At 34.5% G+C, this 288,358-nt stretch overlaps 4 protein-coding genes and 1 long non-coding RNA gene across 11 annotated transcripts; 3 read left to right on the plus strand and 2 right to left on the minus strand.

The window, feature by feature from the left end:
- Positions 1 to 8,666: 8,666 nt before the first annotated feature.
- On the plus strand, positions 8,667 to 38,314 carry LOC147073611 (high affinity cationic amino acid transporter 1-like). 5 transcript variants are annotated; one of them, XM_085944879.1, is made up of 14 exons: positions 8,667 to 8,879; positions 9,028 to 9,138; positions 11,799 to 12,055; positions 13,102 to 13,230; positions 13,919 to 14,074; positions 15,663 to 15,767; positions 19,348 to 19,634; positions 22,420 to 22,517; positions 22,618 to 22,757; positions 24,678 to 24,780; positions 25,362 to 25,543; positions 26,344 to 26,516; positions 27,801 to 27,909; positions 37,975 to 38,309. In XM_085944879.1, exons 3-14 carry the CDS (start codon positions 11,821 to 11,823, stop codon positions 38,061 to 38,063), a joined length of 1,806 nt encoding a protein of 601 aa, XP_085801005.1. In that variant the 5' UTR covers positions 8,667 to 8,879; positions 9,028 to 9,138; positions 11,799 to 11,820; the 3' UTR covers positions 38,064 to 38,309. The 5 variants fall into 5 exon arrangements, with proteins under 5 accessions (XP_085801005.1, XP_085801006.1, XP_085801004.1 ...); XM_085944880.1 differs by having other exon boundaries at positions 8,667 to 8,837; XM_085944878.1 differs by having other exon boundaries at positions 8,667 to 8,808.
- A 5,623-nt stretch (positions 38,315 to 43,937) lies between these two features.
- On the minus strand, positions 43,938 to 186,760 carry LOC147073612 (uncharacterized). 3 transcript variants are annotated; one of them, XM_085944887.1, is made up of 16 exons: positions 186,663 to 186,760; positions 185,030 to 185,162; positions 183,162 to 183,241; positions 180,947 to 181,176; positions 179,006 to 179,126; positions 178,748 to 178,861; positions 177,316 to 177,450; positions 175,760 to 175,897; positions 174,333 to 174,462; positions 173,029 to 173,137; positions 170,489 to 170,663; positions 169,628 to 169,783; positions 81,263 to 81,405; positions 56,459 to 56,779; positions 51,234 to 51,321; positions 43,939 to 44,182 (listed from the first exon to the last, which is right to left on the minus strand). In XM_085944887.1, the coding sequence occupies exons 2-15, from the start codon at positions 185,085 to 185,087 to the stop codon at positions 51,234 to 51,236; spliced, it is 1,998 nt and encodes a 665-aa protein (XP_085801013.1). In that variant the 5' UTR covers positions 185,088 to 185,162; positions 186,663 to 186,760; the 3' UTR covers positions 43,939 to 44,182. The 3 variants fall into 3 exon arrangements, with proteins under 3 accessions (XP_085801012.1, XP_085801013.1, XP_085801010.1); XM_085944886.1 differs by lacking the exon at positions 51,234 to 51,321 and having other exon boundaries at positions 43,938 to 44,182; XM_085944884.1 differs by lacking the exon at positions 51,234 to 51,321 and having other exon boundaries at positions 43,940 to 44,182; positions 186,546 to 186,760.
- LOC147073613 (transforming growth factor beta-1-induced transcript 1 protein) lies at positions 81,358 to 167,199 on the plus strand. The gene is made up of 5 exons (XM_085944897.1): positions 81,358 to 81,420; positions 151,408 to 151,464; positions 155,445 to 155,615; positions 165,966 to 166,193; positions 166,542 to 167,199. The coding sequence occupies exons 2-5, from the start codon at positions 151,417 to 151,419 to the stop codon at positions 166,617 to 166,619; spliced, it is 525 nt and encodes a 174-aa protein (XP_085801023.1). The 5' UTR covers positions 81,358 to 81,420; positions 151,408 to 151,416; the 3' UTR covers positions 166,620 to 167,199.
- An 11,697-nt stretch (positions 186,761 to 198,457) lies between the features above and the next one.
- LOC147073614 (uncharacterized) lies at positions 198,458 to 201,420 on the minus strand. The gene is made up of 3 exons (XR_015070381.1): positions 201,324 to 201,420; positions 201,105 to 201,194; positions 198,458 to 198,560 (listed from the first exon to the last, which is right to left on the minus strand). It is a non-coding gene; the product is annotated as an uncharacterized LOC147073614 (long non-coding RNA).
- A 47,216-nt stretch (positions 201,421 to 248,636) lies between these two features.
- Positions 248,637 to 265,663, plus strand: LOC147073615 (uncharacterized). The gene is made up of 10 exons (XM_085944901.1): positions 248,637 to 248,678; positions 251,454 to 251,540; positions 252,641 to 252,727; positions 255,407 to 255,484; positions 257,277 to 257,363; positions 259,393 to 259,482; positions 260,632 to 260,682; positions 260,872 to 260,910; positions 262,993 to 263,079; positions 265,316 to 265,663. The coding sequence occupies exons 1-10, from the start codon at positions 248,658 to 248,660 to the stop codon at positions 265,496 to 265,498; spliced, it is 810 nt and encodes a 269-aa protein (XP_085801027.1). The 5' UTR covers positions 248,637 to 248,657; the 3' UTR covers positions 265,499 to 265,663.
- The last annotated feature ends 22,695 nt before the right edge of the window (positions 265,664 to 288,358 follow it).

Below are 288,358 nucleotides of genomic sequence, written 5' to 3' on the forward strand. Positions count from 1 at the left end.
AATTAACTAAGTCTCTGTGATTCATAGCAGTGATACATTGTGCTGGGTGTCTACCAGTTCAGTTAACTTCTAGTGTCTTTTTCTGTTATTCGGCTCTGATTTCTGAGTAATGGCTCTTGGTCCATCTGGTTGCTCGCTTCATTATTCACAGAGGCGTACCTTCACACAGGGAACAGAGAATTAAAATCCTTTCAACTCAAAGACTTTCGATTACATTAGGAGTAAAATATAATACTTACACTATTCTCTTATGTATGGCATTTGAAAGCATTTATATATTATATAATAATGCCGCGCATCATGGCCCCCACACCCTTAAGCGGGCCCCCAGGTCAGGATCATTGTCGGCCCCCCTACCTATCGCTAGGGTTAAAAGCAGTGTGACGCTCTACAGAAACGTTTTTCAAATGGTGTTCCAGTTAAAATTAAGGGTATTCAGTGTATTTTTTTAGCGATTTTATGTATTTTTCAATAAATCTACTTGGGTTATGAAGTTTTCGAACATCGACACACAATAACCGAAATTTGCATCACACAATCACATATTTTAAAATGTTATCAAATACTCTTAAAGTAAAATAGCGCCGCAGGCGACTTTTTTACCATTCGAGCAAAGTTGTGATGATTGTGTTTATCTCACTTATAAGATAGACACGCCATGCGGCACCCCCAGAGCCCGGGCCCCCAGGCTAGAGCCATGTCAGCCATCCCCTTTGTGGGCCGCGCATAGATAATAATGCCGGAGTATTTGTCTATTCATCAAAACGGATTGTCTTTTGATACAACCTGTGAATTGGGAAATAAATAGAATACCTAGTACAAGTGTGAAAAAATTATCTTCAAATAAATCTGCAATTCGAAATCATGACGCGTAGATACTAAAATAAGTAAACCGGAATTCCTTATTTTGCTTCACTTTCATATAGGATTTAGGTTCCATCTATAGGTAAAGTGGGTTCAAGTCTGTTTAATGAAAGCCAGGCGGGAACAGCGAAGATTTTTATGGGCGATTTCGCCAAAATTCATGAATTCAAGAACGATAACCTAACGTAACTTAATTTAACCCAACCTAGCATAACATAGCCTTACATAACCTAACAAATAATCCAATATATCGAGGGCATACTGACAGAAAGCATTAACTCATTAAAACAAGATCTGAGATAATCGCAAAAAGGACTATAATTTTTTTTCAAAGCGTTCTCCCACGTAGATTTTTTTATGATTTAAAAACATTTTTTCTACATTATAAAGACTAACCTTTATGGCAAACACAATATACGACATGTTATAAGTCCTGTATTTTGTATACGCAGAACGCATTAGGTCATTATCATGCTTTCTATCAGAATAAAAAAATAACAATGTTTCTATTTTTTCACCATTATATCCTATGCCTTTGTACGTTTTACCAGGACGTAGAGCGTAAAATTGTCTACATTTTGGCATTTAAAATAGAAAAATAGCAAAAACATAAATAATGCGATCTGTCAGCATACCCTCGATAATATCGTCTATTTATAAAACCCGCTGGCTTCCACTAAACAAAAAAGAACCAAACGGTTTTTTAACTTGGGTTAAAACGTTAATTTGTTGTAAAAGTTTTGAAAATAGCATTTTGTTTAATCTCACCCATATCTCACCCCATTTTTCGGTAGGTACTTATCAAAGAGATTGGACTCCACCCCTAACCTCTTTGGTACTTATTCATTTCGTTATATTGTAGGTATTAAAATAGTTCATGTTACTGATCACACTCAGGGTTGGATCATTTTGACAGATTGACTCAAAACAACGGTCGACTTCGTAATAATATAAATATTAACATACGTATTACGTACCTAGTTATTTATGTAAATATTTTTTTCTTCTTTTGACCATGTCCGATCCTAATATGATCATATGGGCCTCCACAGGGTAGAGGATTGTATTAACAGATTTTATTTTTACGATAAATGGATGTCAGCCACTTGCTCAACCTATTAGGTCCATATTCTGACTCATACATAAATTGAAAAACATTATGTGAACTTTCCAGACCCAGGATTCGAACCTGGGACCCTCGACGCTATAGTCGGACGCTTAAGCCGCGCAGCCTTCGTGGGCGTTATTGAATATAATCAGGGGTGATTTTCTTTAACGCAAATGACGCAATTGATTCGTCAGGAGATTTAGAAGGGGGGAAACCGGCGCTTCAGCCACGCGGCCATCGTGTTTTTATAAAAATAAATATGTTAGATTTTTTATAAGGCCTATTTAGCTCAAATGGTCAAATTATTTTTTCCACGAAACGGAATGAAAATTTTGGCGATGTCATGAATCGGAACGGAGCTCTGGTTCATTTCGAGCCCTGGGACAACAACCATATTAGAAATAGTTACAATGTATAAAAAGTGGGTGTGTAAATTCTGTTTTGTTTTTGTACGCCAATGCTAAATGAACGGATGCCTTCGTTATATGATTAGATGTTTTTTTCGTCATTTTATTAGACTATTCGCGGAACAGGAATCTCGTTCTGGATCAGCTCATCCGCCCACGGTTTCCGGAAATCAACAGCAATCTATCTAGATACTATATGCCAGGATTACATGTTAATAATTGTATGTAGGTACCTATCTATTACAATTCGCCGTATGACAATTCACCGTGAGCTATCGTATCGGAAAGAGATGGCTGTATAGCATTACATGAAAAGATGACGTAAGCATTGCAGATAATGTTTCAATTTTATAAGATTCAATAAGAGAATTAATGTGACATTGATTGGTGTCAAATATCTGATAATAATAACACTGTCATTAATATCAGATAGGGATGACTGATACTTATGACTGAGCACCAGTGCCGTTCCTAGACAAAATGCCGCCCCTAGACAGCGCCAATATGCCGCCCCATTTTTTATACAGTGTTTTTTAATCATCCTTTCATGACTCCAATATCTATGAAGTGTGTTAAATATATACCACTAAAACATATAAAATTTAATTTAGATATAAAAAGCGAATAAATAATAATAATAAATCTCTGAGTTTGAGGTTCCATTTGGTTGACACTTTGGGTTGTACTATTTAGCAATACACAGATTAATCATTTTTACAGTATTGTACTATGGTATTATTGTAATACTTACACGTAAACAAAATAATTTTAGCTATCTCTACCTATATACCAAATCTCCTCGATTTGCCGCCCTTCGAGTAAATGCCGCCCCAATCGACGCTCAATCTGCCTACCCCCACGGGAAGTCACTGCTGAGCACCTACTTTCTAACCTACTAATGAATCATTTAGATTTTTTTATAAATAAATGTATACCTATACTTATACTTATTTAAGTACTTTTATTTTTTTATTTATTGAAGTCAACCAACAGGATCAATCACAGAGAATAATTATTATAATATATAATAAAATAATATGTGATGGTCTCAATAACAGGCGGACACAAAAAGCATAATAAATCAAATTAAATTAGATTAAATAATATATTAGGTACAGATGTAATGAATAATTAGTAGTAGGTAATCATTACAAAACAAGAGAAAAAAAAACATAAAAAAGTATATACTTAATATAATATATAGATAAGACTGGCAATATAAGAAATGAAAAAATCAATAAAAAAAGCAGTCGTCTAGATACAATTTTATTAGTCGTAAATTTTTGAGTAAGTAATTTAATTTGAAAGAGGCAAGAGAACAAAGCAGATCCACTCGACCACTGTAAAGATTCAAGGTTCAGCAGAGAGTTGATATTAATATTATAATATGAGATGATTGAATAATTACCAATTTACTTACCTGCGTATTTTATTCTCTCTTACCATTATGTTATGGTGGTTTTTATTACGTATTTTTACCACATTTTTCTTAGCTCGTATTCTTGTTTGTCCGGTGGTTGTTTATCCAGTACAAATCTTGCGATCGATTTTTAACTAACTTCCCGACTGTCTAGACATTTGAAACTTTTAGAATATATCAAGACACGATGCCAATGCATTCTTTTAATACTTTTAGCCATCTTTAAGTAGAATTGAATTCATTTTCAGTTAATTCTGTTTTGTATGAAAATTTATTTCGGAAGAAATCCGTAATCCAATCCATTATTTTTGGTTGCTAAGAGGGTGGTCCTAGCAACTAAATAATTAATATATACGTGCGTTACTATGGAAATCAAAATGACATTTCAGTATTCTATATTGTGTTTGTTGCAAACTAGCAAAAAAATGATTTATTGACAATTGCCATATTTGTCCTAAATTATTAATAGATAGAATTGTCAAGTTTATATGATTCAACAGAAAATTTTTAAAAGTGGTATATAAAAAGTTATTTTTATCTTGTAATATTATTAAGTGTTTTATTTATATATGAGTTTGATCTTAATCTATACGCATATACGGTCATCGGTTTCCGATACAACATCTCACGGTGGACAATGCTACGGATGGATGTCAGATGAACATCCATATTTATTTATCTTGTAGGTATCTTGAATAAAATCTCATAAAATAAACTTACCGAATAGGTATTCTGTTATGCCTACATGGCGATTAAACAGATAAACAATATACAGTTTTCATGAAAACAACACACGTAGAATACGTCATAGAATATCAATAATTTATAATTACGCATATTATTTTGGTGTGCGTCTGGGCCAATGTAATTATAAATACTTATTTTCTCGCCTTTCATACGCCGGTAACCAATGACGTCCCTAGACAGAAGCTAGGCAGTGCCAAAATACCGCCTCATTTTTTATACTTAAGTACAGTATTTTTTTTATCATCCTTCCATGACTACAATATCTAAGAAATGTGTTATTATTCGAATTATTAAAATCTGCTGGTGTCATTTCTGGTCACCAAGGATGCCGAAAAGCAACCGAAGTAAACTAGACATCGCGAACCCAACAAAAAAAATACAGTCCTGTTAAACCTTTTGTGTCAATTAATACATTATGTTTTCAACCAGTAAGCTGGATTTTTAATGGAAAGATATTTTCGTTATTACTAAGTTTATGTAGGTAGGTACCTAGCTATTTCTCCTCGATTTGCCACCCTTCGCGTAACTGCCGCCCCCAAGCGACGCTCAATCTGCCTACCCCCACGGGACGTCACTGCCGGTAACCAAGATGTAAATCGAACATAATGTGACATGTAATGATGATTCATGCCTTTCAGATCCAGTGACTGCAGTCATATAAGATAGGATAAGTATATACTCAGAATATCAGTCCTATGCGACATTTCTTTTACGACGGGAGAAACTCGGCTACAAATCGCAGTCCTGAGTTACCAATGAATACGACAAAATATTCATCAGAATCATCACCGCCTTGCGCTACAAAGAATTTCCCAGGGTTTTGCAAGGCGGTTTCATAGGCCCTGGCCGAATTCAAATTAGCAATACCCGATGCGAGTAGAAGAATAGTTTTCAACAAGGCATATTCTTTCAGCCGGCACAATTTTCATTTGACTAGCATCAAGTAGAGTAGTTTGCGTGCCAAAGTCCATAAAGAAACTTGATAGTAAATGCGAGGTATCCATAAAGGCATAATGCGAGGTATCCAAAACATACCCGGCGTGAATTATATTTGAATTAGAATTTGTGCTTACTGTAAGTAGGGTAGGTATCGAGCACCGGCAAATTCACTTAACGGCCCACGTGCTCGTCGTAGGTCAAAATTGAGTTTTTATTGTATTTTCAAACCATGATCCTGGACACCCCTAAACGTTGTAGATAATCTATTTATATAATTTTGAAGCCTTATTATCTTTTATAGTTATTTTAAACATTTTATGACAGCATAAAGTATTTTTGTTACATAAAATAGTATTCTTTTAAACCTCTCGCTCTAATGTTTTAAAATATGGTCATATTTCGGTACATAACTGTGCAGTGGTGTTAAGATTTTTTACATTTATTAATTTTTAAACGCATTTATAAAACCATTAGTATAATTTATTACGAGATAATTTTTGTAAAATATTCACGATAAAAAATTATATTGATAATCTCTGTGATCCCAAATTTGACAAGAATTAGGCATTTTATTATTCAAAAAATCGGCAAGATTAACACGTTTGAAGATGATTCTAAAGATACTTATTATAAGCTATGTCTTTGATTATTTAAGTGTGATAAACATCTTATGAATAATGATTGCTTTATAATAATTATAATAGGGAGTAAAATGATATTGACGCGCGTGTTTGAACATGTACCGTTTAAAAATAAATAAAAAATAAATCGATTAGGTACATGTTCAAACACGCGCGTTAACATAATTTTACTCCCTACTTTAATTATAGTTTGTCAATTTATGGCTACGGCGCTATGTTGTAGTTTAACCACTAGGGAATGACAAAAGAAATGGCGTATTTCAAAAAAACACTACCTTATTCTTAGGTCAATAATTATTATAAAGCGATCATTATTCATAAGATGTTTATCACACTTAAATAATCAAAGACATAGCTTATAATAAGTATCTTTAGAATCATCTTCAAACGTGTTAATCTTGCCGATTTTTTGAATAATAAAATGCCTAATTCTTGTCAAATTTGGGATCACAGAGATTATCAATATAATTTTTTATCGTGAATATTCTACAAAAATTATCTCGTAATAAATTATACTAATGGTTTTATAAATGCGTTTAAAAATTAATAAATGTAAAAAATCTTAACACCACTGCACAGTTATGTACCGAAATATGACCATATTTTAAAACATTAGAGCGAGAGGTTTAAAAGAATACTATTTTATGTAACAAAAATACTTTATGCTGTCATAAAATGTTTAAAATAACTATAAAAGATAATAAGGCTTCAAAATTATATAAATAGATTATCTACAACGTTTAAGGAGTGTCCAGGATCATGGTTTGAAAATACAATAAAAACTCAATTTTGACCTTCGACGAGCATGTCCCCCCTTAAGATTTATTTTATTTTGTTTGTTTAGGTTTTGGCTACGCAGTAGGTGGCTCAATCTCGAAGGGTTTGGGGATCTGAAATGTCTAGCCCGGGATATGAAGGTGTTCTGCATGTTGGTCACAAACCTTCGATAGAAGACGGCACCAATACGTCTTAGCGTAAGTACTTGGCCAGAGTGAACGCGCGGGCAGCGGGGCATGAAACTCAAACGTATAACCGTGTGTGAAATGCCCAAAAAAGACACTGTCTACGAAAATTTCACGCACGGTTATACATTTGAGTTTAGCATGCCGCTGTCGCCCCGCCGCCCGCTATAACACTCTGTTCTTAGTGCTCAGCCGTAGTGGTTTGGCGGGCGCGGCACGGCGGCGTCTTGCGAAACTCGAACGTATAACCGCCGCGCCCGCTAAACCACTACGGCCGAGCACTTAGGCTCCGTCCAACGTAAGCGCGTTCGGCGGAGTAATGAGCGGAGCGCGCAACTCAAACGTATAACTGTGTGTGAAAGTGTTCGTAGACAGTTATTTTTGGTTATACGTCTATACGGTTATACGTTTGAGCGGCATGCGCAACTCACACGTATAACCGTGTGTGAAAATGTTCGTAGATAATGTCTTTTTTGGTTATACGTTTGAGTTGCGCACGCCGCTCAATGCTCCGCCGAACGCGTCCACCCTGGACGGGGCGGGGTCTTAAGGCCTACGTGGACAGCTTTTGGCGGGGCGGCAGCGGCAGCGGCGAGCGCAACTCACACGTATAACTGTGTGTGAAATGCCCAAAAAAAAGACATTGTCTACGAACATATTATATTATTGGCAGTCAAGAAAATAATAAAACAATAGGTACCTAGCACATCTAAAAATCATCGGTAGGAGCGGAATTTTGTAACGGACGTCGCGTCGCTGACCTTCCCTAATGACTCGATGATATCGAGCTACTTTACAAGCTGCTTATCGAAGTTTAAAAGCGGGCGAGTCAGCTAGTGCAATTGTGATGATGAACTTTCCACTCGCTCAGAAGCCAACAAGCTGGCGAGTTGAAACCGTCATTTTTGGTACTATTTTGACAGGACGTATTGCGTAGTTCGTTTTTTACCGGCTGGTTCGCCACTATCGCTCTACTGCGCAGACGCAGATCGGCCCACATGCCAGCGTGTAGCGTGTAAAGTAGTCCGCTGTCAACTTTTCTCGGTAGATTGTTTACAATCTGCTTGTTAGCTTGTTCGATGATGACACTGGGCGAGTTTACAAGCAAATTGTAAATTCGCCAACTAGCAGCTTGTAAAGCAGCTCAATGTCATCGAGGCTTTACGAGGAGTCATTGTAATCACGCAAAACGTCGAGAAAATTGAAAAGAAAATGCACACGGAAATTAACCAATTACCAGATAATCAGCTGTGATATTATTTATATTGTTATTTCTTCTAAGAAACAAACTATGTAACGTCAAACGATATAGCTAATCTCACATGTTTCAATGTAGGTAATAAAATTGGCTGTAGCGCTACTTACCTACCAATAATAATTAATAGGTAAATATTATAAGAGTAATTTTATTATCTCTTTCCTCAAATGAATACACAATGAAATCGATATCACCAGGATGCGCTTGTAAATAATTATTTTACTCAAAACAACAAAATAAAAATAACTAGTTATGATAATAATATTATTTGGCATTGACATTTTATGTACCTACCTACTACAAATATTTAAATAACTGGCAGCATTGATTTCAACTGTCAATATTGACTGTCAAAATATTGCAATTAAACCCCTTTACAGTTACAGTTTTCAGTTATGTTTGAGAGAATTATTCTGATTCACTTTTATATCAGAATTTCTGTTCAAATCTGAATTTAAGAATGTATAATGATTAGATTTATCTTATCTATTGTTTGTAATTTAATTATTGTTCTTATTACGCGCTCCGTATAGGTTCATATAAATTTCTTATCTTTATCACATTGTGTTTTGTGATTCACTTTATTCTCGTTATGCGTGTTTTTTTTATTTCAACATTACTTTAGTTAGATTCTTAAGGCATACATTTTGATTATTACTAATAATGGGCAACGTTTTCTAGTTTTAACTTCTATAATGGCCACAGTTTTCATTTTAAATCCGGCTGTGATAATTAATAAAAATAGTGCTGTGAGGAAACGATTTGTTTTGAAGGAATAACTTATTTGAACAGGTGAGTGATTAGGTTATTCGTGTGAACTATGAAAAACCAATGACTGATTGAAAATAAGAAGTAAAATATAGTACTCTTTCACTACTCTGCCACCCCAAAAACCAGACAAGTGTCCAATTAGTGAAATTTTGCAAATTATAATAGTGCATACATACAAAATAATATGGTAAAAATTAAAACAGGTATTTCGGAAAAATAGTTTCTTTGAGAAATTTATTGTAGCAAATTACGGTTTTATTTATAATCAAAATCAAGAATTTACTACATTATACATATTATGTATAAACTAAGTTTATTAACTAAATTTAATATTAAACAGTAAATCACTTGACACAACCAGTTGTTCAGTGAGGCAGATATTCTTGAATGGCTTAGGATTCCTGGCTTTCCCTATGACCAACAGCTTCATTTTGTGTCTCCCGGTTGCATTGGAGCACGGCATAATTGTGATGCAGTCCTTGGGCACTTTCCTCCCTGATACATTTCTTTCTTCACGATGAACGTACGTTTTACGAACGAGAAGTTTCCAAAATAAACCCGTCTCATCTGTACTTACTTGTACGCGGCGGACTACTGAATTTGACAATCGAATACCGGCGAATTATGGAGCTTGATTTTATGCTTTCAACTAGTAAAAATAACGGCGGATTATAGTAGTTGTCGGATAATCGAGCGGCGGATTACTGAGAGTGTACTGTAATATTTTTCATGTCATTTGATATGAATGATATGTCACTTCTTGTATTTGCATGCCACAATCGGGTCAGTCCATGGTGGTCATAGTGCCGAGAGTCAGTGTTTGTAATATTAAGCAAGTCTGGTCTGTTTATTCCAAGTAAGTTGAAGAAAACCTTCGGTACAAGTCGGTTATGGGGAAGCCAGCGGCAAACACATTTTGAAAATAACCGATATACTGGATTATTTGTTAGGTTGGGTTAGTTTAGGTTAGGCTATGTTAGTTTAGGTTTTCATTATTGAATTTTGCCAAAATCGGCTATGACAATTAGCGCGGCTCCCGCCTGGCTTCCCCATATCCGACTTGTACCAAACCTTCTTCTATAGAGTTGAAGCACAACGCACACTATTTCAACGTTTGTTGCTTAGAAAAATGACACTTTTCTCCATGGCCTCCACATCCTGCGGGCCGGGCCTCCAAGTAAGGATGTTTGGCAGGCTCCCCTATCTATCACTAAGGTTAACGGTAGTGTGATGTTTTACAGTGTGTTCCCTAAATGTTATTCCGCAGAACTCCAGAATTCTGCAAAGTAAAATTAAGAGCATTCCGTGTATTTTAGCGATTTTTTGTTTTTGTAAATAAATTCATTTGAATTATTGAGTTTTCGGCACTCTTCGGATTACGACCCCTTTTTGTGGAAGCCAGTAATATACTCACATTTGATTTTTTGGTACAAGTCGGTTATCCTGGATACAGGGGCAAACACATTTTGAAAATAGCCGATATATTGGATTATTTGTTAGGATAACCTAACCTAACCTAACCTATTTTTTTCAGAACATGAATTGTTATGGTCGCTACAATACATACTGCTACCAGTACCAGTACTAGATTATTAGTACATTATGTTACTACCCAACCCAACCTACTAAGAATTTCTCATTTGACGATTAATTGCAAATTTAATTATTTCAAGTAGGTACTTATGATTTTTGCGCTTACTTGGACGATAGTGTGGTATCAAAATAAAATGAAAAATGCCATTGTTCTGTCATGGATGGGACAGATCATGTTTACAGATATTTCCTAGAGGTGACCCAAGGCCCACATTGGCTTGCCTTGCCCATGATGATAATATATTTAAATTTACTTACGTTTTATAAATATTTGTTATATACATACATACATTCATTTACGCAATTTGTACCACCAATGTAGTCTATAAGATGTACCAGTTTCATCAATTTTCGTGCAGTTGTTTTTGTGTTGTAACAGAATAAACAGACACAAAAAATAATACTAATTAAAGTATCATGAAAATAATTATGATGCTATGATCAAAATTTTATTATTAACACATTCGCGGGCACATGTTAGCTAATTCATGTTGTGATATGACACATATTCAAATTGTTATTTTTTAAATTTTCGATTTATATATGTAGAAATGAGTTAAGTCTTAAGATACGACACTATCTAATGGAAATATGTTCACACCGTGACACAAGAAGCAGGGAACATATTGTTTTAATCCGAAATACGATTTCTATAAACGTTGTGTCGTATTCCGTTCCACAGTACAGGACGTCAATGGACGTTCTGTCACATCACATCTCACAAAATACGACATTTATAGAAGTCATGTCCGCGAATGATTTAGTACTACATAATATCAGTATATGGCGTGAATATGTTGATAAGTCTAAAATCATAAATTCTCAGGTTTGTACGTTTGGCTTTCTGTGGTAAATCAGATATGTTTTTGGATTTAAATTTTTGTAAAATGTAATGTAAATTCTCAACAAACTAAAATTTAAAAATCTTCCTGATTTACCACAGAAAGCCAAACATACAAATAGCTGCCCTGACAATTGATGTTTTTAAACATATCAACATATTCACGCTGTAGACGGATATATTCATATTCTCTTTGACTTAAGGACTATTCACACGTAAAAGTAACCGAGTACTTGTTTTGTTACAGAAGAAGACTCAAATAACCAGTGATGGGTTTCCGTGGCATGTGGCACGTGATAACAAGACGGAAAGTAATCGTGGAGACGGAAAATGAAGGTGGTCCACTGCGTCGATGTCTCGGTACACTAGACCTGACTGCCCTGGGAGTTGGCAGCACTTTGGGAGTCGGCGTCTACGTTTTAGCCGGACACGTGGCCAGAGACAACTCTGGACCATCCGTCATCGTTTCTTTCCTCCTCGCTGCCATCGTATCTATATTTGCAGGTGTGTATAGTTTTACCCAAAGTTCTTGAACTACTATAATAGGGGGGAGTAATATGATATCCCTTATTCTCATCAACGAGCTCGTTATTCGAACAATACTAGTTGGAGCAACATTCAACACAATGCGGAATGAATGAGGGTACTCGGCTAAAACCAAACGCCACCTATTTGATGCTTGTATTCTGACTGCATACTCAGCTTCGAGAACAGATGCTTGCGGCGGATATATGCAGAGTGTGTGGTGATATGACTTTAAGAGTAATTAGGAGATAAGAGAGAGTGACGAAGCGATATTCGAACTGGTTCAGTCATGTGCTATGGATGACTCAAGACAATCTCAACATGGCCCACTTTTTTTTTAAACCAACCGGATTCCAACGTCCTGGAAAGCCGTTAAATATGGCTATGAAATGAGGTTTGATAATTTCACTGCGCTCATAGATACGTTCTTACAAACGAAAATCGTACATTGCCCACCTTCAGTTTGGGCTCACCTTCATTATAGTTATATAAAATCACATTCGATGAAAACTGCTCCATGGCAATCAGTCACCTCATTGTCTACATTCCGTTTAATAACTATACGCCAACCAATGATCGGTCCCGATTGCTTTATGAACAGTCAGAAATTGTGTATGCATCAAATCTGTGTGAATTTGGCTAAAAGCCAATCCTATGTGGTAAATCAAAGGATCTTACAGGATGTTAAAATGACCTGGGAAGACACACGAATACTGGTGAGTGACAAGAATTCTTGTAGGTGCTTCTGGGTATCCATTTTTTTCTGCTAAGGAGTGGACATAAACTAAAAATAAATAAGAATGGACAAGGTTGCGCTATCTTTCGTTGTCTCTTGCCATCTGCGACGTGAATTGTGTACATCAATTGTAGTATCACTGCAACGTAAGAGTGAATCGATCACGGTGTTGGAATGTTGCACTCTCTGGAAAAATCTGTCATGTATCATTGAGAATAGACACAGCAGCTCACAAACTAGAGTATGCTATTCTACTTGCCGTATTAATTTCAATAAAATAATATTTCAGGTCTCTGCTATGCGGAGTTGGGAAGTAAAGTGCCGCGAGCTGGGTCTGCCTATGTATATACCTACGTTTGTATCGGAGAATTCGTCGCATTTATTATAGGATGGAATCTTATATTAGAATATATAATCGGTAAGTAAGTATATTCTTATTACAGACGGTTAATACTATAACCATCAATGGTGAAGACTCCATACAAGGCTATTATTTACCTCGAAAAATAATATTAAATTGCTATGCTTAATAATTAGTTATTAATTTTATATTTAAAAAAAATAATATAAATTGCCAACGACAACTGCCTGTAGGTATGCATTATAAATTGATTGTCGGTTTGGGCAACTATGGTACTACATAATACAGTCAAAGAAAGGCTGCAGGAATTTGGAACATTTCACGCATACCAGTTGCATACAATATTACACATAATATATTGTAAAAAACACACATGCAATGTCAAAACCGGTTTCATACTATCGCATGCCCTGAGGCTGTAGGTATTTTATCCTAACATGTTTACAGCAATGTAATTTTTGTAAATATATACTTTTACGGTAAGACACTCAACTATCGAACGGTAGAATTTTCTAGTCCGGGTTCAAATTGAGGTGCGCATTACTTTTTTTAAAATCTATTTTAGTGCCTGTTGTCTTTTTTTTAGTAAAATATCTATAACTGGGAGTTAAATGTACCAAAACGTACTAAAATGAAGCGGAACTATAGAAATTACACACTAATAGCCGGGCACATAAAATCGAGGTGCCCTGTGTATTAACTTTTACCAGCTCGTATTGATTATAATTGAATATTATTTTTTTAGGATCTGCTAGCGTGTCACGTGCCATCAGCTTGTATCTGGACACTCTTCTCAATGGCACGTTGAAGCAAACATTCCGGGAAATCGCACCGATCGATGTTCCTTATTTGTCCGACTACTTCGACTTCTTGGCGTTTGGACTGTCTCTAGTATTAGGAGGTATGGTCAAAACTAAATCCACTAGAAAAACCATATATCGATGGTCTAATTTTAATACCCCGTATCTGACCTATATGACTTTTTGACACACCTAATAAAAACAACAAAAATACTGCCCATCGACTGCGAAATTCCCGTATCTGTAGTTATTTTAACAAAAATGATACAGCCATTTGAGTAATTTCTCGTATCTGAACATTGCAGAAATAAACCTGTCATAGCCCGTATCTTGCCTCTAAGCTGTCAAAAGTGTTGCATGACGTGTGTTGAATTCAGCGTCAAAATGTCACTTTCGAATTATTCAAAAGGTAAAACAGTAAGTAATATGACAAATTTGGATGTTTATCTTTATATATTGTTATATATCACATTTTATTGGATATTATCATTATATTAGGCGTTATGTGCTTTGCTTTACCATTTTTTACGTTATGGGTTATTGGCATGTTATATAGTTACAACATGTGTGTGCTATTAACAGTCAGATACGGAATTTTAAATGTTTAGTTTATTTAGCTTCCTGCACATTTTGTAAAAAGTCACTTACGGGATATTAACATTAGGCCATCGATATGTATTATTATAACACTGAGTGAATATCGATGTTATGTTAAATCAAAATAATGACAGAACACATGCATATATTAAAGTGGAATGACAGGTGCGTAATAATTCTGCGTACATTACTGAAAATAATTTTGCTTTGTTGAAAATTAGTAAATGAAATTAAAAACAGTAAGTCCTCGACTTACGTACGTGATTTAAAAAAAAATTGTATTTTGTGTTATTCTATGATTAGAACAATAATTATACTCAATATAGTTCGAATCATGGATCGTGTAAAAAATCAGTACCATTGCAATCTATGATATTTATCCAAAAAAGAGGAATATTAATAAAAGAAATGGAAAAATTATTGGCTATATGAATAAAAGAAATGCATCAACAACAAATTCTAATGAGCTTTAGCTGGTTCGCACATCTAAACTCGTCTCGTCTGCAACATGTTGAATACGTCGATGTGACATAGTTGTTATTCACAAAACACACGTTACCAAATGGAGCTTCGCACATTAGTGGAATGTGATATTTTATTTTGAAAACAACATCTGGTGTCGCTAGCAACAAATTTCATGCGACTCGCCCTTCAGGTAGTTCGTCATCAGTGTTGCAGTTACGCCTGTGCAAACTGATACGAGTCGGCCATTTTAATTCAAACGTCACCGGTCGCCGTATCTCCTACAAAATGACATACGCACTATTTTAAGCATGCCTAAACTATTATGGTTTGGTTTAGGCAGGGTTTAAAAAACTTACCAGCACCATCTGCAAATGGTATTCTTAGTTCAATGAAAACATATAAGTATGACTATACTTATTTATATCTTATTATACTACAAGTTTAGTGTGCACTATTTATGTCGAATCTTAACAGCCTACCTCCACCCCTCGCCACTGTCACATAGGTATTGTGTACTTTGTTGATTTGTCTCGTGTTCACCTACAATTCCACCAACTAGAATTTATTATGAAATTAATATATAAATGTGTTTTATTATAATTAACAATTTATTTATTACTATTTCAGTTGTCTTAGCATTTGGTCTGAAGAAGTCTTCTACCGTCAACAGTATTTTTACCCTGCTGAATATTTGCGTGATTATATTCATTATAATAGCTGGGGCATTGAAAGGTTAGTATATATGACATCAAGTATTTATATATCTACTCTTTACTTGAATTTTTTTCCACCACCCGCCATGTCTCCATACCCATTATGCGAGCGTTGTCCAAGCGTTAATTTCCCAAGAACTTAGTTGGCGTACTTTCTATTTTGATTTAATCTATTGCAGTCGAGCCTTGATGAGAAGAGACCTTATTGTTTGCCGTAAAATGCTACAACCTTTTTAAAGCCGACTCGTAGATACCATGTCACAATGGCTAATCAGTCCATCAGAGAACACTCCCAGAGGTTGTGATCGGTATTCTGCCGTTCATCACATAAGCAAGTAGGACTTTCTGTTAGTAGTTGACAGAGCTTGGGGGTAAAACCACTGGAAAAAAATAAATGTGTTTGTCTGCCATTGAAAGAGGAGGTCCATTGCCTCTGCCAGGGTATCATAAGGTAAAGCGCTTAGAACAACCCTTCAAGTGCATCGGTAATTTATTTACAAAGTGTGGAATAGCTCGGAAGAGCTTTAGAGAAGGAGAAGCTTTAGGAAGAGTTTCCCAACCACTAGTCTGTGGACCGGTGCCAGTCTGCAGATGATTTCTGCCGGTCCGCAAATAGTGTTGTCGCCCGTTTTAAAATGCATATGCCAAAGATTCCAAGCAAATCGTCATTCAAAAAATTGAGTACTTATAAAAATATTATTCTTCTAATGCCCCTCTGGTGTTCGGACATAAAATACAAGTATTGCCTTAGTTTTTAATATCACTTAAATCACCAAATTTTTGTCCAGACCTTCGATTCAATACATATTTATTTGAGAAGATTTTTTTCACTGTTGGTAATAAAAACAAAATATATAACCGAATGGTTGTCGATGCAGCGCTTCATCTCTTCGAAACAACACTGAAGCCACGGCCTATCAACTATTCCAGCACAAATGCAACAGCAGATTTCTCACTATTATTATAGATATAGGAGAAGGTTGCTTATGTTGTACCCCCTAAGACAGGGGTCGGCAAACTTTTGGACCAAAGGAGCCAAATATGAGTGGCACAACGGTTAAAAATTTTTTCGAGAGCCATACGTATATTTTTATAAATATGGTTTATTTAAATGAATTAATTACATTTTATAATTGTTTATTTATTAAGCGAAGAAGATTTCCCGAATAAAATTAATAAATATATGTTTTTATTCTTGAAATTATAAATATAATTTTTACAGAATATGAATTACACGCATTCCTTAAAACTAATGTGAACAATGACCTTCCTTGCATTTCTTTGGAGAGTTTCTGTATGTTTGGTATGTAACTTGTAGTTTTTTATTTCAGGCGCAACTCCAAATTCTCATCGGATATTTGGCTTCTCTAAATGCTATTTATATTGTTCATGTTTGAAAATGATTGTTCACATATATATTATGTAGACTCGAATATGAGTTAGGAAAGCTATTCGATGTATTAAAAATCGTAGTATCTACCTTATGTAGTCTTTTAGAGTGCTCCACTTGTGTTGTGAAATTAAATTGCATTTTTCCCTCTCCAAATCTTTAATTTTGGTGGCAAAACCTAGAAATTTGGAACCTAGAATCTCCATAACTCTTTGCTTGTTAAATCCACCAATAAAATTGTATTTCAAAAGTGCTCGTGTCAATATCAAATGGAGAAAAATTAAATTTATCGACTATTGCATTGGGCGGATTTAAAACAACAATCATACCTTTTTGCATCAGCCATCACGGAGGAAAAATTAGTCTCGCGATAATGTCATTATAAATAATATAACAAATGTACAAATCAATGATAAAAAATAAAAATTGTGAATGTTTGAAAAAGTTTCTGTAAAAATTGTGAATTGGGAATTTGGCAAAGAGCCGCACGCCAATACTCAAAGAGCCGCATGTGGCTCGCGAGCCGCGGTTTGCCGACCTCTGCCCTCACTAAGGGAAACTCACTATAATTTTTATCGCTTGGGAATCAAAACACAGTTCTTCACATTATTTCGTACTTGTGTTTTTTATTCATTTCAATTATAATATAAACATAAAAAAATGTTTACACACGTTTTTAGTTGATTTTTAAAAAAAGTTCGTTCCGAACGACTTAGGAACCAGCAGCCTAAGTTGCACTTAGAAAAAATAATCATGAAGAATAAATGTCAGTTACAATAAATAGTAATTTCTATCCTCCTACTTGGTAAGTAGAAACATATAATCATAATAATTACAAGATAAAAAGAAATTTTTATGTACGTTTTTAAATTTTCTGTGGAATTATTATGCTCGATATGGTCAAACTTGTACTTGATATGAAGTAAATAAAAACAAACAAACAAACAAATATAGAATACTGAAATGTCATTTTGACATTTCATTTTGATTTCCATAGTAACGCACGTATATATTAATAATTTAGTTGCTAGGACCACCCACTTAGCAACCAATAATAGTCTTTTACTTTTTACGATTTTTCTGAAATAACTTTCCATACAAAACAGAATTAACTGAAAATGAATTCAATTCTGTGTAAAGATCATGCAGGCATCGTGTTCTGATATATTCTAAAAGTTTCAAATATCGTAAATAGGAAGTTAGTTAAAAATCGATTGCAAGATTTGTACTGGACAAACAACCACCGGACAAACAAGAATACGAGCTAATAAAAACGTTGTAAAATAAAACTCTTATCAATCTTCCCGATTAACCATTAATGGTGCAACCGTCATACTCACACAGTTTTGTCTCATTTTCAAATCAATCTTGAAAAGCTTAATAGCGCCTGTACACGTGCATGGATTAACTGGCAGCAATAGTGCATATTTTAAACTATCGTGGCAATAACTGTTTACACGTAAAAGTGCTGACTGTCTCTCCAGTCTCATTCTTAAAGAGTAAGCGAGACGCGATGTTGTCATTTTATTGTACTATTTGATAGGTAGTGAAAATCGGTTAACCCCAAAATAGTTAGTTGGTTTTTTGCCGGCAGGTTCGCCACTATCGTTCTACTGTGCAGGCGTAGATCGAAAAAATCCCTACTGTCGCATGAAAATTCAGAAGCTTCCAAACTCTTTTGATTCATGCATGCAAGCTTGCAACTCCAGGATAATAAATGTTTACCCATTCATTTTCTTGTTATCGCCGCGATAATACTTACTGTCAACAGTAAATCCATGCACGTGTAAACAGGATATAACTTCGAAGGTTTTTAATTGTTAAACCGTAGAAACACGATTCCAAAGCAATTACATGCTCCAGGAGATCTTTCTCCATACCGTCAGTCAATTCCTTTAGCCTCCCAAACTTCGCCTGTTTGTTTATGCCTAATTGGTGATGCTGCAAAGTTGGTTTTGGGATTTTAAAATCTCTACCTGCTTCATTAAAGTACTCCATATATTTACTAAAATTAGTCCTTCTCGTGATGTATACTATTTTAGCCACCCTAATCGGAAAAAATAAATTATAAACACTAAACATTTCATAATTTTTTCGATTCACCGATCCGTAGGTGTAAAAAGGTTGGGAAATACATCTCTCAACTTTAGAGATGCCACGGCTGGTGGAGGGAAAGCATCAATCTAATGATGATATTATTATTTTGCAGCCGATGTAAACAATTGGGACATATCCTTGGACTCTATTCCCGAGGAGAACAAAGCGGAGGCTGGATCTGGTGGCTTTTTTCCTTTCGGATGGTCAGGGATGATCAGCGGTGCCGCCGTCTGCTTCTTTGGCTTTGTCGGCTTCGACTGCATCGCGACCACCGGCGAAGAAGTGAAAAATCCCAAACGGGCTGTGCCTCTAGCGATCATCATTTCGCTTGCTATTATTTTCTTGTCGTACTTTGGAGTTTCCTCCGTTGTCACACTGATGTGGCCATATTACTTGCAGGTTAGGAAATGATAATTTATTTGTATTTTTAGTCTGCTCCATAATATGTAACATGGCGTGTATTTTCAAAGTGAACTTACTTTTGTTACTAACACCGATTTTGAAGTTGATTTTTCCACTGGATTGAATGTTATTAGGTTCTTCCACACAAAAAATACTTTGTCAAATATTTTATCCTTTAAATTATGGCATTCATAACTCATTTTCGTCAAGTATGTAGTGGAATAAGTTCACTTTGGAAATACACCCCTCATATATTATGTACGAGGGTGGGTCAATAAGTCCTTAGAAAAGCCGACAGGTGGCGCGACTAGTACTGCAAGCGGTTTGTTTTCATGCAGCGGCACTACCGATTCAGTATGCTGCGAAGTTTCAATCAGATTGGTCGGGTTGTTGTGTGTTTCTCGTACATTTAAAAAAAAAAATTGCTTGTGGAAAATGGAAAAATGGAAAATGGAGAAAATTGAGTTTAGAGTTGTTATTAAACATTTTAATATAAAAGGGTTAACAGCAAAGGAAATAAAAAATGAGTTGGATTTAGTTCACGGCATATCTGCTCCTTCACTTGCAACTATTTATAACTGGTTAAATGAATTTAAACATGGTCGTACATCAACAAAGGATGAACCACGCTCAGGACGTCCTGTAGAGGTGACTACACCAGAAATGATCAATAAAATCCACGATATGGTGTTAAGTGACCGAAGATTAAAATTGAGTGAGGTAATTGAGGTTACAGGGATCTCAAAAGGTAGCGTCATTTCTATTTTACATGACAAATTGGGCATGAAAAATATTTCTGCAAGATGGGTGCCGCGTTTGCTCACAGTCGACAATAAACGCAGTAGGGTGGTGGCCTCTAAAGCCCTGTTGTCGCTCATGCAACGCAATCCGGATGAATTTTTTCGTCGCTTTGTGACTGTAGATGAAACATGGATACACCACTATACTCCCGAGATGAAAGAACAGTCAAAGCAGTGGATTGCGAAGGCAAACCATGTCCAAAGAAGGCGAAAACCGTAAAATCAGCTGGTAAGGTTATGGCTACTGTATTTTGGGATGCACGTGAAATTATTTTCGTTGACTATTTGAAAAAAGGAAAAACAATAACAGGGAATTATTATGCATCTTTATTGGACCAGCTAAAAAACAAAATTGAAGAAAAACGGCCTCATTTAAACAGGAAAAAAATCCTCTTTCATCAGGACAATGCCCGTGTTCACACATGTTTACGATCAATGGCTAAAATTGAAGAATTGAAGTTCGAATTGGTCGACCACCCACCGTATTCGCCAGATTTAGCCCCCAGTGACTTTTTCCTTTTCCCAAACTTAAAAAAATGGCTAAGTGGACAACGTTTTTTTTCAAATGAAGAAGTCATCGATCGGACAAATGCTTATTTTGAGGACCTTCCGAAAACTTATTTTTCTGACGGTTTAAAAAAAATTGAGAAACGTCTAACCAAGTGTATTGAGCTCCAAGGAAATTATGTTGAGAAATAAAAAAAAAATACAAAAATAAAACCTGTTTTAATGCTTTTTTCTAAGGAATTATTGACCCACCCTCGTACATTATGTGTATTTAATCCATGTATAGGTCAGCACCTCTTCATGATCACATCCATCACCAAGGACTGTGTGTTACTAGAGTATTTGTGATGCAGCAGTGGCGAGGGGTGGAAGTAGACTGTGAAGACCCGATAGAAATAGTTCACAATAAACTTTGTCAGTCATACTTATATTTGTTTTCATTGAACTAAGAATATAAATTACAGATGGTGCTGGTTAGTTTTTAAAAATCTACTAAACCCTGCCTAATCAAACCATAATAGTTTAGGTATGATATGGGCGATTCAACAAAAATAGTCCACACTTTATCAGTTATACTTATTTATTTTCATATAATTACGAATACATATTATTACAGATGGCGTTGGTTAGTTTTTTTAATTCATTAAGCCCTGCCTAAACCAAACCATGTATGATTTAATGGCATAATTTTAGATATTTTATAGATACATGAATGTTTTTTGACTATCATCTATTATGGCTTAGTTTACACAGGGTTTAATTGGATTTTAAAAACTAACCAACACTATCTGCAATTTTTAGTCTTAGTTCAATGAAAACAAATACGTATGGCTGATAAAGTTTGGTTTTCACTATTTATGTCGGATCATAACAGCCTGCCTCCACCCTTCGCCACTGTGATTTAGTCATACCAGTGTACCCTCCAGATTTGACAGAGACATCCATTCTCAAAACTCGACATTTTATAACCATGTCGAGGCCGTGGCACTGAATTGTGAATAGTGATAGTAGTGCTGGTTATAGCATCGTGGGTCCTATGTTCGAATCCTGGGTCTGACAAGTACACATCTTGTTTTTCAATTTATGTATGAGTCGAAGTATGGACCTAATAGGTTGAGCAAGTGCCCGACATCCATTTGTCATAAAAACAAAATCTGTTCATACAAATCTCTACTCTGTTAAGGCCCATATGATCCCATTAGGATCGGACATGGTCGAAGAAGAAGAAGTGCTGGTTATTAATTATTTTCGAATGCATATTTCGTTTCATTATTCATTATTAGCGTTTATTTCAGAATGCAACAATCATCATTTTCTACAAACAGTTTCGCAGTAATAGCTAGCACTACCATTGAAGTTTACAAATTTGTGTCACAGCCTGACTATACAGTGAACCTTGTAACCATGTACAACTGTCAATATACAATAGTTTAAGAAAATCAGATTAATATAAATTAAAACTGTTTATTTTGTAGGACCGAGATGCTCCGATTCCTTACGCCTTTGGCGAAGTTGGATGGGTATGGGCAAAATGGATTGTGACCATCGGTGGAATGTTTGGTCTCTTCACAAGGTAATTTTTTTTTATTCGAGTAGGTATATATGAGGTGTTTTCACATTATTTATATAATATATTATTTCTCTCTCGACTGAGGTGTATTATTTATTTTCAGTTTGTTCGGTTCCATGTTTCCTCTGCCTCGTATCCTGTTTGCGATGGCATCTGACGGGCTGATCTTCAAGTTTCTTGGAAGTATAAATCCTACTTTCCGAACTCCCGTTGTAGGAACACTTTTAGCTGCCACGCTCACAGGTAAAACTCAACAGCTTATGTATTTCATTGAAAAATATCTTATCTATATAGATGAAGTCTATCGTTTATCATCACCATCTCAGTTTCGGCCGTCTGGCTCTTCTTTTGCCCTCGGGGTATGCTTACATAGCCCGCCTTGCTGGTAAATATTTGTTACCACGTGATGTTTTCGCTTCCTTTAGGAGTGTACAGCTCTTCATTATACCTCGACCTCCAAATGCCTCACGGATTCTTCTCAGGACTGTCCTTTCAAAAATATCCATCCTTTACTCATCCTGTTTGTGCCCAGTGCCCAGCATTCAGATCCAAACATTAATACTATTCTATATAAATACAAACTACACCGCGCAGAGCATTTTGATATTTACCAATTTTCACAACCTGTCAAATAGCACCACACAATGACAATGTGTCTCGCTTAGACCTTGTCCAGATGGCGCATGTCACACCGCACTTTACACTCGAGTACCAAAAATGTGCTGCGCTCATATAACATATTTCATTTGGCAGTGACGTAATTCATTTTTGAATGGGCGTAAGAAACAAGCCCGAGTGTGAGATTAAATACTAACAACTCAATCGTGATACACGGTTCCTTTTTGTCGCGATAACTGGCAAGATATAGTTTCGGCATTGTACAGCCTAGGTGAAGTAATTTATTTTGGAATGGCCATAAAACTGTTGTTTCGAGCTCGAAGCAGTTGAATTCATTTTGGAATGGTTATAAAAATGTCACGTTGTCGAGAATCTAGCGAGTGCTTGCGCTTGTCGCGCGACAGATGATATGCCGCGAGTGCATGTGGACGGCTCAATGAAGTTACATGTACCTGGAATGCGTGCAAGTCAAATCTCGCCATCTGGACAAGGCCTTACCCTTAAAGATTGAGTTTGGCGAAACAGTCAGAACTTTTGCGTGTAAAAAGTTATTGTCGCGATAGTATTTACACGCTATTGCTGACCGTAAATCCATACACGTGTAAAAGTGCTATTTTTTCGTATCTTCTATTATTTTTGTTTTTAACATGAGATAAACAAATGACTGCATAGTTTCAAAAGCATTACCGCCAATGATAAAGTTTCTATTATCATTTGTTGATGCCCTGTGTAGAACTGGCATGTCTTATACCCCGTTTATAAGTGCATGGATTTACTGCTGACAGTCAGTATTATTGCGGCCATAACAAGAAAATGCACTTGTAAACATGTATTATCGTGCAAATTGCAAGATTGCATGCGTGAATCAAAAAAGTTCAGAAGCTTCTGAATTTTCACGCGACATTTGGACCGTGCAATATCTGCGCCTGCGCAGTAGAATGATGTAGCGAACCTTCTGGGAAAAAAAACGAACTACACCGCGCAGACACTCATTTTGAGGTTAACCGATTTTCATAACCTGTCAAATAGTACCATAAAATGATAATATCGTGTCGAGCTTACTCTTAATGCTTTCCACGCGGACGGTACACCTGTTGTACACTAATTAATTGGCCATTCGATATAATTTGCATGTTATTTAAATGCGGTAATTAAATAGTAATTAAAAGCTCCGCAGTCAACAAGGTTGATTAAGATTGATTAAGTTAGATTGGCCAGACAGTTAGCACTTTTACGTGTAAACAGTTATTATCGCGATAGTTTAAAATACACACTTTTAGGCCAGGAAGTCCATGCAACCTGTACAGGCGCTATAATGTTTCCAACAGCTGACTTTTCTGAAATGAATGCCTCTTTGAGGGCTTCTGGGGACCGAGCAATGATATCAATATCATTCATAATATTATATCACGTCATAATTATAGAAATCTTGTAACTTGTCTAATTTTAATAAAAGTGTACGCATTGGAGCTATTACAAACACTCGATAATGACGAGCCCTCCGCTACCAGTTATTTAATAAATCAAATAATATTTTAATTCTAGGAACGATGGGTGGATTGTTTGAAATGAAGCATTTGATCAACATGATGTCTATCGGAACATTAATGGCGTACACTATTGTTGCCACGTGCGTCATAGTACACAGGTATCTATTACAAATTGCAAATGTTTTTTAACCGTATCTGTTGTCTCACTAGCTTTTCGCAGGCGAGCATTCTACCACTGAACCACCGAAACGGAAAGGAAAGAGCTTCTCAATTCGGTTCAACCAGCTGTTGGGCCCATCGGACTGTCCGATCTGATCGCCACAAAGGCCAATTTTATTGTATTTAAAAAATTTGCATACTGCCAATGTGAAGATCTCTTCACTTAGAATGTTCGGCAGTTTTGTATTAGCTTTAGTTTGTTACTTAATACAATTTTTAATATTGCCTCCACATGCTCATCTCTCCCATGGGTACCTTAACTTAAAGTCATGTAAATTTAATCAAAGCACATTTGAGTGCATGGCGACCTTAGTCTTAGGTAACTGCTCTTGAGACATTCCTAGTCATAAAAAATGATGCTTCACATCCAAACGTAGGGTCTCGTGATACGCCCGATTAAGACCGGGTGTGGTGTGGGGCGGATGTGGTTTGGTGGGACCATCAACTTCAATAGTCGGCTTTTGGAAGATGACCTGTCTGTCCAATGCTATCTAATTTATGGTAAAATTACTTTTTCCAGATACGAAGACGGTAAAAGCCCACTTCTTCAAAACGCTGAGTATACAGAGTCGAGCTATTTGATGTTTCGCAGAAAATGTTACTCGTTTGGCGCGATCGTTAAACAGATTGTGAAATGTCCACTCGGAACGGAGCCCTCTCATATTTCGTCACTTATTGTCGGATTTTCCATGGCTTGTTACTGTAAGTTAGGTTATATCATAATATTTCACTTCTAATTGTTCTTTGTGAAGTATGGACCCTCAATGTAAGAGAAATCCAAATACTACGAGTAGCACAATGCGATATGGACTTGGAAGTTGGGCATAATGCGGAAAGACCACAAAAAAAATCATTGAATTAGAATATGTTCATTATTTTATTTCTTCTGGTGGATATAATTTTCACCACTCTGTTAAGATCCGACGTAAATAGTGCATTATATTATGTACTTAACTTTGTCAGTCATTCTTATTTGTTTTCATTGAACTAAAAATACAAATTGCAGATGGTGCTGGTTAGTTTTTAAAAATCAATTAAACCCTGCCTAAACCAAACCATAATAGTTTAGGTATGCTATGGGCGATCTGACAAAAATAGTGCGCACTTTTTCATTGATACTTATTTGTTTCGTTGAATTAAGAATACACACGTTAAGCCCTGTCTTAACCAAAAATTATTCCATCTATAAAATGTTCAAAACTATGTATGATTTAATGGCATAATTTTAGATATTTTATAGATAGACAAGTATTTTTTGACTATTATCTATTATGGCTCGGTTTCGCAGGGTATAATTGAATTATAAAAACTAACCAACACCATCTGTAAATTGTAGTCACAGTTCAATAAAAACAAATACATATGACTGACAAAGTTTAGTGTGCACCATTTATGGCGGATCTTGACAACCTACTTCAACCCTTCGCCACTGGGTGCTATGAAGGTGGACAGAGATGCCGCAATACTTACCAGGTTTATTATTATAAACGATTTGATTACAGGTGTCTTCTGCTTTGCATTTAGTCTGTGTTTAATGTATTTATTGAACGATATGGTGAATGGAGTATGGTGGGCGATTTTCTTGACTTCCTTCTTTGGCTGCCTGATGCTGATCTGTTTACTGGTCATCTCCTCTCAGCCGCAATCCAAGATTAAGCTGTCAACATCGTTTGAGGTGAATATAATTCATTATATTTAAGTGATAGCGACTGGTTATTTAGCTGTCGTGAAGTTGATAATGATATGGCTTCACTAAATAATCTGCCACCTTACCTAAAGCGCTGGCTAGACGCTCATGCTTTACCACAAAGCTTACCTGCGCAAAGTGATTTGTATCGGGAAGCCCGTGTGTATGGACGGGAAAACTGTACGCGCAAACCGAAAAGCGCTGTAAAAGTGTTCCGTATTTTTATATCTCGCAAGCAAGTCACTGCCGTCTAGCCGGCGCATAAAATAAGGTAATAAAAGGTATATCAAGCTGTCACTAAGATGGCATATGTATTTTTTCAATGTGTGAAGCTTACTTAATAGACTTTACGAGGATTGTTTCATAGCCTTTTAAATACCGGGAGGTATTAGAATGGTGGTACCCGCCACGAATTTCTATGAAAAAAAAAGCTTAGAAACATCATTATTTAGAAATATATTAAAGGTATACCATAAAGACTTGTATATCGGTTAAAAGTGTCACCATGATTGCAAAGAGATGGCAGTATATTGTGTACAATGTATTAATTTATTTAAAACAACCGACCAGGGCTAGTGTAGTGAGTGTAAAGTACAGCGTGTATACACTCACATTTTCTATGGCCGGCCATGCATGCACGGATTTGTAGAGCGAGTAAACGTGCTTGTGGCATACATCCGGTTAATCATTTCCTCAACACATTGACTCTAACCCCTGGGGCTGTTCTAACTAAACTTACAAATTAAAGAATAATATTTGTGTCAATTTGACTAATTTTTTATTCACAAGATTTAAGAATGTAACATTCTTTTATTGAACGTAAATAATTTGAAAAAATTTCTGAAAAATATATAAATTTCTTTTTGACCATGTCCGATCCAAATAAGATCGTATTATGGGCCTCCACAGGGTGGAGGTTTTTACGAAAAATGGATGTTAGCTGAACCTATTAGCTCCATACTTTGACTCCAAACACAATTTGAAAAAGAATCTGTATATTTGCCAGACCCACGATTCGAACCTGGGATGCCCGCGCCGTATAGACTTTTAAAGCGCTTTTCGTTTTCTGTTTTCCCGTCCATACACACGGGCTTCCCAATACCAACCGGTTTGCGCAGGTAAGCTCGTCGTAAAGTATGAGCGTCAACAGAAAACAAAATAGTGTGCTGCAATGTTATAATAGGTGTATAGGCTTTTGCTTTGTTCAAAATGACATCAGACTTAATTTTGGATTCATGTCACATGTGCTTATTTATTGAAATTATTCCATAGGTTCCGTTGGTGCCGCTGATTCCCTGTTTGAGCATATTCACGAATATCTATCTTATGTTGATGCTTGACGTCCATACTTGGATAAGGTTCGGGGTTTGGATGGCCATCGGTGAGTTATCCAGCTGCTATGTTCAATTAGCAGAGTTTTGTGTCAATCTGATCGAGTCATATATTACTGAAACGTGGCATTTCCTCAAGATATATGACTACATATACTTTGTAGTTTTAATTAAAGCATTTGTTTTATGATTTTGGCTAAATTCATTGATAAAAATTCTCATCACTTTTTAGGAGTTTTATCATATTTACATGTTGTTATATTTTAGCAAATAATCCTGCTATGAATACAAAACAAAATGTACCTAACTCAAAAAGACACAAAAATAAATGATGTGTGTTTTCACTTATCATCCTTTCAAATACCATGTTTATTTTATTTAAAAAAGGATGAACATTGAAAATTTGTGACTCAAGAGTTGAATAATTAAGGGGCTAAGGATTAAACAAGTACCTGCATTGCGTAAACCAGATTTCAACCCTATAACTGTTCTGTATGAAAATGCACATTGTGTATAAAATGTTGTGTATGTATTATTTTCATAGAAACCGTATACAGTAAAGATGGGAAAACTGGTCGATTTTGAAGACTGAGTATACTTACTACCAGTATAAAAAAATACTTAGTATATAAACTTGTTCCAAAATACTTACTAGTATTTGGAATACTATATAGATCGTTTGGCGTGCGTATGCGACAAAAGTTTCACACTCAACTGAAACTAAAACCAACTCCATATTATTAATATTTCAAAATACGTATCGGTTCAGGGAACTCAGACTGTGTATCTTCGCTTGTCGAAAAGTCCCATTTATTATAATATTTTGAATTTATGAGTTGTTTTTCTGTTTGGTTACAATATTATTGTTAACAAAAATGAATAACAGTGATTTTTTTAAAATTTAAACATGTTTTGAGCGGTATATTACAAGCCTAAGCCTGTGCGTCATCTCACCACTGTGCTGCAACACAAAATTTATGACCTATTATTATTCATACATTCGAACGCAATAGACTAATAAATTAAAATATACTTATATTCAAGTGCTATTTCGTTGGTGCGCATTTAATGTCAATAGTGTTGAAAGTCTACCAACTGGCGAGTGCACAGAACAGCGACTCGCGATGATATCATCACAAGTTTTTTGGAATAAGTTTATTGGGCCACAGATACATAGTATGGGTAGTTTCATCCGAAACTTGAGTACACAAACTGGTGACAGTATTTCCAACTCACCTCTAGTATACACTGAAAACACTAAAATAAATATAGAGTAATATCAATATTTTTTATGGAATAGAAATAAAGCATTATTCACAATCGCTTATTTTACTTTGAAAGGTGTAACAGGTATACTTGTATTAGTTTAATCCTCAGCACCTAAATTATCAATTTAATTGTATATCAGTAACTAGTAATAACACGTAGTGAATGCATGAATTTGTCCCTAATAATTCCTTAATACATATTAATATATCGGATTATTTTTGGTAAATATTACAAATATCTCAATGAATATAAATGGTAGATGATAATTCGGACAAGTGCACTTGTCTGTGTTCTATTTCTAGTCTGCAGTAGTGAAGGGTGGAGGCAGGCCGTGGAGATTCGAGATAGAGCTAAATTTATTTATTTTCATTGAACTAAGAATACAAATTGCAGATAGTATCAGTAGTGAAGTAGAGGTAGGTCGTAGAGATCCGACAACAATAATGTAAGTCCACTTTTTTTAGTCACTTACTTGTTTTCATTGAATTAATAATACGTATTTTGGATGGTGTTGGTAAGATTTTTAAAATTCATTAAGACCTGCCTATACCAAACCATAACTGATAAAAATATTTTTCTATCTATAACATATCTAAAATTATGGCCGCATGGTTTAAGCGTTGGCCTATAGCGTCGTGGGTTCCAGATTCGAACCCTGGGTCTGGCAAGTACACATTTTTCAATTTTTGTATAAGTCAGAGTATGGATCTAATTGGTTGAGCAAGTGACTGACATCCGTTTCTCTTCACTCTGCGGAGGGCCATATGATTTTATTATGATCGGACATGTTCGGAAAAAGAATACAAATTGCAGGTGGTTTTTAAAATTCAATTAAACCCTGCCTACATGAAATCATAATAGATAACATTAATATTCTTATATCTATAAATCATCTAAAGTTATGTATGGTTTAATGGCATAATTTTAGATATTTTGTAGATAGAAGAATATTTTCTATCTAATATCTATACGGTTTGCTTTAGGCAGGGTTGAATTACATTTAAAAAATTAATTAACACCGTCTGCAATTTGTATTCTTAGTTTAATGAAAACGTATGACTTACTAAGTTTAGTGTATACTATTTATGTTGGATCTCCATAGCATACTCCCATCCTTCGCCACTGCAAGTCTTTCATATATTAATTCCTTTACGGACAATCTCCACTTCTCTCCAATCTTTTTTATATACTTATTATATTTTCTTTTGTTTTAATATTTTAAAAAACTAACCTAACCTAACATTTTGCTTAATTTAATATAAACGCACTAATATTGTTTTAAGTAGATTGTTTTTTACTAATGTTATTTTTTTCAGCTGAAAATTAGTGTCTGTGTTTTTTAATGTAGTTTATTGGCGGCACCTACTTCGAAAAGTCATCACACGGAAATGTCACATTTTTTGTCTGCATCTATTTTACAAACGATATAAGTAATTTTTTTTTGGTTCAGTCACGCGGGGAGTTAAACCATGTTCACAGAAAGCTTGCGCTTCTTATTTCCGTACATTCATATGAGATGTATATACACCTAATAGTGGTAGGCAGAAACGATTGCTTACAGGCAGCGGTGATGTTATTAACTATCGCATTTCGCGTACTCTTATTCTTTTTAGTCCATGTCCGCTCATTAGTTGGAGTATATGGACACCACACGGCGTTTCCAAGAGTTATGCCAACATCCCGTTTAGTGACCTTCCAGGCTTTGATGAACAAGCAGGCTAGGTTAAAACTCTCTTGATGCATGTGTAGCATCTTGCCTATCCTGGTTCAACGTTTCTTCTTTAGTTTCATTTTGATAAGAGGCTGTATGGCCCGCTTCTTTATCTCCTTGAAGTCATATACACACCTAACTCACCCGCTTGAAAGAAGCGCCGTAGTGATAGGTAGATGTGACTGCTTACAGGCAGCAGCGAAGTTATTATATATCCCATTTCATACAGTCTTATTATTCTTAGTCAATGTCTGCTTCTTAGTTGAAGCACTTCCAAGAAACCCTGTATCTCGCCTATCTTCTTGTGTCTTCCCTGGTCATGCTAGCATTCCATAGCTCCGCCGTATACATTCTCTGAATGGTATTCAGCGGCCTTTTAGGTCGGTTGACTTGGAAAGCACGCAGGCCAGATTAAAACTTTCTTGAGGCATCCGTAGCATGCTCTAAGCCAGGTCCGACATTGCTCCTTCACTTTCAACTTTATAAAAGGCTGTATTGTCCGTCTTTTTATCTTGTTACTCTACCATCACACACCCAGTATCCACCGCAACCATCTGTCCTCGAAGTACAATATATACGGTTGCTTTGAGCCTTCATAAGATGTCATGACTTGCTGCTGTAATGCAGCACTGTACCAATAGGTATCATGAATCACTCGCATATTCACTGACAATTTGCATTGGTGCAGTGTGTAAGGCGCTGGCCTTCCATCCCGGAGTTCTGGGTTCGATTCCCGGTGAGGTCAAAATATATTTACATAATCTAATATGTAAATTCCTCAAGCCTGGGAGTTTTATCACTATTATTGGGCTTCACGGCCTGTTGTGGTGTTTAATAAAGAAACAAATACAAAAATATAAAAATAAAATAACCCACGTTCCCTCTAATTTTTCCATCGTATGTGTAGCAAACTGAGCAGTAAGTTTTGTACAAAAAAATGATGTACTTACATAAATATTCACCATTTTTTTTTGCATTGATAAATGAACTCGTCAAATAATTATCTTGCGAAAGAAAGTACCTACCTAATAAGGAAATAATTATTGTAAAGCCTAAAATGGAATAATGTGACGACATTCATCCTGTAAGGAATGAGTCTGTGAACAAACCAAAAATCTGGTACCCCACATTAGATACTTTCTACATAATTTCTGTGTGCGTAGATTGGAATAATTTGTGTAGATTGTTTTGCAAGTGTACGTGTGCACACCATTGAGGGTTCATGACGACTGTTTTTTGAATATTTCTGCTGACTTTTTAATGCATAACAGTGATCCAATCACCATAACACTGTGTATTCAGGTTCTTGTTATTTGTGACGTCACTACACTCCTCCTTAAAGTGTGATAGTGATGAATGAATGGTTAACTAACTGTTGCTTATTTTGAGAATTATATAAGCCTAACTATTATAATGGTTTTGAAACAAATGGAATTATACTGCGTAAACGTCAGATCATTTAATTAACTGTTTTGTATATTAGTAGTTATAGTGAAATTGATTTTACTTTCGATAATAATATTATGTAATTCTTAATAGGTTTGCCTGTATATCTCATATGTCTTTGTATATACGACCGCGGCAGTAATTATCTGACATACGCCCAAAAGACATCCGTGAACGGAAATTCTGTCGGAAAACTAAATTACGCATCCGATTTATCCTTGACGGAATGCCGAGAGAGAACTGTCTCTTTTGAACCTGGCGTAAAGCTTATCAAAGAGATGGCGAATCATAAAGAACGTGAACTGTCTTTAACAGAACCGTCTGATGATATAAAAACTATGACTGGTGATCTTCAAAGTAAACCGAGTCAAGGCGAAGTATCTGTCAATTTACCGATTGAAAATTATCAGATTGAGACGCTTGAAGGATATGAAAATATTCATGTGTGTGAACCAATGTCAGCGGATTCTTGTGGAGAAATTAAGATTATTGAATTACTTGATCAAATACTGCTGGAAGAAGAACAGGCGTCCGCTAGATATAGCATCGAATCGCCTGAAGAGATATTCCATGATCCCATTACTCCCCCGCTTGGTACAATTGTCCCCGTTGTAAGTGATGTCAATTCTGTGTTGTATAATGACGTGCCAATTGTCCCTCCGTCCGATAATAATGTTGTCGTTTTAGTTCACAGGGAAGATACTGCGCAGTCTCACTGCGAGACTACTGACGACGAAGAGTCGGAGGTGTTTAATAGGTTCGATTCTATACACTTTTCCCACGAAGATATACCGGAATGTTTAAACGTCGAATTGAAAGATATAGATTCGTATAGTAGCGATGAAGATATTGGAAAACATATAAAGCCTGATGAACAAATTAAAATTAAAGACGTGGAAGACGTTATATTTATTCCCGTACCGCCTCCGATAGACGAGTCGTATTTTACGAAGCCAAAAGTTATAAAATTGAAGAATTCGAAGAAGTATGAAAGAAATAATAGCCAAACGACAGTTAAGCCGAACAGACGCACAAGTATCGATGATAATTCTCATTTGAAGTTTGGAACAGATCGTCAAGGGTCGTTTATAAGGAAACTAAACGCTCTACTTAAGAATAAAGCAACAGGATCCAAGTACACGAGGAGTACTATATTAAAACCTGCTTCATCAGATACCGATACTGATGACGATCATGTAGTTTCCAGAGAACGGCATAAAAGTGAACCGAACATAGCGACGCCGCGAATTAGCGGTGAAAAAAATGAAGAGTCTAACATTACCGATATAAATAATACCGATAACGAAGTAAATCTTTCGATTATTATAAACGAACCTGAAATAGTAAACCCAGCGGAAGGTGATAAAGAAATTCCCGTCGAAAATGACAAACCGTTAACCAAAGACGATTTTAAGTTGAAGCTGGAATCTATTCTTAGGTTAAGTCCCATGTTGAGCCGTGCTAAATCGAATAAAAACGCTAGTAAAATTGAGAAAGATGACGAAGTGAAGGTCACGTTAGAACATGACGCAAATAAAATAGAGGATGAAAATCCTGAAATTCGAAAACCTAAACCGAGGGAGAACTTCTCGGAGACTATGAAGTTGAAACGCGCTCAATTTAACGACGTATTAAAGTCTATGCTTGAGCTAACTCAAAAAAGAGATTCTGTTAATTCTCCAGATAGAGATATAGTCTGATTAATTTTATTGATCATTTTGCCATTTCAATATTACAAGGTTTTAGAAGACGAATATAGCTTAATTTTTACACTTCCGATTATATTAAGACTGACATAATAGTCACATCTGTACATAATGTTATGTAATTGACATCTTGCAGTTTGTATAGTTTGGATTTGTATTGTAAGATGGCAGTATAAAAATTTATCAACCGATAAAACAGGAATCGACTGACAAATAATAACTTCATTTGTGTACTGGAGTCATCCTACAGTACAGTCCTACAAACTTATCTAAAGAACGGTCAAAAATGGAACTGTGAACTACCATATGAACGCCATATCTGAAACGTCAGATTCTGTCCAGTTGCGAGTCTTGATAGGGTAGTTTTTGACTGTGGCTCCCCCATCCATTCTTTAGATACGTTTGTAGGTCTGTAACACCATAGGTATGACAAAAGCGATTTATACTTGTATTGGTAGATATTATTTACCCATGGTGCCAGAATGATTCTTATATATCATAATTCATGTACAGTTAAAATATCAACGCCATGTTTAGAAGTCAAATCTATTCCATACATTTCTGTGTAAATGTCAATTATATATTACTTTTGTTCAGATTTCGCTATGGAATATATACAAAATTTAAGTATGTAGCATTCTTCATTGAACATGCATGACATGGCATATACACATACCTATTAGAAAATTTCTAGAAAAATCGTGAATTGAGTGGGATTCGAATACTCATACATCTTTTGAGCGAGCGCTATAACTGTAACGCTAGTATAAACCAGCAGGTGTTTTTAAATAACTATGTTTATTTATGGAATTTGAATCACTTCGGATAGTATAGTTTTTATGAAATATCCGCTCAGGCGTCTCACAGCAAGCGAAAGATGCGCATTCAAATCACATTTGGTCCATGATTATTTTCTATTTAAAAACATTTAAAAAACTAAAACGCTGCTTACAACCCTGTAATGTTGGAACAGCAATTTGTTTCATGCTGTGACATTTAACTTCCTGTTTTTTTTTTATTGTATTACAATCTTTTTGTAATTAATTGTAAATATTTTCCTTTTTTTTTTTTAAAAACAGCCGTTTTAGTATTATAATGATTACCATATATTTGGTAAACATATATTAGGTATATATAATATATTTGTTTTTGGCATTAGTGTGATATACAATAGTTTCAAATTAGTGTTATAATTACTTCTCGTGTTTTTTATGTGCGACTAACAATGTCCGGTCGGATATTTGGCAGCATTTTAAAAATCGGTGCGTGGAAAAAAGATGTCAATCGCCAAAACTCATTTTTTATACAAGAGACCAAATAATATCAGTTTTTCTGTGCTCTACAAAAAATTACTGAGTTTAAAATTAATTATATACAATATATTATTAATACTCAGATTTAAAAAAAAAAATTAATACCTTCTCTGATCTGATAATAAAATATATTTTTTTAAGTAAATGGTAGGGACAACATTTTTTCACGCAGAGCTATAATGATTGTATGGAGTATTATTGTGAGGGTTTTAGCATCAAACCAAATCACTCATGATAGAACAGCGTCTTGGGTGGTTGGGTTTTATTTTGTTTTTTAATTCTTGAGACGTGGCCTGTCCAAGGTTGTAAGGGGTCGTCTATAAATGACATCACGACGTTATCGGTATTTTTTTACCCCCCACTGTGACAATTTTTTTACCTCCTTGTCCTAAATTACATCACATTTTTGAACTCATTCTATTATCATCATATTGTCTCAATAAATGAGTTCATATTATGTTGTTGATTTGTGTTGTCACATTTTCTACGGGCATTATATTATCAGACTCTCCCTCCTTATGGCGTGAAGTCATATATGGTTGACCCCTTATCGTAGTTTCACGTTATGCGAGACGATAAGGGGAATGGACTTTACTGCACTTTATTCATCATGTACCTACTCGATTATTCAAATATAATAATATTAAATAATGGAAGGATGCAGTAAAATTCATTTCCTCCAGTAATAAAAATACTCTATATGACAGACTGCTTTATTCTTTCAGTTCATTTGCATTTTTTCACTGTGTTTTTGATGTTCTTCCGGTGATTGATTGTTGCTTTAAAAATGTTTGTTATAACTTCCTGCACACCCTTTAAACCACATCCCTGACAAATTACCTATAAATACCCTAAAAAAAAGGTAAGACTACATATTCATACATAGATTTATTATATTTTTATTTATATATTATATTCTATTTATAGTATACTATTATACTCTGTAAATTAAAATTTTTAGATAATGAAATAACTAAGGCCTGTATGCATAGTCATACTAATTAGTAAATATGTGGGGTATTGCATTATGCGTTACTTGCAATGGCAATAATTGATTATTATGCGGTGCTACTTTGACCCATTCCCATTCAAGTACACATTTATTTACATAAGTATAACTACTATGCATAGGGCCCCTAAGGAATTTTTGATAAATATTTTTTCTATATATTATATTATATTTATAGCAGTGGTTGAATAATCGATACTAAATCCATTTAACATTTTTTCTCTGACTCATAAAAAAGAAATTTATAACACCTTACCTACAAGGCAATTGCCGCAAAATAGTGTGAATTTAATTTATAATTCCATTCCTAAGTAATGAAATTACAATTTGATAAACTAGCAACACCATTTTAAATACTATGAAATTATTGTGTCTGTAATCGTAACTAATATTTGTATGAATATAGGTAGGGCAAATTTTGGTCAATTGCTATACATACAAGAAAAAATTAACTTAACATATCTATTTTGTTTATTCTGAAATTTTAGATGATTATGATACATACATACATTGGTCACTGTTCAAGATTTTTATTGTTACTGTTATTTTTTTCGTTAACTATGATCAGTTATCTCGATCACTGTTACTATTTAATTGTTATAACTAGGGAGCGGATTTATATGCAACAAAAAATATGATTATATGCATGCACGTATGCACTTAAAATCAATAAAATATTCACTAAAACCGAAGAAATATGCAGTTAAAAATTGACATTTTGTGTGGGAAAAAATTGTAAATACCCGCTTTACCCAATATTACTGACAAAAAATCGAATAACTAGTTAAGAATTTTTCAACATAATATGATAGCAGAACAAAAAACCACAAACAATGAATATAAAGTTAATCTATTACAATTTTCAAAATAGTTTTTCACAAGTACAAATTATTGAATAATAAATGCAATGTAAACCAAACATAACTTAAAAAACAAAAATGACACTATTCCTAAATACTATTTTCTGTTTTTTGCCCGAAAAAAATTTACAATATTTTTTCAATATTATGCTCTAGCATTAAATTTTTCCGCATAGGTAGGTATCTATCTGTCAGTATTTTGTTTATATGCGGAAATCGACCTCTCAGAAAACTTTTCTGAGAAATCCACAGCTCGGAGATGGCATTAAAAATGCAAGTGAATCTAAACTATCTACCTTCCTAACTTAGTTATATTTCGATAAAATAATTTAAAAAAACTAAAATTATAAATTCAAAAGCTCTAAAATATGCATTTATTTATGAAATATGCACTAATGTCTCAAATATGCTCTAACGTCTTAAATATGCATTTATATGCACAATAAAATTTTATTTTTGGATTCTGTGTCTTTCAAAACAGATTTATATGCAACTCTCATAGCTGTGCATACACCCTAACAAAACATACACTAGCATATAAATCCAGGCCCTAATTATAACATACAAAGAAAATTACTTACGCGTGGACAGAGTGGTAATTTTTTAGTCTTCATAATGCCGTGATAATTAAAATGGCCAACTAAAAACTAAGTTGTGATATTGACAATTTTATTGATCGTCTCCGGGGCGCTTAAAAATAATATTATCTAAAACAGTTTATCAGTAGAACTAATTTATAACGTCCCTTTGTAGACAAGTTTCACTTTGAACTGTAACTACAATAGTTTCTTTGTGTTTCAGGATTTTCAATGTATTTTGGATACGGGTTACCAAACAGCAGAGAAGATGAGATTAACAGAATCGCCAACGACGAATACTCGACGTCCTAAAAGAAAAAACTGCCAAGTTTAAATGGAAATTACCAATTTTACTTACCTGATTATATATTATAATATACCTCAACACAACACGTACTTCACAAAAGAGATTATATTTTCGTATTATTACCTACTAAAAAGTGATATTTTATAGTACATTTGTACTTCACGTGGACCAATATTATTATGCTAAGCACCAGAGTGTTCTATATTATGTTATTTAAATATTGTTATACAATAAAAATTAACCAATCTTTTAACGTGAAGTTTCATTTTTTTTAATTGGCTATAAAACATGTAAGAAAACATAGCGCTGTAAAAAAATGTGTGTGTGACGAGCAGGGCCTTTCAGAGAAAACACAATTGCCAGGAGGCCAATCCCCGAATGAAGCACTGCAAAACACGTTACCGAACCGCTTCAACTGAAGCACGTAAAATTTTTAGTTTTACAGGAGATATTGTGTGTATAGAGCTTCGAATGAAATGGATAGACGATACATAAGTGCGAGTGAGAAAGCATTCAGCATGCTTATACCTCATGTCCATGCGTTAGAGTAAGATAGAAAGTAAACATGTCATGACGGAACTCATGTCAGTTTCATGGAAATTAATTAACATTTTTATCCATTTTGGTAATGACTTCATATTTAATCAGTACTTACCGTTAACTTTGCATAATTAAACCATTCATTGTTGAAGTACGTAGTCAATTAATCTTTAAACAAGCTAGTTACGTAATATTACAACAAGGAATTTCTGTTATATTTTGCAAACAAACATGTGTGTTTCTGTAATACAAAATCACAATAAATATTAAAATGAGAATTTAAACACAAAATAATACTTTCAGCAGTAATAGTTATGTAAAAGATAGAAAAAAATAGATTAACAGCCTCTTCAATACTACGTACGAATTTCAGACGTTCAGAATAATATGTCAAACGGAGAGTTGCTAGCGCCTCTACCGCCAAAGCATGTATACTTCAATTGCATACTGCAGTCGACACTACCGGTTGACTTTTAATATACTTCGTTGCAGTAGGCTTGCGCTTACGTTGCGCAACCGGTCATAGTGCTTCATTCGTGAATTGGTATCCAGGAATCATTTTATGTTTATAAGGCCCCCTTTAAAATTCATAACTTTGTGGAAGAAAATATAAAATTATAGTTTTCTTTATATTGACCGTATACAGCAGTGGCGAAGGGTGGAGGTAGGTTGTTAAGATCCAAAATAAATAGTCCACAATAAACTTTGTCAGTCATATGTATTTGTTTTCATTGAACAAAGTCTATAATTTACAGATGGTGTTGATTAGTTTTTAAAAATAAATTAAACCCTGCCTAACCAAACCATAATAGTTTTGGTATATTTTGAGAGATATGACAGAATTGTGCACACTTTTTCATTCATACTTATTTGTTTTCGTTGGACTAAGAATACAGATTACACATATTGTTGGTTCATTTTTTTAAATTCATTAAGGGCGTCCAGGATCATGCTTTGAAAATAGAACAAAAGCTCCATTTTGACCTATGCTGAGGATGTCCCCCCTTAAGTGATTTTCGTTGAACACACATATTGCGTAACTTGTATGACTTTATATAAATTATGTAACAAAAGCTTTTCACAATGTCCAACAATAATTAATTTAGTGAATATTTTGGAATAATTGAAACTACGTGCAATCTCGTCAGCCTGTTTAGTCTCTCTTGAAATTGTATTCAAAAGGTAAACAAACTCTGATAATGATCATTCAACATCAAATGGGAATACAAAAGACGGTATGTTAAATTGGTAACCGGACAAAACAGAACGGTGACAAAACAAAACAGTGATAAGCAAAACTATGAAAATTCAGAACAAAATACATTATATTCAAATAGTTAAATTTCCACTTTTTTAGTTCATAAAATTATTAAACTCATGATTTCGTTATAGTCACCCAAGCATTTTGAACATATTAGATTGATTAAGACGAGATATAGCTTGCCAGCAACAACGAGTTGAGTCCCGTTTAATTGAGGCTTTTCAGCGATTAGAAATGCACAAACTATATAATTTGATTTTTCTAACGGCGTTAAAAATCTATAAAATATAATATAGAGATACGACAATTTTAATATTAAATGAGATATTTTTCCTCTGTTCTGAATTGTATAGTTCTGTTTTGTTACCGTTCTGTTATATTATAAGCTACTTATAACTAGAGGGTTGAGCGGACCCTGTTTTGAGTTGCTCCACTCCATCTCCAGCTCTGCTTCATGTAAAAGTTTTAATAGGTATTATAATATGTACCTATAGAAATGTTAAAAAAAGTAGTTTTAAAACAAGGTTTGTTATTCATCATTTTCATTATTAAAAAGTGAGGTTATTTATCACTCAAATAACATAATATTTTCATTGGATTTTAGGACGAAAATTTAATTATAATAAAAAAAATATCCGGAGCAGTGGAGCACTACAAATTTTCGGTGCTTCGGCTCCGCTCCTGCTCCATTTAACGTAGTAGGTAATAAATAAAAAGAAAACAAAATAAGTAATTTATTACGAATAGTGCAGCTGAATAGACATTTTCTTCAATATTTCAGATATCATTAGGTATTATTAAAACATTATATACCTATATTCAATTTGTCACCCTTTGATAAGTGAGACCATTCACCCGGGAACAAGGGCTGCAAAATAGTGAGGCCGTGACATGAAACTGTAAACTTTGATGGTAGTACTAGTTATTTCCCATACTTTGAATCAAATATGGTTAACTGTTTGTAGAAAATGATCATTGCATACTTATTTAAATAAATGGTAATAATTTTAAGGAAACATGCAATCGAAACTCTTCATTTATTGCGAACAGGTCACCGTATCGTATTCGAAGATAATGAATAACTAGCACTACCATCGTAATTCACAATTCAGTGCCACGGTCTGAATATAGTCGGCCTTAGCCCTGGAAGTCAGATCTTTGCCAAGGAGATTAAGCTGGTGTATAATAATATGCAAGTGTGTTATCGTGGCTAAATCCACGCAGGAGTTTTGCGAGGAGAGATATTACTCCATTGTTTGCTCCAATGATTGCGTGCAGGTACGCGCCATGAGGGGTTGCCAAAGTAGATTTTATAATAACGAATATTAATTAAAATAAAATATATGTAAGAATTTAATTCAATTATTACTAACAAAATCTAATAGTATGTTGAAATAGTGGTCAGGTGTGTTGAATTCTACCGAATAGTGATACTTATCAAAGGGTGGCAAGTCGACAAAGGAACGAAAAATATATTTAATCATAGGTACAGTATACAGTGACGTCCCATGGGGGTAGGCAGATTGAGCGTCGCTCGGGGGCAGCAGTTATCCGAAGGGCGGCAAATCGAGGAGAATCATTAGGTATATATGGAGATAGCTAACTAAACTTAGTAATAACGGAAATATCTTTCCATTAAAAAATCAGCTCACTGGTTGGGAACAAAATGTTTTAATTACTATAAAAGGACTGTAATTTTTTTTTTGTGGTTCGCGATGTCTAGTTTACTTCTGTTGTCCTTGGACGGCGCTTCCTTGGTGCTCAGCAATGACATATGCAGATTTGCGAATTACATTTGAATTATAGGTAGGTACATACATACCTAATTTAAAATTTATCCAAATATTTCTGCCAGTCACTAGCGAGTTTTGAAAGTTGTTAAGGTGTATTTTTAAATGTATCTGAAACCGTGGACCAGCAATATTGTCTATTGAAGCAGGTATGGCATTTAAATTAGATTAAGTGGTAGATATACTATATCTTGTTAGTAATTTATCCATACAACACATTATTTTGGTGTCATGAAAGTATATTAAAAAATACTATATAAAAATAGGGCAACATTTTGGCGCTGCCTAGGGGCGGCATTTTATCTTGGGACGTCACTGGGTACATACCTAATAACAATCCTGTTTATGAGGTTCAAGATCTCCAATCTATGAATAATGACATACATCACAGTTGAAAACATACTGAATAAGTGAATAGCATTTTCTCTAAATCTCAATAAAACAGTTCAGTGGTGTCCTATCATAATAGGCATAAAATATTACTGCAAAAATGTAATTATATATAGTCAGGAGCATTGGCGAGAGGTGGAGGTAGGCTGTTCAGATTCAACATTAATAGTACACACCAAACTTTGTCCGTCATACTTATTTGTTTTCATTGTATTAAGAAAACACCATATTACAGATGGTGTTAGTTAGATTTTTAAAATTCATTAGCCATGCCTAACCAAACCATAACCGATAAAAAAGTTCTTCTATCTATGAAATATCTAAAATTATGTATGGTTTAATGGCATAATTTCAGTGACGTTCCTAGACAAAATGCCGCCCCTAGGCAGTGCCAAAATGCCGCCACATTTTTTTATACAGTACTTTTTATCATCCTTTCATGACTCCAATATCTAAGAAATGTGTTGTATGAATATATTGCTAACAAGATATGTACTAGGTACTAAATCTAATTTAAATGCCATCTCTGTTTCAATAGACAATATTGCGAGTCTACGGCTTCAGATAGGTACATTTAAAAATACACCTGACAACTTCATAAACTCGCGAGTGGCATATTTGGATAAATTTTAAATTTGGTATGCATGTGTCATTGCTGTTCACAAAGAACGTGACGTCCAAGGACAGCGGAAGTAAACTAGACATCGCGAACCCGACAAAAAATAAAGTCCTGTTAAAACTTTTATAGTAGGTACCTACACCTTGTTTCCAACCAGCGAGGTTAATTTTTTAATGGAAAGATATTTCCGTTATTACTAAGTTGATGTAGATTTTTCTATACTTATATACCTAATGATTCTCCTCGATTTGCCGCCCCTAAACAACGCTCAATCTGCCTACCCCCACGGGACGTCACTGCATACTTTTGAATATTTTATAGATAAACGATAATTTTTTTACGATGATCTACTATGGCTTGGATTAGGCAGGGTTTAATTGAATTTTAAAAACTAACAAACACTACACATTTGTAGTCTTAGTTCAATTAAAACAAATACGCTTGACCGACAAAGTTTAGTGTGCATTATTTATGTTGGATCTTAATAGCCTGCCTCCACTCTTCGCCATTGGCCAGAAGATTAACTAAGAATTCGTTTAATGGATAGTAAAAAAAAATTGCCCGCAGCACAATTTTCATTCACACTTTCACATTGTAATGCAAAATGACTAGATGATTCTGTTATAATATAAATATTCAATTGGGGAATAAAATAGTGTTTTAACTAGGTAATTTTTATTTCCGTATATTTCCATTAAACATATTTTCATATTATGGCATCTGGCACCACCCTTAGCGCGGCCGTTGATTGTTGTGTGTCACTGATATCTGTTACAGTACAATAAACTAAATGGATGAAAGCATTTTATATGTTACACTAAAATGTTTAAAAACCTAATAAGTATATTAGGTAGAACTTATTTTGATGTGATTTTTTTCAAATAATTTCATGTAGCAGTGGGTCGCAATAAATGACAGAGAGCTTATGTTGTGCACTATTTAACTCATTTAGTGCTGACACCGCGACTGGCGCGTTTGGAGTAATTGGCCATTAGATATAATGAGATTAGATATAAATGCCCACAGTCGCCGCACAGCTTAAGCGTTGGACTATAACGCCGTGGGTCCCAGGTTCGAATCCTGTTTTTCAATTTGTGTGTGTCAGGGTATGGACTTAATAGGTTGAGCAAGTGGCTGACATCCATTTCTCGTAAAAAACAAAATCTGTCAATACAAACCCCTACTCTGTGGAGGCCCATATGATCCTATTAGGATCGGACATGGTCAAAAGAAGATATAATTAACGTGTTATTTAAATGTGGTAATTAAAAGGTCAGCAGTGATTGTGTTAAGATGTATAATTTATTGATGGCAACATTGAATAACAACAATAATAAAACAATGAAGTAAAGAAGACTTTGTAAAAGTTGTAATGAGATGGTTTTATACGATTTATTGTCAGTAAATAAATATTATTAAAGCATAAAATCCAATTCCAAGCCGACCAGTTGTTGAAGGAGGTCCTCCATTTCCATTTCTTGCGATACATTATTAACCATTTCGTCTATGAGGCCTTCAGAGATCCTGTGAAATAATGAATGACCCCATTATATTTTATACATTAATAAAATAATAGTATAAAATTAATATTAATCTAAATAATTACAAGATAAAAAGAACTTTTTATGTACAACGTTTTTAAATTTTCTGTTGAATCATATAAACTTGACTTGACTAGCTTAAACGATAAAAAAAAATTGTATTTGATAGAAATAATACTGAAATGTTATTTTGACACTATTGACTTCCATAGTAACGCACGTATATATTAATAATTTAGTTGCTAGGACCCCAGACCCCTAGCAACCAATAATAGTGAATTTGATTACGGATTTCTTCCGAAATAACTTTTCATACAAAACAGAATTAACTGAAAGTGAATTTAATTCTACTTAACAATGGCTAAAAGTATTAAAAAAATGCATTGGCATCATGTTTCAAATGTCTAGCTAGTCGGGAAGTTAGTTAAAAATCGATTGCAAGATTTGCACCGGACAAACAACCACCGGACAAATAAGAATACGACCTAATAAAAAAAGTTGTAAAAAATAGCGGAGCTTGTAGACTAGTGTTTGTAAACCTTTTTGATCGACCCAGATTAGGGTAAGCGTTGTAAAAAAATCTGTGCCACATTTGTATGTAAAGCATGGCCCCCACATCCTGAAGCGGACCCACCTACCTACCACTAAGGTTGAAGGCAGTCTGACGCTCTACAGTGGCGTTCTAGGTCAATAAACATTCAGTATTTTTTTAGCGATTTTTAACACATTATGGAGAACAGAAAATAACCAAAAATTACACGCACAATCATATACCTATTTTAAAATGGTAATAACCCAGAAGTAAAATAGCGCCGCAGGTGAGTTTTTTACTATTAGAGAAAATTTAAGACGTGTGTTTATCTCAATTATGTGGTCGATCCGCCACGGCTATAGGCTAGTGCCTTGTCAGTCCCCCCTTGTGGGGGCCATGATGCAAAGTAATATTATCCAATTAGACGGGCCGAGTCATTGAACTGCAAGTAACGATGGTAGTCATGGCCCCCACAAGGGAGGGGGGGGGGCTGACAGGGCACTAGCCTGGGGGCTCGGGCTCATGGGGGGTCCGGCGTGGCGAGTCGACAAAATGAGTGAGATAAACACACACACGACAAATTTGCTCTAATAGTAAAAAAAGTCGCCTGCGGGTGGAGCTATTTTCCTTTCATAATGCTTATATTTTAGAATATGTGATTGTGTGATGTAATTTTTAATTGTCATTACTTGATAACTCCATAATTCAAGTGGATGTAAGTATTAAAACTACACTAAACACCCTTAATTTTACCGTGAACGACATTTGGAAAACGCTACTATAGAGCGTCACATTGCCTTTAACCTTTGCGATAGGTAGGGGGGGTCGATAAAGATCCTAGCCTTGGGGGCCACTTCACAGGATATAGGGGCCATGATGGTAGTGCTGGTTACTGATTATTTTCGAATGCAATGCGGTAACCTGTTCGCAGTACCTAAATGAAGATTTTCAATCTTATATATCGTTCAAATCAATAAATTCATTTTAATGGATTAAGTTTTGAACTATTCCATTTGAGTAGTTTTTTTGCGACCCGGGTTTCGCCTTTTGGCATCTTCAGGCACTGTGCTCACTCACCAAAAGGTAAATACACACTGACAACGAATACAGTTAATTCTAAATTAATACAATAATAATATAATACAAAAAACGACTCAAATCGAATAGTAAAAAACTTAAATCTATTAGAATTTAAATTCAAATTCCATCACGTGGGTACCCTCGGTCGATAGTATTAATATAATACATTAATGTATTACCATTTATTTCAATATGAGACAATCATTTTTAACAGACAATTTACCATATGAGCAATAACTAGCACTACGATCGAAATTTACAACCACGGCCTGATTAGTTGCAGTATCTTATGAGGGTATGTATACAAATTAATGGTCCCTTTCTAATACTTTAGCGCGTTTAGGCACCATCTCTATATAATAAGGGTTTCTTCAACATATCTGATCTGAATGATTTTCATCAACATCAGAATTAAAGCCATAAAAATATGATTAGCTCTTTTCTGCCATTTTTTCCCTCAATATAACCAAATTTTGTGCCAAATTTTAAATATTGTCAATATGCCAAGCTAGCGAATTTGAGAAACCCTGTTGTATACATTGTTGTACAGTTGAGAATTAATATTGTTAAGACCATGAAGACAACTAAATAAATGTTGAGCTAGCCGGTGGACATGACAAAATTGTGGCGCCTCAAAAAAGGAATTAAAATTCCACTTGTGATTTCTGCCACCGGCATAGTTCCACATACCCTGAAGAAATAGCAGGGGGAGATGAAGATTGTCAACCTAATTTGGAGAATAAAAAAGTGCCTGGAATACTTGGCAACATCCCGTACTTACTGCGAGAAACTCCACAATAATTGTGAGGATAAAATAAGATGCCAAGATAATAAATACCACAAATTTACTATTTTAGACAATGACAATCTAGGCGTAATATCATTGTTAAGATTATGCGCTGTTTATAACCCAAAAAGCTATCGAATAAGAACTAAATTTGTGGAATTAAAATTACTTAACGGCCCACGTGCGCCACATAGGTCAAAATGGAGGTTTTATGGTATTTTCAGAGCATAAGCCTGGACATTCCTTAAACGTTGTAGATAATTTATTTATAAAATTTTGAAGCCTTATTATCCTTTATATTTATTTTAAACATTTTATGACTACATAAAGTATTTTTATTACATAACATTGTATTCTATTAAACATCTCGATATAATGTTTTTATAATATACTAGCTGAAGTACCCGGCTTCGCACAGGGTCGCTTCGTGGTTATATTTATCTTAGATATTTAAAAAATAGTAAGAGGTAATTATTTTTTTAATATCAAATATCTGTGTAATACAATATGGCAATATGAAAATAATTCTAATAGGAGTAAAGGTCAAACAAAAGAACACTAAATTAAAATCGAATCCAAAATATGCAAACGTTATAATGTTATTAATATGTAGTAAAAAAAATCAAAATTGGATGGAACAAACAAACAACAAACATTGTATTTTATATAATACTAATTTAGAAACCTTCGCAGGTGTGCGCACAACAACTGACAAAAGTTTCATCGGAATCGGATGAATGTTATAGGAACGCATACGAATAGAAGAAGAAGATGATTTTCTAATTGAGAAATCTTCGTGGGCATGCGCACGACAACTCACCAAAGTTTCATTGTGAATAGAAGAAGATAGAATAGAAGAAGAAGAAGAAGAAGATAGTTGTACTAATTCAGAAACCTTTGCGGGCGTTACGACAACAACTGACGAAGGTTTTATCGCAATCGGATGAATGGTATAGGAACCATACGAATAAAAGAAGATATAATGAAGAAAAAGATGGTTGTACTAATTCAGAAACCTTCGCGGGTGTTGGCAAAACCACTGACTAAAATGTCATCGCAATCGGATGAATGGTATAGGAACCATACGAATAAAAGAAGATATAATGAAGAAAAAGATGGTTGTACTAATTCAGAAACCTTCGCGGGTGTTGGCAAAACCACTGACTAAAATGTCATCGCAATCGGATGAATGGTATAGGGACCATACGAATAAAAGAAGATAGAATGAAGAAGAAGAATAAGAAGATGGTTGTACTAATTCAGAAACCTTTGCGGGTGTTACCACAATAACTGACGAAGGTTTCATCGCAATCGGATGTATGGTATAGGAACCATACGAATAAAAGAAGATATAATGAAGAAGAAGAAGATGGTTTTTCTAATTTAAAAACCTTTGCGGGTGTGCGTACAATAATTGACCAAAGTTTCGTTGCAATCGGATGAATGGTATAGGAAACATACGAATAAAAGAAAATACAATGAAGAAGAAGATGATAATTCAGAAACCTTCACGGGTGTGCATACAACCACTTACCAAAATTTCATCGCAATCGGATGAATGGTATAGAAACGCATACGGGACAGACATTCATTTTTATATATAAGATAATATAGCCTATTATACTCTGCGCGCAAGTGCAAGCAATAAGCTAACAAAGTTTTATCGCAATCGGATGAACGGTATGGCAGCGCATAAAACACGAACAAACAAACAAATATTGTTTTTTTATATTATAGATAATATATATAATGTTATTTCAGTACATCCATGTGCAGTGGTGTTAAGATTTTTTGGTTTTATTAATTTTTAAACGCATTTATATAACCATTAGTAAAATTGTTGTTAACATTATGTAGTGAAATATTTACGATAAAAAAATATATTTATAATCTCTGTGATCCCAAATTTGACAAGAATTAAGCATTTTATTATTAAAAAAGTGGGCACTATTAACACATTTGATGATAATTCTAAAGATACTGATTATAAGCTATGTTTTTGACCATCAAATGTGATAAAACATCGTACGAATAATGATTGTTTTATAATAATTATTGACCTAAGAATAAGGTAGTATTTTTTTGAAATACGCCATTTCTATTGGCATTTCCCAGTGGTTAAGCTACAACATACGGCCGTAGCTATAAATTGACAAACAATAACTGAAGTAGGGAGTAAGATCATGTTAGCGCGCGTGTTTGAACATGTACCAAACCGAAAAAAATACCGTTTCGCAACCCAACAAAAATACAGCCATGTTAAACCTTTTACGTTAATTATTAATTATTAATACGTTTTGTTTCCATTTTCACGACCGAATATATCGGTATTATCTGATTTTTATAACCGGTATTTCGGTATCGAAAATACTGGGATACCGGTATTGCAATCCTTAGATGAAGTGTGATACAATATTAGAAATAAGTTGCTTATATTATTATCTTTCCATACAAACTAATTATTACACGTTTGTTTTGCGTATAAATTGTAAAGGTACGCGGTGATGAGAAAACTGCTCATTTTTTTACTTATATGATATTATTATCCTCAGTACCTAACTACAATTATTTCTTGTAAAAAAGGCTGTTAAAATAACTACCCTCAGTTATCTGTTGACGTATTCTAGCAGGGCATCTAATCTACTTACGATGCAGCGACGTCCCGTTTTATTAGGCATATTGAGCGTCGCTTGGGGGTGGCAGCTACTCGAAGGGCGGCAAATCGAGGAGAATCAATAAATATAATATATAGGAATAGGTACCTAAACTTAGTAATAACGGAAATATCTTTCCATTAAAAAATTCAGCTCACTGGTTGGAAACAAATGTATTAATTAGCATAAACGGTTTAACAGGACTGTATTTTTCTCGTCGTAATTATAGTAGGTACTACTTATGCCTAGTCCACACCAGAAACTTTTGTCGCCAACCTCATAAAATTTAACGACTATGTCTCGGAATAGGGTAATAAAATCGAAGGTGTTGCTACTTGTTGACGTTGCTCGTTTGTCCACACAGAGAGGCAACATGTCGCGGCAACGTCATTTTTTCTTGTAAGCTACGGAACGTTCGCCTGATTATTATTATTTATTCGTATTTGTCGCGAGTCGGGACACGCTATACCTACCTATCAAAAGGCGCTCGATATTTGCGACTGGAACTCATGCACTCTTTAATGTAGGTACCTATTACAGTGGAAAATATTATAGGTACTTATTTATATATTAGTCAGGTCAAGGCTGTATTCTGTGAGGACCAAATGTCGTTTGTTTAACGCGTGCGTGCTACCTGTGCTCCTGTATGGCTGTGAGACATGGCATCTGACTAAGCTTCAGGAGTCTCGGCTTTTGAGCTTTGAGAATCGATGTCTCTGCAGAATCTTAGGGGTACATTGGTACGACCGCGTTACAAACATCCGAGTTCGTGAGCAGACACAACAGCCTTCGGTGATTGAAGTTATCACGAAGAGACGATTAACGTGGCTGGGACATGTATTCCGGATGCCGCCAAAGAGTGCGGCACTTCGTACCCTTGTGGCACAGCCTCAAGGGTTCCGTCGCCCTCCCTCACCCTGCAGCGATGCTACAAAAGCGACCTACGTGCTGCAGGTCTGACATGGCGGGAGGCACAGGAGTTGGCGATGGACCGAGGGAAGTGGCGCCAACTTGTGCTTGCCCTATGCCCCAACGTTGGGACGTGACAGGGTGAAAGAAGAAAGAAGAAGAAGATGTAGGTAAGTAGGTACCTACTTCAATTTGGTCGATATCAAACATCGAGAAAAAAGACACCAAAATCATTATTTTACTTTACTATAAATTCTTATTAAAAAGATAAACCATACCAATACGATAATAATCAATATCATTTTCTTTCGTTCGATTCGTTCATTTCGATGTAGGTAGGTACATGTAAACACTTACAAGTAGGTAATCATTCTTACCTATCAGAGAATTGTGGTTATATTTTTTTATTGCTCGCGTGTTATAATAATGATGCAATTAGGGATTTCAATACCGGTACATATTTCAAAACCGGTATTCAATTATTTATCGATACCAAAATACCGGTTTCAAAAATCAATCAATGAGTCACCTGTACCTCGACCGCGCACGAAAAGTGACACACGGTGATTACATCGATGGCTCAGTTCCATAGAAAAGTCAACAATTTCAAGTTTTGAGCTATGTTGGCCACTATAGTGGTTTATCGCTCCTCTTCTGTTCCACAAAATTACAACTCAAAAAAATTACAAAATGTCATCGAAGAGTCCATGTTTTTGTCACTTTTAGGGGAGTCAAAACTGTGATCAGCCATTACTCAAAACTAGTAATTCCTAGTTCCAGCCATCGACATGCAAACGACTCAATTCACTTGTACCTGGAATGCGCACGAGTTTTTACGCGCGAGTAAAATCGCGCCATCTTAACAAGCCCAAAGTTACAATAGAAAGAAGTTACAGTTATATACCACTAACTAATCTAGCTATCTAGATAATACTATTAATAATCTAAATAATAACATTATCTAGCTAGGTACCTATTCTAACTCATACGGATAAAGGGCATACTAATAATTATCAGTACAATAATTATCAAATTATAAAATTTTAAAAATATATAAAAAGTTACCACCTACCTACGTAATAGTTGGATATGCACAAGTAGGTAAGTGGGTAACTCGGTAGGTACAGCATGCAGTAGGCCTCTCAATTAAAAATGTACCCCTTTAATTAAAGAAAAAATATTGTACAGAATAACTGCATAATAAATGCATGTTCATTTAAAACAAATGTCTACATATTTAAAAAAGATCGCGCAAAATAAAACGATTTTTTTTAATTCGTGGCGCGTGCCACGTTTTTAGATGTACACATGATAAATAATCTAAATATTCTAAATCGTATTTACTGAATATAAAAAAAAAAACAATTAGGTAAATTGGTAACTATACCGTTTATTGAACATATAAAAAATTATACACAAAAATGAAAGAAAATAAGGAAATATAAAAACATTTAGTAAGTACTTAGTACTTAATCTTTATAAACATTTTTTTTATTCAACGAATATTTCACGGTTTAAGAATGTAATATTCTAAGTATTGAAGATACATAATTTTGAAAACGCTTCTGAAAAAATGTATTTAACCAATAGAATTTTTTTCCGACCACTACCTATGCGCGGTGGTTTTTAACAAATATAAAAATATCAGGCATGCTTTTCCATGTGCGACTTATTGCGTCGCGTATTATTTATGATTATAGTAAAATACTATTATTTTGATTCTGTAAACAATGTAACAAAATACGTAATAAATAAGTAATCAAAATAATTGCTATGCTCCCATTGATGGGCAATGGCTACCTACACGGGGGAATAAAGAGTAAAAAACACATAGTCGATATCACTAAATTCCAGTACCTACCTACGTAGCACTTCGTATTAAAATCACCTGGTATGTGAATTTTATTGACAATAATTTTATTATTAATGAACCATTAAGTGTGTTGCTCGCTCTTTGACAAAATACCGACGCTCCTTGAAACAAGCGTCGACAATTCTCGACATCAACATGTAAGTGAAATACGATTCCTAAAACGATAAAAGTAATTAAAACTCGGGAACTCGAGCGATTATTTTTATGATGAGTGACCTCATTTTGAGATGTCGCCACTTGTTTATTTCAGTGAGGACGTTGTTGTCAACTCCAACATTTGTCAACTTAGTTCAACAAACGATTAATGTAATTTATGGTCCAATAAAATATGATAATTATCGTTAAATTTTATGAGGTTGAGAACAAAAGTTTCTGGTCAGGACGAGCCTTTAGGTACCTAATTAATTTATCCAAATATTTTTGCCAGTTATTCGCGAGTTTTGAAAGTTGTCGGTGTATTTTTAAATGTATCTGAAACCGTGGACCCGCAATATTGTCAATTGAAGTAGAGATGACATTTAAATTCAATTTTATGGTATATATTTTGTTAATAATTTATATTTCGTAGATATTGAAGTCACAAAAGGATAAAAAAATTACTGTATTATGGGGTGGCATTTTGACGCTGCCTAGTGGCGGCATTTTGCCTAGGGACGCCACTGCTACGACGTACGCGTTATGAAAATTGCTGTAGAAACAAAAAGTAAGAATTACAGTTTTCTGCTTTTATGTGACAAATTACGCTTTATTAATAAATTGCGGAATTCTAGGATAGGCACGGTTTATAATAATCTCTAATACTTTTATTGAGTATTATCTGTCAGATAAGATAATGAAAGAATGAAGATATTATACGTGGTTATAATAATCTAACATCAAAGTAACAATTTTGATGTCAAGATAAAAGTAGGATATCTATCTAAATCTAAAACAATATAAACTAACCATGTTATAGAAAAAAATGATATCACTTATATTGCGCAGTAAAAAAATAAAAATATTATAAAATAATTATGAGGTCATTCAACTTAATGTTATGCAGTAAAATCGAAATGAAAAGCTAGAGTGGGTGGATATACAGTATTTTTCTTGCTTGTGGAAATAATTAGAATGGTTTCTTTAATGATATCCAAATTTCATCAAATAAGGCAACACATTACTTTAAATATCGATGGTCTAATGTCAAAACCCCGTATCTGATCTATATGACGAAAATGACTTTTTGATGTACTAAAAACAACAAAAAAACTGCCCATTCCCATATCTGTAATTCATGGCCCCCATATCCTGAAGCGGGCCCCCAGGCCTAGATTTTTGGCAGCCCCCCTACCTATCGCTAAGGTTAAGAGCCGTGTAATTTTCTACTAACACAATAGTGATCCCCAAATGGTATTCTGCAGAACTGCAGGGTTCTGTGTAAAATAAGGGGTTTTAATAAAAATAATAAATAAATCAACTTGAATTGTCGGCACGGTATCATATTATGAAGCAATGATCGCGACCCTCTTTTGTGATAGCACTGATAGCCAAGTAACATTCGGCCTTTCGCCGTATTGGATAAAATAGTCGTTTTTATTAGCCAGGAAACACACTAAAAATAATAAGTAATAAAATAAAATTCCACTCGTGAAAGACTATGAAGGCGACTTTTTTTACTATTAGCGCGAATTTATAGTGTATGTTTATCTCGCTTAAGTGATCGAACCACCACGCCGGGCCCCTATTAAGCCCGGGCCCCCAGGCTAGAGCCCTGTCAGCCCCCCTCTTTTGGGGCCCATGTAATTAGTTTAATAAAAATGAAAGGGCCATTTTAGTAATTTCCCGTATCTGAACATTGCTGGAATAAACCTGTAATAGCCCGTATCTTGCCTCTAAGCCTAAACTGTCAACCGAATACGATACGGGTCGTTTTCGAAAATGAGCCGCGCACTCAGAGTAATCCCGCGCATCTATTCTATATACAAGACTGCTATCGGCGGCTATCGAGGGTAGTTTTTGTATCGAAGTATTATAATGTTACAATAAGTTAGCTGTCTGAAATGTCTGTCTGATGCTGTTGAAACATAGCACTTATTGTAACAATTACAACTAACGTATTGTAATTTTTACAATAAGTGCTAATACTTCGATACAAAAATATGAAAAACCATCCTCAACAGCTGCCGAAAGCGGCCGATAGCAAACTTATGTATAGAATAGATGCGCTGGTCTACTAATTACAACGTTTTTCTTAGCTCGTATTCTTATTTGTCCGGAACAAATCTTGCAATCGATTTTTAACTAACTTCCCGACTAGCTAGACATTTGAAACTTTTAGAATATCTCAGAACACGATGCCAATTCATTTTTTTAAAATACTTTTAGCCATCTTTAAGTAGAATTGAAATCATTTTCAGTTAATTCTGTTTTGTATGAAAAGTTATTTCGACACCATTTTTGGTTGCTAGGGGGTCTAAGGTCCTAGCAACTAAATTATTAATATATCCGTGCGTTACTATGGAAATCAATATGAATGTCAAAATGACATTTCAGTATTATTTCTATCAAGCACAATTTTTTTTTGATCGTTTAAGTCAAGCCAAGTTTATATGATTCAACAGAAAATTTAAAAACGTTGTATGTAAAAAGTTCTTTTTATCTTGTAATTATTTTCATTAAAATCGTGAATAGTTTCCATGGCATTCATTCATTGATTGTCGAATAGAAAAAAAGCAATCGCAACAAAATGAAATTTGCTTTAGGGATTAAGAAGGTTTCAGGAAATAACCTCCGTATCAAAAATCCCCTGTATAAAAATAAAAAAAAAACTTTTTAAATACAATTTCATTGACATATAAATATAATGGATATAAGAGTTTATATTTGATAAAATAAAAAATATTTTGATTAAACTAACACTTAATATTATGCATATTTTAGAGATAGGGAGAAAAAAATGATTACGAAAATATTTCAATCATCAACAGAAAATGGACGTAATTGATTTATCATTATTATTTATTTATTTACCGCGTTGTGCTACTCTAAGTTTCTGGATCTCTCTTTTACCTAGGGTCCATGTTTCACACGCGTATGTGATCACGGGAAGCACAAACTGGTTGAAGACTTTGCGCGGTGGAGAGGTGAATGCTGGGCATAACGCGAAAGGACAAAAAGAGGAATGAGTGGATAAGGAAGCAGACAAGAGTTTGCGATGTAGTAGAGTTTATTAAAAGCCTTAAATGGAGATGGGATGGACACACAGCTCGAAGTAGAGACAAATCTAGTCATCCAGTGGTATCCAAGAAGTACAAAACATCCGAAAGCTAGACCTAGAGGTCGCTAGATCGATGAAATGATTAAGTTCTGCGGAAGTACGTGGCAACGCAATGCACAGGACCGAGAGAAGTGGAAGCAGCTAGAAGAGGCATTCATCCAGCAGAGGATAGATTCAGGCTGATGATGATGATGATTTATTTATTTTAGAAAAAATATTTGAGTCGCAAGGTACAAAAGTTCACCTACGTGTAGCAGAATTTCATGAACTTTCGATCCATGATAAAATTTTCTCATCTTATTTACTTATTGATTCTTTTTCATCGTATTTAATTGATTTGATTAAGATAAGTGAAGTCTGGGAATTTGTATACGGGGGTTATTTATACTGGGGGTTTGTCCAGAGGGTAATAATTGTCCTGTTACCATATTGAAAGGAAACAAAATTCTTCAACACATTTTAAGTACGATTATTACTGTTAGAACTTAGTAAATTGTGTCGTTGGTGATGGATATTGTTTGGTGACTGCTGAAGTTTAGCGAGTTATGGTTACATTTGCATGAATATTAATAAAAACCCAAGAATGTTAAAAAAAAACTTCCTTTTATAGAGATTGCGCAAGGGCCATTAATTTTTATAAAAAAAACTGCTGAACAACAGGCTGTATCAGACGTGCCCGGAAAGTTGTACGTATGCAGTTCGCCGTATCACATTTCACCGTTAAATGTTGTATCGGAAATATATGGCCGTATATTAAAGACCGTCCAATCTCTTTGGGTCGTATGGTACTGACATAAAATTCATGTCCAAATAAATAAAACACAGTTCTTGTCGGTTTACAGAAAGTCAGCAGCAAACAAATTTTGAAAATAGCCGATATACTGCATTATTTGTTAGGTTAGGTTAGGTTTTCATTCTTGAATTCATGAATTTTACCAAAATCGGTCATGAAAATTAAATTGACGTTCATATTAATTATAATAAAATTGGAGACCGTATAGTATCCGGTCATCTCTTTCCGATAGAAAGCTCGCGGCGAACTGTGCCACGGTGAAATGATTTACGTACAATTTACATGTAACCTCTATCAGAATAATTGGTATGTAGGTATGATTTTTAGGTGCAGTAAAATGAAGAAGTTGGAAAACCTCATGTTACGATTTATTACCTTGCAACTGCTTCCCAGGGTTTGCTTGGAAGGTCACACGACGTGTACATGGGACTACTCGCCATGTGCATGATGAACTGCAGCCTGTACGCGGCAAACGCGTCCCTCGTGGACTGCGGAACGTTCAACTTCTTGAGCCGTTGAATCTTCGATCCTGGATGTATGTCCAATTTGGAATTGCCAGTTTTCGACTCGCGCGTGTTAGGGGTGTTCTTTTTTTCTGTGGTTTTTTTCGACGAATCAGATGAAAGAGATTCGTCGTGCGAGAACAATACTAGCTGAACGTTGCTGCCTCTATCTTGTCGAAGTTCACTTGATTTCCTGAAAAAATATATATAAAAAAATGTACAGGGGTGGCTTACTTTTTTCTATTGGTTATAATATATTTTCTCAGAAAGTGTTATTCAAAATTATGTATGTTCAATAATTAGAATGGTACATTCTTAAACCTTGTGAACTATTCGTTGAATAAAAGAAATAGTTAATTATAAATTATTAGCAAGTTCAAGTAAGTTGAATCATAAAAAATATTGGAGAAATCCACGACGTCGGTTAGCAATTGAAGTAATAGGTATCTACTTTGATTTAATAAACAAAAATCGATTGCCAAAGTAACTTGATTTAGAAGAGCGCTGATGAGTGGGTATTAAAAGTGGCCAATAGTTAATATTTGTCGCAATTAGTATGTCACTGTGTAGCATAGAGGTAATGCGCGGATGGGACGTAAACCCGGGAGATGCAGGGTTCGATTCCCTGCCGGGGTGGCTTACTTTTTTCAAAAAGATTTTTTCTATTGGTTATAATATATTTTCTAAGAAAGTGTTCTTCAAAATTATGTATGTTCAAAAAAATGTAAATTACAATTCTAATTGATTTCAATTTTGGATTTACTCTATAGGATATAATAGGATAAACTACCGTCGATAGCAACCTTGTGTAAAGAATAGATGCACAGGAGTGATAAATTAGTCGTTGAATAGTATTAACATTTAATATATGCATTGACAATCGTTGGACAAATTTAGTCATCCAGTGGTATCCAAGAGGTACAAAACGTCTGCAAGGTAGACCTAGAGGCAGCTGGATCGATGAAATGATAAAGTTCTGCGGAATTACGTGGCTACGCAACGCACAGGACCGAGAGAAGTGTAATCAGCTTGGAGAGGCCTTAATCCGGCAGTGGATAGATTCAGGCTGATGATGATGAATATATGCATTTATTTGAATGCACTTAATTGTGGACGTATTTAACTAAGAATTTTAATTCACCATACTATAGCCAACTATTGATAGGTTTGAGATATAATAGGTCATTTAAATATTAAATTAAGGTGGAATTGAATTTAACTAGAGTTTAAATGTGATCGAGTCGAGCATAAGTTTGTAGAAATACCAATGGGCTTTGTCTTGCATACTTCCCGGGTCTTTTCGGATGTTACGGTACTAAAAGTTCTCGATAACTCCTTAGTTAGAAGCAGACTTGAGAGTGGGTCTATCGTTTGGGCCCCGCAGCATCAGTTAAAGTACGGACTTATGGTGGAGAGAGTCCAAAAGAAATTTTTGAGACTCCTTTAATTTCAGCTGTATGGATATTATCCGTGGCTCTATCTGACTGACTTTCTCTTAGGTATGCTTATATATTGTACGAGGGTGGGTCAATAAGTCCTTAGAAAAGCCGACAGGTGGCACGACTAGTACTGCAAGCGGTTTGTTTTCATGCAGCGGCACTACCGATTCAGTATGCTGCGAAGTTTCAATCAGATTGGTCGGGTTGTTGTGTGTTTCTCGTACATTTAAAAAAAAAATTTGCTTGTGGAAAAATGGAAAATGGAGAAAATTGAGTTTAGAGTTGTTATTAAACATTTTAATATAAAAGGGTTAACAGCAAAGGAAATAAAAAATGAGTTGGATATAGTTCACGGCATATCTGCTCCTTCACTTGCAACTATTTATAACTGGTTAAATGAATTTCAACGTGGTCGTACATCAACAAAGGATGAACCACGCTCAGGACGTCCTGTAGAGGTGACTACACCAGAAATGATCAATAAAATCCACGATATGGTGTTAAGTGACCGAATATTAAAGTTGAGTGAGATAATTGAGGTTACAGGGATCTCAAAAGGTAGCGTCATTTCTATTTTACATGACAAATTGGGCATGAAAAATATTTCTGCAAGATGGGTGCCGCGTTTGCTCACAGTCGACAATAAACGCAGTAGGGTGGTGGCCTCTAAAGACCTGTTGTCGCTCATGCAACGCAATCCGGATGAATTTTTTCGTCGCTTTGTGACTGTAGATGAAACATGGATACACCACTATACTCCCGAGACGAAAGAACAGTCAAAGCAGTGGATTGCGAAGGCAAACCATGTCCAAAGAAGGCGAAAACCGTAAAATCAGCTGGTAAGGTTATGGCTACTGTATTTTGGGATGCACGTGAAATTATTTTCGTTGACTATTTGGAAAAAGGAAAAACAATAACAGGGGATTATTATGCATCTTTATTGGACCAGCTAAAAAACAAAATTGAAGAAAAACGGCCTCATTTAAACAGAAAAAAAATCCTCTTTCATCAGGACAATGCCCGTGTTCACACATGTTTACGATCAATGGCTAAAATTGAAGAATTGAAATTCGAATTGGTCGACCACCCACCGTATTCGCCAGATTTAGCCCCCCCCCCAGTGACTTTTTCCTTTTCCCAAACTTAAAAAAATGGCTAAGTGGACAACGTTTTTTTTCAAATGAAGAAGTCATCGATCGGACAAATGCTTATTTTGAGGACCTTCCGAAAACTTATTTTTCTGACGGTTTAAAAAAAATTGAGAAACGTCTAACCAAGTGTATTGAGCTCCAAGGAAATTATGTTGAGAAATAAAAAAAAATACAAAAATAAAACCTGTTTTAATGCTTTTTTCTAAGGAATTATTGACCCACCCTCGTAGCTTAAAATTTAGAAGGGATCTTTATTTAGCTACATATTTTTTCCGACTTATACGCAGCGTAAATGTGAACTCTGCCATTCTTGGTGGTATTGGCCTCTGTGTCTCTGATAATTAATTACCTTAGGAATCGCGGGTATCCGTTGTTTGTTCTCCCAAGGTGCAGAACTAACCTGCCAGTACTGATGCCAATTGGGAGGCAATAACCATGTTTAATGAAATCGCTTCGAATATTGATATATTCCACTTACGTGAGAGTGAATTTAAGTGGAGGTTGTTTTATAAGTTTTTAAGATAGGGTCTATCAATAGTATCAATAGTTCACTCTGTGTGCTTCCATCTACTTTTAATTTTATTTTTGTTATTTTATTTTATTTCTTTTCTTATTACAACGTTTTCCTTAGGTCGTATTCTTATTTGTCCGATGGTTGTTTGTCCGGTACAAATCTTGCAATCGATTTTTAACTAACTTCCCGATTAGCTAGACATTTGAAAGTTTTAGAATATATTATCAGAACACGATGCCAATGCATTTTTTTAATACTTTTAGCCATCTTTAAGTAGAATTGAATTCATTTTTAGTTAATTCTGTTTTGTATGAAAAGTTATTTCGATACCATTATTGGTTGCTAGGGGGTCCTAGCAACTAAATTATTAAATAATATATACGTGCGTTACTATGGAAATCAATATGAAATGACATTTCATTATTCAGTATTTCTATCATGTACAATTTTTTTTGATCGTTTGAGCTAGTCAAGTCAAGTTTATATGATTCAACAGAAAATTTAAAAACGTTGTATATAAAAAGTTCTTTTTATCTTGTAATTATTTTATTTATTATTTTATTAGATGCTTATTGTTTTATTAACTCACATTTCTCGGTATTTTTATTTAAATGTTAACACTTATTTTTTGTCATGTCGTGAACGCTTTGAATTTATAATTTGTTATGTTCATTATATGTAAAATAAATAAATTTGATTTGATTTGATTTGATAATCAAATAAATACATTTAATTTGATAATCGATTATGAAAATGTCGGTAGACGAAACCGGTCCAGGGTTTACAAAATAAATCGTGGAAATAACAAAAAAAACTATCAATATTAGTGTTGATTATTTATTTCAAAATGGTGTCTTACCGCCAAAAACTAACCATAAAAGAATAACATCATTTGTTTAACTTCACTATTCTCAAACAACTAAACAATATCTTGAACATAATATTTTGAAATTCGAATAATTTTCTATCTATGGCAGCGGTTTCCAACCTGGGAGGCGCGCCTCCCAGGGGAGGCGCGATCTATTGCCAGGGGAGGCGCCAAAATTTTTTAATAAATTAATTTTTATACCTTAATATCTACAAATAAATAAAACTTCATATCTTAACGTAACAGTGAAAATTCAGTACATTAATGTTTATTTTAATATATAATACATAATATATTTAAATCCTATTAAAAATATTTGGAGCGGAGAAATTAAAAAATGGCGCTTTTGCAAACGCTCTGTTTCGGTAATGCACAAAACGACCGCTGGTTGCATGAAAACAATAACCTCAAATTTAAATGTCACTCGTAGCTAAAGTGTCAACTGAAGCGTGTAGGCAGGGTGTGATATTGTTTTTTTTAATTGTTTTTGACGTGATTTCTTTAATATAATATAACAATAATACATGTCTCCACTTTTAAATGATTTCTACGCCAGATATATTGAAGCAAACAAAAATCTATTTCCTGAGTTCTTGGTTAGTTTGCTAATGCATTTTTCATATTATTTTATTATTAGTAAAAAAAGTCGCCTGCGGCGCTGCTTTGTTTCGAGGCTATTAAATATTTTAAATATATGGGTGAAAGATCCTGGCCTGTGGGCCCTATTCAGTATGTGGAGCCCATGATAGAATCCATTAATTTTTGTCAATGAACGATGATGAATTTGGTTGACTTCTATTAAAATTGATTGTGGTAATAAGCAAGCTCATTCGTCGCATGAAAAAAAAAAATTATTAAAAAATGAATTTAATACAAGTAAGTAGTAAAAACTTGTGTGTGAAAAAAGTGTCTGTATTATTTAATGAAATAAAGGGGGAAAGGCGCCAAGATTAGATTTTTTTTAAAGGGAGGCGTAGTAACATAAAGGTTGGAGACCACTGATCTATGGAATAATAAAGGCATTGACAATTTGACGTATGCACAAAAATGGCCGCCGCTATTTATATTTTTGAGTAGTGCAACTATGCTTAAATAATGCGGAAAATCTCGTGACTGATTACAATGGCGCGTTTGGTGGAAAAATCTTTCCCTTTCGCATCGACCAAACAAAACGTTCTTAAATTAGATCTGCCGCAGTTATGCGGGTCACGGAGAAAACTCCAAAGCACTTTCAAGAAATGAAGTACAGGTGGATACACTATCTTAATGAAGTATCCGTTTATTCTCACGGTTTAATATCATTAGATATTAATTGACGATTTGTTTTTGTATTGGGTTGCCATACGGTATTTTCCCTTCTCTTGCTTTCTTCGACGTTTCGGGATCGTCGCAGGGGCCATTTCTCAAGATACACTATGACCAACTGCATTGTTATATAAGGAGTGGCTCTACCTTAAGGGTTCGTTGGGACCATCCCCACATCGAACTATTTAATTTATATTATCCATTTAAACCCGTTGCAATTTTATAGAGATATTTATTATTATTATAAAATAAATAATTCAATTATTGTAAATTATGTATTAACATAATGATGATTACGCGGTATTAAAATAATTAATTAAATTAAATACGACCCACTTCACGGTGAAACCTATGTATAAATATATTAAGAAAGCTAAGGCGTCTATTTTTCGCTGACCGGGGTCAGTCAGTCCCATCCCGTCGTTGCGGGACAAATCTCGTTATACAACGGATGTGAATGCATTAGCGTTAATATACGCATATTGGGGAGTGAGTCAAATGACCCCTAGGTGAGTAAAAACGCTCGCTGTATGTCGTTGTTCAAAACTGATAATGGTAAGTCTATAATAATTATTATTATTAATTAAGTTTGTATTTTAAAGCACGCTATTTAGATGTATTTAACTCATTCGCTGCTGACTATATAATGAGATTTTAATGAGCACCTTTAAAATGCACGTTAATTACATCGATCGGCCGCCTGGTCATTACGCGCATGTGCGTCTTCAGCGTTCAAAGTATTAAGTAACGACGAAGATAATTTTTATTCTGAAAAATTACTTATTTCCTCATTAATCATATACATTAATCATAATCATATTATTATAAGTAGGTACATAATGTATAATAATATGAGAAAGTACATAGGTATGTATATTTAACCCTAAACCTAAACTAAACCCCACCGCCACCTAGAAAGTCGTCGAGCCTCCAATGGACGCCATGGATATATAATTAGATGGAAGAAGTTAGAGCTACGTTCAACAAACAAAAAACGCCTGCAAACTGAAGAAGATAAAACATCTACTCTACACTTATGTTGAATTAAGTACATTATTCTTTTGTGGAAATACGTCATGCTAGTTGAGAAAAATAATAACACAATAAATGGTTCACTAAGCTTCCCAATACATCATCGATTCATTCTTGCGAATTATTGCTACTGATTATTCGCACGAACACAATTGTTATTATTATAATGTTTTTTATTAAATTTATACCTGGAAACTTTTTCACATTCATAAAATAGCACGTCCGAGTTCGCCTTACGACATTCCATTGGCAATTATTGATATTGTCGTCAGCGTTGCCAACTTAGCGTTTTTCTTACCAGATCTAGCATTTTTCGATAGGCATCTAGCTTATGGCGTTTTTATTGGTGTTTTTTGATGCCTTCAACAGTTTTAAATGTGCTGAAAATAAGCTAGATATTTAGTTAATTTATTCATAAGGTAGATCGGTACTAGAGAAATAAAACAACACAATGAAACAATGTGATCATTCTTGGCGTTAAGGTTATATACTAGTATCAGATATTATAATTTAACACGTTGATCGCCATGGGGGTCGCCGGTGACCGGCATTGGATTACGTTCAGGGGGCCATGGGGGTCACCGGTGACCGGCAAAGAAGACCTGCCTTAGAGTTGTTCTACAGCGCCGGCGGGCACGCGCGCAGTGCATTTTTCGATACGCGGTGACCGGCATGGCCCTTCTGTATATTACTGCCACTTGGCCTGAAAATATGTCTTCCCAGTCACAAAATATAGGCTCACTAATGTAAAGAATGTACATAATGAAAAAAAAAGTTTTCCTTTTAAATTGTAAATGTGTTTTTGTTGATATAAAAATAAAAATTAAATAGATTATAAAAATGTAAGTTATAAAAAATATCTTAAATAATAAAAAAATAGAATAAAAAAAATGATTATAAGGTATGTATACGTATATTTCCAGTTTATGTGTATCCAGGTATTATACTACCCAATTTGAAAACTTTTATTCCGTATTTGTGCCTTTTCTGTTTATTGTACTATCTAAATCTAAATATAATTCGACCGCGAAATGGCACCATGCTCTCGTCAACACATATGGACAGGTGACCGGCGAAGTGGCCGGCCCGGCGCAATAGAATAAATTAACTTGTTGGCGCCGCGACGGACACATGTGGCCGGCACATCATAAAAACCAATATTTACGTAAAAAAATCATCAAAATGAAAAAAAACATTATATTCTTTCATTACCTATCAAATAATACCTTAGAGACAAATAATCATTTTTTAACTATTTTATGTAAAACTAGTTGGCGATCAATGTGTTAATGTGGCATCGGATTGATGATTATCGGGGATTCCACTCTCTGGTATTACCTAATTATTACTTATCATCAGTTGTTAGATTGATTAATTATTTTTTGTCAATAATTTTGAAATGACTTTCCGAGAAAATGTGGTGTAATTTTTTTGCACTTTTTTAGATATTGAAGTTCGAAGTATTGAAATTTTATTTTCACAAAATCTAGCCTTTCTTCCTACCAAATAGCTTGTTTTCGTAGCTTGTCTGGCATTTTTTTGTCAACGACAGTCGGCAACACTGATTGTCGTCAGACGAAAAGCGTCATGGTATTTTATAAAAGAAGAAAATACTATATTACAAAATTTCAACAAACATAATAACTGTAATTGTTTTGAAATAATTCTCACAAGTGTTTTCTGCTATTTTTCAGAGTGTATGGTGGTTCTTTTCGGCACCGTGCCGTCAAATTAATACAAGCAATCGCGACTACAATATAATATAATTCACAATAAAATTATTGCATTCTCAATTTTTTCTACTGGTTTATATTCAAGAAAGAAAAAAGCATAAAAATTCAGCGTCGAGTCTAGTGTATCATCAGTTGTTTCAACGGGGCTGGTGGGCGATTTTATTGTGAAACAGGCGTGCATTACTGACAAAATGTTTACGATATATTATGATTCTACTCCACAAAATGGCGGCTATTTTTAGCGACTGGATAATTCTGAAAATCGTAACAAAGTTTGGCACCGGCACAGAAAGACCAGTAAATAAATATATTATTATAGTACTCACTACTCAGCAATCATTATTGCCTCTGCTCTAGTCTGCTTGGAGCGATAATTAATTTTCTGTTATAATTTGGCGGTGCGCGGAAAGTTGATCGTGCGGAAAGTTGATCGCGCCGGCGATAAATTATTACGCTACTTATTGAAAGCGGCGAAAAATAGACCGGAGGAAAAATGATCGCGAAAATAATGAATTAGGCCTACGACAGCAGACGAGAGACTCAAAAATTTGGACGATACGATGCTGAATTTCTTATATTTTTAAGACATATAATTTTAATAATCTGGTCGTCAAAGAACACATTTACGATGGTTATCGCAATTAGTGCAAAGATATTGTAAGTCCATTTTAGTATGTTTTGAGAAAACCAAGTTTAAAATTTGAGATGCGTAAGAAATGGACACATTGTGGATTTGAATGATACGGTATCTTCTCAAATATCCTATTTGGACGTATATTTTTACAGCAACTGGACACAGTATATTTTCACTAAACCATCGAATGATAGTTTAAATTTAAAACTAATAATAGTTTGACAGATGCTTACAGAGCTGTACTAGCATATTATCGAGTATAGGTAATATAAAAAATATTAAACGATGATTACTTTGTGACAGATTGATGGAAAGGCATAAAAAAGTATACTGATGGATAGAAAAGAGGATTTTAAAAACTAAATATACCTATTCAAAAATGTAAATTTCTGATTTTTTTGAAATTTAAAATAATTTCTGATGTAGAACTAAGCCTAATCCAAGAATTTTGACAGGTGGCGCTGCCATCTGATATATTTTTTGTAGTTTTGGGAATGATATGTTTATATATTTGAGTTGCCTAGAGCAGTGGTTCTCATGGGGGGCCATGGTGCCCACCAGAAGATTTTGCTGCGGATTCACAGATATTTCAAAAAATTATTTATAAAATTTTGAAATTGGTTGAATACACATGACTCTTTTAAAATTCTTTCCACGCTCAAATGATAACTTCGTCTTTTCAGATGACGACAAATAAAAATTTCATAGGACTTCTTCTTCCACGGCGCTACATCCCGGGGTGGGATTTGGCCTCCTCCACAACCGCTCTCCACTCACTCCGGTCTCTCGCCACACTTCTTCAGTTACCGGGTCTTCCTATATGAAGCCAGTCCACTTCTACGGCGTCAGCCCATCTCCTTCTTGGACGGCCTCTGGGTCTCTTCCGTTGGGGTAGCCACTTCGTCATGATCCTTGGCGCTCTAACTTCAGGCATTCTCTCCACATGTCCCGCCCATCGTAGTCTTTGGGACTTACTTTCTTTCATAGGACTACAAACGAGATTAACATCATGTTCAGTATTTAATTTAAATAACTGGGCAAACTTTAAATTTAATATGCGTTATTGGAAATGAGCCATGACCAAGTACCTTAAAAACCATTTTAATAATGCACTTCATAAAAAATCAAATATTGAAGCCAGTTCACAGATGTAAACCTAGAAACAGTCATGCGGCTCGCATTAGAAAAACGGAGTATTGAGGAATTTCCATTTGCATAATTTTAAATACATAGATAATATGTACTAAAATGTTCAAATGTACTTTATTAAGTGGACTTATCTGTAAATAAATTGATCCATTTTTTTAGTAAATAAAATTTAGCTTTAATTCTTTCAATCACAACAAAAGTGAAATTTGGTGCGGCCACCAGACGTTTCCATAGAACTGTCAATGTCAATTGTGCGGCCACAGTCAAATTTCACGTGACAGCCACTGGCCTAGAGTCATAACTCACATATTTAAAAAATCGAGTTTTGAGATAATCGCAAAAAAACCACCAGAGCACTGTTTTATGTAATAATTAGAAGAAATGTATTGAACTCTGTTGAATATTAATGAGTGAGTGAGTCGATTTACATTATTTAAAATATATTTATGTATATGTTACGCCGAATGTGCGAAATTGACTATTACATGAAATGGGCAAAATTTTGCTTAATTCATGTAATAGTGAATCCCGTTGCCTTATTCATGAATTAGATAAATTATCTGCCGAGTGCGTGAATTCGCCAGGGTATGGAATTCTTAAACTGTCAACATGACAGTAGAAAAAGTAAATTTAATACGGATGGTTTTATTAGTTATAATTGGATATAATATACTATTTTATGATTAGGTTAGGTTAGGTTTTGTAATTCTGAAATCAACTGAATGTCCATTTTGAGGTTAGCTGACAAATGTCAACAAACTATCAAATCATACTATCACAAACAAACAATCGACCATTGCACGATTGATACCCAAGCACGAATCAAATCGCGAAAATACCTTTTAATAAAATTCTTCCGTTATCATATTACAGTTCTAGATTTTTTTTTGGACATAGTAAATGGATATTAACGTCATTGTAGTTATTGATTGGTATATTTTTATATAATCAATGACATTTGACACATTTGGTTAGTTTGATTAGTTGCAAAAAACACCACCGTAGCGCTACTATCTAATTTGTCCAATGCATGAACTAGGCAGAAAAATTACTGCCGAATTCACGCACTTGGCAGATATTTCGCCTAATTCATGAATAAGGCAACGGGCTTGCATTTTACATGATTAAGGCAAAATTTTGCCCATTTCAAGTAATAGTCAATTTCGCACATTCGGCGTTGCATATATATAATACTCATAAGGCTGCAGACACAGCACACAATGAGAAATAGAGCTCCCTGATTGGTTAGAAAGGTCTTGGTGACAGAACTCACATTATTCATTGAAATATGTGAGTTATGACACCAACAGTCAACTTTGTCAACGATGGTTTAAAATGACTTTAGATACGCAACTATTTTTTTTTGTATAATATAGTAAAGCCTTCAGAATTACTTGGTATAACTAAACATTGACAAAATTGGAAAATGTGAGTGATGACTCATTTTCATACAAAGCAACTAGGTAGGCACCTATTTGTTTGAATCGTGTTTCACGCATAACTATGTACTATGGTAAAGAGAAAACTGTTCTTAAAAACGGCCCACGTGCTCGTCGTAGGCCAAAATTGAGTTTTTATTGTATTTTCAAACCATGATCCTGGACACTTCTTAAACGTTGTAGATAATCTATTTATATAATTTTGAAGCCTTATTATCCTTTATAGTTATTTTAAACATTTGATGACTGCATAAAGTATTATTGTTACATAAAACAGTATTCTTTTAAATCTCTCGCTCTAATGTTTTAGAATATAGTCATATTTCGGTACATAACTGTGCAGTGGTGTTAAGATTTTTTACGTTTATTAATTTTTAAACGCATTTATGAAACCATTAGTATAATTTATTACGAGATAATTTTTGTAAAATATTCACGATAAAAAATTATATTGATAATCTCTGTGATCCCAAATTTGACAAGAATTAGGCATTTTATTATTCAAAAAATCGGCAAGATTAACACATTTGAAGATGATTCTAAAGATACTTATTATAAGCTATGTCTTTGACCATTCAAGTGTGATAAACATCTTATGAATAATGATTGCTTTATAATAATTATTGACCTAAGAATAAGGCAGTGTTTTTTTGAAATACGCCATTTCTTTTGTCATTCCCCAGTGGTTAAGCTACAACATACGGCCGTAGCCATAAATTGACAAACTATAATTATAAGATAAATAATAAAATAGGTATTGATTTTGTAGATAATTGGAAACAAAAAATGAATGGGGACGCAATTCTAAGTGTGTTTGTGGGCGGCACTTTGTCTAGGGACGTCACTGGATCGACGCGGTGGACATGGTTGGTTTATAATATACTAACAACCAGTAGCGAATGGTGGAGGTAGGCTGTTAAGATCCGCCATAAATAGTGCACAGTTTGTTAGTAATACGTATTTGTTTTTATTAAACTAAGACTACAATTTACAGATGTTGGTTAGTTTTTAAAAATCAATTAAACCCTGCCTCATCCAAACCATAGTAGTTTTGGTATATTTTGAGCGATAAGAAAAAAATGTACACACTTTTTCATTCATAATTTATTTGTTTTCTTTGGATTAAGAATACATATTTCAGATGGTGTTGGTTTTTTTTTCTTTTAAATTCATTAAGCCCTGCCTAAAACCAAACCATAATCGATTAAAAGTATTATTCTATCTATAAAATATCCAAAATGATGTATGTTTTGATTGCATAATTTATTATGGTTTATAGATAGATGAGTATTTTTTGACTATTATCTATTATGGCTTAGTTTTGCATGGTTTAATTAAATTTAAAAAAATAACCAATACAATTTGTATTCTTAGTTCAATGAAAACAAATACGTATGACTGACAAAGTTTAGTATGCACTATTTATGGCAGATCTTAACAGCCTATCTCCACCCTTCGCCACTGGTAGGTACTGATTGATTTTGTACATAATTTGAAACTAAAAATGAAAAGGGGCGCAATTCTAAGTGTGTTTGAAGGCGGAACTTTATCTAGGGACGTCACTAGATCGATGCGATGGACATGCTTGGTCTATTGTGGTGTTGATGTCAAAAGTTGGTCTGTCTCAAAATCATGTTATGGAGTAATTGCAATATGAAGTTTGACATGCCCTCTAAAATCAGAGTTTTTTTTTGTGATTTTACCGAGGCTTTGACTGCGACTCGCTCTCATATCGCCTCTTCTCTTCTAGAAGGGGATCCACCGATCAGGTCATCACTCCAACTCTGTTAAAGAACTTTACAATTTTGCCAAGCTCTTCCGTCTTACCCACCACCAGGGCACCTTTCAATTCGTCGACATTCTCATAGATATCCGCAATTCGCAGCTGTACTCTGTGAAGTTCATATTTAGGGCATTGTAGTGCTATATGTACAATGTCCTCTAAAACATCACATTAATCGCAGAGCTGAAAATCAGGGATAATAATGTTAATTTCTTTGTGCTCTTTGTGCATGCTCCATATATCGGATGACCTTGAATTTTTGTTCTAGCATGTCTACATATTTATATATAGACACACAATTCGTAAGTTGTCACCTCTAAATACTTAAATTATCGACTCATTAACAACTCATTTACGTACTGACAAAAAACCTTCTAACATAAGTGAAACCTCAATACCGATAGATGCTTACTGCACTTTCATTGTTATGTCATTAGTTACTATTAATAATGTTAATTTGAATACTAGATCCTTACCAGTAACAATCCACGTTTCAAAATCGCAAATTACATTGTTAAGGATCACGGCCGTATTAATTATAATTGCAGTCGCGCAATTTCGCATTTTGCGATTGGCCATTTTGAAAATGGCGGCCGTTGAATGCCATCATGCATCGATATATTATTTTGTTATTGTTCTCCAATTGAGGAAAGTGGAAGATGCATGCGACGATAGCCGTTGGAAAAATTTGAATCCGTCATAATTGTCCGACAAAAGTAGGTCGCCGCTACGTAATATTGTAATTTTAATATCAGGTAGTGACAAACCGTCCTCGACGCTCCAGGCGAAATGGTAACATGTACTGTCCGACAAGAAGATCTAGGGCCTAGGCAATAACCGGAAGTCGCTAGTGCGGTTAACAGTAGGAGGAGCTTGTTAGTTCAGTTTTAACACGTGGACAACTCGTCGCTAACCGGAAGGCGCTTCAATCGAAGTGCGGTTAAAAATGGGAGGAGCTTGTTAGTTCACAGTTTTAACACGTAGCCAAGAAGATCTTGTTGGACAGTTAATTGTACGTATTACATTTCAGCGTGGCACAGTTCGTCGTGAGGTTTATTATCGGAAAGAGATGACCGTATACTATGCGGTCTTTAATTTTATTAGATTCAATATGAACATTATTTTAATTTTCGCAAAATGCATGAATTCAAGAATGAAAACCTATCCTAACTTAACCTAACAAATAATTCAGTATATTGACTATTTTCAAAATTTGTTTGCTGCTGGATTCCTCTAAAGTGTAAACCGACGAGAACTGTGTTTTATTTAGACATGAATTTTATGTCAGTACTATACGACCCAAAGAGCTTGGACGGTCTTTAATATACGGCCATATATTATTTCCGATACAACATTTCACGGTAAAGTGTGATACGGCGAACTGCATATGTAGAATATGTGTATATATATATATATATGCATATGTAGGTATATAAAGAAGAGAACCTAGACTTGGCTTGCCGTTCTTCAAGCCGACCGGATTCCGGCGTCCTGGAAGGCTGCTTAATACTATCAATATAGTGTATAAGGCGGAGCTATGGGATGCCGATTTAACCTGGAACGAAGCAAGAAGACTGGCGAGCGACAGGGATTCTTGGAGGCGTGGATACGTGGTATCCATATGCTCAAACTAAGGGGCGGACATGGCCGAAGAAGAAGAAGAAAGAAGAAAATCATATTTTTTTGTGTGTAGATATATCTGCATTCGAGGATAAAAATGGCCGACATTGCATAAGTTAGAAAATCAGAATGGAAACTGAGCGATCTTAATATTTTGAGAGTTTGACAATTTAACCATGCTTCATGCGGTTGCAAAATAATTTAAAATATCATAACAGAAATAACGTATTAGACTCCTTCCATTGATAGTCGAAAATCTTTGGGATGAACAACGTTTGGTAAACTGATTTATTCATACAGAAGAAATCACAAAGATGGTATACAATATTGTGTTTGTACAACGCGTGTGCGGCGAAAAAGTATTTAGAACGCGTCTAAATATTATTTTTCTGATTGTACAAACCGTGTAAGTACAAGAGAGAGGTATTGGCAAAAAACGTGTCTTGATCTCGCGGCTGGAAGGCGGATTGGCGGATACTGAATACGAAAAAGACTTTGTTCATTGGAGGAATGAAAATTATACATCTGGAGTGCACATCGTAAACCAAATGCGCAGCGAATTAACTTTACGAACGAGAGCCGGCTAGACGCATACGTATGGTTGCCTGTCATAAAAAAGGTGTTAGGTAGTAAGTAGGTACAACATCAAATCATTACATACATAGTCATATAGCACAGCAAATACTAATAATCCAAGAAACTGTGGCTAAATAGACGGGGTAGGTGCATATTCAGAATAATAATTATTATGATTTAGTACTTCTCAAATTTTTGACAAATTTTCTAATGTCCTTCAAGGTAAAAACTTGGGCCAACTGCTGTACACAGTGTTGGCTTATAACTGACCATTAAAATGCCATGTTTTCGTTATTCGTCGAAGACTTGAAACTCTTCTTGGAAATAGTCACTTGGACGATTGTCATCATCAGCTATGTCAATCGGAGCAGGCGTAACAAACTGAGCATCAATATTGATAAAAGTAGGTTTTTTTAAATTTCATTTACGAGATTTAAGAGTACCTGGTTTTTCAACATTCGATGCATTGCAGAGTTCTCTATAAGGGATATTGGCCAGACGCGCACACAGAAAACTGGTTTGGGAGGGGTACCTACATTTCAAAGACTATCTTTAATAACTGATATTATTATTTTTTATGCGGCGCGAATGGGAGGGGGAGGAGTTAACAAAATCTACCAGATGCCACCGATTTCCACATTTATTCCGTCTACTACTTATAGCTTCTGGTACATTCAGTATACCCAGACATTCCGTATTAGACTAGCGATAAACACGGCCTGCAGGTATGAGTGAGTATCCACAAGATGTTAGCGAAGGCGCGTGGCCTAACGGTCACAATTATTAGGATCGTCGGTGTCCATTTGTGTCATCCGCGCTGTTTTGTCTTTTATCAAAATAATAAAGTAAACATTGGTTGCCCCAAATGGTCGCACCTATTCATCCAGTGGCCACAGGCCTTGCGTGGCATAGAATATCAAGAGAAGTGGTCAACCAGTTGAGAAGACTGATGACAGCCAAATCATCCGGGCAAAGATCCTCAGTCATGAAGTCCTGACGAAGAAGAAGTAATATTCCATTCACCTAAAAATAATTTGTATTTGTATTTTTTTGGGAGGAAGACGCCCGGCGTGTGCGCGCCTGGTCTTGGCATTAAGTTTGCTGTTTAATGATCATAGTTTAAGAATTTATAATCTGTACGTTTAATTCAGTTGGTAGACATCCAATCATTCTTAATAATATTAACTAACTAATTATTATAGAACACCCACGTTGGCCGCGCGGCTTAAGCGTTTGACTATCATGCCGTGGGTCCCAGGTTCAAATCCTGGGTCTGGCAAGTACACATATTGTTTTTCAATTTGTGTGTGAGTCAGGGTATGGACCTAACAGGTTGAGCAAGTGGCTGACATCCATTTCTCGTAAAAACAATATATGTTAATAGAAACCTCTACCCTGTGGAGGCCCATATGATCCTATTAGGATCGGACATGGTCGGAAATTATTATAGAAGTTGTTCGTACTGTATTATTAATTACCTTATTGTTATGCCGAACATTTTACTAGTTGGTAATGCTTTCGATAAATCTTGTTCCGATAGTTTTTCTTTAGATTTGACATCCCTACCCACCCTTCCGTGGTGGACGGCGAAGAAAATCAGATGACGTCACGTCCGAAAAATTTCCACAGTATGGAACAACTACCTTACGAGCTACCTAGGTATGTATTGTATACTGTGTTTGTTTATTAGTGTACACGCCCCATAAGACTAGGCATTATCTACCTATAAAAATGACCTTTTACCAGGGAACTCAGAACTCTGTGCCTTTTACTTACTAGAGAGGACATCCACTATTTGTATATTTATAACAAATACATACTGCTCCTAGACTCGTAAGTATATAATATTTTTATGACATATAGCAGGTATCGGGAGACTTTTTTGGGTAGGTGTTAATTACCCCAAAATATATTAATTATTATCCAAACCGATGTTATATACGCGAGTTGAAAGTGTGATTATCTTAAACTCTACAGAACTCAGGGAGTATTTCTATTGAATATATAGTACAGAAAACTTTGAAACTGAGAAATAGAGCAAATAATGATGTTGTTTCGTTTTTGATACTTCATCAAAATTGAATGTTTTTGATGTCAGAGCAATTTGAATTGAGCAATTGTTTTATAAATTAGAAGTTAACTTCTTTGGCCTAGAATTTTCGACCCCACCAGTCGCTTGCAGGCATGCCAGCATTTATTCCCAGAGATAAGGCGGATTTTTATCTCCTCTGCTGTCTTATTTTGGGTATTTAGGCTGGATCCGAGATACGTGAACTTGTCCACCCCTTCATATGCATGCTGTCCTATGTCTATAATTTACTTGTCAAACGCACATGGGCCATCGCCGCGCCAGAGATTACAGCCCTCCTCAGTGACTGCATCAGAAGCGGCACGTTCCCCGACTGCTGGAATAGGGGCTTACTTAAGGTAATCCCCAAAACTGGCAGCCGAGAACCGTCTAGCCCCAAAGCCTACCGCCCTCTAACACTTCTGCCCGCTCTGGGCAAAGTGCTGGAGAAGCTACTGTGCCACAGGATTGAAGCCCACCTGGAGACACACTCGCCACTTTCCGATAAGCAATTTGGATTCAGAAGAGGCAAATCAACAGTCGACGCCATAAGGAACGTGATTGCCATTGCTGAAAATTCTCGCCGTAAATACGTCCTAGGAGTTTTCCTGGACATTGCAGGTGCGTTTGATAGTGCGTCTTGGCCTCTTATACTTCGAAAGCTCCGGCTGAAGAGACTACCAGGAAATTTGTTCGCGTCAATTCAAAGTTATTTCACCAATAGATCGATCGAGTTTCGAGTTGGTTCAACCACAATAAAGAGGAACACCAGCATGGGATGTCCCCAGGGCTCAGTCCTCGGGCCCCTTCTCTGGAACGTACTCTTCGACGATCTCCTTAGAATTCCGCTTCCAACCGACTGTACTGTCATTGCCTACGCAGACGATGCGCTGCTGCTGGTCGAGGCCGACAGCAGGGCGAAGATTGAGAGCACCGTTGGTGAAGCTTTAGCATCAATTGAGGCTTGGGGTAGATTAACTAGACTATCATTCGCACCTTCCAAGACAGAAGCCATTGTCCTCAAAGGATCGAGACGACTTAGCTGTTCGAGACTACCCACAGTCCGATTCGGTGACACGAGAGTGAAAGTGTCGAAGATCGTCACCTATCTAGGCGTCAAAATGGACACAATGTAAAATTTCTTACACCATGCCGAAACCCAAGTCCACAAGGCTGGGGTGGCCTTCCAGAGGATCGGCCGCATGGCTGGTGAAGGATGGGGCTTAAAAGTAAGGGCGCTCAAGATCGCTTACGGCGCCATTTTTATGGGAATCGCGGCTTATGCCGCCGGTGCTTGGTGCCCGCGCATTCCCAAAAGTGTCAAACTTAGAATCTCTCTTTTAAGAGGACAGCGCATCGCGCTTCTGTCCATTACCAAGGCCTACCGTACCACCTCAACTGACGCGCTCCCGGTCCTGGCCGGCATTCTCCCACTTGACCTGCATATTCAGGTCAGCGGCGCTTCAATATTGCTCCTCAAGGGCGAGGAGGCCGACGTTGGTGATTTTCACCTCGTCCCCCCCCCCTCGGCTAGCTGGCGAAGGAGTAGCATTATTGAGGCGCAGAATTAGACTCATGTTGCTCAACGCGGCCATTAAGACCTGGCAGCGAAAGTGGGACGAATCGACCAAGGGCCGGCACACATATACGTTTTTTCCAAACATACAGTGGCGAATGGAGATAACCAAATATCTGACTCCAGACCATTACACCAGTCAATTTGTGACTGGTCATGGTGGTTTCGCTGGCAAGCTCTTCGAGCTTGGACTTGTAAGCCGTCCGACATGTCCATGCGGAGGGGAAATACAGGATGCCAACCACATCCTATGGGAGTGTCTGAGTATGTGCTCCGAACGAACATAAATTTTGCTGCCTGTATGATTAGCTTCGTTCTTTAATTTAATAAACAAGTAGGTTCATTTTCTTTTTAGTAATTTCCATGTGCTTTTTCTCTCCCTGGCACTTTGCATTAGAGTAAACTCAGTAAACTCAGTCACAGCTCACTTTGAGCGTAGCAATCTAAGTCTTGGGCATCTTCTCCCAGGACACTCCCAGGCCAATTCTTAGATGCTTCACATCACCAATTGATGGGTCCCGTGATACTCTCGATTAAGACCGAGGGTGGTACGGGGCGGGTTTGGTGGAGGGACTTTAACTGTCCTATGTCTATATTCTGCAGCGGTACCTGATCGCGTGTGCTGACCATATACTTAGTTTTTGACTGGTTTATTTGCAGCCCAGCGTTTTCTGCTTTTATTTTCATAGTGCCACCATGGTCGATCATCCTCTGTTTGGATCTGCTTGTAATTACTATGTCGTCAGCGTAAGCGCACATCTGCGTTGTACTGTTATCTACCCATCCTCTTCTGTTGGTTTCACGAGCTATGTATTCCACCACAAGGTTAAATACCATAGTGGATAGCGCATCCCCTTGTCTCACACCTGATTCGATTTTGAAGCTTTCAGTTTGCTCATTAGGTAATAGGCTATAGGTAATAGTACAAACTTTATTAATTTGTTTATCGAGCCTTAGTCCTGCCTTACACAATTTGGTGTAATTTATCCCATTCACCGACCGCTCGTATACCTATAATGTGTTCACACTTCACAGTAAACAAGGAACTACCGCGGAGTGACTCCGAGAAGTGTCTATATCAGGGATAGCAAACCTTTTTACGTACGCGTGCAAAATTTTCCCAAATATTATTTTTCAACTGTCAGACGACGTGCCTAGCATTTTTTCATGAGGGAATTTTGTTAAAATAGATTTTTAGAATTCTACATTCACTGCTGACCAGATAATTACCATATTTAAATATCATGCTAATTATATCTAATTTCCAACTAATGGTTACGCGCCTTGCGCGTCTTTAGCAAGGTTTGAAAATTACAATTGAGCTCTTGAGATTCTATCTCTCACCATGCTTTTGGCCAAATGCATATCTTTTATTCTTAGAATATTTTTTTTCGTTCTCAAAATTTTTAAAGAGAACGTGGGGCCCTTTTAACCACGCTTCTTTCATATCACTATACGGTTTTCCATTTTTAGCGATTATATTTGAGACAAAATAACAAGCAGCTGTTACATTTGAATGACTGCCGATAAATTTCATTATGTTTTTTTGATTGAATTTTTATTTTAACTGTCTGATCAATATTTTTTTGTTTGTTTTTGTATACAGCAAAGAAAACGAAGCTGACTAGCTTCGTTTTCTTTGGTGTATACACAACGTAACTTAATTTTCTTTTCGTAATTTCCATGTGCTTTTCTCTTCCTGGCACTTTGCATTAAAATAAACTCAGTCAGAGCTAATTTTGAGCGTAGCAATCTAAGTCTTGGGCATCTTCTCCCAGGACACTCCCAGTCCAATTGTTTCAGATGCTTCACATCACGAATCGTAGGGTCCCGCGATATGCTCGATGAAGACCGAGTGTGGTGCGGGGCGGGTTTCGGTGGAGGGCGCTTAACTTCAATGTTTGTTTTTGATTTTCGCACGGAGTGATTTATGGTTTGTCCCACAATACCATTTTACTGACGAGGTTCCGCATACAACTGTCCCAGAATACAAAATACATAAGTACTGTTTTATTACCTTCGTTAATCATGCATTACTCGTAAATCCATCAACTTTGAAAGTCTCTGCTGCTTGATTCTAATATTTATTGTTAGAATTTTATTTCCACTAGCCATGTTAAATAGGATTTAGTAAATTAAATAAAATGCATGCACTTTTCTCCACTTATCAAGTGTCACTTCACGAATCAGTTGGATCTAATAATTATTGTAACCAATAACAAACATAACCTCAAATGATGTCAAAAAATGTTGGCAACACTGAAATACCTGAAAACATCTTTCAAGCTTTCATCTTTCATATTTTTTCTCTTCAATATAAAACATTGGCGTGCCATGCAAAATCAACTCGCGTGCCATAGGTTCCCCATTACCGGTCTGTATAAACGTATTCTCAGAATCCCATGAGTGAGTAATACATGTTGATGTTATTCTTTTTATCAGAGAGAAATGTGCTTCTGCAATTCGATTCAAACTATTTCAATGTAAACCTTTCCAGTGATAGAATACAATCGAACTGAATGAATAAAAAGAAAGTTCATCCAATACGTTATAAGTATACTTGAAGATAAAAAAACCACGCAGAAAATACCTCAATTCGAATTATTAAACGTTATTTGTTGTGAAACAAGCTTGCCGATACACAATAATTAATATTTTATAATAGTATTTATATTTTTTATCAATTTCAAAGTTACTAGGTCATAGTTTTTTTTAATTTTTTTTAAAGCTGGTGTTCGGATGGTATACCAACATTGTATTAGAGGTACAGAGTTGGCGACACACCCATGTTAAGTATATTATGATTTATGTAGAAGTAACTACAAGATAAAAAGAACTTTTTATATACAACGTTTTTAAATTTTCTGTTGAATTATATAAACTTGACTTGACTAGCTTTTGTACTTGATAGAAATAATACTGAAATGTCATTTTGACATTCGTATTGATTTCCATAGTAACGCACGTATATATTATTAATTTAGTTGCTAGGAGCCCAGACCCCTAGAAACCAATAATAGTGGAATGGATTACGGATTTCTTCCGAAATAACTGTTCATACAAAACAGAATTAACTGAAAATGAATTCAATTCTACTTAAAGATGGCTAAAAATATTTAAAAATGCATTGGTATCGTGTTCTGATATATTCTAAATGTTTCAAATGTCTAGCTAGTCGGGAAGTTAGTTAACATCGATTACAAGATTTGTACCGGACAAATAAGAATACGAGGTAAGAAAAACGTTGCAAAATGATTTAAATGTTTCAATAAAAGAGTAATGTTTTGCCAATGAATAAAATAATAAATAAATAGTTGAACATACATAATTTTGAAAACACTTATGAGAAAATATAATATGTATTTACAACCAATAGAAAAAATCTTTTTGAAAAAAGTAAGACACCCCAGCAGGAATCGAAACTGCATCTCTCAGGTATCGCGCCCATGCACATAGACCACTATGCCAAATGCGTCATACTTAATTGCGACAAATTTTAACTAATGGCTTTTAATACCCTCTGAAGCGTTTTCCAAATTGAGCTAGTATTGGCGATCGGCTTTTGGATTTTAAATCAAAGTAGGTATTACTTTAATTACTAACCGACGTCTCGGATCACTCCAAGATTTTTTGTTGTCACCTTGAACTTGCTAATAATTTTTAATTGACTATTTTTTTTATTCAACGAATAATTCGCAAGATTTAAGAATGATTTAAGAATGTTACATTCTTAAATCTTGTGAATTATTCGTTGAATAAAAAAAAGGTTAATTAAAAATTATTAGTTTATTAAAAATCTTAGTGTAAGCGCGTTAAGACTAAATTTTGAAAAAAAATCCTGACGCTTTCTAGTGATCAAGGTAAGCACTTTGAAGCTACTTTTTGGTAGGTACCTTCATTCAAACTACAAAAGCCAGTCGTCAATATTAACGAAATTTGTAAAGGGCTTCAGTTGCATGATATTAGTTAATTTAGTCGTAATTTGGTAGGACGAAGGTGAATTTGGTAAAGCACATTGACCGGAATTCAATGGATGCAAGTTCAAGTACTAACTGTCCGGCGTATTTTTTTTTATTTAAGGTGTTTTCAAATTATGCATATTAAATAATATGTAGGTAATAGCTCACACACGATGGCCGCGTAGCTTAAGCGTCGGTCTATAACGTCGTGGGTCCCAGGTTCTAATTCTGGGTCTGGCAAGTACACATATTATTTTTCAATTTGTGTAGCAGTCAGAGTATGGACCTAACAGGTTGAGCATGTGGCTGACATCCATTTCTCGTAAAAAACAAAAATCAGTTAATACAAACCTCCACTCTATGGGGGCCCATATGATCTCATTACGTGGTTGGGAACTAGCTCACGCCCACGAAGACCAAGCGGCTTACGCGTCGGTTTATAATGTCGTGGGTCCCAGGTTAGAATCCTGGATTTTTCAAATTCTCATATTGTTTTTAAATTTGTGTTTGGAGTCAGACTATGGAACTAATAGGTTAAGCAAGTGGTATGGCTAATATCCATTTCTCGTAAATACAAGAATCTGTTAACACAAACCTCTACTCTGTAGAGGCCCATTTATGATCTTATTAGCATCTGACATGGTTATTGTCAATAGCTTACGCCCACGATAGCCGTGCGGTTACCGCGTCGGGTTATAATGTGCCAGGTTCGAATCGCAGTCTGACGAATTCACACGATGTTTACCAATGTGCGATTGGACTAGACTAGAGTATCAATATTAATATGACGAAAGGTTGTGGAATTAATATTGTTTAATTCTAAATTTATTATAAATGCCACAACTTTATTGTCATATTTCATAAAAAACGACGCAATGAGCAAAGAAAACAGTTTCGTTTATAACGTCATCATCATCATCAGGGTCGCGACAACCAGGGGTCTTGGCCTCCTCCAACAGCTCCCTCCACCTGTCCCTATCCAGTGTGGCCGCTTTCCAATTCGGTACCCCCAGAATACTGCAGTCACTGGCAGCTCCATTCAACCAGCGAAACCTTGGCCCGCCTCTTCTTATACGCCCTATTGGATTGCTGGACATCACTCTCTTTGCCGGTTCATTGTCATTCATACGGTGTACATGACCTAGCCATCGCAGTCTCACAATCTTCATTGATTGAACTGCGCTGCAATCTTCGTACAGCCCGTAGAGCTCAGCATTCTCCTCCAATTGGTGCCGTCCCTGATCGGTCCATATATACGGCGTTCATTTCGCAGAGTTAATGTCCAGGTTTCCGATGCGTAGGTGAGCACTGGCTTTACAAGTGTCTTGTAAAGAGTGCTTTTAGTTCGGCGAGATAGTAAGCGGGACTTAAAATGTCTTAACAGGCCAAAGTAGCATTTATTCGCAGACATGATTCTCTTGTTGATTTCTTCTGTAATATCATTATGTCGAGTTACAAGAGAACCAAGGTATACGAAACTGTCGACCGTATCAAAGTTGTATGCACCAATATCTCACTTTGGTGCGCCTTCTCGTGGTGGATTCGTTTATAACGGATAGTCATTAATAAAGACTAGAGAGTATGGACCTGATAGGTTGAGCAAGTGGCAAACACCCATTCTCGTAAAAACAAAAATCTGTTAATATTACAACCTTCACTTTGTGGTCACGTTTGAGACATGTTTTAAAAAAAAATATGGCTCAGTAGCTATTGAAAAAAAAACTCCACCCAATAATTGATATGACGCGCACAATCGATTGCCCGTTAATTGCGGCGATGTGTCATTCCGTAATAATGATGGCATATTATGATATTTCATTATGTACCAACCTCCGTGCGCCCCCCTCAACGGCGGGGCCGGGCGGAGAGCCTCTGGAGGGGCGCCGGGACGCCGGAGCACCGACGCCCGCGTCGCCGGCAACCGCACTGTAGTTCGGAATAGCGTCGCCAGCGGACGTCAGGACATCGCGCTTCTGCAAACATAAAAGGTAGGCCAGTGTCACACTCTAATACAGAAATACACAATAACATAAACAATATATTTGCGCAACACTTCGCCGCGCGACGGCGGCCCGAGCATTCCTGCGACGCGCGTATCTTTAAATTATCGCGGAATAGTAAATACGGCCTCTGACATATGTGTGAAAATACAGTGTTCGCTATTATTCACTTCGATATAAAAAAATACACACGATAATAATATTTAGAAACAATATTTTCACAGTTTATAATATACACAGACATTATTAGCGCAAACATTATTAGGTGTGTAATATAAATAATCGACTCTTTTTAAAGTTTTAAAAACTGTGATATAATATCGTCGCCCCAAAAGCAAAAGGACAATAATTATTGTGCAAAAATAGAGTTTTGAGAAAAACGCATTTTAAGTTTTTTTGAGTTTAAAAAATCACTTGGAGGTTATTTCTTAATATTTTGAAATTTAATTCAGAGCAAAGGTAGCTTATTACTCAAATATTAAAATGTACCATTTCTTCTTCATATTTTGTGAAAATTCTCGTCACAAGGGCCCTTTTTCTGCATCAAAATGTTTTTTTTGGAAAAAGGCCTTTACACATTTTAAAATAATTACACATATTAGTACTGCACATAGACTGGGAAAATAGTTTACAAATACACAAGTGACATTTCTTTTTCTTTCGTATTTGTGATTTCGTGGATTTAGCTCCACAAATTCCATTTTGCTTAAAATGTAGAGAAAAGAATTACGAACAAAACTACATTCATAATTCAAAACCATCAAAATGTGACAAGTGGCCTTTTGCTTTTGGGGCGACGATATATATGTACTGGTATATGGCCAGTTTAGATAATGAGCAAGATTAGTAATTTTGAGATGTACGAACTTGAGTTTTGTGACCTCTTTTCCTTGTTCAATCTGAACTCTTAAAAAAACTATTCGTACATAGTATTTCGTAGATAGATTATTTAAACAATGTATAATCATTGAAGGGATTAAAAGATAGATATGCCATGTAATAGAATTTATTTTAAAAATCAAGTTTTGGTAATGGTACAGTACTCCACATTATTGCATTTCCGATCGAGGTCTTTTGAGACAAAAACCAAACCAAAACATAAAATAACTTAATAATATAACATACAAATAAGCACGTTATGTTAGGTTTTGGTTTATTTTTCAGTAGATTACGTTAGATTTTTGGTCTCAAAACACTTTGACCACAAAAACGATATGGAGTATGTACAGTATCTTTATTCAGAATAAAAAATATTATAAATGTATATCACAATTAAAGGTAAAAATCCTTTAAACTTTATTTACCCAAACTTAGTATTTATAATATATAATATAATATAACTTTTCAATTATTGTGGTTTCTTTAATCGGTTTACAAAAAGAAACAAATCTTTCAAACTGCTCTCAGGAAGAATATCAGTTATCAAAGATTTACCAAAGAGTATTAATTAATTGATAGGTAAGTATAGGTACACTTACGTGGTGTTAACTAACAATTTATGATGGAAATAAGCAATATTAATAATTAAATTATGTAGTATTTGTTATGTAATTAATACTTGACTTAGCGTCAGGTTCGTATTCAATTTAATACGAAAATAAATTAAATTAAATTCAAAGTATAATATAATAATAACATTTAACTTAATATTTGAGGCTTTCACGGTTGTTTTTTTATTGAAGTAGATTTTTGGGTTTCCACCGTGTGTCCTTCCTTCTTTCCTCGACGTTTCGGGCTCGTTGCAGAGGCCATTATCAATATATGATAATATCATCTCATCTCTTGATGGAAACCCAACAATCTACTACGATAATAATAGCCTAGTTAATACATTTTACAGTGTCTATAATGTTCATAATGTGTTTTTTGAGCAGTACGGTATCGTGAGATTTTGATTTTTATCAAGTGGTCATAATTCATTGTAGTACACCGAAAAAAACTATTTTGAACATTCAAATAGATCATTGAAATTATAATTCGAATATATTATCACGATGGCTAACTCGTCGACTCGTAGGCTCGAATCCTGGGTCTGTAAAGTACCTAGACATATTGTTCTTCAATTTCTCTTTGGAGTCAGAGTCAAACCCATCAGCGGGTCTACTCTATACACAAGGTGACTATCGACCGCTAAAGTGATAAAGTGATAGTATGAGATATTATATATTTGTATTGATGTATTATAATTGTTACAATAAGTTAGCCGTCTAAACAGTAAAAATTGTCTATCTCACTCTAAATTTTATCACAGCACAGATTGGTGCTGTTAAAATATAGCACTTATTGCAACAATTACAACCAACTCATTGTAATTGTTACAATAAGTGCTAATACTTTGATACAAACCTACCCTAGTTAGCGGTCGTATTTATCATTTTAGCGGTCGATAAAGTATAGAATCGACACACTGGTTGAGCAAATAGTGGCTAACATCCATTTCACGTAAAAACAAAAAAATTAATAATACAAACCACCACAATGTGATCTCAAAAGAAAGAAGAAAGATATTATATTATATTATACTTGTTTGTCCCAACCTGACCTAGCTTAACAATAAAAAAGTCAAAGTAAAAGTCATCGAGTTTATCTTTAAATCTATGACATAATGAGTGTTTATATTATTCTATCGTAAGATGTTTGTGTTTTTTCAGGTGGTAATTAAGTGTACTTACATTGTGGAAGCCATTTTTGATATTAAAATTATTATTTCAACAGTTTTTACGTTGGTATTGATTATTCAGACGTATTGCCAATGACCTTACATAAACTAACCATAAAGAATAAGTCGAAACAAATGTCATTGATAATATTTTAAAGTTTGTAACACTGTTTACATATAAATATTTTTCATTGTCGGAACCGGGAGATTTAAAACCAATCTTCGATCCCATTCAGTGGTGGCGGTATTTATTTTGAGTTGTAATAAATACAAGTGCAAACACGCCACTGTCTGGAGAATATAATTAATTTGTCACCTTCGTCCAAAAATACGCGCGAAATAAACTGAAAATCTATACACAACAAACACACAGACGCCCAGTGAAGCGTAGGATCATAATCGAAAATAATACAATCTCTGACATATTCTAGAAACATACAAAGCAGTTATTTATCGTGCCGTTTAATATTACATATTTAATCTAAATTACCTCATTTAACTTTGCCTGTAAGGGCGTAATTTAGGGATAGCAATACCGGTATTGCAAAATCCGGAATCCCGGTATTCATCAATACCGAAATAGCGTTGCCAATACATCGTTGCCAAATTAGCGTTTTTCTAGGCAGATCTATCATTTTTCGATAAGCATCTAGCTTGCAAAAAATGCATCTGGCCTGTAGCGTTTTTGTTAGCATTTTTGATGCCTCCAGCAGCTTTGATTGTGCTGAAAATACGCTAAATATTTAATTCATTTATTTCCATGCGCATCAAAATTTTGACAACCAGATACCTATTTAATGCAGGTAGGTCGGTACCTATTTTAGTAGTGAGAAATAAAACAACACAATTTAACACTTGCAACAATAGGAGCATCCATGGCCTTAAAGTGAAATGGTATCATATAATTTAAGGCGATACTTCAGTGAAACGGGAAATAATTTTCAACTATACGCGCGACGAAATTTTGGACTAGCTGGCAGTCTGAGAGCGAACGTCGAGGTGTGTATACGTCAATTTGTTTCGTGATGGCGACGGGGGTATTAATTCTTAAATCGTGTAAAGATGACTAAAAACGTTACCCATTTACTTTAAAAAGAAAACATGTCAATGAATATATTATTATTGTTACTAATAGAACATTAAATGGACGCATGTTGGATTTATATGACAAATTATATTTCGGTCGGCATACGTCATTTGCACCCGCGACCCGCAATCAGCGCGTCGCCTAGCACGGTCTTTTTAGACAATGCCTCAACTGAGGTATAGCCTTAATGTGTGCTTAGGTAGGTACCTATGTGACATCAGTTTGAAGATTATCGGAATGACATGAAACGAAACCTGAACGCCGTTGACACAATATAGGCATTTTTTGTTAATTTTGAAATCGTAATATTTTTCTGTTATAATGTCGTTGTTCCCTATTAAAAAAGTCGGATCTAAAATTTTGCCATTTTCGAATTATTACGTAAAAGTTATTTAAACACTTTAAACATTTATACCACAATCACAGTTTTTTTTGTTTGTTTGAAAAATTTCGAGATATTCAAGTTAAAAATGACGGATCTACCGAGAGTGTCCGAATAACAATGTCGGTTCTTACCAGCCGACATTGTTGGCTGGGCGTGGGTGAGCAAGATGCGTCGGATCTGACAGTTGCTGCTATGTTCACCGGACAGACGGATGTTTTATAAACGTTTAGAGAAGTTTCTATAACCCGTATTTTTATTCATTATGGCAAGCAATAGGTCACAAAGGATATTTGATGAAACATCTTTGATTGCTCGTACTGAAAAATAGCATTTTGCAGATCCGACTTTTTCAATAGGGACCGACGACGTGTGCTTTTTACGATATTTTTCCACATGCGAAAGCAAAGGTATTGACTCCGTTCATGGTAGAATAAGTAAATTTACTTGCAATTTTATTTTCACATAATTTAGCGTTTTTTCTCGCCGAATAGCTTTGTTTTCGTATCCCGTCTGGCATGTTTTTGTCAACGACCGTTGGCAACACTGTACCGAAATAATAATAATAATAATAATAAATAGAATACCAAATCTCTTAAATGACTGGATAACCCGACAAAAGTGAAATAATAAAAAAAAATATGCTATTTTATTCACCTAACAATATTGATTAGTACTGCATCTCGCATGATGCCATAATTTTGACTATATTTTTGGAGGTAGTGGTAGACACTAGATATATTTAATATAAACAGGTTGTTCTCAAATTTCTTAAAAAAATATTCGATTGTGCTGTTCAAACACCCCGTATTTAAACGTTTTATATTCATATATTTCATTTACATAACAAATCAATGTTTTACCATCTGAACTGACACGGGGCGCCAGTCCTGATTGGGTTCAATCGGTCCAACCGCCCTAAGACCGGGCCTGCATAGGCCTCTAAAATTACCTAACTATGATAAGATTGGTAACTGACTGATAAGTGATAAGATAATTGAATAATAAAATTAATCCCACGTGAGCTAGTAAAAATATATGGAACCTAGGTAGAAAGTTGAAACAAATAAAAAACAGTCTCTTTATTGTCAAAAAAGTTCCCATTGATCTGAGCAGTGTGAGACGTTATTTTTGATGAGGTTCAATCGTAGAGTACCTACCTAATACCTATACGTTTTAAACTGTGGTTTTAAACTTTGCACTCTTTACTATACTGATACGCTTCTTTGCCTGATTATCACGCTACACGGAAGTACATTGGAACATGTATGTGTTGAGAGCGATGGTTTCTCCTGAAGCCGGGCGGTTCTCGAAAAAATTCGAACGTTCGCAGTTAATATTTATACCATAAAATTGTCGTTATTGGCGCGGCGATCCTTGGTGCAAAGGTCGGTGGTTCAAACCCACCCGAGCGCATTATTTTTTCATGTGAAAAAAATATCTAAAATTATGTCATAAATAAACCATACACAATTTTAGATATTTCATAGATAGAATAATATTTTTTATCGTCAATTATTATTGTTTAGTCTAGGCAGATCACAAAAATAAAGCATATTACAAAAGCGGTGACCCATCCAAGTAGTATCCGCGCGCAATGTCGCTTAATTTCGATGATCGGACGAGAACCGCCAGCCGCTCGGCTGGTAACATTCTGCGTTACATTTGAATTTTGTGCATATAATTTTATTTTAATGGCAATGTCACGGCGATCAGTAAAACATATGCATTCATGATAATATAACTTTTCATCCTAGAGCCGGAATGCAATTTTATGAAGCATATACTCTACCTCTGGACGGCTATTAATTACGCTATACTATTAATCGATATACCAAATCAAAGCCAATCGATGACAATGAAGTGATAAGTAATCGAATCCAGCTGTTATATTATCCAATGTACTATTATGTTTATTTCCGAACAATGTCAAAATTGAAGTTATCTAATTTATTGTAGTATTGAGGTCAAGATACGAAAATATAAAATCATTTTCACGTGATACATAATAATATTAAACGGGCGATTAAAAAGCAATAAAGAAAACGTTCGTCAATAATTAGCTGCAATTAAAAATATATGTAATTTGGTACATGTCAATTATCACGACCTGTCACTACAATAGCAGAAAAGATATCAGGGCCACTTTCGTTTCGTGTAAGTATGTAATGCATTGAAAGTTCAGTTGATGTCCAGACCATGGTCCCCACATCTTGAAGGGGGGCCCTCAGGCCACGATCTGTGTGCGCCCCCCCTCTACCAATCGATAAGATTAAAGGCAGTGCTAGGTTATACAGTAGCATTTTCCAAATGGTGTTCGAGGTAAAAGCAGGACAACATTAGATCGAGAGGTTTAAAAGAATACTATTTTATGTAATAAAAATATTTTATGCAGTCATCAAATGTTTAAAATACATATAAAGGATAATAATGGTTCAAAATTATATAAATATATTAACTACAACGTTTAAGGAATGTCCAGACTTATGCTCTGAAAATACCATAAAATCTCCATTTTGACCTACGTGGCGCATGTGGGCCGTTAACCTTGGCTGTATGCAGTGGTCACGAATGAGACATAGTATTTTGACTGTCTGGAATGTACGGTTGCACCAAGTTTGCGAGTGTATTGCATTGTTAAAATTCGCACATTTGCAAATACATAATATATTATTAATTGTACCACTAAAGTTTCATGTATGTCGTGTTATGCCGTGAGATCCAACAAACCGTGTTTTGTTATTTCAGTTGCACCGCAATATAAATATACATTCGTATTTCGCGAGATGTCGTATTCACGTAGAACATCAGCTGATTGAGGCATTAAAAGCGCAAATTAATGCTGAGGTACAAAAAAAAAATACTATACAAATGTTACTTTGACAATGTAGAGGTTACGTTTCTAAGCAACATTTTGCTATACGTAGGATTCCAAGCCACACCAACGGATCAATAGACAAATGTTTTACCAACTAATCCACTGCCAGGCCTGATAATCAGTCGTCGCAAAAAGTATATCCCTAGAGGTAAACATTCTTCATCTTTAAAAGATTGCGCCTTATCCGGAAAATTGTACGTATGCAGTTGGCCGATTTACAGTTCACCGCGAGATGTTAGTTATATCGAAAATAGATGGCCGAGAGTATTGAAATCAAATTCATGTCTAAATAAAACTTTTACAAAATACGTAATAAAACCCACCAAAAAACAAGAGAAAGACATAAGAACATAGGTAGGTAAGTAAATTGGAATTACAATCATACCGTATAAATTATATAAAATTCTGGAAGGTGGTCGTAAGTATCAAATTTTAATATCTGATAATAATGAGAGCGTTATTATCAGATATTTGATATCAATCAATATCGAATTAATGATCTTGATGAATCTAATATAATAAAATAACAACGCGTGTTGATCTCATTGTTATGCGGCCATCTCTTTCTGTTAAAATAGCTCACGGTGAAAAATGAAATACGTACAATTTACATGTGACCATATTGAGCAAAATATGGCTATCATGCATTTCTCTTTTGGTGATGTGACTGATAAACCATCGACGGCCACATTCTTAAAAAAGATCTAGAGGTCATCCATAGACTGAAACCGTATGCAGTTTAGAACCGTGTGCCATACTAAACTTATGATTTCTGTTCATGGAAATATATATTCACAAAGTGTATTATAAGCATCTGATCGTATCGTTTTATAGTGTTTTACACTAACGAACTAAGTGAAAATATATTTTCATGAACAGAATTCATAAGTTTAGTAATATGGCACACGGTTTTAAATCGCATTCGGTTTTGGTTTATGGATGGTCTCCTATTGAGAAACCTCTTGCTGAGGCGGCCAAGATCCATGTCGGATTGTACAGTCAATGAAAGATAAAAGCTGAAAATATATACGGCATTATAAAACAATAATCATTGAGAAGCTGACGGTTAAACGGATAACATGTACAACAGCAGTGATCAAATTTAGTATACATACACCTAAATAATTGACTTTAAAATATGCGGTTGTAAAATCTACATAACAGCTGTTTTCGACATTCTGTAAATGAGGTCTTCTTTTTAAAAGATCCTTTATTGTGTACCATTTTAATAAAAATATTAATATGTATTTATGTTTATCAATATTAGGTATATTATAAATGTTAGTTTCAATCTGACATCGCTTAAAATGCGTCAACATAAAGAATATTATCTATTTTTTTCCGTGTCTATCAACGCAACCACACCAAAATGAATTGTTCTAATACCTACATAGTTCATAAGAAGACTCCCTTTACTCATAGTCTAGTACATGGTTGGCGAACCTTTTTACATACGCGTGCCAAAATTTCCCAAATAATATTTTTCGACTGTCTGACGTGCCAAGCAGTTTTTCATGGCGAAACGTATGAACAAATTTAATAGTTTTTAAGAATTCTATTAAAAAAGTTTAAAAATTACAATTAAGTTTTTGAGATTCTATCTTTCACCGAAGGCATATTATCTTTTATTCTTTGAATATTTTTTTCTTGTTTTCAATTTTTAAAGAGATCGTGGAAGCATTTAAACCACTCTTCTTTCATATATTCTCCATCACTGAACGGTTTTCAACAGTGCTTGAAATGGAAAATTTCACGAATCGGAGCGCTAAATAATATTCCGAAAATTTTAACACATTTATCTAATTATACGTATATTTTATAAAAAATAAGTGTTATATTTTGTTATATGGTCTACGAGTATCTAGCTCAGATGGTCAAATTAATTTTTCCACGAGACGGAGCATTTATTTTGGGGATTTCATGTAGGTGCAGAACGGCGCTCTGTGCATTCCGGTCCATTTCGAGCCCTGGTTTTCCATTTTTAGCGATTATGCTAGAGGGAAATATATCAAGCCGCTATTATATTTGAGTGACTGCCGATAATTAACTTCATAATTTTTGCTGATTGAATATTTTTCTTTTTAATTGCCCAATCCTAAGGACCGACCTAGGCAATTATATATTCACATTAAACGTAATGATTATTCTTGAAAGAGTATTTGCCTGCAATTTTTTATACAATTCCATCTGTCATTTATGCATGAATTTCGTCATTTCCGTTTGCGCATCGATTGGTAAAAATAATATTAAAAATCGAAGAAAATACCATGTCGTCTAGTGGCACGCGTGCCATATGCTCGCCATCACTGGTCTTTGTTTATTGAATAAAGGAATAAACTGTAGTTGCGAGTGCTATCTTCGATACCAGTGGTGGCGAACTTATGGTACGCGAGAGTTTGAAGAGAAAAATAACTAAATATAATAATAATAAATGACGGATCACATTGTATAAAAAATAGCAGGCAAATATTCTTCATAAATAAGCATTACGTTTAATGTAAAATGGCACAGGTCGATTCTTAGGCTTTATGTGTCAAATATAACATTATCGCACTTACCTCATTAGGCAGCGGGGGATGCCGCGAGCAAACCTCTAAATTTCATCGATTTACAATAGTTGAGACCGCTATAGCGAGAGAATGCCTTTTCTGATCGGAGCAATTCTGGTGTCAATTTGTGCGTAAAGAACCAAACTAATTTATACATTGACAAAAACAATTTCAAGTCTACCAACAAAAAATGGCTGCGCCAAATAAGAAACAAAAGCGTGGTGAAGCTAGCAGTAGTAATTCTGGCAGACAATGAATTGGTGGATCGAAATGTAGTGCGTAATTGATTTAAATGATATAGCTATAGTGTGCTATGTTCTGTGAGTGGTATCTAGATCTAGAACAACATCATTTTTAATAGGATTTTTAAAAACTATTATGAAAAACTGCTCGGCACGTCAGAAAGTCGAAAAATAATATTTGGGAAATTTTGGCACGCGTACATAAAAAGGTTGGCCAACCCTGTATTCTATACAATATTGACTAGTAGTGTAGTACTCTAGCTATAGGGAAACATAGCTTGACTTTTAATGAGGTTGGGGTAATGTCCAATAAAAACGTCTCACTGACAATATATTATTATGTTAATGGACGCCTTGTCGCATGGTGACTCACAATAAAATTTAGAGCAATCGATAAGTTGGTCTGTGCGTCTTGTATCACTAAGCAACTTAGAGTGATACAGGGATGAAATCCCAGAATAATTTAAAACCCGAGATATCGGGATTAGTATTTTTCTTAAGGCTATACTTCAGTTGAGGCATGGTCTAAAAAGATCGTGACTAGGCGATGTGCAGATTATGCAAATGACGCGAGCCGAACGAAATATAATTTGTCTTAAAATTTCAACATGTGTCCATTTAATGTTATGTTTATTGTTATATTAGTAATAATAATAGTATACTCATTACGTGTTTTCTTTTTCAAGTACATGTGTAACGTTTTTTAGTCATCTTTACACAATTTAAGAATATATTCCTCCGACGCCATCACAAAACAAATTGACGTGCTCACACCTCGACTGTCGGTCTCCGATTGGCGACGAGTGAAAAATTCCGTCCCACCTACTGTGGAAAATTATTTGCAGTTTCACTTATGTATGCTCTTAAGTAGTTGTACCGAAACACCGTGTCCGGAAACTTGCACGTATGCACTTCGCCGTATCACACTTCACCAAATGTTGTATCGGAAATATATGGCCGTATATTAAAGACCGTCCAACCTCTTAGGGTCATATAGTACTGACATAAAATTCATGTCCAAATAAAACACGGTTTTTGTCGGTTTACACTTAACAGGAAGCCAGCAGCAAACAATTTTTGAAAATAGCCGATATACTGGGTTATTTGTTAGGTTAGGTTTTCATTCTTGAATTCATAAATTTTGTCAAAATCAGCTATGAAAATTGAATTAATGTTCATATTGAATCTAATAAAATTGGATACCGTATAGTATACGGTCATCTCTTTCTGATAGAAAACTCACGGCGAACTGAGCCACGGTGAAGTGTTTTCACGCACAATTTACATGTAACCACAAAACACATAATAATACACCCTCAGAGTGCGAGAAAAAACATTACAAAAATTGTTAGTACGAGTGTAGCTTTATTGAACGATTTTGAGTAGTAGGTCGCCATGATGGTGGAGGACCTCCGACAAGAGATGGCACACGACGTAGTAGAAATAAATACAATACCGAGAAAATCAATATAATATATATAATATGTAAATGATTTTCGGAAGATCTTAGTTAGAAGAATTATCAAGCCACGCTTTATAGTTATACCTACGATGAAAGTATTAATAATTGACGTCTACTTAATTGTATACACAATATGAAAAGATAAAAAACGTGATAAAATTCAACGTTATTTTGCAGTACTAAAATGTGAAGTAGGTAGTGATAGGTAAGGGTTTGCGGAGGGTGTTGATTTACACTTTTCCACTTATTAAAAACACCGATTCAGGGACATTAAGTAAGTATATTTCGCTTGACGATAAACAATTAATTGTTAATAACATTTGTAAAGGCGCGCTGTGGCGCGAAAAAGGTAGCGAATCGTATTTGGAGGCGACGTAAGGGCTGAAGGGTAGGTAGCCGACTGGCCGTACCCACCCTCGATCCTTCGTTTGCCTAGAAACAGATAACGGTAACGTACTTTTTGTTTGTTTCGCTGTGCATCATCAACCATCGTTTAGCCTTGACTCATTTACAGTTACAATAATATTATCATTATATTCTCAACTCTGTCGATTGGAGGATTGTTGATGGGGGATTTAGGCATTATGATATTTGGTAACAGTAGATACCTATCAAAAACTCGTATCGCAAATTTCAAAGTTTATAATATTGATTGGTTTATTTTGAAATCGATCCATTTATTTCCTTTACGAAAAAACGTCGTTTTGGAAAACGCTCTGACGTTCCTAGGAAAAGTGCCGCCCTTAAGTGACAGATTTAGAATGCTGCCTCCCTTCATTTTAGTTTCAAATTCATTCATTATTAATTTTCGACTATTTCAAACTGACAAACACACAAAAAATCTTTAAATTGACACACAGACAATCCTTTTGATAATTATTAAAGCATTCCCACGAAATCTACTTTCAAACAGTGATGGTTTTAGGTAAGTGAAGATCTGTGGCGCTGACAGGTTTGGAGACACACGTTTGAAATTTTTTCCCGTATGATAAACCGCTCTTACAATATGTATTACAATGTGTATTACATACAATACCTACAATAATAGTTATGTTCTCAGGATTTTTTATGCTTCGATTATTTTTAAACAGCGATGTCGATATTTTCTATTTTTTTTCTTTTTAACACTACAACAGGCAGTAGTGTATTTAGTAATTAAAGTAAAACAATCAAACAACCAGGCTTTGAGAAAATCACATTAATATATTGTGTCCTTACCGGGAATTAACCCAGAGCTCTCGAATAAAAGGCAATCGCATTACGCACTGCACCACGAGAGCTGAAGTGACCGTATTGTTTGCTTCATTGAAAACCGCTACAGCCGTAAAAAGTTGTTATATTTGTATTCATTCTTTCATTTGTCACCTCTATGCAACGCACGACCTGCCTACTTCCACGGGAGGTCACTGTGTAAACGGATAAAAACTGATCCCTGAATTTGAGTATTTTAAATCCCGGCGATTCGGTTGGATTTCCGGAATGCAACGATTGACAACCCTAGCCTGATATCTAAATATTGCGTATGTATAAACAAAATGTCATGAGATTACATGACTCAGAGGAACTCCTTCCCACTCTTATTGCAGTCTCCACTCTGCAGTATATTATAATCTTTTATTGCCATATTGCTTTTACTTCTGCAAACATTATAATTTTATAGACCTAGCGGGCTTTTGGTCATCACATAGGTCTTCTTTCGGATATCCTTCGATGGTGAGATTTGTCCAGCGATGATCTGTTCGTCTAGCGACGTTTGGGGTGCATGAGGTGTGTGAAGATAAAGTCGTAGTTGTTTGGATGTGTCGAGGAGAGAGTTTATTTATCGATACAAGAATAAATAAACACAATGATAAAGATAAGAGTGACCTTATAATTGCGGGTACGGATGTACTGATGAGATGGACTATATCATTGAATTGACTGGCGATGTACCGAGATGTTATTATAGGTACTCAAGAAGCTCGAGTGGAATGACGGTTGACTGTGTCGAGTGACCGGACTCGAGATGGGTAGTGAGTCGAGTGGAGTGACAAGTTATGGATCGTCCTTGCTATAGATTGGAAAAATTGGTCGATTTTTAAGACTAAGTATACCAGAATAAAAAATATGTAGTATCGAAACTTGTTCCGAAATACTAACAAGTATTTGGAATACTATAGAGAGCGTTTGGCGTGCGTATACGACATAAGTCTCATACTCAACTGGAACTAAAACCAATTATTCCATATTAGTCTTTGAAATATCGCCTTCAATAGAATCGCTAAATCTGCTTTTCGAAATGTCCCATTTATTATAAAAATTTAAACACATTTTAAATTTATAAGTTGTTTTTCTGTTTGGTTATAATTAATTCTTGTTCATAAATTTTATTTTTATTTTAAACAATATGTTTTGAGAGGTTAACACTTATAACAAGCCTGTGCATCATCTCACCATGAGGGAATGTGCTGCGACACAAAATTTATGACCTATTGTTAAACTGGCGAGCGACTCGCAATGATATCATCACAAGTTTTTTGGAATACGTTTATTGGGCCACACATACTATACTATACCATACCTAGTATGGGTAGTTTCATACTATACCATACCTAGTATGGGTAGTTTAATACGAGACTTGAGTACACAAACTGGTGACAGTATTTCTAACTCACCTCTAGTCCTTGCTATTTATACAAATGCAGTCCATGTATTCCAAGAGACATTGTCGCAAATAAATAAATCATAATATTCGCTATTGATCTGGGTCAGGGATGGCGTACCTATGGCACGCGAGATGATTTTGCATGGCACGCGAATCATTTTGAAGAGAAAAGAAATTACTATTTTGTATGTTTTTTTATAAAAAAGTTTTACAAATAAATATAATATAAGTACTTACTTATACCTATATAATATTAAAAATAATGACGACATAGCCATGTGTAGTTTCTTCGGTTGTTCATATTATGTTTACCAATCGATGCGCAAAAGTTCGTGCATAAATGACAAAATAGCATACAAATGCTTTTCAAGAATAATCATTACGTTTAATGTAAATATACAATTGCATAGGTCGGTTCTTAGGATCGGGCAATTAAAAATAAAAATATTCAATCAAAAAACTTATGAAATTAATTATCGGTAGTCATTCAAATATAATAACTGATTGTTATTTTGCCTCAAACACAATCTCTAAAAATGGAAAACCGTTCAGTGATGGAGAATATAATATTATGAAAGAAGAGTGGTTTCCACGATTTCTTTGAGAATTTTGAAAACAAGGAAAACAAAATTAAAGAATAAGAGATATGTCTTTGGCTAGAAATACGATGAAAGATAGAATATCAAGAACTTAATTGTAATTAAGAAACTTTTGTAATGGGATTCATAAAAACTATTCATAGAAAGCTTTTTATCGCCATGTAAAACTGCTTGGCACGTTAGACAGTCGAAAAATATTATTTGGGAAATTTTGGCACGCGTACGTAAAAAGGTTCGCCATCTCTGATCTAGGTTATGATTGAGGAAATGCTGACAATCGCTTCTGCTACATTGTTTTGTTTTGTGTTTAAAATGTGTCCCCCTTGTAATTCTAAGTGGTATGATTGCTACAAACCTGTCCTGACCGTCTTCTCTACTTGCTTTACGTATTGTATTGTGTCTAATACTAGGTAGTCTGTGATGTAGTCACTAAAATATCCGCAGAGGTATAATTAAAAAAATATTGGTCTACGGTGAACAATAAAATTTTCAATCAATAAAAACTTTTGAGTTAATCATAGTTGATAAGGATAACATCTTACATCACATAATGAGATTATATATTTATTAACATTCCTGTTAGCGAAGATCACAATCGTAATCGTATGTAGAGTCAATGTGAAAATAATATATCTTATTGCCAATAAGATATATTATTTTCACATTGACTCTACATACTGTCATGGAAAAGGATTTTAATGGGGGATAAGGAATAGGTATGGGATGGGGATATAGGATAGGGATAGGATAGGGATATGTTGGGGATAAGCATGAGACTCGGGGAAATAGGATGCAGGGTCGTGGATGGTTTGACTTATTACCTCTAAGACCTCAGTTACCTGTCCGGTTACTATACTCATTCGTGTAGGTTCCTAGATTAATAAAAAGGCATAATAAATGGGATAAATATAAATATCTCGGTTTGAGCGCCACTCTATGTTGATGCATAGAGACAATTGTGATAAGGAAAATTAAATGAAAAGCAAGTAGAGAAATTTCAACAATTGTATATTAATAAATAAGATAACTTGCGGGCTACAGTGTATAAAAGTGTATAATTACTTAAGTGATTCACGAGCACCTAATGCGATACAATATTTAAATAAATTAGAACAAAAATCCAAAAGCTAATTCGAAACAAAGACTAGTTCGGTCGGTGGACCGTAACATAAAATAACAATAAATACCGATCACACAAAAGGCTCTCCAGCCTTTTCGCTGCCCTCGATTCCTTCCAGGACGGAATCGAGGAGTGCGTCTTCAAACGTGTGGGGACCGTTGAGTTACTCCGATCTCCTGGCGTGGGGGGGACGTCCTTCAGATGATCATCGTCCACGTCTCCAAAACGTCAGGAAATCGAAAGCCCTGTGCCCAGGGCCCGAGGCTCGGAACTGGCCAAGACGTCTGCTTCCTTCGAACGATCAGGACTGAGAGATCGACTCCTGCTTCGCCTTCGTGTAAAAAGCCCGCTAGCTCCGATAGCGCCGGAAATAGTGTCACGAACTCCGTACAAACTATCCCGTGCGCAGGCGCGATCCGGTCGTACTTTTGCGTAGTGTTGCCCTCGTAAAGACTTCCTCGACTTAGTGTGTTATGTTATAAAATAACATGACATTACCTCCAACCTCGGTAAGAGAAGGACAAGCCATAGCGAGGACTTCGACTGTCAACTTCTCGGGGGGATCTTCTGATAGCATCAATCCTCCCAGGGGTTGGGCATCATGGACGGCATGCTTAGAGATAGCGCGGCTACAGGCGAAGCGAAGGAGACATATAGATGAAGTTTCCACTCTGTTATTTGGTGACAGAGGGAGAGGCTTATGAAGAATCCAAAAAACGAAGAAGATTATTTGCTGAAGAGTGAAGAGCTGGGAGAGGTCTCGTAGATTTACCCTACCTAACCGGTCCACCAATAAGTTATAAATTTTGAAAAAGATCTAATAAATATAAAAACACCTAAGCTCGTGTACATGGAAATAAATAAGTAAAATATAATAATTTATCACAGATAATTCACATCATAACAAATAGTGGGGATTCAACCCAGCAGTGTAAAACTGCAATATTTAGAATATATAAAGATTGATTTAGATAAAGCTTCCAAAAAGATAGGAAGAGTTGTATAATAATTATTAGTTTGAAAAGATTTGATGTCAGTATAAAAAATTGAAATAATAGCCAAAAAATTTACCTAAATGCACCTCAGATAATAATAATATATGAAATGGTATAATAAATTAATATATTGTATATAAATGAATTAATATTTTGGTTCAAGAAATTTAATTCAATTCATTAAATTGGTAAAGTTGCAGAGATAGTATAATATAATAAAGTAATTAATAGAAATTAAAATTGCTTCCATAATTTGAGTAATAATATAAGCATTGAGTAATTAAGTTGAAAATAATAATAGATCAGTGAATGATTTAATAAATTGATTTCAAATGATATTAAGTTATTGAAAAAAAAAGATGAACCTTTAATAGTTGGCAAAAGTTATAAAGTGCACAAAGCAAAAAAATATAAATCCTCAATCGTATAAGCCGTGGTTTTTGGCAAGTATACATAATAAAAAATAATAAATACAATAAATTCACCAACTTGGTTCGAACAAATAACATAATAATAATTAATAAACAATGAGTGCCAGTTTGCTTTTGCGTGAGGGCGTATCTGTCGGAAAGTAATAAATACTGTGCGTCAAGCACCGTCCGAATATTTAAAAAGAACATTACTAAAATATACTACTTTCAGATGTCTAATCTGAATAAAAATAACAGTGTGGCTAACAACCAACAGCTGTGATGTGGATTCTCTGTTAAGCCTGAAAGAACAAATGACGTGTGATGGACTTCCAAGCCATGGTCCGGATCCCAAGCAGCGCTCCCACAAATAAAATAACGCGAACAAGGAGGAAACTAAGCTAGAAAAGAATTCCTAGTACAAAATATAACATTAAAATTAATCATCGATTTTAGTATAATACGTTAAAGTCTACAATGGTGTAGCAAGATATCGTCCGTTCCAGAATATACGGCTCTGCTTCAAACTACTCTAAAACCTCGCGATAGCAAAACTAGCCATATCCCTTTCATACACACTTAAAGCTAACTACTTAAAATACTCCGCCGCAGATTCTGGACCAACTCAATCCCGCCAAACCCGAGACGCCATCTCGAGACAACTCCCTCCTTGCTGTTTGAGCTCCATCAAGAAGAGAACTGATCCGGATGAGCTAGAAAACGAAGTTAAGGAAGCACCATACAAAAACCAGGCAACGACGAGGAAACCATGAACACATCGGAAGCTAAATGTAATTAAAGAACAACATGGTTCGCAACTGGTCCGACATTCAAGTTGGGGCTGCAAAAATAAAAAATGAAAGGCTAAAGAGATCGTATAATAACGTCCACTTTCTTCCCTCAAGGAATTTTGATAAGTAGGTTGATTTCCTTCATACAGTCCAGGCCGCTGCACAACATCATCAGTGTTGACAGACGATCGCTTCTATTATTTGCATCACGCCTGCCAACTCACCACCATAAACATCAGAGTGCGGTGGAATCCACACAATCAGCGGCAGATTCCAACGCCAAAAAGAGAGGGGACTAACGGGACCGTCTTCAGCACCGATAGTTCAACCCAAATACCAAGAGGGTTGACTGCTAGAGAAAAAAAATCAGACGCGTCCGAGGAACATCTTCGGCACCCCGGATCACTAAAACAAACCGGACAGTAGTGAGACACCTTCAGTTCCCACGACTTCCAAGGAGCTAGCAGCCAACAAATAATAATAAAATCTCCCCGCAACCTGTACCGACAAAGATACATTGAACAGAACAAGTATAACCAATCACTACAATCAATAAAAAAAATATATTATAAAAATAGCAAACAAAACCGTCACGCAAAAACAAGTACAAAGGCAACTGGTATAAATAAAGATCACACGATCACCAGCGCGATGTACTTAATTAGACAATTGTAGGTAATTTTAAATATAGATATTATATCACTAGGTAACTAAACTGACAGGCCCTTCCAAACGCTAAGACAGCGGTTGCGTCTTCCGGGAACACCATAACTCTCATCCTGGCACTATGGTAGTATTTAGAACTATGCTTGTTTACCAAAAGTTGGTCCAGATGCTGAATGTGTGGTATTAATTGAGTAGGCCTCCTTCCCGAAAGGTCTGCAACCACCACCTTTGCGATGGACGTTCACCGGAACAAGGGTGTATTGCCATGTGCAGGAAAGAAGTCAGTAACTGAAATAGTTTACCATAGGTGAGTAAAAATTCACAAAGAAATTGAAATAAAGAAATATAGAATTTTATAATAGAAAATATTACTCAATGACATAATATATGTATAAAATTTGCGATAATTAATTCGATAAAAAGAAAATCAATCCAAAAAAGAAGCTTGTAAAAGAGCAAAAATAATAATTATAATTTATAAATATCTGAGGTGTGTAATAGACAAAAGACCAAACAGTACAAAATTCCTTCACAAAAAAAATTGAATATTAATAAATAGGCATTATTAAAATGCGGCCCTGACAAAATTCCAAAATAATTTGTTGAGTGTGACTAGCACGGAAACACACCTTTCCATAATAACAAAAGAAAAAATCTCTGACATTGTGTGTCATACTGAATGAAGGTTTGACAACTCCTAAAAGTTTCAAACATAGTTGATAATAAATAAAATATCAGCATTTTTAAAAAATATTTGCCCAGTAAAATAAGCACGCTGAACAAGCAAAAAAAAATAATCAATTATTAAATTCAGGTTAAATTGAAAGAAAAAATAATTTAGTTATTTCAAATGGAAATGTAGTTAAATATCAAATTCCAGATTGTATTTGAAAGAAAAATATTTTAATACTCAAAAAAATTTTTGTTTTTTTTTTTTTTTTTTTTTTTTTTTTTAAATATCAATGAAAGAGAATATTCAAAATTAAAATGTACTCTAAATGCATATATGGAAGTTTTAAATAATAATTATTTATTTATATAAAAAAATTGCAAAATCAAAAAGAATGTAATTAATAATTTAAGTGAAAGTAAATTGAATGTTTATGAATAATAAATAGCGGAGGGCTAGGATTTGAAAAGAGAAAAAAAGAATTTAAAAATATTAATTAATGTTAGCTTATATGCTTTTAAAAAAATTGGGAGAGGACGGAAGATTGCATATAGTTCAATGAAAGTAACTAGAATGAAACCAAAAAACTTTAAATTAGAAGGGATGACTATGATTTTACAGGAGAGAAAAAATTAAATTGATTCAAAAAAAATATGTAGACGGAAGTTTTATAAAGGAATTAAGAAGGAAAATTTTATTAAAAATATTCACTTGTAAAAATAATTATTTATGTATAATAAATAATCATTCTTACGAAAGAACAGAATCTTGAAATTAAATATTTCAAATAAATTCTACGAAGGTGTCATCTATCGACTGCAAATGTAAGCGCGCTTGATGTTGTGAACAAAAATTAATTTGAAATATGAATAATTGAATAGGAATTAAAAATGACTAAATCTATTTCAATGAACGAAAGATTACTTGAATTTTATCAATAATGAACGCGAAATGAATAATTTCAATTGTCTACATTATAAAAAGAACAGATTTGAAAAAACTAATATCGAACTGTCAAACAAGTAAGAAAAACAATGTAAAAACATATTATCCGAAATAAATGTAATCTACCGTCGCAAATAATTAATTGTAATAGCAAAATAAAATGAATAGAAAGTTAATAATTAAGAAGAAATGAATTCAGAATAATTTAGTGTCAAATTTTACCAAGAATGAAAATATATCACTCAAATAATCGATGACAGCGCGACTGTCGACTAAATAGTGGAATAACCCGATAATGATTTTATTCGAGATATAGAAATTATTAATTATTCACAATATAGAAATGGAACGAAAGGACCTTTTGTAAACTCCATTCCATAATAAGGTTCATCCAGCTGTCCAATTGATTTGGTGTTACATCCACATAGTATGTTTCAATTCAATGGTTCTATCAAATTTGAGGTTAATAATTCTTGTCATCCAGTAGGTATATAAATGTTCATGTCGATCTCGTCTAATTTTGACATCCTTCCTTCTCCTTTGAAACTTTGTTAAATCACTTATAGCACCATACTAAACATTAAACAAACTTTTTGCTGAAACAATCAATGGTTAACACAAATTCCGATGCCCAAATATTGACATTTCCATACCAATAATGTGGGTATCACATAAATTATAGAAGAAATATGTATTGATGATAAATGTGCAAATTGTATTTCAAAATTAGGTGTATACCATATAAAACACTCTTAATATTAATTTGCGAAGGAATAATTGTAGCTTACAACACAATATTAAATAAATTTCACAAGGAAAATAATGAAATTGGCGTGACGTATTGATCTCTCATTTAGATCGCCATTCTTCGCGTACAGCATAGCCTAGTCTCACGTCTGTTGCAAGTACCGCGTAAGTCAATAAAAGACTTTATATGAAAAATATAACACACATAGTTACGACCACCGAACCAGAAAAATTTAAGAAAAATATTCCGCAAATAATACGTTTTAATTTATCATTAATTAATTTACAAGTTTAATAAGTTATAAGAAATAGAATAATTATCAAAGTGCGTCTAAAATCACGCCCGATACGGAAGCGCACGCAAGCGATGTCACACGACGGTAATCAAAAAACATTCAAAACTGAACCGGCAAAAATTGGTATAATTAGAACTAATGATTCTGAAAACAAAATACAGTTACGGTAACAATTATTGTATGAAATCGTGACTAGCGAAATTTAAATTTTTATTATCGGAACAAATTAAATTTAGAGAAAATAGAACGAAATAACGAAAGAGTTCGCAATCCGAAACAAATAACTGTAGTCTTTGGGAGGTAAGTCATCGTGTTTTGGAAAAGAAATATTCAAAAAGAAACACGATGCTTGTTGGGTGCCAATGTCATATTTTGGCTTTAATGGGGGTAAGGAATAGGTATGGATGGGATGGGAATGTAGGATATGACAATTAATCAGATTGTGACATAAGGAATAGAGGAGTGGTTATGGGATGTGGAATGGGATAGGGATAAGCATGAGACTCGGTGAAATAGGATGCAGGGTCGTGGATGGTTTGACTTATTACCTCTAAGACCTCAGTTACCTGTCCGGCTACTACACTCATTCGTTGGATGTTCCTGTATAATAATAAAGTACATAAAGATGGAATAAATATAAGTATCTCGGATTGAGCGCCACTCTATGATGATGCATAGAGACAATAGTGATAAGGAAAATTAAATGAAAAGCAAGTAGAGAAATTTCAACAATTGTATATTAATAAATAAGATAACTTGCGGGCTACAGTGTATAAAAATGTATAATTACTTAAGTGAATCACGAGCACCTAATGCGATACAATATTTAAATAAATAAGAACAAAAACCCAAAAGCTAATTCGAAACAAAGACTACTTCGGTGGACCGTAACATAAATGAACAATAAATACCAATTATACAAAAGGCTCTCCAGCCTTTTCGCTGCCCTCGATTCCTTCCAGGACGGAATCGAGGAGTGCGTCTTCAAACGTGTGGGGACCGTGGAGTTCCTCCGATCTCCTGGCGTGGGGGGACGTCCTTCGGATGACCATCGTCCACGTCTCCAAAACGTCAGGAAATCGAAAGCCCTGTGCCCAGGGTCCGAGGCTCGGAACTGGCCAAGACGTCTGCTTCCTTCGAAAGGTCAAGACTGAGCGATCGACTCCTGCTTCGCCTTCGTGTAAAAAGCCCGCTAGCTCCGATAGCGCCGGAAATAGTGTCACGAACTCCGTACAAACTATCCCGTGCGCAGGCGCGATCCGGTCGTACTTTTGCGTAGTGTTGCCCTCGTAAAGACTTCCTCGACTTAGTGTGTTATGTTATAAAATAACATGACAATACGATTATGATTGTGGTCTTCGAATAATTAAAATAGTGATACATAAATATTATTTCACCGTCTCAATCTAGTTATTGTTAATTTTCTAAAGATTCGCCCAATTAAATCAAACGTTTTGATATTTTAAAAGACTATCTGTATTAAAATGAATTTGAATAAAAACAAGAGTATTGACAGTATCAGAAGTGGTTAGCTGTGACGTCCCGTGTGGGTAGGCAGATTGAGCGTCACTTGGGGGCGGCAGTTACACGAAGGGCGGCAAATCGAGGAGAACCATTGGGAATATATAGAATTAACTAGGTACTGTTACACTCCCAAATGGTCCCCATTTGGGGATGTCTCTGTTAATCTGGAGAATCCCTAATCGGTACCGAGACGACAAATAGAAAGGGTTGATTACGAAAATAAATAATAATAAACCGGCAACGTTGTACATGGTTGGCGGCAAAATTTCATATTGGCAACGCCGCATTGGTATCGCTTCGCAAGCGGCCGTTTTTTTTGGCGCGACAGAACACTGCAAACAGCCAAATCGTAAACATATACATTTCGTCCTCCGTAAAAAAATATATATATATATAAAATGTAGTAACCTAGTAGATATTAACGCAAATAAAACTCGTCGTTTCTGACCACAATTCCGGTGTGTTGTTTATCCATCTCCAAGTCCCGAACCCAGACGAATAACTATAAAAGAATAAAAGTGACAGCATCTTTTCACTTTCGCAAATGGAGGAAGATGACAGTACCTACCTAAACTTGGTAATAACGGGAACTTTCCATTAAAAATTCAACTTACTGGTTGGAAACAAAATGTATTAAGTAATTAATATACAAGTTTTAATAAGACTATAATTTTTGTCGTGTTCGCGATGTCTAGTTTACTTCTGTTGTCCTTGTACGTCGTGTCCTTGAACAGCAATGATTCGCGTAGATTTGCGAATTATATTTGAATTATAGGTAGGTACATAGTAAAATGTTTGCCAGTCACTCGCTTGTCGTTATGTGTATTTTTAAATGTACCTATCTGAAACCGTGGACTCGCAATATTGTCAATAATTGAAGCAGAGACGGCATTTAAATTAAATTTAGTGGTATATCTTGTTAGCAATGTTTTCACACAACACATTTCTTAGATATTGAAGTCATGAAAGGATGATAAAAAATACTTTATGAAAAAATATCGCGGCATTTTGGCGCTGCCTAGGGGCGGCATTTTGTCTAGGGACGTCACTGGTGGGTAGTGTCAATTATTATTAGTAATAAAGAAACAAATTAAATGTGTGACCCAATATAAATAATACTCAGGGACACGGGTCGACTAGAAATAGATTAACTATCAAGAAATAGAAACATAACTTAAGATGGCGATGAGTGCATTCCTCTTAGCAATCGAGACTTCAACTTGACTCAGCAGCCCGATTTCCTAACTATCGTCTGGTGTCACACGAGACGATAGTTAGGAAATCGGGCTGCAGAGACTACGTTATAATATGTACATACTTTGCTGTTGTAATGTTTTCCCAATCATTTTCAATGGCATGTATGAATAGACAATACATTAGGAAATATGAATAAAAAATGTCTAGGCCTTCGATATAATATGGCTTTATAAATGTATCCCCAAAATAACTTAGACCGACAAGTTGACAATTTTATTAATGTTGATATCCACTAAAGAATAGCTAAAACTCGAGACGTTATATTATGCGGAATCAACACCAAAATTTCTACAGTAAGTTCATCGGCGATACAGCATTCCTCAATTCACTATTCAAAGAAAAATCAACTGTTTTCAAAGACCTTCGAGATTTGTTCTGGGTTGCAAACAATGAAGTGTAGATCGCCCTGATGATGGCCTACCTCCGACAGAGGATGAATAACATTTTTTTAATAAAGCCAACTCCCACTTACAACATTAATTTTATTATACAGGTTGCAAATCGAAAAGTGTGTCTTCGTAAAAATAGAATAATACGCCAATTAAAAAAAACTGTGTGAAGCGCTGTTACAGAAGTTATTTTAATATTGATTGGGTTAACGTCAAACGTGTTATGTTATGATGTGTGATCATTGATTATTATTATTTATCAATAGGAATAACACTAATTAAATATTAAGTTGTATGATAAGAATTCATAACGATTGATTAATCACTAATTAAACTATAAACAAGTCTGGAAATCTGTTCAAATATTTACATTTTCAGAGTGGGAAACAAAATTATTTATAAAATATATTAATAGGCATCAAAATAGATTTTTGTTTGTATTTCACGTTCTCAACAGGTAAGAACGAAAAATTAATATTTGAATAAGAAAGCCTTCACTATACCTCTGTGTAGGCGGAGCCTGAATGTAATAAGAACTTCCTTATACCTATTACTTAATATTAGGAAAAAAAAATAGTCGCATTTATTCTACAGTCTATAAAATTTCTCTGTGCGGAAGGAAGTTGAAAACATATTTTGTGCGGATATTTTTTCTACGTTAATCACTATTACTATGTCTTAACTGATATGAGCTCGTAATTTCTCGACATTTTTGTTTCTCGAGATTCAAGAAAAAAAACTCGACAATTCGGGATAGGGTTATTGATTTCTCGAGAAATATCTTTATTTTTTTAACTCATCCGGCCCGAATTTCCGTTTGAGAACGAATTCAAGACCTTTTTTTGGCTCCGAATAAGATTGTATTTCCCGATAAAAAAATGCCGACGACAGTCGGTTGAGTCTTTTTTCGTTTCAAATTTCATTTGACATTTTTTCCTACTAGCAACTTATCGAATTTTCGAGATTATCGAGAAAAAATATTTTTCGAGACGAGATTTTTCGATCACAACCTCTATAACGGACGAGTAGCTCTGTAAGTAAGCGGATAATAGTAGTGGAAGTAGAGTTATGATAGCTGCTATGACGAGATTCCTTGTACAGTTGCAATACATTGATGACGACGAAAATACAAAAAAAAAAACTCAATATAATTTATGTCACGTCTGCTCGCTTGCAACAACACATAATAAATACATGTTTTTTTTATAGTGTGTGTGGATAAATATTCTAAATAGATAATTAACATGTACCTACCTATATATCAATAGATTTTTCCACAACTACATGAACCAATGACATTAATGTCATTGACATGAACATACGAAAAAAGATAAATTATTTTGGAAAATAGATTTCCGATTGGCAGTACCCACTTGAGATTATTTATCATTATCAGTACTAATAAGATGTTAATAATAATATTAAATTGCCAATGTTATTTCGTTATGTGCCTTATCTAGAATATTCAATAAGTTAGAATTCAATCAAAACAGTAACAGGCAGTGTCAATAAATTTGTTTAATCTCTATAATTCTTATAATATTATTTTTACATTTAAAAATACTATAAATTATATAATAATACTATAGTTTTGATATCACGGGTTCCACAGTCTTTCAAATAATAGTTAGGTAAACTGCGACCCCCCCCCCCGTCACATTGGCATACAAATACTATACAAAATAGACAAATACCTAACAGGACATCACTCAATTTATCTATGTTAACGAATTCTGAATTTTAAAACTCTCCTGCGTCCAGTTTTCACTGGATGAGAGAAATATGGGTATTTTTAAAAGGAACGTACTCGGAATACCTGAGACCTGCGCAGCTATTCTTTAGCAATTTGCACTTTAGCACGTTTCCGTTATTTTCATTGGTCCAAATTAACACGGAAGGCATTCCATATATAAGGCAGTCATTTACAATAATTGGTAAATTAGAAATACGGTGAATATTAAGGTTGGTAGACATATCGGTCAAATTCGGGTATGTTCATGCCGGCGTCACCCGAACACCAAAATATTGTATTGAAACGTCAAACATATCAACATAACCTACAATTTTATTAATCACGTCATTGTGATTGCAGCATGTAGTAAAATAAATATTATATTACTACTAGCCACTCGATATTTGACAGCTCGCGGCAGTGATGCCAACCGTACTATAATTATAGTACAATACTATAATTTTAATTCCGCGAAAAATGTAAAATACTATAATTTTACCCCAAATATACCAAAATACTATAATTTTAAAGGATTAAAAACGAAAAATGTTCCTGTACTATACATTTATCAGAAGTACTATAATTTTTACGCCTTTGTACTATAATCAGCATAGAAAAAGATGGCAACACTGGCTCGCGGGTACCATACATTCGGCGGCGGCCGTGACGTAATTATTTTTCAAAACACTCGTATCTTGCATCTCAATTCTCAATATGTAAAATTGACGTACTCTATCTCGCTCTAAAAGTTAACACAACCGAGGAAGGGGTTGTTAAAAAACAGCATTTTTTGACAGTTTAACTTATTGTAATTATTAACTGCCTGAATTCAAAAAGTGTTAAATGTAATATATCTAGGTATCACATATAACTCTTTTTGGATGTTAAGTGATAAGTTAGAATAGCCTCGTCATACACTATTTATGGGGGTGAAACTCCGGTTCACGAAATTCTCGAGACTGCCGCTCCGTTTTGTGGAGAAATTAAAAATGGCGCTACGGTTCGGAAATTATTATGACAAGTTTAATAAGAAATTAATAACATTTTACCTACTTTATTGTATTGATTTATTATATAAGCTAGAGTAAAGAGAGTTCGTTGTCAGTGTGTGTTTACCTTTGGTGAGTGTACACGGCGCCTGAAGATGCCGAAAGGCGAAACCCGGGTCGCAAAAAACGACTTAAATGGAATAGTACAGAGCTTGAATCCATTGGAATTTAAATTCAAATTCCACCAAGTACCTTCAGTCGATGGTATTAATACTTGATTATTTGTTAGGTTAGGTTTTCATTCTTGAATTATTCATGATTTTTGCCAAAATCGGCTATGCAGATAGGTGCGGTTCCCACCTGGCTTCCTGTAAACCGACTTGTACCTAAAACACTTTAAAAATACGTAATAAAAACGACCGAAATACAAGGGAAAGACAGTAGCAAATAGGTATGTAATTAAATTAGATAATTACAAGGTAAAAAGAACTTTTTATATGTATACAACGTTTTTAAATTTCCTCTTGAATTATTATGCTCAATATGCTCAAACTTGTAAGTACTTGATAATATGAAGTAAATAAAAACAAACAAAATAAATGTAGAATGCTGAAATGTCATTTTGACATTTCATTTTGATTTCCACAGTAACGCACGAATATATTAATAATTTAGTTGCTAGGACCCACTTAGCAACCAATAATAGTCTTTTCCTTTTTACGGATTTTTCTGAAATAACTTTCCATACAAAACAGAATTAACTGAAAATGAATTCAATTCTGCTTAAAGATGGCTAAAAGTATTAAAAGAATGCATTGGCATCGTGTTCTGATATATTCTAAAAGTTTCAAATGTCTAGCTAGTCGGGAAGTTAGTTAAAAAACGATTGCAAGAGTGGAACTGGACAAACAACCACCGGACAAACAAGAATACGAGCTAAGAAAAGCGTTGTAAAATCCGACCGGGAAGTTAAGTAGACCGATGCCGCCGGGATCGGATTACGTTTATGACATTAGTTAAGTGTCTAAGTACCTAATTGGTGATTTCGCCGACAACATGGAAAAAGTATCTGTATGGAGTGGTGATCAGATTGATACACCCCTGGGGCGTTGGTCGATTAATCGAAAAATCGATTGCAAGATTTGTACTGGACAAACAACCACCGGACAAACAAGAATACGAGCTAATAAAAACGTTGTAAAATACAGATTATTATTATTATTATTATTATTTCATCTCGGCAGTATAGAGATGACCGTATAGTATACTGCTATCTCTAACGCTCAATTTACATGTAACCGTAAGGAAAAAGGATGTTATTATTTCGAAGTTATCATACAATGTTATCAACATCGTTTGTGTTACATTAACAAGACGGCATATAAGGAAATTCGATTATTCACGGTTACTCGACATCTTTCGGTGTTTAGTCACTTTCAGTTTCCGGGAATTTTTGCGTGGGTTAAAAGTGTTTTGTTTCATTTTCAACGAACAATAAATAAACCATTCAGAAATTGCGAGTAAGGCCTGTTTCAGACGGGACACCGGTGTCGCGCTCGTATATAATATAGGAGGCCTTTGTATTCGAATAAAAGGGCTTTTATATTATGCTTATGAACGCCCCGAGCTAATGAGTCAAAGCGTGTCCGGTACACTTTTCCGTCGGCCGCTACATTCTCAAGCCGCCGATACACATGTTTTTATGACCGCAGCCAGTTTTATGTTCTAATTTATATCGCGAAATTATGCGTTTACTCATTAGCTCTGGGCGTTCATAAACATAATACAAAGGCCTCCTTATTATATACGACGCCGTTGTATTCGAATAAAGGGGCTTTTGTATTGTTTATGAACGCCTCAGAGCTAATGAGTCAATGCATTATTTCGCGTTATAAATTAGAACATAATATTGGCTGCGGTAATAAAAACAAATGTATCGGCGGTTTGAGGATGTAGCGGCCGACGGAAAAGTGTACCGGGCACGCGTTGATTCATTAGCTCTGGGGTCTGGGGCGTTCATAAACATAATACAAGGGCCCTTTTATTCCAATACAACGACCTCCTATGACCTATATTAATACAAGCGCGACACCGGTGTCCCGTCTGAAACGGGCCTAAAGTGCTAACTCAATACTAACACAATATTAAAATTAATAAAGTTGATAATCTATTCGTAATAAGACTAATAAGTATATACATACTATCATAACGCCGGTTAAACGGGAAGAGAGAGTTTAATATACATAATATTATATTGTATGCTATATTATACCTAGTCAATTTAGTCATATTATGTATTATATATAAATAATATATATGCTTAGTTTATAGAAAAATATATATGTTAGGAAAATTTAATGCTGCTATGGGTTGTTTACATTTTAAACTGTTTTAATTAATAAATATTTAGTAGCTATCTATCCAAAAACAATAAAAACAAAATATAAGTATTATATTTATTTAATTCAAAGATAAACTCTGTAGTAATATGGCAAAACATGATATATCAGTTTTTTTGGTAAATTGAGGTACTTATTTATACCTTCAGACTCACTCGTCTCAGTGAGACCTACAAGATGGTATGTTTAGATCTTATAGTTTGGGAGAAATAAGCTGTGTCAATATACGATTATGTCCACTTTTTAAATTTCTTTCGAAGTTTAAAATTGCTCTCGTGAACAATTTAGAAAAAATGGACATATCGTGTTTTGACATCTTACTACAGTACAGTTAAGTTTGGGAGAAATAAGCTGTGTCAATATATGATTATGTCCATTGTTTAAATTTCTTTCGAAGTTTAAAATTGCTCTCGTGAACAATTTAGAAAAAATGGACATATCGTGTTTTGACATCTTACTACAGTACAGCTAAGTTTGGGAGAAATAAGCTGTGTCAATATATGATTATGTCCATTGTTTAAATTTCTTTCGAAGTTTAAAATTGCTCTCGTGAACAATTTAGAAAAAATGGACATATCGTGTTTTGACATCTTACTACAGTACAGTTAAGTTTGGGAGAAATAAGCTGTGTCAATATATGATTATGTCCATTGTTTAAATTTCTTTCGAAGTTTAAAATTGCTCTCGTGAAAAATTTAGAAAAAATGGACATATCGTGTTTTGACATCTTACTACAGTACAGTTAAGTTTGGGAGAAATAAGCTGTGTCAATATATGATTATGTCCATTGTTTAAATTTCTTTCGAAGTTTAAAATTGCTCTCGTGAACAATTTAGAAAAAATGGACATATCGTGTTTTGACATCTTATTACAGTACAGTTAAGTTTGGGAGAAATAAGCTGTGTCAATATATGATTATGTCCATTGTTTAAATTTCTTTCGAAGTTTAAAATTGCTCTCGTGAACAATTTAGAAAAAATGGACATATCGTGTTTTGACATCTTACTACAGTACAGTTAAGTTTGGGAGAAATAAGCTGTGTCAATATATGATTATGTCCATTGTTTAAATTTCTTTCGAAGTTTAAAATTGCTCTCGTGAACAATTTAGAAAAATGGACATATCGTGTTTTGACATCTTACTACAGTACAGTTAAAAAGATCGTTCATTGAACAGATCATTTTTTAATTATATGTTGTTTTATTTAAATGGTTATTTTTATAGATCTCTTGACAAAAATACAATGCTCGAAAGGACTCGAACCCGTATGTGCTTTACCAATTCAGTTGACTGCATCCAATCTAATTACGATGAAATTTACGAGTAGTTTTTACATCTTGAAGCGCTCAATAAATTATTGTGTTAATTTTTCGCAATCATTTAATTCAATCATCATAAGTAGAATTTTAAGATTGTTTTTAAATTGCACCTATTATTTTATATTTTTATAAAAAACGTAATGTTGCTACTGTCAATGACCTACTTTGAAACGATAAATTTAAAAATTCTGGAAATATTTATTTGAAAAAATGTCCTGAAAAACATGCAATATTGACTTGTGAGTGGTTGTTCCCACCGCCTATCTAATTTTCATTCGATTTTAGGATGAAAATTTAATAATAATAATAATAAAGTATCCGGAGCAGTGGAGCACAAGGTACAAATTTTCAGTGCTCCGAGTAAAACCATATTGCTCCACCGCTCCGAGCTCCGCTCCAACGCTCTGGTTATATCTTTTACTTATATCTTTTCAATTAACTATTTTTTTTATTCAACGAATTCACAAGATTTAAGAATGTAACATTCTATTTATTGAACATACATAATTCTGAAAACAGTTCGGAGAAAATATATTATAACCAATTGAAAAAATCTTTTTTAAAAAAGTAAGACACAACCTGCATCTCTTGGGTATAGCGCCCACGTATATAGACCACTATGCTACATTTTAACTAATGGCTTTTTTAATATACAATGAAGCGCTTTCAAAATTAAGCTATTATTGGCATCGGCTTTTGTATTTTAAATCAAAGTAGGTATTACTTTAATTACTAACCGACGCCGACGTCACGGATCACTCCCGAGTGTTGTTAGAAGTGTTTTTCAGAATTATGTATGTTTTATGCCGGGTCCACACTTTATTATTATCATACTTATCGTAAAATTTAACGAGGTTGTCGCGCGACATGTTGCCAGTGTGGACCCGGCATTATATATTTTCATTTTTATAATAGGTATGCCCTAGGGGCGGCAGGTTATATAAAAGTATAGTGAAGCAGGCAAGTATGGTGAGGCAGGCTGGTATTCAATTTGTGGCAAAATTTCTACGTTAACATCATATTATATGGGTAGTTAAAATGATCAAAGTAAATCCTCCGTGATGCCCTGCATTTTTTTTTATCGCGTCGCTATTTCTCGTAAGTTATCGGCTATTGTTGGCCTGCTTCATTCAGTTGTATGAGAAAGCCGATTCGTTGCCCCTGTTTTTATTTAATACCTCTATGTGTATGCCCTTTGCGGATGCTATAACAAAAATGTCATACACCATTATAAACACACCCATTTCAACAGAATTACAATGTAACCTTTTGGGAATCAATTATAAAAATAGTAAGCACGCTTATTCTAGCTAAATAATTAACACAATTTTCTAATAATGCAATAACGTAATTATCCTTCAAAGCGAAAACGAATTATGTTTTACAATGCGGCCGTAACAGAGTCATGTCACGTAGGCTCCACAGATAACGTTCATATTATTTATCATTATTTCTCTGCCAATCTACCTTCGGGCTGACCGCAAGCCCATAAAACTTTCTATATTTGGCAGTATCACAACGTTCATAATAATAACTCGAACTATTTTTATCACGCCAAATGAGCGGTCATTATCAACGATTCGTTTGGGTTATGTAACAGAATATCGACCCCTCTATGGACTTTATGGAAAATGAACGAATGATTAGAATTTTGGTAAGTACTGTTCATTATTTCTGTTGTTATCTATGGTTCTGCGAGCGTGGGTGGAGTGCGTAGGCCAATGTAGCCAATGTAGCTGCCGGAAGCCAGGATAATAGAATTGGGATAACAAGTGAACAAATTTATCATTGTTTTCAAAATTTTACTTTATTTCGCAGCATATTTTAGTAGTTGGTTCATCACCTATGTGTTCCAGTATGTACTAGTGCCATTTCTTTCATTCACCCCAATCCAGCGCTTCTTTCTGGAACATTAATTTATTATTTTTTGCCCTTGGTACATTTTCTGAAATTCAGCTTGCAGTTACAATCAATTTGGTACACCTATTGTCTTTTTCATATCTTATCATATAACGTTCTACCGTCACTCGATAAGATTTCATATTTTCACATGATGTGAGTTGCTTATTTTATTGGTTCCATGACAAAATAGAACAGTGACAAAACAGAACAACGATAAATATAAATATGACCTTTCAGGAAAAATATAAATTTAATATTGAAATTGTCCTATCTCTATTATGTTGATAGATTTTAAATAGCACAGATTTTCAATACGCCATAATAAATCAAATTATATACCTAATATCTGCATTCCTAATCGCTAGAAAGCCTCAAATAAACGGGACTTAACTCGGTGTTGCCGACAAGCTTAGGATATCTCATCTTAATCAATATAATATTATGATCAAAATGATTGGGTGACTAGGTACAACGAAATAATGACCTAACCTAACCTAAATAGATTCCACAAAAAATAATGTTTTATTTTTCCACTGACTGTTCTGTTTTGTCACTGTCCTGTTTTGTCCGGTTACCATTTTCTAAATCATATCATCAACTACCTACCTATTTTACCATGGCTTCCGGCACCATCAGCAAAATCCAATATTCGAGCCGGTATCCCTGGTCGTAACGATCGACACATTACTCTGAACAATGTTTGCTCTTGGCTAATCAGATTCCTTTTGACATTCTTAGAGCAACGTTTACATTCATATACCTACACTACACCTTCATCACAAAACATATATCATCTCTTGATAATGGCCTCTGCAACGAGCCTGAAACATCGAGGAAAGAAGGAAGAAGTACACACGGTGGAAATCCAAACATCTATTACGATAAAAAACAACCGTGAAAGCCTCAAAATTATATACCTCCTCTCTTCCCACCGTACGAACTTACCTCACCTTATTACTTCCACAGCCCTAATCCCGCGTTATCTCTCTTCATACTCAATCTATGTGGACTACATGTGGTTATGCTTGCTGTATTGCAGCACTAACCATCTTAATAATGTTGTTGAATAAAATAAATATAGCTACTGACTAAATCCAAATTAGATACGATCAGTTAATTCATGTCATCCGTTGAAAGATTTAATATACTGAGTTTCACAGAGAAATTGTCAGTTAAACTGTTAAAGTCACATTTGACAATTCTTTAAAATTTACAATATCATGAGTCCACGGTGACGTCCCGTGAGGGTAGGCAGATTGAGCGTCGCTTGGGGGCGGCAGTTACCCGAAGGGCGGCAAATCGAGGAGAATCATTATTTATATATAGAAATAGCTACCTAAACTTAGTAATAACGGAAATATCTTTCCATTCAAAAATGCAGCTCACTGGTTTGAAACAAACTGTATTAATTACTATAAAAGTTTTAACGGGACTTTTTTTTTGTCGGGTTCGCGATGTCTTACTTTCGTTGTCCTTGGACGTCACGTCTTTGGTGAACAGCAATGACACGTGCAGGTTTGCAAATAATATTTGAATTATAGGTAGGTACATACTTAAGTACCTAATTTAAAATTTATCAAAATATGTTTGCTGGTCACTCGCGAGTTTTGGAAGTTGTCAGGTGTGTTTTAAAATGTACCTTTCTGAAATCGTAGACTCGCAATATTGTCTATTGAATCAGATATGGCATTTAACTTAGATTTAGTGGTATATATTAGCAATGTATCCATACTTCTTCTTCTTATTGTGCCATCCCCTAGGGGAGGTCGGCCACCATCAAGGCGATCTTATCTTTGTCGTCTGCTACCCGAAACAGTTCGGTGGAGCTGCACTCGTACCAATCACGGAGGTTCTTAAGCCACGAAATGCGGCGCCGTCCTCTGCTACGCTTCCCATTGATCTTCCTTGAATGACAAGTTGGGGAATGCTGTATTTTTGTCCTCTCATAATGTGGCCGAGGTACTGTAGTTTCCTGGTTTTGATACTACGTAGAACTTTTCGGTCCTTCCCCATTCGATTGAGAACTTCCAACATTTGTCACCCGGTCAGTCCAAGGAATTTTGAGGATGCGTCTATACAGCCACATCTCGAAAGCTTCAAGTCTCCGTGACATCTCTTGGTTTAGCGTCCATACTTCCATACCATAGAAAAGAATTGAGAGCACATAACAACGTACCATACGCAGTCTCAGACCTAGGTTAAGATGTCGATTGCTAAGGAGGCGTCTCATTTTGAGAAAGGCGCTTCTTGCGATCTCAATTCTAGTTTTTACATTACATTACAATACATTTCTTTGATATTTGAGTCGTGAAAGGATGATAAAAAGTACTGTAAGTATAAAAAAAATGGCGGCATTTTGGCGCTGCCTAGGGGCGGCATTTTGTTTAGGGACGTCACTAGAGTCCACGTCACATGTCTAAACGTCACAGCGTTGACACACTCTGCTTTGAGATAATATGTAGTCTCTAATATCGTTTAGAAGTGTGATATTCTGTTTAGTTTCGATGCAAGGAAGTTTGTTGCTAAATTGATTTCATCTAAGTTCTTGAAATACTTGTGATATATGTTATTATTCTAAACATGAGTTAGTATTACGTGGGTAGGCAGTTTCTGTATATTATGGTTATGAGTATTATATTATGACATATCATTATTATTGAAACGTTAACTCTACATATAGTTAGACGCATTAAATCTACAATTCACTGTGGTTCATAGATATACGTTGTGGTTAAATGTCATCAACGCACCAACGGAAAAAGAGAATCAGCCATTTCTAAGAAATTTTAGATAAAACCGACCGCAAACGACTAACTTTATCAAAACAATGAAAAAATGTCATGTAGGTACATATAATATTATCGTAATTTAAGAGATAATATTATGTTGAAGTGCTGTACGTTGTAGGAATGAAATGAAATGAGACAGCCCAAGCATCCGGGTCACGATCCTCAGCCATGAGTAAAGTTTGCGATTCAAGAATGTTTGTTTTCTCGAGAATTCGAGATGGGTTTTATAATTTCTCGAGTATTCTCGAGAATCGAAATTATTATAAAACTCTTTTTTTAGAGATTAATAAAATGAATTGCCTTGAGAAATTCCATTCAGTTTTTCTTGAATTCCGGTTGCGATCCGCAGCTTAGCCTAGTGACAAATTCTCGATTTCTCGAAAATATATCATTCGAGATTAGCCTTTTCTGATTAATTCTCAATCATAACCTCTAGTCAAAAGTTGCTCACGAAGGCTAAGAATATATTCCATTTACTAATTCAGTGTTGCCATCTTTTCAAAGTGGAATTATAGTAGAGAGCCTCAAAAATTATAGTATTTGGGGAAAAAATATAGTACGCGTTGTCATCTGTTGGAAATGTATAGGTTTTTTGTTTTTCAGAAAAAAAAATAACGGAGAATTTGAGAAACTCCGATACCCCTTTTTATTTAGGTATCTCTTCTGACCAAAAATGCTTACCGAAGAATTCAAGAAATTTCATTTTAAACCAAAGTCAAGGGATTTTTTTCCAAGTTCTCCAAATCTTCTTATATTGCGAAATTATAGTACTTACTGTTTACATATTTTTTTCCGATATTCAAAATTATAGTATTTTGGGCGTACTATACCTGTTTTATATCGTACATAGTACGCGGAGCAAAATTATAGTACAAATACTATAATTATAGTACGGTTGGCAACACTGTTTACTTACATACATTTTTTGCATTTATGGGTGGGGGGTGGTCTGAACCAGAAATCCCATATTGCGTGCGATATATTGATATTAAAATATAAAATAGTTAACCGATCCGAAATATATATGGACATATAATATAAATGCACATCTAGTTGTTAATACACTGCTCTGTGCAAACATCCAATTAAGGCCCACAAAAACAGTCGAAAAAGGCTTGTAAGCGCAAGCAGGTTATGGCAATCAGCAAGATCTAGTATCTTTTGAGATGCGAACTGATAAAATCTATATGATCATTGATTAATTTATTAGCATGTGAGTATTACGTATTTATTATGTTACGTTGGCACAGATACTGAGTAAAATGAGTCTAGCCTTGCTTTTGCGTTCCACTTTTACAATTCACTTAAAAATTGACGGTGGTCTAATATCAGTTAAAAATAATGCACTTCTCAAAACGGTTACAATCGAAGTCATTGAAGAAAATCGTGTTCTAGATTAGTATTTCTCAAACTTTTTACACCTGCGGACCACTGAAAATAGGAGAAACGTTTTGCAGACCGCTAATGCAACGCTTTCCCAACCTTATTTCTGCGTAGCCCCACTTCAACGCTTCAAAAATCTCCATACCTATATCAAAATTTTATGGTTACAGTTCTAGACCTTTTTACACCTGCGGACCACTGAAAATAGGAGAAACGTTTTGCAGACCGCTAATGCAACGCTTTCCCAACCTTATTTCTGCGTAGCCCCACTTCAACGCTTCAAAAATCTCCATACCTATATCAAAATTTTATGGTTACAGTTCTCAACCTTTTTACACCTGCGGACCACTGAAAATAGGAGAAACGTTTTGCAGACCGCTAATGCAACGCTTTCCCAACCTTATTTCTGCCTTACCCCACTTAAACGCTTCAAAAATCTCCATCCATATCAAAATTTTATAGTTTATATTTATTTTATATTTTACAACGTTTTTCTTAGGTCGTATTCTTATTTGTCCGGTACAAATCTTGCAATCGATTTTTAACTAACTTCCCGACATTTGAAACTTTTAGAATATATCAGAACACGATGCCAATGCATTTTTTAATACTTTTAGCCATCTTTAAGTAGGATTGAATTCATTTTAGTTAATTCTGTTTTGTATGAAAAGTTATTTCGATACCATTATTGGTTGCTAGGGGGTCCTAGCAACTAAATTATTAAATAATATATGCATGCGTTACTATGGAAATCAATATGAAATGACATTTCATTATTCAGTATTTCTATCAAGTACAAATTTTTTTGATCGTTTAAGTTAGTCAAGTTAAGTTTAGATGATTCAACAGAAAATTTTAAAGTTGTATATAAAAAGTTCTTTTTATCTTGTAATTATTTAATTTAATTTTCGTAAGTAAATATGTATATTACGTTGCATGTACAACTTAGAAAAAAATAGTGCGATCCTTGTGCTATGCTTCATCTTCAAATGATTTTCAAGATGACCGTTTTGCCCCCCAAAACATTCAAATTGACCCCCGATGGGGCGTACGCCCCACGTTAGGAATCACTGATTTAAGAAAACAAAACATTGTGGACATGGCAAATCTAAATTCAAGACGTTCACAACATGATATTTACATTATAACAAATATTACCCTCACAAGAGAGAAGAAGAAAATATAAAGACAACATATTACACCTACTTACTTATAATTTTATACAGAAACATAAAATTTCGAAAACAAATAGACTAAAAATATCTACGTATGCTTTGGAGAGTGCATTGACTAGTCTTGCACCCCTGGTTAATGGTGCCTGATAGGCTTGACGCTAGGAAAAGGTTCGGAGCCAAAATAGATCATGACTGTGACAACGTAGGTAAATATAGGTAAATTTATGTAGTACAGTATAGTACGATCTTCCGGCGTTGATCGGGCGGATAAAGGGGGTAATAAATGAAAAAGATTTGTGAAATTTTCAAAATTAAAATAAAAAAATGCAATTTTTTAATTTTTACGAAATAAAACAATCATACAAAAATCTTATGTCTGGACACCAGAGTGACATCAGTAGATAAATCGATTAGGTTTTGTTTCTCTCGAGTATTAAATTAGTGCATATGAATAATTTATGTCTTCCAAAGATTGCCCTGGCAATTCAGCGGTATGAGACGACTAATACTTAATATACCTACTAACAATAGGAGCATGTGAAACAGGATCGCGGTTGATTTCGTCACGTAAAAGCCATTAATATTTATTTTTAAAACAAAAACACAATGCACAAACACTTGCAGGTGCACGGGTTTTGAAAAATTTATTGGAATTTTTAGCATAGGCATTTGGACGTCAAAAAACTCGCGGGCCACCAGAAAATCTCTGCCGATCACCGGTTGAGAAACACTGTTTAAGATAACGGGTTCCCAATTTTTTTCAAATCGTGAATTCTTTGTATAATCTGCAAGTTACCTGACGCCCAATTTTAAAAGAGTGAAGAAAATAATACAAAATTTTAGAAGCGGATTATCAACCATTTGTAAAAATAATATGTAAGTATCTACTATCGAATTTGAGTTTTCTACTATTCCATTTGAGTCATTTTTGCGACCCGGTTTCGCCTTTCAGCATCTTCAGGCACTATGCGTTGCATTATTTTCCTCTGCCCATTTAATGGTAACGTCAATCCCAGCTAGTGCATCTTCTGATTTGACTGTATGAGCTGCAGTCGGATGACAATTATTGTCTTCATCCTCAGAAGCCTCTTGATATATTTATGAGCTCGTCTTCAGTTAGAAGTGACGCATACCTACTCCTTATGGCAAATACACACTGACAACATATACAGTTAATTTCTGTTTTTATCTATAGTAATTTAATACAATAGAACAGGGGTAGTCAACCTTTTTATACCTACCACCCACTTTTGTATCTATGTTGGTAGTAAAATTTTCTAACCGCCCACTGGTTCCACAGTAATGGTGATTTATAAAGTAGGGACGTAACTTTACTTTATAAAATTTATAAAGAAGAGTCACTGCAAGTTAAAGCATATAATAATAATTACTTACCAAATACTTTATGTCAGACTTTCGCTAAGTTTGGCACAATAAATCTTTATAAAACAACTTACTGTAGTTATATCTATCTTTTTATTTATACTTTGCATACATATTATAAGCATGAAGTTTGATGAAATTACATTTAATTAATTGAATTATTAATGAGATCCTTGAAGCTGATGCTGAGAAACTAAATACTGGATACCCTACCGCCCACCATGCAAGCTGAATGCCCACTAGTGGGCGGTAGGGACCAGGTTGACTACCCCTGCAATAGAAGAACCTAAACACTTCATTACCTACTAAGTAAAGGGTCAAGCATAAAAACGATTTTTGAATATTTCAAGTTTGGTGAGGGGCGGTGTGGTTTGGTGTGTAATTATAGTTCAAGGTCTAACTACAATCTTGACTTGACCATATTCTGCCCTAGGTCTTAATGAGATGAGACATTCTCGTTAGCCACAACATGCTACATTTTTTAAAAGCTGAAATGTCTCAAAAGGGTCATATATATATTATAATCAGCATCCTGCATTTCGTCAAGTAAACAATGGTGACGAGAAGCAGAGGATGAAGGAAATATGTCAGACCTTGGTTCAGAATACAAAGAAAACTCGAAAAGTTAGCAACAAAATTATATAATTTATTTATTCCTATGCGATTTGCCGTTTTTAGCTCGACAATAATATTATTATCATGTTCGTACTGTATCAACCAATTGGATATGGGCGGAAAAGATTAATTTTACGATAAGAGAATTACATAAAGTAAAAACGGACTAGCTGCACTTTTGCAATTTACTTCGGCTTATTGTTTCAGCTATATATTTGTTCACAGTTTATCCATTATTCGTGTTATGGATTGTTATATTTTTGATTCCATAAAACTCATTTATAAGATCGGTAAAAAAATATAACATTATGTTTTATGGAATCAAAAATATAACTATCCATCATTCAACAGCAAAGGGCCCAGCTGCCGCATCTAATCTTTATCTTTGGAAGACAAGCTTGAACAATATGCAGCATTTGTAGTAAATATTATGTAGAGGCCAGTATGATACCCTATCTTTTCTCATTCTATAAATCAATATTTAAATCACACAATATGTAGGTATATTAATTTATACCATAAAATAGTATAAATGCATATTTTGGTTAAAGTTGTTTTTTTGTCAATTAATTTTGAAAACACTTCTGAGGAAATATATTATAACCAATAGAAAAAAACTTTTTGAAAAAGTAAGACCCCGCAAGAATCGAACCTGCATCTCTCGGGTTTCGCGCCCATGCACATATCTATACCACTGTGTTAAAGGCGCCATACTTCATTGCGACAAACTTAAAAACAGAGAATAAAAAAATAGTTACATAATATTTAGTTTAATAATTAATTGATATCTAACAATGTACAGTTAAATATATTCGGCAATCTCTCCATTGGAGTTTGAAATTGACTCATAATTTTGGAGAAATTGTAACATTCCGGGCTAGTCCCTGTATACTTGATGTAATTCGGTAGGTACACAGATCTCAATACAACGGCAGCGCTTTATAATATACAAATCAAAAGCAACCACTTGAACTACTAAGACACTAATAGTATAGGTATTAAGCTTGCGCGTTCATTTACGCCGTCTGTGGTTGCGTTTTTATGCATGTATGCTCCTTCTACACCCCGCGCAGGCATATCGCGTCGACTGTATGCTTAATTATTTTGTTACGGCGTAAAGGTCGACAGGCGAGCGTAGGGTCGAACACACGTTCAGCGGTCTTCATGAAATGTATATATTTTGTAATTACCTATGCTGGTGGGTCTGTAAAGATAGTGGTTGTCGATTTACATTAGGAGATAATTTATTGTTATCAAACGTGAAGGAAAAATGTAAGTTTTTCCCATATTTACGAGGCATTATGACGATTATGGCCGTGTTGAAGTTATAATTATTTATATTAGTGTATTGCAATACTTAGTATAAATGTCTTCATTACGTTATATCTATGAACACGTTACGATAATTTCCAATGAAAATAATATATGTATGTATTAGGTACATATACCTATCGTGTTTGATTACGACGGACTGACGTTGATAGTCAGATAGACATGGTTTCAATTGCAGTGCGGTCAATTTGAATTTATAAGACATAATAATATCTTATATAATATTATGTCTTTAACATGCTAAGAAACATACAATAAAATATACATCTATATTGCACATGTAAATAATTTATTCTAAATAAAGAAAATGAGCAGGGCAGTATGTACCAATAATGTTTAGTTTCGACGCAAGGATTTCGGCCGATTAGGGCATACCAATATAACAGGTTAACCATATTTGGTTTTTTTTACGTGGAATTTCATTGAGAGGTTGTATTTTGAATTTTATTATTATTAAAATATAAAATCCTCTGCAGAGCTGTGAGCATAGATTGCCTACTAAGTGTAAAGATATTAAATCATACATTTTAATATTTCGCATATGACGAAATTAACTACACAGTATTTCTCGTGGTGCAGTGTGTAATGCGCTACCTCATCCGGGAGCTCCGGGTTCGACCTGGTGAGGTCTTTTTCAAAGCCTAGGTGTTTGTACCTAATGTTTCACTTCTATTACTAAATACACTACTTTACTGACATTGGGCATCTTGGCCAGTGTAGTGTAAATAATATAATGTGTATATACATATACTTTTTTATGCATAAAAATCAAATTACGCTCATTTTTGGCTATCGGTTTTTGTGTTTTGAATGAAGTTATCAATTAAGTGGCCCAATTACTAACCGACACCTGGATCACTCCAAAATTTAGTTATAACGTACTTGCACTTGCTAATAATTTAATCTTTTATTTAAGTAATGAATAATTTACAAGATTTGAGAATATAACATTCTTTATATTGAATATACACATAGATATGATACATAAAAAAATCTTTTTTTAAAAAATACGATGCCGCGTTGGTTACATTCACAAACATTATGAATAATCCTTGAGTAAAAGAAATAGTTTATTAAATTATTAGCAATTAGTGCAAGTACGCTATAACCAAAATTTGGAGTGATCCGGGCTCCGGTTAGTAGGTAGTTAGTGCATTTAATTATCGATAGGTTGATTTAAAACACGAAAACCGATAGCAAAAAATGAACGCGATTCGATAAGCATTTCGTGTTGAAACTACTAGTTAAATCCGTCATATACGAGATAATATTAAAATGTATGATTTAATGTCTTCACACTTAGTAGGTTATTTATGCTTAGAGCTATGCAGAGGATTTTATATTTTAATAATAATCAAATTTAAAATAAAACCTCTCATTGAAATACCATGAAAAAAACTAAACCAAAAATCGCATTTCATGTAAAAACTACTTGTTAATTTCGTCGTAATGAAATAGGACACCCGTAGCTTAATTGGTAAAGCACATTGGCGCAAATCCGGTCAATTAATACATCTCGTATATTATGCATATTGGCTTAAAATTACGTGTGTATATAAAAGACTTAAACAGTATCACGAGTATCTAGATGGTATGTTATATCAACTTCGGACGATATCACGAAAATGTTTCTACTTAAAAATGGTTGATATTCAGAAATCTCACTTAAGATTACAATAGCTACGATTTTTTTTAAGGTTCACTGTTTAGATTAAATAATAATTGAGTCAATTGAAATATCGTTCAACTGAATCTAAATTGGTGACAATCAACTGGATCACAGATTACGTTCAAAAATTCAATTAAGTTCACTGATTTTATTTATCTAATAAACTAAGAGATTATAATTAGTGTATTTTATAGTTGCTATTATTGTTTTACAATCGTAATACCGTAGGATTAGTTTTCTAAAAAAATAATTTAGTAGATACTTATTCACTGATTTTTTTAGTAACTATCCTATCGTCACTTATCAATCTTATCATTCATCAATCATAAACTTTTATCACTTTGAATAAATACCGTAACAAAATAATAATCACTATGTATCACTTTCCAAGAAAACAATCTAACTCACATTGACATACATTGTAAAAGAAGTCAAGCGAATATTTACGATATATCAATTTACCGCTTGTTGATGACCTTGAGTATTTTTTTGGATATAACAAAATATGTGATTAGATTATTAATGTGTAATAATATCCGCTATCTCGAAAAATTGGATTAGGTAATTGAAAAAATTTAACACTTAATCGGAAATAACCAAAACTATTTTGATTAGTCATTCTCATTAATTAAGCTTAGGGTGTAACTTCAAGGCGAAGAAAATGGTAGTGACATTATTTTTTACCATCTACATCAGTGATTCCCAACCGGAGTTCCGCAAGCTGTGCCTGAATTGTGGATTTACGAAATTTTAAGCTAAATATTAAGCTGCCGTTATTTGGGTAGCGAGAGTTTTACTTGGGAGGGGCATGTTTGTAGTAACGAGGGATGAATGAATAAAAATTGACGTTGGTAAGTATCGGTTGTAATTATTGAACGTCACCGCCTACTACGCACTGCTCGCATTAAAATAACAGTAAAGCATTGATGCATACTTTAAAAAAAATTGTTAATCCCAATAGTTTTTGATAATGAGGAAATATGTTTTTTTTTAGAATAAATTATTAATAACCATGTCCTTGCTTTTTCGTACAAGGTGGTTGTTAGTAATTTTGAACAATCACAAACACCCAGGCTTTCAGAAAAATACATAAATATTGTGTCCTGACCGGGATCGAACCCAGAGCTCTCGGGTGGAAGGCAAGCGCCTTACGCACAGCACCACGAGAGCCGCCGAGGAAATATGTTATTATAACTTGTAAAGACTGCAGCGATTTTCTTTGACGAGACTCGATCGATTCGTTGTAAAATTTAAAAGGGGCCTCCAAACCAGTCATACAATTATTAAATTGGGTACCTATACCAAAATATGTATATAAAAATTCATATTTGTGATAAATAGATGATTACATTTCTTTAATAATATCGATTTAGATTTCACAGAACAAACGTTCGACTATCATTCAACTGTGTTAAAATCGGTGACGTCCCGCGTGAGTCGGCAGATCATGCGTTGCTAAGAGACGGTAAATTACGACAGAAATTTCAAATATTATATAGTATCTATCTACATCTTTTATGATAGATTTCATGGACAAGAAATTAAGAAATTGTTAATTTTTTGTCACTGGGGGGCTCAAAATCAGTCGTTGCGCCACTGTGTATAAGCAATACGTGGAATAAATTAAGAGCATACTTCAGTGAATCGGCAAATAATTTTCAACTATAGGTGCGACGAAATTTTGGACTCGCTGGAAATCGGAGAGCGAAAGTCGAGCTGTGAACACGTCAATTTGTTTTGTGATGGCGACGGGGGTATAAATTCTTAAATCGTGGAAAGATGACTAAAAACGTTACCCATGTACTTGAAAAAGAAAACATGTCAATGAATATATTATTATTGTTACTAATAGAACAATAAACACAACATTAAATGGACGCATGTTGGATTTATATGAAAAATTATATTTCGTTCGGCACGCGTTATTTGCACAATCCGCGCATCGCCTAGAAACGATCTTTTTAGACCATGCCTCAACTGAGGTATAGCCTTAATACTATTTCAATATTCTTTCGAAATTGAGTTACCTATTTAATAATAAATAAATAAATTAAAATTTCCAATCCGAGAAGTGAGTTCATGCGTTAGAAAATGTGTCGGAAAATTAAGGGAGGTATACGAATAAAATATAACTTTTGTGGAGGAGACTTTGCGGCGCTATATACATATGTACTGGTTAATTATTATTTTATAAAGATACGTAACATTTCGATTAAATTGTTTAATTTTGTTTTCTGAACCAGCCAGGAGGTTTTATAAAATCCTTCAAGGGTTCCGCCGTACAAAAAAGTTTGGGAATTCCATTTTACACATTACGATGACATCATGCAGTGTTTCTCAATAATTTGTATTCATAATAATTTTTATGCATATGATAATTCTGTAACTCATTGCTATTGTAAAAATATTGATAAATACGATAAAATCGTAAAGTTATCGTTTTATTTGTCATGTGATATGACTCGTCCCATGTTTATCAATATAACTAAAGTATAATCACTATCAGTAATCACGGTCTCGTGAAAATGACGAATTTCAGGTCATCGGTTTTTTTTATGATAAATTGACTTTTGATTCACTTTTAACTTGTATTAATTTGTAGGCTTAAGTGCCCACATGCTCAGCGTAGGTCAAAATGGAGCTTTTATGGTATTTTCAGAGCATAATCCTGGCCATTCCTTAAACGTTGTAGATAATCTATTTATATAATTTTGAAGCCTTATTATCCTTTCTATTTATTTTAAACATTTGATGACTGCATGAAGTATTTTTATTACATAAAATAGTATTCTTTTAACCCTCTCGCTCTAATGTTTTAGAATATAGTCATATATCAGTACGTCCATGTGCAGTGGTGTTAAGATTTTTTAGATTTATTAATTTTTAAACGCATTAACAAAACCATGAGTAAAATTAATGTCAACATTATATAGTGACATATTTACGATAAAAAAATATATTTTATATTCTTTGTGATCCAAAATTTGACAAGAATTAGGCATTTTATTATTCAAAAAATGGGCACGATTAACACATTTGAAGATAATTCCAAAGATACTAATTATAAGCTATGTCTTTGAACATTCACATGTGATAAACATCCTACGAATAATGATTGCTTTATAATAATTATTGACCTAAGAATAAGGTAGTATTTTTTTGAAATACGACATTTCTATTGGCATTTCCCAGTAGTTAAGCTACAACATACGGCCGTAGCCATAAATTGACAAACGATAAATGAAGTAGGGAGTAGGATCATGGTAACGCGCGTAGTTGAACATGTACCTAACCGATTTTTTTTAACGGTTCAACTACTGGGAAATGCCAATAGAAATGTCGTATTACAAAAAAATACGACCTTATTCTTAGGTCAATAATTATTATAAAGCAGACATTATTCGTAAGATGTTAATCACATTTGAATGGTCAAAGACATGGCTTATAATCAGTATCTTTAGAATTATCTTCAAATGTGTTCATCGTGCGCATTTTTTGAATAATAAAATGCCTAATTCTTGTCAAATTTTGGATCACAAAGAATATAAAATATATTTTTTTATCGTTATTTACAGAAAACTGTGTGCGGTTGGTTACATTACAATAAAGTAGCCATCTCTAGTGTGGTGCAAAACAATGGTCTTTGTTAATAGAGTAGCTCCGGTTTATAAAATCGCTTTGTCTCGTTTTAATAATTAGGAAATTCGTTCCAGTTCCTGTGGGTCTATTATATACACAAGAAGGCTATCGACGGTAGTTTATCATATTATTTATGTATTGTGGTATTATAATTGTTGCAATACGTTAGCGGTCTAAAACTGTCAAAACTGTCGATCTCGTTCTAAAAGTTAACAGAGCCAAGGGAGGGGCTGTTAAAACATATAATTTTGCATAATTTCATACAAACAAACATTGTCTGGTATACTATTGAATAGGGAAACGGAGATAAAAGATTTGGGTGTATTGTATGATGCAAAGTTCACTTTCAATCAGCATATTCTTGACATCAGTACTAGATCTAGCAAAATGCTTGGTTTTGTAATGAGGGTTTCAAAATCATTCGAAAACGTCCGAGTGCTACGTAAATTATACGTATCATTTGTGTTGAGTATTCTTGAATATGCCAGCATTATTTGGAGTCCTAATAGGTCCATCCACACAATTAAGTTGGATCGAGTCCACAATAGATTTCTTAGATTTCTCTACTTAAGAACATACGGGTTCTTTCCTTATGATAATGACAATAAAATGAATTTCCCGACTCGTTTTCTTCTGGGTATGCTATCACTGCAATCCCTGTCTACCCGAAGAGTGATTGTTCTTTTAAAGCATTTCTTTTTACTTCTTCGTGGGTTCATTTACAATCCGTATATACTGGCAAATATTAATTTTCATGTTCCCACCAATAGCACTCGTAGCTCCACGGTCTTCAAGATACCTCGTCGCAGGACAGATGTTATGTTTCATGATGCTGTGTATCGTGCAATCAGCTTATTTGATGGCACCATAAAGGTTGATTTGTTTTTTATTAACTATATAATGTTTGTGGACGTATTGAATAGGCTAAATTTATAATTGTATAAATTATCATATTTCATTAATATTTACACATGCTGTCTTTTTATTGCTATTTGTAATTAAGATATTTTTATTCATTTGTATTTATTATGTATTATGGCGCATTGGCCAATAGCTGTAATGCCGTAATACTTTTTTTATAAATAAATAAATAACTTTTTGACAGTTTAGACTGTTAAGAGTGTTTAGTACGGTTAACTTATTGTAACAATTAACCGCCTCAATACATACATATGATAAACTACCGCCGATAGTCGCCATGTGTATAGAATAGACCCACTGAATTATTATTAAATTAATGTTACTTTCGATATTTTTTCATAGTGTTTATTAAGAAACTTGTCGAGAGCATGATACAAATAGTATAAACGTCCTAAACCATTATTACTGCCCACGGTGGTCGAGCGGCTTACGCGTCTGTTTATAATGTCGTCGGTCCCAGATTCGAATACTGGGTCTGGCAATTACACAAATTAATTTTCAATTTGTGTTTGGAGTCAGAGTATGGACCTAATAAATTGTACAAGTGGCTAACATCCATTTCTCGTAAAAACAAAACTCTGTTAATACAAACCTCCACTCCGTGGAGACCCGTATGATTATATTAGGATCGGACACGGTCAAAAGAAAAAGAAACCATTATTTCTACAAAATATGATAATGAGGTTTTGAGAGATTCGAACTCCGACCCCTCGCATAACTAGCGCCAAAGCTCTGCGCCACAGTCGGCAGAGATAAAAGATAAAAACTTTAAGATTAATATATTATTTATCAGTATAACAGGCAAGTTAATCTCTACATACAGCTAATATCTATGATTCCAATTGATTTATTTTATCTTATCATTGAGACGATGTTATGCGGAATTTGAGACAGATAAGCTTATTAGCGAACAGGTTTATCGATTTATCAAAAACAAACAATACATAATCAAATTTGTTATATATATTTATTTAGATAATCTAATCATGATTGTTTTTGTTAAAAAAAACGATTTTCTTATTAACAAATTTATAGCGGTATCACTGTTGCTGTCAGGTGTGGTATCGGGCTGTTAAGTTAGGTGTGTCATTGTTATTGTCTGTTAACATTACAAAACTTTAATTAAAAAGATAAAGTAATATGTAATAATTAATAATTGATGTTTATTATTGGCAATAAAATGATTAATTTAAGAATTGGGTTGTCAACATTCTTGAATGATAAAAGCGCATGTTGTCAGCCTCCAAATCAATATCAATTTAAATTTAACGACAGAGAATTACGTTAATTATCTATCGGGTTAGAATTTGCATGTCTGGTTTTTAATACGTCATACCATGTTCCCCACCATCCTGAAGCGGGCCTTTAGGGTAGGATGTTTGGCGCCCCCCCCTAACTATCGCTAAAGATAAAGGCAGTGTGACGCTCTACAGTAGTAAACTGTGTATATTTAGTGTTTTTTGTATATTTTAATATACCCATTTGAATTATAGAGTTGTCGAGTACCGATACACAATTAAACACCTAATTTTACCATGTTTTTATTAGCTCGTATTCTTGTTTGTCCCGTACAGATTGTTTCTTGTTTGTCCCAGATTTTTAACTAACTTCCCGACTAGCTATACATTTGAAACTTTTAGAATATATCAGAACACGACGGGAATGCATTTTTTTAATACTTTTGGCCATCTTTAAGCAGAATTGAATTCATTTTCAGTTAATTCTGTTTTGTATGTTTCGGAAAAAAATCGTTAAAAGTAATATTTACTACTCACTATTATTGGTTGCTAAGTGGGTCCTAGCAACTAAATTATTAATATATACGTGCGTTACTATGGAAATCAATATGAAATGTCAAAATGACTTTTCAGTATTCTATATTTATTAATACATAGAATTGTCAAGTTTATATGATTCAACAGAAAATTTAAAAACGTGGTATATAAAAAGTTCTTTTTATTTTGTAATTATTAAATAATAACACTACTGAAAGAAAATGGCGCCGCAGACGACTTTTTTACTATTAGAGAGAATTTGTGATGCGCGTTTATATCGACTCGACAGGCCGGGCCCCCAGGCTATAGCCCTGTCAGCACCCTTTGTGGGGGGCATGCGTTATATGTATTATATTTGTCAATTTTATTACTACTGAAATACAGCAGGGCACAAGAATCAGCAAACAAAATTTATATTTTAGCGATAGGCTATGTATTTATAATAATGTAGAGCCGCAACCCTTGACCATTGAGGGCGCAATTTACAGTGACACTCAGAAAATGCCAAGGGCGCATAAAATTTGATAGAGCTCCGTAAACTGGTTTTTTTTTTTTTTTTTTAACTAATTATCATTTTTTGAAAAAAAAAATAATAAAAGACTGATATTATTGATATATTATCTCATTAGTTAACTCACTTAAATTGCCAATAAGTTGCCATTGTTTTCCCAGTATTGACGATTTTACATCTCTTGAATGGGTTTGGGTCGAAATCCCGAAGGCCGAAATCCCGAATGCTGAAATCCCGAATGGCCGAAATCCCGAATGGTCGAAATCCCGAAAGCCGAAATCCCGAAGGCCGAAATCCCGAATGTTGAAATCCCGAATGGCCGAAATCCCGAATGGCCGGAATCCCGAATGGCCGGAATCCCGAAAAATAAAAAAATACAAACAGTAATAATTGCGCAATCTTAACACCTATCTTGAATTGCGCAAATTTTACAAGAGAGACAAAAACCCATTTTTCCACAAAAAATGATTTTTTGTCTATTGTAAAATTTTATTTTATTAGATTATTTTATTAATTAGATTTAGGCTTTCGGGATTTCGGCCTTCGGGATTTCGTCTCTAGAATGTGGTATTATATTAATTATTATCTAATGATCTATTATTAGGGTTTTGACGATTTATAATATGCCTATTGATTGTATTATTAGTGATAGGGTAGGGGTTTTTTACAAGCACTTCAACTTTACACAATATGTTTGTTATATTTTGTTAATTTACTGAATAGGTAGGTGATAAAGTTTTTATATATTTAATTGTATTAATTTATTCATTATTGTATGTATAAGTTGGAATTAACTGCATTCGATGTCAATGGGTATTTACCTTTTGTTGGGTGCACATAGTGCCTGAAGATCATGGCCCCCACATCCTGAAGCGGGCCCCCCTACCTATCGCTAAGGATAAAGGCAATGTGATGCTCTACAGTAGCGTTTTCCAAGTGGTGTACGTGATAGAATTAATGTGTACCTATAGGTATTTAGTGTTTTTTGTATATTTTAATACTTACATCCATTTGAATTATGGAGTTATCGAGTATTGATACATAATTAAAAATTGTATCGCATAACCACATAACTTTAAATAATAACAATTTTGAAGGAAAATAGCGCCGCAGGCAACTTTTTTTTAACTATTAGAACAGATTTGTGATGTGTGTTCATCAAACTTATCGCCTCGCCAGGCCCCCCCTGAGCTCGGGCCTCCAGTCTAGAGCCCTGTCAGCCCCCCCTTTGTGGGGGGCATGCTGAAGATACCAAAAGGCGAAACCCGGGTCGCAAAAAACGACTCAAATGGAATAGTACAAAACTTAAATCCATTAGAACCACTTCTTGATGTTATTACTTTACAAGATTTGCATATTTTACTAAATTCAACCAAATTTTATAAATTACATGCCACGATTGTTTTGTTTCATAACTGCACATGGGAAATAATGTTTATTAGTTTATATATTAAATTAAAACACCTATTTTATACGATGGGGTGTGAGCAATATTTTGATTTCTACCTTGAGTTTTGAAATTTAACTCGTAATTTTTACATTATATCTATCTTCAAGAAACCCAAGGTCGATTGAATTGATAATTGTTGTTTTCTATAAGTAAGTATATAAAATTTGTTTTTATTGAAATGAATACCATTTTTTGCGGTAAAAAGATTAACACATCGCTCAACCACAATGTAACTGCACAGAGTCATCTTAGTTGTATCTAAGAAAATATCATCAAAATATATTAATTTGAAAATTCCTCCTTCTCCTATTTCGTCAGTTATAAATCATGTCAGTAGAGTTAAATTAACGATTTTTTTTATTCAACGAATAATTCACAAAATTTAAGAATGTTACATTCTTTTTATTGATTTTTTTGTTAAGTATATATTTTCTCAGAAGTGTTTTCAAAATTTTGTTCAATAAAGAGAATGTTACATTCTTAAATATTGTGAATTATTCGTTGAATAAAAAAATAAGTTACAACAAAAAATCTTGGAGTGATCCGTGACGTCGGTTAGTAATTAAAGGCAATTGATAACTACTTTGATTTTTAATACAAAAGCCGATTGATAGTAACTCATTTGACAAAGAAAGCTCTTCAGAGAGTATTGTAAGAGCCATTAGTTAAAATTTGTCGCAATTATATAGAATGCCTATAGGATTGTGGTCGATGTGCGTGGGCGCGAATCCCAAGAGATGCAGGTTCGATCCTGCTAATTTGTCATATAAATCCAACATGCGTCCATTTAATGTTCTGTTTATTGTTCTATTAGTACAAATAATAATATATTCATTGACATGTTTTCTTTTTCAAGTAAATGGGTAACGTTTTTTAGTCATCTTTACACGATTTAAGAATTAACACCCCCGTCGCCATCACGAAACAAATTGACGTGTTCACAGCTCGACTTTCGCTCTCTGATTGCCAGCGAATCCAAAATTTCGTCGCACCTATAGTTGAAAATTATTTTCTGTTTCACTGAAGTATGCTCTTAAACTATATAAAGTGAGAGTAAACATATACATAAATTTTAAATTTGAAAAATAAAGAGAAACACAAATAAAGAAATCGTTTACTTCAATCGGATCGTGAAAATATACTAACATAATAGTGCGTGCAGTACTAGCATAAATGTATACCTATAGAGAAGAATGGTGTCGGATAGGTAACACGATTTTGAAAATTATTTATCTCTGAAAATGTAATTTTTTGATACGAATATGCTCGATTCAAATTAAAGATATTTTGGGAGTGGGTAAATCGAAGTAAAAGTGTTAAAAAATCAACGGAGTGGTGTTTGGTTAAAAAATTAGCTAAATGTCGTCGCTTGACACAATATGAACAAACTTAAACCACATCCACGAATGTGATTCATCCAAGTTTTTAATAATAAAAATCTAGCAGTCTTAAATCTTGAATATATTCAGTAAGTATTATATAATAAAATAAGCAACACAATTAATAAATATCATAAAATTTAATAGAAATTGAGATTATCTAAAAGTAATTAAAATAATCTATGTCTCATTGGTTTTGATTTGGTATTAAATATTTTTGTTACTGTTGGCTACGATTTTCCGCAACTCAATTCTTAGCGAAATGTGTAAACTTCAGAAAAACCGTTGTGTCGAGCACAAACCGAACGTGGGCGCATTGTCAATCCTACGCGGGCGGAGCGTTGCCGACCCCTGATTTAGATTCATTACTCACACAATTCAAAAAAAAATGGAACGACTATACACTTAACAGAATTCACAACTTTGTCAAACTACAGTGGTATTATTATTATAACGGTTGATTATATATTAAATATGCCCACGATCAGTGACGTCCCGTGGGGGTAGGCAGATTGAGCGTCGCTTGGGGGCGGCAGTTATTCGAAGGGCGGCAAATCGAGGAGAATCATTAGCTATATGTATAAATAGCTAAATAAACTTAGTAATAACGGAAATATCTTTCCATTAAAAATTTCACCTCACTCACAAAATGTAATTAACATAAAAGGTTCAACAGAACTGTACCTAATTATTTTATCGGGTTCGCGATGTCTAGTTTACTTCCATTGTCTTCAGACGTTATGTCTTTGATGACCAGCAATAGCACATGCAGATTTGCGAAGTAGGTATATTTGAATTATAGGTACACACTTACCTAATTTAAAATGTATCCAAAAATATTTTTGCCATTCACTCGCGAGTTTTGGAAGTCAGGTAGGTATATTTTTTAATGTATTTGAAACCATGGACTCGCACTATTGTCTATTGAAGCAGAGATGGCATTTAAATAAAATTAGATTTAGTGGTAAGTAAATATTTTGTTAGTAATGTATCCATAGAACACATTTCTTAGATATTGGAGTCATGAAAGGATGATAAAAAAATACTGTATAAAAAATGGGGCGGCATTTTGTTTAGGGACGTCACTGCGCCCACGATGGTCGAGCGGCTAACACGTCGGCTTATAATGTCGTGAGGTTACATGTAAATTGCACGTTAAACATTTTACCGTGGCACAGTTCGCCGTGAGCTTTCTTATCGGAAAGAGATGATCGTGTACTATACGGTCTCCAATTTTATTAGATTCAATATGAACATTAATTCATTTTTCATAGCTGATTTTGGCAAAATTCATGAATTCAAGAATGAAAACCTAACATAACGTAACAAATAATCCAGTATATTGGTATTTTCAATTTATTTTTCGTTTGCTGCTTGCTGGCTTCCTGTAAAGTGTAAACCGTCAAGAACCGTGTTTTATTTAGACTTGAATTTTATGTGAGTACTATACGACCTAAATAGGTTGGACGGTCTTTAATATACGGACATATATTTCCGATACAATATTTCACGGTGACGTGTGATACGGCGAACTGCATACGTACAAGTTTCCGGACATGACTCCCAGATTCGAATCCCGGGTCTGGCAAATATACACATATTATTTTGCAATGTGTGTTAGGAGTCAAGAGTATGGACTTAATAGATTGAGCAAGTGGCGAACATCCAATTATCATAAAAAATCTATATTAATAATAAAATTGAAGTGTCTATCTGTTATTTCGAAATATTTGACTTTTGATCAGCGTTTTGACTATTTACATGATACATACAGAGCAGTGCGTAAGACGCTGGCCTTTTATCTGGGAGCTCCGGGTTCGATCCCGGTGAAATAATCACAAACACTCAAATTTTGAGAAAATCGCATAAATATATTCTAACGTTACAGGGAATCGAACCAGGAACCTTCGTTCCTGAGGTCCCAGGAACGCCTTACGCACTGGACTACGAGATTGTATAGCTATACATATTCATATTATACTCTGTCACGAATATTATCACCAAAGCAACACACAACTGTTATATTATTAAGTACATACCGTCACTTTTTCGTATATAATACTTAATACTGACGCACATTAGGATGGCTAGACGCATAGATTTCCTGCGATATGCGGTTGCGTCTAGTCGTCTCAATGTGCGGGGAGCCATAGGGCCGTTTCAGACGGGACACCGGTGTCGCGCTCATATATAATAAGGAGGCCTTTGTATTCGAATAAAGGGGCCTTTGTATTATGTTTATGAATGCCCCAGAGCTAATGAGTCATCGCGTGTCCGGTACACTTTTCCGTCGGCCGCTACATTCTCTTGCTTTTATTACCGCAGCCAGTTTATGTTCTAATTTATAACGCGAAATTATGCGTTGACTCATTAGCTCTGGGGCATTCATAAATATAATACAAAGGCCCCTTTGTTCGAATACAAAGGCTTCATATATTATACACGAGCGCGACACCGGTGTCCCGTCTGAAACGGCTCTTAGTTGAAACAATATCACAATACAATTGGACATAGTTATGCAGAAAGTAGCCAGTCCACAAAAAAATGAGATATTATGATATAGATCAGATGCGAGAAGGTTTTCTCTACGTTCTGCTGAAAATAGCCAAGCCGCAAACAAATTATTCTTGAAATAAAATATTATTTACAATTTTACATACATTACATTTTAAATATGATGTTGTTGCTAAAGTGCCATTATTTCAGCTCGACGTTATTGTGACTGGCTACATTCTGCATAACTATGTTCAATTTATATTATATCTATTCGAAAAAATCCTGAAATGAAGAGGACTCGGACCTACATCTTTCGCAATCTAGGCGAGAGCTTTATCAATTAAGTAAACTGTACGGGTCTGAGAAATTATATTTTAGATAGATTTATATTTAAATCGAGGTAAATAATATTACTACTTATTATTTTTCGAATAATATATAGGTATGTTTCTGAGGTTGTTCCGAAATCTATGTACTGAAGAATGTTGCTTTATTAAATCTTGTTTATTATTCAATACAAAATAATTTCATTTAAGATCATAGGCCATGCAGCCAATTGATTAACAATGGACAAGCGTTCTTCCAATATGCAAATTGACTTTCTCGCGCCAATGAATGCAATAATAATTGTTTATGGCCAGCTAATGTGACGTCAATTATTTTAAATACCCTTTTGGTATTTGAAAAAAATCGTCGATTATATTATCTCCAAGTTAATTTATCATAAAATCAATCACCGTTCCACATTTCGCCGAGCAGTTTAAACATCGCGTGTGAAATATTTTCGTATGTGTCGATTTGCCTGTTAATAAAAATATTATTTAACCTTTATAAGCCACAAATAGATTACAATTTATTGTCTCACTGTATTTGCAAGCAATGGATATAGTGGATACCATAATGAAATGGGTAGGTAATATATTTTCCTTCGATATTTATCTCTTTGTCTATGGTAAAGTTTGAAGTTTTTATTACAATTTATAACGTTATGCAAAACGTCCTCTTGCGTTCACTATATTATTGACTATGATTGTCGGAAATCCGTTATTGGACGTCGGCAATCATTTTGGAAATCTTTTCCCCATTTGCCGCAGCTAAAATTCAACCAGTGTCTTAGATTTTGAGACACGACTTCGGCCAAGGTCTCCCCGTTTATCTTACCGTATCTAGCATTTTTCGATAGGCACCTAGCTTGCAAAAAATGCGTCTAGCCTTAGACTATAGATAGTATAGACACATCTTGATGCCACCCGTTGCATTGCTAAATGAAGCTGCGTGCGTGCGTTTCGTTTGTGGGCGAGCGAACGCATTCGTACACAAATGTTTCAGACCATAGACCATTTTGCTAGTGCTCGCACTAGACGCTCAGAATTAAAATATAATTTTCTATTTTTTTACGTTATATAGTATTTTTAAGCGGTCAAAATGCAACCATTAGGTAAATATATCCACAATTTAAGTTATATTAAAGAAACACTAGGTCACTGATATTAAAATATATAATAATATACAAATAAATTATCACGAACATCTATCAACTTACCTATGAAACGTAATACCATCTTCTTGCTTATCAGTACGACTACCATATTTTAATACAACACACAGAACCATCTTTTCTACTATACTACTATACTATTTACCACTGACTTTATGTTAACACAAAAATAGCAATTTTAGCAACACGGTTATCGACGCTTAGTTAAGCAATAAGCTAAGATTTGCCGGCTACACCGTAGCAAACCATCTCCCACATCTGTAAACCTTTTATCTTACTCTAGCGCGCGTCGCAGAGATTATAAGGTGCCGAATACTTTCTCACTTGCACTTATGCATCGTTATTGTACAGGCCTTGCGTCTAGCTTATGGCGTTTTTGTTAGCGTTTTTTGATGCCTTTAACAGCAATGTGCTGAAAATAAGCTAGATATTTATTTAGTTTATTATTTTTTTTTCACATCAAATTTCAGACCATCATATAGGTATTTGATGAAGGTAGGTCGGTACTAGAGAAATAAAACAACACAATGAAACAATAGGAGCATTCTTAGCGTTATGGTGATATTATAATGGTATCGGATATTATAATTTAATGTGTGCTTAGGCATGTGGCATCGGATTGACGATTATCGGGGATTCCACTCTTTAGTATTACCTAATTATTACTTATCGTAGGTTGTTAGATAAATTATTAATAATTGTCAATTTTGAAACGAGTTTCTGGGAAAATGTAGTGTGATTTTTGCTCGTATCCATTTTTTTTAATTATTGCACTTTTTCTTATAGGTAGGTAGTGAAATTTTATTTTCACAAAATTTATCGTTTTTCCTGTCAAATAGCTTGTTGTCATACCCCATCTGGCATGATTTTGTTAACAACAGTTTGCAACACTGTCGCTAACCGGACATCTCCCCTTGAATAATGTGATGTTTTTTTAATACTGATACGTGCTAACCCGCTCGGCGCCCCTGCCCTACAAATCCAGTTATTTGGAAAATCATACCAATTACACCCGGAAAGTGAATGACAGGGCCGTCAAAAAAAGATTTCTTTCGATATGATGACTATAAAGCGCGAAGTATGTTATGGTGCATACCGCGTACCATCACGTGACGTCACAGTAAGCTGCCGCTACGGGAAAAAAGTGTGTAATGTCATTTTTATTGGTATTTAAAATGTTATCAGGCTGATGCTCCCATCCCGAATCACATTTTGTACCGTTAAACGAACATTGTCAATTAGCAAAATCTGCCGAAATCACCAGAACAACAATGAGGTCACCTCACGTTGTACTGCACTGCACCGACACTTGCATGACTAAATGGAGGTTTTTTTTTTCATTTTCGACATGCCTACACATTTTCGACTCGAATATCAAAATTGCGTGTTTTTTGTTTTCAGCGGTTGGCACTATGTATTCTCTATAAGAATGTTGTCTATTATCTATGGTTTGCAGGTCGGGTTACTAGGTTCCTCTTACTATTACTATTACTACTTCAATTACTCGTGAAACAAAATCTGCTGTTAATACAAACCTCCACTCTGTGGAGGCCCATAATATGATCTTATTAGGATCGGACATGGTCGGGGAAAAAGGTAATAAATAAATAGACAGATAATATATGTAAAACAAATATTTTACGAATATATTACATCATTTTCATCCTAGAACCGGAGTGCGAAGTTATGAAGCATATCCTTTAATGCTCCAACGATTGATACATGTCATAAATAAACAATATGCGCTTATTTTCAAAACCCTACTTCATTTCATTGTAATATTGTAAAGACACTACATTTATTTTCTACTATGATTGTGTTCTACATAGCATGGAGCCAGTTTAATTAATTTCGGTATTGCCAGTTATCTAAATGTAGATATCAATGTGTCAACGCCAGTGGCGATAGGAATATTTTCGACTCCGGCGTAAGTTGAATAGGATTATTTATAACGACTTAATTCTTTTAGAGCTTTAAAGAAAACAAAAATATTTCATTTCGCGCAGAAAAAAATATAATAAAAAATAGCGTCAGTAAATTATATTTCAGATATTTTTTTATCCTGCCAAGATGATCTGCATAGAATATAATGCTAGAAATGCAATACCATCACGTCACATGAGCGCACGTGCTTTTATAATTTAACTGACTACCTACAAAAAACACTGTCAATTAGCTGCCATTTATAGCCCCCTTCCAAACCACAGAAATTAAATATACATGAGAGCACGTGACTAAAAAATGTGTAAATTTTCAGAAAATTAAAAAACGTTCAATCACGCGTTCAGTTGATGGTGACCTAAGTGTGGTTCTGAAACATTTTGGCCGATTATAATCTATAATAATTTTATACAGCACTCGAAATGGAAAATTTCAAGAACCGGGGAGCTCGTTAATTTTCCGAAGATATTAGCATAATTATCTAATTTTATGTGTTTTATAAAAATAAGTGTGTTTGATTTTTTGTTATACCATGGCTATGGCCATTCTAGCTCAAACGGTACAATTATTTTTTCCACGAGACGGATCGACAATGTTGTCGATTTTACGATCCGAAACGGCGCTCCGGTTCATTTTGAGGCCTGATTATAATATATATATTATGAAGCACCGAGGCCAAACTGCCTTTTATCCTCGTCATATGTAGTACTCGCGTTTGTATATCTATCTATTAATAAAGAGCTCATGGCCTTGGGTCTGAGGTCTTTCTCAGTGTGGATAAATTTAGGCGTACGAATACGAACGCTGCTCTACGAGATTCTATGGCGATGTGCAGGTGCTACAATGATCGCATACAGGGAAAAGAAACTCTAATCAAATCAGGCTACATAATCTGCATACCAGCAGAAAATTATTTCTTGCTGACAGACATTTTTTTAAGATCATTTATTTTTAACGCTTTTGTAAATCAGTGGCGGTCTCTGTTTGCATCTGCGGGATACTACGCTGCTGGGAATAATTATTTTAATTCACAAAATACAGTCTTATCCAATGCGACATGGTAAAATGTGCAGAGAGATGCCTCGCGTAAAAATTTGGCCAATTGGCATAAATCTAAACATGGCGTCATAACGTTGATAAAGACATTACTTCTCTATCAAAATTAATTGTACGTAGGCGGCAGTGCATCTTTTATTATCTAATCCTCAGCATTACATGTTAAATGGCATCCCAGAAAACGTGTCATTGTTTAAAAAAAATATATGACCTATTTAAAGACGCATTCTAGCGTGACCTTCAAAAATTCTCTTGCTATCAGGGACGTTGTACGCAGTGCCCGTTTAAGACACTTGGAGGCCCCAGGCGGAAATTGATATGCATGGCCCCCAGGTCACGATATTTGGCGGGCCCCCCAACCTATCGCTAAGGTTAAGGGCAGTGTTAATGTTCTATAGTGGTGTTTCCCAAATGGTATTCCGTGGAACTCCAGGGTCCCGCGTAAAATAAAGGGTATTCCGTGTATTTTTTAGCGATTTTTTATGTTTTTAAACAAATCAGCTTGAATTGTCGGCATTCAGCATCATATTATGAAGCACTGAGCGCGACCCTCTTTTGTGATAGCCAAGTTACATCTGACCCTTTCGCCATGTTGGATAAATAGTAATTTTTATTAGTCAGAAGACACTAAAAATAATTATAAAATAAAAATTTACTCGTCTCCTAGCGCCTTTTTTTACTATTGGAGCTTATAAATTTACGGTGTGTTTATCTCATTTAATTAGTTGATCTGCCACGTCGGGCTCCTTCTGAGCCCGGGCCCCCAGGCTAGAGTCCTGTCAGCCCCCCCTTTGTGGGGGCCATGCTGATATGGAAGCACCTTAGTAAAATGGGCAATATACCGATAATACTATACCGGTGAAATATTGTGCGCCTGGCAGGGGCGATAGACTTCCCTTTCCAAAGGCAGACAAACGCATTTGTTATTTTTTTCAAATATAAACTAATACACGGAGATAATCAACACTGACATAATAGTATTTTCATCTTTCAAAAAGTGTGCGGCGTCTTACGGCGACCGATAAGGTCTCTTAACATTGGCAGACTCGCAGATCCAATGATTGTCATTTTGGATTAGAACGTACCTAGGGTATCCGTTAACGCAACTGTCACCGATCGTCGATTAAGTGGTGCGCGACGAATATGAGTTATTCTATTTTGGCCACGACTCCGGGTATCGATCCAAAATGACATTTCACGATCGAGACTGACGATCGGCGTGAGAGTCTGCCGATGTACAGTACACTCTCAGTAATCCGCCGCTCGATTATCCTACAACTACTATAATCCGCCGTTATTTTTACTAGTTGAAAGCACAAAATCAAGCTCTATAATTCACTGGTATTCGATTGTCAAATTCAGTAGTCCGCCGCGTACAAGTATACTACGCAGTTGGGACGGGTTTATTTTGGAAACTTCTCCTTCGTAAAACGTGCGTTCATCGCGAAGAAAGTAATGTACCAGGGAGGAAAGTGCCTAAGGACCGCATAACAAGTATGCCGTGCTCCAATGCAACCGGGACACACAGAATGAAGCTTTTAGTCATAGGGAAAGCCAGGAATCCTAAGCCATTCAAGAATATCTGAAGTTCGTATCATTGAACCTGAACTGAACGAATCAAATGGCACCGTTGGATTTATTTGATTTGGAACCGTTTGGTAGAATGTCCACGGAAACGCTTTTCTGACAACTAATTAGTGTTGCCAGTACTTAAAATTAATTCATAATATATTAGTCTCTAAAACAGAAACATATTTGAAACGTCAACTTGTTATGAAATTCTAACCTCCTATCGTGGTCTACAATAATACAAATTTAACAAACTGTCGTATTCATTCATTTTAAATATACAAAATATAAAGAATGCTTCATAAATAGGTAGCCATTTAGTTAATTTATAAGATTTATAGGTATGACGAGTTTTTAAAAATTACTTTTGATTAGAGCTTTTCATAATTGACCACTATTGTTCATGTCGACAGTATGATATTGTGACTTAGACGACAATCGAACATATTAAATTCGTTAGGTAATATAAAGATCATTCCGGGTTGATTTAACACAGTTTGTAGTTTAGAATCTCCGTTACAAAATATAAATAAAATGAAAATAAATTCTTTGTCTGACATAATAATTATAGTAATGATATTAAATCGAACTTGCATAGAAAATAGTGCTGGATTTTGAGATAATAAGACCAAAAGCGGCGTCTTGTTCGCGTATGGTTACTTATGATTCTTATGAATAATAGGTATTGATTATTAATCTATAATACATATAATTCAAGTGAACTCCTATGGTGTAAATATCTAACATATTAATATGAACACCTCACGATGTATAAATGCCGAATAATGCTTATCAACACTTTGACAGATTGCCATTAGTCTATGGATCGTCCGAATTGGTTTGACGTTTCATGTCAAACCATTTCTGATGGTCCGAGAACGGTTTGATTTTCAATGATACACTGAACCAAACGTCAAATCTCAAACCATTTCCGGTCAACTACAATTTGTATGTATATTGTCTATGGTTTAATTTGATTTGTTTCGTTCATGTTGAAAGAAACGAACCTCTGCTTCACTGAACAACTGGTTGTGTCAAGTGATTTACTGTGTAATATTTAGTTTATAAATATGTATAATTTAGTAAATACTTGATTTTGATTATAAATAAAACCGTTATTTGCTAGTACAAATTTCTCAAAAAAAAACTATTTTTACGAACTACCTGTTGAAATGTTTAACATATTTTGTATGTATGCACTATAATCCGCCGCTATTACTAATTGGACAGTTGTCTGGTTTTTGGGGTGGCAGATTACTGAGAGAGTACTGTAATTTGAGCTTTACCATAATAATTTATAAATCGCCCATATAACATAGACTAATGAACGCTAAACAACATTTTGGGAAGTTTCTTTGGAACATTATCAGCACACAATTACAAGATAAAAAGAACTTTTTATATACAACGTTTTTAAATTTTGTTGAACCATATAAACTTGACTTGACTAGCTTAAACGATCAAAAAAAATTGTACTTGACATATCATATTGATTTCCATAGTAACGCACGTATATATTAATAACTTAGTTGCTAGGACCCTAGCAACCGATAATGGTGTCGAAATAACTTTTCATACAAAACAGAATTAACTGAAAATTAATTCAATTCTACTAAAAGATGGCTAAAAGTATTAAAAATGCATTTGCATCCTGTTCTGATATATTATAAAAGTTTCAAATGTCTAGCTAGTCGGGAAGTTAGTTAAAAATCGATTGCAAGATTTGTACCGGACAAATAAGAATACGAGCTAAGAAAAACGTTGTAAAATAAAAAGCGCCTAGCGTTTATAATGTTACGGCATATAGGTACTCGCATAATGGAGGACGTAAAAGTTTTTATAATTTAGTAATTTAATTGGCTCCTTCTGGATAAATCAGAATTCCTAGATCTTTATGGAATTGCACTGAATAACGTTTTAAAATTGACCTAGACTTATCTTTGCAAGACTGGAGTGTAATTAAGACATAACATCGTAATAGTGTTGGATATTACGTAATGGCGCGGCTTCAAAGGTCAATACAATTAGTACGTACTATACGTATTTATAACACTCTTTTAAATGTCTAAGCTGGGTAACACTCAACTGGAGGGTGTAATTATACCGGTCCGCCCCGGAGATAGTTTCAATAACACTGCTTTAGGGGAGCCCCCGCATGTGCTAAGAAAAAAAAAACAAAAAAATACGACAAGAAAAAGTGATTTTTATTAATTTGAACAGCAAATATTATTCAAACAAAACGATGGCCGATTAGAAAAAGTATATATTATGTATGTTGACTAATATTCATGAACAAATTTTGTATATATGATAAGGATTATTAGTTTTATTATGGTTAATAAACATTTTTGGCACACCTTTATATGACTATGACTGCTAATATAATATAATACTGGTGGACCCGAGAAGTAGAACGGTTTAATTGAAAAACGTAACATTTTGGGCCGAGGCAATCAACGAAATTACGTATCTCGAGCATGCGTTTTCAATAATAAATTAGTAAAGTGTACCTAGATATATGGTGTTTCATAAATCACAAAGAGTGATCAGAATGATCTAATGTAGGTATTCTGCTTACCCTAATTATTATCATTTTTTTTTATTAGTTCATTAAAGTCAAAGTATCTATTCCAATTGAATTCTAACGTCACTTACTCTCAAGAAAATAAACTTTGTAGGTATCTGAAAAAAAAATTAGTGACATGCATATAAAATAACCATTCGGTCAAATGCTACACAAGATCGCGTCATTTGGTTTCAATACTATTCTGCAATTACGCTCAAACCCATCAGAAACGTCATGGCCCTCACGACATGAAGCGGGCCCCAGGCCAGGATCTCTAACGGTCCCCCCTACCTAGCGCTAAGGTTAAGGACAGTGTGATTATACTAAAGCAGTATTTCCCCTGGAGCACCAGGGTTCTGTGAAGTAAAATGAAGGATATTCCGTGTATTTTTTAATATTTTTAAAGACATCCACTTGAATTATTGAGTTGTTGGCACTCGGCATCATTGTGAAGTATTGACCGCCTTTTGTGATAGTCAAGTAAAATGCGACCCGTCGTTATTAATATTAATACTTTCAAAGGAAAATAGCGCCGCGGGATTCGAGATTCGGGATTTCCAGAAAAGAATTCTCGGGAATTCTCGAGATATCGGGAAATTTAAAAAAAACCTATAAAAATCCCAAAATCAGTGTAAAAACAGACAAATTCCAAAAAAATATGTATGTAAGAAGACAAAAAAATAGAAGTAGGAAAACAAAATACTTAATTAAAAACATTACCCACTTATTAAAATGGAATTTCAAAACACAGACTGTCAATGGCTTACGATTTTTTTTTTGACCATGTCCGATCCTAATAGGATCATATGGGCCTCCACAGGGTAGAGGTTTGTATTAACAGATTTTGTTTTTTACGAGAAATGGATGTCAGCCACTTGCTCAACCTATTAGGTCCATACCCTGACTTACACATAAATTGAAAAACAATATGTGTACTTGCCAGACTCAGGATTCGAACCCGAGACCCACGGCGTGATGGTCCAACGCTTAAGCCGCGTGGCCACCGTGGGTACTAAACTATTAATAGTATATAACAGTAAAATACCTGTCCCGTCATCGCTATCATGCAGTCACGGCAAGCAGGATACAAAATTCCCTGATGTTGCAAAAAATTGCGCTTATTTTGAGTCGACGTTGGCTTAATTGTGTTAAATGCCCCGATCAGTCTTTGAACGTTTTGTGTTTTCTGTCCACTTTTTCATATAGAAAATCGTTTTTTCAATTAATATTTGATAATAAAGATATCCCAAATCCCGAGAAAAGATTCTCGAGATCCGGGATTTCCCGAGATGTTAAAAATTTCTATTCTCGAGATTCGGGATTGAAAATTTCGAAACCCAACTCTAGTCATGGCCATGCTCACGTAGCTAAAACCGCCACTGATCGCAGAAAAAAATATGGAACGAATGCGTAGAGAAAATCCTAGGCGAGCGAAAAGTAAAAGCTGGAAACAGTTTAACTATGGAGCAGCACATGACCTGTAAAATGTTGGAAACATTAAAAGAAGAAGCAGTAGATCATATTGTTAAGCCGTAGGAAATCAGTATTTATAATGAATCGTTTACGAAAACAATATGGCGGAATTTAGTTTTTTCTTTGACTGACAACTTAATTATGTTATTCAACACACCTCTCGGGTTTAATAATATAAGTGTTACGTTTAGTGCAGTATCCCATGGACTTCTCGTATACATAATATGCGGAACGCATTCTGACGATTGGAATAGGTTTTAGGGGTCAACAAGATATATAATGTCGATGTTGCCAGGCGATATTAGTGGTCATTTTTTTTTATTGAAGTTTTAATTTTTTTTCTTATAACCCACCAAAAATTATTCTGAATTCTTCAATAAAACCAAGACCGAATCGGGGATTGATTGAAAATGCAATAATTGTACCATGCCATCGGCATGGTCGTAGAACGGTTCGTCCCATTTGAAAAAATAAAAATAGCGGGTAATGCAATGTGTTCAAAATTATCGATTCTTAGGATCCTCCTTGGCTTAAATTATTTTATTTAGTAGCATTTTTGTATAAAATCACCCAGATTGGTTTCTTTACTATATCTATGCATATGACATTAGTTTTAGTATTATGGTTAATCCAGAAACAGTGTAGGTTGCATATATAGGTAGGTGAATAAATGAAATAACGATAACCACTAACCACATTAAGTACACATTTATTAAAAAAAAGAAACAACAAGCCAAGTGTTCAAACTGCTTTAAGTAAAGTATCATGATCACAGTTTTTACAAACACTACTCAATAGGCTCAATAGTGGATGAGATGAGTTTTTTCTTAAATAAACTTGTGCTGAAGCCCTTAAACAGTGTAAATACTTATAATATGTAAGCCTTGGAGATTATCCCTTAGATGTGGTGGATTAATTGAAAATTTTTTTTGTGAGCCCTCAAAATAAATTACAGTTTTTAAATTTATTTGCAAAAATGCCTCACATTTGCAAAAATCAACGAAGAAAGTAAGCTGTACATTTATGGTGGATTTGACGATCACACACTATGGTTTAAATTGAAGGGATCAATTTACACTGACGCCATTGATTTAAGATCAAAATCATTTAGAAGCAGACTCTAGAATGTTCTGTCATATATTTCATGCTGTAAGAATGCAAAATTTGGAGATTATTACAGTCCCGATACAGATGTTTTAATCTTAGGCATTTATTTCTGAAATAAACTTGCAACGATTGGTTGCCATGGATTATGGTTTGAGGGATCTCAGAAGAAATCCCGTATTTTAGGATGCCATTTGGCAGCTGAATCTCTTGGCGAAAATATTTGTAATATTTTGCCAGCATTACATTCTTTAACCAGCTGCGACACCACTAGTCGAATAGGTACAAAAAACAAGCTGTAACCATCTCTCGTTAATGAGTTTTATTCAAGATGCACTTTCAACTTTATGAAATGGATTGTTGGAGACCACAGTGGTTTCAAGAGCTGGAAAAAATTTGCACTTACTTATTTATAAACAAAAAACAACAGCGGATGAACTTCGATATCAATTTATTTCCCAAAATATTGGATTTAGTTAAAATTTGTCAAGAGTGATATGCACATATTATGATTCATTGTATTTACAATGTTTAAAGGCGTCAGCACAAATTTATTTATGGAAAAGCTCACCTGATCTAATATTTGAGCCTATTGATTGCCTACAACTTGGCTATGAGTTACGAGAAAATAATTTGTATCCAAGGCAATTAATCACGAATGAACCTCTAACAAATTATTTAGTTTAACCATGCAAATGTAATTCTAACTGCCGTACATTATCATGTAGTTATAAGAAATCGGCTTTGACATTTATATCATTGTGCAAATGTGTAAGTAGTGTTTGTAAAAACTGTGATCATGATACTTTACTTAAAGCAGTTTGAACACTTGACTTGCTGTTTCTTTTTTTTTTAATAAATGTGTACTTAGTGTGGTTAGTGGTTATCGTTATTTCATTTATTCACCTACCTCTATATGCAACTTACACTGTTTCTGGATTAACCATAATACTAAAACTAATGTCATATGCATAGATATAGTAAAGAAACCAATCTGGGTGATTCTATACAAAAAATGCTACTAAATAAAATAATTTAAGCCATGGAGGATCCTAAGAATCGATAATTTTGATCACATTGCACTACCCGCTATTTTTATTTTTTCAAATGGGACGAACCGTTCTACGACCATGCCGATGGCATGGTACAATTATTGCATTTTCAATCAATCCCTGATTCGGTCTTAGTTTTATTGAAGAATTCAGAACAATTTTTGGTGGGTTATAATAAAAAAAAAATTAAAACATCAATAAAAAAAAATTGACCACTAATATCGCCTGGCAACATCAACATTATATATCCTGGTGACCCCTAAAACCTATTCCAATTGTCAGAATGCGTTCCGCATATTATGTATACGAAAAGTCTATGGGAACCTGCACTAGTTGTTGACAACGTGAAAATGTAAGTCTATCCAGATACCGATGGATGACTCCATACATAGATTATCCAATACTCAATGATAACGACAGTATTAATATGATAATTGTATTGATGGATAGATTACACGGGTTAACGGAAAGTATATTTGTAATATGACGTATATTTGTGTAGTTAACACCATATACTATGAAATACTATACTATGATAAAAAAAAACATGACACACAATATGACATTGGCCAAGTGTCAAATGATTAAAACAAATGTGTTAGGAGCAGTTTTCTTTTTACCATAATATACCTACTTACATATTTAGTTATGCGTGAAACAGGATTCAAACAGATAACAAAAAATAAAAATACCAGGTGGCAGTGCCACCTGACACCATTCTTGAATGTGGCTAAGGTCAAAACATAATTTTTTTTCTTCTTCAGAAATTGACATTTTCATACATTTCCATCAATCTCTGTCACAATTGTCGTTTAGTACTTTCTATAATATCATACTCGATGTCCTAGTACTTGCACTGTTGATAAGCATCTGTCAAACTATTATAACAGTGTCCTAAGATTTGTTTTCTTTCGCGACCCGATTAAAATAAACGAGTCCTTTATTTTCGTCTCAGTTTATTTTTTAAATTTAGATTTTCCGTTTACGTGTATGTGTTCTGTTAACGTAGACACTTCACCATATTTTCTCTCGTGCGTTACAGATATACAGTTAAATCAAGACAAATAATATATTGAAATGTAATATGTAGGAATATAACGTTATTTTTTGAACATACATCATTTAGGAAAAAATCTAAAAACAATATGTATCAAACTCTAGTTAGTCTGGCCGATAACGGTGAGCTTTACCGATTAAGCTGCCGGTACAATTAATATTCATGCATACATTTCCTAACAATTATGCATCTGAGGTGTTCAAATTCTGTTAATGGTGACGACGATCTTTGTAATTTAAAATCAAGGGAATAATAACACTAACGTTAATTCGCTGAGGGCATAAAAATCTCTCCAAGTTTTAGTTTTAACGCAATTGCACTTGATGATTTTTTCTTAAATGAATTTACACAAGATTTAGGTAAGAATGTAACATACTTGATTGTTCGTTAAGGGGGTTAGAACATCAATGTAACATAACCAAACTCAAGCCCAACAACGTAACACTCGATGTTTTTAAACACAATAATACTAAATTCTAATTGATTTAAGTTTTATACTATTCCATTTGAGTCATTTTTTATGCCTAAAGATGCCGCAAGGCGAAACCCGGGTCGCAAAAAACGACTTAAATGAAATAGTACAAAACTTAAATCCATTACAATTTAAATTCAAATTCCATCAAGTACCTTCGGTCGATAGTATTAATACAATAATAACTACATAATTTTGAAAACGCTTTACCTTTATCTTTAGCATAGTGGTCTATGTGCGTGGGCACGAAACCCGAGAGCAGCAGGTATATGTATTTCCTCAGAAGTGTTTTCAAAATTATGTATGTTCAATAATTAGAATATTACATTCTTAAATCTTGTGAATTATTCGTTGAATAAAAAAAGTATATACTTTTATTGAGATGATCGATATTGACTTTATAAACAAATATATTTTTCGTAAATATTACTAACCGGATTTAACCTTTTGGCATCTTGGGATTTTACACTATTTGCCCATGGGCCATGACATGATACTTATATAATATATTTATAGCGTGAAGATTCCAAAAGTCAAAAAATGGGTTGCTGAAATCAATCTCGATGGAAGTGTGCCAATCAGAAGAATTCTTGTTTTATTTTATTTTATTTTATTTGTGTAATAAGGTACTCGTATATACATTTTATGGCTTATTTGCACTTAGCTATGTTTTGAATGCCTAATATATTTCATTAGTATCGATTTTCAATAATGACTTAGGTACCTATCTACATTTATGTTTTCTTCTAGAATAAAACAGTAAATACATATTACACTAAACAAATATACATATTGGCATATTACCTACTTAATTAGCATCCCAAAGAGTCACTAATAGTATTCTAAAATAAACAATTCGGTTGCTAGGAGCTAACTAGTAAACAGAACTACGGTTGTTGGGTCAACCAAACCAACAATAGTATTTTGTTTCAATGCTTTTGTCATAGAAAATACGACATCATTTTATTGAAAATCTTCGACCGTGTTAGTAATTTTTTATTTCTTTTATATTTTCAGACATTCACAATGAGTACTTCTGTGTGCAACGTTTGTCATGAGGTGATTTCGGGAAAGGTAAGAATTTAACATTATTATTTTAATTATATTCCTCATATATATGTATAATTAGACTATCACAAACGCACCTTGGTTCGTGCGCGGTTCTAGGCTACACAGAGATCTCAACTTAGAATCCATCCACGACCACGTCATGAAATTGTCAGAAAATTTTTACAAATCCATGACAGGCCACCCTAACCCGACCATCCTAAACCTATCAACCTACGAAAAAAGCGACACAGATAACGTCTATAGGAGACCGAGGGCGATCCTTGACGACAAGCCACCATAGTTCCCCTCACATCCCTACCACAGACTCCCTCAACCCGAGTGACTTAAACCTCTGTTTAAAAACCAACCTTTATAAAGACAATTACTGATGTTCGACCCCTCCCCGAGGATAAAAAAAAAGATGAAGGGCAACCTGCCGCCCGTCGCTATTGCGCGGACGGAAGGAACTTTCCTCCCCTGACTTTTTAGGGGGATGTAATGTATAAAAGATAAAATAATGCTCGGGTGATACAATCGGACATCGGAGGAAGATAATATTTTTGTTATCATCATGTACATCTGTTCTACCACTTGTTAACTAATACTACTAACAGCCAAAGCTTTCATATCAACGACCAAGAAATGAAGGAGATAGGGGGCCCAGCCCCGGAGCTCCATCCAAATGTAAAAAGCTATACACCAATAATAATAATAATTAGACTATTTTGCTTTGAAAGAAAGTTCCTGAGGCGGATATACGGACCCATGAATGATGGTGGGGAGTGGAGAATTAGGTACAACACGGAACTATACCGCTTATACCAAGATTTAAAACTCTCCACCTTCATAAAACTCCAGAGGTTAAACTGGGCAGGCCATGTCTAGCGCATGCCTGAGTCACGGATACCGAAGAAGATCCTCGAAGCAAACCCAGGGGGAAAAGGCCAGTGGGAAAGCTACGCACACGATGGGGTGATAGCATTACAAAAGATGCCAACCAGCTGCTAAAAATCAAGAACTGGAAAAGACGTGCGGAGGACTGTTCCGGCTCGAGAAGGCCAGGGCTAGACATGAGCTGTAGCGCCATCGAAGAAGAAGAAGAAGACTATTTTGCTTATGTACGATTACGTCGTATTGTCGTCTCGGATTAGCTTAAATTTCACGACCAACTATTTCGTAGCATTTCTGTTTAATATAAACACTATAATTTAGTAATAGCTAGTAGTTTGAGTTTAAAGTTAGATGAGATAACTCGCGAAATTTTTATGTGCGGCCTGTTGGTCATAGCTTTATAGAGCGAGATAACTCGCTGAATGCATAGAACCGGACATCTGACACGAAAATAGGTTGAAAATTCGGTTAGGCAACAGATCTCAGCGCTGCAATCGAAAAAAAATCTTAACATATTGTCAAAAAATTGATAAACGCTTTTGCAAAAGCGCGGACGTGCTCAGCGTAGGTCAAAATGGAACTTTTATTGTATTTTCAAACCATGATCCTGGACATTCCTTAAACGTTGTAGATAATCTATTTATATAATTTTGAAGCCTTATTATCCTTTATATTTATTTTAAACATTTGATGACTGCATAAAGTATTTTTATTACATAAAATAGTATTCTTTTAAACCTCTCGCTCTAATGTTTTAGAATATAGTCATATTTCAGTATATGCATGTGCAGTGGTGTTAAGATTTTTTACATTTATTAATTTTTAAACGCATTTATAAAACCATTAGTATAATTTATGTCGACATTATTATAGTGAAATATTTACGATAAAACATTTTATTGATAATCTCTGTTATCCCAAATTTGACAAGAATTAGGCATTTTATTATTCAAAAAATGGGCAAGATTAACACATTTGAAGATAATTCTAAAGATGCTAATTATAAGCTATGTCTTTGACCATTAAAGTGTGATAAACATCCTACGAATAATGATTGCTTTTGATAATTATTGACCTAAGAATAAGGTAGCGTTTTTTCAAATACGCCATTTCTTTTGGCATTCCCCAGTGGTTAAGCTACAACATACGGCCGTAGCCATAAATTTATAAACTAAAACTGAAGTAGGGAGTAAGATCATGTTCACGCGCGTGTTTGAACATGTACCTAACCGATTTTTTTTAAACGGTTGTATTAAACAACACAAAATCTTATTATTGCTTGTATAAAAAAAATATTGGTTTATGTCGTTTACGACGTCATGTACGCCGATGACGCTGATCGAGGGCATTCAAGTGACTATCGACAGACTGTATAAAAATTTAGTCTCGCACTGGGTGCGAACCATGCGTAGGAAAATAATTAGCATGTTGTTTTTTAATATGCACACACACACAGACATCATAAACAGGGCATGGTAATAGATGTACCCCGTTTACACGTGCATGGATTTACTGTCGACAGTAACAAAATGTATGGGTAAACATGTATTATCCTGCAGTTTTTTGGAAGCTTCCGATATTTCATGTGACAGTAAGATTTTTTTGATCTGCGCCTGCGCAATAAAACGATAGTGGCGAACCTGCCGGCAAAAAAACGAATTTTCAGGTTGACTGATTAGCTGTCAAATATTACCATAAAATGACAACATCGCATCTCGCTCACTCTTAAAGAATGAATTGGAGTGACAGTCAGCACTTTTACGTGTAAACAGTTATTGTCATGATAGTTTAAAATAAGCTCTATTGTCGCCAGTAAATCCATGCACGTGTACAGATGCTAATAAGGACGTTTCGGCATCAGTGTCGACTAAAATATGAATTTAAATTTTAAAAATAATAATATTATGTACCTACCTAAATGTCACCGGTTTATATCGTATCAATTAGTCAACACTAGTGAATCCAATCCCGAGCCAAAATTCTGATCCCGGGATTTCGGGATTACAATTTGACAATCCCGGGATTGGCATTTTTTTCCATTGTTAATATAAAATTTTTATATTTACAAATAACATCGGTCAAAAATAAATCTAATATAATTTATACTATTTAAGACATTTATTGTTAATATTGTATACGTTCAATTTTGGAAATACATAAGTTTAATGGAGTAGATAGAGTAAATAATATTGTAATATAAGTAATAATGTGAATTTAATATGAGATTGCTGTTTCTTATAGTAAACACTTAATGAATGGGTTAGCGGGATTTTAAATAGTAAAGCAAATCATGGTGTACTTATGGCCTTTCGCTTCATAAATCTAATTAGTCAGCCAAATATGAAACTGCCGTAAAACGTATGAGATCATGGTGGAATTACGTTGTTAATAGTGCGAAGCATTGTTTTTTCCAATCTTTCTAATTTTTATTGATTTATGTGAAAAAATAAAAAGAATCGGCAACTTACACATGGGTATAAATCAAATTTTATTCAAACTCAGTTTATTTCTAATGTAGTTATTTGTTGTTAAAAAGTATTTGTTCTGTTATATTTTCGTTTTCATTTTATTTTCCAATTGATAAAAAAATCAATCCCGAAAGTTTCGGGATTATGTTTATCAATCCCGGGATTCATAGGTATCGAAAATAGCTCGGGATCCCAGGATTGGAATCCCTAGTCAACACTGATACAAGAAATGTCCTCATCTATGAAGACACAGTATTTATAATGTATTAATGATTGTTTTACAAAACACCCCGGAATGAAAATTTGTATGTCATGAAAAGTTAAAAAAAAATTAACTCTCAATCTTGAGCCGGATGAATTATAACTACTACAAATAAATAAAAATATTTGACGAGAAAATAAATATTCATGAATTCGAGAATTCTGGAATCTCGACAACAGAAAAAGTCGTGAAATCACACGCTTCATTGGAGCATAGGGGAAGCACTCGACCACACCACCTCCCTTGATCCATCGCTACGTTTCGAGCCTCCCGAGATGTGATACCTGTAGATCGCTTTTGTAGCACCGCTGCACGGTTAGGGAGAGTTTTTATACAATTGCATTATAATACGGTTTTGAAATTATTTGTTCGCTTGCTAACAGGTGGTAACCGCCCTGGAAAAACAGTGGCATCCGCAGCACTTCGCGTGCGCCGATTGCAAGTTGCCGATCACTGGCGAGTTCAACCAGAAGGATGGTAAGGTGTACTGCATGGATGACTACTCCAGGCTCTTCCACAAAAGGTGCAAGGCTTGTGGACAAGCCATTAAGGGGGTAAGATACAATATTATACCTATTTAATTTGTTAATACCATGTTATTTTACTTAATTATTGTTCATAATATCTTCAATAAATAATTTTATTTACCATTGAAGCGGATGCAACCGCTTCTTATTTTATTATCGAACTAAGTGGAATAAGGCTCGTTTCAGACGGGACACCGGTGTCGCGCTCGTATATAATAAGTAGGCCTTTGTATTTGAATAAAAAGGCCTTTGTTTTATGTTTATGAATGCCCCAGAGCTAATGAGTCAATCCGTGTCCGGTACACTTTTCCGTCGGCCGCTACATTCTCAAGCCGCCGATACAATAGTTTTTATTACCGCAGCCAGTTTTATGTTCTAATTTATAACGCGAAATTATGCGTTGACTCATTAGCTCTGGGGCGTTCATAATCATAATACAAAGCCCAAGCGGGTTTGCCAAGCCCAAGCCCAAGCGGCCCCTGGAACGGGCCTAAGTGATTACTATATATTGTGTTTTTTGTGTTGTGTAACTCCATTAAAGAAATTTAATGAGAACATTATGAATACAGCACTTACCTAAGTAATAAATAATTTCACCCCCTGAAATGAGGTCTAGGACGATTCGGCGCCGGGACAACTGGGCGCCACGTCATAGAAAGAAATTCTAAAATAAATAGACGTTCGTGAATTATAGGTACCTACTTACTTTTAAAATTTATATTTAATATTATTATTATTTAATAAGTACTTGGTGAGAATTGAAATATGCACACGTATAAATTATGATTCAATTGTGCATATTATGTTTAAGTTCGAACGAGGAGAAGGTTCTTTTATTTTATATAATTAAATCCGCAATAAAAAACATTATATGTATTACCAGCAAAATGAATTAAAACTACCAAGTAGTAGATAGAAACTGATTAAAATTCCTCGTATACTTTATGTATAAAATCGTAACGAACGTCTATTTGTTTCATTCGACAGTGCGGTGCCCAATTGTCCTGGCGCCCGGTTGTCCCATTCCCCTAAAATGCTATTTCGCACCACCTATAGACGGTAAAACCAAGTTAAAAACACCTGCCTTATTTATCGAGTTGTAGAGTGCTTTTACGAAATTTATAAATGTAATGTGGGATCTATAATCACCATATGGTCGAGATAGTAATAAATATAAATATGCAGCACTGATTTGCTGCAAGTTAAGCGGAACTAGTTGGATTATATTTTCAGACTCGGAGTCGCTCTCATGAGTCATGACGTGGTTATACCGAAATGAATAGGATTAGTCGAGATTTTAAAACAAAAACACGTGACAAATGGCTGGCGTGGGAAGTGACTGATGTTGTCTATCTGTAGATACAAGATTTAAAGTCGGTCGATTGAAAAACGACAAGATTATATTATATTAATTTAAAACACATACAATTTAAAATTCTAATGGATTTAAGTTTTGAACTATTCCATTTGAGCAGTTTTTTTGCGACCCGGGTTTCGCCTTTCGGCATTTTCAGGCACTGTGCAGACTCACCAAAAGGCAAACACACACTGACAACGAATACTATTAACTCTAGCTTATAAGACAAATCAATACAATGAAGTAGGTAAAAACTCTATCGCCTACCTATTAATTCAAGGAACACAATAAAAAAAATTAACATACAAATAATTATGAATAGTTGAAGTGTTTGTAAAAAACCCCAAACCGTATCAATAATAAACACTCGATAAGCGTATAATAAATCGCCAAAACCTAATAATAGATCATTAGTAATTATAAACAATAAAAATACTACACTCATAGGTGTAAAATCGTCCATTCTGGGAACAATGGCAACGCATTGGGAAGTAATGGAGTTAACTAATGAGATATGTCTACGATTTCATTAAAATTCGAGTCATGCTTTATCGAAGCAAACTACATTGATACGTCATGTCATAATGATGCCATCGAGGTTTTTTTTTCTCTCTGCAATAAATAACAGTTAGAATGAAATCAAAAGCGAATAAGCTAAAAAAAAAAATTTAGGGTCACCTCACACTAAACAACGAATGCATTGGTACGGTTGATAAGTTTGCCTACCTCGGGTCACAGGTGACCGATAACAATATAATTGCTTGTGATCTGTCATTTTTTTCGATTCTCGAGAAGTCCCGTTTGGTTTATTGATTTTTTGAGATTTCTCGAGAAATTTTATACGAGAAAAATTTTGCCAATTTGCTCGCGAATTTAAGAAATTCTGTTCAATATCAGAGCCGTGAGCTTTTTTGACTCTTGCAAGAAAAACAATTCCACCCGAAAGTTTAAGAAATTTAGTTAAAAAAAAAATAGTCCGTCCAATCTTTTTCGTTTTGTTGACAAGGCTGCTTCCGAATGTATTTTTTTTGATATAAAAATTCCTCACATTCTCATTAACGATTTCTCAAGATATAAGAATCTCGAAATTTTGAAAAAAAAAACATGAAAAAATGAGAATTGATTTTTTTATTATTTCTCGAGACGAGAAATCTCGATCACAAGCTTTATGAATAATGAAATTAAAAATAATTTATATGCGCTAATATGGGGTTTAATGGTCTCTATATGTACCGATTATCAAGGAAAAGAAAAGTTCGCCTTTCATAAACCATTGTTGAGACCAGTTTTGTAGAACGGTTCGGCGACGGACATTAATAATTGTCGGTGATCCTTAAAAAGCTACACGTATTTTAACGTAGAATATTGGGATATATCCTTGGTCCAGTCTGTGTGGATGGATGAATGGGATCGTCCCTATAATCATGAGAAATCTCTTTGATTAGTCTGCGGTAAACTGGCCGCATGACATGTATGGAATAACAAGTACATAACGATAAAACGCCTTGCAGAAAAACAATGTTGCAAGACCATGATTTCGATGGCATGATGTCCAACAAAGAGACTTGGGCGCGCTAGGAATGATAGTCTGGAGACGGAGAGTGGATGAAACTCAAAACAACGGTTACATGTAAATTGTACGTACAACATTTCACCGTGGCACAGTTCGCCGTGAGCTTTCTTATGACCGTATAGGTACTATACGGTCCCCAATTTTATTAGATTCAATATGAACATTAATTCAATTTTCATTGCTGATTTTGTAAACATTCATGAATTCAAGAATGAAAACCAAACCTAACATAACCTTTTTTTTTTTTTTTTTTTCGACCATGTCCGATCCTGATAGGATCATATGGGCCTCCACAGAGTGGAGGTTTGTATTGACAGATTTTTGTTTTTTACGAGAAATGGATGTCAGCCACTTGCTCAACCTATTAGGTCCATACCCTGACACACACAAATTGAAAAACAATTTTTGTACTTGCCAGACCCAGGATTCGAACCTGGGACCCACGGCTTTGTAGTCCAACGCTTATGCCGCGCGGCCACCGTGGGCGTAAAATACAGTACAAAGTACATAACCTTACAAATAGGTAATCCAGTATATCGGCTATTTTCAAAATTTGTTTGCTGCTGGCTTCCTGTAAAGTGTAAACCGACAAGAACCGTGTTTTATTTAGACATGAATTTTATGTCAGCACTACACGACCCAAAGAGGTTGGACGGTCATATTATAATATTTCCGATACAACATTTCATGGTGACGTGTGATACGGCGAACTGCATGCGTACATGTTTCCGGACACGCAAAACAACGTCCACCCCTGGCTATATTACCAGAGAAGAAAAAGATCACAGATCAGAGCACAGAAACGTCGAAATTGATAAGTATAAAAACCTACATGATTTACTTAAATATTCATGAAAATATGTCAATGTCGCTAAAAGATTAGTTTCTACCAATCATTTATATATCTTTTTAATTGAGCAGTTTAAAATCTAATGTAAATACTTGCCCACTGTCTGTCTAGCCAGACTATAGTATGTACATACAAACTGAGCTAGTTACAAAAATATATACGCATGAGAAAATGACACATACACCATGTCAAAAATGGGCATCTTAAATCAAAGTCAATTTGCATAATCAAGTTTTTATAATTTAGATTTGTTGGTACGTATAGATAAATATAATATTTTTGGAGCTCGAAAATGTTTTAAGAAAATAGATCGAAATGCAGTAGGTAGAGTGGTGCCCTTCAGTTGGTTAAAATGTGAATCTATTGTGCACTGGTCAATAATTATTATATTATATATATATATTATAAAAACACATTTATGCATACCTATCCGAAAACGGTGACGGATTTAAATATGTCGAGTACTTGGAGCAGTTTGGAGGCACCACTGTCAAAATTTTGCATGTAAGATAAACCGCACATTGAGTGTTTTAAAATACAGCAATATGTTATCTAGATCAGTGTTCTTCAACCGGTGGTCCGCGGACCGGCGCCGGTCTGCAAGAATTTATTACCAGTCTTTCACCATGCCATCAACCGACTATATTATCGCTACACGATTCGGGGAATTCGCACAAGATGAAATGCTGGGAGAATTTTTGAATGCTGCTGATATTAACCAGAAAGTCATTCAACATCATAAGCCAACATTTTAAAAGCGTTAGCTGAAAACTTTAATACATATTTCTCTGAAAATTAAGATCTACGTAAAGGCGGACCTCTAACCTCTGGATTAATAATCTCTTTTTGGAAGATATTAAATCAAGCGCACTTGATCCTCGTGAGAAAGAAAAGCCGATCGAGCTATCTTCTGATGTCACTCTGGTGTCCAGACATAAAATGCAATCATTGTCTCAATTTCGGATATCCCTTGATAAAGAATATTCATCTCTGAATTATAAAAAGATCAGATTATTGGTAATTTTTTCGATTTCTATTTAACTATGCGAAAAGATTTTTTCATCTATGTCAGTAATAAAAATCAAACAGAGAAATCGAATGGATGTTAATGCAGCGCTTCGTCTCTCAGAAACAATGTTGCAACAACGTATATCAAATTTGCTTACAAAGAAGCAGCAGCAGACGAACCAAAAGTTGTAATTTTAAAACATAAGATTTAATAAACAAAATTCTATCTATAATGGTTATTATTTCTTGCTTATACCTACCGGTCTGCGAAATATTTCGCGGATGTTAAAAGGTTGAAGAACATTTTTGCATTTTGAACGATTTTTTAGACTCAATTTGTGAAAAGTGATCGCCTCGTCTGCTTCAAGAAAATCCGCGACTATACGTTCCTGTCATAAAGCCATAACGATTTATTACAGCTATATTAGAGTTGTAACGAAATAATAATTCAAATCATAAAGTTGACTGATGGGTACATTAAGCTGCCACATTATGCTGACATTGTACAGACAAAAATAATCTCGTTTAAAACGAAGGAAGTTTTAAGGATACATAGCGTTTTTAATGACAAATTTACATGTCGCGTGTTGGCTACGGTGTTACGTAAAAAAACTCGTCGACAAAGCGGCGACATCGCCACTGTGCCGGTTCGCTTTTCCTCCCCTAACCAACAGCACTTGAAACAATCAAGTCAAATGGCTATAAATCCGACACAACGAATGTGATATTATTACATGTAATTTATGTTTACTTTTGAAACTTTTTTAGAACTTAGTGTGTGCGAAGCTTTACTTTTTATTGTTACTGTGACTATCCTTTCTATATTTAGGAGTAGGTACAGTCCTGTATATTAGATTTATTTTTGCTGCCCTTGAGAAAAAAATTGTTAGGTAGGTACGTCAGTTGGAAAACTTTTATTATGGAAATGTGGGTAAAAAAATCTTAACATTTATTCCGGACAGTTGCTTTGAAGGGACTGCAGATTGGATGGTAAAAAATTGTAAGTCGAGTTGAAAAAAATCTTTTGAGTTTTAATGACTAATTTTCAATAGATCGGAAACAAGAAAATAACGAAAAAAAGTCGATATTATGTGTCAGTGGCGAAGGGCGGAGGTAGGCTGTAGAGATCCCCACAAAAATAGTGTACACTTTTGTCAGTCATACTTTATTATTTTCATTGAATTTAGAATACAAATTCCAGGTAGTGTTAATTAGTTTTTTTTTAAATCCTTGTTACCCTTGGTTAAACCAAACCATGAGAGATAATATTCGTATATCTATAAATTATGTATGATTTAATGGCATAATTTTAGATATTTTATAGACAGACGAATATTTTTTGACTATTATATTTTGGTTTAAGCGGGGTTTAATGAATTTAAAAAAACGAACCAATACTATCTGCAATTTGTAGTCTTAGTTCAATGAAAACAAATACGTATGACTGACAAAGTTTAGCGTGCATTATTTATGTCGGATTTTAACATCCTACCTCCACCCCTCGGCACTAATATGCCCACTATGTTCACAAAGTAAATAATATGGTCACCGGATTTATCCAAAGTCTTCGAAGAAAACGGTGATTTTCCACTGGTCATGTAAACCAGTCCCTATTTTTGTGCATAATCTAAATTAGATTCTATATAAAATGATGCTTCAAACTATATTTAGGCTTTTCTGAATCAACGATGTTATTTTTATCAGAAAATTGTATTTTCTCTCTCGATATTTTTGATGGCCAATAAAATAAAATTTAATGGCTCGGAAGCGAAAATATAATATTGTATGGCAGGGCTTGCAATCCCGGGATATCTTGATCTCGAAATTCCTGGATTTATCAATCCCGGGATAAGCTGCGGTATGATTTTCATAGGGAATAACAGATTTTTCTTATCTAAAGAAAGAAGTAGGTTAAAGAAATCGGCTTGTGTTTAAATAAACAACTACCTACATACACATGATTTAATTCCTCATACGTTTATATTCTAATAATTTCTTCTATATTATAATAAATAGATTTATTGATGAACTAATAATAATTCTTTTGCATTTGCGAGATCGGAAATAATATTATAAACCCACGATTAGGTGCATAATTTACGGTTACATGTAAATTATACGTACAACATTTCACCGTGGCACAATTCGCCGTGAGCTTTCTTCTCGAACAGAGATGACCGTACTATACGGTCTCCAATTTTATTAGATTCAATTTTCGTAGCTGATTTTGGCAAAATTCGTGAGTAATTCAAGAATGAAAACCTAACCTAACCCAACCTAACAAATAATCCAGTATATCGGCTATTTTAAACATTTGTTTGCTGCTGGATTCCTGTAAAGTGTAAACCGACAAGAAACGTTTTTTATTTAGACATGAATTTTATGTCAGTGCTATACGACCCGAAGCGGTTGGACGGTCTTTAATATACGGCCATATATTTCCTATACAACATTTCACGGTGAAGTGTGATGCGGCGAACTGCATACGTACAAGTTTACGGACACGATGATTTACAACACCTTTCACCTACTAAAAATCATAATAAAACCTTGTCTCCAAATGTGAAGAATTTTTAGTGATTTTTCATCAACGAAACAGATTATGAGAACAAATCGTTTTCTACGAACATTATATAGAAATCGATCATGTTCGGATGTTGATATATTCCATCTACGTGAGAATGAGTATAGGTGGATGTTATTTTATAAATTCTTAAAATAGGGTCTGCTTAACTCATCCGGTATTTATACTGTAGAATAACTTAATATTGCATAATTACAGTATTACATAATACTGTTTTAATAATATTTCTTTGTTTCTAAATGTCATGTTGTGAACGTCTTAAACTTATAATTTGTAATGTCCACAATATGTAAAATAAATTAAAATTGAATTGAATTGAAAATTGAAATCATTTCCGACGTAATTGTTTTTGAACGAATAAAGGGGGGGAGGATATCAAAAATATGACGTAATTGAGACGATTTTTTAATGTGATTAAAAATACCGAAAATCGTGAGGCGTAATTAATGGACAGTCGAATTCATACTATTATAACATTTATTTTCTCCATTTCCACAATCCCGGGTTCAAAAATCCTAGTACCGGAACTGGATTACAGTCCCTAGTCGGCACTGCGAACTAATTGATAAACTTCCGATATAATATATTTCTGAACACAAGACCATTAGCCCTCAGGTGCAGATTTTGGTAATTTTCAAATGCTACATTTCGTAAATATTTATCTAAGACGGAGTAAACATATCGGTTTTTGCTTTGAGAGTTCGAGTAAATTCAGTCCTGAGTAAAACTATAATTAATATGTATGTTTTTAACGTTCGATTTTAAACACACGATAATAGTTAAATTTAGAACAATACAGTTAATTGAAATCTGGGATAGAATTTTTTATTCCCGGGATTTCGGCATTAGTGTTTCCAATCCCGGTCTCGAAAATTGATAAAAACTTAAAAAAAAAAAACGCAAAAAATCAATGTTTTGTAATATGAAAATATTTCACATTTTGATTATTATAATTATGAAGGTAGGTACATATTTACTAGACATTTCCCATCCAGGAATTTCGAAAAATGTATGTAGATATTTGCTTTATTTTTAAATTAACACTGCAAAATAAATCACAAAGCTTCCAATTCCAGTGGCGAAGAGTGGCTTTTGGGAGTTGGTAGGCTCCAGTGATGCCAACCGTACTATAATTATAGTACAATACTATAATTTTGTTTCCGCGAAAAATGTAAAATACTATAATTTTACGCCAAATATACCAAAATACTATCATTTTAAAGGATTCGAGACGAAAAATGTTCCTGTACTATATATTTTTCCGAAATACTATATTTTTTACGCCTTTGTACTATAATCAGCATATAAAAAGATGGCAACACTGGTAGGCTCTGGTGATCATCACAGAACAGATTAATAAATATAATTCCGATAAGCTATTTCCCAATACACTACATTTTGACGCAGGGTTTTGAATGTGTGAGTGTCGTACGAAAATGAACCACACATTATAGACGTGCCATAGTGCATGTTGCAACCTTCAAATACACCAGTATTGAAAGAGCGTCAGTGCATAAACCGAGAGCGGTTGTCAGTATTCGACGTATGACGTATACTTGACACGTGTTTAGGTTTATCCCATATTCTTCCACATTCGAGATTGGTTGCCTGTTACTCCACACTCGTTAGGTATTTCAGTTCTCATTATTTTTGAGTTCTCTGTATATTTTTAAATTAACACTAACTAACTAGTGGCGAATAGTGATTATTGGAAGTAAGTAGGCTATGGAGATCATAGTGCGTAGGTGATTGTCAGTCATACGTCTTCAGGTACTTACTAAGACAATAGTAGTGTCATAGAATAGATGTTGTAATGTGTTTAGGTAGTTAGTTTTAAAAATGTAGTCAACAAAAGACATTCAATATAATGATTAAAATGACATAAAAAAATCTGCTTTTTTTTTGCTTGGGAGGTTCGTAATAAAATACCTTCAACTTTAGTGGAAGTGGAATTTAGATGTCACGATATTCTATACAAAGACATGCTACAATTACGTAAGGATTATTACAGCCTTTGAACATATTAGTATTGGTCGTAAATGTATGACGAAGCGCATCTGTAGATTGCGACAAATATTATATTATTATTATTATGTATAGATGCCTCTGTTTTTATATTACTGGTATAATGTAATATAAAAATAGGCTTCAAATAATCGCCTAGTAAGGAGTTTCACGTGGCTGGGACATGTATTCCGGATGCCGCCAAAGAGTGCGGCACTTCGTACCCTTGTGGCACAGCCTCAAGGGTTCCGTCGCCGTGGCCGGCCCTCCCTCACCCTGCAGCGATGCTACAAAAGCGACCTACATGCTGCAGGTCTGACATGGCGGGAGGCACAGGAGTTGGCGATGGACCGAGGGAAGTGGCGCCAACTTGTGCTTGCCCTATGCCCCAACGTTGGGACGTGACAGGGTGAAAGAAGAAGAAGAAGGAGTTTCGTCACTGCCAGTCGCAGTAGTGAAACAATCACAGAAAAACCCAAGCTTAAAAAAATCAAAAATCGTATATGTATTGTGATCGCACCCGAAACACTCGGTGTCAAAAGACAGTGTCTTACTCACTGGACTATGGACTATTGCTAGCGAGCTTTTATTATGGCAATATTTAAAATATCATCTCCTCAACTTTAAGCATGATATGCAAAAAGAAAATATACTATATGAAGTGTTAAATGTGCTTGGCGGTTTTTTATGATTATCTCAAAATGGCAGAATATGGACGGTACTGACTTTGAAACTAATTGTTTTAAATGGCGAATACATCGAACCATCATTATATAAAATATTTATATGTATAATCATACTACAAAAACGTGTATGGTTTACGTACGTACATAATGACGAAATGTTAAAAAAGACCATCAAATCCGCCATGTTTTAATAAGTCAACATATTGAAAATGTGTTCATTTTTATAAGGCTACAAATTCAACGACACTAAAATAGTTCAATCTAAATACCATCAATTAGGACAAATGTAATAATGTGTTATTTTTTGTTACGCAGAAAACGATCGAGGCGATGGGCGCCCACTGGCACGAGGAGCACTGGACGTGCACGGCATGCAAGAAGGGTCTGAGCGGCGCGCACTTCGAGAAAGACGGCAAGCCTTTCTGCAAGCCCTGCCACACCAAGCTGCACGCGGCCAAGTGCCACGGCTGCCACAAGCCGATCGAAGGCGAGGTCATCGTCGCCTTCGGAGAGAAGTGGCACCAGGCCTGCTTCAAGTGCGGGGTAAGACACATTTTCATTAGGAAGGTAGAAGAGAGAAGGGTAAATCAGAAATGGCAATGTGACAATACAACCGTAATTTGCTTGTACAAAATTCTCAAAAAAAAACTATTTTTACGAAATACCTACCTGTTTTAATTTTTACCATATTTTGTATGTATGCACTATAATCCGCCACTATCACTAATTGGACACTTGTCTGCTTTTTGGGGTGGCGGATTACTGAGTACTGTACCATCGTTCACACTAACAGAGCTGTATTTCAAACAATATTGTAGGGGAGGAAATTGTGTGATGTAATAAATTATTTATGTCCGACCCCTTGTTGATTCTTTGTATTGTTATTTTCAGAAATGCTCCAAGCCAGTCACCGAAGCTTCTTTCCAAGTCGCCAACGATAAACCGCTGTGTTCAAAGTGCGCTAAGTAAATGATACACCAACAAAGCGCCTTCAATCAGTGATGTCGTCCAGCATGACCATTGCCAACCGTATCGCTTAACGTACAACCATAATGCTAAGTAATCAGCCATGACATTGCAATCGTACACGTAGTTTAAGAAAAGTCCTTATTTTTGAACTACATAAATGTGTATGTAGATTGTTATTATAAAGATACGCACTTGTAATGTAGAATGTTACAAAACCGTCTGAAATGAGACAGTTGCCAACGCACGGCGACATCACTGCTTTACTGTTACAACCAAAGTTATTACAATATTGTTACATAAATGAAACGTTATGAGAATTTTATAATAAAGTCATTCCATACACTGTAAAATTTAGTAATGTTAAATTATAATAATAAAAAAAAATGATATATTATAATGTTTCTAATGCACTGCAACAAAATATATTTAAAATATTATATTCGTATTAAAATAATGTGCTTAAATGAATAAATTATTGCTTTTCATATTAATTTTATATACATACCTAATAATTTATTGTGTATTTTTACAAATGCTTGAATGTAAATGAGATATTTTTATTAAATTCAATCAGCTATGACGGTGCTTTTAATTACTTTGAATAGTTTTTGTTAGGGTCGGCCCATGTCTCTGGTGCCAGGGGCAAACAAAGTATTGTCCCCTTTCTCGTACTGTGTGCTGTAGACGTTGACAATGACGGGGGAGAAGGGGGTATTTTGAGGGTCAAATGTCAAGGTTGACTTAAATTAATTAGGATTCAGCACCGTAAGACACATGTCTAAACTGAAAATCAGTCAAACAGATGATAATTATTAATAACAATAATTGAAATTTTGACCACCATTTTGGTATTTTACGGGCATTAAATTTACAAGTTTAACTTCAAATTTAGATGATAAGTGTGGGAAATTAAAATATTTACTGCCATCTTGGAATAGCTAAACAATTAAAGCACGGGCCTGTGCAGAAGCACACTTACTTTCGTGCCCATAGAGTAGGTTGTGTAAACGCTGCGTCTGTGTGTAAAAAGTCTATTTAATATTGTGAACACGATATAAAAATCGAAAATTATTACAGGGAAAGTGATTTAGGAATGGACACACATTTGATAATAAACATTGGTGCGGAGTCGGATGACAACGATGATTATTATTTTCAGAACAGAACAGTAAATCAGATGAGATGTCATAGTAATGCGATTTATATTGTAAGCAATTTTATAATTCATATTGAAAGTAATTTTAACAATTTGCTACGTGTAATACGGGCTGCCGTTTCCGTAACCGACCGGAAACTTGCGAACCCACCCGAACTTCGAAAACGTCATGCTTATGTTGTTAGTTATAATATGTCTACTCACCATGTCAAAGTTCATGCTTTTATATAAAATAACACCATTCTTTTGTTATTCTGCTAGACTATTAGTGGACAATGTGTTCATATCATTATTTATGTTTTTGTTCATAAATATACGATTTTTTCTAAAAAATATAATTTGTATTCCAAAATTTGGTGTCCGCTAAATATTGGCACATCAGACAGTCACCGCTTGCTCTAACCATGGGCTGGCACTTCTTATTCTCAAAGACATTTAAATGCTAATACATTACCTATATAATGTGTGAGACTAATAAATTTATGACAGATTCTGTCAGCATTGTATTGTACCAAGTTATTCTTGTGACCTGTTTATGAATCGTTAAATTAAATATTTTATTGTTTCATGCTGACAACAAATAACAAAAGCGAAATGTTTACAGCAGTATGTACTCCTGCGGTAGGCCATGAGTGATGCAGTATGAATCAAGTAATACGACGAGGTTAATTTGTAAACGTCTTTTACATAAGTCGGTTAAGGAAATAAAATTAGGAATGATTAATACTTCCCCTTCAAAATCTAAATTGAATCAAATTATGTTATTACAACTGAATATATGTACATGCTTTTTATATTTTTAACAACTACGTGTGGTGTAATCAAGCAAAATGCATGTCGTGATCGACCGGTCGATGGCGATGGACGCTTTGGACATGCCTGGTCTAGATGAGGACTTGCATCACCATTATAATGATCACTGTACTATAAAAATACGATAGAAATTAATATTACGTAGTTAGGCTGAGCGAGACAAAACGATGCAATATGCTTCATGTAAGAGCAGTCGGAAATAATAACGGTGACAATAATTAAATTTATCCTATGTAATTTGTGCGCAGTATGGCATTGATAATATTAATTTAATTATCATCAGTTATCAAAAATGTCAAATATTTAGAAAAAGAGAGATATTAACATATTTCTGTCAAACGTTTAGTCATTCTAAATCAAAAAAATATATTACAGATGGTCAACATAACTCTATCAAGCTTGGTATACCTAATTTAATCTAACATCTCACAACATCGCATTATAAAAATACATAGATTGAGACAATGAAAAATTTTGGTGCTTGCTCTTTGGTTCTCTGCCAAAGCGAACTAGTTCGCGGATATGGCCAGGCGTATATTGCCGGCCATACAAAAAACGTGAACTTATTCGCCTGTCTTTGAAGAGAGTCTCAGGCGTTTGTTTTGAATAATTTAAATTCAGAAGAATACTGGTCCAATAATGTGACATGTAGCATATGATTGGTAAGTGTTTATGATAAACTTTCAATATATTTCAAAAAAAAAAAATAATAAGGCTTATTTTTATTAAAAAATTTACGGCCTCTCACTTGTCGCCATATAAAACCTTCCGGCACAGGTCAGGTTAATTAAAAAAGAAGTATGTTCAAAATTAAAAAAGGATGATCACATGATTGTCATGATTTATCTAAATATTACTGTCAAACATGGAATTATCTAATTTATTGCTTCAATCCAATGAATACACAGTTCCACATTCCACAGTTCAAAAAATAATATCACACTCATAATCGCTGTTTGGATACAGTACGGGCACAGAGGAAACGGCATGGTGTAAAATTATCAGAATATCTTAATAAGATATAAGTTAATATTGTTACCTTTGAACTGTTCAAATTGTCTGAAGACACGGTATGATGAGTGACTAAGGTGTCTGGATTCTCCACATCCGCTCGCCGATATTTACCTCTTGGGTTTCTAACCTTGTTTATCTTGGAGACGGCTCTGCTTGGAGGTGGCGGCGGATCTATTTTTTTCTGGAATATCATTAACAGTAAAACTACGTTAATTCGAAATAGTATACAGTTTAAATATTACAAAGTATAATATGCATGTAAGGTTTTGGAGTGAGTTGCAAAATACTTCAGTATTTTTAAGAATTTTTGGAGCCACTACTGATTGACTCCCCACATACTGTATTTATGTATGTTTGGGAACTGTGAGACAGTGTTTCTGTATTTAATAACGTATATAAGCGCAATTAATTGTAATACAAAGTAGTGTGGTGCATATATCGCACCGTGAGTGTAAAACCAAGGCATCTGCAAAAGACATGGATATATTAGGGGTTGAAGTCTTCGTTTTGTTAGCGAGAAATAGAGTTTCTAAAAAAAAAAAACATATTTGGTTTATTGCATGTTCTATCAGTTACTTCACTTTTACATTATCAAGTTCACGACTTTTGCAGTTGTTTTGCATTTAATCTCGAAATTGAAAAATTTGCAGATGCCTTGGTTTTACAGTAGTAGTGGCATATATGTGCGAGTCAGGGTTTTGGACTATAACTATAAGAAAAACTAAATTCGAAGCAAACAGCTGCCTGACATCATCTATATTTATAAGGTGAAGCCAATCTACTAAGATTTAATAAGCGATATATCAACAAAAAAACTGAATGAATGACAAAAAACAAATGCACATTTCTTTAAGGGGTATGAGGAAAGTGAAAATGATTTACTCACGTTATTTTCCAAAATTGATAATCGCGTCAAACTGTCAGTGGTTGTGGTCTCTCCATCTTTGTGCTTGTTTGTAAAACCTCTCGGATGGATTTTCGTTTTATTAATTGATTCTTTGCAAATATTACAATTGTCTATGGGTATCTTTGGTTTTCTTCCTGCATTAATTCTGCTTGCACTAAAATCAAAAGGTATATTTGTTTATTAGTATAATATTTATTTAAGCGATAATTTGAAAAGATGGCAATACAGAGGGCTGATGTGAAAGAGGGAGTCGTCTAAACAATGAATCAACCAAATGAAAGACGCCAATAGGTCTCTCAATACTATGCGGACGGCGGGTTGCAGGGATCGCTAGGGAGACATAACTAAGAGGAGGACACATCGAAGATAACCTTCTCATTAGACAGAGTCTAAATATATGAAAGTGAAGCTGAAAAACGATTGCTATGACTATACTCTATCCGCTGTAAGAAGTCAGATAAATCAGACATGCTGGCAACGTATTTTGAAATAGATAACATTGTATAAGAGGCGATGTTGGACATGACTCGGCCACGTGCTGCGAATGCCTCAAGAGAATTTCAACCTGGCTTGCCTGTTCTTCAAGTCAACCAGAGTCTTGGAGGTGCCGTGCGGTGTCCATATCGTCGTCGCGCTTGCAAAATCCGCTATGTAATAAAATACAACTTTTCAGGAGAAGGAAAAAACTGATTTACTCAACAATGCCTCACGTTTTTTACAAAGCAAATAAACTGAAAATTAGATAATTACTTCGGATTCAGTATAAGTGATATTCTATAATACAATATTTAACACTTTAGTCGTAATAATTTTTTTTTGTGGGTAAAAGGCACAGTTTGTTGTTGAGGCAGCACATAGCGGATTTAAATTAACGCGTATTTTAGACATAGCGGATTTTGCCCCTGGTAAAAAATGATAATTGCATAATTTAATGATATTAATTCTATGCGTAAAACATCTTCAACCAAGCCAATAGTCTGTATAGAACAAACCTTTATCTACCCAGCCAAAATTTGACACATAAATAAGTAATAATTATCGAGTGAAGGGGAAATAAAAATATCCAGAGTAGGATGGATAAACAATTAAACAATTTTATTATAGCACATCAAGAAAGTTACATTAGATTATAATAAACGGTTGTATAACCTACCTACTTACCGGGCTTTTAAAATTAACACTCTTCTTTAAGTAAACACAAATGATTGTGCAATGTAATGTAGTTTTACACTTTTTTATTGCTTAAATATTATTTGTCGACAAATGTAAATAATCCGCTGGTAGTAAAAGGCGCATTCTGAGGCAAAGGTCAGTGCAAACTCCGTCATGTGTCATTAACAGGCGCAATTAATAGTAACTTTTTTAAACTTTAAAATGCGATATGTGACGGGAATATTTATAGCGTATTTTGCAAGCCATTTTTAAGTGAAAATACATAGCTTATTTTGCATTTTTCTAAACTAGCGTTGATATTAAAAAACGGGTTTTACAGGCCCGTCCGTCGCGTCTCGTTCAATCACATAGCGTAAAAATGTAAAAACGCAAAAATGTTTGTCGGATTTTGCAGGCGCAACGACGATATGCTCTAATTGAGGGGCAGACATGGTCAAAGAAAAAGAACATTGTATCTATGTATTTTTGATGTCCATATGATATAACATCCATAAATCAATCAATCACACAATTTGAACAAGAACAAGAACACTGAAAATAAATCATATTGGGTAAAAATAGCATATTCGGCAAATGCCCTCTACGGCTTTGCTGGCACATACGCACTCTTTTGTTGATATTTTTAATGATCGTTTTGCATGTGTGCCAAATGTGGCTGAATTTCATTGATACAGCGCTCAATTTCCTCCTTCAAGGCGTGAGTGATCGTGGGCTTGTTGGCAAAAAACTGGATTATCATATTGCGATAGCGAGCACCATTCCTGACACGCCGCATTTTCGAAGAAGAATGGTCCGATGATGCCTCCAGCCCAAAATCCGCACCAAAAGTGACACGTTGTGGATGCATTTGTTTCTCAACAATCACTGGTGGATTTTCTGAACCCCAAATGCGTCAATTTTGTCGATTAACGAAGCCATCAAGATGGAAATGAGCCTCATCGCTGAAGATGATTTTGTTTGAAAAATCAGCATCCACTTGGTTCCATTACCCATTTAACGAACTCTCTTCGCTGTGCGTGGTCAGTAGGCTTCCCAGGACTGAATTTAAAAAACCAACTAACACCATCTGTAATATTATGTATTCTTAATTCAACGAAAACAAATAAGTATGACTGAAAAAGTGTGCACTATTTCTGTCGGATCGCACATAGCATACATAAACTGTTTGGGTTTGCTTTAGGCAAGGTTTAATTCATTTTTAAAAACTAAGCAGCACCATCTGTAATTTGTATTCTCAGTTCAATGAAAACAAATGAGTCTTATGGACAATGTTTAGTGTGCACTATTTATGACTGACCTTAACAGCCTACTTCCACTGATATTAGTACATTATTGATTAAACTTACGATTTTGGAGTCTTTGCTGATTGCTGTCCTTTAGTAAGTGGACATTTTGTTTTTTTAGTCTCTTTATTACCGAGTTTGGTCCTGTACATCGAATACCGATCACCTGAAACTGATATAACCACTATTATAATAGTTAATAATAAAAAGTGTAGGAATGTCTTTTTTAAAATTTCACAATATTTCTGGAGATAAATCATAGCTGCTAAACTGTTAATTAGTGAAATCACATTGTGTTCCGCCATCATTATTATTGCCATTTTTAAAATTTTGATTTCTCACTCAAATTGACAAAAATTGAGATACGTGTTTGTAGAAAATTATCGACGATCTGTTGTCTAGGCCGGGTCACTCAGATTTTATTTTGCAAGGGGTCTATACCGCCTGTATCATAATTCTAACCGTCACCAATGTGCTATACTGCCCTTCCAAGGAAGAAGGCAGTAACTGACTCTCACACACTTTCGAGTTAATTGACATAATGCGTTTTTTTTCAATTTTTGTACTGTGAATTAAGGCTATACCTCAGCTGAGGCATGGTCTAAAAAGATCGTGACTAGGCGATGCGCGGATTGCGGATCGCGGGTGCAAATGACGCAAACCGAACGAAATATAATTTGTCATAAAAATTCAACATGCGTCCTTTTTATGTTATGTTTATTATTATATTCGTAATAATAGTATATTCATTGACATGTTTTCTTTTTCAAGTACATGCGGAACGTTTTTAAGTCATCTTTACACGATTTAAGAATATATTCATCTGACTCCATCACAAAAGAAATTGACGTGTGAATAGGTCGACTATCCTTCTCCGAATGGCAACGCGGCCCAAATTTCGTTCCACATAGTGTTGAAAATTATTTGCCGTTTCACTTATGTACGCTCTTAATTAAAAAACGGTGATATTTTTTATAAGTAGGATGTTAAAATACAAACAAAGTAATAATAAACAAGCAGTAACTGCAATAAATAGGTGTAAATTCTGCCTTTTTGCTAAGAAATGTGTATTATTTTAGCAGATGTCCATTTTTTCATAAAAGGATTTTAACAGTATTTTAGTGATAATATTGATCTTAAAGTGAATAGAATATAATATACCTAGCTTTCAAAATTACCCAATGGATGGCATTCATAACTCGATTTCACAAATTTTGCGAGTTACTGCCTTCTTCCTTTGGAAGGGCAGTATAACTGTACCTGATATTCAAATAAATACAGTTTTTCTGCTATAACCCTTGATCATTAGAACGTGCCTGGAATTTTACCAAGCAATTTAGAATAAAATTAATAATAGTATCACAAACCTGATGCTGCACTTCCAACCGAAATGTCATATTGATGGTAGATTGAAGTCTTTGTGAAGTCTCCTTTATTTGGTATTTGATGACAATGACATCTCAGTGTATCATTTTTCCATTTTCCAGCTGACTTTAACTGCACGAAACAAGTCTATGGTATACATTTATCATCATTAAAATTTTACAGACGAGCCAAAAACTGCCCTATAAGCACAGATATGAAGTTATTATTTTTTTTATTAAATACTGAACGTAATTTATTTATTGAAGAAAACAAAACATTGTGGACATAAAAAATCTAAATTCAAGAAGTTCACCACTTGAGATTTATGCGCCTGTTGTACACGTGCATGGATTTACTGGCAGCAATAGTGCGTATTTTAAATATCGTGAGATATCGTGACAATAACTGTTTACACGTAAAAGTGAAATTTACACGTAAGAGCGAGATGCGATATTGTCATTTTATTTGACAGGTAGTGAAAATCAATTAACCTCAAAATGAGTAGTTCGTTTTTTTGCCGGCAATTTCGCCACTATCGTTGTAATGCACAGGCACATGGCACAGGCACAGGCACATGCAGAAGCTTCTGAACTGCAAGCAACTGCAGGATAATACAAGATTACCCATACATTTTCTTGTTATGGCCGCGATAATACTTACTGTGAACAGTAAATCCATGCACGTGTAAACAGGGTATTACATTATAACAAATATTACCCTCACAATAGAGAAGAAGAGTCACGAGTCAAAAATAATATTTTGAAAACAAAAAATGTACAATTTTATAAGACAGAAAAATAATATTTCGAATACAAAATACATAGCACGTCATCGAAAATGTCTATGTCTTTGGGGAGCGCATTGACTAGTCGTACACCCCTCGCTAATGGTGCCTGATAGGCTTGACACGAGGAAATGGTTCCGATCCAGAATAAATCATGGCTGCGACCACGTAGGTAATTGACAGGCGCATGTAAATTCAAATTCATTAGTACACCAGGATTGGAAACAATCCTTCGCGATAACAGGCAAAAGTGTTTCAAAAGCAGAAGAAACCTACGAGATTGAAGAGAGTGAAAAGTAAGCATGCTTTGTAGAATGGCAGTCAGAAAATAATCAGTCGATGAATTATCGAAAGGAAAATAGTCTTAAAATAAAGGCATCGAAGAAATTTCTTCTGGATAAGATCTAAAATAAGGTTATAGGAAACCTCATAAGGACACCAGATAATGGACACATATTCAAGAATCTACGCACTGACGAGACTGACGTAAGACATTGGATTCTTGAATGGTTTGGATTGTCGCATGATGAATTCTAGAAGCTTGCTCGCACGTAGAGCTGTAGAAGTTATTATTTATTATGTAGGTACACTAGATGAATACCTATTAGAGAAAATATTAAAATGACATAAGTAAGAGTTTCTTACCATTGGAGTGATATTGTTCGCAGCTATGCAAGTGTTTTGAGATTTCAAATTTGTAAAACCTTTATCATCAGAACACTTTTCCAATATTTCACGCAGCGACTCTTTCAGTTGTAGACAGTTTTCGGTTATTTCCTGAAACTAGAATTTCAGCGTGGTGTTCAATAAATGGGGGTTCATGTCACGGTTAATGGGGCGCGGAGCTCGCTATCCAAATGGGAATGGCTGGAGCAACATTCAACTCATTGTAGAAGTCTGCTCAGTTGTAATCGATCAGAAGCGAAAGCTGTTTGTTAACAGTTTCATTATGATAGTGAGTCTTGGCACCTTACATCCGTGGGGTTACTTCCAAAAGTTTGTAAGTATCGAAATCATGTTATGGAGTAATTGCAAGTTGAAAGTTTGACATGCCCTATAAAATCAGGTATTATGCTGATTTCTTTGTTCTTTACGTGCATGTTCAATATATCGGATAACCGTAACTTTTTTTTCTAGCATACATATTTATATATAAACACATAATCCGTTGTTAACTCTAAATACCTAAATTATCGACTTACCAACTTTTGGCTGTAACCCCACAATATGCAAAGCTTTGAAAAAAGCTGTTTCGGATACTGTATATGACATCAGTGGCGAGGGGTGGAGGTAGGCTGTTGAGATTTGACTTAAATAGTGCACATTAAACTTTGTCAGTTATACTTATTTGTTTTCTATAAACGTGTGCTGATTAGTTTTTATTCATTGTTATAACTAAACAACTTAGAAACGGGCCTGCGCAGAAGCACACGTACTTTCGTGTCTGTGTCTGAATATAAATATAATTTAAGCGTGTTAAGCTCGCCAGCGCACTGATACATCCAATAATAATTATCATACACCGCGATACTAATATCAGGAAGTGATGCATCGTGTGATTTTATGCAGTACCATTTTCGATGGAATATGCTCGAATGGGCGAAGGAGGGGCGCAGGGAGCGGGGCTCGCAACTAAGAGCTTAGTCAGTATTTTCGTGTTGCGAACGTTGTCGGGTACAGCGGCTATGAGCCAGACGCGACACGCGGTGCGACAGCTGTCGACAGCAAATGAAAGGTGATAGACCTTCTTTCAAGGAAAAAAGACAGAAGAATCAATTTTATAATGAAATAAAAACACATATAATGTTTAATTTTAATAATTTTGATGTTGATAGTAAAATATAATCCAAATAAACATTTTTTTTAATTTTTAATCAACCGCAGCACCCCCAGATATAATATCCACGAGCCGCTGATTATAAGTATTGAAAGTATAAACTTTGTACACTACGATGGAAAAAAAATGTATCCAAAAATATCCTCGTTCACTGACAAAGAAGGGTCCTGTTGTCACCTCCGAAAGGAGGGGGGGGGGGGGGCGTAGGACGCGCTGGACGGATGTACATTATCTACTTCATACTCCCTTGCTTTAACTGTTGCCAGGAGGGTGGCCCTACTCTTGTGCATACTCAGAGTACCAGTAATTCCACCCCTCGCTATATAGACAGAATAATATGATGAAATTTTAAAATGTTGGTTACCGATTCGGAAATGTCCGCTCTATCTTGGTACGGTGCAGAAACTTTATTCAATTCGAGAGTTCCATTTACCAGAGTATCAAGTTTAACTACCGTGCCTCCGAGACCCCATATAAGCCACATGTGACGCTGGAACATCTACAAACACCAAACATTATTATATACTATTAATTATTTAGTTAATTACTATAAATCTAGTAATATTCTTTTGTCACATCACACAAATCTGTGTTTTCAGATTCACTCCTTTTTTAATTACATAATAATAACTTATATCCGGTGATATTCCGTGGGGATGAGCAGGCCATGCGTTGCTTAGAGTTGGCATATTATAAAGGGAGGCCAATAAAGGAACGAATGCAAATATTACTACTTTTGAGAACAGTAGTGATTTTCAATGAAGCAGACGATGCGATCGCTTCATTAGAAAGTATTCACATCTGAGTTTAAAAAATAGTCAAAGCATAAAAAATCCTGACAACATAACTATAATTGTTGTGTTGCAATGACATTTAGGTTTCATATCTATCGAACTAGGTTTTATTCAATGTATTTGGGTGAAGCTGTGCCATGGAGATGGCCAGCTGACAGCGATCCTCAGTCATGAGGGAATTGGAGTGCCAGACCCTATGTTCTAAGAATGACCACTTTGTCATTATTTTTAGCTGGTGAATATGTATGCCTGTGTAGAACCATTTATGCCACATGAAAAAGGTGTATACATCTTGGAATGATGTCTGTCATATACGGCAGGAATCGCACTACTGGATGTCCACAAAGAAGTAGCCGCAGACGTACATCGCATAGCCTAAATGTGTGATGAAAGACACCCATTATATAAACATACATTGGCGTAATCATATCTGAAATACAGAAATTTTTTCGTTACATCATTCAAGGCGATCTCAGAGCTGCCTGCAGAGGAAAGAATGGTGAGAGATGCCTGATGAAAAGCAACCATCCGGGGGGCATGCAGGACTTTGCAGTTTGGCGGACGATGAATCGGGTATGTACCGAAGTAGCTAAAGAAGTGGGGATACTCTGATGATTCTTCAAACTGCGAATGTGGCGCCGAGGAAACTGCGGTAAACGTGATGGTCTCTCTGCTAGTTGTATCTAGCCACAACATTGATGATGTGTTAAAGGCCAATGTCATGGTCATCACCGTGGCCAAAGCATGGTTAGGAAGAGTTTAGCTGCATCTGTGGCATGGAAACGACAGAAGAAGAAGAAGAAGACCAGTAAACACCGATCGCTTTAGTGTCAGTGTCGTCATACAATGTGTATTTAGTCTACAACTGTAGATATTAATATAATATTTGTACAAATTTTCTATTGGCGATTGGTGCTCACTCTCTGTATTATGTTGTTTACTTTGTGTTTTATTCAGAATTACTTTTGTAAAGATGGTGGATAAGAGATTAATGCTACGTACAGTGATTGCTTGTAGAAGTATTTGGTATACGTCGATGATCTTGTAAATGTAGTGTGTGTATTCCTCCCATTCCACAAATGGCTCGTAGAGATTCAGCGCTTTTATCTCCTTCACCTGATGAAGAAGGTATTTGTTAATATAAAGATTTGTAACAAGGCACTACAGAGATGTGAGGCTTTGCTTAGCATACTTTCTAGGTCTTTATTATCTTTATTATTCTTTCTAGGTCTTTTATATCTAGATATTGATAGCACATACCTGTAGTTCAAAATGGTAAAGATGATTACGAGAAAAACGCGCGCAGAATTCGTTGCTCTTCTTCTGAAACCGTACCATTTCAGCTGCTTCATCAGGAATTTGGAAGTTCATCAGTTGGGATCTAAACAAATTCAATAGTAAAGACCTTATCAAGCTTCTAAAACAAAGGTTTTCATTAATTCTTCATTATTAAATTTGTGTTATATTTGTTAATTAAACATAAAATTCGGACAGCCAACGGCCGTAGTCTGTAAATCGTTTAGGTTCATAATATACGTCCTTACACATTTCTAGGTGTCTTATACATCTTAAAAATAATGGCTTTGGTTTGTTACTTTTAGCTGCCTACGTAAAATTGGGGAGGTAGTACAGTGGCGCACCCAGGATTTAATATTGGGGGGGGCCCAAGGAGGAGAATGTAAATTAGTCCCATAGGCTCTTTTCCTTCTTCATATAATTATTATCACATATTTTCACAATACACAGCGGTATATTTGTACAGTTTCTCCTAGTTTTTATTAAATTGGAGGCATAACGGCGGTAACCATTGAGCGTGTCATCAGCGACTGGCGGATTGGAAGTGACTAACTGCGAACATGCTGGACATGTGCGCCTAGTATGTTAAAACATTACTCAAATATTATCGGCTGTGCTACCGGCTTCTAGAGAGCTACCATATTTATGCCGAATTCCACTGAAAAAAATGTTCTTTTGACTTACACTACCACCGACTAGTGGGTGTAGTCGTTCTTTTTGCCGAATGTTTATCGTCGATTTTTGGTTTTTTAATATTGAGGTTCCAAAATATTAATTGGAAATGGACAAAAAAAGTCTTAGTGCATTTAACTTTTACACAAACCTACTCAACACAACACAGCCTAATTTTTCGTTTATCGGTCTTTTGTCTATTGCACTCGGTGTACCTACACCATGGCCCCCACATCCTGAAATGGGCCCTCAGGCTAGGATATTTGGCGGGCCCCCTACCTACCGCTAAGATTAAAGGCAGTGTGAAATACTACATTAATGTTTTTCAAATTGTGTTTTATCTCACTTATCTGGTCAACCCGACACGCCGGGCCCCCCACAGCCCGGGCCCCCAGGCTAGAGCCCTGTCAGCCCTCTCCAGCCATGACTTACACCACTCCGGGATTCGGGTGGACACCGAGATTTTTTTGACAGTTCTACTAAGGATTGGGTTTCTAAAAAAACCTGACATTAGTGTTTCGAAATCTTTATGTTAGAAATTAAAATCATTTTTTTGCCGTGTTTTTATTTGTCTAAGCCCGAGGTATAGTTTATTGGCTTTCAATTTCAATGTTTAAAATCATTCTGATAATTTTCATGTTTGGGGGGTGCCAGGGCCCCTTGGCCCCCCCTCTGCGTGCGCCACTGAGATAGTAAGTATCTTTCCACAGGTATTTGTAGCAAAATTGTATATTGAAATGTCTGCTTTGATGCTGTGATATGTGAGACAATATCAGCACAAAGAATGGTGTATGTAATTAACTAATTCATTGGACCAAAAATTATAGTGGAATGACATAATAGAAGTGTGAAGTTCTCTTCGAATGAAGCCGCAATGTATCTCTATAAAAGAAGGATTTTTTCAACATCTTTGGTAATTATTGTGATTTGCTAGTACCAAACTGGATAACTTTAATCATTATAAACGAAGACTTTGGCATACAAAGTTATACAGCAGTTTTATCTCCCTAGCAAACAAATCTGAGCATAAAAGTGAAACTGTCTACAAATGGTTCAGCAATGTAAAATGACTTACATACCGTTAGTTTAACCATTAGATGCACACATTCATTTTCAATAAATACTGAACACTAATTACTTAAAAAAGGTTGATTAGTGTTTAGTGATTAGTGGCATTCTATGCATCTCGCCTTTAGCTAGTAATAATAAAATTAGTTAATATGTATAACTTACTTTATCCCGTTTAATATTTGCACTATTTTGAAGCATATAGATTTTAACTTTTGGGGTGCATTAATGTTTCTTTCACTGGACACATCTTTGACACTTCGCATAGTGGTCAATGTGACCGCCTCAGGTTCACTCGCTTCCTTAATCGTCACTATGTTGGTATTCTGTTGAGGCATCTCATCATTTGAATCGTAGATGATCATTTCTACCAAATTGTTCCCCTTACTCTCCAGCTGAAAGAAAAGAAAAAAAATATGTTACAATTATTATTCCATTCAAAAACAATATAAACAATGCCAAAGAAATGGCAAATAGTGAATCAACATCGTGAATCATATTTTTTCTTCATAGGTTTTCAATATAATCACTCACTTATTGTAATGCAAACCACAAAATAATGATATGCCCATATTGCAGGGATGGCGAACCTATGGCACGCGAGATGATTTTGTATGGCACGCGAATGTTTTGTGTTGAAGAGAAATAAAATTATATATAATTTAAAATATATTTTTTTACAAAAAGTTTTACAAATGCCTAAATATATACTATATAATATTAAAAATGCGTATTTTCTTCGGTTTTTAATAATATTTTTATCAATAATATTTATCAATCGATGCGCAAACGGAAACGACGAAATTCATGCATAAATGACAGATCGCATTGTATAAACTGATACTATTGAAGAATAACCATTATAATTAATTTAAACTGCAGAGATGGGTTCTTATATTTTATGTGTCACACATAATAATAATATTATAGCACTGACCTCATCAGGCGACGAGGTAAGCCGTGTCGTGAACCTCTGATTTTAATCGATTTACAATTATTTTATAATGCTTGAGACCACTGTAGCGAGAGGATACCTCCTCTGATCCGAGAAATTTTGGCATGGATTTGTGCGTAAAGAACCAAACTAAGCAGTTATTATAGTAATAATACTCAAGAACTCAATCGCTTATAATTTTTGAACTTTTTTAATAGAATTCTTACAACCATTTTTTTTTATTTTTCCTGTTCGAACTACTCGAAAAACTGCTCGGCACATCAGACAGTCAAAAAATAATATTTGGGAAATTTTGGCACGCGTACGTAAAAAGGTTCGCCATCCCTGCCATATTGCCAATAGCACTGTATATGTCATCTTCACGCAAATCATTTGCATCCCGACAATATATTTAGCCGACTTAAAATTAACGTAAAACTTTTTAAAACAACGGAAACCGTACTAATCGGTTTCGCCATGCGTACGCCGATCACAAAGTATGATGTCGTATTGGTCCGAGAGCACCAATGTGCTTTACCAGCAGAGCCACGTGTGTTCCATCTAATTATGATGAAATTAACAAATAAATAGTATTTAAATCTTGAAATTGCATTAATTATGGTAATTGACTTTGTGATTTTAAATTAAGGTATCAATTACCTTGCTAGCAGACGTCAGGATCTATCTAATAGTTTACATTATTACAATGTTTTTCTTAGGTCGTATTCTTATTTGTCCAGTGGTTGTTTGTCCGGTACAAATCTTGCAATCGATTTTTAACTAACTTTCCGACTAGCTAGACATTTGAAACTTTTAGAATATATCAGAACATGATGCCAATGAATTTTTTTAATACCTTTAGCCATCTTTAAGTAGAATTGAATTCATTTTTAGTTAATTCTGTATTGTATGAAAAGTTATTTAGCGATCCAAGCAACTAAATTATTAAATAATATATACGTGCGTTACTATGGAAATCAATATGAAATGACATTTCATTATTCAGTATTTCTACCAAGTACAAATTTTTTTGATCGTTTAAGCTAGTCAAGTCAAGTTTATATGATTCAACAGAAAATTTAAAATGTTGTATTTAAAAAGTTCTTTTTATCTTGTAATTATTTAACACCCACGGTGGCTGCTCGGCTTAAGCGTTGGACTATCACGCCGTGGGTCTCAGGTTCGAATCCTGGGTCTGGCAAGTACACATATTTTTTTTCAATTTGTGTGTGAGTCAGGGTATGGACCTAATAGGTTGAGCAAGTGGCTGACATCCATTTCTCGTAAAAAAACAAAATCTGTTAATACAAACCTCTACTCTATGGAGGCCCATATGATCCTATTAAGATCGGACATGGTCGAAAAAAAAAAAAATATTTAACATATAAATTCACAAGAATGTTCAATGAAGAATGTTATATTTTAAATTTTTTTTTACAAACTTACGATTGGTTCATGTTGATAGTATGTGTCATCCTTCTTCTCAACAGCTGGCTTGATTCTGCGTGTTATCCCACACGCTTCATCTGAAATAATACATACAAACTTATTACCCTTGGTTTGATTTGTTACCGGTTCTATGCCTTCAGCAAGTTTTTCCGCTCTATGAGGCCGTGATCGCAAGCCGCACATACAAATTTCGCGAGTTATCTCGTTCGACTTTAAACTCAAATTACTGGCCACTGTTGATTGATTTGCATAATCTAAAAAATTAAACACACAGTGACATCTGTTTGAATAATAATTATGAAATACTAAGCCACAAATTATCAGTATTACAGCGATTGTAGTAAGAGCTTGGCTCTCCATTCAACGTGTGTCGTTAAAAATCTGCTGCCTGTCAGATATTGCCATAGTAATATCGTGAGGCATAGAAAAGGTTAAATAAAAAGATTACTATCTTTGGAGTCTGTTTATTGGTGAAGTTTTAGCATGGTAACGAGTCCCGTATCTGGCGGCGGGTCGTATTAAACTGTTGTACAATAGTTAGATTTTAAGAAAACCTTCTCTGGACGATGAAGCCAAAAGCCAGGAGTGGCAGCTAACATGGGCTTGTAAATTTTAGGAACCTCACTTTTCAAGTCTATTAGAAAGACATCATAACGTCTTGGTAGCACTGTATATAACAAAGTCGATTAATGCACGGTTTACTTTGATATTTTTAGACTCCGTCTATATAGAAGAAAGTTTTCTTCAACATCTTTGGTTGCTCCAGACCTTGTATGGTCTCTGTAAGGCTTTGCCTACACCGGTAGGCAGGGTTTAATTGAATTTTAAAAACTAACCAGCACCATCTACAAATTGTATTCTTAGTTCAATGAAAACAAATAAGTATGACTGACAAAGTTTAGTGTGCACTATTTATGTTGAATCTTAACAGCCTACCTCCACCCCTCGCCACTAACCTACACTACATCTCATCTCAAGCTTGGCTAAATGACTTAGGATCAATTCTTTAACCATGTTCGCCTCTTAGTTGGAGCATATAGACACCACAATGCGCCTGTGTCGCTTGCCAGTTTTCTTATGTCATTCCAGGTAATACCAGCATCCTTTAGTTTCGCCGTATACACTCTGTAGATACTATTTAGCGGCCTTCTAGGTTGGCGAAATTTGGTTGGCTTAAAGAACAGGCAAGTCAGGTTGTATTTCTCTTTAGACATGTGTAGCCAGGTTTAAGGTCGCCTCTTCATTATCAGCATGGTGAGAGGCTGCTCGGTCCGCTTTCTTATCTCCTTGTCACTCTTAAAGTCATACCACCACCGCACACCAAGTACCTGTCGCAAATATCTGTTCTCAAAGCTCAGTAGGTATACGGTTGCTCTGAGCCTTTGTAAGATATCGTCTCTGTTCTGGCAGAACACACTAACTGGAGAATACTAGTTTTGAGTAATTTGACTTTGGAGTTGTTAAAATGTTTGATATGGTCTATCATGTGAGTTTATTAAGTAATCGTAAAAAGGATGACTTTAAAATAAAGACTGTTTATTTGTTAAGAAGGTTTCCAGACGGTAAAGTTTGAAATGAGGAACATTTTGGTATAACTAACTCAATATGTCATTTTTTCGAATTAGTGTCTACTGCCAGAACAGTGACGATATCATAACTCACTACCGTAAAGTAATACTATCAGAATGCAAGCTTCGAATAGGCGGCACGACCAAGGCATACGTCGTGGTGCCACAAAGCCGGAATCAACCAAGAACCACCACAGTTTTGCGTCAATTCGCTGCAAATTGCAGTGCTGTGTGTCTTAGCCCTCAGAATGACAGTGAACTTTTTGGAAATACATACATGTTAAAATTAACACATACCTGTTGTTGATGTTATTACGGGATCAAACAATTCTTTTGAGCAAAATTCTTTCCACATCTTGTGTTCCCTTTCTCGATTTCTCACTCTTCTAACTTTTCCAATAGTAAACTGAAGTTCTTCTTCATTGATAACCTAAAAATCATTAAGTAGGTTATTAGTTTATTGAGATGAATATTGTTTTAGATGTATTAAATTGTGAACAAGGGTTATCATATTGAAAGAAAAAGTATTGACACTTATAACGCCTGTACACGTGCATGGATTTACTTGCACCAATAGTGTGCATTGCAATGTGTTAATACATTGACTGCTGAATAGATAATTACTTTTAAATTACCACATATCAATAGCATGCTAATTATATTGAATGGCCACCTTAATCGTTACAAGCTGGGCGCGTGATAATAACTGTTTACACATAGACTGTCTCGCCAATCTCATTCTTCAAGAGTAAGCGAGACGCGATGTTGTCATTTTATCGTACTATTTGACAGGTAGTGAAAATCGGTTAACCTCAAAATAACGCGGTGTAGTTTGTTTTTTTACTGGCAAGTTCGCCGCTAACGTTCTACTGCGCAGGAGCAGATATCGCACAGTCCAATTGTCGTGTGAAAAATCAGAAGCTTCTGAACTTTTTTGATTCATGCATGCAATCTTGCAATTTGCACGATGATACGTGTTTACTGTGTATTTTTTTGTTATGGCCGCCGTTGGTTTCGTATCAAATGAAAGTATAGATATTGGTAAGTATCTCATTAGAAGAAAAATATTGATATTTGAAAGCATGGCACCCATAAGAGGGGGGCTGACAGGGCTCTAGCCCTGGAGCTCTGAGTTAAGGGAGTTGGACAACAAGGAAGAAAAAATTGAGTGATGATTACCTGGCCTGTAGCTATGACTACGGTACTCACCTATGAGGTACTGCAATCTGGCACATTCTAAACTTATTATCGAATGCTGGCGACCTATCTATTATAATTATTAGGATCGTCTCAATGTCCGTTTGTGTCGTCCGCGCTGTATTGTTTTTTAGACATGCTGTTCAAAGCAAATGTTTGGGGGTTCATACCCGAAAACCCATTCCTTATGTACGTGCCTGGGAAACTCTAGCGAATCGAGCAAGCGATCGACATCCTGACATTCATCACATGAGCATGTGTTATATTCTAAAACAAAGCTTGGACGCCAAGCTACCTAACTTAAGAAACACATCTCTAAAGGAAAACCTCATAAACCATCTAGAAACTTCAAATGTGACAATTAAGTTATCCACAGAGCAGGTCTAAAAGACTCGTATATATTCTGAGTGTTTGTGATGAATTAGCACAAGTTTATTTTAAAGATATATTTAGGTATCTGTTGCATGGCTAAAGAGCTATTTCTGATGGCACAGTATAGAGGAGCATTCATCATAATCGTAACCACGTCGGCGTAGGTACTGACATTAGATAATTGGAATAATAACAACCCTTTTATTGTGATTTTGTTATATATGATTAATAATGTCTAACTTACCGACATCTTGCTTTCAACATTCTATTGTTTACAAAGATATACAAGTCTAGATTCGTTCATTTAACAACGTTAAGTATCTCATTAGTAACAACAAAGCAACTACTAAGAATTACTAACCAAAAATGCAAGCTTCAAATTCAAAATGGTGATTCTCGGTTGCCACTAGCAACAGAACAAAACAACAAACAATTGACAGCTGACAGCTAGTCCAACGCAGTGTTGCCACCTTTTTGTCACCCAATTAAGGTACCGGTGATACCATCTTTCTCATTCGTCAAAAATTATAGTACGCATTGTCTAATCCTAATATTCCTAATGTTAAAAATGCATAGCCCCCACATCTTGAAACGGACCCCGGCCAAGATCGGTGGTGCCCTCCCCCACACCATCGCTTAAGCCGCGTTGACACGGTCCAAGTACGATTCAAGTTCATTTGGACCGAGCGCCACCCAAGCGCACTCGTGCGGGACATCTTCATACAAATTACTCCTATCCAAGCTACTTGGACCGCGTCCAACTCATGCAAGCTTGGATAGGAATAATTAGTATAAAGATATTGTCTCATACGAGTGCGCTCGGTCCAAGTCAACTTGGATCGTACTTGGACCGTGTCAACGCGGCTTTTAATGCAGTAATGTATGACGCTTTACAGCAGCGTTTACCAAATGGTGTCCGCGAGATAAAATTATTGAGAGTATTCAGCAAAGAGATTGAAGACGAAGAAGAAGAGGGAGGAGTCCAATTTCTTTGGTATTCAGTGTATTTCTTTATATTTTTGAGTACCGTAAAACGGGGTGAAGTGCTGCCAACCTATTAGTGCAGGATCCCATAGACTTCTCGTATACATAATATGCGGAACGCATTCTGACAATTGGAATAGGTTTTAGGGGTCACCAGGATATTTATTGTCGATGTTGCCAGGCGATATTAGTGGTCAATTTTTTTTATTGAGGTTTTAATTTTTTTTCTTATAACCCACCAAAAATTGTTCTGAATTATTCAATAAAACCTAGACCGAATCAGGGATTGATTGAAAATGCAATAATTGTACCATGCCATCGGCATGGTCGTAGAACGGTTCGTCCTATTTGAAAAAATAAAAATAGCTGGAGGTGCAATGTGATCAAAATTATCGATTCTTAGGATCCTCCATGGCTTAAATTATTTTATTTAGTAGCATTTTTGTATAAAATCACCCAGATTGGTTTCTTTACTATATCTATGCATATGACATTAGTTTTAGTACTATGGTTAATCCAGAAACAGTGTAGGTTGCATATATAGGTAGGTGAATAAATTAAATAACGATAACCACTAACCACACTAAGTACACATTTATTAAAAAAAAGAAACAACAAGTCAAGTGTTCAAACTGCTTTAAGTAAAGTATCATGATCACAGTTTTTACAAACACTACTTACACATTTGCACAATGATATACATGTCAAAGCCGATTTCTTATAACTACATGATAATGTACGGCGGTTAGAATTACATTTGCATGGTTTAACTAAATAATTTGTTAGAGGTCCATTCGTGATTAATTGTCTTGGATACAAATTATTTTCTCGTAACTCATAGCCAAGTTTTAGGAATCAATAGGTTCAAATAGTGGATCAGGTGAGCTTTTCCATAAATAAACTTGTGCTGAAGCCTTTAAACATTGTAAATACCTACAATGAATCATATGTGAATATCACTCTTGACAAATTTAAACTAAATCCAATATTTTGGGAAATAAATTTATATCGAAGTTCATCCGCTGTTGTTTTTTGTTTATAAATAAGTAAGTGCAAACTTTTTCCAGGTCTTGAAACTGCTGTGGTCTCCAACAATCCATTTCATAAAGCTGAAAGTGCATCTTAAACAAAACTCATTAACGAGATGGTTACAGCTTGTTTTTTTGTACATATTCGACTAGTGGTATCGCAGCCGGTTAAAGAATGAAATGCTGGCAAAATATTACAAATATTTTCGCCAAGAGATTCAGCTGCCAAATGGCATCCTAAAATACGGGATTTCTTCTGAGATCCCTCAAACCATAATCCACGGCAACCAATCGTTGCAAGTTTATTCCAGAAATAAATGCCTAAGATTAAAACATCTGTATCGGGACTGTAATAATCTCCAAATGTTGCATTCTTACAGCATGAAATATATGACAGAACATTCTAGAGTCTGCTTCTAAATGATTTTGATTTTAAATCAATGGCGTCAGTGAAAATTGATCCATTCAATTTAAACCATAGCGTGTGGTCGTCAAATCCACCATAAATGTACAGCTCACTTTTTTCGTTGATTTTTGCGAATGTGAGGCATTTTTGCAAATAAATTTAAAAAGCTGTAATTTATTTTGAGGGCTCACAAAAAATCTTTGCAATTAATCCACCAGATCTAAGGGACGATCTCCCAAGGCTTAACGCAAGGTTAAACCATGCACATGTAATTCTAACTGCCGTACATTATCATGTAGTTATAAGAAATTGCCTTTGACATGTATATCATTGTGCAAATGTGTAAGTAGTGTTTGTAAAAACTGTGATCATGATACTTTACTTTGCACTTACTGTAGCAGTTTGAACACTTGACTTGTTGCTTCTTTTTTTTTTAAATAAAAATGTGTACTTAGTGTGGTTAGTGGTTATCGTTATTTAATTTATTCACCTACTTATATATGCAACCTACACTGTTTCTGGATTAACCATAATACTAAAACTAATGTCATATGCATAGATATAGTAAATAAACCAATCTGGGTGATTTTATAAAAAAATGCTACTAAATAAAATAATTTAAGCCATTCAGGATCCTAAGAATCGATAATTTTAATCACATTGCACCTCCCGCTATTTTTATTTTTTCAAATGGGACGAACCGTTCTACGACCATGCCGATGGCATGGTACAATTATTGCATTTTCTATCAATCCCTGATTCGGTCTAGGTTTTATTGAAGAATTCAGAACAATTTGTGGTGGGTTATAAGAAAAAAAAATTAAAACCTCAATAAAAAAAAATTTACCACTGATATCGCCTGGCAACATCGACATTATAATATATCCTGGTGACCCCTAAAACCTATTCCAATTGTCAGAATGCGTTCCGCATATTATGTATACGAGAAGTCTATGGGATCCTGCACTATATGAGTTTTTTTTCAAATAACTCTGCCATTTATTTTAGAGCTGGATTGTAATTCTAAATATATAATTAATGTGTTTTCGAGCTTATTATATTGTAAGTAAAATAAATACGTAATAACAATAATGGGAAAAAGTTATGGTCTGTTAAAAACTGGTCCATTTCACCAGTGATCCACACTCAGAGTAATGATAATAATACGGTCCACCCATTATAATTTCAAAACCAATTCACTTCAACACACAGAACAGATAATAAATATAATACCTATCGGCTATATTCAATACGCCGCACGTTGAAGCAGGGTTTTTGAATGTGTGTGTCCTACGAAAATGAAGCACGCATTAGGCACGTGCAATAGTGTGTGCAGGGGCGGCTCTACCTTAAGAGACCAAGGGGACAGTCCCCCCCATCATTCTTTAATTAATATTCAATTAAATATTCATGTTACACATGCCTGCCACAATACATTGACTTTGTTAAGTATAAATTAATTATGAATTTTATTTGTACCGTTTACCCATCCTTGATTCTTGTTTCTTAGCGCAACCCTGTTAATGCTTCAGTCTACCTACATAGCAGTTATACGTACAATGATAATGTCGGATTGTGACTTCTGAGAACCGAGTTCCCTGTGGCCGGGACCTTCTGAGACGTACCCGTTCAAATCAAAGCAAATATTTATGCTAGCAAAGCAATTATGAGACGCTATATGCGATTGTCAGTTATGATTCTCAAAATTCTCTATCGCTATAACTGTGTAGAACATTAAGCACGTCATATACACGTTTAGCTTTACATGTATTGGTGGTGGTCCGGGGATACGATTCATTATACCCACCCCTGCATAAATGTTAGTACCTAGGTAAAAGTTGACGTACATATTATTATTATATTATCTTGTTGGTCGGGGCATATCCTGTCACAAGTTGTTTTAGTTTGCCAGTCAGACGTCAGTGAATAGTGATCAACGGTCATTCATCTATTAAAATAAGTTTTAAATTATATTTGTTAATAGCTATACACTCTCTATATGTATTGTGAAGTACTATTTGTAGATAGTCACGTTAGTAAAATAATTTTGATAAATAATATTAAGTAGGTACTATGATGAATGAGGTGGATTATTTATTGAAATATAAGTTCAGTACATTGACATTTGAAGATAAACTAGAAATGAAACGATTAGGACCCCACCAGCCTAGTGATTTAGTTATTGTGTATGAACTAGTGAAACCAAAAAAAAAAAATATTTAAATCGGAATGATTTACTAAAAAAACGTGGTCGACTGCAAGTGTATCCTTAAAAAGACTGTTTTGTTTTCCTTGTGGTTCGTGCGAAATTGGAATCCGTGGCCTATAAGTATTATATATTTCACCCCATCTGACCCCACTTACTAAAATATGCTAGAGCCGCCACTGAGTGTGTGTAATACACCAACATTAGATGAGCGTAAATGCATAAACCGAGAGCAGTTTTCAGTATTAGACGTACAATGTATTCTTGACACGTGTGTAAGTTTAACACGGATTCTTCCTTACTCGAGACGGTTACCTGCTATCGCATTACCCGTTGGGTATTTCAGTTCCCATTATTTCTGAGCTCCCTGCTTCAACACGTAAAAACCAACAGTTTTATAAAAATATCCTAGCCTCTAAATATCCTAGCCTCTTTCTCTTTAGAAAAAGCTTTAAAGGGTTTTTTTTAATTATTTATGCAGTTAGCACGTACGGTACCTATTTATAATATCTACTTGGATTATTGAGTTAATAAACCACTGTAATAAAAAAAAATCGCATCGCACAACCACATATCATTTTGAAATGTTAATATTCCCGAAGTAAAATGGCACCGCAGGCGACTTTTTTTTTACTATTAGCGCAAACATTTTATGCGTATTTATCTCACCTATCTGGTCGACTCACCATGCTGAACCTGGCCCCCAGGATAGAACAAAGCTGTCAGGCCCCTCTTTTTGGGGGCCGTGTGAATATGTAAAAGTTTTTTGTTTCTCACAAAAAATACGGAGAATTTGAGAAATTTGGAGGCCTTTTTTATGTAGGTATCTCCCTTGTCCAACAATATACTTACTTAACGGGCGATTTCAAGAAATTCCATTTTAAATCAAGATGTCAAGAGCTTTTGTTACGTTATTTGAGCAATTTCTCGGCTCGCTAAATTTTCTTTTATTACGAAATTATGGTAGTTTGCACCAATTTATAGTATAGAAATTTCGAAATTTATGTATTTTTTGTAGAAATTAAATCTTTCTGACAAAAATAGTTTTGTTTTATTTACTAAGGGGCAACTTGTGTTCCTCTAGACAATCTCCAGTTTTAAGCTTTCCTGACCTTTATTCTAAAAAACTATAAAAAAATTAGAAAAAAATATTAAATTATTTCGAGCTCAGATAATTGATGCATCACTTTTTATTTTTTGTTTCAATGAATGTTTTTCAATAAGCGAGATATAGATACTTTTATAAAAACCTCTAAATTGTCCAGAGGAACATGCCCATGTATGTTCCTCTGGACATAGGGTCATGTTCTTCTGGACAGTGTTGTTCCTCTGGACAGCACAAAATCAATCATTTTTTTAACTTAGGAATAACCTATATATAAAACGATATTTATTAATCAAAATGTTTTTATTTAAATTGAAAATAAAAATAATACATTATTGTTACACATAAGTACTATTTAATGAGACAAAATAGTCAAATTTTATCTCTTTGTAAGTACATCTGCAATTATTATTAGATACTCACTACTAACAGATTTGTCCGATTCATTATTTCAAATATAACACTTTTCACACAAAAAAAAACCTTCACGTCACTCCCTGGAATGTTTTCTCTATGATTCTTAGCAATACATGACCTGTGAACGTATTACTGGCATGTATCAATCACATTTTACTAGGTACGCTAGGTTCAGTACCCAACCTTTTACAAATGCTACAAGTAACCATTAACTCATTACTTAAGATCTCTCGATGCATTTTTGTGGCATTTGGCTGATACCGAGATCGACAGAATCAATAATTGTATCCCTTTTTTCAGTTTAAGTTTTGGCCGTATCCCGTATTATTTTGTTTTTAGATTCGTATTTTATTTTTCTTTTCAATGTCACTGATATTAATGCATTTTTGGTACTGTTCGGTTAAAGCGGATACAGCGGAAAACGCATTTTGAAAATAGCCGATAAACTGGATTATTTGTTAGTTTGGGTTAGTTTAGGTTGGGTTAGGTTAGGTTAGGTTAGGTTTGGTTAGGTTAACCTAACAAATAATCCAGTTTATCGGCTATTTTCAAAATGCGTTTTCCGCTGTATCCGCTAACAGTACCGCATTTTTCTCTGGTGTGTTAGTATTGACTAACACACCGATATTGATCCGGGATTTTCCTGGTTTACTTCCACGGACGATTTTCTTTGGGGGTGCTTTTAGGTAAGGACTAACTATTTCAGGCAATTTGCTTGTATGCACCATTTTCTTGCAACTCGAGGTAAGAAAAAAATGTCTCGTGCAACTGCTCAGTTGGCATCTGAGCAACTTCGATTGACTCAGAATTCTTTGTTTCCATGACTGAAATAGAGCCGCCCTCCTGTTGGTTTATTATAATTGGTTCAAGATTTTGCGGACGATCTTTAACGTATGCTGATAAAAAATCATCTTCTGTAAAAATAGCATCGTTGAGAGGAGCGTTACCTGTTACTTAAAATTGCTTACGACAGATTGTCAGTAAGTTACGATCCACGAGGTGATCCCTTGTCTTTCCAAGTTTGCTGGGTGACACTTTAATACGAACTGGGTAGAGATTAAGTTACTTTGTTCATAACAATATGATGCATTGTTCCTCTGGACGTGTCCAGAGGAACAATCAAATATTTGTCCATATGAACATGACATGGCAATTTTTAACGGTTTTTAATGTTATACTTTTTGGGGTTAAGCTATCAATAAGGTAATTAGCTCTAAAGCGTTCTAAAACAATACACTATTATGTGACATCAAATAGTACCATATACAAGGCGTCTTTACAATAAAAAAGTCACTTGATAACTACTTATTTTTTCATTGAAAAAAAGACAAACACTATGATTGTCTTTCACTTTGAGATATGAGACTAAACGTCAGGACAGTTTTGCCTGGAGTAAAAATGTGCATTCGAATGTGTTGAAAGAAGAAAAATATGATTACCTCTTTACGATTAAACACCACTGTCCAGAGGAACAATCGTCCAGAGGAACACAACTTGCCCCTATATCAAATTTTATTTTAGGTATGGTCTCAATATGCTCGATTTGATATTAAAAAAAAAAGATTGCAAGTTACACACATATATATTTTTTATAAAAATCGATGTTTTTTTTTTAAATAAATAAGCATAAAAAAATATTAAAACTATGAATTAGTCAAAAATCTGTACGAGAAAAAATAGAAAACTTAAACTAAATTTTAATAATAAATATGACCATAAAATATAATGCACCTAATAATAAGATGTGGTCCTGTGACATATTCACATTTTTTACAATAATTGTAAGTGTTTATCTTTGACTTAAAAAAAAAACAAAAACTTTTTAATGTTTTCAGTGTTTGCACATGTTTGCTTTTTAAAGTAAATGGGTAAAGTTTTTAGTCATCTTTACATGATTTTAGAATTAATTGGCCCGTCGCCATTACGCAGCAAAGTGACGTGCGTCCGACTCCACGATTTCTCAATGAATGCGAAGCAAGTAAAAATTTTCGTCGCGCGTACAGTTGAACATTATTTGGCGTTTCACTGATGCGTCACCTTAATTAATACAGTTGAAATTGTAAATTATTATGTCCGTGTTGTTTTTACATACATCGCACCATCGCAACTAAACTGCCACAATCCGAAAAACGTCAAACATAGAAAATCAGCTTTGAAGTTTTTACCTTTTGCATTATTGTACTCTGTTTTTGAAATATGTTTAGATATTGAATTAAGTTTTGACTTGAATTTGATGACTTAGAGATATGAAATTTTTGGTACATATACTATGAACGATAGACAATGAAACGTAGTAATTAACTCAAAACACGTAAATCAGGACTTGTGGCGGTTTAGTTGCGAGGGTGCGACATGTAAATTATATAGAATTATTATTTTTGTTAATTCTCCGTGATCCCCTCTCCCGTGGACACTTTCATTAGAAAGTCTCTGTAAACTTAGTCAAAGCACACTTGGCGTGGCGACCTCAGCTTTGGGCATCTGCTCCTGAGATATTCCCAGGCGTATACAACTGGTGATGCTTCAAATCCAGACGTAGGGCTTCCTGATACGCTCGATTAAGACCGAGTGTGGTGCGGGGCAGGTTGGTTTGTAGGGAACTATTAGGTAATAGGTACATATAATTAACTAAAATGAAACGAATTTGTACTTACTTAATTATAATTATTTTTAATATCAACAATCATTTACAATAATACCTATAACCAAGAATGATTTCATCTTACGACATTGTATTATAAATATGGAAAAGTTATGTTACCTACGAGAAATTTAAAAAAGATCGGTAGAATGTTGTCGGATTCTTCTGGCATTGCGTGTTAGTGTCATTTGAAAGTGTTGGTAAACAGGGTGCACATGAAATTTCTAACAGCAAATATATTTATTATTTTAAAGCATAGTACCAACGCACGTTCTTGCTCGACGGTTTTGCTCAATGACATTATTAATGGATGACGCACTCAGTACAGTATCTAGCAAGTAAATTCACTCATAGCAACATTCGCACGTGCATAGGTAGACGTCACGCAATATTCATTATGCGATATCACGCATCGGGAATTTATAGCAATATCACCTTTATTGTAATGGCGTTAGAACAGTGTTTCTAGTATCAATGTTCGGCAGACCCAACAAAAAGCTTCGGGAATTTATAGCAATATCACCTTTATTGCAGTGGCGAAGGGTGGAGGTAGGCTATTAAGATCCGCCGTAAATAGTGCACCTTAAACATAGTCAGTCAAACGTGTATGTTTTTATTGAAATAAGACTACAATTTACAGATGGTATTGGTTAGTTTTTAAAAATAAATTAAACCCTGCCTAAACCAAACCATAATAGTATTTGTATATTTTAGGCGATACGACAAAATTGTACACACTTTTTCATACATACTTATTTGTTTTCGTTGGATTAAGAATACACATTACACATATTGTTGGATCATTTTTTTAATTCATTAAACCCTGCGTACGCCAAACTATAATAGATACGAATTATTATTCTATCTATAAAATATCCAAAGTTATGTATGATTTAATTGCATAATTTTAGATATTTTATAGATAGATGAGTATTTTTTTTACTATTATCTATTATTGCTTGGTTTTCGCAGGGTTTAATTGAATTTTGAAAACTAACCAATACCATCTGTAAATTGTAGTCTTATTTCAATAAAAACATATAAATTTGACTGACAAAGTTTAGTGTGCACTATTTATGGCGGATTTTAACAGCCTACCTCCACCCTTCGCCACTGTATTATTGTAATGGCGTTAGAACAGATTATGCCATTCGGCAGATCCGACAAAAAAGTGAGTGTCATTTTTTTCCAGATGTTTTGTCCATATTAATGTCATTGGTTTTGTTCGATCGAGCATGTTGACTTGGAAGCATGCTCGACGTTGCGTCCACACAGTTGAGCAACTCGACACAAGACGCCGTGAGACCACCGTCGCGATGCCACTACTTCGACCACGAGTGAGAGCGAGGCCACACTAGCTCTGCCGGTGCGTCTTCACTCTCTCACTCAAACTGCATCGAGCAAGAATTACGGACCTTCAATCTTTTTTGGATAGCGCAATTTGTTCGATGTCGAACAAAAACCATCGAGCCAAATGGTACACACGTTGAGACATGTTGGAATGAGCGTAAAACCATCGAGCAAGAATATGCGTGTGTACTTACTATAAAATTGTATTTTAAAATGTAGCATATGTTTTTATTACTTTTTTCACCAGATAATGTCGTGTGTAATGACTAATAACAATATTGAATATATTTTATAAATATGTAGCGACTTTAAAATGATACCATCACACAAATAAGTCGACTGCACTGCTTTGTGAATCCAGCATTACTATATGTATTAACATTAATTGTTTACTAATATTGTATTGTTTATTATTGTTTTTACATTATGTTTAAAATAAAAAAAATCGTTAAGGGGGGACATGCTCAGCGTAGGTCAAAATGCAGCTTTTATTGTATTTTCAAAGCATGATCCTGGACATTCCTTAAACGTTGTAGATAATCTATTTACTTATATAATTTTGAAGCCTTATTATCCTTTATATTTATTTTAAACATTTGATGACTGCATAAAGAATTTTTATTGCATAAAATAGTATTCTTTTAATTTGAAGATAATTCTAAAGATTTTGATTATAAGCTATGTCTTTGACAATTCAAGTCAGTGACGTCCCGTGGGGGTAGGCAGATTGAGCGTCGCTTGGGGGCGGCAGTTACTCGAAGGGCGGCAAATCGAGGAAAATCATTTGGTATATATAGAAATAACTACCTAAACTGAGTAATAACGAAACTACGAGTATCTTTCTTTTCAAAAATTCAGCTCACTGGTTGGAAACAAAGGGTATTGATTAGCATAAAAGGTTTAAAATTACTTTAATTTTTTGTCGGGTTTGCGATGCCTAGTTTACTTCCGTTGCCCTTCGACGTCATTGGTGACTAGAAACGACACGAGCACGGATGATAAAAAATATTGTATAAAAAAATGCGGCGGCATTATGGCACTGCCTAGGGGCGGCATTTTGTCTAGGGACGTCACTGATTCAAGTGTGATAAACATCCTACGAATAATGATTGGTTTATAATAATTATTGACCTAAGTTTGTCAATTTATGGCTACGGCCGTATGTTGTAGCTTAACCACTGGGGAATGCCAAAAGAAATGGCGTATTTCAAAAAAACACTACCTTATTCTTAGGTCAATAATTATTATAAGTAAAGCAATCATTATTCGTAGGATGTTTATCACACTTGAATGGTCACAGACATAGCTTATAATTAGTATCTTTAGAATTATCTTCAAATGTGTTAATCTTGCCCATTTTTTGAATAATAAAATGCCTAATTCTTGTCAAATTTGGGATGACAGAGATTATCAATATATATTTTTTATTGTAAATATTTCACTATAATAATGTCGATATAAATTATACTGATGGTTTGATAAATGCGTGTAAAAATTAATAAACGTAAAAAATCTTAACACCACTGCACACGAATGTACCGAAATATGACTATATTCTAAAACATTAGAGCGAGAGGTTCAAAAGAAGACTATTTTATGTAATAAAAATACTTTAACTTTGTAAAAAAAACCTTGCAGGTGTAAGTATTTAAGTAATATTTAATTTTATTTAAGTTGTGTTTCTTATTTCAACAGTCTTTCATTCATATTAGTAACACGTATAAAAATATTTTTTTTATTTCAATTAGAACAAATAAGACAGCATTAAGTAGTTCCACGACTCGCCACTATGGAATCTGAGCATTGCCAATATTTATGCCCTCTTTTTTCTAAGACAGCTAAGAGGTGGGTCCCAAGATTGGAAATTTTTGTTAGATGGGTCGGAGCCCAGTCAACTTTGGGAACCACTGAAATAGATTATCTACAACGTTTAAGGAATGTTCAGGATCATGCTTTGAAAATAGCATAAAAGCTGCATTTTGACCTATGCTGAGCATGTCCGCCCTTATTTGGTAGGTATCCAATTTTGTGTTTAGTTTCTAATAGTCTTAAGAAAATTGCAAGTAGACATATTCTGGTGCTGGAGACCTTCATTCGTACTGCAGAATGCTCCATAGTTACTCTATAAAAAAAAGATTCATAGTAAGCGATTAATGCCGCCAGTGGGATGGACCGTGTTAGGCTGGTACTCGGAACATTATCGATTTTCAATAGCGTATTATTATCTCGGAAACCGTTGGGAATTCGACAAATATGTATAGAAACAATTATATAGGAAATTTAATTAAATTTCATTTTTATTTGAAACATTTTTTTTCTAAATGCACCGTTTCCGAGATATAAGCAAAAAACCAAATAATGGGACCTTTCGACACCCGTCCCGCCTTAAGCTCACCTCCCAGGGGCAGTGACTTTTAGTATGTTTACCTATTAACTACTCCTAACAAAGTCCTGAAGTCAAAAATTCTCGCATATTCTATAAACTCTACAATCAGGGCTCGAAATAGACCGGAGCGCACCGGAGCGCCGATCCGATTCGTAAAATCACCAGTCTCGTGGACATATTAATTTGACAGTGGGCTAGATTTGTCATTTAACGTAAAAATCTAAAAGTTTGTCCACACTGGTAACCTCATTAAATTTTACGATAATTATCAAAATTTGTTTGACCAAAAATTATTTTAATCGAAATTTAATGAGGTTGCCAGCAACTTGTTGCCAATGTGGACACGGCATAACACACTTATTTTTATAAAATACACAAGCAATTAGATAACTTTGTTAAAATTTTCATAAACTATTGAGCGCTCCGGTCCGTAAAATATTCTATTTCGAGCGCTGTCTACAATATATTCATTGACTTGATTAATATCAACTCTATTATTTCATATTCGTTTATTTTTTTGTCGGTAATTATTATGGTAAAATTAGAAAGATATTTATGCTGAACTTGAAAACGAAATTGAATATTAGTTCCGGAATGAAAATATCGATATGATGGTTATTTAAACCCTGGCAGCTAGAATTGGTACAGTTCGGTTATACAGAATACAGCGGCGAACACATTTTGAAAATACCCGATATTCTGGATTATTTGTTAGGTTAACCCAGGGATCGGCAAACTTTTGGACCAAAAGAGCCAAATATGAGTGGCACAACGGTTAAAAAAAAATTCGAAAGCCATACGTATATAGTTATAAATATTATTTATTTAAATGATTTAATTAAATTTTATAATTATTGTTAATTTATTAAGCAAAGAAAATTTCCCGAATAAAACTAACGTAAATATATGTTTTTATTGTGGAAATTATAAATATAATTTTTATAGAATACGAATTAAGTACATGCAATTTTCACGCATTCCTTAAAACTAATGTAAAAAAGACCTTCCTTGCATTTCCTTGGAGAGTTTCTGTATGTTTGGTATGTAACTTGTAGTTTTTAATATCAGGCGCGACTTCAAATTCTCATCGGTTATTTGGCTTATCTAAATGCTATTTATATTGTTCATGTTTGAAAATGATTGTTCACATACCTATTATGTAGACTTGAATATGAGTTAGGAAAGCTATTTCTTGTATTAAAAATCGTAGTATCTAGCTTATATCGATCTTTTAGAGCGCTGCACTTGTGTTGTGAAATCAAATTGCATTTTTCTTTCTCCAAATCCTCAATTTTGGTGGTAAGACCTACACATTTGGAGCTCCATAACTCTTTGCTTGTCAAATCCACCAATAAAATTGTATTTCAAAAGTGCTCGTGTCAATATCAAATGGAGAAAAATTTAATTTGTCGACTTCTACAATGGGCGGATTTAAAACAACAATCATATCATTTTGAATCAACCATCACGGAGGGAAAATTAGTCTCGCGATAATGTCATTATAAATAATATAACAAGTGTACAAATCAATGATAAAAAACAAAAATTGTTAATTTTGCAAAAGTTTTTATAAGAATTGTGAATTGGGAATTTGGCAAAGAGCCGCTTGTGGCTCGCGAGCCGCGGTTTGCTGACCCCTGGGTTAACCTAACCAAACCTAACCAAACCTAACCCAAATTAACAATTAATCGAATATATCGGGTATTTTCAAAATGTGTTTGCCGCTGTATTCCGTATAACCGAACAGTACTCTAGAATTATTTAAAATGGGACATGCTTTGCCTACTGATTTTCTGAATGCTGGTTGTCCAAATTCGAAAAAAAAAATATTTGTCAAAGTAACCGAATCCAAAGGATTCAAACAATTTTACTTTTATGAAAATTATGTAATTACTTACAATAATAATACTAAAGAAGAAATAATAACAGACGAACAATTAATACGTCGCACAGAATGTAGGCTACTGAAAGTAAAATGAAAATAATCGGCGCGGGTAATTAATCGGGGCGAGGCGCGGGCCGCGGGCGGGCTGGGTGTCTATAGTTATTCTACGTCTATTTTACGTAACGCTTTTGCGTCGGAGATCATGATTAATACATATTCCATGTTAAAATAAAAACTATGATTTATGTGTATTTTGTGTAAGACTATGCGTATTTTCACAACATGTCAATAACATTCAACGAAATTCGGCGAAAACTATAAGTTGTACTTTTTGGTGACATTTGAGACCTACGCTTATGGTCTTTAATTATTTACAAAAATATAAGTAGAGTTACCTTGCTGATTGGTGTCGAGCAGTTTATGCAGTAGCCGATGACTTTTTTACAGCTGAATAAACAGTACAACTGCTCGTTACCAGATGAATCCTGTAATAAGAATTCATAATAATCACAATCAGCTATGTAGCTGTGCCAGGAAAAGTTTTATTGGCACTCTGAAACGATTTTATAAAATAATAATGAACGTAGCCTCCACGCATGTTAGCCGGCTCTCACATTTAAAATCGCCTCATCTGCCGCACAGCCATAAATCAAACCTTCTAGGACATCGGTCAGATGTTGCATATGAAGACCATGTACTTCTAGCGACAGTCGCGCGTAACCTCATGACACGTGGATATATTGCGATGCGGCGTTTATCTGTTTGATTTTGATAATCATGCACGACTATTGCCACTCGGTTACTAAGTGTCTCATACTTATTCTTTATAACCTCAAGGTGACTTGTATAATAATCGCTGGTATCTAAACTATTATAAAAACAACTGTTTTGTAAAAAAATGTATAAGTATAAGTACATATACCAAATAAACAGTTGATGATTTCACTTAATTTTTTTTAAATATTAAAGATTTCTATAGATATATTTCGTGTTTTATAAGTAGGTATTTAATTAATAAATAGATTTCACAAAAATGAATGATTTATTTTTCCCCTGGCTGTTCTGTTTTGTCATGGAACCAACTTGTAGACAGTAGAGGTGAGATGGAAATACTGTCACCAGTTTGTGTACTCAAGTATCGGATGAAACTACCCATACTCAGTACGTGTGGCCCAATAAACTTGTTCCAAAAAACTTGTGATGATATCATCGCGAGTCGCTGGCTAGTTGGTAGACTTTCAATACTATTGACATAAAATGCGCGCGAGCGAGGTAGCACTTGAATACAATTATATTTTAATTTATTAGTCTATGCATGCAAATGACATCATCTTATGTATGAAAAAATAGGTCATAAATTTTCTGTGACAGCATATTATTCCCTCGGAACTGTGGTGAGGTGACTGAGGTGACGCAGTTTACAATAAAAAAATCCATTGTTGTTCATTTTATGTTAAAAAGAATATTATAACATAACATAAAAACAGTTTATAAATTTAAAATGTGTTTAAAATTTTATAATAAATGGACATTTCGAAAACCCCAGTTCAGTGTATTTTTAGCGATTCTATTGAAGCCGATATTTCAAATACTAATATTATGGAGTTACGTTTTAGTTCCAGTTTAGTATGAGACTTATGTCGCATACGCACGCCAACTGCTCTATACAGTATTCCAAATACTAGTAAGTATTTTGGAACAAGTTTTGATACTAAGTATTTTTTTATACTGGTAGTAAGTATACTTAGTCTTCAAAATCGACCAGTTTTATCACCTCTAGTAGACGGAGAAAATACATTTAAAAAAATTAGGACGCCAATTCTTTGAATAAATTTAAGATGTCGCAATTATAGTACATAGCTGTTAAATGTAATTATTACCCCTCCCGTTTGTCTTCTTCGACAGTCACTGCAAGCTGGGCCGTTTACCTGAAAATATAAAAAATGTTGGTAACGTAATAAAATTATATTTTTCGTCCCTATAGCTAAAAATTAAGGCCCTTTCACTAATGTATAATATAAGATATTATAAGGCATTGTCTCTCATAATATAATAACACACATTTTTAGTGATAATTATCACTGCTTAGCGCATGTACGTGTGCGGTAGCGCACACAGAAAAAAATAGGGAAAAATATCCACAATACTTTTTTCATTGATTTTTAAGGCGGCAAGGGGGGGGGGCGGGATTAACAAAATCTATCAGGTGCCACATTCACATTTACTAGTCAGAGCTTCTCATCTCTTCAACCGCGAAATACAGTCGAATTTGGTTATTACGATCACGGAAATAGCGAGATCTCGGATGTAATGAGGAAACCAACATTCGTTGACATTTTAGTTTATGATTTTCTCCATACATTTATTCACTTTTATAACAAGCCACTTCTCAGGTAGGGATCCCGAGCAAAACTGTTAATATGTCGATCGTTTAAAAAAAACGTTTTCGACCCTAAGCAATATTAATTATTACATTTACAATAAAAATTACTTTTTATGTACAACGTTTTTAAATTTTCTGTTGAACCATATAAACTTGACTTGACTAGCTTAAACGATCAAAAAAAATTGTACTTGACATGTCATATTGATTTCTCATTGTCATATCAGTTGCTAAGACCCCAGACCCCTAGCAACCAATAATGGTGTCGAAATAACTTTTCATACAAAACAGAATTAATTGAAAATGAATTCAATTCTACTTAAAGATGGCTAAAAGTATTAAAAAATGCATCGGAATCGTGTTCTGATATATTCTAAAAGTTTCAAATGTCTAGCTAGTCAGGAAGTTAGTTAAAAATCGATTGGAAGATTTGTACCGGACAAAGAACCACGGGACAAATAAGAATACGAGCTAAGAAAAACGTTGTAAAATCCGACCGGGAAGTTAAGTAGACCGATGCCGCCGGGATCGGATTACGTTTATGACATTAGTTAAGTGTCTAAGTACCTAATTGGTGATTTCGCCGACAACATGGAAAAAGTATCTGTATGGAGTGGTGATCAGATTGATACACCCCTGGGGCATTGGTCCTCCACTAACGTCCACCAACAATGCAATTGCAAGACCGAATTACAGAACCTAACCTAACCTAACCTAACCAAATCTAATCGAGTAGTCACTTGGGTAAACGAACCGTATGTCCAAATCCCTTGTTAGTTCCTTAGTTAAAATGATTATTTTCAGGAAAGCCGAGGTAAGGGGTAAGAATGGTGACAAATAATGCGTATGGCCTGAATGTATAAACAAATAGAATATAATAATTGTAACTAAAAAAAATGTGTAAAATCAATATGAATAAATAATTATGTACTTAGGTAATATAAGTATAATGTTAGTCATAATTTGTATAATGTGTCTGATCATTGCCGACTGGTCCTACTTTTTCCGCCCCTCCCGTTGTTGTATATTATTATGTATGAACTGTCATTCCCTTGTTCTATAGAGTGCTCATACTGACGCGTCTGTCGTGTTCACACAGGGAATGGTTTGATTTGAATAGATAAGTTACATGATAAATAATACACTAGCATTAACACAACTTCTACAAAAATATAATGCATAGATCAATGCTACATATTGTTTGGAAATCGATAGGTATTACCACCCGTTTTTGTGTGAAGGACTAGTCTGACTTTGACAGCTGATAAATAACAGGAATGTATATTATTTATTAATAATGCTGATAGTTAATATATTTGATTTGAGAATTTTTTATGAGTAATTCAATTTGAAACGAGAAAGGGCGAATCAATATGTCAAGCAATATGGGATCTGATTTTGACAGCTGAACAGTGGACCACTCGTTGCTTGTGCAAAAAGTTATGGTCAGGCTTTATTGATTAATCTAAAGATAGCGGTGGTCTGATTGATTGTGCTTTGCAAAGGAACAGGATGAATATAATATATAATACTTACTATAATTATTTACCCGTAGTAAAATAAGAATTTAGATGTAATCAAAAACCTAATATTAAATGATATGGCATATTATGTGTATAACGTCATACATTATATTTTAGAGGAGAGGGTCATATATATAAGTTGTATTAAGGATAATATCAGAAATTATTAATACACAATAATTATTAGCACACGACGCATTATTAACATTATTACAAATAATTACAAGATAAAAAGAACCTTTTGTATACCACGTTTATAAATGTTCTGTTGAATCATATACAATTGACAATTCTATTCAATGTATTAATAAAAACTTTTTATTGTACTTAATAGAAATACTGAATAAATATTATAGAATACTGAAATGTCATTTTGACATTTCATATTGATTTCCACAGTAACGCACGTGTATATTAATAATTTAGTTGCTAGGACCCACTTAGCAACCAATAATAGTGAGTAGTAAATATTACTTTTAACGAATTTTTTCCAAAACATACAAAACAGAATTAATTACTGAAAATGAATTCAATTCCGCTTAAAGATGGCCAAAAGTATTAAAAGAATACATTGGCATCGTGTTCTTATATATTCTAAAAGTTTCAAATGTCTAGCTAGTCGGGAAGTTAGTTAAAAATCTTGGACAAACAAGAAAAAATCTGTACCGGTCAAACAAGAATACGAGCTAATAAAAACGTGGTAAAAAATACGATCCTACCTCCATTTAAGAGTAGGTGAAATCACTTCAATCAGTTTAACTTAATACTTCGGCACGTCCGCTCTACAATCGATATCGATATAATAAGTGACAAATTTAATAATATATTATATAATATTATTATCTATAAGTAAAATAGGTAGGTAGGTAGGTAGGTATTATCTATTTATTAACAAACCGCCTATGGCAAGAAAATCTGGTGATATATTTATGTGCACAATAATAATATACTTATTAACGGCCCACATGCTCAGCGTAGGTCAAAATGGAGCTTTTATGGTATTTTCAGAGCATCACCATGGACATTCCTTAAACGTTGTAGATAATCTATTTATATAATTTTGAAGCCTTATTACCCTTTATATTTATTTTAAACATAATTATGATGACTGCATAAAGTATTTTTATTACGTAAAATAGTATTCTTTTAAACCTCTCGCTCTAATGTTTTAGAATATAGTATTTTTTCAGTACGTCCATGTGCAGTCGTGTTAAGATTTTTTAGATATATTAATTTTTAAACGCATTTAAAAAACCATTAGTAAAATTAATGTTAACATTATATAGTGACATATTTACGATAAAAAATAATTTTTTATAATCTTTGTGATCCCAAATTTGACAAGAATTAGGCATTTTATTATTCAAAAATGGACACGATGAAAAAATTTGAAGATAACTCTAAAGATACCGATTTTAAGCTATGTCTTTGACCATTCAAATATGATAAACATTCTACGAATAAAGTTTGCTTTATAATAATAATTATTGACCTAAGAATAAGGTTAATTTTTTTGAAATACGCCATTTCTATTGGCATTTCCCAGTGGCTAAGATACAACATACGGCCGTAGCCATAAATTGACAAACGATAAATGAAGTAGGGAGTAAGATCATGTTAGCGCGCGTGTTTGAACATGTACAGTTTAAAAACAATCGGTTAGGTATCAATATTATCAACATTAGTTTAAAAAATGATCGAAGCATAAAAGATGCATCAACCCAACCACCTAGGTACCTACATTTTTTTTATTGAGTTGCGAAGTTTTATGTGAGTGCCGTTTGGCCTTGGTGCCTCATATTATACACATACTTACATAATATAAAATATAATAGCGCTGTTTCGTGGCTGTTTCATTCTAAATATAAGTTTACACAATGAAATATGTTTTTATTTTTTTGCCATGTTTTTTTTAAAGCATTGGAAATATTGGAAAAGGGCGGCCCGCTAAATATTTTTGATTTCAAAATTGTCCTTTTGACGAAAAAGTTCGAAAGAGTCTCTAAAATATCAAAAGTGCTATATTTGAACAGCCCCTCTCTTGGCTGTGTTAACTTTCAGAGCGAGATAGACAGTTTTGACAGTTTAGCTAGGTTCCCACCATCACCCGTCATGTATGTACAGCCGTGGATATGCACGGCCATCTTCCATGACATTATAAACGTGTCTGAAAGAAGTGATTTTAAGTGCTCATTCCGTCCCGAAACGGAGCCGCACGGGACTGTTACTATTGATTACCACCTCTCGGGTATTAATTCTGGATAGCATCTTTGGAAAGTCGACGTTCTATATCTGATCAAATTAAATTTTAAAATTAAATGGTTTAAAATTTTCAATGGTTTTGTTGACTCGCCAAACCTACTCGAAAGGGTGGGTTTCCATTGTCCATCAAGATTTACGCGAAACCAAACTTTGTACCATATCAGTCGTAGCGGTTCTAATTATGCACAAAACTCTTTTATTCGGCGCTCTTGTTTAAATTATAATATGTATTTCTCCACCGTTGATCCTTTTAATAATTCACCTGTTTCATTTAAACGCGCTATCTCCAAAATTTTGTATAAATAGATATATATATACTTATATATATATATATTTTTATGTTACTTTTTTTGTATATAATTTAATTATTTATTATTCTTCCTCATTAATTTCTTTATATTTATGTTATTATTACTCTCTATCTTGTTGGGGTTAACTATATTACGAGTATAATGTATACATGGAAACTTTGCTGGTTGCAATAACTTTTCATTATTATATTTTAAATTTTTGTAATCAAAATGTAACTGTTTGTTTTCTTAATAAATAAAAAAACAATAAAAATAAAAAATTAATAATAATAACAATTAAGTATTGAATTTTTATACAATTTTTTTTATTCAACTTATAATTCACAAGATTAGAGAATGTAACATTTTAATTATTGAACCTACTTTATGAATCGTACCTTCATCTCTCGGGTATCCGCGCAGGCACATTGACCACAATGCTAAAAAATCATACTTATTTACGACAATTTTTTGAATAGAATTATGGATATTATTCGTTAAATAAAAAAAATAGTTAATTAAAAATTATTAGCAAGTTCAAGTAAGTTACAACAAAAAATCTTGGAGTGAACCGTGACGTCGTTTCGTAATAAATTAAAGTAATCAACATCATCAGGGGCGCGTCAACCCGGCGTGGGTCTTGCCCTCCTCCAACAGCTCCCTCCACCTGTCCCTATCCAGTGTGGCCGCTTTTCAATTTGGTAGACCCCGAATACGGCAGTCACTGGCAGTTCCATCCAACCAGCGAATCTTTAGCCTGCCTCTTCTTCTACGCCCTATTGGATTGCTGGACATCTCTCTCTTTGCCGGTTCATTGTCATTCATACGGTGCACATGACCTAGCCATCGCAGTCTCCCAATCATAATTGATTGAACTGCGCTGCAATCTTCGTACAGCCCGTAGAGCTCAGCATTATATCTTCTCCTCCAGTTGGTGCCGTCACTGATCGGTCCATATATACGGCGGAGAATTTTTCTTTCAAAAATGTTCAGGGCTCGTTCATTTCGCAGAGTTAATGTAATGTGTCTTGTAAAGAGTGCTTTAAATAATACTTAAAGTAATACCTACTTTTATTTAAAATAAAGAAGCTGATCGCCAATGTAGCTCTATAAACTTAGAAAGCTCTTCAGTTGGTATTTAAAGCCATTAGTTAAAAATTGTCATAATTAAGTATGACTCCTTTAGCATTGTGGTCAATGTGCGTGGGCGCGATACCCGAGAGATGCAGGTTCGATTAATGCTAACTAACTTTACTAATCTTACTTAAAAAAAAAAGATTTTTTCTATTGGTAATAATATAGTTTCTCGGAAATGTTTTTAAAATTATGTATGTTCAAACATTATTGAAGTGATAACCCGCCACGGAATCTTGAGTATTCTTAATCTAATCATATTTTTTGATTTATTTCGTTATCTTTCTCTGCCATCGACCACATTTAATCACTTTCATCATCAGACAATTACGTATTGTTATCAGTGACGTCCCCCTGTCCCCGGGTAGGCAGATTGAGCTTCGCTTGGGGGCGGTAGTTACCCGAAGGGCGGCAAATTGAGGAGAATCATTAGGTATAGCTACCTAAACTTAGTATTAACGGAAATATCTTTCCATTAAAAAAATCAACTCACTGGTGGTAAACAAAGCGTATTAATTACTATAAAAGATTTAATAGGACTGTATTTTTTGTCGGGTTCGCGATGTCTAGTTTAATCCCGTAGTTCTTGGACGTCGCGTCCTTGACGATCAGCAATGACATGCGCAGATTTTCGAATTACATTTGAATTAGAGGTAGGTACATACTTACCTAATTAAAATTTTTTGCCAGTCACTCGCGAGTTTTGGAACTTGTTACATGTATTTTTAAATGTACCTATCTGAAACCGTGGACTCGCAATATATGTCTGTTGAAGCAGAGATGGCATTAGATTTAGTGGTGTAGGTCTTGTTAGTAATGTATCCATACAACAGATTTCTTAGAGATTGGTTTCATGAAAGGATGATATTATAACATACAGTAGGTATAAACAATGGGGCGGCATTTTGGTGCTGCCTATGGGCCGCATCTTATCTTGGGACGTCACTGACTGTTATACATGTCTAATTACGACGAAGGTGTTGTATGGTTATACCTATCTATTTTGCAATGAGATATTGTACAATACTATTTACCTACTAAACTTTGCAAGTTTAATAAGAGCCTTTAAATAAACAACATTGTAATATGAATAAATACATACCTACTTCTGTCAAGATAAGACATCCGAGACTCTCTCACATCTTGGGTTCATAATTATTTAGAGTCAATGAACTGATTAAGACAGCATTATAACTAGAGTTGGGTTTCGGGAATTTTCCGATGGATGGGGTTGTTGAGTGTCATTATTATTTGAAAGTATTGGTAGACAGGGTGCATATAAAATTTCTAATAACAAATAAATTTATTATTTTAACATTGTATTTTATTTTATAATAAACTTAAAATGAGTCAAGTGTGACTTGAAGCATATTGCATCTATTTTGATAAATAAAACTAATCATATTATTCCGTTAATTTAATTTAATAACTAAGTTATCAAATCATATTTGCACCGCCCCTTGACAAATGCAGCCTATTGATGTCCAGCTAATGTCGTGTGTGATAATTTGGGACCGGATTCATATGCTAGTGCAGGGTTTCCCAAACTATGTTCCGCCAAACCTGAATAGGTGTTCCGCGACCATTTGGAAAGGTTTTATATACTGCAACACATTTAAAGATCTTCTACTAAGTAGAAGTAAAATAAGTAAAACTAAAATAAATTAAAGAATCTACTTCATATTGAAAAGCGAGTGATGATCAATCTCCATTGATGTTTATGACGTCAAGTATATAGATAGGTATTGGCTCCTACAAGGGGGGGGGGGGGGGGTGACAGGCCTCTAGCCTGTGGGTCTAAGCTTACAGGGGCCCGGCGTGAGAGATCGATCAGCCAAGTGAGATAAACACACATCACAAACATCCACTAATCGTAAAAAAATGTCTTCAAGCATACTAACATTTAATAATATGTGGTTTTGCCATACATACAGTTTTTTATTATTGTCGATATTTGACATGTCCATAATTAATTGTGCATATTATCAACATAAAAGTGGGTGTATTAAAAATACAAAATATCCCTAAAAATACCCTTAATTTTACCTCGAACGCAATCTCGAATATGCAACTGTAGATCGTCACATTGCCTTAGCGATAAGTAGGGGGCGGCTTCGGGATGTGGGGGCCATGATCTAGGTACAGGCGGAGGATCATCTTTTCTCACACCGTGCGCATGAAAAAGATGGGGTATATCTATTGTTTTTAACTGACCGGCTGATAAGTCTTGTCAGTTTAACGACAGTTGCCAAAATTGGCAGAACGGTTAGCTGAATAAACTAAGTGTTCCGTTACAATTTCTGGGTTTGCGAAGTGTTCCACTGCAGAAAAAGTTTGGGAAACCCTGTGCTAGTGCATGCTTTGTTAGCACAGCAATGAGAGTTGCACAGAAATCCGTTTTGAAAGACGCAGAATCAAAAAATAAAATTTTATTGTGCATATAAATGCATAATTATTTAAGACGTTTTGCAATTATAATTTTAGTTTTTTTTTAATTATTTTATCGAAATATGAGTAAATTAGGTAGGTAGATATTATAGATACACTTGCATTTGTTAATGGCATCGCCAAGCTGTGGATTTATCTGAAAAAGTGAAGTCAACTCGGACATCTTTATTAAAATTTTGCGCAATCACTACTGTGGACGTTGAGAGGTCGTTTTACGCATATCAACAAAATAGGTACTGACAGATATGCGGAAAATTTTATCGCCAAAGCATAATATTGAAAAAAATATTGTAACTTTTTTTTCGGAAAAAAAAAACTGCGAATACCTAGTTTTTAGGAATAATAATTAAGTGTATCGTTTTTGTTTTTTAAATTTGTGTTTATTTTACGTTGCATTTATTATTCCATTATTTGTACTTGTAAACAAACTATTTTGAAAGTTGTAATTGATTAACTTTATATCGATTGTTTGTGTTTTTTTGTTACTAAACAATATAACTATTAATTTGTTATTCAATTTTTTATCAGTAATATTGGGTGAAGTGGGTATTTACAAATTTTTTCCATAAAAAAATGAATTTTTACCTGCATATTTCTTTGGTTTTAGTGAATATTTTAATGATTTTAAGTGAATATGTGCATACATATTATAATCATGTTTCTTGTTGCATAGAACTCCGCTCCATAGTGATAACAATATTGTAACATTTATTTTATAAATATGTACTTTAAAATTATACCAACACATAAATAAGAAGATGCACTTCTTGATGAATTCGACACACAGAACAGATAATAAATAGAATACCGATAGTTTATATTCAATACGCCGCATCTTGATGCAGGGTTTTGAATGTATGAGTGTCCTACGAAAATGAAGCACGCATTATGCACGTGTAATAGTGTGTGTAATACACCAACATTAAATGAGCGTAAATGCATAAACCGAGAGCAGTTTTTAGTATTCGACGTAAAACGTATTCTTAACACGTGTGTAAGTTTAACCCGGATTCTTCCTTACTCGATTCGGTTACCTGCTTTGCCTTACCCGTTATGTATTTCAGTTCCCATTATTTCTGAGTTCCCTGATTCGATATTTATTATATGTATTAAAACGTGTTTACTAATATTGTATTGTTTATTTGTTTTTATATTATGTACAAACAGACATTAAAAAGAATCAGTTGGTAGGTATCCCATTGTACGTTTAGTTTCTGATAGCGTTGGACCCCGTACGAAGTGCATTGCAAGTAGATCTGGACCGGTGCTCGAGGCCTCCATTTGTCATGCAGAATTCAGCAGAGTTGCTCTACAAAAAAAAGATTAATAAGCGATTAATGCTTGTAGAAGCCAGTGGGATGGACTGTGTGAGGCTGGTTTTGTTTAAATCTAAAAATATCAAACATTCTATGGTTATTCAATATTGTTCAGAACAGCACTCAAAATGAATCGGAGCGCAGCTCTGGTTCATAAAATCATCCAGACTACAGCGCCGTCTCGTGGAAATTACATATATTTTATTTTTGACCATGTCCGATTATGTATTATAAGCAACCGGAAATAATAACGGTTGCAATAATTAAATTTACCCTATATAGAAAAAAACGATTTTTTGAATTTGGTAGATGAAAAATAAAAACTATGATTTCGTGTATTTTGTGCAAGACTATGCGTTTTAAAAAAACGATTTTTTTCGGTTCAGTACATGTTCAAACACGCGCGTTAACACAATCGGACTCTCTACTTCATACATCGTTTGTCAATTTATGGCTACGGCCGTATGTTGTAGCTTAACCACTGGGAAATGACAATAAAAATGGCGTATTTCAAAAAAATATTACCTTATTCTTAGGTCAATAATTATTATAAAACAACCATTATTCGTAGGATGTTTATCACATTTAAATGGTCAAAGACACAGCTTATAATCAGTATCTTTAGAATTATCTTCACATGTGTTAATTGTGCCCATTTTTTGAATAATAAAATGCCTAATTCTTGTCAAATTTGGGATCACAGAGATTATAAAATATATTTTTTTATCGTGAATATTTCACTACATAATGTTCATTAATTTTACTAATGGTTTTATAATTGCGTTTAAAAATGAATAAACCTAAAAAATCTTAACACCACTGCACATGGATGTACTGAAATATGACTATATTCTAAAACATTAGATCGAGAGATTTAAAAGAATACTATTTTATCTAATAAAAATACTTTAATGCACTGATCAAATGTTTAAAATAAATATAAAGGATAATAAGACTTCAAAATTATATAAATATATATCCAGGATTATGCTCTGAAAATACCATAAAATCTCCTTTTTGACCTACGTGGCGTACGTGGGCCCTTAAGCTATTCACGCGTCAGTTTAACTGATACGATAACTGATATAAACCCATCGGGCTACGTCTCCGTTTCAGTTTCATTCGGCTTTTGCGTTTACACATCAGTTTAACTGACAGCTCTACCAAAACTGAAACTGCACGGGCAACTAAACTGATCGTTTGAAAGGACCTTTAGAGCTAGGCTTGTGGTCTTTAATTTTACAAAAATATAAGGAGGCTTACCTTGCTGACTTTTGAATTACAGTTCTTGCAGTGGCCGATGGGTTGTGTACAGCTGAATAAACAGTACAACTGCGCACTACCAGATGAAGACTATAATAAGAATTCATAATAATTAGTTACATGTAGCTGTGCCAGAGGCACTCTGAAACGATTTTGTAAAATAATGAACGTAGCCTCCACGCATGGTAGCCGGTTCTCACATGTGAACTCGCCTCATTTGCCGCACAATCATAAATCAAACCTTCTAGGATATCGCTCAGATGTTGTATATGTAGACCACGTACATAGGCAACTAGGACAGTCGCGCGTAACCTCATGAATCGTGGATATAATATTGCGATGCAGCTACCGGCGAGTCGGAATGCGCAGCCCGAGACACATGCGATTCGTTGAAGCACTAGTGTGTTTAGTGAGTAACGATTACGTCACATCGAAATATTCGACACGTTGCAGACGAGACGAGTTTAGATGTGACTTTTAGACGTCGTAATTATAATATTGACTGTGTTTAAGAAAAAGGGCGTAACCCTCGATTTTTCGAAAAGTGTTTTTATTAGATATTTACAATGTATGCAACTATATACATGTTCTGTAAAAAGGAAGTAAGCCGCAAATGCCAAATTATTATCTAAATTCAGGTTTTAATTGAGCTTTAATTAAGTTTTGATTTGATTATTTGAAGGGAAAAAAAAGCATTTACTCTCAATTTTAATGATATTTTGTAATAATTTCTTATATTATCATTAGATCGAAAAGATATTACACCAAATCATCAATCATCATGCACCCAATGTCTGTGCCTATTTTTATATTAATATTAAACCAAAATCATTCAAAAAACGTTGTTTACCTCTCCTGTAAAATTTGTTCAGTGTGGGTTACGCCCTTTTTCCTAAACACGGTCGATATGTATGCCATATTTTTATGAATTTGTTTGTATAGGTATACATCTCAGTTCAAGGAATAATAAAGATCAAGAGACAACGAAACTACATGAATAAATTATTATAGAGACTAGAGAGAGAGGGCAATTTGCATCTGCTTATGGGCGGCACTTTCAACCAAGTAGGGGTTCAACAAGATTTAACAAAATGGTTCTAGGGTTCCATCAACCGAAAAAGTTAGATAATCATTATCATATTCCTGTGGGTATTAAATTATTATAGTAGATAGTTGTTAAATGTAATTATTACCCCTGTTTGGGCTTTTAGACATTTTCTGCAAGCTGGTACGATTACCTGAAAATATAAAAAAAAGTTGTAGGTAATGTAATTATATTTTAGGTATGTACGGCTAAAAATAAAGGCTCTTTCATCAATAATTTATATAAGGCATATACAACAGCTGAAATAAGATGTTTATATCAGAATCGGATTTCCAATTTATAATACCCAATTGTTGTTATTAACATTTCATAGTTTTTTTAAAGTTATACTTCTTTTGGGACGTTTAGTAGAGGGTGAAATGCGACATAATTTAGTAAAATAGGTTAAAGTGTATAGAAATAAATCAGTGGCACTCCAATAACCAGCCCTTTTTCTAGTAAATAATATTAATAATTATGAAATGAAGCAACAAAATAATTTTAAACAGCGGCGATCCAATAAGCGGCCCTTTTTCCGAGTGCATAATTTAACAAGATAATTAAAATAGTAATAGTAAATAATATTAATTACGGAATGAAACAATAAAATATTTTTAAATCAGCGGCGCTCCAATAAACGGCTCTTTTTCTGAGTGTGTAATTTAACAAGATAATTAAAATAGTTATAGTAAATAATATTAATAATTACGGAATGAAGCAGCAAGATAGTTTTAAACCAGCGGCGCTCAAATAATTGGCCCCTTTTCTCGAGTGCTTAATTTAACAAAATAGTTAAAACCTTCATAATAAATAAATTAAAATATACGAAATAAAGTAATAATTAATTTCAAGTTAAAAAAACATTTCTAATAATTATATAGACAATATGAATAAGAATCTTGATGTTTAAGAGATAATTGTACTCTAAAAAATAATTAAAAAAGGGATTAAAATTAAGGTTTAATTTATAAAGTGTGCCATGTGTAATTATTGAAGAATACAAATTACTCTAAACTTTCGAAGTGTTTTATTTCAACTTCCTACCAATAAGAAAAACAAATAATTTGGATAGTTCGATGAACCAAAGAAAATCTTTTATTTATTTTGTGAAGAACCTGATTCTAAATCACCATACCAGAGCTAGTCGAAGAATCTAGGTTATCACTAGTATTGTTTTTGTTTTGTTACGCCAAATAAGTATAACTTCTAACGCGCGTACATAAGTACACACATCGATTTTTTTATTCACTTAATACCGCGAGTATGTGTTATAAGTTAAAACAACTACTACCTACCTCACGGAATAACACACTAATTATTAATTTGATTTAATAAAACGTATTGTTTTATAGTTTTTCCACATTTAAAAAAATCTGGACTTGTTTTGTCCACCTCAGACGGACATTATCAAGTAAATAATCTTTATACAACAGGCATTTATCAAAACAAATTCAAAAAGTGACACAAATAGGCCCGTTTCAGACGGGACACCGGTGTCGCGCTCGATATAATATAGGAGGCCTTTGTATTCGAATAAAGGGCCCTTTACATTATGTTTATGAACGCCCCTAGAGCTAATGAGCAAACGCATCATTTGGCGTTATAAATTAGAACATAAAACTGGCTGCGGTAATAAAAACAGGTGTATCGGCGGCTTGAGAATATAGTGGCCGACGGAAAAGTGTACCGGACACACGTTGACTCATTAACTCTGGGGCATTCATAAACATAATACAAAGGCCCCTTTATTCGAATACAAAGGCCTCCTATATTATATCGAGCGCGATACCGGTGTCCCGTCTGAAACGGGCCATAATCTACCAACACATTTAAATATCCATCCAATATTTCAATAACAATTAAATTAAAATTAATGAAATTTGATATTAATATTTAATAATGCATCATTGACACTAAACCAAGTATTCTAAATTATTAACATAAAACAATATATGAAGCAATAAACATAGCTTAAGACATAGCTGATAATCAGTATCTTTAAAATTATCTACAAATGTGGTAATCTTGCCCATTTTTTGAATAATAAAATGCCTAATTATTGTAAAATTTGGGATCACAAAGATTATAAATATATTTTTTTATCGTAAATATTTCACCATAATAATGTCAACATAAATTTTACTAATGGTTTTATAAATGCGTTTAAAAATTAGTAAATCTAAAAACACCACTGCACATAGATGTACTTACTGAAATATGACTATTCTAAAACATGTAATAAAAATATTTTATGCAGTCATTAAATGTTTAAAATAAATATAAAGGATAATAAGGCTTCAAAATTATATAAATAGATTATCTACAACGTTTAAGGAATGTTCAGGCTAATGCTTTGAAAATACCATAAAACCTCCATTTTGACCTACGTTGGGCATGTGGGCCGTTAATAAGTTAACAATAAATATAATTTAATATAATCATAACTCTACTTAGTAGAGTTTTTGACAAACTACTGTTAAACTAAACTACTGTCATTGTGCAGTGGCGAAGGGTGAAGGTAAGCTATTAAAGCCCAATGCTTATGGGCCCTTTTAATTAATTTTGTAATTAACGTGTTAATTTGCATTTGAAAAGCAATTAGCAAAAACACAATTTTGTACTGCCCGTAAACTTTGGGTTAAGATCCGACATAAGTAGTGCACATTATTTTTTTAAAAATCAGAACACAATTTACATAATATGGTGCTGGTTAGTTTTAAAAAATCAAATAAGCCCTGACCATAATATTTTTGGTACATTTTGGGCGATCCTGCAAAATTGTGCACACTTTTTCATTCATCGTTTTTTGTTTTCGTTGAATTAGAAATACATATTACACATGTCGGTTAACGCTTTCGCTGCTGAATAGATAATGAGATTTTAATTGCCCCCTTTAAAATGCACGTTAATTACATCGATCGGCCGCCTGGTCATTACGCACCGTGTGCGTCTTCCGCGTCCAAAGTATTAATTTAAAAAAATCATTAAGCCCTGCCCAAACCAAACTATAATCAATAGAAATTATTATTCAATCTATAAAATATCCAAAATTATGTATCATTTAATGGCATAATTTTAGATATTTTATAAATAGACGAGTATTTTTTGACGATTATCTATTATGGTTTGGTTTTTGCGGGGCTTAATTGAATTTTAAAAACTAACCATCACCATCTGCAAATTATAGTCTTAGTTCAATGAGAAAAAATACGTATGACTGACAAAGTTTAGTGTGCACTTTTTATGGCGGATCAACAGCCTACTTCCGTCTTTTGCCACTTATCATTGGGCCTCTACGCCTGTTGTGGTTTTAAAAAGAATATAAGTATATGTTTAAACATTTTTTTACAGACAAAAAAGCCTAATGGAATCTATCCAATAAAAATAAATCAATGGATTTAACTTATTATAATAATATAATATACCTATATACAAAAAAATAAGGTCCTACCTCCATATTTTAAGAGCAGATGAAATCCTTTAAATCAGTATAACTTATTGCTACGGCACGACCGATCTACAATCAATATCGATAAAATAGTGACAACTTTAATAATATAATATTATTATCTACAAGTAAAGATGGTAGGTAGGTAGTATCCATTTCTTAACAAACAACCTATGGCACGTGTGCTACCTGTAGCAAGTTCGGAAAATCTGGTGACATAATTATATCGACTGTAGAAAGGAAAAAGGACGTAACCCTTAGTTTTTTCAAAATGGGTTTTATTGGATAATAACGTTTTAAATGACTAAATACACATTGCGTCCAAAGGATGTAAGCTGCAAATGCCGATTTATTATTTAAATTTGGCTAACAATTAAAAAAAAAAGTAGAAAGTGAAGTAGGAAAAACGACCTAACCATCATTTTTGTTGGTTTTTCTTTAATTAACTCAATAATTAATATCTGATTAGGAATATAAAAACTAATTTATTATTTATCATGCACTTCAAGGTTATATATTATACGTTGTATTTAAACTTTGACCGAAAACCATAACAAAAACGTTTTTGTGACTCCTATAAAATTTAATTTGTGTGGATTACGTCCTTTTTCCTTTCTACAGTCGATATGTATGTGCACAATAATAATAATATACGTTGACTCTAAACAGGGATAGGGCTCTTATACGAATTCCGTATTATAAATTTGAAGAGTATGATTTGAGTTACCCCATCTCAGTGAGATTCCGTATGGATTTGATGAACATGCTTTGCATAGGGGTGGCATATAATAAAAGGCGATGAGTGAAGGAATGAATAATTAGAAATTATCAACATCTTAGTTTAAAAAAATTATAGAAGCATAAAAGATGCCGACAACATATAACTATTGTCGCATTGTAACTAAGATTTGTATTTTATACACCGTTGATACATTTTTTAATACATATTATTTATAATGACTAGATACATGTTATTACAATTTAGCTTTAAAGCGATGTCTTTGCCTACCAGAGGTGCCTGGCAGAAAAATACGGAGCTTGCAATTCGAGACATTTTTTTGATAATTTACAATTTTAAGTGTATTACTTAATAAATATGTATCTGAAATCATTAAAAAGAAAAAAGTCAAAGATAAACTGACAATAATTGTAAAAAAATGTTATCAAATATGAATATGTCAAATGACCCCATCTTATTATTACATATATTTTATGGTAAAATTTATTATTAAAATTTAGTTTATTTAATTTTCTATTCTATACTTAAGAGATTTTTGACTAATTCATAATTTTAATATTTTTTATATTTATTTAAAAAAAACATCGATTTTTTATAAAAATATAAATGTGTATAACATGAAATCCTTTTTATTTATATCAAATCGAGCTTCAATATTGGGACCATACCTAAATAAGATATCAAAAAAAATGTCTCAAATTGCAAGCTCCGTTTTTTTCCGCTAGGCGCCTCTGGTAGGTAAAGACATCGCCCTAATCGAGCTTCAATAATATTAAGACCATAGGTACCTAAATAAGATTAAGTTTTCAGAATTATTACTTTTACCCACTCCATGTAAAATATATTATAATTCCATGAAAACGAGATGGCAGCACAGATTGAAGCCATAGATTAAATAATCTAGGGCCTAGTGCTAGAAGTGAATATGTCAAATATATCGATCGTACAAAATAAATCTGAATTCCTAACAAAATAATCCGTATAAATACAATAGTTGAAGACAGATGGCTCTGTTGCATATTTTTTACCTTTGACGCGAATTCTAAATTCAATACTTGAAGATTCTGATGACAGATGCTTCTGTTTTTTTTTTTTTTTTTTTTTTAAATTTTATTATGTTTTTAATCTATTTTTCTTGGGAATCTACATAAGGGAAGTTTTAAATAATCGATTAGTATGGAGACTTCGCCACTGCTATAATATGTACCTACTTAAATACACATTTTTAGTTTTATTGGTACACAAGCATAAGGAGGTTCGCCATCGCTGATCCAAATTATTTATCAATGATAAATAACTATATTTAATCTATAGAACAAATTAATCATAGATTACAGGCGTGTAGGTATATATATATATATATATAATATATACGCTACTGTATTTATAATACGTATGTGTATAATGTATTGTATAATACATTGTGTACTATTCTATATTTTTTATTATGCGAATACACGAAAAGGCCTATTTTATAATACAGGTTACAACTCTTTTAAGCCGGCCATTCTAAAACAGTCGAACTTGATTATTACGATCACGGAAATAGAGAGATCTCGGATGTAATGAGGAAACATTCGTTAACATTTTAGTTTATGATTTTCTCCATACATTTATTCAATATTATTACGAGCTACTTCTCGGTTATACCGAGCAAAACTGTTAATGTGTCGATCATTTAAAAACATTTTCAACCCTAAGCAATAAAATCCGACCGGGCAGTTAACTAGACCGATGCCGCCGGGATCGGATTACGTCTAAGCACCTAATTAGTGTTTTCGCCGACAACATAGAAAAAGTATCCACGCATAGGTATGGTTAAAATTGCATGTAAAGATCCAAGCTTTGTGAAGGCAGTAGGTACCTACCAGCGCCAGCGGCTCAGCAATTCATTATAATAAACGTGGCGCGAAAAATGTTATAAAACGAGTAATGCTTATTGCGAGCAAATTCAGTCGGTCCCATCTTCCTCGCAATAACCAATATTGACTGCAATTTAGAATAAAGATTTACTAAAAACAACACGATTAACGTGTTTATTGCACTTTTTCTGATTATTTTTTGATAATGTTGAAGAGAATGAGACAAGGATAGTCGTATTAAAAATATACGTACCTAGGTATAATTGCATTGCGGGTTTTTTGCATTTATAAAACATACCTTATATTATATTATATTATATTATATTAATTACGGTTAACATAACAAGTTAATACACAAACAGATCGTAAAAACATTATTATAAAATAATAAAGGATATATTCATAAGTATTTGGAAAATTATCCATATATTCTCAACAAGCCTATTAAAATGACATAGTAAAAAATACTCATATTGAATGGTAACTAATAGTTTCACACGCAGCGACTATTAATATATACAATACCAGTGGCGAAGGTAGGCTGTTAAGATCCGACATAAATAGTGCACACTAAACTTTGTCAGTCATACGTATTTGTTTTGTTGAATTAAGAATACATATTACAGGTGGTAAAGTATGAATGGAAAAGTGTGCACAATTTTGTCGTATCACCCAAAGTATACCAAAACTATTATGGCTTGGTTTAGGCAGGGCTTAATTGATTTTTAGAAACTAACCAACACTAGTCAAAGTTTAATGTGCACTATTTATCTATTACAGCTCATAACAGTCTACCGCTTCCCTTCGCTACTGCGAGATATATACGGTAAAGAGAAAGACAGCTGATATTAGCCGCATTTGAAATGTGATGATGGAAGCGGATGCTAGGTATCGTTGATGGCTAAAAAACGAAAAATTTTAATGATTCTATCATGAGCGAACTTGAGATTCGAGTTAATCTCTAATCAATTTGCCTACGCCGGAATCTCGTTTTTTTTTCCGCAGAGATGATGGCAATCTAGGAAAACTCGTGGCTTATCAGGTGGATAGTCGGAGAGGATGATAAAGAACTCCCTATAAATGGAAGAATCGAATTAGGAAATCAATATATTTTCCACTAAAGGCTTAATTAAATTGGCAGACGCGCAGACCCAACCCGATCCAACAACCGTCGTGGCTAACGTTTCAACACTATTTGTTATTACACGCAACTATTCAATCGCATTGTTCCTTGCTTTTGATTGGTTTAAATAAACATAGTGTTGCTATCATTAAAAATATAGGTGGACCGCAAACTAGATATTTCTTAGATTGATGGCTACACTAAACGTATTTCCGCGCAATTTTACGTCAAAAAACTGAGCTATCAAACCTAGCGAGCATCTGTTGAAATTTGCGCGGACGTTGGACATTTATAGAAAGTTTTGTATACTTATTGTTAATTTACATCGTGAATAACTAGGCGAGCTTGAATTAATTGTAGAGACTATGGCTATATTTCAACTGGCGTGTATTGATTCGACGAGGACCTCAGCGCTAGTCCATACATTTTTTTGAGATTTCGCCATCTTGTAGTTGTTAAAATCGATCAGTAAATGACAATGACCGTTTGCGTGGCTCGCGAGCGGGCGCGTATTCGGCTATTTTCGTATCCTTTCGGCAATCTTCGCTTGCTAATGAATGGATCGCACGACGGAATAATATACATATTTCCACTTTCGTCCCGATCGCTCACGATCCTTGAAAACCATAGAGAATAGAGTTTGACATTTATGGCAGACGATCGGGCCAGACCCAATCTGCCAATGTAATTTGAGCTTAACACAAGCTACTGAAGGCTGACAAGGGAAGAGCTAGGCCATGAAGGTGAACGTCAGACTACCGAATCATCCAGATAAGGCCATTTGTGACACCATTACATCAAAATGTAAACATTTTATTAATTATATTGTGTATGTAAAAACGATAGTTTTATTTACAAATTAGGTACGAGTATATTAAAACATACATACAATAAAGTATACAGGGAATAAAATAAAAATGAGCTGAGCAGCATCTATCAATAATATTTAGTTTTGACGCAAGGATTTCTGCAGTTTAGGGCATAATTATAATTATTATTACTGGTTAAACCTATCTGGTTTTTTACATGGAATTTAATCGACAGGTTTTATTTTTAATTTTATAGTTATTAAACGCCTTACCACTATATGGAAGGATCGGAGAATTTCGATTGCCACAAAAATTATGCTTATGCAAACATTAGTGTTCTCGATATTTCTATACGGAGCCGAGTCGTGGACCCTGAAGGCAAGAGAACGGAAGGCAATTAATGCCTTTGAGATGCGGTGTTAGCGCCGAATGCTTCGCATTTCTTAGACGGAGCACAGGACGAACCAGTCAATTATTCAGAGACTGAAGATAAAGGAACGGCTCTCGACGATAGGTCTGAGAAGAATTCTACAGTTTTTTGGACATATTGTCAGGCGCGGACAGGACAATCTGAAGAGACTGGTAGTTTTGGGTAGCCTCCAGGGAAGGCGAAGCAGAGAAAGAGCGTCTGCGCGATGGAGCGACCAAGTGAAAGAGCTGACTGGGGGCACCATCCATTCTGCCCTGAGAGAAGCGGAAGATCGAGAAGGATGGAAAGTCTTGGTCGCTCAAAGGATGGCAAAATTTAAATGTGGTCATGATCCTCAGCCATGAGTGCACGACCAAGAAGAGAGAAAATATAAAATGCTTTGCAAAACTGTGAGCATAAATTTACAGCACATTCTCAAATCTTGTGAATTATCCCTTGAATAAAAGAAACAGTTTACTAAATTATTCGCAATAATTATATAATACAAGTACCAGCGCTCGAAATCGAAAAGTTTACTAACCGGAGCGCTCGTCAATTTTCTGAAGATATTTACATAATTATCAAATTTTATAAAAATAAGTGTGTTAGATTTTTTATTATATAGCCTATCTAATTCAGACGGTCAACTTATTTTTTTCACAAGACGGAGCAATAATTTTACCAATTTCACGAACCGGAACGGCGCTCTGGTGCGCTTCGGTCCGTTTCGAGCCCTGGCAAGTACTTTATAACTAGCGATACTAGTGATACAGGTGTCTGTTAGTAATTGTTACCCTGATTTGAAACATAAAAACCGACAGCTAAAAACTAACTCGATTAGAATTTCATGTAAAAACTACTAGTTAATTTCATATTTATTATATAGAATGCGCGTAGCCTAATTTAGTAAAGCACATATACGTCAATCCAGTGAATACATCTCGTATATTATGGTTATTGATTTAAATTACATGTGCACCTATATAGAAGACTTATAAAGTGTCAATAGCATCAAGCAGCGCTCGAAATGAAAAATTTTACGAACCGGAGAGTTCGATAACTTTATAAAAATATTAACATAGTTATCTAATTAAACGTGTATTTTATAAAAATGAGTGTGTCAGATTCTTTTGTTATATGGCATATCTAGCTCAGATGGTTAAATTAATATTTCCACGAGACGGAGCGATAATTTTGTGGATTTTATGAACTGGAACGGTGCTCCAGTCCATTTCAAGCCCTGATCAAGACGATATTAATAGGTTTATATCAACTTCGGATGATATCACGAAAATGCTCTAATCTCTACTTAAAAATGGTTGATATTCAGAAATCTCACTTAAGATAACAGTAGGTAGAAAGATCCAACGAGAGATTACTTTTAATCCATCAAAGTCCACTGATTTTACGATTTTATTTATCTAGAAAACTAACTGATTATAATTAGTATATTTTATAGTTATTATTATAAATACAATATGACAAAAATAATAATAATTACCTACTATGGTATCACTTTCCTAGAAAACAATCTAACATTGACATAAGCACACAAAAAAGAGGCCAAAGTGAATATTTATGATACGAGTATATTATATTAATTTACTGTTTGTTGATAATTAAAATGTTGTCAATTAAAACAATCAAAAAAAAAATTACACCTAATCGGAAATAACCAAAATTATTTTAATCAGTGATTAATTACGCGTAGGGTATAACTTAAATGCAAATAAAATGGTATTGAAATTATTTTTTACTATCTATACCAGTGATTCCCAACCAGAGTTCCGTAAGGTGTGCCAGGGGCTCCCCGAAAATCTTGCGAAAAAAGTTTAACTCGAAACGTTTTTCATAATAATGACGTAAAGGTTTAAGATTTTTAATTTGAGGTTATATGTAACAAAGCTGTAGTTCATATTGAAGTAGTTAGAGTTTTACTTAATATGGACATATTTGTAGCAACGAGGGATGAAGGAATACAGTGAGTATCAGGTTGTCATTATTAAACGTCACCGCCTACTACGCACTGCTCATCTTGTTTCTGTCAAAGCTTTGCACGTACGTTTACATTATAGTGACAGCAAAGCATTAATGTTGGTGCCTACTTTTATTGAATGATTTCAATTAATATGGAATTGTGTTAATATACATGGGATAAGTACTATTATGTAAACATTTTTTTTTCGAAATTCAGTTATCTACAATATAATAATAAATAAATACTTACATTAAAATTTTCAATGCAAGAAGTCAGTTCATGCGTTAGAAAATGTGGTGGAAATTTAAGGAGGAGTGAGACTAAGGCCCTTCTCCCATACAGTAACTGAAATCCGACGTAACTGAAACTCCAATATATAGCTAATGCATTTCAACGGCGGCTCGCTGACGACAAGACTGGAATCTCTCAGTTTCAAAACGTCCGCAACTGAAACCAAGGAAACGCGATATGCTAGTCTCCCAGTCTCTCAGTTGCCTGTCATTCACTAAGCAGTGGAACCAATATCAGTAGATTCGATGAAAAAAATCGTATTTTCTTACCAAAATTGGTAGCACTTCTAAACAAGTGTCATGCCATAACAAGATTACAAGACGTCAAACGTAAAAAATATGGGCGAACAGACTTTTGATTTAAATTTTGTGGCAGAAGTCGAAAAACACTGCTGCCTGTATAATTACAGGCTACCAGATTATTCCCGTATAAATATTACGGAAAAGGCTTGTAATGAAGTATGAAAGTAGGTTTTCTTGGACATTCTATAAAAAGCGAGAAATTTGGAATCCGTTTCTCGAAGTTCCTTGGCAACAGCGAATAGTCTGCAGTTTATATTTTTGTCTATATAAGGATGAATCAAAAATCTTCTTTTATGTTGTCTCATGTATCTGTAATATTGGTAGGTATAGAACCAAAGCCTCCGTCACTCGAAGTCATTATTTATTAGTTAATATTAAGCGTACGAAAGGGTTTTCTGATCTCCTTATTGAGGATTCTATGGACAGGATAATAAACTAAACAGAGTGATGTATTCTAGTAAATGCATCAGCGTGCCTGTTGTCAGCTTTTCTCAGAAAATTTATGGTACAATTTGCAACACCGGCCTCGTGTAAAAAACAGGTGCTGGTCCAGTTTGAGGTTATGAGTTTATTATTTCAAGTGAGTTACAGTAGCCCTGTGTACGAAGCACCAGTCACAGGCCAGTTTAGAGTTCCATCACCAACCAGTTCCATCGGATTTCACTTGCTGCGTGGGAGGAGGGCCTAATAAGTAAAAACAATGATGTAGATTCTGTTTGGTGACAAAATTCTCGTCTGCGGTGCGATATATAATATATTGATTAATTATTTTATATACATACGTAACATTTTGATCAGATATACTATTTTTGCTTTTTGTTCTAGTCAGGAGATTTTACAAAAACCTTCAAGGGCTCCTATATACAAAAAAGGTTGGGAATCACATGTATTTCTCAACAATTCGTACCTATTCGTTATAATTTTTCAATCAGTTTACCTAGTAATTTATAAAGCTAATATCTACTATTTCAATTGACTTATTTTTTTCTTATCTTATCTTAAGTCGATTTCATGCATAATTTGAGACAGGTAAGCTTATTAGCGAAAATTTTATCGGTTTACCAAAACAAACAATATAAATTTTTTTATATCATGTTTAATTATATAATCTAATCAATATCATTATTAGTTTTATGAAAAAAATCGATACTAATCAGTATCTAAAACTGCTTTATTTTTATTAATATTTTATAGCGATATCACTGTTGCTATCAGCGGGTCTATTCTATACAAAAGGCTGCTTTCGTCCGCTAAAACCGCTAACTAGGATATGTTTGTATCAAATTATTAACACGTATTATAACAATTATAATTAGCCGGTATTAATTGTTGCAATAAATGATATATTTTAACGGCATGCCCCCTGCCTGTGCTAAAATTTAGAGCATGGGCGATAGAGAGAGAGCAAGAAAGAGACAGTTTCGAGTGATTAACTGATTACAATACAGTTACAATTATAATATTTCAATATAAAATGTATGTAACAAATACTAACACATTATCACGTTAGCACGTTAGCGGTCGATAGTCGCCTTTTGTATAGAATAGACCCGCAGGTGTGATATTGAGCTGTTAAGTTAGGCGTGTCGATATTATTATCTGTTTACATTACAAAACTTTAATTATAAAGATACAGTAGTACATAATATTGATGATTATTATTGGCAGTAAAATGATTTTCGTAAGAATTGGGTTGACATTCTTGAATCATTAAAGCGCACGTCGTCAGCTGCCAAACTAATATCAATTATTTGTTATTAAAATTATTTATTAGATTAGAATAATTTCCATGTCTGGTTTTTTATAATATATCATATTATATTTGTCAATTATTTTAATACTTGTGAAAAATATCAGAGTACAAAAAACGGATAAAAAAGTATAAATACTTTAGCGATAGGCAATATAATATAGAGCCGAAACCCTTCGCCATCGAGGGTGCAATTTAGGCCATCCGCTCACGCAGAAACTAAAATCTGACGAACTGGTTGACTTTTATCGTCTTAGCAATGGTCTTAAGGTTCAAATAGACTATATGACGATCGGGCACATATATGCTAAGAGCGATTTAGTGTAAATGATCATATCTGTGCCATTCCGACATATTGTATGACAGCTCTGATATCGTATTTACACTCTGTGACACAGGACGCCTACACAATAAACGGGTTTTTTGGCATTTATATGACCAATCGTCATAGAGTCTATTTGAGCCATTAGCTTGTTATTGCTTGTTTAATTCAGTTCAGTGCTACCAATTTTGGTAAGAAAATATGATTTTTCGTCGAATCTACTAACCACTTTTTATGGGTGACTGGAAACTGAGAGACTGGGAGACTAAAGCCCTCCTCCTTCGGCGCAACTGAAATCTGGTGGAACTGGTTGGTGATGGTACTCATAAACTGACCAATCTGATGATTCGCACACGGCGCTACTGAAACCACTTGAAATAATAATCACATAACCTCAAACTGTCAAACTGAACCATCAGCCGTTTTGTACAAAAACCAACAACACGCGCGCTGCCGCGTTTACTTGAATAAAATTAAATTATTTCAATTTTGCTTGTCTTATACTTTTGACGTCTTGGGTTGTAAATGGTTTTTATATCATGACACTTGTTCGCAGTGCTACCAATTTTAGTAAGAAAATAAGATTTTTCACCGAATCTAATGATGTTGGTACCACTGTTTTACGGTGACTGGAAACTTGAGAGACCGCGCGACTAGGATGTCGCATCTCTTCGCGACCGTTTTGAAGCCGACAGATCCCAGTCTCGCCGTCAGCGAGCCGCCATTGAAATACATTAGCTAGATACTGGCTGGAATTTTAGTTTCAGTTCCGACGGACATAAGTTGCGCCGTGGGAGGATGGCCTAACATGTTGAGTCTCTTCGGGTTTGGTCGCGGACGTTTTGAAACTGAGAGATTTCAGTCTTGCCGTCAGCGAGCCGCCATTGGAATACATTGGCAAGCTGCTAGATACTGGAGTTTCAGTCTCGTCTTTTTTGAGTATTCGCGTGAGCGACCTTACAATAACACTCGAAAAATGCCAAGGGCGCATAAACTTTGATAGAGTTTCGTAAGGTGGTGTTATTTTTTTTACTGATTATAAATTTTTTAAAACCCTTCTGTTATTACTTTACAGTCATCAAGATTTGCATTTATTATTTTACTAAATTCAACCAAATTTTATACTCAATGATAATGATAGTGAACATACATAATTTTGGAAAACACTCTGAGAAAATATATTATAACCAATAGAAAAAATCTTTTTGATAAAAGTATAAATAAAAATAAAAAATAAAAAGGAATATTGTAGCGCGGGACCTCTCACTCGCACCGAGGCCGTCGCCTACAGTCCACGCGGGCGCCTCCCGTCGAGGCGTTCCCTACCTGCGCGCGCCGGCGTCTCAGCTGGACGGCGAGGAGAGGGTCGCCTGGTTGGAATATAAGGCGCTACGCCGCCCCCCATGGTTCCGCCACAACAACCCGGCGACAAACAGCCACCCCGCATGGTCAGGACCCCCCCGCCCAACGCCACTATTAGCAGCTCCGCAAAATAGAAGACCCCTGCTCCCCACACCCAAACCGACCAACTCCCATATTAATATCTCCAGAAACACCCACAACCTCCCCTTAATAAACCAATACAACAACGGCCCCTCAATATTCAATACAGACCGCAGGTACATCGCCAACCTCCAGGAACTTTGCACAGGCATGAAAAACCTGCTCCAGGTAGCCAACTCCACTCTCGCAGCAATCTGCACACCCCCCAATAATTACTGATCCTTTCCCACATCCCCAACAAAAACTACCTTCCACGACTAAATATCTAAAACCTTCAATGGCTACTAAGATACTACCTTCTTCTCTCCAGATAGCATTCTGGAATGCTTCAGGAGCTGTCCACAGGGACAAACAGGAAATTACCAACTTCCTAGAGGACCACGACATAGACATCTTCTTGATAAACGAAACGTCTCTCAAACCACATACGACAGTTAACTTCCCCAATTATAACATCTACAGGACCGACAGACTCACGAACAAAGGAGGCGGAACAGCCATCCTCATCAAATCGACAATAGACCATTGCCCCCTAAGCTCACCAACAACATCAACCCCTCCACACTCCCTCCCAATAGAATCCACCTCAGTTTTAGTCAACACAAAATACTACGGACTAGTACAGTTCACCGCAGTGTACTGCCCCCCCAAGTCCAAAATACAGCAGTCAGACCTGCACGACCTAACAGCCCGAATTTCCCCATATCAATCATTGCTGGTGACTTTAACGCTAAACATTCCGCTTGGAACAGCACAACCACCACAGCTAGAGGCAAGGAAATTCATCAATACACAGAGGACTCAGAGACGGTAATCGTAGCTCCATCAGAACCCACCATCTACACACCAGGCCGCCAATCCAACATCATAGACTTTGCACTCCTTAGAAACACTAGCTATATTCCGATAATCAGAGTAACTGACGAGCTTAACTCAGACCACAAACCCATCCTACTGTACTTGGGAGACCCAGTAGACCCTCTTGCCACACTCCCGGACAACACCAGATATAAGACATCTTGGGAAGAATTCGGAGCTTACCTGGAGGAACACCTCACACCGCACACCTTACTCACCAACGAACTAGCCATAGATACCGCGATAATGGATCTCACTCAGAAAATCCATGAAGCAATTAAGACAGCTTCTACACCCTCAAATCCAATCACCAAACACAGACTTGACCTACCTAAACACATCAAACTTCTCATCACAGAAAAAAACCGACACAGAAAACTAGGGCAACGCACAGGCGACCCCCAGGAATTCGCTCGAGCCAAACAACTCAAAGCGAAAATAGACCACGAAATCTTAGATTACGTCCAAAGTAGATGGAATAGCAAGTTACAAGACCTTGTAAAAGGCAGCCAACCTTTCTGGTCACTCACCAAGATTCTAAGGCTCTCAAAATGCCCAATAACACCACTAACCGGACCCAAAGGGCCAGTATTCACTAACGCAGATAAAGCCACTTTCTTCGCGGACAGCATCCAAGACCAATTCTTTCCTAACCCCATAGACCGCTCGGACGCCGAAACTAGAAGACACGTAAACGCAATTATTAGAGAAGCCGGTGCCATTCTCAACTCAACACCTAGTCCTTCACCAACACCACTAACAGCTGTTACTAAAGACGAAACAGACTACTTGATCAAGCGGCTAAACAACCGCAAAGCACCAGGCAACGACGGGATTAGCAATCTCATACTTAAAATGCTCCCAGACAAAGGCACTGAGGCCCTAACAAACATCCTCAATGCTTGTATGGACCTACAGTATTTCCCAGACGCCTGGAAATCAGCCGACGTAATACTCATACCTAAACCAGGTAAGAACCTCAAGCTCCCACAAAACCATAGACCGATTAGCCTGCTCCCCCCAATGAGCAAGATACTGGAAAGAGCCATAAATTCAAGACTTAAAAGCATTATCCAAGAGAAAGAACTCATCCCCGATGTACAACACGGCTTCAGACAGGGACACTCTACCAACCACCAACTATTACGCACCTCGGAATACATCATAGACGTCCTCAACCATCACACATTCACAGTAGGATTATTTCTAGACATAGCCAAGGCCTTCGACAAAGTCTGGATCGAAGGCCTCATAGTTAAACTAGCCAGAGCAGGAATCGACCTCCCCATGATAAAAATCTTAAACTCATTTCTGACAGACAGTCAATTCACGGTTAAATACCACGGTATCAGATCAACAACACGTACTCCTACCGCCGGAGTCCCCCAAGGTTTAGTTTTAGCCCCTACCCTCTACAACCTATTCACCAGGGACATTCCCATCCCACCTAACTCCCACTCAAATTCATGTCTAGTAGCTCAGTACGCTGACGATACCGCAATTCTAGCCAAATCCATCAACAGAAACCAAGCCGTAAAGATAGTATAGAAAGCAGCAGAAAACATCTCGCTATGGTGTAAGAAATGGCGCATCAAAGTCAACGCTGAAAAAAGTGCGGCAATAGTATTCTCACACCGCACCAACCCACACAGCGCACGCGCCAAACCCCTTCACATGAACAACACGAACATCCCCTGGACCAACACAGTAAAGTATCTAGGCCTCCACTTAGACAAACATCTTACCTTCTTCAAACACATAAATGTCAAAGACAGACAAGCCAGAATAGTCAAGGCAAGACTCAACCCAATGAAAGGCAAACGCAGCAAACTATCCCTCAGAGGAAAACGTCTCCTATACACGGCAATTATAAGACCAATCATGACGTATGCCTGCCCTATCTGGGCACACGGAAGCCCCAATCTAATCAAAAAACTTCAGACTGTACAAAATGTAGCCCTACGCTCGATCACAAATGCTCTCTTCTACGTCAGAGGGAAAACCCTCCACAACGACCTAGAAATAGAACCCCTAGCATATACAAAAACTAGCAATTAAATTCTACGACTCCATAACAAACCACCCCAACCCCTCAATCAGGAACCTAAACGACTATGACATAAACGACATCACCGAGTTAAACAGACCAAGAACCATACTAAGACGCAACCCCCCGCAACCACCATAAGAAATATATGTATTACAAATCCACAGGCCAGAAGCAGAAGCAGCAGCAACAGACGTCTACACCCAGGACCCCCCAACACTTCTGCTTAATTTTTTCAGATCCCCGGCAGACACTGATGACATATCCAACCTGAAATCACCACAACCAGGACACATCAACACTCCACCTCTAAAATCGGAGCCAAGCAGCCCAAGACGTCTAAACACAACCAAGGACAACTACTAATACCAATTATTCCTTTTCATAAAAAAATCACAGCGGTGGGGTTTTTGGCCTAGAGTATTGCACAAACCACTCTCGGAGTTTTTCACCCCATCGCGGTTCACTTTTTGATGAACGAACAGGCTTAACTGATTCCCTGATAAAGTATATACTCTTCTTTTCTCTTCTCATCGACTTCGCTCGAGCTGGTGACTGGTGCACGCCTTACTCCGAAACTCGCTACCTCGCAACCCTCTCAACCCGATGTCGAAGCCAATGAACCCAGATGTACCAAAAGGATCCCGGTCGGGCGGCGGGATGATCGATGCGTTGGAAACAAGGACGGCGATGCGGTGGGTGCGGTGTGGGCCGGGGCGGTGGCCCGAGATCATGGGAACTTAGAAAGGAAAAAAAAAAAAAATCTTCAAATAAAATCAATTAGTAACTTCTAAAATCAAATCTTACTAAACAACACCCTTGCATTAAAGGTATAAACCTCTCCCGGTCCTCCTCAAGAACCGAGGACTTGATATTGAAATTAAAAATAAAATCGCACACGTAAAATCATACAATCCTATAATACAGATAACTAATACAGATGAAGGGGATGTGGGAATAGCTCGGGTGCCCCGAAATCGAGGATTATCTCAAGTCAAGTCAAGTCAAAAAAATACCATAATAAAGCTCCGAGGACGAACAATACCAATAACATTCGTTATATTGTTAAAATGCAAAGATAACAGGACTCTACTGGGTGTTGATTTCATTGAAAATGCTGCAATGGTGCTCAACTTACCGCAGCAGACTTGGCACTTTTTCGTGGACTGTAGGCGACTGTAGGCGACGGCCTCGGTGCGAGGGAGAAAGTATTCGGTGCAAGTGAGAGGTCCCGCGCTACAATATATATTTTCTAAAAAGTGTCTTTCAAAATTATGTATTTTCAATAATTAGAATGGTACATACTTAAATCTTGTGAATTATTCTATGATTGAAAGAAATAGTTAATTAAAAATTATTAGCAAGTTCGAGTAAGTTACATCATAAAATATTGGAGACATCCGTGACGTCGGTTAGTAATTGAAGTAATAGGTACCTACTTTGATTTAATAAACAATAACCGATTGCCAATAGTAGCTTGATTTGGAAGAACGCTGATGAGCAGGTATTAAAAGGAAAATAGTTAAAATGTGTCGTAATTAGTATGTCACCTCGTAACATAGTGGATAATGCGCGGACGGGGTGCAACGCGGTAGTATGCTTAAAGACATTTTTCCTCTATGAAAAAGTGCTCAGCATGTTAGACAGTCAAAAAATAATATTTTTTGGGAAATTTTGGCACGCCTACGTTAAAAGGTTCGCAAACCCTGACTAAGATAACCAAAATCCACCTCAATAATTACGTGACACTCAGTGTTTTTCAACACAAAACTATTACAATTTTTTAAAGCCTTGATAGAGATATACCTACATGATCGATATTGATTTTATGATATTTCTGTCGATTAAAGATATTTATCATAATAAAGAAATACTGTGATTACTGATTATTATTAAGTTGTAGGTGTAGATGTAGATAATAAACGATAAGTTACATATTTTTCGTATATTTTTATTGATAATATCAGATATATACCGGAGCTTTACGTTTTAATGATTGATAAGAGAACACCTGCAAATATATGGAGATAAGAGCTTATAAGGCATAAAGCCCATCAAGACGGACGAGCGGGCGCAGTCGGCGTAAGAAGCGTATATTCATAACCATAATCACACGCCTCTTGACAGCGCATTACCCTTCACCTATGTAATAAGGGGCCCAAGAAGCACAACAAAATTATTATTACAGCGTCTTTCATAACAAAGCAATAAAAATATTATATTATTTCTCGGGGCTTGTAATTAAATATCAGACACGCAATAACTAAACAAAACGTACACTGTTCTTAATAATGGCTTCTCGCCCGTCTTATCGACGACGCTTCGAGGAGCGTGATTTTGCTTGCTGTGTTCAATGAATGGACTCCATTGTATTTTCGTTAAATCGTATCGCTGAGAAGCGAAAAACGGTGACTCATGCGGCACGCGGGCACAAGGCGTCGTCAAATCCAATGTGCGCTGGCGTATTTGATTACGTTGTATTTTCGACGATTTACGCGCCACTTGTAGAAATTTTGCGCGAGCGCCCCACTCGCTGCGTCAATAGGCTTTATGTCTAATACCTACCTACACGCTCGTATATCTAAGCATGTGATTATAATTTGATAAATGACAAACCAGAACTGAAGAAACAATATTGAAAAAATAGTTTTATCAGCAACGAGATGAGTTTTGAGCCAGTGTAGTACTGCTAAAAAGATAGTGCCGGGTTGTTATTAAAAAAAATCATAATTACAACCTCAGTGGGTGTGGTCCAGTGGTTCTAACGTGAAATGTAATTGTGGCCGCACAATTGACATTGCCAGTTCTATGGAAACGTCTCGTGGCCGCACCAAATTTCACTTTTGTTTTGATTGAAAAGATTAAAACTAAATTTTATTTACTAAAAAATTGGATCAATTTATTTATATACAAGTCCATTTAATAAAAGACATTTGAACATTTTAGTACATATCTATTTATTTAAAAATAATGCAAATAGAAATTTCCTCAATACTTCTTTTTTCCAATGCGAGCTGCATGGCTGCTTCTATGTTTACACAGTGATGCCCGAGACAAAATGCCGCCCCTGGGCAGCGCCATAATGCCGCCCCATTTTTGCATAAGTACCTACAATATTTTTTATCATCCATGTTCGTGCCGTTTCTGGTAACCAATGACGTCGAAGGGCAACGGAAGTAAACTAGACATCGCGAACGCGATAAAAATTACAGTCCTGTTAAACCTTTTATGTAAATTAATACATTTCATTTCCAACCAGTGAGGTGATTTTTTTAAAGGAAAGATATTTTCGTTATTAAGTAGGTACTCAGTTTAGGTAGGTAGCTATTTCTATATATACCTACCAAATGATTCTCCTCGATATGCCGCCCTTCGAGTAACCGCCGCCCCCAAGCGACGCTCAATCTGTCTACCCCCATGGGACGTCACTGCGTTTACATCTGTCAACCCTGGCTCCGATATTTGTTTTTTATGAAGTGCATTACACTGAATGATCTTTCACAGTACCTATACAGTAGAAGGAGAAATCGACAATATTTATAAAGCAATTTTTGCTAATTCTTTGAATTGTCTTGATTCTTGGTCAACTTATAACTTCGACCAAAAATTTTCAAACGTGGTATTATTAAAGTGGTTTTAAGTGCTTTGTCATTTTTTTCCAATAACGCATGTTTAACATTAGCCCAGTAAATTAAATTAAATACTGAAAATGATGTTGGTGGCCGCAGCAAAATCCTCTGGTGGCCGCACATTAAAACCACTGGTCTATTCTATACTTATCGACCGCTAAAGTGATACATATTATCAAAATTAGGTTAGGTTTGTATCACAGTATTAGCACTTTAAGTTACGTAACGTACTTTACTTTACGTAACAATTACAATAAGTTGGTTGTAATTGTTGCAATAAGCGCTATAAATTTTAACAGCAGCAAGATAGGCGCTGTTAAAATATAACATTTATTGCAACAATTACAATCAACTTCTTGTAATTATTACAATAAGTGCTAATACTTTGATACAAACCTACCCTAAGTTTGGTAATATTTATCACTTTAGTGGTCGATAACTAAAATAGAGTAGACTCACAGGCGCGCACATGAAAAAATGGTATGGGGTCCATTGGGTCTATTCCATACACAAGGTTGATTATCGACCGTTAAAGCGATACATATTATCACTTTATCATATTTATGTAGTGAGGTCATGGCCCCCACAAGGAAGGGGCTGACTGGGCTCTAGCCTGGGGGGCCGGCGTGGCGAGTCGACCAAACAAGTGAAATAAAACACGCTAAAATTGTTAAAATAGTGCTAATAATTCGATACAAACCTACCCTAGATAGCTGCCGTAGAGGCCGAAAAGGAGTCTTGTGTATAGAATGGGTGGTTTATGATTTTTAGACAACAGGATTGGTGGGGTTAACAAAATCTAGTTGACGCCACCCAGGGAACATAGAATTAATGGGAACTGAAATACCTAACGGGTAAGGAGTAGCAGGTAACCGATATCGAGTAAAAAAGAATCTGGGATAAACTTAAACACGTGTCAAGAATACGTCATACGTCGAATACTGACAACTGCCCTCGGTTTATGCATTAATGCTCATTTAATATTTGTGTATTACACACACTATTGCACGTGTATTTCATTTTCACTGCATCAAAATGTAGTGTATTGAATATAACCTATCGGAATTCTATTTATTATCTGTTCTGTGACTTCAGACCAGTGTAGTACCTAGCTACTACTAAAAAAAGTGTCAGGTCGCTATTTAAAAAAAAAATATAATTATAACCACGGGCGCGCACAGAAAATGACATTGGGAGGGTGTCCATGTAAAAAATATCCACAATAGATTATTTAGGATTTTTATGACAACGGGATTGGTCGTGTTAACAAAATCTAGTTTGTGCTACCGATTTCCGTATTTACCCTTCCTACTACACTCTTTTACGTATACATTCCCCATACCCATACACTTCCGCAATCTAGCGATGAACATCTGATCTGCACCTATAACTACTGGTGCTCAACTACGAATTATTACGACCTGTCACCAACGTTCCCTCTAATTTATCTATCGTGTGTGCGGATCATCAACGCATCTGTGCAGGGTTGGTGTCATCCGGTGCGGTAAATTTACCCCCCCCCCCCTTAAACACACACATACAATTTCTTTTTTAATGACAAGTTTAAAATTTAAGTCAAAGTTCGACGAATTTGAACGCATAATATTCTGGATTCTGGAATATCTGTGTAGGTATTTATATACATGATTATGAACATCTTGTACAGAAAGCATAGAAGCTTTTATTTTTATAGCCAATAGTACATTATCGATTAACACTTTGACTAAATCGCAACAAGATTTTTTGCGCTTAGCTATCTCAATACTATTCATTCGTTCTTCAAAAGTCCACCTCTTTTCAAACTTTTCAATTTCGTAACAGCATCCCGGTGTACTTTTTGACTTAAGTTTAATATACAACCTCCATTCAATCCACTTCTTTCCAGACGTGAATTGTTAATTCTGAAGCATATGATGCATTTGACACAATCATCTGTTTCCAAATAAACAAATATAATATAATCAATTTTGACTTTTTGCGAATGCATTAAAGATGGCATTTCTATTTCGACGATTTCAGAGCGCCATTGCAATTTGAATTTATCGCAGGATTTTTTCTTAATGATCGCATTTGAAATATCACATCCACTCCTTTTTGACATTTTTAGGGGATAAGTTTCCTATAATTAATAATTATTGTACTATATATTATGTAACTGTGCAAGCAACCGTATTGTTCACTTAAATTGTTTGTTACCACACTAAACACACATGTAGTTATTTTTTACAAAAATTGATTAAGTATTAGTTTTGTATTATAAATATTTTAAGTAAAAAAACACTGCTTTTTGGCACTAACACTTTTACCGTTTAAAAATATTGTAAGAACTGTGATTGACTGTTGTTTTCACAATAAGGACTACTATTAGACTGTGCTGGCAATATTTCTTGTAAGTTGAAACATGTCAAAGACTAAGAAATGTAGAGGACCCGACACATAGGTGGTCATTGCTAAACACTAAAATACGTACTTATCTTTTTTTGTATACTTTGGCATACTATAGAATAAGACGGATATGGTAATCCCTTCTTGAAACTTTCTTTTACAATATTTTCGTATGAGGACTGTGCGGGTGATGAAAACATGTGTGTGGACATATTATTTTAGTAGGTGTCAAAATTATTAGGATGGTCATTGGCTGGTCTGTGTTTTCCGCTCTGTCTTGTATTTTAGACATGCTATTATTTCAGAATAATTGGATGCCTCAGGTGGTTGCACCAATTCATGAGTTCCGTTGATAATAATCATACGGGTCACGATCTTCAACCATGGAGTCCTGGTGAAGAAGTGTTACTCTATTCACCCAAATAATTTATATTTATTTTCGTACCTGGGGAGGGGGGGGGGGGTCCAGACCCGAACCAAAGCTCTTTACTATACCAAATTTATTACTAAATTAATAATAGTAAAGCAAATATTTATGTTAAACTATTTTTATCTTATATTTTCAGATACCCACCCCACGGCTGCCTGCAACGACGACTGTTTAATATACCTGCTATATGTGTAATAGACTGTATGATGAGAGGAAATGTAATAATGCAAATTTACGGTTCTCTATTACTTTACTATTATCTACAATTATTAGGGCGATTTTCCTTGACGCAGATGACGTAATCGATTCATCAGAAGATTTAAAGGGGGCCTCTAAACAACATAACAAAATCGATGGCCTACGTATGACACATCCACACAGATACGTACTTGTACATGAAAAAACAAACCGCTAATATTATAATATTAATACTAGATTGATGGAATTTGAATTCAAATTATAATGGATTTAAATTTTGTACTATTGCATTTGAGTAGTTTTTTGTGACCCGGGTTTCGCCTTTCGGCATCTTCAGACACTATGCGCACTCACTAATGGTAAGTACCTACACACTGACAACGAATACAAATAATTCTAACTTATATAATAAATTAATACAATAAAGTAGTTTAAAACTTTTAAGCCAAGGAAAACAATAAAAACAAAATATAACAAACAAAATAATTAGGTATGAATAGTTGAAGTGTTTATTAAAAAAATCCTAACCAATAGATCATTAGATACATTATCAATAATAATACCTTCAATAGGCGTACACATCGTCATTACTGAGAAAACAATGGCCCTAGGTAATATATTGTGAATTTAATGGAGTTACCCAGCGCCATCTTTAGATTAATAAAACCTGAGCATATCTTTTTGCACAAGCAACTAGTGGTCCACTTTTCAGCAGTCAAAATCAGATCCCAGATTGCTAGACATATTGATTCGCCCTTTCTCGTTTCAAATTGAATTATAAAAAAAAACTCAAATCAAATGTATGAACTACCAGTGTTATTTATAAAAATAATATACATCCCTGTTATTCATCAGCTGTCAAAGTCATACTTCACACACTTTACACAAAAACCGGTGGTAATATCGATTTCCAAAAAAATATGTAGCATTGATCTATGCATTTCATTTGTAGAAGGTGTGTTAATGCTAGTGTATTATTTATCATGTAACTCATCTATCCAAATCAAACTATTCCCTGTGTGAACATCACAGACGCGTCAGTATGACTACACTATAGAACAATGACAGGTCATCTATAGACAACAACGGGAGGGGCGGAAAAAGTAGGACCAGTCGTTGTGAATGTATCGGCTTTCTACTTGAGTCGGCAATGAGTTACCTAATAATAGTGGGTATTAATTATCCGTAAATAATTTCAGGCTTTAAAAACTTACATTTTGGACATTTGCGTGTAGTGCAGAATTATTTCCAATTTAATGGTAAATGTTATACAACAAATTAAGGCTTAGGAATGGGCAACTGTCTGTCATCTTTAATAACAAAGTTCTTCATGGACTTTTAGAAATTATTATATTTGAACACAAAACCGAAATCAGGTATATTGTATATTGGTTTCCATAATGTGGATGACATACTGTGCTTGTTTATCGGTACACATACTGATAACTGACCAAATTTCATAACTTTTTTTAAAATCTCTAGATGACAATATTAAATTTACATTAGAAGTTTGTGGTAAGAAAATTAATTTTCTCGGTACAGCTGGAATTTATAAACATCGTAAAGGGAAGGTTAATATTATTTGTTCGTTGTCTACCAATAAACAGAATAATATATTAATGTAATATCGATAAATAAATAAATTGTATAAAATTTAATAATTTTGACAGTCGTTGTGTCAAAAACATCCAATCCCCGCAGTGTGATCAGCATCAAATGCATAACGAAACAAATATGTATTGTCACAGGACCGTGCCAAGGATGATTGCCGCCCGGGTGCCAACCTAAAATGCCCCCCCCCCCCGAATATAAAAATTGAAGAAGTGAAAAATAATTAGTTTTAATATTTTTACGTACATATTATTAGAGTCAGGGCTCGAAATGGACGGGACAAAACTATCGCTCCGTCTCGCGGAACAATTTATTTGACCGTCTAAGCTAGATATGACATATAACAAAAATACACTTTCTTATAAACTACATATAAAATTAAATAACTACCTACTATGTTAATATTTTCGTAAAATTATCAAGCGCTCCGGTTTGTAAAATTTTCCATTTCGAGCGCTGAATTTAAAGTTTATATTAATATTTATTTTACACCAAATATAATATGTAATATTTTATTTATATCCCTATCTAATTATACTATATAATTTCGAGTTACAAAGTTTCAAGAAACATCCGCCATTTAATTATAATATATGTAATATAAAAACTTGCGAAGAAAATTGCCCTTTCCTGGCTCCGTTTGCCATATAAATAATCCAAGTTATTCAGATACTCTGACAGCTACGATACTGGCCCATTATATTAGAGAATCCATTCACCCATCTTGAGAGAATGCATTTCGGTATTTTTTGTATATAACATTGATCCCATAGATAGGTCATGGATCAAGGATTTTAAACTTCAGGATGATATCATCTATCCATTCCGGTGACATGATAGATTTGTGCCTCAATTACAGAAAGAAGTCTGTAACAAAGTCCAAATTTAATCTGTCATGGAATATAACAAATATATAGAAGGGGTTGATCTAATAGACCAGTTTCCCTCATACAAATAATCTTCATCGGAAGACGATAAAGTGGACGAAAAAAATGTTTTTTTTGGCTCCTAATGTGCCCAATTCAATGCAATTTTAAAAAATGTAACCCTAGACGTAAGGTGGTATTTAAAGATATCTTATCTATCGAGCAAAGATATTAATATTTATCATCAATACATAGTGTGTTATGTTATTATAAACCTGGAATTGATAATAATCAAAAATAACGTGTATTACTATTAATCGTAGATACCAAAGTAGTCAGTTGTATTGATTGAGAATTTTCACCGGCAACAAAATGGAGGTAGGACCTTACAATTATTACGTTATTATTTGATAAATTCTAATTACAAATCTTACGTATCACGAATCACGGTGGAAGAGACACGTCTAAGGAGTAATTTCACTAATTTCAGTATCATAACAACGATATTATCACGACCATAATGAAGAAAACATACACCTTCACGGGTATAAATCCAAAAAGCCATCGATAAACTTTAAAACCATATCCCATAGTCATGGCCCCCGCAACATGAAGTGGGCCCCCAGGCTAGGATCTTTGGTGGGCCCCCCTACCTATCGCTAAGGATAAAAGCAGTATGATGCTCTGCAGTAGCGTTTTCCAAATGGTGTACTTTGTAAAATTAATGTGTATATTTAGTGTTTTTTTTTTGTATATTTTAATACATCCATTTGAATCATGGAGTTGTCAAGTATCGATACACATGTTATGGGTTGGTTTTATTAAAAGATTTTATTAATTATATCTAACGTTTTCTTTTATTTCCGATTTATAACACAAAATCACATACAATTATTATTACTGAAGTTTTAATACAAAGTTGAATATTACAAGGTACACAATGCGTCTTTCTTGTGAGACGTCCAGCTGTAGAGTGATTTGTTATTCTGAAATACTTCTAGGAAGGAAACAATAAATATGATACAAAAAACTTAAGAAATGACAAGATGCAACATGTTTCAGCCTGTCGAACCCACAGGCTGACAAACTAACGGTACAAATTTGAATGGCACATAACACCTCCCTTCAAAAGAATAAACTTATGGTACACAATTTTTACCATGAGTTTGGTTAAAAGAAATTATAATCATATTAATACATTGGTTTTTGAAAATAGATTTTGTTGTGAACAATAGATTGTGATGTGTGACAAATAGATTTAGAACAATTGAAGTCATATTACATACAGGTATATATATATATTTTTTTTATTTTTTTTTTTATTTAGAAAAACAATAAAATTCTTAATATTAGTACATATTATAATAAAGTAAATAATAACATAATCCTTTGAATGAGATTATTTATTGTGAGGGATCTAAATTAGCTTGCTTAATTCTATTTGTGTGAACCTTAACTAACTTATTCTGAACCTTAATAACCTTGACAATTTCGTAAGGTCCTTGGAAATTAGGAGATAATTTTTTTGATTTATTTATTTTAGAGGCGTTATTGGTTAAATATATTTTATCGCCGATTTTAACTGTTCTTAAGTTCTGTTTAAGGTTATTTCGAGAGATTTTATTTTCTGACAAGATTCACATTGTTTAATGTAATCTTTGATGTCTTTTTTAATATTCGTCCATTTGTATTTTAGACGTACGCGATTTAAGGTTCTGTGATATCCGGAATGTTCGCTTATGGGAGACTCATGATATTTTTTAAGTATTTGTGGAATTTCATTGTGATTAGGGTTAGTTATCGTACTTATTTCTGAAGCTATTTCCTTGGACATTAATTTATCATTCGAAATACAGTGTGCAATCGATTGTTTTTGATTTGTAAGAGATTCATCGGTTTCATTCAAGTTGACATTGACATTTTCATTTTGTTTCTCGATGAAGTCATTGTATGAATATGAAGGATTACACGCTGAAGAATTATTTATGAGAACAGTACTTTGATTGTCGATTTGAGAAAAAGCGTTAGTATTAGAGTTTGTAAAATCAACGAAACTTTCGTGTTTATTAAATGGTTCGAGAGTTATTTTATTTGATAAGATATTGACTGACTTAATACTGTTGTTGGCGATTGTGGCATATACTTTATTTCCTGGAAGTACGAGTACCTTTGCAAGAGTACGTGATAAGTATACGTCTGGAAGAATTTGGATATTTGGTATAACACCTTCGTTAATTTCAGGATTTTGAACAACTAATTCTATAAGGGTTTTGGATATAGGCTTTAAAGTATAAATAGGATTGATTTTATTGAATATAGGAATAATTTCATCGTGAATATGTAATGTATTTGTTTCGTAGTCAATCTTTGCATTATTATTGACGAAAAAGTCATGACCTAGTAATCCGTCGAAAGGAATATTAGTGACATGGTTTGAAATGACGTGAATAGTATGATGAAGTTGCTTATATTTTAAAGGAAATGTCAAATTAACTGTTCCGATAGTTTTTACTGGATTCGGAGAGTTATCGATACCTTTGAGCGTGACGAGTTCAGTTTCATTAACAAGTTCGTTTCCATCTAGGGAACTTATTTTTACTAATGAAATGTCGGCACCTGTATCAATCAATAATTTTAGATTTTTTTTTTCTGTATATGGAAATTCAACATACGATGTATTTGGTTCTAATGAAAATATTCTGCCTGAATGCTTCGCACGTACCGGGAGGAGGCAGGTCTCCTGGAGTGCTGGGAGTTGATAATTTTGAGAATTTTGTGAATATTGCGAATTTTGCGGAGATTGATGGAAAGAAACATTTTGATTTGTTTGATTAGTTTGAAGCTGAGAAGGATTCGAATTATTTTTAAAACGATTATTGTACTGTCGTTTTCTGCACTCTTCGATTAAGTGTCCTGATTTTTTGCAATACCTGCACACTTTATTTACTGAAGTTTTGAACTGATTTATATTTTGATTGTTGTAATTGAAATGATGTGACTGATTATGATTATTATTTTTATAGTTTATGTGCATACCTTTGAAATCATTTAAAATCTTATCCTCGTCTATAGCCACGTTTGCTGCTTCTGTTAATGTTGTTGGCTTAGACAATCGAACTACCATAGACGTTTGAGGATAGATTCCTAGCATGAAGGTATTTAGAGCGCTATCCTCGATTTGTTTAATCCGACCTTTTAACTCGTCGTCATCCTTATGTATAAGTCTGATTGCATTGATGAGGTTATTTCTGCAATTCTCTACACGCTGAATAAATTTGATAATAGGTTCTTTATAATCCTGTTTGCAATTTCTGAGTTCTAATTCTAATTGTGATGTATGTTTATTTTCACCGTAAGTAGTATTTAGAAAAGATTTGAAATTGTCATAAGATTCAAATTTATAATTCGAAATTGTATATTTGGCGTTACCTACTACGCAGTGAATCATGTATTTTAACAGGACGGGTTTTAATTCATTCGGACATATTTCAAAAGCCGTATCACAGTCATTAAGAAATGGGTATAGATTTTTCCTTTCTCCATCGAAGGTTGAAATAAATTTCATCAGGGTATCTAAGCTTAGTGACGACATAGTATTATTGTAGTTATTGATAATTTTCATATAAATGAATGAATAATTAATTTACCGTTCTGTTGTGGAGAATAAATACCTACACTTTACACTGTCACTGTTATATACACTAAGCACTTGACACTCGGAGATTATGTCTTGATGATATTGTAGATTTGAAGACTTGGAGACTTGAAGATCTGATGGACGCTTGAAGAATATGAAGCTGTAGCTTGAAGCATTTGAAGCTGGAGCTTGAAGAATTGGAGTTGGAGCTTGTAGAAAAGGAGTTGGAGCTTGAAGAATTCGAGATTGGAGTTCGAAGAATTGAAGATTTGAGTTTGTTGAATTGGAGTTGGAGCTTGAAGAATTCGAGATTTGAGTTTGACGAATTCGAGATTGGAGTTTGAAGAATTGGAGATTATTCGTCGAATTCAGGAATTTGAAGATATTTGAAGACTCTTGATTTAATGATTTTGAAGATTTAGGAGAATATACAACTTTATATTATTAATTAGATTTTTAATTTCCGTTCGTTTTTCACAACGATGTACTTTAAAAAAACAATTAGTTTATACGTAATATTATTATGTGTTTTATTTTTAGGATTCTTGCTATTTTTAAAGAATTTGAATTCACCGTTAATTTATTTCACGTTATTTAGCTTTATCCACACTTCCTGACACCAATTTTATGTTATGGGTTGGTTTTATTAAAAGATTTTATTAATTATATCTAACGTTTTCTTTTATTTCCGATTTATAACACAAAATCACATACAATTATTATTACTGAAGTTTTAATACAAAGTTGAATATTACAAGGTACACAATGCTTCTTTCTTGTGAGACGTCCAGCTGTAGAGTGATTTGTTATTCTGAAATACTTCTAGGAAGGAAACAATAAATATGATACAAAAAACTTAAGAAATGACAAGATGCAACATGTTTCAGCCTGTCGAACCCACAGGCTGACAAACTAACGGTACAAATTTGAATGGCACATAACACACAACTAAAAATTGTATCGTACAACCATATAATTTTCTATAATAGTATTATTTAGAGGCGACTTTTTTACTATTAGAGAGAATTTCTGATGTGTGTTTATCTCACTTATCTGGTCGACTCGCCACGCCGGGCCCACAGGCTAGAGCCCTGTCAGCCCCCCCTTTGTGGGGGCCATGCCCATAGTATCAGTGGCGAATACTCCATACTAGGCGATTATTTAAATTCTTTAAGAAAAATATTTTTGGTACTAGTCGGTTATCCTGGATACAGTGGCAAACACATTTTGAAAATAGCCGATATACTGGATTATTTGTTAGGATAACCAAACCTAACCTAACCTAACCTAACTTAACCTAACCTAAACTAACCCAAACTAATAAATAATCCAGTATATCGGCTATTTTCAAAATGTGTTTGCCGCTGTATCCAGGATAAACGTATAGGACCATATTTTTTAATTGCCTATTAACGTATTTAAATAATAACTTCTTTATTTTATATTCAGAAAAAAATAATTTAACTTGCCAACGACACCTTTTGTATATGTAGGGAAGTATTATAAATTGACTCCCGACTAAACGGATATGACGTAGATATCTAATTGTACTGGGCATTTTGAAGGTATATAAACAAAGAAGGAAATATATGTGATAGATATAGAACTGATAGCACAGCCATTTTTACAATAGGTACTTACTTGAATTTGAATTTTGTTTGTCTCTAATATTTTACTAAACAAAACATATTATATTTTACTTTTTTATGATAGATATTATAAGAAAAAGACAACAAAATTGTGTTTTCACGAGAGTCTGCAAAAATATATATTTAAACCTACATTATTATACAAATAGATCTTTTAGGCTTTATACATAAAGACTCAGGCCACATGATAGAATGACACTGGTATTGAGATTGTGTGTATATGTTTTTTACAATACGTATGTAATTGTTTGTATGTGTTGTGTGCATGAAATGTACTAAATTAGTTGAAGCCTTTGTATTATTGTGTATTTTCTGCTACTTATTAGAACCGATACTATTGGATCAGTAAGAGACAGGTGTAGATAGAATATGTCCGTCTAGCCGGCAGTCAATTTATAAAACATTCCTACATATACGACAGATGTCGTTGGAAAATTATATTATTTTTGTAGAATAAAAAATAATCAAGCTATAATTTAAATACGTAACCTATTTCAATAATAATTCCCAAGCTTCAAGAATGAAACCTTCTTTATTGAACGTATATACTTCGGAAATACTTTAGCCAGTACCTCGGTATGTTAGTGCCTGGATTCAAATCACAAAAACCGGTAGCCAATATTAATGAACTTTGAGAAGCTTCAATTTTATTGCTTGCGAGGCGCACTATTTTTTACAAAGCTCTGAGGTGTTTCCAAGAAATATCATATAGTTGGGTTCCGAATATATATATTATATATTATTTGCCTCTGCTATTAGACATGCCATATTTCGAGCAGAATATAATCAGCCTACTTTATAATATTTCAATATATTATTCAGTTTATGCAATGTTCTGGACGCCTATCTTGCTTTTCGCCCTCAAAAATGTACGGTGCAATGACTTTTAATCTGGTAGATTTTAGTAATTTAAGCAGATATTGTACCACTCAATCACTGTGGACACCTACCTATCTTTAATCTATGGTACCTACCTACCTATATATTCTATCATTTACGTGATACCAGGTCAGCGCTCGAAATGGAAAACTTAAGAAACCGGAGCACTAGACAATTTGCTGAAGATACTAACACACTCGTAGTTATCAAATTTAAAAAAAGAAGTGTGTTTGTTATATGTAACTATTTAGCTTTGATGGTTAAATTATTTTTTCCAAGAGATGGAGCGCTAATTTTACCGATTTCACAAGCCGGAATGGTGTTCCGGTGCGCTCCGGTCCATTTCGAGCCCTGTTCCAGGTGATGTCATAATACATCGTTGTGATTTTTCAAAGCTTGACTATTGCAATGATTTTTTTACTAGTACCTAGTCCAATATTTCCTGTAAGGTGTGCGCGCGCACACCCACCAAAATGTGTCCGCACACATGTTTTCATCCCCCGCACAGTCCTCATACAAAAATAACACAAAATAGTTCTGCAAGTTTAGTATTTAATATATTTTATCAACGAATACTTCTTTATTTCCTATTTTACAACGTTTTTCTTAGCTCGTATTCTTATTTGTCCGGTACAAATCTTGCAATCGATTTTTAACTAACTTCCCGACTAGCTAGACATTTGAAACTTTTAGAATATACCAGAACACAATGCCAATGCATTTTTTAATACTTTTAGCCATCTTAAAGTAGAATTGAATTCATTTTCAGTTAATTCTGTTTTGTATGAAAAGTTATTTCGACACCATTATTGGTTGCTAGGACTCTGGGGTCCTAGCAACTAAATTATTAATAAAGACGTGCGTTACTATGGAAACCAATATGACATGTAAAGTACAATTTTTTTGATCGCTTAAGCTAGTCAAGTGGTTATAATATGGTTCAGCAGAAAATTTAAAAACGTTGTAGGTATATAAAAAGTTCTTTTTATCTTGTAATTATTTTTATTTACTTCAAAAATAAAATTATCGTTGTTAGTGTTATTATTTTATAAAATCACTGACATTAATAAATACCTAGGTACCTTAAAACTATATGTGTAAATGAAAAATTGTATGTGTGTGTTTGGGAGGGGGGGGGGGGGGTGGGAATTTACCGCACCGGGTGACGGCTCATCACTGACGGGTGACACCAACCCTACTTACGCCACTGCTCAGATGTGTTGATGATCCGCACACACAATACTGTCATTTGGCCTCGTGACATGTTGTTGCGTTAAAATTTTTCAAAACCTATATGTGGTTAGAGCCATCAATGGATGACAGTTATATGATATGATTTGAATGTTAGCATCCTATCGCCACCAATGAACATTTCGGTGCTTTCCTATATGAAAAATCGTTACTTTAGTTTCACCTATCATAGACTAAAATGTAAATTAATATAAGTATATTATGAAAATTTTCATTGAATTGTTTTTATGTTATATTTTCAGATAATTACACCTGCTTGCCGTGACTGCATGATAGCGATGACGGGACAGGTATTATACTGTTATATACTATTAATAGTTTAGCACCCACGGTGGCCGCGCGGCTTAAGCGTTGGACTATAACGCCGTATGTCCCAGGTTCAAATCCTGGGTCTGGCAAGTACACATATTGTTTTTCAATTTGTGTGTGAGTCAGGCTATGGACCTAATAGGTTGAGCAAGTGGCTGACATCCATTTCTCGTAAAAAACAACACCTGTTAATACAAACCTCTACTCTGTGGATGCCCATATGATCCTATTAGGATCGGACATGGTCGGATATTAATGGTGGGGTATTTTTTTAAAACTGTCATTTCAAAATTTGCATATTTTCAGTAGGTACACAGGATATTTTTTTAGATATTCTTACTATATAAAAGTAAAAATTGCAAAAAACTATTAATAGATATCGTAATTTATTTTTTGCATACTTATTGGTTTCTTTGACAACTTTGCTTATTAACGAATTGGCGAAAAATAATTGAAAAGAGTTTATGAGCTCCAAACAATTGGTTGGTATAATCGACCCTTCTATTTTCGATGGAAATGTTGATTTGTTGTTGGGATATATTGGTGGCGTTGCTTAAGCGTCGGCCTATAGCATCGTGGGTCCCAGGCTCGAATCCTGGATCTGACAAGTACACATATTGTTTTTCAATTTGCGTATGAGTCAGAGAATGTGCCTAAGCGATAGCGCTCATAGAACGCGTCGAGCGGGCGAAGTCGGCGAATGCAGTGTTAATTCATAAGCATAATCACACGTCTCTTCCCGCGCATTACCCTTCACCTATGTAATAAGCGGCCCAAGCAGCACAAAACAATTATTTTTAAAGCGTCTCTCATAACAAAGCAATAAAAATATTATATTATTTCGGGGCTTGTAATAAATATTTACGACGACATTATTCAACCAGCGATAAACTTGACACGCAGTAAAATTAAACAATGATTCTCTGTTATTAAATAATTGTTTTTCGCCCGTCGATCGACGAGGCCTCGAGCGGCGTAATTTTGGTAGCCGTGCTCAATGAATGGACTCCATTGTATTTTCTTTCATTCGTATCGCCGAGAAGCGGTGATTCGCGAAAAAACGATGATTCATGCGGCGGGCGCGTATAATGCGTCGTGAAATCCAGTGGGCGCTGGCGTATTTGATTACGTTGTATTTTCGTTGATTTACGCGCCACTTGTAGAAATTTTGCGCGAGCGCCGCACTCGCTGCGTCAATGGGCTTTATGCCTAATAGGTTGAGCAAGTGGTTGACATCGATTTCTCGTAAAAACAAAATCTGTTAAAGCACATTGACTGCTGACTACTTTTTTAATTAACACATTTAAATAGCATGCTAATTATATCGAATGGCCACATAATCGTTACGCGCTAGGTGCGTCTTTAACGTCCAATGTCCACTCTGTGGATGCCCGTAAGATCCTATTAGGATCGGACATGGTCGAAGAAGAAATAAGTACCAACTATTTGTTGAATTTGGTCGGTGAGGTATTGAAGGTCTTACAATTATTAATATCTTCATCGTCATTATCATCGCTGATCTTTGCATATCTTCTTCTTTTGTGCGGGCTGTCACTTCCACTATATTATATGTATCATTGAGATCACGGCTATCCCGAGGAAACCCTTATCTTCACTATCGCTGGGGGATATTTTATTGATGGTTTCACTATCCGTGTCATTCTTTGATTATTCCCTATATTTTCATGCACATTTTTACAATTTTCTATAAATACACTTTCAGTATTATCAAAATCAACGTTATGGAACGTAAAAAAGTCTTCAAAATCACTATTACTCACCGCAAATAATCACCGTCGTTTTTTTCATTGGGATTTTTTGTGTTATCAATGGTATTATTCATTCATATATTTTAATACTTATTAGTTATTACCTACAAAATAAACAACGCGTGGTTAGAAAATTATAGTGTTCCGCATTACGATCACAATAATAAATGGTCACTAAGTGGTCAAAATGTCGGATACCCGTCACTTATGGAAGTTTACAATTGACTGTCCCAATAATCGTGTCTGGAAACTTGTACGTGTGCGGTTCGCCGTATCACACTTCACCGTGAAATGTTGTATCGGAAATATTTGGGCGTATATTAAGACCGTCCAACCTCTTTAGGTCGCGTAGTACTAACATAAATTTCATGTCTTCTTGTCGGTTTACACTTCAGCAGCAAACGAATTTTGAAAATAGCCGATTATATTGAATTATTAATTGTTACGTTAGGTTAGGTTTTCATTCTTGAATTCATGAATTTTGCCAAATTCAGCTATGGAAATTGAATAAATGTTCATATTGAATCTAATAAAATCTGAGTCCGTATAATATACGGTCATGTCTTTCCGATAAGAAAGTTCACGGCGAACTGTGCATGTAACCCCCAAAAATATATCAGTTATTAAACAAATACATATATTTTTCAAAGAATCTATTCAACCTAACGGTTGGTGGAGCTAATGAGTCAAAGCGTGTATGGTACACTTTTCCGTCGGCCGCTACATTCTCAAGCCGCCGATACACATGTTTTTATGACCGCAGCCAGTTTTATGTTCTAATTTATATCGCAAAATTATGTGTTGACTCATTAGCGCTGGGCGTTCATAAACACAATACAAAGGACCCTTTACTCGAATACAAAGACCTCCTTATTATATACGAGCGCGACATCGGTGTCCCGTCTGAAACGGGGTATGTCAGCGATTTCCGAATACTCAATACAGGCGTGGTATTCTAATTTTTAATTATTCTGAATTTTATTGCAGGCTACTGCGAAAGAAGGGCTCTACTGTCTATTTTCCTGCAGCAAACCAATTGGAACTTGCAGAGACTGTGGCATAACGATCCTCAAGGTAAAGCATCTTTGTATATTTTCGCGAATATGCTATTATTAAAAATGCCACAAGTAGCACGCTACGCAAGGCAATGCCAATTAATAGTAATTGTCGCCTCCCATAATAGTACAATATAACTCTTGTATTTTTGGCTATCAACTTATAGTTGATGAACTAGGTACATAATTTGAAAACCCTCAATTACTACTAACTGCTAGACAGGACGTGTACCTGTAACCACTAGATTCACCCCAATGTAATTAAGCTATGTGCATCTTATTTAATTACGCGCGAAATAACGTTAAATTATTAACAAATCTTGTGAATTATTCGTTGAATAAATAAAAATACCTAGTTTATATATGAGTCGCCTAGCTAGAGTAAAGCGTCAATTACATTGAGCTTCTTTACGAGCTGTTTATTGGCCAATTTACAATCTGCCTGTAAAGTCGCCCAGTGTAATCAAAGAACAAGCTAATAAGCTGGTTGTAAACACTCTACCAAGAAAAGTTGAAAGCCAGTCAACTTTACACGCTACACGCTGGCGTATGGGCCAACTGCGTCTGCGTAGTAGAGCGCAGTAGCAACCTCCCGGTAAAAAAACGAACTACGTTCTGTCAAAATAGTCGCTGGTTTGTGGCTTCTCAGCGAATGGAAAGTTTTGTGTGTAATCATCAAATCGCAGTAGCTGAATCGCCCGCTTTTAAATTCGCCAACAAACAGCTCGTAAAGAAGCTCAATGTAATTGACGCTTAATAACTCACATTTTACAATTTTGTCATTTTTGAATTTTTTAAATTTAAATTAAAAACTGTCTTTTCTATTTCTCCTCCTCAAAATATTTCTACATTAGAAATAATACTGTTCATCGGCTTTCACAAAGGATTAGGCAATTTAATATTAATAAAACTCCACGCGATATCATACACAAACTGAATTACGGGCGCGGGGAATGTAGTTGCTGCAAAAATAAATTCAAGAGAAGAAGTTTTAGTTCCAGAAACGACCGTGGTGACGTAGAAGACACGATTTGAAAGTCGCACTGTATGTTCATATTTAAGTGACTCGTTTTCTATAACTATTCTTCGTGCAGTGATCGATTATTGATTATTTTATAGATGAATGCAGAAGATTTTTACGATACGGGAAAAGGTTTGCTGCACCGAAAAAAGGATATTTGCAGTCAGCATTCTAAGGAAATCAAGGTAAAAGCTCAAATTCTGTCACCTCCTGTGTGAAATGAATTTTCCTGTTGGTTCAGTTAGTTACACGTAAATAAATAATATATATATTTAAAAAAAAATTAAAGCAATAAGCTCAAAACATTTGGGAGAAGCGCAATGCTATTAGCGGCACCTACCCGGCGACAGAAAACGAAACTTGGAACTTGTTATACTTTTCTGACAATTTACATTTACATAATATATGATTATCTTTAAATATTTTGAAAAATACACTAATGTCTTATTTAAGGCTATACTTCAGCTGGGGCACGGTCTAAAACGATCGTGACTTCGCGACGCGAAGATTGTGCAAACGACGCGTGCAGAACACAACATAATTTGTCATAAAAATACAACATGCGTCCATTCAATGTTATGTTTATTTTTCTATTAGTAATAATATTAATATATTCATTGACATGTTTTCTTTTTCAAGTAAATGAGTAACGTTTTTTTGTCATCTTTACACGATTTAAAAATTAGTTCCCCCGTCGCCATCACAAAACAAATTGACGTGTTCACAGCTCAACTTTCGCTCTCCGATTGCCAGCGAGTCCGAAATTTCATCGCACCTATAGTTGAAAATTATTTGCCGTTTCACTGAAGTATGGTCTTGAGGCTATACTTCAGCTGAGACATGGTCTAAAAAGATCGTGACTAGGCGATGCGCGGATTGTGCAAATGACGCGAGTCGAACGAAATATAATTTGTCATAAAAAATCATCATACGTCCTTTTAATGTTATGTTTATTATTATATTCGTAATAATAATAGTATATTCATTGACATGTTTTCTTTTTCAAGTACATGCGGAACGTTTTTTAGTCATCTTTACACGATTTAAGAATATATTCCTCCGATGCCATCACAAAACAAATTGACGTGCTCACACCTCGACTGTCAGTCTCCGATTGGTGACGACTGCGAAATTTCGTTCCACCTACTGTTGAAAATTATTTGCCGTTTCACCTATGTATGCTTTTAAACGATACTGTTGATTTTTAAACGATTTTACTTTGGATTTGTGCGTCCCCGACTTCACAAATCGGTGACGTGTCCTTACATATCTACCTGCCTGTGCTGAGGACACCTAATAATTATGATTTCTTTTGTAATGGACCGATTTAAAAAAACAAATATGCTTTCATCGAATAGCGTCGTGCTAATCCACTGTGGATTCGCTGCCAAGCTGTTTGAGGTAGGACTTATCACCCGACCAACAAATACATGTGGCAGAGAACTAGAGAGAGATGTTCAAATCGGTCCAACCAGCTGTTTGGTTCATCGGACCGTCCGACGTGGTCGCCACAGAGGCCAATTTTGTTGCGCTTAAAAAATTGCGGCATGAAGATCTTTTCACATAGTTTTGAATGTCCGTATTGTTTTTTGTATGTATCTACTATATATTTATTATTTAGAATAATTAATTTTTAATAAAGCTTGAGCATAACTTTTTGCACAAGCAACGAGTGGTCCACTGCCATACTATTTATTGATAAAGTACTCGCAAGCAGAGTTTGGTATTCTATAATGACTGAAGAGTATAATAATAAGTTATTAGTTATTGTCGTTTAGAATCGACTGTCACATTGACAAACGTTCTAGTGCATTATGCTATTATTATACACAGAAGAAGTTTACTTACTTTGATCGTCACTTCTAATCAGATGAACTCCAAAGTCTCCAAGATACTCGTACGTTAAAATAATCTGAAAGAAATCTGAAACTAAGAATACTACGACAATTGAACATGACAGACGCGTCAGTATGAGCACTCTATAGACAATGACAGGCAATGACAGGTCATCCGTAGACAACGGAAAGTAGGACCAGTCGTGTAATGTATCGGCTTCCTTCTTCAGTGGGCAATGTCCTGATACATTCCTAGGTGTAGAAAAACTACTGATGATTAACACCAAACGTTGGGCCTCGTGAGCGCTCGATTAAGACCGAGTATGTCCCGCAATTTGTTTGAAGAGGGTTTATGTTTGTGTGCATGATGCTATGACATACAATGTGACCACAACTGATATACACTATACAATACGCGACAGTATGATTTATGTTCTATTCCAGTGGGTCTATTCTATACACAAGGCTGATTATCGACCGCTAAAGTGTTATATATTTATGTATTGAGGACATTGATAAATTATAATTGTTACAATAAGTTAGCCGTTAAACATTCAAAACTGTCTATCTCGCTCTAAAGTTATCACAGCCAAGAGAGGTGCTATCAAAACATAGCATTTATTGCAACAATTACAACTAATTTATTGTAATTGTGACAATAAGTGCTAATAATTCGATACGCACCTACCTCTTCTTGTGTCTTGTGTGTAGAATAGACGCGCAAAGATCGAAAACGCAACGCCGACCGTCGACTGCGTTGGAAATTCTCTACAACAAAAATAATTCACACGAGATAACAATGTTAGATTTCGCCAAAATCTTTTCCCTTAAACCTTATAAATTCAGATAAGATACATTATAAAAAACATCTATGGTAACCTTTTTTTTAATGATTTCTCCTAGCATTTATTAAATGAAGACCACAATATGGTTATTGAACATAAAAATAATACACACATGAACGAAGCGATCCGGGTAACAACAAGTTATTTAAACAATCAATGTTAATTAATATTTCAATTATTACAGCAGGGGTCGACAACGCGTAGCCTGCGTGAAAAAAAAATCGATGCGCCCTCGCCAGCGTTGCCAATTATACAACAGGAGGTAAGACAATAAATTGATTACAAAAAACACCATCTAGACTTAATTTAGATTAAACCAAAATACAATAATTATATTATTAGCTACCACAGTGATTAAGTTGGTATTAGCGGCTACCTATGAAGTCATGGGTCAGGGGTTGATATCGCGGCTGGGCAAATAAAATTGTAAGTTCGATATAGTTCAAGGACAAAATGGGTTGGGCGAGTGGCCAACTTATAGTAATAATATACTTATATTAATTAATTAGAATAATTTGTTTTTTTGTTTTTTGTTAGTAATCCGTGCAATAACCTTTTATAAAAGATGTTTTTCGAATGGCTGACTATTGATTATCTCCTAGGTTCCTGCACTGTAAAAGATTTTATAAAATATATTTGACAAAGATCCTTGGTAGTCTGATACTGGCCTAAATGTTAGTTAGTTTAGTTTGTTAATAACATCATTTTAGAATAATATTGAGCGAAAGGTAAAGGGCGACAAAGTCTTAAAAATCGTGAAATAGAAATCATTAAATATGCCAAATGAGAAAAGGATCCTTTAAAAAAATATTTTTAGTGCTTTTAGATAAGTACCTACGCATTTTTATTAATTAAAATTTTTAAATTGTTAATTATTATTAAAAAAATGTCTCAAATTGCAAACTTCTGCTGGGTGCCTCTAATAGGTGGAGCATTTATCTTAAAGTTGAGTTGTAAAAGTGGCTAGATAATAAACCTTCGTCGGGCGCATGCGACACAAGTGGCAATGGACTAATTGGATTTTAAACTATGCAGTTGAATTGGATGTCATACATAAATTTCACGATATATGTACCCCAACGAGGTTGGAATATTTCACTGCGCTCATGGAGACGCCCTTACAGTCGAAAATCGTATATTGACCACCTTTATTTTGGTAAAACCTCTATTATAACCACATTCGCTAAATATCAGTTCACACCAGTCGATACCTGATATGCTGCATGGGGTATATTACTAATACGCCGACCAATTAGGGATTGCAAAACCGGTATTTATCAATACCGAAATACCGGTTTTCAAAATCCAAAATAGCGGAATTTTCGGTATTAAGAAAGCACACTCGTTTACGTTTTTGAAAATGAATTATACGTTATGTGCTGCTAAAATGCAAATATATTGAGTGAATCCAACAGAGGTGAAAAAATAATAAAACAAATTTCATCAAAAAATATTTTACAAATTATCATAATATTATTTCGAAATATAAAACATCCGTGACAAAAATGTTCAATTATTCTATACTTATTGATGACTGTACAAGCGTTGAATTTAGGAAGCTTTTCCTGCAGCCGGACTTATTTGCACTTTATTTGAACTTTAGAGGGCTTTAGATAAAATTATAAATATATTCAAATTATTTCTAAAAAATCACTAGTTCTACAATTATGATCAATACATATTTTTAAATGTCAACATAATAAATGTAGGTATGTAGGTTTTTGCTATAAAATAATATTTTAAAAAGATTTTAATATCTATATTTATTATTGATAACCACACACTTCTGATTTTTTTAATGTTTAAGAAATACCGATATTCAATTGGAAATACCGAAAAACCGGTATTGACATTTTCATTCGGTATTGCAGTCCCTACGACCAATGAATGATTTCTGAATTGTCAGAAATTGTGTACACACCTTCATCACATCAATGATGTATGGTGTATGTTTTATTTATCATTGAATTTGCTGTTGGGAAGAGGGGTCGTTTTGGCGGTGCAACACTATGACCACTAAAATATACTATAATTATAATCTATACTTATTCCAGGGATTCAAAATTCGGCGTCCGCATAAGAGACACGGTGCGCCCTTACCAGTGACGTCAAATCACGATGACAAAAATATACCAAACAAGGTAAAAAATAAGTAATTTTAGTTGGAAAACTGCAAAATTTCTTTAAAATCTTGTAAATTCTGATAAAATTCACACTATAAGTAGGTGATTCAGTAATCTAATCGTTGGTTTAATTGTCTCTCTTGACATAATTAATGAAGCCGTCATGATTATTGAATAGACTTTAGCAGATGACGCCGTAGCATGGTTTGTGACAGTCGCGAGCGCAGATATTGAGTTTTGTTGAACGTGGAAAAATAAAATTTTCCCATTTCTGTATGCCGAGAACAAGTAATGGTTGAATATTATATAACTAAAGATCTTGGCATAATGTTTGACTCACGTTTACCATTTAGCTCATACATCACTTCTTCTTCGTCATCATGAGACAAGCCAAGCCATTCAAGAATCCAAATGTTTTATGTACAGTCTATGTGTGAGGCCTCAGTGCCAGCGTTCGGCGCAGCGTTGTGCGTTTTGCGCAACTCAAACGTATAGCCGTATAAATGTTTATCCAAAAAAGGACATTGTCTACGAACATTTTCACACACGGTTATACGTTTGAGTTGCGCAAAACGCTCAACGCTGCGCCGAACGCTGCCACTCAGGACGTACACTTAGTGTTGTTAGTACGGAGTATTTTTGAATATGGTTCCGTTATAATATGGAGTCCTTGTAAGGTTTCCTATAAACTTGTTTTAGAGCGTGTTCAGAAGAAATATTTTCGACATTTTTATTTTAATGTAAGTATATAATTATATTAATTTTGACGGTTTCTCAAAAGAGTATTTTCTGACTTACTCTTCAAAGCATGTTTGCCTTATATTCTCTTGAAGCTCCTGGGTCACTTCTGCTCTTAAAGCACTTTTCCTTGCTCTCACGCGGTATAGTTTCCAATCCGGATATTCTGGAAAAATTTAATTGTTATGTACCCGTCAATTACATGAGTGGTAGCAGCCATGAGACCTATTTTGGATGAAACCTGTTTCCTCATGCCAGGCTCACCAGGCTCCAATAGCGAGGGCTGTGCGGCTGGTCAATGCACTCCCTAGAGATGTAAACATTTTTACCGATGCATTAAGTATTTTGTTTTTAAAGACTATTTTATTGTTTAATTTGTAGTTTTCTTGAATTATTTTTATTAATTTTATTTCTTTTGCAATGACATTATTAATGGACAACGCATTCAATACAGTAGCTAGCAAATAAATTCACGCATAGCGACATTCGCACATGTATAGGTAGACGTCACGCAATTTCCATTATGCGATATAACGGATCGGTAATTTATAGGAATATCACCTTTATTGTAATGGCGTAAGAACAGTGTTTCTAGTGTCAATCTTCATTTGAGCGACCCGTTCGAACCGAACCATTCGGCAGACCCGACACAAAGCATCGGGAATTTATAGCAATATTACCTTTATTGTAATGGCGTTAGAACAGATTATGCCATTCGGCAGACCCGACAAAAAAGTGAGTGTCATTTTTCTTTCCAGATGTTTTTTTTTCTATACAAAGTTAATTTACTTGTAAGTACTTTTTATTCTTAATGTCATGTTGTGAACGCCTTGAATTAATAATTTGTTATGTGCTCAATATTATAACATATTAAAACGTCCCTCGGCCAAATCATATTAATAGAGGTAGACTGTGGATATTCGACAAAAATAATGCACACTTTGGCAGTCATATTTATTTTTGTTTTCATCGAACTTTGGACCCAAAATATATGAATAGTGTTTATTGCAAAAAAAGAATTTATGTTAGAGTATGGCTATGTTTATGTACATAAATGTGCTATGGCGTTACTTATACACTTTTACTTGTCAACTCGTGTAAACTCTACTCAGAATATTGTAGCTTAGTGGTTAGGTTAGGTTAGGTTGTCGAGTAATATAGGTAAAAAAAATATAAATATTAAATCATATATTTATTTATATGGTATGTTGATACCTAATTACCTTGTGTGCCATAGGTTCGCCACAGCTGGTCTATACTATAATATTTAATATCCATACTATATAATATATTATATTATGTCTATCAGGATTTGAAGGTGAAACATCCGCATAAGAAATGTGATGAGCCTCCACCAGTGTTGCCAATAATTTGTCCTGACGAAAATATGCCAGAAAAGGTAAGAAAATAATCAATTTCATACGAAAAAATGGTAGCTTTCCGTTAAAACTGTTCCCTTAAATTTGACTTTTTAAAAAGCTCTCTTGATTATTGCAGATCAAATTATCGTTTATTGATTGTTTTGTACAAGGTGGAGGTATATTGTAGGTGTAGAGCAGTGGTTCTCAGGTTAAATTTAACTGTGGCCGCACAATTGACATTGACAGTTCTATGGAAACGTCTGGCGGCCGCAGCAAATTTCACTTTTGTTGTTACAGCTAAATTTTATTTACAAAAAAATTGGATCAATTTATTTATTTATACAAGTCCATTTAATAAAAGACATTTGAACATTTTAGTATATATCTATTTATTTTAGAATAATGCATATGGAAATTCCTCAATATTCCTTTTTTCCAATGCGAGCCGCATGGCTGCTTTTAAGTTTACATCTATTCTGTCAACTATCTTCGATATTTGTTATTATTTATGAAGGGCATTACACTGAATGATCTTTCACAGTATACAGTAGTAGGAAAAATCGACAACATTAATAAAGCAATTGTTGTAAATTCTTTGAATTGACTTGATTCTTGGTCAACGTATAAATAACTTCGACCAATTTTTTTCAACCGTGGTATTATTAAAATGGTTTTTAAGTACTTGGTCATGACTCATTTTCAATCTTCTCTTCTTGGTCGTGCAATCATGGCTGAGGATCGTGACCACATTTAAATTTCGCCATACTTCCGCTTCTGACAGGGCAGAATGGATAGTGCCCAGTCAGCTCTTTCACTTGGTCGCTCCACGCGCATTGTGGCCGCAGCAAAATCCTCTGGTGGCCGCACATGAGAACCACTGGTGTAGATTGTAGACGCAGAGACCCGACATAAATATGTGCTCTCTAAGCTTTGTTTGACATACCTACCTACATATTTGTTTTCATTGAACTAAGAATACACATTGCAGGTCGTGTTGGTTAGTTTTTAAATTTAATTAAACGCTCCCTAAGCCAAACCCATAAAATATATACCCAAGCATGTATTGTAATAATTAGTGTTGTTATTAATTAATTATTATCATACTATTAGATATACCTACCCCTGTGGTTTTTATTATCTACTATCGATAAAACTGTATAATAACTAAAAACTGTACGTTATTCTAGAAGACGACAGTGGAGTGCACGGATAAGAAGATTGATAAACCATCAGAAGAGGTGAGAAATAAATAAGGTGTACTAAGTTTATCCCATATTTTTTCCACAACATCCGTAGCATTTTCTACCACTCCCAGTAGGGTAACAGTTTCCCTAGTAAGCCAATTCCTATTAATAAGTTTGTGTTCCCTGATAAATATATTATATCCACCATTGATTTATTAAACTATTTTTATTTTGTAATTTCAGACTGCTTGCAAAAAATGTCTAATCGCGCAAACTGGACAGGTGATAATTTGATTTATAAATTGTCTATTATAATAATTTAGGGTTGCTACAATTTTTTTGAGTTAAGTCCGGACGCTTGTTTGGGACCTTGACCCAAGCTTTTATCTTATAATTGATAACTTATAAAAACACGTATATTTTTAGTTCTTAAGCGTCAATTACATTGAGCTTTTTTACGAGCTGCTTATTGGCGAATTTAAAAGCGGGCGGTTCAGCTTCTGCGATTTGATGATTACACACAAAACTTTCCATTCGCTGGAAAGCCACAAGCCAGCCACTATTTTGACGGAACGTAGTTCGTTTTTTTACCGGGAGGTTGGTACTTGCGCTCTACTGCGCAGGCGCAGTAGGCCCACACGCCGCGTGTAGCGTATTAAGTTGACCGGCTTTCAACTTTTCTCGGTGGAGTGTTTACAACCTGCTTATTAGCTTATTCGATGATTACACTGGGCGAATTTACAGGCAGATTATAAATTCGCCAATAAGCAGCTCGTAAAAAAGCTCAATGTAATTGACGCTTTACTCAATAATTTTAACTCAGTAATGGTGGCGCTTTTAGCAGTGGACTGTATTATTTTTCAGGACGATCTGGATGCCAGATCTAGGGGTGGGGGCAATTTAACAGAATGCCAGACACTGACCTTTATGATGATTTTTGATGGCTCCATGGGCTGGTTGCAACTGTCACTTCGCGCGGTATTGTTTGATTTAGGTCACCCGGTGCGCAGAACTTGACGGTACACTGTTTATGGATGATAATGATATATGAATGATGATGGCAGGTTGTATGAACGATGATAGCCGGTATCACGGCTTGCCAGGTATTCAGAAGTATCCGACGGTCCCACTATATCAAGCTGACGAACTACTTCTTAATCAGTCTGTATTATTGAGTCAATCACTAAGTGACGGAAAGCTATTAGAAACCCGCACGCTGTGTCGATCTAACTGAATGTCTCATTTACGCTTGAATTATGATTGTAACTCCGCACTTGCCTGGTCTTGTGACAATTACAAGGAATTTGGAGATGGGTGGGGAAATAAGGAATAAATGCGAATAAAAATGGCTCAGCCACGTAGAGATTTTTAAATTAATTTCGCATTGGAAGAGGCACAGGCGGTAGGTACCTAGAATTTTTATAGAGATATTTTATTTAAAAATAATACCTACAGGTACGTGAATTGGTAACGACACACAAAACGACCGTTCGTAAGATATTTGGATCAATTTCTATCAAGAATATATTATTAGGGACTCCAATCCCGGATCCCGGGATCCCGAGCTATTTTCGATACCTATGCATCCCGGGATTGATAAACATAATCCCGGGATTTCGGGATTGATTTTTTTTATAAATTTTTATGAAAAATAAAATAAAAGCGAAAATATATCAGAAAAAATACTTTTAATAAAAAATAACTACATTAGAAATAAACTGCGTTTGAATGAAGTTTGATTTATACCCATGTGTAGGTAGCCGATTCATTTTATTTTTTTCACATACATTATTAAAAATAAGAAAGATTGGAAAAACACAATGCTTCGCACTTTTAACAAAGTAATTCCACCATGATATCATACGTTTTACAGCAGTTTCATATTTAGCTGACTAATTAGATTTATGAAGCGGAAAGGCCATAAGTACGCCATGATTATTTGCTTTACTATTTTAAATCTCGCTAATCCATTCTTTATGTCTTTACTATCAGAAACAGCAATCTCATATTAAATTCATTTATATTACAATATTATTTACTCCATTAAACTTCTGTATTTCCTAGATTGAACGTATACAATATAAATGTCTTAAATAGAATAAACTATACTAGATTTATTTTTGACCGATTTTATCAATGTTATTTGTAAATATTAAACTTTTATATTAACAATGGAAAACAATGCCAATCACGGGACCAGTCCCGGGATCCCGGGATTGTCAAATTGTAATCCCGAAATCCCGGGATCAGAATTTTGGCTCGGGATTGGATTCCCTATATATTATTATACCAGGTTTTACTTGTGCCGTGCATTTTTGTGTCTCCGTTACAACACATTTTAATTATTCTTATTTCTTATTACAGGATGCATCAATTGACGGAGTATTTTGTCTAGATACTTGCACCAAACCCACTGCCATCTGCAGGAAATGCTGGTGTGACATCAGCAAGGTGAAGCGACTACACAAATTGTAGTTTTTGTCAATTTTCAGTTAAAGTTACGACGCAAAATTACCCATTTTTATAGCATGGTGTAACCAGCCCGATTTAATTGTCCAAAACGAATATGACGTAATTAACGAATTTAAAATATTTCATATTAAAATATTTCATTGAATTCAGTTAATTGATAATTATTGAACATGCATAATTTTTGAAAAACACTTTCTGAGAAAATATATTATAACCAATCGAAAAATCCTTTTTGAAAAAAGTAAGCCACCCTAGCAGGGAATCGAACCCTGCATCTCCTGGGTTTACGCCCCGTCCGTTGCATTTACCTCTATGCTACAAGGCGACGTACTAATTGCGACAAATTTTTACCTATTGGCCTTTTTAATACCCACTCATCAGCGTTCTTCTAAATCAAGCTACTTTGGCAATCGGTTTTTGTTTTTATTAAATCAAAGTAGATACCTATTACTTCAATTACTAACCGAAGTCGTGGATTTCTCCAGTATTTTAATGATGTAACTTACTTAAACTAACTAATAATTTATAATTAACTACTCATTCGACGAATAATTCAGAAGATTTAAGAATGCACCATTCTGATTATTGAACATACATAATTTTTGAAAAACACTTGGTCGACACATTGGTTATAATATATTTTCTCAGAAAGTGTTTTTCTTTATTTGAGAAATTGTTCATCAGAATGGTACATTCGTTGAATAAAAGAAATAGTTAATTATAATTGATAATTGTAAAACGGGTATTTTAACATAACTTAGCGCTACGGATCCTTAGTAACTTACCTAACTGACTAACCTTAGTCCTTTAGTAAATCTTATACTAACTACTTGTTGATCATTATATAGATCGGATAGTGAACATATATAATTATGTATTGTTGCTTACGTAGTTTTCATGGACAAGGGTCATCGTGAGAATATTTTGAAACCCTACAAGCAGGTGTTCAACAGAAACATCATAAGTCTAATTACTATACCTACTCTATAGTCTATGCCAGGGTTTCCCAAACTTTTTCTGCAATGGAACATTTCGCAAACCCGAAAATTTTAACGGAACACTTAGTTTATTTTGTAGGTTATTTTTTAGCGCAGCTAACCGTTCTTCCAATTTTGGCAACTGTCGTTAAACTGACAAGCTGACAGCCGATCAGTTAAAAACAATATAGGTACCCCATCTTTTTCATGCGCACGGTGTGACAAAAGATGGTCCTTCGTCTGTACTTAGATCATGGCCCCCACATCCCGAAGCGGCCCCCCAGGCTAGGATCTTTGGCGGGCCACTTACTTATCGCTAAGGTTAAAGGCAATGTGACGATCTACAGTTGCATATTCTAAATGGTGTTCGAGGTAAAATTAAGGGTATTTTTAGCGATTTTTTGTATTTTTATTACACCCACTTTTATGTCGATTGCACAATTATGGACATGTCAAATATCGACAATAGTATGGAAAAACGACATACTATTAACTTTTAGTAAGCTTGAAATGAAACAGCGCCGCAGGCGACATTTTTTACTATTAGTGCATGTTTGTGATGTGTGTTTATCTCACTTGACTCGTCGATCTCTCACGCCGGGCCCCCAGGCTAGAGGTCTTTCAGCCCCCCCCTTGTGGGAGCCATAAGCTACCTAGATACTTGACGTCATAAACATCAGTGGAGATTGATCATCAGCTTTCAATATGAAGTACATTCTTTAATTATTTTAGTTTTACTTATTTTACTTCTAATTAGTAAAAGATCTTTAAATGTGTTCCAGTGTATAAAACCTTTCCAAATGGTCGCGGAACACCTATTCAGGTTTGGTGGAACACTGGTGTTCCGCGGAACATAGTTTGGGGAAAAAAATATTATATTTTTCATTAGAAACAGAAATATTTTTTCAAAAAATGTCCAAGGAACCATGGTACAAAACAATCAGTCGGTATTAGTTTGTCCAATGTGCGGACCAATCACCGTCAAGAATTATTATACGGTTACCACCCCCTCTACTACGTGATTGGTCAACGGATCGCTTTATCCTTTTCTGATATTAGTGTTGTCAAACTTTACTGACTATGTCTGTAATATGAAAGATCTTCCGGCATTTAAATGAACTTTGTTTTTCGTCTCCTGACCATTTCACATATTGTCGCTTTGGACAAACTAATCCTAGAGCAACGAGATGGGTCCTTCTGCCATCTGACTACCGAATTGATTATTGATCTTTTTATAGGCGACCGTCGAACAATTCGACTATACGGGAAAAGGTTTCCAGCACCGGGATAAGGCAACTTGTGACAGCATAAGGAAGAATTTAAAAAAAAACCAGCCGACAACAACTGTAACAGCATGTCTCAGTGTTCATAGTAAACAGGCGCCAGAGACCAAGTCATCGAAGGGTGGTGGTGGAACTTAAAATTCTGCCATCTCAATAAAATAAAATATACACAATAATATCAACGTCAGTACCTATATCATAAAAAAATTAAACTAATTTTCAGTGTGATTTTATTTTATGAAAATACCTACTATTGATAAAATATTAAATTTAAGGTTGTGAAAAGACAAATATACAAACATTAAAAATTATCCACAGTGTTATTGACCTTACCACACCACACCCAGTCTTAATCTGGCGTATCACGGGATTCTACGTTTGGATTTGAAGCAATTTTTGAAGTTATACTTCCTTAGGCGCGTTTGGAAAATCAGATCAGAGTGTATTTTTGGCGTGTGACATGTAACACATAATTATTTATTTTTCACACAAAAATAAACGCACTCGATTGGATTCGAACCACCGATTGTTCGGTTATCAGCCGAACGCACTACCTTTACGCCACACTCACAGTATGATACTGAAATCGTAACGATTATACAGAATAATTAACTATTTCTTTTATTCAACGAAGAATTCACAAGATTTTAAGAATGTATCATTCTAATTATTGAACATACAATTTGAAAGTATGTCACTGCGTAGTATATTGGTAAATGCGACGGGTGGGGCGTAAACCCGGGAGATACAAGGTTCGATTCCCCGTCGGGGTGGCTTACTTTTTTCAAAAAAGATTTTTTCTATTGGTTATAATATACTCTCTCAGAAAGTGTTTTTCAAAATTATGTATGATTATACAGTATATTATTATAGTTTAGAATTGTTCCGTTGCCTTAACAGCAAATTTATTATTGACGGCCATTTGCAATTCCTTACGTAAACAAACTATTTAACGTCAGAGTGACAGTTGGTACTTTAAAAATAAAAACAACGAGAAGCCATTATATAATTAAGTAATATAAGTTAAAGTGTATAGAAATAAACCAACGGCGTTCCAATAAGCGGTCCCTTTTCTTGAGTGTGTAATTTAACAAGATAATTAAGAGCTAGTCAAAGAATCTAGTTTATCACAAGTTTTGTTTTTGTTTTGTTACGCCAAAGAAGTAGCCTGAATTGGAATGGAGCATATATTGGCAAAATTATAATAAGTAACAAAATCTATTTATAGTTGAACCAACTTGAGCAGCTCTTCCCTTTCCGTATATATTTTAGGACATTCCCATGTGTGTGGATGTGTTTGTACGCAAAAAGTGTTATCACAATGACAAACAAGTGGACTACATCTGCGATTAATGATTGTATCTAAGTAGTTATCGAATAGTTTAATATTATCTAATCTTAGTTGAGCTCGATTTCCAAACCTTTCAAAATGACCTCTAAACATTTAATTAGCGTTAGAACACGGTGGCTGCATGAGTAGCGGTTTCACATTTTTTTCTAGGTGGTGCATGATCTCCGAATTGCATCTAGTAAGGTAGTAGCGAAGGGTGGAGGTAGGCTGTGAAGATCCGCCATAAATAGTGCACATTAAACTTTGTTAGTCATACATATTTGTATTTATTTAATAAAGACTACAATTAACTTACAGATGGTGTTGGTTAGTTTTTAAAAATCAATTAAACCAAACCATAATAATTTAGGAATATTTTGGGCGATTAGACAAATTTTTGCACACTTTTTCATACAAACTTATTTATTTTCGTTGGATGAAGTTAATTTTTTCTTAAATTCATTAAACCCTGCAGAAACCAAACTATCACAGAAAAAAAATGTTCTATCTATAAAATATCCAAAGTTATGTATGATTTAATTGCATAATTTTAGATATTTTATAGATAGACGAGTATTTTTTTTACTATTATCTACGAGTACTGTGTCTTGGTTTTCGCGGGGTTTGATTGAATTTTAAAAACTAACCAACACCATCGCTAAATAATTGTTGTCTTAAGCTGGATTCATACTAGACTTACGTGTCGTGTCGTGATGCATCAGAAGCACATCGGACGCCTATATTTTGTATGAAGGCGTGCACACTATTCTGACGCCAGTATTATTCAAAATATAGGCTTCCGTGTGCTTCTGACGCATCAGAGAAAAATATGAAATGCGTAAGAAATACGGAGACATGGAAAAGGTATACTAACATGACTAATTTTATTATAAAATACACCAGAAAAGAGTTATATTAATGTGTGTGAATTTTTACAGAATAATGCATTTGCTTTGATACTCGTATTATATTTTTTTATTATTTCATATTAAATTGTACATATATTATTTAAAATACTATAGAGTACAAGGAAATTGTCAAAAACAAGTCACAAATTACAATATAGGCAGTAAAAAGTTAGATAGGTAACGTGCGTCGCATCGAGAAGGCAGTCATATATGTTTGAACGTAGAATATCTAAATATTGTGGTACAGGGTTGAAAAATTAAATAACGGTTGCATTCAGTGACTGTATTTCTATATAATATAATAATAAGTATGTAAAATTAACAAATATAAATATAGAAGATGACCGAACGGTAGATGTAAAAGGAGCTGAATGATCGAGGATGCTCCATTCCAATCTTCTAAGGCTACCCTGAACTTAAAGTCACGTAAATTCAGTCAAAACACAATATTTATGTGGAATATTCAGTCTTAAAATATAACTACCCTGAGATATTACTTGTCATAAAAAAAATTCTTCATATCCAAACGTAGACTCCCGTGATAAGCCCGATTAAGACTGGGTGTAGGCAAAACAGAACATGATGAAACAGAGCAGTGACAACTACCAGATGTCGACGGGATCGGTGCAAGAATCTAGACAAAACACTCCTTCGATTGGTCTATTCTGTAATAAGAAACAAGAATAATTAAAATTAGTTGTAACAGAGATGCAACAATAGGTGAGGATCTAAGTAAACAGATATCTTTCGAATATATTATTATCAAACATGGCAAGTGTCCGGACTTGACTCAGAAACATTGTAACAACCATAATTAGAATCGAGATAACATATATAATTTAGAAAAACACTGAGAGAGTATATTATAACCAATAGAAAAAATCTTTTTTGAAAAAAGTAAGCCACCCCGGCCGGGAATCCAACCTTGCATCTCCACGGGTTTACGCCCCATCCATCGCATTTAACCAATATGCTACGGCGTGAGATACTAATTGCGACAAATTTTAACTATTGGTCAATTTTAATACATACTCTTCAGCGCTCTTCCAAATCAAGCTACTTTGGCAATCGATTTTTGTTTCTTAAATCAACGTAGGTAACTATTTACTATTACTTCGATTACTAACCGACGTCGTGGAATTTCTCCAATATTTTTTAGATGTAACTACTTGCACTTGCTAATAATTTATAATAAACTATTTCTTTTATTCAACGAATAATTAACAAGATTTAAGAATATATCATTCTGATTATTGAACATATTATATAATTTAGAAAAACACTTTCTGAGAGAGAATAGAAAAAATCTTTTTTGAAATAGTTGATTGAAATAGTTGATTTGAAATAGTTGAATAGTTGATATAATAATTGATTATATTCTTTGAATAAAAGAAATAGTTAATTATAGAATCTAGATAACTAAAAAATTGAAAAATTACCTGTCCAGTTTGCGCGATTAGACAAGTTTTGCAAGCAGTCTCTTCAATCTGAAATTATAAAATAAAAATATTCTAATAAATCAATGTTGTAAATAATATAATATTTATTAGGGAACACAACATTAATGGGAACTGCCCAGCCAGCCCTACCACACCCAACTGGGTGTGGTGTAAAAGACTACGGATGTTGAGTGTGGAAAATATGGGATAAACTCACTACAAAATCACAATCCAAATTAATAAGAGCATAGACCAAAAATACTCAATTTATTTCTACAGTAATAAAATATGTTTGTATTTAATGAATAATTCTCAATATTTTAGAATGTAATATTCTTTTATTGAACATACATAATTTGAAAACACTTGCAAAATATTATATTACTAGTGGAAAAAATCTTTTTGAAAAAATACGACATTTGAGATAAGCACCCATGTTCACTGACTATAGGTGCCCTATCTAATTGCGACGAAGGTAACTAGTGTCTTTACAATACTTTCTGAAGCTTCTTAGTTTAAGCCGGTACTTCAGAGAAACGGCAAATAATTTTCAACTATAGGTGCGACGAAATTTCGGACTGGCTGGCAATCGGAGAGCGAAAGTCGAGCTGTGAACACGTCAATTTGTTTTGTGAAGGCGACGGGGGAGTTAATTTTTAAATCGTGTAAAGGTGACTAAAAACGTTACCCATTTACTTGAAAAAGAAAACATGTCAATGAATGTATTATTATTATTAGCAATAGAACAATAAACATAACATTAAATGGATGCATGTTGACTTTTTATGACAAATTATGTTTTGTTCTACACGCGTCATTTACATAATCTTCGAGTCGCGTAGTCACGATCGCTTTAGACCGTGCCCCAGCTGAAGTATAGCCTTACAGCGCTTTCTAAATTGCGTTTAGAAAACTTTTAGGCAGTCGGCTTTTGTATTTTTAAATCAAAGTTTACAATTACCATGATTTTTTTAGTATATTTTTGAATGAGTCATTAAACAAAATTGGGCCGCAAGCGACTCTTTTTTTTTTTACTTAACTTCCGTGAAAAAATATACCTATATTAGAAAATATTCATATTTAGCAGAATTTACAAGAATTTAAAGGATTTTCTCTCTTGTCACCTTGTTTTACAATAATATGTCAACGGCATACTAGCATGTCCTTTCACTACCCGTTATGCATGCGTATACCATGGTGTATAAAACGTTAGGCGCAATTCAATGTTGTGCTGAGAGAGTCAGATGAGCAACTTCCCAAGACAACTTCTCACCTCTTCTGACGTATTATTGTCGAACCATGGCTCAATTGTCCTATTCTGGTAGGTATCGTCATCCTCTAGTTCCTATAAAATACAGATATAGGTTATTATACAGTTTTAACGATTGTACAGGGTACATTTCGATCAGTTCAATAGGGGAACAACTCATAAAACCTTGTTCCAAGATAATGGCGTTTGAATTTTTTGCAGTAATTCTCATTTTAATTTTAAAGCCTTGATTTCGTTAAAAGTGTATGTTTTTTATATTTAATTTAGTGGAATTCATCAATACACAATGAAATTGTAAATTTAATAAAGAATTAACCAATAAATTTGATTATATAACATAATAAATAATTAATCTCAGAAAGGATTATTCGATTTTATGACACAACGAAGACATTTTTGACCATTTTTTTTTGCTGAATTATAAAGAGAAGACTTTTCTACATCGAATGGCATTCTTAACTCAAAACCTTTAAATTTTGAGTTGTTCCCCTATTGAACTGTGGTATCGATTTGCTAGTATGATAATAATTAATTAATAACAATAGTAATTATAATACACGCTTGTGGTATATTAATTGTATGTTTGGTTTAGGCAGGGCTTAATTGAATTTAAAAACTAACCAGCACTACCTGCAAATGTGTATTCTTTTTTCAATGAAAACAAATAAGTAAGTTAGTATGACTAACACAGCTTAGTGAGCAGTATTTATGTCGGATCTCTACGTCTACAGTCTACACCTATAGTATACCTACTTCCACCCTTCAGCACTGCCAGACAATGGTACACAGTGACGTCCCGTGGGGGTAGGCAGATTGAGCGTCGCTTGGGGGCGGCAGTTTCTCGAAGGGCGGCAAATCGAGGTGAATCATTTGGTATATATAGAAATAGGTACCTAAACTTAGTAATAACGAAAACATCAGCTTTCCACCAGCTCATTGGTTGGAAACAAAATGTATTAATTAACATAAAAGGTTTAATAGGACTGTAATTTTAATGTTGGTTTAGTAATGTCTAGTTTACTTCCGTTGTCCTTGGACGTCACGTCCTTGATGACCAGAAATGACACGTGCAGATTTGCGAATCATATTTTAATTATAGGTAAGTACATACTTACCTAATTAATTTATCTAAATATTTTTGCTAGTCAGAGTTTTGAAAGTTGTCAGGTGTATTTTAAAATGTATCTGAAACCGTGGACCAGCAATATTGTAAATTAGATTTAGTGGTAAGTATATATTTTATATATATTTTGGTAGTAATGTATCCATTCAACAAATTTCTTGGATATTGGAGTCATGAGAGGATGATACAAATACTGTATAAAAAAGGGGGCGGCATTATGGCGCTGCTTAGGGGCGGAATTTTGTCTAGGGATGTCACTGATGGTACAAAACAAAGAATAAACGATAATTTGACCTGCAATAATCAAGAGAGCGTCTTTAAAAGTAAAATTTAAGGGACTAGTTTTGACGGAATCCTAGTATTTTCTCGTATGAAATTGTTTATTTTCTTACCTCGTCTGGCATATTTTGGTGAGAGCGAATTGGCAACATTGCTGGGGGCTCATTACATCTGTTCTGCGGGCGCCGCATCTTCAAATCCGGATAGAACAACATATATAAAATTTTAATATGGTATGATATTAAATTGTAGTATAGAGCAGCGGTGGCGCACCAATGGCACGCAAGCCATGACACATAAGGGATTTATGTTGAGAAGTAAATATATAATTTTATCTACCTTTTATATACCTAAGTTAGAATTAATTTTATTGTATTCATTGTCAGTGTGTATTTACCTTTTGGTGAGTGCACATAGTGCCTGAAGATGCCGAAAAGCGAAACCTGAGTCGCCAAAAACGACTCAAATGGAATAGTACAAAACTTAAATCTATTAGAATTTAAATTCAAATTCCATCAAGTAGCTACCTTCGGTAGACAGTATAGTATACATTTTTTATTCTTAGTTCACTGAAAACAAATAATTATGACTGACAAAATGTTAAATATATGTTTTTATAAAATATTTTTTTTAATTACTTAATCACATACATATGCTAATATACGTATTGTATGTATATATAAGCATATTTTTTTAAATATTAAAATTTTGTTTCAAACTTTAACCTACTAACCAAATAAATTTTTCAAAATTGTTTTTTTTTTACTCAGTCTCTCAAAAGGTTGCCGACCACTGAATTAGACTATGATGTTTCTGTTGAACTCTTGCTTATAGGGGCTCAAAATATTCTCACGACGACTCTTGTCATTGCCGACTCAAGTAGAAAGCCGATAAATTCACAACCACTGGTCCTACTTTTTACGCCCCTTCCATTGTTGTCTATGTGTGAACTGTCATTGCCTGCCATTGTTCTATAAAGTGCTCATACTGACGCGTCTGTCGTGTTCACGCAGGGAATGGTTTGATTTTAATAGATAAGTTACATGATAAATAATACACTAGCATTAACACACCTTCTACAAATGTAATGCATAGATCAATGCTACATATTTTTTGGAAATCGATATTACCACTGATTTTTGTGTGGAGGACTAGTCTGACTTTGACAGCTGACGAATAACAGGAATGTATATTAATTATAATTTATTAATATATTTGATTTGAGAATTTTTTATAATTCAATTTGAAACGATAAAGGGCGAATCAATATGTCAAGCAATCTGGGATCTGATTTTGACAGCTGAAAAGTGAACCACAATTATTTATACCTATATTATAACCAGTGATTTAAGTATAATATTTACTTTTGTACCAGAATCTATACTGCTGAGTTATGTTAAAATGCGCGATTTAGAATTATCAATTAATTGAATCCAATAAAATATGTTAATATGATAAACTCGTTAATTATAATACATATTAATTTTAGATAATTATATTGGGCTGGTTAAAACGTGCAATTTTTACCCGTGCAACGGGTAATTTTTCGACATTAACTGAAATTTGACAAAAAGTATAGTCGCTTCACCTTGGTGATGTCAGGCGAGCTGTTCGTGGAATTGCCGATGAGGTTGGTGCAATTATCTAGACAAAACACCCCTTCAATTGGTCTATACTGTAATAAGAAAAATTAAAATTAGTTGTAATGGAGATGCAAAAATGTACGGCACAAGTGAAACCTGATATATTATATTCTTAATGGAAATTGATCCAAATATCTTACGAATGGTCGTTTTGTGTCTCGTTACCAATTCATCTACTTGTAGGTATTTTTTTTAAAATTAAATATCTCTTAAAAAAATCATCTACTATCTGTGCCTCTTCCAAGGAGAACTTAATCTTAAAATAATTATAAGTGTTTTATTCAGGTTCCTCTCAGACAGAGCTGCATTCTCAACAAGCAAAATTTCATGAACGAATGCGATTATTTGAACAATAATTATCTGATTCGGTGAAATATATATATGATGAGCATTAAAAAATCGATTTGACTCAATTCATTGTTATTTAAATTCTGTCAATTCATGGTGGAACTGCATTGTATTATTGATTAATTTAATAAAACGCTGTTTAATGTAATAAAACAAATATTACTTATTCCACTTTTAATAAATAATTTGGACTGGTTTCGTCCACCTCAGACTGAATAATATTTATAAAACAGGTATTTACCAAAACAATTAATTTAAAAGGTGACACCAATAATCTTACATGGGTCAATGAGAAATGGGACCAGTCTCAGGAAATAAAAACTAGAATTGAGATCGCAATGAGCGCCTTTCTCAAATTGAGACGCCTCCTTAGCAATCGAGATCTTAACCTAGGTCTGAGACTGCGTATGGTACGTTGTTATGTGCTCTCAATTCTTTTCTATGGTATGGAAGTATGGACGCTAAACCAAGAAATGTCACGGAGACTTGAAGCTTTCGAGATGTGGCTGTATAGACGCATCCTCAAAATTCCTTGGACTGACCGGGTGACAAATGTTGAAGTTCTCAATCGAATGGGGAAGGACCGAGAAGTTTTGCGTAGTATCAAAACCAGGAAACTACAATACCTCGGCCACATTATGAGAGGACAAAAATACAGCATTCCCCAACTTGTCATTCAAGGAAATATCAATGGGAAGCGTAACAGAGGACGGCGTCGCATTTCGTGGCTTAAGAACCTCCGTGATTGGTACGAGTGCAGCTCCACCGAACTGTTCCGGGTAGCAGACGACAAAGATAAGATCGCCTTGATGGTGGCCGACCTCCGCTAGGGGATGGCACAATAAGAAGAAGACCAATAATCTACCAATACATTGCATTATCCGTCGAGTAATACTCTGTCAATAACAATTAAATTTAAATTAATGAGATCGGTTATTAATATTTCATACTACATCATTAAGGACACTAAAAAAAATATAAAGCAATAATCACTTACATAAACATTTTAATATATCATCAAACATATTTATGATTAGTCAATATTTAATAACATAAAAAAATTTGATTAACATTAATTCATTTATATAATTTACAATAAAACAAATTACCACTTGTTGGACAGACGAATAAAAATACGAATATAAACGAAAATATGAATCAAAATTAAATAACAAATAAAATAAAACAATAAATAATGTCCAATCTATAAAGTTATGTTAAATCAATAAAACAATCCCAAAGACCCGGTGAGGTCATAATAAATATTTATGCGATTTGATCAAAGCCTGGGTCCGACAAGGTCCCAAACAAGCCAAGTGTCTGGACTTGACTCAGAAAAATTGTAGCAACCCTAAATTAATAGATAATTTAAAAATTGAATGATTACCTGTCCAGTTTGCGAGATTAGACAAGTTTTGCAAGCAGGGACTTCATTCTGAAATTATAAAATAAAGATAGTATAATAAATTAATCGTGGATATAATATATTTATCAGGGAACACAAAATTAATGGAAACTGGCTTACCCTACTGGGTGTGGTATAAAAGGCTTCGGATGTTGAGTGTGGAAAAATATGGGATAAACTTACTAGAAAACCACATTCCTAATAAGAGCATAGACCAAAAATACTTTTTTATTCAATCAATAATTCACAAGGTATAATGATGTAACATTCTTTTATTGAACACACATAATTTGAAAACACTTGAAAAATATTATATTACCAGTGGAAAAAAACTTTTTGAAAAAAATCGGCATACGCGCCCATGTGCACTGACCACTAAGCTATCGGTGTCCTATCGATTTACGACGATGTCAACTAGTATTTTTACAGTAATTTCTGAAGCGCTTTTTTGCAATCGGCTCTTGTATTTTACAACGTTTTTCATAGGTCGTATTCTTATTTGTCCGGTGGTTGTTTGTCCGGTACAAATCTTGCAATTGATTTTTAACTAACTTCCCAACTAGCTAGACATTTGAAACTCTTAGAATATATCAGAACACGATGCCAATGCATTTTTTAATACTTTTAGCCATCTTTAAGTATAATTGAATTCATTTTCAGTTAATTCTGTTTTGTATGAAAAGTTATTTCGATACCATTATTGGTTGCTAGGGGGTCCTAGCAAGTAAATTATTATTATATATATATATATATATATATATATATATATATATATATAATATATACGTGCGTTACTATAGAAAGAAATATGAAATGACATTTCTTTCTTCAGTATTTCTATCAAGTACAATTTTTTTTATCGTTTAAGCTAGTCAAGTCAAGTTTATATGATTCAACATAAAAAGTTCTTTTTATCTTGTAATTATTGAAATCAAAGTTTACAATTACCATTATGATTTACCGGTTTTAGGATCACTCCAAATTTTTGTTATATAGTACAGTATGCACTTGCTAATAATTAAAATATATTATTAAATTAAAATATAGAATAATTCACAATATTTAAGAATGTATTCTTTTATCTGAAAGTGACAGTGGTATAAGTAAAAAACACTAATTTCGAGATAATTGCCTTTTAATGTTTATTTCAAACAAATGAAATAATGAACTTGGTACATGTTTACTTTGTTTTTTCTGAGGTTTATAATATAATATGAAAATGGTTGGATTATGTGTATACCATCCTTAATTAACCGTGGGTTATTTCAGATATCCCTATGTTAATTGCAAGTTACAGGACAATTTTATTTTAATAAATGTAGGTAACAGTGCATCGCCATCTTAAGATACAAAGCCAGAGCATATCTTTTTATACAAGTATATTTCTTAAACGAGTGGTCCCGTTTCTTTAGCTGTCAAAATCAGATCCCAGATATCCTGACATGTTGATTTGAAAAACTACATAATTTATAAACTTTTACTTTTAAATGGGGTATTACAATTTTTTTAAATCTTAGTGATTTATTGTGTATGCAGGTATAGCTTTCAGTAATCAATTGACATATTTATCTAAAAATCGACCTTTTTTAACTTTATGTCACTGTTGCCTTCAGTCAGAGAACATAATTTGAAAAACTTATAATCACCAGAAAAAATATTAAAATAAGTTTTCAAATGACGTGTATTATTTATACAGACTTTGAATAGGTAGAGTTATTTTGCAATCACAGTTTTCATTTTATTAATAATTATTATAGGGCAGTGTTGTCATAATACAAATGTGGAAAATAACTAAGATATTTTTTAGCATATTTCTGAATTAGTCATTAAACAAAATTGGGCTGCAAACTACTTTTTTTTAATGTACTCACTTATATATTAATATTTATCAGAATTTACAAGGATTTAAAGGATTTTCTCCCTTGTAACTATGTTTATGTTCTCACCTCTGGCGATGGAGTATCAATCGTCCTATTCTGGCATGCTATTGTCAGCTCCTAGTATAAAATAGGTACAGTTTTTAGTTATTATACAGTTTTATCAATAGTAGATAAGAAAAACCACAGAGTAGGTATATTTGCTAGTATGATAATAATTATAATTATTTAATAACAATACTAATTATTACAATACATGCTTGGGTATATATTTTATGTGTTTGGCTTATGTCGTATCTCTACGTCAACATCTACACTCTACAGCAGTGGTCTCCAAAGTTAATAAGGATATAAGCTACTTTCAGAAATTGAAATTGTCTGGTGAGCCACTTATAAATATTCCTTCTTTATAATTTTTTATAATCGTCCTTTATCGTACCATACATAATAATATTATATTACTTTAAATAAATTAGGACATCGAACTACCAATAAAACATGAAATGCGTACATACTTTAATTATTGATTAATAAATTAAATAATAATTGAAAAATATGTTAAAATAAGTGTGAGTAAAAGTAAAAATATTTAGTGAAAAGAACTGCATTCATTTTCCTCCACATTTTTTTTTCAATTCTCGGTAAGTACCTTGTCACTCCCATCTGACTGCAATTATCAAGATGTATATCTGTGAGTTTCTATATTTATTTTTAATAACCTTCATAGTGGAAAATGTTGATTCACACAAGTAAGTAGAACAAAATAATGCCTTCATTTTGAGCGCAATTCGAACTAAAATTTGATACTTTTCTGTTGGGACGAAATGCCATACAGATTATACAGTTGAGGCAACACTTTAAGTTACATTGAAATTCTATCAATTCCATTTCTCATGCAGGGCCACCTTCTTGAAATTTTTCGACGATACAGCTGCATAGTTTTTCATTTCAGAGTCCAATAACAAAATTTAAGATGCAAATTTATGATAAAATATTCTACGCGAGCGACCGTTTGGCGATCACTGCTCTACAGTCTACAGCAGATTATTAGAAAATATTAATATTTTTCAGAATTAACAAGAATTTAAAGGATTTTCTCTCTTGTCACCTCGTGTTATGTTCTCACCTCATCTGACGTATTATTGTCGGACCATGGCTCAATTGTCCTATTCGGGCAGGTATCGTCATCCCCTAGTTCCTATAAAATACAGATATAGGTTATCATACAGTTTTAACGATTGTGCACAGGGTATATTTGGTGTTATGATAATAAATAAATTGTAATAAAAAAAAAAAAATATAATACACTAGCAGAGCCAGTTGGCGGTCACCAGTCTGTCTCGATAGGTCTTGCAGACGGCTTGGCGTCATAGTGACATGTTATTGGATTTTAACACGATACATCAGTAAAACGACAAATAATTTTCAACTATAGGCGCGACGAAATTTCGGACTCACTGGCATTCGGAAAGAGAACGTCGAGCTGGGAATACGTCAATTTGTTTCGTGATGGCGACGGGGGTATTAATTCTTAAATCGTGTAAATATGACTAAAAACGTTACCCATTTACTTTAAGAAGAAAACATGTCAATGAATATATTATTATTGCTACTAATAGAACAATAAACAGAACATTAAATGGACGCATGTTGGATTTATATGACAAATTATATTTCATTTGGCATGCGTCATTTGCACCCGTGACCCGCAATCCACGCATCGCCTAGCCGCGATCTTTTTAGACCGTGCCTCACCTGAGGTATAGCCTTAATATAAAATTGTGAAGTTTTCCCTTCGAGATGGATTTTCATTACCCTCAGACAATTTGACATTTCACTGATTTGTCAGTTTTACGATTTGCAAGTCGTCACTGACAATATAAATTTGGGGTCATATGCGTAGTCTATCTGGAGTCTGACCTTCAGAATATCGTCTGACACCACCTCAGGCTGATAGGCCTAGCATAACAGCTGGCAATAGTCGACTTAGCAATCGAGTGTTAGCCCACTGATATTTTAATACAATATATTATGATAATTCGTAGCCTCAAATATCTTTAGGTAATTATTCAATAAAAAAATAATATGTGATCAGCCATAAAGAAGTATTTAAAAAATCATATTTGGAATAGTATATGTAATAATTCCAGTAGCGGCGCTGTCAGATAATGTGAGGATTGTAAATCGTTCCAAAATTATAGTTTATTACTAAAGTGCCGGACAGTTTTTCATGGCGTAAAAAAAGTTTTTATAAGTTTTCTAAAAAAAAAGTTTTTAGAAATTCTATTAAAAAAGTTTAAAAATTATAATTGAGTTTTTGATATTCTATCTTTCATCGTATTTCTAGCCGAAGGTATATCTTTTATTTTTTTTCTTGTTTTCAAGTTTGTCAAAGAGATCGTGAAAGCATTTAAACCACTCTTCTTTCATATTATATTCTCCATCACCGAACGGTTTTCCATTTTAAGAGAGATTATGTTTGAGGCAAAATAACAAGCAATCATTATAATATTTGAACGACTGCCGATAATTATTAATTTCATAAGGTTTATTGATTGATTATTTTTATTTTTAATTAATTGTCCGATCCGAAGGACCGACCTATGCAATTGTATATTTACATTAAACGTAATGATTATTCTTGAAAAGGATTTGCCTGCTATTTTTTATACAATGCGATTTGTCGTTTATGCATGAATTTCGTCGTTTCCGTTTGGGCATCGATTGGTAAACATAATATGAAAACCCGAAGAAAATACGCATGGCTATGTCGTCAATATTTTTTTAAATATAATATAATATCTATAAGTAAGTACATATATGTACTTATATTTATTTATAAATACACCTACAGTATACCTACCTCCACCCTTCAGCACTGCCAGACAATGGAACAGCACAAACAATAAACGATAATTTGACCTGCAATAATCAAGAGAGCTATTTTAAAAGTAAAATTTAGGGGGAAACTTTTAACGGAATTCTAGGATTTTTTCATATGAAATTGTTTATTTTCTTACCTCGTCTTGCATATTTTCTTCAGGACGAATTGGCAACATTGCTGGGGGCTCATTGTTCTTCGGGCGCCGCATCTTCAAATCCTGATAGAACAAAATATATAATATATAGATATAATTATATTAAATTATAGTATAGAACAGCGGTGGCGCACCAATGCAAGTGATTTATGTTGAGAAGTAAATATATAATTTTATCTTTTTATTTTTTACCTATATTACTCGTTAGTCGTACTAAGCACTAAGCTACAATTATGCTGAGTAGAGTTTACACTAGTTGACAGGTAAAAGTGTATTAGTAACACCATAGCATAATTAATATATGTCATACAAGTAGCCAAACTCCAACAGGAATATTTTTTTGTCAATAAACACGATTAATATTTTTATTCTTAAATTATAAATCTCCACTCTTTAGCACTACCAGCCAACGGTACAAAGCAAAAAATAAACGATAATTTGATCAGCAGTAATCATAAGTGTAAAATTTAAGGATATAGTTTTAACGGATACCTAGCATTTTTTGTATGAAATTGTTTATTTTCTTACCTTGTTTGGCATATTTTTTTGGCCAGGACGAATTGGCAATACTGCTGGGGGCTCATCAGATTTGTTCTGCGAGCGCCTCATCTTAAAATCCGGACAGAACAAAATATATAATATATTATAATGATATTAAATGACGTGCAAACGCAGCGGCGCTCCAATAAGCGGCCCTTTTTCTGAGTGTGTAATTTAACAAGATAATTAAAGTAGTAATAGTAAATAATATTAATACTACGGAATGAAGCAACAAGACAATTTTGAACCAGCGGCGCTCCAATAAGTGGCCCGTTTTCTTGAATGTTTAATGAAACAAGATAATTAAACCTTCATAATAAATAAATTAAAATATACGACATAATGTAATAAAATTACGAAAATATTTCTAATAAGTATATAGACAATATGAAAATATGAGATTAAGATTAAGAGATAACTGTACTCTAATAAAGGTTTGATTTATACAGTGTGTCATGTCGTCGCTATAGGATTGGTTTGTCGAATATCCGTTATTGTTGAAATTGACCTTTCAATGCAAAATGTTTTTTTGTATCTAAATGGACGAGAACCATCGTTTTCGTTAAAATGCTTTGTAATGAAAACAGCATTCATACGCTGTAAAAACAGCAATTTAAATACCTCGATGTATTTCAATATAGGATAATAAAATTTATTTTCGTCTTCTGAACATTTGACATTTGGTCTATGCGACAAACCGATTCTACAGCGTAGATTTGTGTTGAATACAAACTACTCCAAACTTTCGAAGTGTTTTATTTCAACTTCCTTCTGATAAAAAAAACAAATACTTTGGATAGTTCGATGAACCAAAGAAAAAACTTTTATTTATCTTCTGAACCTGATTCTAAACCACTCCACCAGAGCTAGTCGAAGAATCTGGGTTATCACAAGTTTTGTTTTTGTTTTGTTACGTCAAAGAAGTATAACTTCTAACGCGCGTACATGCACCGATTTTTTTGTCAATTAACACTATTCGTATTTTAATTTTTAAATTCTAATATATACAGACAATGGTACAAAACAAACAAAAAAATATATTTTGACCTGCAATAATGAGTTTCTTTATAAGTAAAATTTAAGGGGATGGTTTTAACGGAAACCTAGCATTTTTTGTATGAAGATGTTTATTTTCTTACCTCGTTAGGCATATTTTGGTTAGGACGAATTGGCAACACTGCTCGGGGCTCATCAGATCTGTTCTGCGAGCGCCGCATCTTCAAATCCAGATAGAAGAAAATATATAATATAGAGAATTATATTAAATTTTTGTATAGACCATAGTTTCTTAACCGGTGGTCCGTGGTCCACTGGTGGTCCGCGAAGATTTTTGGGTGGGCCGCAAAATTTTCTGCAGTTCAAAATAGTTAGTATCAGTTTTTAAAAGCTTATATTTAATTTCAATTTCGATAAACAATCGAACTTTATGTTGTATTTTATGAATTTTTAAATTATTTACTGTCTGTTTTAATATACCTACTTACAGGACATTACATAAACTGAATGATATATTGAAATAAATGAAGTAGTGGTAGAAAGATGGCATATCTAAGAGTAAAGGCAAATATAATATATGAAGGATTCACTGCAACACCGTTGAATGTCACAAAATATATTTTAGCATGGTAGCTACATGCTTTTCTCTTGACCTCCCGGGCGGATTCGTTACGAAAAATTGCACAGGTGTAGCGTAAAATGGTCACAAAAGTAGCGCGGCCGCAAGAGACTCCAGTCGGCTGTGAACGGCGCTTCGGGAATGACGTGTAAACCCGCGCCCCGCAATTTGTTTTATTTTGAATTTGGACAACCAGCATTCAGAGAATCAGTTGGCAAAGCATGTTCCATGCTTAATAATTTTAACTGTCAGGGTTTAATTATTTTTTTGGTAGTTTTTGAAAATAAATGTTTGTAGCTATTGACGTATTATGTCAATGTTTTAAGTTATGTATGCCACTCAATAGCCTGGTTCTAGTTCATACAGTTCTAGACCAATATGGCTCACAGGAAAATGACTTTATCAAAAAGTGACACACGGCTAGATTGGTGAATGTTACGTATATATATATATATATATATATATATATATGTATATAGCAATAACATTAAATTTCCCATTGACATTATTAATGAACAATAGTGACATTCGCACATGTATTAATAAAATTATAGGAAGACGTCACGTGACAAAGTTTCGCAATTTCCATTTTGCGATATCACGCATCGGGAATTTATAGCAATATCACCTTTATTGTAATGGCGTAAGATCAGTGTTAATGTTCATTTGAGCGACCGATATTGATATTAAAATATGAATTATGTCATTCGGCAGCCCCGACAAAAAGCATCGGGAATTTATAGCAATATCATCTTTATTGTAATTGGGTTAGAACAGTGTCAATGTTCATTTGAGCGAGCAATATTGCTATTAAAATACGAATTATGCCATTCGGCAGACCCGACAAAAAGCATCGGGAATTTAAAGCAATATCACCTTTATTGTAATGGCATTAGAACAGATTATGCCATTCAGCAGACCCGACAAAAAAGTGAGTGTCATTTTTTTCCAGATGCTTCGTCTATTGTTGTCATTGGAATTTCCCATAGAAAAAGTTTACCCGTCATTTCCGCTGTCAGTATTGTCAGCTTAACAAAGTATTGACACATTTAAAGACATGTTAGGTTCGGTTAAATGCATGTGAATTCCAACTACCTGATCGTGCTTACAACAACAGACTACCGATATCCACTGCAAAAAACAATTAGCTGCAGTTCCTGAAGAAATTTTGCCGGCCTGAAACAAAGGAATTTTATAATGATCTTCCTTATGCTGGAAATTTAAGAAACGCAGATGAATAAACAAAAAATACCAGAGTCAAAATGGACAATCATCATTTTTGCAGTGGTAATTTCGGACTTGAATGAAAACTTTTATTTTATTTTTTTTTTTCTCATCACAAGAATGTCAACTAGGTACTAATACCGACAGAACTGTCTGCCTTCAGCAAACGGCCCCTCTAGGGTACGAAAAGACCGGATCATCGCCCTCCAGTCTATTAGTCAGCTGGTCTTGAATAAGTAAGTAACCCTCCTCCTAGCTACCATTCAAATATAATAAAAATATTTACTAAGTAATCATAATAATATTAAATAAGTAGTATTAATTATATTAATATTAGAGTCAGTCAACCTTAAAGGGTTAGATACATGGCGTGATATATAATACAGGTCGATCCGTATTGGTTGAGAGACTCGTGCGATGTGTCAAGTAGCCTGTCGACTCTCCATTCTCCAAGGACAAGAAATAAAATCAAAAAAAAGGGCAGTAGGAGAAATTCTTTTCGAGTGAGATGACGTTATGTTAAGAACGAATGTTAAGTTGCGATTAAAGATAAATGTTATAAGATTAAGCTAGTATATTTAATTTAAGTTATTGTGAGAAGTTATTTAAGAGACTTAGTGAAAATATAACAGTTAACTTACGCTGAGTTATTTATTGTGAACCCTTCCCTACTCCCGGCGATTTAAGAAATAACGGAAAAGAAGTATTAAAAAATGTGGTGAAATGTACGAGGTAGCAGTACATAATATTGATGACAATACTCTTATATGTTTACTTAATAATTAAAAATACAGTCGAACTCGGTTATTACGATCATGGAAAAAGCGAGATCTCGGATGTAATGAGGAAACATTCGTTGACATTTTAGTTTATGATTTTCTCCCTATATTTATTCAATTTTATAACGAGCTACTTATCGAGTATACCGAGCAAAACTGTCTATTTTTCTTGGGTATAAGTTTTAAATAATCCCCTAGTATTGAGACTTTGCTACTGCTATAATATGTACCTATTTAATTACACATTTTTAGTTTTATTGGTACATAAGCATAAGGAGGTTCGCCATCGCTGATCCAAATTATTTATCAATGATAAATAACTATATTTAATCGATAAAAAAAATTAATCATAGATTACAGGCGTGTAGGTATATATATATTAAGTATACGCTACTGTATTTATATAATATATTGTGTACTATTCTATATTTTTTATCATGCGAATACACGAAAAGGCCTATTTTATAATACAGATTAAAACTCTCTTAAGCCGACCATTCTAATACAGTCGAACTCGGTTATTACGATCACGGAAATAGCGAGATCTCAGATGTAATGAGGAAACGTTCATTGACATTTTAGTTAATGATGTTTTCCATACATTTATTCACTTTTGTAACGAGCTACTTATCGGGCATTCCGAGCAAAACTGTTAATGTGCCGATCGTTTAAAAACAACATTTTCGACACCAAGCAATAAAATCCGACCGGGCAGTTAACTAAACCGATGCCGCCGGGATCGGATTACGTTTATGACACTAGTTAAGTGTCTCAGTACCTAATTAGTGTTTTCGCCGACAACATTGAAAAAGTATCCACAGCATATAGTTGAAATTGCATGTAAAAAATCCAAGCTTTGTGAAGTCAGTAGGTACCTACTAACGCTCATTACAATAAACAACTTATTTTGTAGTTTATGAACGCCATGCTTGTTTCGGGGATTTTTACGGTGGTTTTCAGATTTGTTAATGTTCTACGCTTAAATAGAACGTGGCGCGAAAAATGTAATATAACTATATAAATGGTAATGCTTATAACGAGCAAATTCTGTCGGTCCCATCGTCCTCGTAATAACCAAGTTCGACTGTACATTCATTGCATTCCTGTATTTTTTTGCAACCGATTTTAACATTTAATTAATGCAGATAGGTATATCAAAATCACGTCTTTACTTGGACATTCACCGATCTTGCAGTAAACCCTATAAACGACTGTAGAAATGAAAAAGGAATACTCAACCCTCAGTATTTTCAGAATAGGTTTTGTTGTGTAATTATATTGAACACGACTAAATATACTGTGGACAAAGGATGTTAGTTTCAAATGCCGAATTATTATTTAAATTTAGCTTATATTTTAATAAATTACAAGATAAAAAGAACTTTTTATATACCTACCACGTTTTTAAATTTTCTGTTGAATCATATAAACTTGACAATTATATGTTTTAATAAAAACTTTTTATTGTACTTGATAGAAATACTAAATAAATATAGAATATTGAAATGTCATTTTGACATTTCATATTGATTGCCATGGTAACGCACGTATATATTAATAATTTAGTTGCTAAGCTTTCCATACAAAACAGAATTAACTGAAAATGAATCCAATTCTGCTTAAAAATGGCTAAAAGTATTCAAAGAATGCATTGTCGTCGTGTTCTGATAATATTCTAAAAGTTTCAAATGTCTAGCTAGTCGGGAAGTTAGTTAAAAATCTTCAATCGCCCAATATAAATCTTGGACAAACAAGAAAAAATTTGTACTGGACACAAAAAAAAGAATCTGTACCGGACAAACAAGAATTCGAGCCAATAAAAACGTGGTGATGTGGGAAAAAAGAATTTTGTAGGTACTTAACATTTTTATTGGTTTTTTTAATTAACTCGATAATTGATAATATAAAACACCAAAATAATTATTAACTTTGAGTTCTTAAGGCGATGTCTTTACCTACCAGAGGCACCTAGCGGAAAAATACGAAGCTTCCATTTTAAGATTTTTTTTGATAAATTACAATTTCAACTGTGTTAATTAATAAAAATAAGTATCTGAAAACATAAAAAAGAAAAATATTTTTTATTTTTTGTCAAAGATAAACTTTCAATTGAAAAAATGTAATAAAATGTTAATTTGTTGAATCGGACCACACCTTATTGTTACATATATTTTATGGTCATATTTATTAGTAAAATTTAGTTTATTAAGTTTTCTCAGCATCACTTTAGAGATTTTTGACGAATTCATAGTTTTAATATTTTTTATATTTATTTTAGAAAACATCGATTTTTATAAAAATATAAATGTGTATAACTTGAAATCCTTTTTATCAAATTAGATATAAAATCTCTCATACATTCTCATCATATTCTCATACAAAATCAAAGTAGGCCGCGTCAATGGCTTTGATACTGCTCCATTCAAAACTTGCCCCACAGGTGTCGTTGGTGAATTAAATTATTGTTGCTGAATATAAAATAAAGAAGTTATTATGTAAATACGTTAATAGGCAATGAAAAAATATTTTTCTTAAAGAATTCAAATAATCGTCTAGTATGGAGTATTCGCCTCTGATACTGCGGGATATAGTTTTAAAGTTTATCGAGGGCTCTTTAGATCAGTGGTTCTTAACCGGTGCACCGCTAGCTTGTTGCAAGTGCACCGCGAAAAAAATGATAAAAGCAAAAAAATCCGCGAAATAGTGAAAACCGAAAAAGTCCTTCACTAAATTATGAAAGCAGACGAAAGATATAATGTGATTTAGATTTTGCCGAATCGATCTGTTTATTTTTTTAACCTGTTTAATTATTGTAATAAAAGTTATGTACGCATATTTTTCTTTGTTTTTTGGCCGTTTGATTTTGGTGCACCGCAATTTTTTCTTATGATCAAAAGTGCACCGTGACTTCGAAAGGGTTAAGAACCACTGCTTTAGATCTACACTCGTGAAGGTATATGTTTTCCTCATTATAGTTTTCATTATATATTATCGTTGTTATTATACTGAAATTAATGTAATTACTCCTTAGAAGTGTCTATACCACTATGATTCGTGACATGTAAGATTTGTAATTATAAATTTATCAAATAATCACATAATAATAAAATTATAAGGTCCTACCTCCATTTAGTTGCTCCTTCACTACTGACTAACACAACTGACCCCTTCGGTATCTATCTACGATTATTAATATGCGTTTAGTTAATTATTATCAGTTCGAGATTTATAAAACAAATGATAAATATTTATCTTTATTCGATAGATAAGATATCTTGTCTAAACAACTGAGAATTTTTGAAGTTATACTTCTTTTGGCGCGTTTGGGAAATCAGATCAGAGTGTATTTATGGCGTGTGATATGTTACACATAATTTAGTTTTTCACACGAAAAAAAACGCACTCGATTGGATTCGAATCACCGATTGTTCGGTTATCAGCCGAACGCACTACTTTTACGCCACGGTATGGTACTGCAATCGTTACGATTATACAGTATAATATTATAGTTTAGAATTATTGTTCCGTTTCCTAGGCAGTGAATTTATTATTGTCGGCTATTTGCAATTCCTTATGTAAACAAACGATTAAACGTCAAAGTGACAGTTGGTACTTAAAAAATAAAAACAACGAGAAAGTTAAAGTGTATAGAAATAAACTAACGGCGTTCCAATAAGCGGTCCTTTTTTGAGTGTGTAATTTAACAAGATAATTAAGAGCTAGTCAAATAATCTAGTTTATCACAAGTTTTGTTTTTGTTTTGTTACGCCAAAGAAGTATAACTTCTAACGCGCGTACATAAGTACACGTACCGATTTTTTGTTAAATAAGAACACTGCGGACCTTATAATTAATATTTAATTACCATATTTAAAATAAATAACATGCTAATTATATCAAATGGCCACCTGATAGACAACGCACCAGTTGCGTTGGACGCAGTGAATGGGAAACCCCTTTTATAGGACACCTTAAGCAAAGTGGTACATGGATATACCACCAGTATTAAGGTCAACATTTCTTATGATTTTGTCTTAATATAACACAAGATAATTCACGATAACGTATACTGGTAGATTAGTCTACCATTCAGTGTAAATTTGACTCTTGCTTAGAATATTTCCGCCAAATACGTCGGTGGTAGGTGTACGTACCACCGTTATGTTATGTAGGTATATTA

The sequence above is a fragment of the Rhyacophila brunnea genome, unplaced genomic scaffold (assembly GCF_057557595.1).
Source record: "Rhyacophila brunnea isolate RB1 unplaced genomic scaffold, BYU_Rbru_1.0 scaffold_17, whole genome shotgun sequence".
In the NCBI taxonomy this organism is placed as follows: domain Eukaryota; kingdom Metazoa; phylum Arthropoda; class Insecta; order Trichoptera; family Rhyacophilidae; genus Rhyacophila; species Rhyacophila brunnea.

What these genes read in the sequence shown, in the direction of transcription:
- LOC147073613 (XM_085944897.1), top strand. Translation starts at nt 151,417, where the DNA reads ATGAGTACTTCTGTGTGCAACGTTTGTCATGAGGTGATTTCGGGAAAG. An exon ending in ATGAGGTGATTTCGGGAAAG is followed by an intron (nt 151,465 to 155,444) that starts GTAAGAATTTAA and finishes GCTTGCTAACAG; the next exon opens with GTGGTAACCGCCCTGGAAAA. An exon ending in GTGGACAAGCCATTAAGGGG is followed by an intron (nt 155,616 to 165,965) that starts GTAAGATACAAT and finishes TTTGTTACGCAG; the next exon opens with AAAACGATCGAGGCGATGGG.
- LOC147073612 (XM_085944884.1), bottom strand. An exon ending in GGTTGGAAGTGCAGCATCAG is followed by an intron (nt 173,138 to 174,332) that starts GTTTGTGATACT and finishes TGGTTATATCAG; the next exon opens with TTTCAGGTGATCGGTATTCG. An exon ending in ACAATTTGAACAGTTCAAAG is followed by an intron (nt 81,406 to 169,627) that starts GTAACAATATTA and finishes TTATGTTTGCAG; the next exon opens with AAGCGCGATGTCCTGACGTC.
- LOC147073615 (XM_085944901.1), top strand. Translation starts at nt 248,658, where the DNA reads ATGATAGCGATGACGGGACAG. An exon ending in TGCCAATTATACAACAGGAG is followed by an intron (nt 255,485 to 257,276) that starts GTAAGACAATAA and finishes TACTTATTCCAG; the next exon opens with GGATTCAAAATTCGGCGTCC. An exon ending in TTGATAAACCATCAGAAGAG is followed by an intron (nt 260,683 to 260,871) that starts GTGAGAAATAAA and finishes TTGTAATTTCAG; the next exon opens with ACTGCTTGCAAAAAATGTCT.
- LOC147073611 (XM_085944876.1), top strand. Translation starts at nt 11,821, where the DNA reads ATGGGTTTCCGTGGCATGTGGCACGTGATAACAAGACGGAAAGTAATC. An exon ending in TTTAGCTGCCACGCTCACAG is followed by an intron (nt 22,758 to 24,677) that starts GTAAAACTCAAC and finishes TTTTAATTCTAG; the next exon opens with GAACGATGGGTGGATTGTTT. An exon ending in ACGTGCGTCATAGTACACAG is followed by an intron (nt 24,781 to 25,361) that starts GTATCTATTACA and finishes TACTTTTTCCAG; the next exon opens with ATACGAAGACGGTAAAAGCC.